At 43.8% G+C, this 242,500-nt stretch overlaps 13 protein-coding genes and 5 long non-coding RNA genes across 41 annotated transcripts in view; 5 read left to right on the forward strand and 13 right to left on the reverse strand.

The window, feature by feature from the left end:
- The window catches only part of camk2d2 (calcium/calmodulin-dependent protein kinase (CaM kinase) II delta 2), a 40,989-nt gene extending 31,428 nt beyond the window's left edge, over window positions 1-9,561 (forward strand). For 8 of the 18 annotated variants that reach the window (XM_060046865.1, XM_060046868.1, XM_060046866.1 and 5 more), the window contains 7 exons: window positions 1,505-1,549; window positions 2,506-2,554; window positions 3,321-3,419; window positions 4,102-4,122; window positions 4,490-4,565; window positions 4,653-4,747; window positions 7,563-9,561. In XM_060046865.1, coding sequence (XP_059902848.1) covers window positions 1,505-1,549; window positions 2,506-2,554; window positions 3,321-3,419; window positions 4,102-4,122; window positions 4,490-4,565; window positions 4,653-4,747; window positions 7,563-7,795 — 618 coding nt within the window. In that variant the 3' untranslated portion in view covers window positions 7,796-9,561. The remainder of the gene's footprint in view (window positions 1-1,504; window positions 1,550-2,505; window positions 2,555-3,320; window positions 3,420-4,101; window positions 4,123-4,489; window positions 4,566-4,652; window positions 4,748-7,562) is intronic. The other 10 variants (XM_060046879.1, XM_060046874.1, XM_060046880.1 and 7 more) reach the window with 3 other exon arrangements.
- Window positions 9,562-41,832: 32,271 nt separating this feature from the next.
- LOC132453853 (uncharacterized) lies at window positions 41,833-45,792 on the reverse strand. Of its 2 annotated transcripts, XM_060046885.1 has the most exons (5): window positions 45,688-45,792; window positions 45,085-45,474; window positions 43,618-43,746; window positions 43,424-43,488; window positions 41,833-43,060 (listed from the first exon to the last, which is right to left on the reverse strand). In XM_060046885.1, exons 1-5 carry the CDS (start codon window positions 45,773-45,775, stop codon window positions 42,938-42,940), a joined length of 795 nt encoding a protein of 264 aa, XP_059902868.1. In that variant the 5' UTR covers window positions 45,776-45,792; the 3' UTR covers window positions 41,833-42,937. The 2 variants fall into 2 exon arrangements, with proteins under 2 accessions (XP_059902868.1, XP_059902869.1); XM_060046886.1 differs by lacking the exon at window positions 45,688-45,792 and having other exon boundaries at window positions 45,085-45,653.
- Window positions 45,793-47,011: 1,219 nt separating this feature from the next.
- On the forward strand, window positions 47,012-201,097 carry LOC132453867 (uncharacterized). Its single transcript, XR_009524824.1, has 2 exons — window positions 47,012-47,727; window positions 200,936-201,097. It is a non-coding gene; the product is annotated as an uncharacterized LOC132453867 (long non-coding RNA).
- On the reverse strand, window positions 54,495-109,355 carry LOC132453854 (uncharacterized). 3 transcript variants are annotated; one of them, XM_060046889.1, is made up of 5 exons: window positions 56,589-56,953; window positions 56,011-56,382; window positions 55,360-55,488; window positions 55,168-55,232; window positions 54,495-54,750 (listed from the first exon to the last, which is right to left on the reverse strand). In XM_060046889.1, exons 1-5 carry the CDS (start codon window positions 56,674-56,676, stop codon window positions 54,628-54,630), a joined length of 777 nt encoding a protein of 258 aa, XP_059902872.1. In that variant the 5' UTR covers window positions 56,677-56,953; the 3' UTR covers window positions 54,495-54,627. The 3 variants fall into 3 exon arrangements, with proteins under 3 accessions (XP_059902872.1, XP_059902873.1, XP_059902874.1); XM_060046890.1 differs by lacking the exons at window positions 55,360-55,488; window positions 56,011-56,382; window positions 56,589-56,953 and adding an exon at window positions 109,232-109,350; XM_060046891.1 differs by lacking the exons at window positions 54,495-54,750; window positions 55,168-55,232; window positions 55,360-55,488; window positions 56,011-56,382; window positions 56,589-56,953 and adding exons at window positions 107,001-108,319; window positions 109,001-109,065; window positions 109,232-109,355.
- On the reverse strand, window positions 119,316-120,498 carry LOC132453664 (uncharacterized). Its single transcript, XR_009524762.1, has 4 exons — window positions 120,221-120,498; window positions 119,954-120,067; window positions 119,800-119,861; window positions 119,316-119,677 (listed from the first exon to the last, which is right to left on the reverse strand). It is a non-coding gene; the product is annotated as an uncharacterized LOC132453664 (long non-coding RNA).
- On the reverse strand, window positions 134,550-135,142 carry LOC132453665 (uncharacterized). Its single transcript, XR_009524763.1, has 3 exons — window positions 135,028-135,142; window positions 134,874-134,935; window positions 134,550-134,751 (listed from the first exon to the last, which is right to left on the reverse strand). It is a non-coding gene; the product is annotated as an uncharacterized LOC132453665 (long non-coding RNA).
- On the reverse strand, window positions 140,665-159,726 carry LOC132453855 (stromal interaction molecule 2-like). 2 transcript variants are annotated; one of them, XM_060046893.1, is made up of 12 exons: window positions 159,285-159,726; window positions 157,223-157,353; window positions 155,271-155,382; window positions 154,793-154,904; window positions 153,923-154,038; window positions 153,041-153,218; window positions 152,418-152,595; window positions 151,592-151,753; window positions 151,391-151,491; window positions 145,574-145,824; window positions 144,877-145,075; window positions 140,665-144,477 (listed from the first exon to the last, which is right to left on the reverse strand). In XM_060046893.1, exons 2-12 carry the CDS (start codon window positions 157,343-157,345, stop codon window positions 143,067-143,069), a joined length of 2,943 nt encoding a protein of 980 aa, XP_059902876.1. In that variant the 5' UTR covers window positions 157,346-157,353; window positions 159,285-159,726; the 3' UTR covers window positions 140,665-143,066. The 2 variants fall into 2 exon arrangements, with proteins under 2 accessions (XP_059902876.1, XP_059902875.1); XM_060046892.1 differs by having other exon boundaries at window positions 158,841-159,726.
- LOC132453857 (uncharacterized) lies at window positions 147,712-148,870 on the reverse strand. Its single transcript, XR_009524823.1, has 2 exons — window positions 148,340-148,870; window positions 147,712-147,798 (listed from the first exon to the last, which is right to left on the reverse strand). It is a non-coding gene; the product is annotated as an uncharacterized LOC132453857 (long non-coding RNA).
- On the reverse strand, window positions 161,151-170,904 carry LOC132453859 (recombining binding protein suppressor of hairless). 2 transcript variants are annotated; one of them, XM_060046895.1, is made up of 11 exons: window positions 170,726-170,904; window positions 170,123-170,161; window positions 169,890-169,985; window positions 169,569-169,734; window positions 169,093-169,285; window positions 167,762-167,899; window positions 167,237-167,349; window positions 166,860-167,000; window positions 165,853-166,008; window positions 164,760-164,863; window positions 161,151-164,021 (listed from the first exon to the last, which is right to left on the reverse strand). In XM_060046895.1, exons 1-11 carry the CDS (start codon window positions 170,743-170,745, stop codon window positions 163,676-163,678), a joined length of 1,512 nt encoding a protein of 503 aa, XP_059902878.1. In that variant the 5' UTR covers window positions 170,746-170,904; the 3' UTR covers window positions 161,151-163,675. The 2 variants fall into 2 exon arrangements, with proteins under 2 accessions (XP_059902878.1, XP_059902880.1); XM_060046897.1 differs by having other exon boundaries at window positions 169,111-169,285; window positions 170,726-170,901.
- hgsnat (heparan-alpha-glucosaminide N-acetyltransferase) lies at window positions 171,314-180,497 on the reverse strand. The gene is made up of 18 exons (XM_060046894.1): window positions 180,234-180,497; window positions 179,403-179,518; window positions 179,107-179,243; window positions 178,750-178,865; window positions 178,470-178,539; window positions 178,172-178,241; window positions 177,695-177,798; window positions 177,129-177,205; window positions 177,013-177,043; window positions 176,718-176,878; window positions 175,640-175,755; window positions 175,319-175,440; window positions 174,886-175,012; window positions 173,974-174,060; window positions 173,795-173,872; window positions 173,488-173,558; window positions 172,951-173,063; window positions 171,314-172,346 (listed from the first exon to the last, which is right to left on the reverse strand). The coding sequence occupies exons 1-18, from the start codon at window positions 180,490-180,492 to the stop codon at window positions 172,165-172,167; spliced, it is 2,037 nt and encodes a 678-aa protein (XP_059902877.1). The 5' UTR covers window positions 180,493-180,497; the 3' UTR covers window positions 171,314-172,164.
- Window positions 180,649-182,592, forward strand: dctn6 (dynactin subunit 6). The gene is made up of 7 exons (XM_060046899.1): window positions 180,649-180,783; window positions 180,989-181,053; window positions 181,161-181,266; window positions 181,394-181,482; window positions 181,631-181,678; window positions 181,772-181,914; window positions 182,285-182,592. Exons 1-7 carry the CDS (start codon window positions 180,755-180,757, stop codon window positions 182,375-182,377), a joined length of 573 nt encoding a protein of 190 aa, XP_059902882.1. The 5' UTR covers window positions 180,649-180,754; the 3' UTR covers window positions 182,378-182,592.
- On the reverse strand, window positions 182,807-193,499 carry gtf2e2 (general transcription factor IIE, polypeptide 2, beta). The gene is made up of 8 exons (XM_060046898.1): window positions 193,350-193,499; window positions 192,299-192,460; window positions 186,284-186,375; window positions 185,102-185,209; window positions 184,733-184,915; window positions 184,097-184,190; window positions 183,647-183,762; window positions 182,807-183,437 (listed from the first exon to the last, which is right to left on the reverse strand). The coding sequence occupies exons 2-8, from the start codon at window positions 192,453-192,455 to the stop codon at window positions 183,309-183,311; spliced, it is 879 nt and encodes a 292-aa protein (XP_059902881.1). The 5' UTR covers window positions 192,456-192,460; window positions 193,350-193,499; the 3' UTR covers window positions 182,807-183,308.
- On the forward strand, window positions 187,311-191,670 carry smim18 (small integral membrane protein 18). Its single transcript, XM_060046900.1, has 2 exons — window positions 187,311-187,712; window positions 190,007-191,670. The coding sequence occupies exon 2, from the start codon at window positions 190,013-190,015 to the stop codon at window positions 190,352-190,354; it is 342 nt and encodes a 113-aa protein (XP_059902883.1). The 5' UTR covers window positions 187,311-187,712; window positions 190,007-190,012; the 3' UTR covers window positions 190,355-191,670.
- A 1,581-nt stretch (window positions 201,098-202,678) lies between the features above and the next one.
- On the reverse strand, window positions 202,679-208,223 carry LOC132453863 (ankyrin repeat and SOCS box protein 3-like). 2 transcript variants are annotated; one of them, XM_060046901.1, is made up of 9 exons: window positions 207,772-208,203; window positions 207,326-207,493; window positions 207,123-207,232; window positions 206,560-206,692; window positions 205,962-206,139; window positions 205,404-205,643; window positions 204,564-204,833; window positions 203,387-203,520; window positions 202,679-203,161 (listed from the first exon to the last, which is right to left on the reverse strand). In XM_060046901.1, exons 1-9 carry the CDS (start codon window positions 207,995-207,997, stop codon window positions 202,977-202,979), a joined length of 1,644 nt encoding a protein of 547 aa, XP_059902884.1. In that variant the 5' UTR covers window positions 207,998-208,203; the 3' UTR covers window positions 202,679-202,976. The 2 variants fall into 2 exon arrangements, with proteins under 2 accessions (XP_059902884.1, XP_059902885.1); XM_060046902.1 differs by lacking the exon at window positions 204,564-204,833 and having other exon boundaries at window positions 207,772-208,223.
- Window positions 208,224-211,202: 2,979 nt separating this feature from the next.
- On the reverse strand, window positions 211,203-218,807 carry LOC132453864 (ankyrin repeat and SOCS box protein 3-like). The gene is made up of 7 exons (XM_060046903.1): window positions 218,755-218,807; window positions 218,552-218,661; window positions 218,199-218,331; window positions 217,603-217,780; window positions 217,053-217,286; window positions 215,474-216,827; window positions 211,203-215,200 (listed from the first exon to the last, which is right to left on the reverse strand). Exons 1-6 carry the CDS (start codon window positions 218,795-218,797, stop codon window positions 216,161-216,163), a joined length of 1,365 nt encoding a protein of 454 aa, XP_059902886.1. The 5' UTR covers window positions 218,798-218,807; the 3' UTR covers window positions 211,203-215,200; window positions 215,474-216,160.
- A 164-nt stretch (window positions 218,808-218,971) lies between these two features.
- Window positions 218,972-219,699, reverse strand: LOC132453666 (uncharacterized). Its single transcript, XR_009524764.1, has 3 exons — window positions 219,641-219,699; window positions 219,438-219,547; window positions 218,972-219,215 (listed from the first exon to the last, which is right to left on the reverse strand). It is a non-coding gene; the product is annotated as an uncharacterized LOC132453666 (long non-coding RNA).
- A 1,246-nt stretch (window positions 219,700-220,945) lies between these two features.
- On the forward strand, window positions 220,946-222,896 carry LOC132453865 (uncharacterized). Its single transcript, XM_060046904.1, has 4 exons — window positions 220,946-221,270; window positions 221,710-221,803; window positions 222,240-222,273; window positions 222,455-222,896. The coding sequence occupies exons 1-4, from the start codon at window positions 220,967-220,969 to the stop codon at window positions 222,824-222,826; spliced, it is 804 nt and encodes a 267-aa protein (XP_059902887.1). The 5' UTR covers window positions 220,946-220,966; the 3' UTR covers window positions 222,827-222,896.
- A 251-nt stretch (window positions 222,897-223,147) lies between these two features.
- Window positions 223,148-225,711, reverse strand: LOC132453707 (putative nuclease HARBI1). Its single transcript, XM_060046653.1, has 5 exons — window positions 225,079-225,711; window positions 224,411-224,710; window positions 223,764-224,294; window positions 223,436-223,649; window positions 223,148-223,221 (listed from the first exon to the last, which is right to left on the reverse strand). Exons 1-5 carry the CDS (start codon window positions 225,202-225,204, stop codon window positions 223,148-223,150), a joined length of 1,245 nt encoding a protein of 414 aa, XP_059902636.1. The 5' UTR covers window positions 225,205-225,711.
- Window positions 225,712-242,500: the final 16,789 nt, after the last annotated feature.

Genomic DNA, 242,500 nt, shown 5'->3' on the forward strand with positions numbered 1-242,500 from the left:
ACTGTCGGATCAGTAGATCGGCGACTAAACATGGTCATCTCACTAATCAGGGACACATTATTCACTTTATCCCTGAATGAAATATAACGTCTTGAGCCTTCTGTCTTAGTGTGTAGCACGAGCAAGGCAAACTAGACACAATTGTGCATGCATGGTCAATACAGTAAATCCAGTATATGCAGTAGGTTGAACCAACAGGAGCTGATGCTAAAGGGCTGTACCACAACCAAGCCAGGCCTCAGTAGCAGTTTGTATTTGGCCTCAGCTGGTGTGCTTATTGAGCGGTCATAATACTACTACTAGTACGCAATAAGGATAATTGAAGCTGTAGTAAGGGGCAACCTCTACCTCCAAACCCTCCCGTTCCTCGCTTGCTTCCCTCTTCACATTCCTCCGCCATGCCTGCTTCTCCTGGACAGTGCCTGAGATTCAACGCACAGGGATGAAGTGTTTACAGAAGCGTGTGTGTGTGTGTGTGTGTGTGTGTGTGTGTGTGTGTGTGTGTGTGTGTGTGGTGTGTGTGTGTGTGTGTGTGTGTGTGTGCGTAGGGTTAAAGATTGAGCTCCTGCTCTTCTCAGGCCCGTGTCTGTTTCTGTGTCTGCGCATGACCACGTGAAGTGCTGACGCTCCGCATGAAGTTATCGGCTTTCTCTGTGTTCTCGTTTGCTTTTCCTGTTGATTGCGCATGGACACGCCCACACACCGTTGCATTGTCTTGGTTGATTTTTGTCTCATGAGTGCACACGCACACAAGAACACACACACACAAATACACACACACACACACCCACACACACACACACACACACACAAAGGCGGTCTGGTGTTGGATGTAATAGCCTAATGTAATCCATCTGAGAGATATAAAGGGTTGAGCCGGTCATTGGTATGGACACGCCCTCTGACGGCCACGGTCAACAGTACATGTTGTTTCCACGGTGGGGCAGTGTGCACAGAGCAGAGAGAGGGTAACACACAACACAGCAGGAGGAGATGAGAAGGATTGTTAATGGAGGACACACAGATATAACTCAACATGTGAAGGACACTACCCGGGATGGATGGATAGATAAACATACAGATGTATAGATACATTTATAGATGCCTAAATATATATACACACACATCGTTACTTTATTTTAGATTGGAACATTTTGTTTTTGACCATTTTGTGCAACTTTTAAGGGGAAATTTCAAAGATCTCGGTTACAGAGAGACATGCTGAATAAATGCAACATGTATTCATACTCAAAAATAATCGTTTGAATAATTGTTATTTCAATATTGACCAAATTAATCATTATTATGATTTTTCCCATCATCGAACAGCCCTAATATATATAGGGAGAGAAAGAGAGAGAGAGAGAGATACTCACTACAAACGTAAACTTCAATGTAAAAAAAAAAACACATTCATACACACACACAGACATTTCATATTTCCGCCTTCAAGATAAATACTATTTTACCTGACAAGCCTTATCTGCATTTATTCTTACTGTAGGAGCCACAGACCACTGTCATTCACAACCCTGTCGACGGAAACAAGGTATGAATGATTGTTACATTTTAAATTAAATGTATTTGCTTGACTATTACTGACTGTATGTCTATATAAAAACTCATGCATATTGTTTTCTTTTTTGGTTTTAAGCATAGTAATATGTCTTCTAGATCTTCAACATTGTAATCGATGCCATTTTATTGTGGTTGCTGAAACAAGAGCATAATTTAGGGAAAACAGAAGTCAAATCCTATGTTGCTGCCAATCTGCGCTCTTACTGTGAATGTTCTATTCTGCTCCGAAGGCGGGTAGTGTTCTCTATGTGTCGTTGAACTGCCTTAAAGTTCGCTCTTTGTATAATGCCATGGTTTGTGTTGACGTGCAGATTAGTGGAGCTCATTCCGGGCAGCGGATGATTTTGATGTTGGTATCAGAGACGTATAACGCCTGAAGCATTTAATATACACGTCGCTAATTATAATGCCCATACACAACAATGGTACTGAAAAATAATCCAAAATTGCCATGGATCGTAACCATGGCGATAACACCTCCCCTGCTTCCTAGTACTCACTACCCAAAACCTAATGTTTTACATTTCATAGTGTCCGAATTCGAGCTGAAATATGGGGTTCACTTACATCTAAACTGAATGACAATCAATGAAAGGAATGAAATAAAATGCATCAGTCTGGTCATATGCATGACCATTGAAAGACAACAATCCGCGCTTTTAGCGGGCCAGAGATAAGGGTACATCTCAGCTCACATCTTCAGATTAGATATCCTTTTCCTTCACCTTTAGATGATGTAAAAAAAAAAGGGAAGGTATCCAAAACCTTGCGTTGGCAAATTGTCGTACTTCAGAGAAATGGCAAAATCCCAACCATAAGACCAGCGGGGCAGGGCAAATGTCTGGTCTAATATAGCTTTCTAAATACCATACAAGCAAGTATTGCATATCTCTTATGTTAAAACATCCTGACTCCTCCATCCCCTAGGAGTCGGTTGAGAGTGCCAACACCACCATAGAGGACGAGGACGTGAAAGGTGAGTGGGAGGGGTCCCTTCTGGTGCTACTACTCCCCCCCACCACTGCTACTCTCCTACACAGCCCACGCATGGCACTGATGGAGTCAACACAAATGTCCCCCGGTCACTACGCTGCACGCTCATTTACATCATTTTGATTTCATTTCTCCATCAACGGTGCCCGACTATTGATCTATAACTGTTCATCTTTCCTCTGGCGGCGCTTTTCTCTGTTAGTGTTTCCTCTCCTCCTCATTTCTGTCACAACGACTTTGAGGTTAAATTGGGAACACTCTGTTAGTGTTTTAAGTATTATGGAATGCTTTTCTCTCTCTTTCTGAAACACTTTTCTTTTCTTCCTTCCTTCCCTTCTGTTGTTTTGTTGGGCATATTCATTTTTGTTCTTGTGCTTTCTCTCTCTGACTTTCCTGTCTCTGATTTTAATCTCATGTGCATACAACCCCCTACGCACACACACACACACACACACACACACACACACACACACACACACACACACACACACGGAACACACGACACACACTCGCACCCCCACATACCCACCCACACACACACACGCACAAACATACTCAATCACATTGTGTACTTACAAACACATGCCTATATTAACCTAATTCTGACCTTTTACGTGACCTAATCCGGCTCCATATCTACTGTTTAATCAACCTTAAACACACACATACACACAATCACACACACATATGCAACACCCCATGGCCCTACGCCCACGTGCACCCACCCACCGTACCGCACGTCCGGCCAGCCCTGCGCTTGGGCAGCTTAGTGGGCAGTTTGTTGGGCTCTAAGGGCCGCTCTTCCCAGATGTCTGAGCCAAGGCAGAGTCCCACCTCCTCAGTGCAGAGTAAGTCCCTTCTGAGAGGGGAGGGGAGACTCCCTGCTCCTCATCCCATGGATACACCGCTCCCGTCCCCCCATAGTCTACTCTGGAGTCCTGTGAGCCCACCGTCATCAAACTGTTTCCCCCCCATAGTCACATATCCCCATCCCTTTCCTTGAAACCCCTCAAATCTCCAGGATTCCCTTCTGGCATTAAACATATTTTTGTCATAATATTATCATGATAACTTCTGAACAATGTTCATTAATGTGATTTACTCCTGTAGATTGTTCATAGTTACATAATACAACTTTTAATACATTGTTACCATTCCCAACTCCCCCCCCCCTGTTCAGTTTTACAACTGCTTTAAAGAATCTATTGGTAAACCACCATAAAACCCAATGCCTTGCAAAGCCTATTGCTCTCGTCAGCCTTCTCCTTTAAATTCTGTTTTAACCAACATAAATATGATTGGATACAAATGTTTTCTATGCAAAGGGATGAAGCAGTAAACATTGTGATTGAACTACAGCTGGTGATACTCACCCCATCACATAGTGGCAGTGCCTATTGGGCTTAGTACAGCCAACATATTCCGAATGGCTTTGAAGGCATCGGCAATAGAGGACACCTTAAGCACATGACCACATGATGACCATGTCTTTGTTGGGTTAATTGTAAGTCGTTTTCTCACTATCCCCAGCCTGCTCCAATAACAATAAAGGTAATTGTCAACATCTCTTAGTGAAAACAGCATCCGTAAAAGCAAGTGCATCCGAACATTAGTTTATTTTCGTGTTTTTTGCGCTCTGTTTGGTGAAAGGAATTTGTGCCGTCCTACATTTCCTGTCAATATTAGTCATGGGAGACGCTGTTTTCTTTGTGTTGTTGTATTTGTTACCAAATAAAACACTATACATTTGAGGAGAACCTTTTTAACCAGTGCCTTCCATTTCTAATAACTTTGATATAGCCTACTGGTGTTTCATAGACTAGAACCCACCCCTGATTGTTGGGTGATGCCTTCACACCTGCATTTGTGACACAGTTTCAACACCCAGCTGACACGTTTCTTCAATTCTGTGTTGTAGCTCGCAAACAGGAAATAATCAAAGTCACCGAGCAGCTTATCGAGTCTATCAACAATGGAGACTTTGAGGCTTATGCGTAAGTTGGATTTTTCTCCCTTTTTTGCTTGCTTTTTTGTGTTCAAGTCTCCGCTGTGTTTTGACAAAGCTATTTTTGTTTTTGTAGGAAGATCTGTGACCCTGGGCTCACTTCCTTTGAGCCTGAAGCCCTGGGCAACCTTGTGGAAGGACATGACTTCCACCGCTTTTACTTTGACAACGGTGAGTTGGCTAATTCACCCCATTTCTACTGAAATACACAGACACAAAAATAGGTTAAATAAGTTCATTTCTAACATAAATAGATGGGTGACATCAATAAGGAATACAACTGTTGAGGTATTGTTAGAAATGGCCATATTTCAGCTATTAGTGAGTAAAATGCAGTCTCTTCCCTGATTTGTTTGGGGAATCTATCTAGCCTGTCAATCAAAACTGAGTGCAATGCAACAGTTGGCAGATAAACGTAGAGAGGGAGGGGACATTTCAAGTTTCTGAATCTTGCTCTCTTCTACTGTTTTCTTCTGACTCACTTTACAAGTCTCAAATCTTACATAGAAGTCTTAAGTAGGAATCAATTTCAGATCAATATATATTTGCTTAACAAGAGTAATAAAGGGATGTAATTAAAAGCAGCCAAAGGCTTGCCTTCACACGTCTAATTTTATATTCAGGTTTTTACTGGTCCAATGCTAGGTCATTTCTTCATTCTTCATTATGGACTATCCCAGGAGAACACTGAAGTTATAAGGAGTGGTTGCAATGGTAAAACGTCCTTGGTCCTGCCATTAATAACGCAGTGAAAACTACTTCATCTCACCTTAATCACTCGACATCTGATTGAGGCACACAGCTAACATCCCCCCGGGAAATTGCAAGATGATTGATAATAATATATTTTGTTTATTAATCAGGTCAAGTAGGGAAAACTATGTGTCCGTGATCCCCTATTTATTGACGTACAACCATTAACATTTTTGCAGGGAAATTGCCATCGGTAATACCATGCCATTTTTACTTCAACCACTTTCATGTTAGGCAACCATTGCCTGCTAACCATTAAGGCACCAATCTTGCTCCTAAGCATCTCTGGAGGAGGGAGGCCTCCTTCTGTGTTCATTGCCAAAGTGTTTCCCTGACATGAGGGGACATGAGGGAGGTTGCCTCATTTCCCTTTGGGTGCTAGGGTAAGGGGGTGTCACACAATCCCTTTGGAACTGGGATTTAAGGGCTATATAAACCAATTCACTTGATGTAAATACCATGTTGCTGGTGGTTCTGTCCTTCAATGGGGGTTTATTTGCTGTGCTCCCCGCCCATTCGGGCCTGGCTGCTCGGATGATATAATAGAACCATACTGCCAAATACAAATGCACGTTAAATTTAAGTGCCCTGATTGAAATAAATATACAAATTAGTGGTGGGCCGTTATCGGCGTTAACGGCTGCGTTAACGCAATACTTTTATCGCGCGATAAAAAATATCGCCGTTAATCTATTTTCAAACACTTCCTTGTTCGGACCCATCACGTGACTGAACTAACCAATCAGAAGCTAGAATTTAGACTGAGGTAAACGTGAGGGAATCAGAGAGGCAGATTCAACAGAATATCCTGACTGTGTTCAATATGTAAACATTTAAATATGTAAGTAATAATTGTGTAACATAAATATGTAAATGATTAACTGACTAAACATTGTAAGTACATTTCTAGCAAATTAGCTCGAAATGTACTTAAATTCTCATTCTCATTAATTAAATTCTCAATGCTGTAGACTGCTCCATTCACTTGCATGGGCCTTCCTAACGTTCAGCTGTCAATTTTTTTTGCAATTTTTTTGCCAAATTAATCTAGATTAAAAAAAAAAAATCTATGCCCACCTCTAATACAAATACATCCCCACACACACAGACAGACTTTGCAGGGCCAATTTCTACTGAGGTTAACATAATCAATATGTTTTATTCTAAAAATCATATTACCCAATTTAAAGGACAAATCCAGTGCAAAATGGATCTGGGATATGTTTAATATGATAACGAGTTGGGATGTTCGTTTGGAAGCAAATAGGCAGATTCTACCAAAACACTAAACTTGGAACGATGGGGGCATGTGTAATGATAAAAACTAAATCGCTATTTTAAACCACTTAGAATGCTAAAAGTAGCCCAACACTTCTTTGGTAGTATAATAAGGGTCTTAACATATAAAACAAAGGCATTGATAACTTGATAACTAAGTGTACAGATTTTTATTAAAAAGGACATTTTATACCACAATACCATCAGTAGTTTACCCGTCGACGCCATCTTGTTTTTAAGACTCGATAAGTAGATTGGCGAAAACAGAGATTGTGCCACCCGTCAACAATACGCAAGCTCTGTGTTCGCCAACCTACTTATCGAGTCTTAAAAAGAAGATGGCATCAACGGTCAACGATTTAGTTTTGACCATAACACATGCCCCCATCGGGTAACACAGGGAACACACAGGACACAACTCACCACAAACTAAAATGATCCAACAAGGAACAAAGGAACGACAAGGGCTTAAATACCAAACACACACAGGGCACGCAACGAGTAACAGCTGAAACACATTAGGGGAGGGAGCAGTAATCACACAGGAGGGAAACCTGACAGTGGGAGGAACAAGACAGATACCAAAGTAAAACAGGAAACACACCAAAGCAAGACAAGGATACAGACAGACCATGACAGTTTTCGTAGAATTGGCAAAAAATAGCCAACTTAAGAATGCGCCTTTTTGCTCCCAAACGAACATCCCAACTCGTTATCATACTAAACATATCCCAGATCCATTTTACACTGGATTTGTCCTTTAACTTGAACTAGTACTTCACTCTGAGATGGTAGGCCTTCATAGATACATACAATACTTGTAATGGGATCTACACACAATGGGTATGCGACTGAGAAGAATAAAAAACTAATCTCGCCATCACTTCCGATATTTTCCGGTATTTTAAGCGTATAGTAGTTACGTAAATGTAAATCCCCCCCCCCCTGCCCACAGCTCTGTCTAAAGGCAACAAGCCGGTGCACACCATCCTGCTGAACCCCCACGTGCACCTGATCGGTGAGAACGCGGCCTGCATCGCCTACATCCGCCTGACCCAGTACATGGACGGCAGCGGCATGCCCCGCACCATGCAGTCCGAGGAGACCCGCGTCTGGCACCGCCGTGACGCCAAGTGGCAGAACATACACTTCCACCGCTCCGGCGCCCCCAGCGTGCCGTCCCAGTAAAGGCAAGCGCCCACATTATGGTCATCATCATCATCTTCATCGTCACCATGTCCCTGGAACAGGCAGCGCATGTGTTGCCGGGGAGTGATAGCGCTAGTAGCAGTTAGCGATAGCAGCAGTTAGAGCTTTCTGATTTGTGTGTGCCTCTAACCTATTTTTTTTGTCTTTTGCAGATAATGGGAAGTGAAGATTTGGTAAATAAATAAAAAATCCCATCAGAAAATCTTTGCAGGGGTCAGTCAACTAGCCAACCTCTGACCATTATCAGAACCCAAGCCCTCAATAAGGACATCGCACAGGACAAGAGTATTAATACGTTTTACTGCATTTTGTTAATGGACATCCTTCAAACCACTGATTGGTGGTCACACACACCATATTTGGACATTGTCAAATGAGCATATTAATTCTATTTATCTTTTGTTGTTTTTTTTAAGATGTTTTGGTATGCATTTTAAATATGATATTTAGAGATGTTTAAATTCTACGACTGTATCCTCTCCCAAAAATTTGTTCTGTATTTTTATGTGTAATGTGTGTGCAATACAAAACATTTGAAAGATCAGAATGTTAAAATTAAGCTTGCTTTAGTTCTGGTGATGTATATATATATACATTGTGATTGTTGATATAAAACAAAAGTTGAAAATTGCTATTCTTGCTATCAGAGAAATTAAGAGTTTACGTAAACCGAGTTTATCAGCTACATTTATGTTTGCAATGAGCTAAGTCATACTGTTTAAATCGTCAGATTTCAACCTATAACACTAATTTAATTATGAAGTAAAGCAGAGCAGCTTATACTTTGCATTAAGATGTTTGCCTTTATATCAGTTAAATAAGAAATAAGAGAATGTAGCATATATGTAACATATGAAAAATCAAGTTTATTGTGTAGTGCATGGGGGGGTATTGTGAGTAAGACACTATAATATCTTCTGTTTGATTTGTGAATCGCTGACTTGTTTGTTTGTTTGCATTTGTTATTGTTGTGCATCAGTCCTCCGTGTTCTCCAATGTCCCTGCTGTCCTCCACTACCATGGAGCCGTCTCAAAAAACAATCACACATTTATGATACATATCCAGTGCAAATTTCAAACATGAAAATATTTAAGAGGAGAGTACAACTAACTCTTGGTTGTTGAAGCACCCCTTAACATTTTGTATAAAAAATAATAATATGACGAGAATTTCTTCATTTTCATAATGTTTGTACTTATTGTATTGTACGATTGTGTGTATGATTCCCGTCGTCTCCTTTGTACACTCGGGTGTGTTCACACATCACAGGAATGAAGCTAACACAAGTGCTGGAGAGCTGTGGCAGCCTCGCTGGAAGACTCTCGGGACTGGGACCTGGAGCCTAGCCTGCCGGGCCTACGGAGCAGAACTAGTTGCGATCAGGAAACGATAATACAAGTGATGGAAACAGAGGGCCGGGGAAGAGAGAGCGAGAGGTACGGGAGAGTAGCGGTAGGAGTTGAGGGTGGTGCAATAGATTCGGTGATGTCTTCCTTGAGGATAACTACTTCCACTACGAGTCGGTGCAGGTCCCCGAGCCACGCGCAGCGAAGCCTGGTTCCTCTTCATTCCTTCTCGTTCTCTCTTTTGTTCATTCGTTTATTCCTCCTTTCTTTTTTAGGGTAAATTATGATGTCAATGCAATGCACCACTCCTTATATGGTGTTTATATCCTGTTGCCAGCATGGCAAAAGTTGGCAGAACTAATGTTTAAGAACTAAATAAATCAACTAAAGTGTGGTAACTTTGTGTTTGCTGATGTTATTTTCTGTGGTTTCATATTTCACATTTAATGCCATCAATATACATAATTGTATTATCATTTCCATTAAAGGTAAACAAATACAGGCAAGAATGTTGTAGTGATGATAAAAAAAAGAATAATATTTCAAGCATACTTTCCCATCCTTTATATACCTTACCAATACAGTTTAAATACACTCAAGGACAAGTACAATTTCATTCAGTATGCCAAAGAGAAGGACTTGATGAGATCTGTATTTTACAGTCTAAAGATGACATCTGGTGGCTATGAGTAGAATATACAAGAAGCAACATAATATAATGGATAAGAAAATAATCCCAAAACATCACATAATGTACAACCTACACAATAACCACAACCATTTAAAGAGGTTTAGATGAACTCTAAAAATGTCCACCAAGACATACATTAATGCTTGAATATTTTGAAGTGAATACAATTAAATACATTACTACTATTATTCCAGAATAATTAATTTGGATGTTGATTAATTCTTATGAATGATATTTTAATCAATGGTTATATCTGCAGAGTTAGACCCACAAATCATATATCAAAGTGACATGAGCCAGGCCACAGTGATCTCTGTAATCCAGATTAGGACCGTCACACCACCCTAACCCTACATTTGATTGAGAAAGGGGAAAAGCGAAAAGCTGCTGAGAAAGATGGGATCCTGCTATCAGCTTGCTCATCAGATGAGCAGCAGCTCATTTAGCATTTTTTAATTGTACCTAAAATGTTTGCTTATAATACTGTTAGGTGTGACAATAATGGCACCCATTGCACTCCTAACCATCCCTTGGAGGAGGCATCCCCACTCTGTGTCACTTTTGAAGGTTTCTTCCATGATCATTGAATAAAAGTATTTGGGATATTAATTTGCTGTGATAGGGTTCCCACTGAGGATCCCAGCGTTGGAGGGCGAAGGTGGCGCATGCGAGCGCGCCCTCAGCCAAGGAGCAGGTCTGGGGCGCAGCTTTCACCTGGATCTAGTGATTGTCGTTGTTTTTTATTGGATTAAAGAAATGGACAATATTGATCCATAGGTAATAGATGTCGTTCTTACTCAGGGACCCATGGTTATCATCTCACCCTGCTGGAAGAGCTACTCTGCACTGTGGACAGGGCTGGAAGGCCTACACTGCACTGTGGACAGGGCTGGAAGGGTTACTCCACACGTGGACAGGGCTGGAAGGGTTGCTCTACACTCAGGACACTGCTGGAAGGCATGCTCTACACTCAGGACACTGCTCGAAGGGTTACTCTACTCCAGATTTCACACAATATTTCGCATCTCAAGTTATTTTATAGTGCAACACAGAACAGTTCACTCAACTGGTGCATTTAGTTAGCAAAACAGACAGACCATATTGTCTGCCTCTTCCCATTAATATGTAGGACAATATTCATCCTTCATTATTATATTTTTTTAGCTTTCTTTGACTCCAAAAGCAATTCTTCTGTTTTTTGGGTTTTTTAATTTGTTTATGTCTGGGCTTGCCCTAGGGCAGATCCATGTTTTTTTATGGTTTGGGGGACAGTTGGAAGGAAACAAAATATAGGGTCTGCAATGAAAGATCCCAGTGGAAGCGAGAATCACTTTGTGTGGTTTGTCCGTTTTTTTGTTTCAATTTATGGGCGGAGCCAGCAGACTCCAGCTTCACCGGACTCCTCCTTCTCCACCGTAACCAGAACAGAGCCCATTCAAGAGAGCCTTGGCACTCTCTATTGAGCCCCATTGTATCGAACTTGGTTGCAGTTCCATTAGAATTCCACTGGAGGTGATCGAGGGCGAGTGCAGATTGAATGGGGCTCTATGGAGCTAGATGGCTGAATGTATCTCTTTCAGCTGCTTGACGTTGAAACATCGCAGATTTGATTGTAGATTGAAGTTCAATATAGATTATATTTTGAAATTCGAATTGTCCTTTCAATTTCTTACAGGTTGGGCCATTGTTGGCCTTACGATTGCCCACGATTGGTCAGTGACGGACTTGCGACTGATTACGACCAGAGACCCCGCTTGTTGGCTTCTGAAGCTAAAGCAGAATCAGAAAAATTATCGTAAGGAGGACTTTCCGTCCAAGTAAATTGTTGTATATTATATGCATATATATATACATATAATATATGTTATATATATTTTATGTGCGGAAGGGCCAAAGTGACTCAGAACTTGCCGTAAAGCAGGACGTCTGGCAGTATGAAAATATGTGACGTCATCAGATTTTTGGAACAGACTTTTAGAACAGAAAAGTGAACTTAAAAAATGCAATATTCAGCCGAGTGTAATATCTTAGCCCCCCCTTTTTAATGCAATTTTCTAATTACTTGACAAAAATGGACTCCCTGAGATAAGTCGATTCTGAGGGTGAAACCCCATAGACTCCCATTCATTCTGAACTCGCCCGCGAGCGCCCTCGCATGGACAGAGATGCGTTACCGCACCAGTTCAGGATCCGGAAGTTACCAGAGAGTGCCAATTATCTTCCTATTAGACATTCTCTGACCAGACACACCTGATGCTCATCTTAATCAACACTTCCTGTTTATATACTCCGGCTTCTCAAGCATTCATCGCCGACGCCAGGTAACCTACGTTAGAAGCGTTCCTTCGTATGTATCTTTGTTCCTGTATTCATGATTATCGTCTTCTAACCCTCTGCCCCTGTCCAGACCACTAACACGGTGCTGTTCCTCCACCGCCTTCCTGGTTCCTATACCGCGTCAACCAGCCTCAGCTAATTTCCATTGAATAAACATTTAAACTGCTTCAACCCTCGTCTGTGTCGTGCGTTTGGGATCCCCCAACCTCATGCCGTAACAGTTACTGTGAATTAAAAGTCATGTCTGGGTTATATTTTATTAACTTCTCCTCCCTATGCGGTCGACTGCACTGCCTTTCAGGTTTAAACCCTGGATGTAAGACAACTGGACAGTGTCAAAAATGGCCACCAAATCTATTCAAAGGAAGATTCTCGGTTGCAACGAGCAATCCAACACCTGCTATGCTTGATTGGAAACAGGAATTCATGGACAATTTAACTTACTTGTTATAACTAGTTATCACAACTAAGACACCACTCACCTTGCATTCAGCAAAGAGTAAACACTGAAACAAGATGGCGCCCGTAGGGCACAAACTTAAAACAACGTTGGCGCACAAGGGGCATCATGCAAATCGCTGTAAAACAGTGCCACACGGTGGCCTGTCTAGGTAACAACCCTAAATTTATATCAAATCAGTCCCAGTTAAATAGGTTTGAAACCAGTTTCAAACACTATCAGAGACACGTTTCCTGGTGTTTAGCAGGACCATGCCCAAGGACGGATTAATTTGACCACGGGCCCTGGACACAAACCAGCCATGGACCCCTACCAAGATATATCATATATCCTGGGTTTTTCTGTCACTTTTTGGTGCTGTGCTGCTTTAGGTTCTACCAAAATTTAAAACAATATGTTCTAAGGTTTTTAATAATATTTTTTCATTTTTACTGCAAAAGGTAGGGAGGGCTTAGCCCTGTTAAGCCATTTATACCAGCCGTCCCTGCCCCTACCTACATGCAAATACACGCACTAGCACAGCGAATTTGGTCGCATATTATAACTCATGCAATCTTCAATCACACACATTATGATGCGGCACGCAGCCAGGAGAGAGAGAGAGAGAGAGATAATCAACCCCGCGGCTGCGGGCATGCATAGTGCCAGCCGCTCGTCTTAACGGCAGAACATGGAATCTGTCAGGTTAATATCATGACTTTAAAAGTACCCTAATGACTTCCTTTAACGAATTAACGAGTAAAACAATGTTGAGATGGATGGTATTTGATGTACCAGGGCAATACCTTTAGTGTTTTTTTCATTCTTTCGTTTACGCTATGCAGACCATTTTTCTTTCAAAATGTGATGTATTTATTTTGCAAATCAAAAACATTGAAATCCTTTTCTCTTGGCCATTTGAAATTGTTTTAATAAAAAAATAAATATGTATGTATATATATATATATATATATATTAAGGGCCCCCCCATTGGCCAGGGCCCTGGACATGTGCCCACTTTGCCCATGCAGTAATCCGTCATTGACCATGCCCAGTCACATCAGCGTAGTGGTGGGAAGGTGACCCATGCTGGCTGTTGACTGACAGCAGTAGAACTATAGGTTGAGCAGAACGGACCTCAGGGCAGAACCGTGTTGGACAGGGGAGGAGACAGCGTGAGCCTGCTATTATGTTAAGGAATCATAGCAAGATGACAAAAAAATTAGACAATGGTGATAAAACAAAGCATTAACTTTAATATTGGTCTGAATGATGGGCTTTCTGCAAAGTCTTAAAAGTAAATACAATTTTGATTTTGATATTACAATTTAACAGCAATGATACACAGTCCCCATGTGCTAAAGACCCTGGTCCTTCTTCTGCAGACTGTGCATTGTGCTGGATGCTGCTGGTCATCCTGTGTCCATCCTCTGTTCTTCTCCACTCCCTCCTCTCATCCTTGGTCGTCTACCTCCCCTGCAGAAGGAAAGGTAGCATATATATCTCTGTTAACTGTCATCTACTGTGTCTTGAGACCACGTACGCTACATATTGTCTTCCGTAGAAGCAGCAACTGTCTCCCTTTGGTGGCTTTGTGGCCTTATAATGACTGTGTTTCTTTAAGATGAAGACCTCTATGTTGCTCAGGGAACAGCGAGCAGTAGAGATGAAACGTCAACCAGGAACCAGGTAACGTATAGTTCATATACTTGAAAATTGAACATTGAACATGAGGAAAGGACTCTTGGTTCACGTACTTTCATTATCATTGAAAACCAAAGATACAACATGAATGTCAAAACTGTTGTCTTGCAAATAAAACCGCAAAGCATTATGGGCCAGCAGGTCCTTGAGGATACAGCTTATGAACCAACATGTCTCATCGAAGGCTCTCATCACATACACCCAGAAAAATAAGGGTTTAACTGTGAACCTCTTACACATGAGGCCCTGAGGCTTCGGCGGTCAACACAGATGATATAGGCGGGCCTCTATACATTCGTGGTCTCCATGAGGCAGAGAGGTTGTAATAACGTGTTCTTGGAATATTTAAGGTGCAAACACTGTCCTACATGTATGACAAGGAGTAGCCCTGAAAGTGCAAAAAATAATTAACTTAATTGCAAAGCATCCATTTCAGAAAGCAAGTAAAGCAAGCAGCAAGTTCAATGTTACTTAAAGATCCCATTGCATGAAAATGTCACTTTATTTCTAACATTAATATGAGTTCCCCTAGCCTGACTATGGTCCCCCAATAGCTAGAAATGACATTAGGTGTAAAACGAGCACTAGGTATCCTGCTCTGCCTTTGAAAAAACAAAGCTCAGACACGCCGATCTTGAATTTTTCCCCTTTTATTATACATAGATATAGATATCTATGTATAATACGATGCAGGTATCCACAACCACGTAAATCAGTAGAGATAAATGTATAGTTCAAGTTATATTATGGGTAGAGATGACAGCGCTTGCTCCATACATGCAGACTGCCTATGATTGCTGACACAGAGCAGTACTTGGCTATTTGAATTTGAATATGTGTGCTGTTGATTCTAATTGTTTAATGGTATGCAATAGGCAGAATGGTTCATGATGGTTTGGAAACCATAGTGAAAGGTTATATTGTGTCGGGAGTGCTTGCAGTCTTGCTTTGATTACAAATTTTAGAATGCCTGCGTTAACAGCTGGATTATGGAGCGCCGAATGTGAAACTGCTGGGTCCGCGCACTGTAGGCATGCGAGTTTACCCTGTAGGCGCAGGTTCACCCAGTAATCGCGCTGTTGTGAGTGAAGGTGTTGTAGGATTTCATACCTGTATGTCCGGCTGTCCAGCTTTTTGCTGGAATTGTCATGCTGTAGAGTCGCTTCAGCATGCATATTTAAGTCCATGATTAACTCCTCGCTGACGCTTACCTGTTCTCCGCTTATGTGTATCCAATTTAGCTGTATGTTATTGATATTACACAAATCATTCAGATCAGGCCAATCTGAGCGCACTCCAAAACCTTTGGCCCTGGTGTCCAGCTTCCCGCTGGGTTTCTTTCTGAAGCCCAGGAAACTTGGTTCTCCATGAGGGGCAAGGGGGATCTTGCGTTTGCGTAGGTCCAGCAACAGTGAGCCCCGGGCCATTGGTCGAACTGTCGGGTCGTCGTTATTCAGCATGCAATAGATGACTTATCCTCGTGGCTGTATAAATCCATTCGATGTTGGGGACCCAAGCCCCCATGTATCCATTTCCTCACCAGCTGCACAGTCTTATTGTTCAGTTCTTTCAACGTTTTTTTGGCAGGTGTTCCAACAGGTGTTGGAATTTGGAGAGGGCCATATCCCGAACTGCCTGAAGTTTCATACAGGTCAGCAGGGGGCATTGATCTATCAAGTCCAATCTAGCAGAATATTCGTTGTAGATGTCTTCTACCTGTTCTTGCCATTCACCTGCAACATTAAACTTATGACCGAGGTAGCTGTAAGTTTCATGTCTTTCATAGACACGAAGCTCGCTGCCAGCTATTAAAAATGAGGGAGGGTGGTCATGCTTGGCCCTATACCATCTGTTGCCACAGCTGCGCTGTTCATAGAGCACTGCGCACTTGCTGTTCTTGACCTCAAGCCCAGACCATTGCAGAAAGCGGTCAGTGTGTGACAGCATGTTTGTAATCACGTTCTCTTCTCTTGATGCGAGAAGGACGTCGTCAGCATAGGCCTGAACGGGGTTCAGAGATGTACTGCCGGGCGGGGCGAGGAGGCATATCCATTTTGGCCACGATAGCCACTATGAAATTAACAGCGCTCCATGGGCATCCCGTTTTAATTCCAACCTCAAGTTTGACCGGTTTTGTAACTTGCTGTCCGCATATTACCTGTAGAAATGATTTTTCATATACATCCTTAACAATATAAATGTATTGCTCCGCCAGATTTATTTCCTCTAGGGAATGCAGCATTACGCAATGGGGTAGGGAACCAAGTGCGTCACGAAAGTCAAGGAACACCGCATAAAAACGGGAGGATTCATGTTTAAAATCATCAATGGCAGTCTTCAGACAGAATGCGTGCTCATTCATTCCTTGCCTCTCTATGTATGCTTTTTGGTTGGGTGAGTGTTCCAGATTCCACGAGCCATGGTCAAATCCGGTTTAAGATGCACTTCACGAACACCTTGTACAGTATATGGTGGGGAGCAGTGATATATCCCTCCAGGTAGATGGATCCTCTGGGATGTTATTTTTCTTGGGAATCTTATAGATGATGGCTCCTTTCCAAGAGTCAGGAACTTTGCGATTGACTAAGCAGACATTAAAAATCTGCGTGAGGGCCACTATTGAGAACTGTTTCGTAGCTTTAAGCACTTCATATGTCACGCCGTCTGCACCACATGCCTTGTTGTTCGGGAGGCTAATGAGGACCTTAGCAATCTCCTCTGTGGTGAAGTCCGATGTTATGGGATGACTAATCGGGTTGTCCAGATTAGGGGTGCCGCACCATGGGGGGCTACTTGTCTGCTGGTGCGTGTGTTTTGATTGGCATTTCGCTTTGTAGTATTCATAAACTTTGTCCATGTGGTACACTCAAAACCAGACCATTATTTCAAGTTTTAATTTTTAAAGAGTTTATATGTAAAACCGGTGATCATTCATTTATATTTTTGTGTACTTATTTATCGCTAATTATTACAGTCTAATATTGTTGTGGGGATCGGGAGCAAATATTTGTTGTGAGACAAAGCGTTAGTACTGGGAAACGGAAGGGGGGAACCAAAGTGTGTTGCAGTCCGGAATTCTATGGTTAAGCGGCACTTCCGGTTCCTCGCCAGACGGATTTCGGAAAATGAGAACAAAGCTTTGTTGCTTCATTCCTGTACTGTCATCTACCTGCTTTTCAGGTTTGTACACGGTGAAAATCACTCTTATTACTATCTTCATGAATCGGAACATATTATAAACAGGGTAATAAACTTTGGGTACAGTTTTAAGTCTGAAAATGTCGAGTTATGAACTTTTGAAAAGTCCTTTGTTTGTTTCGCGCCAAACGGCTTTTGTGTAAAATGGCAGTTGGTCGTTCGCAGAGAATATTATTGTGGCAAAACACACATCGTAGAGCATGATTAAGTTTACTTTGGCCCTGAACACCTGACATAAATGTTTAAGAATATATTTCATGTGATTAAGAGGTTGATGACGTTATGATAGTATATTTTATAGATTATAAGAAAAGTGTTTTAGCTACATGCTTAGCAGTCAGTTAGGCAGACCTATCAACCATTGTAGTTCAGGCAGTGGTTTAATTTAAATTCCCTAAGGGGGTGTTCACACAGGCAGTTTTTTTTTCAGGTGCGGGTGGATGTTTTACATTATATTCCTATGATACAGGGTGTTTTTGTAAAAACATCCTGGGTGCTTTTAAAAACACCGCTGCCAGCGGTTTTTTTTCACTGCTCTGGGTGGTTTTCAAGTTGGGATAAATTCAACTCGCCAAGAAAGAGCACCCGACGTCAGGCAGTTTTTTGACAGCTGACCAATGAACGAGAACCTACGTCACTAGGAAAAACGTTGGAAATTCAAGAATGGCGACCCAAACCAAGAAGTCTTTCCCGACGGAGCAACTTGTTGTTCTTGTTAGTGAACATGTTGAGTTATATGACATGACCAACAAGTTATACCACAACATATATCACAAGGAGAGTATCTGGAGGACGATCGGTGGGATTTTGGGACATTATCAAACCGTAGCTCCTGAATACAACTATGAAACGCCCCGTACTGCTGCCGTCCCCGGTTTATGTCATGCACCCACAAACGGGAAGGTTAATCGTTATCCTCGTCGTTGTCATCTAACGCCAAAACAAGGGCTCATTTTCTCATCCTCGACATTGTAACTGACACTGTAGCGTAGTCAAACCACTTTGATACGGTAACCGATTGGCAACGTTGGCTCTAGAACATTCTGCTCTAGAATGAACTTGACAAAACCACCCTGTCAGTTTTTTAGTTGGTAAAAAACCGCCCGGGTCAGGTGTTTTTTTATATAAAAAAACTGCCTGTGTGAACACGCCCTAAGTGTTGTCTATTGTCGTAAATGGGAGAACAGTCTTTTAAATGACAAGTGTTATTGTGGTGTAAAGCCAAAGTATATTTAGGTTTGACATTTTATTTATTATATAGGAACATAACTGTATTAAATTGCACTATATGAGATAGCTTTAAAAATAACCAGCCAATAAGCTGAAAACAGGCTCTTCAACTTTAGCTTGGGTGAATTTTGACAAAAGGAGTGTGTATTTTGATATGAATTGTAATATGAGTTGTGTATTTATTGTAATGTGAATTAAGAGCAGAGAGGAACAAGATATGTGAGCCTCATTTTTTATTGTACTTGATGTTTTATTTCTAACAAGGAACCTACTAAGGGACAATTTACATTTGTACATGCACTTTAACCGGGGAATAGTTTATATTTATATGTGATATTTGGGATAATTGTTAATTAAAGAGACGGATTTCGGAAAATGAGAACAAAGCTTTGTTGCTTCATTCCTGTACTGTCATCTACCTGCTTTTCAGGGAGTGAAGGAAAATCCGCTCTCAACAATCTATTTGTTACTTCCGTCCTGGCCACTTGGGACCGGTAACAAATTGTGGGGGCTCGTCCGGGATCTCTCCTCTTCACATGCATCAGAGGGGCAGATCCAGTGATACCAGAACCGACATCGAGAAGACGAACGCGAGCCGACGACGACGTGACTGTAGACCAGAGCTGTGTTCGAAATCGTTCCCTATCATGGATGTGGTGCACTAAATAGGGTGCACGCCATTTTGTAGGGTGTTCGAATTCTCAGTGGTCCACTATATAGGGCACTATATAGTGGACTTAAAATAGGGTACATACGATGTACCCTACATGATACTCCCGTATACCACAATGCAATGCGGTCGTGTTTTCCCGGAGGAAAAGAAGAAGCTGAATAACCTCGAAAACGAATAACATTTAATGACGGCTTTCGTTTACAAATGTCAACAATTTATTTGGGGTTTAACATTAAATATTTAACATTCAAAATTAATTAAACAAGGAAATGTAACATTCAACATCAATACAACCTCCAGCTTTCGTCGTGAGTGCCCGGTTTGTTTACATGATGTGGGCGCATCTGTCTGCGTCACACAAATACCCGGCGCATTTACTGACGCAAATGACGTTTAGAAATCTTAAGCGTAGTGTTCGAATTCTCGTTTGTTCGTTCCCTAAATAGTGCACTATATCATGAACACCATATAGGGCAGCGGTTCCCAAACTGGGGGTCGCGACCCCCCGGGGGGTCGCGGAGCACCGTCAGGGGGGTCGCGGAGAGATGGGCCAGTTTGCATATAAAAAATAAAAAAAATAAAAAAAATATATATATATATACACGAATAATTATATGAAACATTATATTAAAATACTGGCGTCAGAATAGGCTTTTAATGCACAGCCACTTTTGCACTTTGGTTTTGGGGTGGGCCAGGGAGGAGGTATTGATTTAAAAAAATAAATAATAATAATATACCGGTATATACATATATTGCTACAAGGTGAAAAATATTATATGTTCTGGGATGGGTTGTGGGGGTACTGTTTATCATTGACTGTCATGAATAATTTTTTTATTGTTTTATAATAAAACTATACAAAAGGCTATATTTGCATATTTACATGGCTGTCTCTGAAGATTTATATTACATAGTAATAATAACATTATTAAAAATAACAATAATAATAATGGTGATGATTACTACTGCATAATAATAATGATAATAATAACAATAATAATAATAATGATTTTGAACATTATTATTATGCATAGTAACATTAATGCACTAAGTTGGGGGGGTGCTGTCGCGCGGGGCGGGGGGTCGCGAAAACAGTCTCAAGTCCAAAAGGGGGTCCCCTGAAAAAAAGTTTGGGAACCACTGATATAGGGAATAGTGAGTGAGTGGATAGGGAACGATTTCGAACACAGCTCAGGAGTCAACCTGTGGGTGTCCAGAGAGGGAGGAGAAGGATCTTCACCTTGCCAGGGAGCCGCACAACTGAACCGGGGTCCACGGGGCGTGCATCATCGGAAAAGCTACACCATATCCATACAGACATACACAAACATACATCGTAGTGACATTCTATACCAGCCTTTCTCAAACTTTTTTCAGCCAGGGCACCTTTCAAAAGTGCATATAATCTCAAGGCACCTCAGTGTAAAATATCATTAAAAACGACACTGCATAGCCTAAACGTAAATGCAAATGTCCTGTTTATTTAGACAGGACAGTAATGAACAGAGCATAATACAACTGTAAATATTAATAATAATAACAACTTCATAGCAACTTTATAGCACCTTTAAAAACACAGGTTTACAAAGTGCTTCACAAAACAATAAATCAGAGACACAAATGCCATAAAACCATAAGAGGTGGACCGCCCAAGCTATACAGCAACACAGGCAATACAAGAACCCAACAAATTGAGACCAGGAGAACTCAAATGAAGTGCAGAGATAGCAGGAATGTTTTTCCATCATAGTGCTTGTTTCCATCCGTGCCATACACGCACACACACACACACACACACACACACACACACACACACACACACGCACACGCAAACAATAATCCGCAATGAGAGAGGTCCACATTCGCGCATGCAGCGCGCATACGCACACAAATAAGCCGCAATTGAGAGAGAGAGGGGAGAGAGAGGGGGGTGTGACTCACAATCAATGAGAGACGTGAGCCTGGTGCGACGCACACAACCGGCCTATCCTGGCAGGGATGGATGAGAGGCAGACACGGAGCTCCTGGTCCACAGTCCTCAGTCGCTCCCTGTACTTGTTCTTGATGTATGTCAGGCTTGAAAAGCTCAGTTCGCACAGATAAGTTGTGGAGAAGGGAAGCAAAATAGCAACAACGCTACTTGAAGCCACTGGATACTCTTTTTCAACTGATATCCAAAACCTGTCCAATTCCATGTCACCAAATCTCATTTTCAATGTGCGGTCTTCCCTGATCTCCATCAGTTGCTCCTGTGTTGGCAGTGGCCAGTCCGTTGCGCTCTCCAGTGCGCGTGAACTCCATGGATCACGCACCCAGTCAAACTGTGCATAACACTCCGATGGAAAATAATGATTAAATCGCTCGTCAAGAGATTTCAGATGCTGGGCTATGAGGTCAGAAAGCGTGCTGCTGTTTACATGCACATTGCACAGGGGAAACATATCCAGCCTGCCCTGTTCCACAAAGGAACGCCAGAGTGTGAGCTTAGATCTGAAGCCACGCAGTTTGTCAGACGAGGAGAGGAGGTTTTCTTCTTTGCCTTGCATTTTAATGTTCAGCTCATTGAGGTGCTTGAAGATGTCAGCCAAATACGCGAGTTTTACGCACCATTGCTCATCTGCGAGCAGCTCTGCATATGCAGATTTCTCTTCTGTCAAGAAGACTTGTGAGTTCTTCTCTTAACTCGTACAATCGGCCCAAAACCTTCCCCCGTGACAGCCAGCGGACTGCCGTTTGTAGCAACAAGCTCTGATGCTCTGCCCCCATTTCCTTGCACAGAATCGAAAACAGGCGGCTCTTTAACGGGCGCGCTTTTATGAAATTAACAATGTCCACTGCTCTGTCAAGTACGTCCGAAAGTTCTTTTGGGAGCGTCTTTGCAGCAAGTGCCTCTCTGTGAAGGAAGCAGTGGGTTGTGCGGATGTCAGGGTTTTGCTGTTTGGCCCTGCTAATGAAACCTTTGGCACAGCCCGTCATTGCAGCCGCACCATCCGTACAGATACTAATACAGTTCTTCCAACTCAATCCTCCCTTTTCAAGATACTCATTTGTCACACGATAAATTTCTTCTCCTGTCGTTTTGTTTGGCAGCGGTTTGCAAAATAGAAAATTCTCTCTAATACGGTCCCCATCCACAAACCGAACATTTGCCAAGAGCTGAGCGTGCCCACTCACGTCTGTTGACTCATCAAGTTGTAAAGAAAAATGTCTTGTCCACTTGTCTTGATTTTCCCCAAAACGGCAGCTTCAATATCCACAGACATGTCATTGATACGCCTCCCTATTGTACAATCCGACAGCGGGACCTTTGAAATTTCTTTTGCAGCTTGAGGCCCTAGCATTTTGTTTACAATTGCTGTACAGGCTGGCATAATTACAGTCTCTGCAATAGTGTGGGGCGTCTTTGTTTTAGCTACTATTTCAGCTACGAGGTAGCTAGCTTCCAGTGCCTTCTCCGAGACTTTTGCAGATTTAATCATCATTTGTTCTTGACGGCTGTGTTGACTTTTCATTCGAACAAAATATTCAGCATCCTTGTCAGCAAGTGATGGATGATTAGTGGTCAGGTGTCTTTTAAGTTTGCTCGGAACCATCCCTCGGTTTGACAGTTTCATCCCACATATTAGACACAAAGGGAGAGGGCATGCTTCATCCCCAGTACTGATGAAGCCAAGTTTGAGGTAATTGTCGTTGTATGTTCTCTTTTTAGCCTTATCTACCTTTGCGACCTTTGGTACAGACTCAGAGCTGGTGGACGAAGGCTCGCATGAAGTAGTAGGCTGAGGCTCCATTTCACAGTCAATCATGTCTGGTTCTTGTGGGGCTTTTCTTTTTAAAAAACGATCCATGATGCTTGTTCCTTGCTCTTTGTGAAATGTATTTTCGCGGTTAAATTATAAAACAATGTGCTGTGTGCTGCGCTGTCACGCTGAAACCGGTGGGGTCGTCACGTTACGTGAGACAGATTTTTATGGTTAATTTTATATATTTGTTTAACTAAAATTACTTTACAATTTTATTAATCCATTCATATGTAAGAAAGAATGTATTTATGCATTCAATATATTCATATATGTCATATATGAAATGTCAGATTATTATTATTTTTTTAATTAAATGTCAGAATACGTAATTTTTTGGCGGCACCCCTGACACAGTCACGGGGCACCCACTTTGAGAAAGGCTGTTCTATACCACCGAAGCAACGCACCATGGGAACGACACGGAAAGAGCTGGTGTGGAACATCAAACGAGGTTTGTTCAAACTCTCCAGCAATGACCTACACACTGTTGCTAGTGGCCTGTCAACAGAAGTTCATGAAGTCAGCCAATTGAAAGGCGATGAAGAAGGCTGCATAGACTATGTCATCACCTACATGGGGTCTCGGGAGTTGTTAGAGCTTGAGGATGAAGGTATGACTAACTTGTTAATGTTGGAAGATTCTGTGTGTAAATTGATTAATGAAAATGTATGTGTTGAGTTGCCTGTTGATAAATGGGGTGATGCTAAAACACACAAGACACATAGTCCTGAGCTACCCACCATCGATGTAGACAACATGTCACAAACTAACCCTCACTCCAACATCACAGTCACACCACAATATCCTCACTCCAACACACACATCCACGCAAACACGCAGTCAGTGGAGGAGCTTAGGAAGATGTATGACGAGCTTGGTGAGCAACTTAGAAAATGTGCAGCCACAGCCAACTCACAGACCCCTGCACCTAACCCCCAAGGTGAGTCCATGCCCCAACCACTCCCACACAGGGCATCAGGCACCATGGTTCCCCTGAGAGACCTCCCCTATCTCCAGCGCCAAGAGTTTAAAGTACATGGAGGCCAAATTGGAGACCAGAGCTCTGAGATGAGTTATAACAGCATCATCAAAACAACTCGATGATGGAATAAGAGAGGGCTTCATGGAGGCAGAGGTTGTACGGGGAGCATTGAGAATCATCAAACCAGGCACCTTCAAAGTTATGCTGGAAAATGAAGATGAAATAACTCCCTGAACTCAAAGGCTTCCTCAAAGTCAGCTTTATTGTCAACACTTCACATGTACAAGACATGTGAGGGAATCGAGAAAACGTTTCCCCCTATCCCGCGGTGAACATATAAAAAGTGCACAGGAACAAACACAAATATACGAGACAACACTAAAAATAGACAAGATAGACAATGACATATAAAATATAGGAGTTCTGTATGAATAAAATAAGTAAAAATAATTGTGCAAAGAGGCAGTCAATACTGGCAGCAAAAAGTCATGTAGTAGTGCATTTTTTTAAATAGATAAATAAATAATAGCAGCAATTTCAGTCTGTATGGTGTGTATTTAAACTAGTAATAGTAATAGTGCAAAGACAGTTAGTCCACAGTGTAGCAAGGCAGAAAGCAGGGGGGGGGGGGTATTTCAGCTTACTGACAGCCCTGTTGATGTGGCTGAGGGGAGAGAATTTAGTTTCCTGACAGCCTGGTGGATGAAGCTGTTTTTGAGTCTGGTGGTGCGGGCATGCAGGCTCCGATACCTTCTTCCAGAGGGCAGGAGGGTGAACAGACTGTGAGCGGGATGGCTGGCCTCGCTCACAATCCTGGTCGCTTTGCGGGTGAGGCGAGTGCTGTATGTGTGTTGCATGGAGGGGAGTGGGGCACCGATGATCTTTGCAGCTGTGTTAACCACGCGCTGCAGGGCTTTCCTGCTGTATTCAGCGCAGCTCCCGCCCCACACGGTGATGCAGCTGAACAGGATGCTCTCAATGGTGCCTCGGTAGAATGTGCACATGATTGATGGGGGGGCTCGTGCTTGCTTCAATTTTCGGAGGAAGTAGAGGCGCTGATGGGCTTTCTTCGTGATGCAGTGTTGGTGGTCCAGGAGAGGTCGTCGCTGATGTACACCCCCAGGAATTTTGTGCCACTCGCTCGCTCCACTGCCGCACCATCGATGGTCAGTGTGGCGTCTCCTGAAGTCAACAACAATCTCCTTAGTATTGCTGACATTCAGCAGGAAGTTGTTGTTGCTGCACCACATGGTCAGAAGGTTGACCTCCTTCCTATAGCTGGTCTCATCCTTCTTAGTGACCCACCAGAGTGGTATCATCCACAAACTTCACCATGTGATTGGTGCTGTAGGTTGGTGTGCAGTCGTGAGTCAGCAGGGTGAAGAGCAGGGGCGAGAGCACACAGCCTTGGGGGGCCCCAGTGCTGAGTGTGATGCTGCTCGAGGTGTTATTACCGACCCGTACTGTCTGTGGCCTCTCGCTGAGGAAGTCCAGCACCCAGTTGAAAAGCGAGGTGCTGAGCCCCAGCTGAACCAGTTTACAGATAAGTTGTTGTGGGATGATGGTGTTGAATGCGGAACTAAAATCTAAGAACAGCATTCTGACGTATGAGTCTGTTGTGTCCAGGTGGGTGAGGGCAGGGTGGAGAGCAGAGCAGATCGCATCCTCGGTGGACCGTTTGGCTAGATAAGCAAACTGGTAGGGGTCTAGGGTGGATGGGAGGGAGGACTTGATGTGTGACATAACTAGCCGTTCAAAACACTTCATCACGATGGGGGTCAGTGCAACGGGTCGGTAGTCATTGAAGCAGGATGGAGCAGGTTTCTTTGACACAGGTATGATGATAGTGGCCTTGAAATGTGACGGAACTACAGCTTGCCTCAAAGAAATGTTAAAGACGTCAGTGAAGACATTCTTTAACTCCTTAGCGCAGTCCTTCAACACCCGGCCTGGAATGTTGTCTGGGCCTGTTTCTTTCCGTGGATTGATAGTGGCGAATATCCTCTTCACACTGGCAGCGGACAGGCACAGAGCCTGATCGTGGGGAGGGGGTGGAGTTTTCTTTGGGCTTGTGTTGTTAGTTGCTTCGAACCGTGCAAAGAAGCTGTTGAGGTTGTTGAGCAGAGAGATGTTGTTATCGCAGATCTGTGGCGCGGGCTTGTAGTCCGTGATGGTCCGAATGCCCTTCCACAGGCTCCGCGCGTCTCTGCTGTCTTTAAAGTGGCAGGTTAACTTTTTTGTATAGGCCTGTTTTGCTTTCCTGATGCCACGGGACAGGTTGGCTCTTGCTGTTCTCAGGCCAGTTTCCTCCCCAGCTTTGAAGGCGTTGTCTCTGGCCCTCAGCAGCCGATGGACCTCCCCTGTCAGCCATGGCTTCTGGTTAGCCCGAGTGACGATGGTCTTTGTGTAGGTCACATCATCAATGCACTTACTGATGTAAGTGGTAACAGTGTCTGTGTATTCATTAATGTCAGTGTGGCTGTTGTATGTGGCTGCTTGTTTAAACATTTCCCAGTCTGTCGTTGCAAAACAGTCCTGAAGAGCAGAGGTGGCCCCCTCTGGCCACACACGTACCTGTTCCCGGACCGGCTTAGTGATTTTTACTCTCGGTCTGTATGCTGGGATTAGCATCACAGTGATGTGATCAGAGAGTCCGAAGTGGGGGAGAGGGGAGGCCTTGTATGCTCCCTTGTGTGAAGTGAAAACTTGGTCCAAAGTGTTTTCTCCTCTTGTAGGGAAATTGACATGCTGGTAGAGTTTTGGAAGGACAGTTTTTGGATTTGCATGGTTAGAATCGAGAATGGTGAATCCATCTGGGTGTGCTGTCTGTTGTTCACTGATGGCTTGATATAATTCACAAAGTGCCGCGTACCTGTCACTGGTGTTGGAGGTTGGGGGGATGTATACCGCAACCAGCAGAATCGCAGTAAACTCCCTCAGTAGGTAATAAGGACGGCACTTAATGATCATAACCTCCGCCAGTGGTGAACAGTGTTTACATACCACTACAGAATCACTGCACCACGCATCACGGATGTAAACACAGACCCCGCCCCCGCGGGTCTTGCCTCCGTGTACGAGGGCTCTGTCAGCTCTATAGCATGTCAGCTGTTCCAGTTGTACAGCGGAGTTGGGGATGTTGTCATTGAGCCATGTTTCAGTGAAAACAAGCATACAGCAGTTACTCACTGTCCGATTCGTTGACCGCAGCAGTCTGATATGATCCATTTTATTGTCCAAGGAGCGTACGTTTGCTAGGATGATGGATGGTATGGCTGGGCGAGTTGGGCTAGCCGCTAGCCTAGCCCGGATACCTCCGCGCTTGCCCCTCTTCTGCTTCCTCGCACACCGCTTCCGAGGCTTCCTTTCCGGGGGAGGGGTAGCAGTCGAGTCCGGTGTAGTCTCAGTCCGGGTAGTATTCCGAGCTCCCTTAGTGCCACTGCAGTAATGTCCACAACTTTGTGGATCTGTCCACAACTTTGTGGATCAGGTCCCACCTTGGAGAAAAGGAAACAACAGATGTTTCAGGAGTTGATGTGTGCCCGGCAGTCTGAACAGGAGTCGCCACAGCAGTTTCTTTACCGCATGATTGGACTTAACAAAAACTAATGTTCCAATCAAAGCAGAACAATGCAGAGATCTCCTATGAACCCAAGACAATACAAGAAGTATTCCTCCACACTATCCACCAGGGCCTGGGACCAAAGCACACTGAGCTTCGACAGAGATTGAGACCCCTCATCTCCAACAGCCGTGTCACAGATGAGGAAATCCTTGGCCAGGTAATGAGAATTCTTAGTGATGAAAATGAGCACCAGCGCAGACTTGGCCAACTCCCTTGCCAAAAGCCAACACATGCACATAATGGCAAAGTGGAAACCGGAAATTGGCAGGGTAACGACCGGCCACGAGACACAGCTGCGGAGAGTAATAACCCCCCGACCATTCAGCAGCTCAGTGCCCAAGTAGAGACCCGGACACACATGGTGGCCACTTTAATAGACCAACAGGCAACTAGCATCCAAACAGCTCACTCACCAATACCACCCTCTCAAATCTCGTCTCACCCCCTGTCGCACCATCCTCCTAACTTACCTCCAGACAGACGTCCTCAGTCCCTGCTGAGTCGACCCCCCTTCCAGACAAGGGGAAGAACAGCCCGTTGCCAAAAATGCATTGAACAAGACTTACCGGATTGCAACCACTGCTTTGTCTGCAGAGGGTCAGGACACCGAGCAGGGGGATGTCTAAAGCGGACTACGATTCAGGGAAACGGGACCAGGCCAGTAAGGGTAGGCAAAGACAATATTGTTATTCCAGCTGGGAAAGCAGTTAATGTGTGCTGTCGAGTGCCATGTAACTTCAACACCTCCGACCCCCTTGTCCTGTATGAGCCCACAGAGCAGAGCACCGTTTTAGGCCAGCTGAGTGTAGGGGAAGGCCTGCTAGAAATCAATAACACCCAACAAACAAGTAGAGCCCGCATCAACAGAAGAAGCAGCATCAGCTGAAGTTAACAATGTGGCCTCACCTTCTGAGCCCTGGCTACCGCCTGTCGATATCAGTCACCTTACTACTGAACAACAACATATGGTTAAAGAATTGCTGTATGCAGAATCCGGGGCATTTGCTCGTGAAAGTAATGACATTGGGTGCATTCCTTCTCTGAAAATGGAGATCAATGTTAAAGATGACATTCCAACAAATAGAGCCTATGCATCTATCCCCAAGCCACTGTACAAGGAGGTGAAGGAGTATTTCCAGGAGTTGTTGGTGAAGGGATGGATCATTAAGTCCCGATCTCCCGATGCTGCCCTTGTCATATGTGTTAGAAAAAAAGATGGCTCATTGCGTCTGTGCATTAACTACCGGCTCCTAAATAACAAAACAGTGGCCGACCGACACCCTCTCCCCCGAATCCAGGATCTCACTGACTCTCTTGGAGGATACAGCTGGTGTTCAATCCTAGACCAGGGCAAGGCGTATCACCAAGGCTTTATTGCCGAAGGTTCAAGATACCTGACTGCATTCACCACTCCTTGGGGACTGTATGAGTGGGTCCGGATACCCTTCGGCCTATCAAATGCCCCAGCAGCCTTCCAAAGGAGCATGGAGGAGATGCTCGACACGCTCCGTGACGAATGCTGCATCCCCTATCGGGATGACGTTCTTTGCTTATCAAGGTCCTTTGAAGACAATGTGCTAGTCCTGCGCCGAGTCCTTCAAGCCCTACAACAGTACGGAGTGAAGCTAAAATCCGAAAAGTGTGAGCTACTCCGCAAAGAGGTCAGATATGTTGGACGGCTTGTGTCTGCTGAAGGAGTGAAAGTGGATCCAAAATACCTTGAAGCAGTGCGGGCACTAAAACACAAAGCACCAAAGACAGTGGGAGAAGTCAGGCAGCTACTGGGATTTCTGAGCTATTATCGAACGTCTGTACAAGATTTTTCACGAATAGCAAAGCCCCTATATGATCTGCTAAAGTCAAAAACGGACTCACTGCCACCCACGCTGAAATCCAAGCCACTACGAGGCAAAATAAAAAAGGTATCCAACAGTCCTCCAGAACCCCAGTAGAGTGGAGAGAAGCACACCAGCAGGTCCTTGAATGCTTAATTGACAAGCTCACCCAACCCCCAGTACTGGGATACCCAGACTTCAGTCGCCCTTTCACACTTCACACCGATGCGTCTCAAAAAGGCCTGGGTGCAGTTCTCTATCAGAACCAAGATGGGAATTTGCGGGTGATCGGCTATGGGTCACGCACGCTAACACCAGCAGAACAAAACTATCACCTACACAGCAGGAAGCTTGAGTTCATGGCGCTAAAGTGGGCAGTCTGTGATCAATTCAGAGATTATCTATTCTATGCCCCTCATTTCACTGTCTTCACAGATAATAACCCCCTGACATATATTCTCAGTACTGCTAAACTCAATGCAGTAGGCCACCGCTGGGTAGGACAGCTAGCTGATTTCCACTTCGACATCAGATATCGGCCTGGGAAAACAAACATCGACGCCGACACCTTATCCCGTCTTCCGCTTGACCTTGAGGCCTCCATGGTAGAGTACTCTGAAGGGCTTTCGGAGGATGCAGTGTGTGCTTTGTGGGAAGGAACTCAAAGGGCCGAACAGGGAGACGTTGCCTGGGTGGCAGCCCTTAACTTAGCATACCAAACTCAGTCTCACATGGAGCCTTTGCAGACGATCAGCCATGATGAGCTAGTAAAGCAACAAAGGACAGACGCTGTAATTGGAATAGTCATGGAACTAAAGATAAACAATACAACCCTTACAGAGAACGAGAAAGGAAAAGTCGACACAGGCACAAGGAGACTCTTAAGGGAATGGAGCAGGCTGCACATAGTGGATGGCCTACTCTACAGGAAAACCATTGGTCGCAGACAACTGGTTCTGCCAGCCATCTATAGGCAAGTAGCACTAACCCACTTGCATGACAACATGGGCCATGTTGGCGTGGAGAAAGTCTTGAGCCTAGCAAGGGAGCGCTTCTACTGGCCTTTCATGAAAAAGGAGATTGAAGATTTATTGCGTTATTTCTTGAAGAAAGTGGTCCAATCCTTGGTCGCTTTTAACTCACTATATTTGTTAAAGTTGGCATGGTTCGGTATGGTAACTATGAAGCTTAAGGGAGGGAATTGTATCTAACGCGTGTGAGGGACAATATCGTGAGCTTCAAGCCCCGGGCTTAAGCCCGGTTCTCTCCGCGGTTACCTATAGTCTCTCTCTTCTCCAACTCAAACACGCGCTTTTTCCCGTCAAGTGGGCGTGGCCTATGTGAAGTGGGCTTGGCTGGGGTGACGTAATGGCTCCGCCCCTGTCTAAAGGTGCTGCCATCTGTGGCTGGAGTAGTTATTGCAGCTTAAGTGTTCGATCCTGCTTCCTAGTGGCTATGTGAGGGTAATGCAGCTTGTGTGTTCGATCCTGCTTCCTAATGGCTATGTGGGAGCAGCTTATGTACTTAAAATACGTAACAGATTACCTAACCAGAAGATGCCCTTGCATAAAGCAAAAGACACCAGCCACACATGAAAGAGCACCCATGGGGAGTATCACATCTAACTCGCCCCTTGAACTCGTGTGTATCGACTCCCTCCACTTAGAAGCCTGTCGTGGTGGATGTGAGTACATATTGGTCGTGATTGACCACTTCACCAGGTTCGCACAAGCCTACCCCACTCGCAACAAAGCGGGAAAGACAGCTGCTGACAGACCCTTCAACGACTTCATTCCCAGATTTGGTTATCCCACCAAGCTTCACCACGACCAGGGTCGAGAATTTGAAAACGAACTGTTCAAATCACTCAGGCAGTTATCTAGTGTTGGCCAATCGAGAACCTCCCCCTATCACCCCCAAGGCAACCCTGCCGAGAGACTAAATCGCACGTTGCTGCAAATGCTACGGACCCTAGGAGAGAAAGAAAAGGAAAATTGGAAAGACCACCTACCTCACGTGCTACATGCCTACAACTCCACAAAGCATGAGGGCACAGGTTTCTCAACTTACTTCCTAATGTATGGCCGTCATCCCGTTGATCTCCTCTTTGGTCTAATAGCAGAGGAAGAAGATGAAACACCAACAGGATATGCGGAAAAATGGGCAGGAAGGATGAGGCTTATCGAATAGCAAACGCAAACAGCCAACAGTCAAGTGCCAAAGGGAAAGTCCACTATGACAAAAAGAGTGACTCTCCAAGAGGAGTGTGCCCCAGAACCGCAGCCTGAACCCCAAGTCGTGCTTAGAAAATCAGTAAGAGAAAGGAGACCTGGCTACGTGTTCACATACCCCTCCCTTGGCCAGCCTGCCTACCAGTTACGTCCCACTGTGAACGCAGTTGACATTCAACCAATCCATTATGGCCACATGTTCTACCCCTATGCCCATGCTTTGCAACCCCCATCTATTATCCCTCCATATCTATACTCACTGACTCATTGCTTCTAAACATTGGGGAGATACTTACATACACATAGATCCAGATCTTACACTGAGTTTTGAAGGTGTAGAGTTGTGAAGAATTCAAATCAGGTGTCAGGAGCCACTTCTTTTTGTAGGGGAGTGTGTGGTACACTCAAAACCAGACCACTATTTCAAGTTTTAATTTTGAAAGAGTTTATATGTAAAACCGGTGATCATTCATTTATATTTTTGATTAATTATTTATCACTAATTATTATGGTCCAATATTGTTGTGGGGATCGGGAGTAAATATTTGTTGTGAGACAAAGCGTTAGTACTGGGAAACGGAAGGGCGGAACCAAAGTGTGTTGCAGTCCGGAATTCTATGGTTGAGGGGCACTTCCGGTTCCTCACCAGACGGATTTCGGAAAATGAGAGCAGGTTTGCACACAGTGAAAATCACTCTTATTACTATCTTCATGAATCTGAACATTGTATTATAAACAGGTTGATAAACTTTGGGTACAGTTTTAAGTCTGAAAATGTCGAGTTATGAACTTTGGAAAGTCCTTTGTTTGTTTCGCGCCAAACGGCTTTTGTGTAAAATGGCAGTTGGTCGTACGCAGAGAATATTATTGTGGCAAAACACACATCGTAGAGCATGATTAAGTTTACTTTGGCCCTGAACATCTGACATACATTTTTAAGAATATATTTCATGTGATTAAGAGGTTGATGACGTTATGATAGTATATTTTATAGAGTATAAGAAAAGTGTTTTAGCTATATGCTTAGCCTGTCAGTTAGGCAGACCTATCAACCATTGTAGTTCAGGCAGTGGTTTAATTTAAATTCCCGTAAATGGGAGAACAGTCTTTTAAATGACAAGTGTTATTGTGGTGTAAAGCCAAAGTATATTTAGGTTTGACATTTTATTTATTATATAGGAACAAAACTGTATTAAATTGCACTATGTGAGATAGCTTTAAAAATAACCAGCCAATAAGCTGAAAACAGGCACTTCAACTTTAGCTTAGGTGAATTTTGACAAAAGGAGTGTGTATTTTGATATGAATTGTAAAATGAGTTGTGTGTTTATTGTAATGTGAATTAAGAGCAGATAGGAACGAGATATGTGAGCCTCACTTTTTATTGCACGTTTTATTTCTAACAAGGAACCTACTAAGGGAGAATTTACATTTGTACATGCACTTTAACCAGGGAATAGTTTATATTTATATGTGATATGTGATATTTGGGATAATTGTTGATTAAAGAGACGGATTTCGGAAATGAGAACAAAGCTTTGTTGCTTCATTCCTGTACTGTCATCTACCTGCATTTCAGGGAGTGAAGGAAAATCCGCTCTCAACAATCTATTTGTTACTTCCGTCCTGGCCACTTGGGACCGGTAACATCCACATCACTTATTGTAGGAGGGGGCTCTGGAGGTGGGGTTATGGGGTTATGTGCATATGTCTTTGTGTATCGCTGTGTGTGTTCCTATGTGTATGCATGTGTCCACGTGTGTGTCCGGGTGAACCTTTTGATAGTGTTAAATACTAAGCCTGTCAAAATGTAGCATTGCATGTTGGACTTTGTGCCGAAACCACAAATGTTTCCGCTGGCTGTCATTGGTGGTAGAGTTTCATTTTGGGGTTTCTGGGTAAAAGCCTGTAGAAGCATGCAACAAAAATCATCTCACTATGTTCTTACTGTCTGTTCACATCTTCAAAGAATAGGAAGAGACATACCACCATCCCAGACCCTGCTCCTGGCTTTCTGCCTCTTTTCTTATTTTTTTGGCCATAAAGCCATTTTAACCCAATCAGCTTCAGTAGAAAGAAAATGGATGGATAAAAACATTGATCGAGCACATGTGATTGAGTACATGTAAATTGCTATGCTAGTTTGCGGGACGCATGACAATCAAAGATAAGTCGTTGTGGTTTTCATGCAGAGCGTGCGTTGGAACAGCGCAAGACATTTTCAATTTAGAAATTTTTTGATTTGATTGAATGAGTCGTTATTATCAACACATTCTCACTCCGAGCGCGTCCATTTCTGACGAACGGTCAGTGACTTTGGCTTCAGTTGCTGACGCAAAAGGGTACTCTTGCGCTTCTTTTTTCGACGCATGGGGTTTTCAACTCCTTACAATGTAACAACTTCACGGGGGAGCCGATGGCTGCACATAGAGACGCTATGAGCATTCGGGTTTTCCACTCATTACAATGTAATCCCTCCACGGCAATATATGAAGCTATGAGCATTCATCCCATTGGCTAACGGAAGAGCCGATGGCTGCACATAGAGACGCTATGAGCATTCATCCATGCTAACGCAGGACCATGTGCTTCTTTTTTCGACGCAGGGGGTTTTCCACTCATTGCAATGTAATCCCTCCACGGCAATGTATGAAGCTATGAGCATTCATTCATCCCATTGGCTAACGGAAGACCCGATGTCTGCACATTAACGGCGATTTTACAGTGAAATCTGTGACATTCCTCAACACAACTACACCAACGTGTCCTTGTTAATTACAAAACATGTATGGGTTAAGTTTATGGGCATCAGTTCTCCTGTTTTGTGTTTTGATTGAGAGAAACAATCGTTTTTTTGATCAGTGTTGGGTAGCTGAGGTCGTTGCTATAGAGGCCACGTCCGTGCGCTTTTTTTGACAACTGACAGAGCAACCATTTCTCATCAAAATTATGTTCCCAGAGAACTATTCGACATTCTCAATTACGCTTGTCTAAAAAACGTATTTTGTCCGTGATTACGTTTTATTGAACATATTGTAATGACCTCGCCGGTGACATAACGATGTCGAGTCATTAGTAATTGAAGGAACTTTTAATGAACCAAAACCAGGGGTGTGTTCGAAACCGCGTACTTGCTTACTACTCCTACTAACTATGACGTCAAATTGAGTAAGCGAGAACTTAGTAAGCGAGTTTAGGTAAGCGAGTAGTATCCGAATGTCTTCTACTTCCGGAAAGATTTTGAGTAAGCATCGCTAGCTTACTAGACGTACTAAACTGCCCCAGAATGCACTGCGTCTATTCAAAAGAACAGTGGAAGCAATGACGCTAAACGGGGAGCCGCAGCAGCAGTGCTTTTAATAATTGTTTAACAATTGTTTTAACATATCACCGCAAATCCTTAGGTTGAAGGTGTACTGTGACGTTAAATGTGACGTTTATATATTTATTTATAATGTTTATTAACGGCGCCCGGTCGGTAGGTTATTGACACGTCATTTGATTCACGTCATCTGAGGTGGTTAAGTAAGGACGGTCTTCTGAACGTCGATTACTCAAATGGATTACTCAATCATTATTTAAGGATTCGAGAAGTAAGCCAAATATTTAGTAGGTAGTGAGCAGTAAGCAAGTAGGCGGTTTCGAACACACCCCAGGTCACTGAAACCCGTTACCAACGGCAGAAATCCCACCCAAAACAAACCCCGGTTACCCCGGCAACCCCCAACACGGTCTCACTCACGTGCAGGCCCCCACCCTCGTGTTCTTCCAAGGCCCTCCCCCAGCTGACCTAATGATTCGCCCCCACACTGATTGACAAGAAGAACATTACAATACATTGCACACAGAACAACTGGCATAACGGACAACGAAATACAATGCAACACATAACACACAAACTATTACTGTCCCAGGGTCGCGAATTCGTTCTCAGCCTATTTTTGCCATTTATTTACTGTGTTACTATGGCAGAATAAAGAATGAATTCATGCATTATCATTCAACTTGAACATGTGTTTTTACAGTATAGAGTGGTGGAGAGGGATGACGTATGTTGGCAAACCCGGAAGTGAGCGTCGCCCTCGGTTCCCTTGACAAAAAGCCAACGGGTTTTCCATTGGATTTTGGATTATTGCAGAAAAATCCTCAACTCCTCAAAAACTGAAAATAAATAAATAAATAAAAATAACCGTGCTCCAAAGAACGAAGTGTAAACCAATGCATTCTGAATGGGAGTTTTTCTCCGATTTTTCCATGCTACACAACGAAATATAAACCCATGCAAATAAAGACTTCATGGTCATAATCATTTAAATATCATTAAGCTACTACTGAGTGTGTAGGGAGGTATTCTATTTTTTTCAACGGGGCTGAATCCAGTCACTTGACCGTCATGGTTGCTATGGTGGTTGCTACCGACCGCCCCCTCTAATACTCGTGGCTCTAAAAACCACGCGGCAAAGGAGCTGTCGTCAATTGGGTTGTTTTTGTCGTAAACTAGGGTCCGATGGTTGAAAAATAGACAGATATTCCAAGGTATCCTTAAAAGGCAGCTTGGATGTGTTTATTTTCTGCAGTTTAGACTTCTTCTATAACTAATTTTTGAAAGCAAAACACCAAGCTCATTGATTTAACGAGGGAGGGTTATTTGAAACAATTTATTGAATAAATATTTGTGAGAGGTCATTCCTTCTCCTGATTTTACTTCCTATTTATGTCAAGGGTAAACCCCTACTGTCCACAAGCATCCCCCCCTCCCCATATGGATTTGGAGAATTGTTGCCACGTCCCAGTGGTGGAGGTATCATATATATATATATGAAAGAGGGCATTCAATTATAGCCTACTACAATGATCAATTAGGAGGCCGAAGCCCTAAAGGAAGTGATGCAATAGGTGACTGAGTCGACAACATTTAAGTAAGCTGTATAGGGTCTCTTATATATCAAAGGGGGTCTCAAAGGACGCATACGCTTCAACCTGTGGCTCCAGCCCTACAGGAAATGACTCAGCAAGTGCTCCATCTCGTTGCAACTCACCCAGCGGCTCGCTTGCAAGATTTTGGCCTGAAGTTCTTCCCAGACCTACACCCTAGCCATCCAACATGCATATCTGAGAATCAGGCCTCTCTTTAATAATGAAAAAAAGTTACGAGAGAAACACACATTAACTTTTTGTTATCTCATAAGCGGCGTGGTGCCGGCTCCTTTTGACCTTTTGACCCCCGACTTCAAAAACGTGGCCACAGGCCAGCTGTGTCACACCTTTAGCCACAAATGTACACCTCCATCCCACAAAAAATGGGGACTAGAAACAAACCTCTGTCTTTACTGTACTGTTGGAGGTCACGCCCCTTTGCCGACCTTTTCGAGATAGCTAGGGATTGTTACGTATTTTAAGAATCTAAGCTACCCACACATAGACCCAATGAAGCAGGACCAAACATATAAGCCGTAAATACTATACATAGCCACAAGGGGAGCAAGACCTTATTGGAGGCTGCTCCAGCCACAGATAGCAGCACCTTTTGATAAGAAGCCGAAGCCATTACGGCACCCCGGCCACGCCCACTAAGCCACGCCCACTTGACGGTCTCTACCTGTGCACTAGAGGTGGAGAGCGTCAGAGATCAATAGGTAGTGGGGGCAAGCACACCCCGAGGGCAAGCACTGTTCCTCCACGGACAAAGCATGACTCCTTCGGGTTTTGTGTTGGAGTGTTGGTCTAATCAGATCTGAAATGTACTTGATGTCATCTCTCCCAAAGCGAAAACGTGCATACAGTTCATCTGAAGTGTATTGCTCAAGTGGTTTGGCACGCTCAGCGTACACCCTAGCAGGGTGCCTTCTCCTATGGTACCGATGAACAATACCCGCCATCTGGATGCCTCTGTAGGTTAAGAGAAATGTGTGCGAAACATGATGTGTTTAAGTGGTCAAACCAATTAACCAGCAACAAGCTAATTACTAGAAGCCTAATTGATCACAGGCCAAAGCAATAATGCCCAAGGCGTTAAGAGAAATGTGTGCGAAACATGGTGTGTTTAAGTGGTCAAACCAATTAACCAGCAACAAGCTAATTACTAGAAGCCTAATTGATCACAGGCCAAAGCAATAATGCCCAAGGCGTTAAGAGAAATGTGTGCGAAACATGATGTGTTTAAGTGGTCAAACCAATTAACCAGCAACGAGCTAATTACTAGAAGCCTAATTGATCACAGGCCAAAGCAATAATGCCCAAGGCTTATAAGATCAGTGGAGAAATCATGGAGACCAAGGAGAAATCATGGAGTCAAAAGGGCCTAATTTCACTGTGGCAGAAACGTACGCACTACTTGGAGGGTGTTCGGGCCAATTTTGCCACAATAGTAGGTGGTTTCAGCTCGGCAAAGGGTGGGGAGGTCACCAAGAAAGGTAAAGACACCATTTGGGAAGACATTACCAACCGAATCAATGCCTTGGGGTCTGGCCAAAAGAGGACCTTAAAACAAGTAACACTGCGCTGGAAAAACCTGCGGGCCAAGGCAACCAAGGACCTCAGTGAGGCAAAAAACCCTTGCACTGCTAACAAGCCATATAAAAGGGGTGAATACACTGATATGGTCCTCGATATCGTCGGAGGCGAAAAATCAGAGGCTCTGCACGGTATAGAAGGTGTAGAAGGAAATGGCCACAATGACAGAGGCTGGAGAATGTGAGCCGAACCCTCCTGCAGAGGAATTTGTCCTGGACCTTACTCCAGCGATTGAGAAGGATGGATCGATGGACGATGGATCCCCCCTGACCATGGAGCCAGTTGTTTCTAGAGTTGCTAAAACAAAGCGTAAACGTTCCTCGGGCCAGGATGGTGACGCCTATGAGGTGCTTCTGCGAAAGGAAACTGAAAGAGCAGAAATTCAGATTCAACTGGCAAAAGAGAAACTCCTGCTAACCCAACTGCAGCAGACAAAAGTGAAAATGGAGATACAACTCCTAAAGGCAGAGGTGGAAAGAGCTGGTCTTTGTCCTGTAAATGATCCTAACATTTTTTTAATATTGGACAGTGCTATTTTTTGTTCCGTGGAGGAACAGTGCTTAATTGCGCTCGCGCTTTTACGCATGTGGGACTTTCTACCAAGTCAGGAGACTATATGGGAGTGGACAAATCCACTGTGAGTAATCAGGTGAAGGTTGTGTCCATGGCACTGGGCAGTCTGATCAATCAATTTGTTTCCATTGGACAGTGCTAAAATTTGTTTATTACCAAAACTAAATAAGGAATGTAAATGTTTCAGTTCATTATCATTTTTCTGTTTCTTAAAATTAAAACAAACAATGGCTATTTGTGGCCACCTGTATTTTTCGGTGTACTTGTTGTTCTTTGCTAAGCCTGTAGGCTGCACTGTTGGTTCCATTCTAAAATTCGGTAATCGAGATTTGGTAATTCTGAAATTTGGGATTTGGATCACTTTGATCCTATCCAAAGTTTCTTTGAAAAACTGGCATAAAAGTAATCTGGATCTAGTGATCCTGGATAGCAAAACATGGGATTTCCAAATCCGGATCAGTTTGATCCAGATTAAATTTTTTGAACAACTGGGCCCAGGCCATCAGCATGAGGGGTTAGAGTCAAGATACAGCCGGCCATGGGAGGAGTTGTTCATCCATTTTGATGGAGACCGACTGAAAGGACACTCATCAACCCCTATTTCTTTATTTTTTTAGTTTTGATTAAGGAAATTTAAACAACCTATGTCCTTCCAGATCAACTTTTCCTTAAGGGAAAATGTCAAGAGGCCAAGGAAAGATTGGAAGGACAACTCACAAGAACTTGAATTCAAAGAGCCAACGAAGACGGGATGAGGAGAATCGCTCTTGGAACTTAAACACCACGTTGCGTGGCATGTTGTGGCTTGGCTGTTGCTTGTCTTGGCTGTGGCGTGCTGTGGCGGTAGCAGGCGTAGTTTTGCTTCATAAATGAAGATAAATCCACAGTGGCCGACAGGCCGCCTTACCAATCAGCCACTGATTGGTAATCAGCCTCAGGTGCGCTGGTGGCACAGCATGCCAAAAACCTGGAGTGGCGTTAGGCCATGGAGTGGGCGTGGCTTGGGCACAGTGAGGGCAGGTAGCAGGAGGGAAAACCCGGCTCAGGATCGTGAAGAGCTGGCCCGGACCGTGACACACTGTGCACCTCAAAGAAAATGGGAAATGGAGTGAAAATGCTTACACTAAACTGACGAGAAGTACACAGGAAAACCACAATAGCATCCTTTAGCTGAAAAACACAAATCACTGATGGTCTTTACAAATGCTGTTGAAATGAGTCATGTAATCACGTTGTAGTACCGGTATACACTGCTCTTGAGTTTAAGTGGGAAGAATTTATTTGATAATTGCGTCTTATTTTCTGAGGTTTAATCATTTTGGCAAATTGGATAGGTTCGCTTTACTACCTACTTTGAATATCACTTAATCACAGTTATAGTCCCAAATAATGGCCTTGATAGTAGGAATAGGAAGGAATATAACATGTTTAATATTAATACCACAGAATAAAACACACAGTATTTCACATTTGCGCTATCAATACTGATGTCCTGTGTTTCAAGCGAAGCGCTTCTAACTGGCAGAGTTGGTTTTGGATGGCGGTTCGAACCACAGGCTTCGCCTTCAAGGGGATTTCTCCAGCCACTAAAGACCCCAGAGTTTATCAGACAACACCTGACTCAAGAAAGAGAGCACAGGAAATCTGGTTCCAGAACCGCTTTTACCAGTTCCTAGTTTTCCCCTCCTTACCTTCCAGTGTGGCTTTGCCCCGGCTGACCACAGTCATATGTTTTTTCTCTGTCCAAGACTGAATTTTTTTTGGTGTTTTGTCTTCAAAACCCTGTCTGACGTCCTTCAGCTAAATCTTCAGCCATGTCCTTTGGTAGCCATTTTTGGGGTTCCCCTTGTGCCTTCTGCCTACTCTAGAATTCAAGCAGATGTTATTGCGTTCTCTTTGCCCTTAGCTCGGAGAAGAATACTTTTTGAGTGGAAGTCTCCCAAGCCTCCCCTGTCATCTTCCTGGTTGAGTGATGTTATGTTCTTTATCAAACTGGAAAAAATTAAATATTCTCTGAGAGGTTCTTTGAAGAAATTTGACTGTAGGTGGCGCCCCTTCATCTCTCACTTCAATAAGCTTAAGTCACTTCCCGATGGCTAAGTAATAACCCTATCCGTTTGGTAACCAAGCTAAACAAGGTACCCCTTTTAAGATTTATATGAATGTGTGTATATGTGATGTACAGTATTTCATCGGCATTGTCTATATTAAGGTGAAATGCTCTTTTTTATACTATATTTTCTTTTTATGTAATTTCCATATGTCCAAGGATTGTTTGGGGTATGGGGTGGGTGGGGGTTGTAATTGTTTGTATGTTTGCATTAAAAAGAAAATTCAATAATAATCGTTGATTGAAAAAAAAAATGAAAGTGGGTGAATGACTTTTCTCTTTTCATGACACCACACTGTATATACCCCACTTGGGTGCACCTCTTAACTAATTTAACATGGAGGGAACATGCTGACAATAAACTGACGAGAATTACACAGGAAAACCACAACAGCATCCTGTAGCTGACAAACACAAACCACTGGTCGTCTTTGACAATCGCTGCACAGAAACAAGTTGTGTAATCACGTTGTAGTATCAGCTATGCTCAAATCTTTGATTATTTTTTGAGTCAATTAATCATTTTGACAAATTGCACATAGGTTCCGTTTACTTTGCATTAGATGTTAACATGATTAACTGATCAAATTGTATTGAGGAATTCACTTGCATTGACAATATATAGGTTTCAGAAGCCATATCTTAAGGATAACTTAGAGAATCAGGTAAAATCAGGAAATGTGTTTTGAGACAAAAATAAAAATGCTGTTTTGAGACACAAATTTGGGGGTTTTGTTACTCTTCATTGAGCATGAAGACAGGATTGTATCTCTTCAAACACTAACACATCAATGAAGATATGTGCCAACATGAGAAAAACGGTTATGTTATGGGTTGTCTGGTAAATAAAACAGAAGCAGCAAGCATCATGGGTCAGCAGGTCCTTCAAGATGCAGCTTACACACCAACCATGTCTTATCGAAGGCACCCAAGCACAAACACACACACACACACACACACGCACATGCACACGCACACACACACAAACAACGAAGAGGAGGTTGAATCTGTGTCTGCATCAGGGTCTGAGGGAAATATACGGGCAAACATCATTATGTGTCTGACAACATTATGGACAGGATCCCTTCAACTAACCGGATCAAAGCAAAAGAAACAAGGGCCATGTCCACATAGCGTGTTTGTCTTAGAGTCCGATAATTTTTAGATTGTTGCCCATAAGGAGAGGGCCTATGAGAACGCATGCGGCAGCCCAGAGAAAACACGCTGCACCCAACACCTTTTTTTCAGAGCGCTCCGCCTTTTCTGTGTGTCCGCTGCCACCACTTCTGGTTGAAAATACATTTTTCATAAAGGTGCTGGGTGTCGTCATTGCCACGCCTTTCCAGGCAACCAACAACGAAAAGGAGGATACGTCAAATATCAATTATGAAAAGGAAACCATGCAATGCTAGCCTGTCATACAATCACGGTCAGAGTGCAGTTCATTTTGTTTTAGGAAGAAAAGACCCAGTGATTATTCTCGCACCACACAAGAGCTTCTTCCCAGCGATCCCAAGAGCCCTGCCAGTGAAGAGAAGAAAGCAATGTTGACATGGGCCAGAGCAAGTTAAATGTTACGACCTGATACACATACAGAGGCCTTTGTCCATTTCCCTTCACTCAATCGTAATAGATAATATACTATTACAACAAACAGTATCTAATAATCTAAATTGCAAACATAATATCGGCTTTACTTTCTTAAATGTTTGCATTATATTGAGACTGAAGTGGAAATTGATGTTCTTCCTCCACTAGACAGCACAAAGATTAGGTCATATTAAGGGAGTAGAGTCCATGTGTTTGCATTAAAAGACTTTGTCATGGTCACATCCTCTTAGTATTGATGGCTGAGTAGGTGCTGAACTCTGAGGGTTGGACTCTCTTCTTTTTAGGTCTCTGAGAACGTAGAGGGATATCCAGTGTAGCGTAACACAAGCCATCTTCATCCTGAGAGAGACATCTGACTATTAATATTAATATTACATCATTACCATACTTTACTCTCTGCTATACCATTACATCATCAACACACTGTACACTTTGCTGTAACATGACATCATCAACATACATCATAGTATGACATCATCATCATGCCAGTTGTTTTATGCAGCTATTCTTGACCCTAATAACATGAAGCTCTGCTGAATGAACTTCTCTTCCCGTGTCTCGTAACATCTGACTATCGCTGAACATTGGGTCCATTGATGTCAACATCTTTGTACAGCGTGCCACCATAACATGTAAATGTTCTCCATACTGTCCTCTACCATTTCATAATAAATGTACTTAAGTATATGAACTATACGTAACCTGGTTCCTGATTGATGTTACATCTCTACTGTTGGGTGTTCCCTGAGCAACATGGAGGTCTTCATCTTAAAGAAACACAGACAGTCAATATTACGCTACAAAACCAGCACAGGGAGACAGTTATTGCTTGTACAGAAGACAATATGCTGCGAAGGTGTAGTAGGGTTGACAGTTAACAGAGATGTATACTCTACCTTTCCTTCTGCAGCGGAGGTAGACGACCAAGGATGAGAGGAGGGAGAGGAGAAGAGCAGAGGATGGACACAGGATGACCAGCAGCATCCAGCATTCTCCACAGTCTGGAGCAGCAGAGTCTCCAACAACTGCAGCATATGCGTAACGGAAACATACATTTGTTTATATTTCGAGCAAAGAAAAAAAATAAAATAATTTAATACAAATACTATTGCTGCTTGTGGTCACAAATAACTAAAAATAATTTTCCAAAAATGTATTTACATATATATATATATATATATATATTTATAAATATATATATATATATATATATATATATATAACAATATTTTGTTAATTATGACGACATGCCGCAATACAAAATAATACATTGTGAAAGGGTAAAAACTAGAACCCATATTATATATATATATATATATTAGAGCTGTCAAGCGATTAAAATATTTAATCGTGATTAATCGCATTAATGTCATAGTTAACTCACGATTAATCGCGATTAATCGCAAATTCTTTTTCTATGCTAAATATCCCTTGATTTTTTTGTCCCATAATTCTTCTCATTTTAATTCTCTTATCAACATGGTGAAGTGCATCGGCTTGTCTTGTGCAAATGATTTTTTATTGATAACAACATTGGCATATACTGATCAAAACAGGACGATACAAAAAAAGAGCCTATAGTGCAATTAAACGACTGCTTTGAACAAATGTAATTTGAACATAGCAGTCAGGCTACTGCTTCTTTGTTTTGAGCCAAAGAAAAAAAAAAATGTTTTTTTTTTTTTTGTTAATAAAATATTTACGTTAATCGCGCGATAATTTTTTTAACGCCGTTAAAATTGGCTTGCGTTAACGACGTTAATAACGCGTTTAACTGACAGCTCTAATATATATATATATATATATATATACCTTTATATAAATATATTGTATAAAAAGCTTGGTGCTAGTTTTTTACCCACAATGTAATGTATATTATTGCTGCATGTAATCATAAATAACGAAAAAATATTTCCAAAAATGTAATAGAAAATAATAATCAACTAATCTATGATACATATTTAATGAATCGATCAGCTCTCTACCCTCTACAATGAATAATAAACTGATAGTATGTTACCCATGAAACAATACGTACCAATATCCTGCACTTGTATCTGGAGATAAAAGAGCAGGGTATGTATATGATTGTAATGATGAGGATAAAATCGTTATCTAATTAGTATCACAAATATCTACAATGAACATATCGATCCATCTTGAGAGCATTCTGACTACAATTTCTGGATACAATAAAATGCTATTCTGTTCACTATTTCCTTCAAGAATACGTATTAGAGTAATTATAGCACAGATGCATATTGTCCATACATATAATTATTTCTAATTCATTTCAATAGTAAAAATAATTTCTTTACCTTCAATTTCACATTGCTAAACACATTTACACAAAGTAAACTTACCAAATGAAATCCTTGTGGTCAGATTTCCATATCTGCTGATATATTTTTGAACAATCTTGTCTCCATCTATCACAATCGTTTTTTCACTTCCACAGTAGTAGAGACCAAGGTGAGAATCAGTGATGTTTTTAATCAGTAAGTTGTATGATTTTGACGAATCGTTCCACTTCATATTTAAATGGGAGAAATGTCTTCCATTCTCTACATAATCAAAAGTGCCATGATCTCTGTTCTTCCATTTCAGAGTAAGTGTTGGCTGATTTTCATGAGAACAGTTCCTGAACCAAACAATAGTTTCACCAGATGAGAGTTTACAGTCACAGTGTAGACTAACATTTTCTCCTGGTCTCACGGTCCGCTCCACTACTGTGTAAGAGGACACAACAGCACCTTGAATTAAAAATATTAAATATGAGTCAGAATGAAGTAATACGAAGCAACATGGAGACTATTGAATGAAGTGTGTTCAAATACTAAAGTTATAATATATAGTAATAATATAGCAATCCATCATTAAAAGTTTTTGTTGAACACAATAATATGCCTACTGTGAAATATTCAATAATACTGTGTATTATTGAATATTAAAGATTAATATTTTACCCCAGACGATGGGTAGAAAGACATACATCCAGCTCATGGTGATGATCCGTTGAGTAGAGGACATTTGAAACATTTTCGTTACGCACATTTGACCGACAGGCAGAAAGATGAAAACAACTTGTGATTGGCTGGCCTTGTGGAAAATGTTGAGGTTATTTTTTTCTACGTACAAGGTGAGGTTTGATTGTCAGAACATCAAAAACCTCATTAGGTGATCTGAGTTTCATTCTGTTTATAGATTAAATAACATTCACTTTTCATTGATTCCAAAGTCCAAAATCGCAGTCATAGCATTGAACCATGTGGAGCCCGGAACCCGGAATAACTCAACATAACCACCAATATTACGCAAATATTCCGTTAGCATATATATATGTAAGCAGTGGTGTAGTCTATTTTATTGTAGTGGGTATACTCATTTTTTATTTTTTTGGGGGGGGTTGGGGGATTCCTCTGCGTACCACTAAATAGCACATCGATCCGCTTATGGTCTGGTCTACAACGTGAATAGATCAAATATATAATTCGACATCAAGCTAGATTCTGGACATGGACATCCACACATTTCCAATTAGGACCTAGCGGATAATGGGTTCCATGGGCTTGCCTCTCTCAGCGGTCCATGACGGATAACAAGGTTCAACCCTTTGCATTCCTTTCCAAGAAACTCTCTTGAATAACATCAAGCCCAATGCTCTGTCTCGCCTGTTTGACCCTGGTTCTGCTCCAAGGTTATCCACCAACATCCTTCCCACTTACTGCATGGTGGGGGCTGTCACTTAGGGCATTGTGAGAAAGGGATCAGACAGGCAACTGTTAGTGTTCAAGTACCGGACGGCTGTCCCCCAAACCGGTTGTTTTTTCCGGAAGTGTTACATTTTTCTAAATTGAACAGTGTCTGGCATGGCTCCGGCACATTAACAGTGTTAACCGCTACCTTGACACCGCAGTTAACACTGGTAATCCCTACTAAAATTGACTGTGTGTGCAGCGCAGGAACTCACTCACCCAGAGTGTTAGTTAGTTGTAAATACCGGACATGTTGGCGGCATTATCATAACACTGGGATCTGCCGTTATAGATATCATTACCAATGTCTTGTAAAACTCCAAGAACAGACAGGCTCTGTTCTTGGAAAAATGACTCTCCTCAATGACTCTGAATTCACGGAAACTTGAAAAAAACTCTACACTCGGGTTTGGTTAGTCCAAATATGATTGGATTATTAAGATGCATGTATACACCTTAGTCAAACTATAATCGAATCGAATCAAGTTACTCATAGTCGAATTAAGGCACCTAGATTATTCGATTGTTAGTCTAATTAAAGGCATATTGTACGATTTTCAGTGATATGCACTTTTTAATATGTTGTTGAAATTGGTTTTGACATCCTGACAGCAATAAATAACTTATGGGCAATGAAAAAGAAGCGAAAAAAAACCGAATTCTGTATCTGCTATAAACCTGTTAAAATGCTTACCAATCGGAGACATTGTACCCGAATCTAAAGAACCAATCACAAGCCTGCGCGTTCTCTCCCCTCTGTGTACGAGCCTGAGCCGGCCTGAGCGCGTTCACGGAGGGCAAAGAAAGCGTTGTTGTCATAGTAGTTCATGACAGTGGACTAGACCTAGTGAGCCTACAACGTTAACACGATGGAAGAAAAAAAACAGAAGTTACCACTGCCACCGTTACATGCCCCGGTTCATCCTTTTAAAAAGGCAAGAAAAAGAAAGACAGAAAATAAAAAGGCAGCAACAAAAAAAAAGTTGGAGAATGCTCGAGGAAAAACGAGAATAAATATTGGATTCGCTTTTCAGCGATGGCGACAGCTGAGGGAGTTGAATGGCCTGAAAAGTGACGCAATGGTTGCCGTTGAAGTAAGCCGTAAGCAGCATTAGCGCTCGTGCACGGCTCTGTGTCGAGGGGTTGCGGCAGGGAGTCCTGAAGGGTGGGGGAGGAGTTAAACGGAACTCCGAAGAGAAGCTAATTTCAAATCATGCTAGCTCTCTCACATCGTACAGTATAGCTTTAAGTGTGCATGTATCAGGTCGGATCACATGGAATCGGATTTTGCGTTCTGCGCATGCTCGAGATTTTTCCCGGGGGCCGTGATCCAGAAGTATAAGGAGACGAGTCATGTTGTTGTCGCCGTCGGAAAACGAGAGACGTTTTATTTAAAAAGGTGGCTAAGATGATGGAGGAAGCCAGTGTCGTGCAAATGTAGTTACCCCTATAAGAAGTGCATCATCATCAACATGCATTCAGTACACGCTACGCTTCTGTTACGAGAGTAGCGTATGTGTGTGCGCGAGAATGGCAGTGTGTGTGTGAGTGACCTCAGCGAGTGAGTGGACGAGCGACGAGAGCGAGCAGTTGCGCGCGTCAGTTTATGAATGAACGAGTCTGTTGTGTCTGTGCAAACGTGTACTGTTAAGTTAGTGGAACTACGGGTAAAGTACCCAGCCTGTCAATAATCGGTGGTCACTTCATTCCGACCTACAAGCAGACCCCCTGCCGGTCAAAGAGAAGGGTTTTACCCCCGAGAGAACATCGGCCCTGGAGGGAAGATCTCTCCTGTGCTCCTCGACTACGGTCTGGGAGCCGACAGCAGGAGAGGTGTGACACTTCGATTTCACCCAAGGCTTAAATAAAAGTACATGCGTTTCTAAACGTCGGTCACCAACAACGTTGTAAAGTAGTAACTTCAGGCACATCTGTCAAAATTAATGTTTTTTTACGATCTTTATTCATTCATTGCGCCGCGGCCGAACTGACGGGGATATTCTCTGATATTATGAATCTTAAAGACTGCGTCTGGTTCTCGGACTCTCTGATACTTCAGCAACTAGTAAAGACTCGTAGTGAGGGTTATCTCGGCCATGGTGGAGAAGGAATTTGGGTAAAGGAACTTTGGCTTTGACTCTCTGAAGTCCATATTAAAACGCGACATAGAAGAGAAAGGGATTGTTGCCGTATGCTGGTCAGCTGTCAGTTCACTTCGGGTCCATTTCTCCGACGCTCCATTGTTCTGTCCTCCAGCTTGACTACTCCCGCTGCTCCGGAGCCGGAGGAGTCTGCATACGGCCGAGAGGTCAGAACAGTGGAGCGTCGGAGAAATGACATGGACCCGAGGTGGACTGGCACCTGTCTACTGATTACATCTTTCTCTAATGCTGCGGCCGCCTGAGTTTGTTGTTGCTAGTGACGTAAAGAGGTCAACCGGTGGCTCTATTACCAGTAGTTGAAATGGGCACAGCGCCACCTATCGTACCGGGGTAAGAAATGCTTCGGCCAATGAATCGATTTTCTCACCGCCATGGATACTCTGACAATTGCAGTTGTCCAAAAGCTGTGCATGTAAACGTACTGAATGTTGCCATCAAAAGATACATATCGCATTATGAATTTCAGCTCGTCCTTGTCTGTAACATTTCGAGTGGAATCTCAGCAAACGTGGATGGTCCCGGACAAATCAGTGAGAGCCTGATTCGATCCAGGTCAAGTCACATCAGGCCCAGAATATTAGCCTACGTCAACTTAAAACCTTGAGAGACTTTACCACTTCAATCTCCCTGAGGATTACTTGACGTTTCTATCGATGTCAATCATCTATTTTTCATTCTGGTCCTCACTTATACAAAATTGGACTATGTGACCAGTACTTTCATGAATATCAGAACATTAATTTGCATTGATTTGAAATCTGTTTTTGGTTGAAAATGTATTGGAGGCGGTATAAAAACGGTGCTGCAGTCTGCAGCAGCTACACAAAGATGCTTGGTTAAGCATCAGAACACTAAGTAAGTACCGTTGCCTTATTTTCACTAAATGAACGTAAATTTACAAATCATGATACTCATAAATCCCCGGCTTAGCGCCGCGGTGTTGGAGTTTACCCCGGTAGACGAGAGGGTCGCCTCCCTGCGCCTAAGGGTTGTAGGGGGGAAAACTCTGACTGTTGTTTGTGCGTATGCACCAAACAGCAGTTCAGAGTACTCGGTTTTCTTGGAGACCCTGAATGGAGTCCTGTATGGGGCTCCAGTAGGGGACTCCCTAGTTCTGCTGGGAGACTTCAACGCCCACGTGGGCAACGATGGAGACACCTGGAGAGGCGTGGTGGGGAGTAACGGCCTCCCTGATCTAAACCCGAGCGGTCGTTTGTTATTGGACTTCTGTGCTAGTCATGGATTATCCATAACGAACACCATGTTCGAACATAAGGGTGCTCATAAGTGTACCTGGTACCAGAGTACCCTAGGCCGAAGATTGATGATCGATTTCGTGATCGTGTCATCTGATCTGAGGCTGCATGTTTTGGACACTCGGGTTAAGAGAGGGGCGGAACTGTCAACCGACCACCATCTGGTGGTGAGTTGGATCAGGGAATGGGGGAAATTTCCGGATAGACCTGGTGAGCCCAAACGAGTAGTGCGGGTGAATTGGGAACGTCTGGAGGAGGCCCCCGTCCTAGTTATCTTCAACTCACACCTCCGGCTGAGTTTTTCTGGCATTCCTGTGGAGGTTGGGGGCATTGAGCCGGAGTGGACGGTGTTCAAAGCATCCATTGCTGAAGCTGCGGTGGCTAGCTGTGGCCTCAGGGTCTTAGGCTCCTCAAGGGGCGGTAACCCTCGGACACCGTGGTGGACACCGGTGGTCAGGGAAGCCGTCCGATTGAAGAAGGAGGCCTTCCGGGATATGATATCCTGGAGGACTCCTGACTCGGTTGCAGGGTACCGACATGCTCGAAGGGCTGCAGCTGCTGCCGTGTCGGAGGCTAAGCAGCGGGTGTGGGAGAAGTTCGGAGAAGCCATGGAGAAGGACTTTCGGTCGGCACCAAAGTGTTTCTGGAAGACTATCCGGCACCTCAGGAGGGGGAAACGGGGAACCATCCAAGCTGTGTACAGTAAGGATGGGACTCAGTTGACCTCAACTGAGGAGGTCGTCGGACGTTGGAAGGAACACTTTGAGGAACTCCTGAATCCGAATAACACGCCCTCTATGTTGGAGGCAGAGCTCGAGGTTGATGGTGTTTTGTCGTCAATTTCCCTGGTGGAGGTCACTGAGGTAGTCAAACATCTCCTCAGTGGCAAAGCCCCAGGGATTGATGAGATCCAGCCAGAAATGCTTAAGGCTCTGGGTGTTGAGGGGCTGTCATGGTTGACACGCCTATTCAACATTGCGTGGGAGTCGGGTACATTGCCAAAGGAGTGGCAAACCGGGGTGGTGGTTCCCCTGTTCAAAAAGGGGGACCAGAGAGTGTGTGCCAATTACCGGGGTATCACACTTCTCAGCCTCCCTGGTAAAGTCTACTCCAAGGTGCTGGAAAGGAGGTTTTGGCCGATCGTCGAACCTCAGATTGAAGAGGAACAATGCAGTTTTCGCCCCGGACGTGGAACTACGGACCAGTTCTTCACTCTTGCAAGGATCCTGGAGGGGACCTGGGAGTATGCCCATCCGGTCTACATGTGTTTTGTGGATCTGGAGAAGGCGTATGACCGGGTCCCCCGGGAGAAACTGTGGGAGGTGCTGCGGGACTATGGGGTAAGGGGGTCTCTCCTCAGGGCCATCCAATCTCTGTACTCCCAAAGCGAGAGCTGTGTTCGCGTCCTCGGCAGCCAGTCAGTTTCGTTCTCAGTGGGTGTTGGTCTCCGCCAGGGCTGCGCCTTGTAGCCTATCTTGTTTGTGATATACATGGACAGGATATCGAGGTGTAATCGTGGTGGGGAGGGGTTGCAGTTCGGTGGTCTGAGGATCTCGTCACTGCTTTTTGCAGATGATGTGGTCCTCATTGGATCATCTGCCTGTGACCTTCAGCACTCACTGGATCGGCTGGCGGCCGAGTGTGAAGCGGCTGGGATGAGGATCAGCACCGCTAAATCTGAGGCCATGACTCTTAGCAGGAAACCGATGGATTGCTTACACCGGGTAGGAAATTAGTCCTTAGCCCAGGTGAAGGAGTTCAAGTACCTCTGGGTCTTGTTCGCGAGTGAGGGTACTATGGAGCATGAGATTGGCCGGAGAATCGGAGCAGCGGGGGCGGTATTGCGTTCACTTTACCGCACCATTGTAACGAAAAGAGAGCTGAGCCGCAAGGCAAAGCTCTCGATCTACCGGTCGATCTTCGTTCCTATCCTCACCTATGGTCATGAGGGCTGGGTGATGACCGAAAGGACGAGATCGCGGGTACAAGCGGCCGAGATGAGTTTTCTCAGAGGGATGGCTGGCGTCTCCCTTAGGGATAGGGTGAGAAGCTCAGCCATCCGTGAGGAACTCGGATTAGAGCCGCTGCTCCTTTACTTAGAAAAGAGTCTGCTGAGGTGGTTCGGGCATCTGGTAAGGATGCCCACTGGGCGCCTCCCTTGGGAGGTGTTTCAGGCACGTCCAGTGGGGAGGAGACCTCGGGGAAGACCCAGGACTAGGTGGAGAGATTATATCTCAACACTGGCCTGGGAACGCCTCGGGATCCCCCTGTCAGAGCTGGTCAATGTGGCCCGGGAAAGGGAAGTCTGGGGCCCCCTGCTTGAGCTGCTCCCCCCCGCGACCCGACCCCGGATAAGCGGATGACGATGAGGATGAGGATGAGGATGCATTATTTATTGTTTGTATTAGGTCAAATAAACCTCCACCGATTAACCTGAGTGGAGCCCTTGCAAATGTCGTTACTAGGCAGAACCGGAAGTCTTTGATTTGTTTATTCAATGTGTTATTTTAGTCTCCATGGCAAAAGCTAATATTAGATTAGAACGAATGTGACCAAATTAAAATAAACATTTCATGACACCACACTCTATATATACCACCATATATGTACGCATAACCGGAAAAAAAAAATGGAGTGAACATGCTTAACTGATGAGAAGTAGACAGGAAAACCACAACAGCATCCTGTAGCTGAGAAACCAACCCGGTATCACGCGATTTCGTGCTCATGCGCACAAACGTTAATCCGTACGCATCGTGTCCCAGATCACGATTGTCCGACTTTTTTAGTGCTGCAGAGAACGAAATGTAAACCAATGCCTTCTGAATTGGAGCGTTATCCGACAATTAACGTCGTTTTTGAGGTGGTCTGCTTACAAATCAGAAATGTTGACATATATATAGCTAGATAATAATATATACAGATATATAACTAGAGGGTGCACTGTACTATCTGCGCTCACCCTTTCTGAAGCTTCTCTCTCTCTCGCTCTCTCTCTACGTCCCTCCCTTTCTCTCTTTCTCTCTCTCGTTTCGTTTTGTGGAGCACGTCAATTGTCGGAGAACGCTCCCATTCAGAATGCATTGGTTTACATTTTGTTCTGTGTAGCGCTAAAAAAGTCGGAGAATCGTAATCGGGGACACAATTCAATAGATTAATAACGTTTGTGCGCATGAGCACGAAATCGCGTGATACCGGGTTGGAAAAACACAACACTTGCTGCTGTCTATTCAGCCACTGATTTAGCAGACCTCTTGTATTTTACAACAGCCCTCATGAATAACCTTCATATTGCTAAATATATTTTGGCATTTTTCTCTGCCTTTTTATGTATTTTTTGTGATTATATTGCCACACACTTGTTCATCATTGAAAACTAAAGATGTCAACATGAATCCAAATATTGTTCCAGCAGCAAAGGAAATAGGCTTAATTCACCAACCAAAAAAAATACATTTCTCCACTTGGACCCTATTTTTTTTTTTAGAATTTTAGGTCGAAGAGAAAATAATTGAAAATATGTCCAGTATTGAGCAAGAAGCTTCAGCTGTATCTGCGAGTAGGGCCCCAAAGCTAATCTTTGGGGCAACAGCGCCCCTCAATTCATGTTCTCTTAAAGGGCTTCTTTTTGCCACTGACTGACTGCTACACATGGCTGACAACATTATGGAAAGGAACCCTACAGAGAGATAAAACATTTTTCTTTACCTTTCAATTCATCCGGTCTGTTATTTTTTGTATCGCTCATGGAGATCTCTGAAATCTTGTTGTTGCTGGGAATTTTCCAATTGTCATTACATCTCAACTCTCGTTCAACCAAATCTTTTAGATAACACTAATCTACAATTTCTGTAGTCCAACACAACCATCTCTCTCCAGCTCTCACTCACGGATCCACTGTTCACTTTTTGCAATAACAGAACTCTTAATAAGCTAGATTTAGGTTTAAATAAGACGTGATTTTACACAATAACAAACAGTTCAGGGCGAACGGTAAAGAAAACCATTTTAATTCTCAATAAAGATCCTCTCCACTGTGTTCGAAAATAGTAGATTCCCCATTTTTCCGGTTTACCTTCTCGCTCAATACTGGACCATCAAATATTGTTGTTTGTATTAGTCCCTTAGAACCGTACAGGTTGAAGAAATCCCATTGTTTCCTTTAACACTATATTTATAGATTTAATAATTTTTGAATGAAGACTGATTAACTGTAATGATTAACTGTATTACTATAATAAATAATGCTAATTAATGGTCAATAAATGGAGCCTTTTTGTAAAATGTTAAAGGGATTTTTGTTATAATGATGTGTTCTTGGGATGTTTAAGAGGCTGCCAGCATCCTACTTGTAAGACAAGGAGTAGAGACTGCCAAGCAAAAATGACAACCCACGCAGAATAGCTTTAGCTAGCTCCAGATCATAACCTGATACAACAGAGTCCTTTGTACATTTCTGTTCACTCCATCTTACTTCGTAGTAAACAATGAACAACAGACAATATCTGATAATGTAGTGAATAAACATAGCCAAAAATGCATTATTGGATTTATAATATGGAAACAGTACATGGTATTTAAAACATACTTCCCAACAAGCTTTACTATATCACATGCATTTTATTGAGAGTGAATCTGAAAATGATATAGTCTACCTCCTCTAGAAAGCACAAAGTTGAAGCCATATTGAAGAATTAGAGCCCTTGTATTTGTATTAAAAGACTTGGTCATGGTCACATCCTCTTAGTATTGATGGCTGAGTAGGTGCTGAACTCTGAGGGTTGGACTCTCTTCTTTTTAGGTCTCTGAGAACGTAGAGGGATATCCAGTGTAGCGTAACACAGGCCATCCTCATCCTGAGAGAGACAGATACATCTATTAATATTACTATTACATCATTATCTCTGCAGAACCATTGCATCATCAAAAAAATTACACTTTGGGTTACCATAACATCATCAACATAATAGTTGGTTTCCCGTCTCAAATCAAACTATTGAACACTGCTTAAGTGTGCCTCCCTTGTTACACTCTGATGAGGCGACTCTACAGGAAGCAGCTACTCTTGACTCTTAAAGAATCACATGAAGCTCTTCTGAATGTTCTTCTCTCACTGCGTCTTATAACACCTGACTATCACTGAACATTGGGTCCATTGTTGTTCATTCGGCCTTCAGTCAACATCTTTGTCCAGCGCTTCACTAAAGCATGTAAATGTAATCCATACATTGGATCTACCATTACATCAGAAATGTATATGAACTATACGTTACCTGGTTCCTGATAGGTGTTACATCAATACTGCTGGGTGGTCCCTGAGCAACGTGGAGGTCTTCATCTTAAAGAAACACAGTCAATATTACATCACAAAACCAGCGCAGGGAGACAGTTACTGCTCATACAGAAAACAATATCTAGCGTAGGTGTTCTCAAGATACAGAAGATGACAGTTAACAGAGGTATACCTTTCCTTCTGCAACAGAGGTAAACAACCGAGGATGAGAGGAGGGAGAGGAGAAGAGCAGAGGAGGAACATAGGATGACCAGCAGCCTCCAGCAATCTCCACAGTCTTCACATGCATCTAGAGGCTTAACTAAAATTTGTAAAAAATAATAATATAGATAACTATATTTAGTTATTTATGACCACATGCAGCAATACAAAATATTACTTTGTAAAAGGGTAAAAACGATATATCATATATATATATTATATGTATATCTATATATAAAAATATTATAATAATATCTATAATAATAATATATACTGCATGTTGTCAGAAATCGTCCATTGTCATAGAAAAATAATAAATCAACTAATCAATGATACATATTTAATGGATCGATCATCTCTACCCTGTACAATAAACTGATAACAAGTTATACATAAAACAATACGTACCAATATCCTGCACTTTTATCTGGAGATAAAAGCTCAGGGTTTGTATAGACTGTAACGGTAAGGGTAAATCTTTTATCTAGTTAGTGGCACAAATATCTACAATGAGAATATCGACCCATCTTGAGAAGATTTTGACCTGATTTCCTTATATTAATGGAGCATTTTTTGTACTTACATTTTCTAATGGCTACACACATCTACAGAGTCAACTTACCAAATGAAATCATTGTGGTCACATTTCCATATCTGTGGATCGCTTTTCGAACAATCTTGTCTCCATCCTTCACAATAATTTTTTCAGCTCCACAGTAGTAGAGACCAAGGTGAGAATCACTGATGTTCCTAATCAGTAAATTGTATGATTTTGAAGAATTGTTCCACATCACATTCAGATCCTTGGATGAATTGGAGTCTTTTTTCTCCTTTAATTCCTCCCACCTCAGAATACGAGTGGGCTGATTCTCATGAGAACAGTTCCTGTACCACACAATATTTTCACCAGTTGATTGTTTATAGTCACAGCTTAGAGTAACGTTGTCTCCTGGATTCACGGTCAACTCCGCTGTGTAAGAGGACACAACAGCACCTTGAATTAAAAATATAAAAGAGTCAGAATGAAGAAATAAGAAGCAACATGGACACTATCGAATGATGTGTGTTCAAATACATAAGTAATAATATAGAAATCCATCATTAAAAGTTTTTGTTGAACAAGATATTAGGCCTACTGTACAACACATACAACTTGTGTATTATTGAATATTAAATAAATATTGGCGATTAATATTTTACCCCAGACGATGGGTAGAAAGACATACATCCAGCTCATGGTGATGATCCGTTGAGTAGAGGACATTTGAAACATTTTTGTGACGTGCATTTGACCGACAGGCGGAAAGATGAAAACAACTTGTGATTGGCTGGCCTTGTGGAAAATGTTGAGGTTATTTATATCAGCGTGTCAGGTGAGGTTTGTCTGTTAGAACATCAAAAACATTTTCATGGGCTGAGGTGACCTGAATTTCCTTATCTTTCAAGATTAGATTACAATAAATGTTCATTAATATAATAGTTTCCATACTCCAAAATCGTAGTTATAGCAATTAAACTGAGTAAAACTTTCTTAATAACTTCATATACCCACCAATAATACAGAAATATTATGTTAGCTTTTACTCAATATTATTCAATTTAATTAAATCTTTAATCCAAACAGTTTTACAACCATATGTTTTCATATGTTCTTAGCATGGCTGGCACCAGAGGGAATGAAACCCCTACCCTATGGCAATTTGGCAAGCTGTGACCTAAATATTGTCCTGGAACACAAATCACTGGCTGATCGATTGCAGTAAACCCTGGATCTTGTCATGAAGCTATTGAATAAGCAAAGGCTTTTGTACTTTCACAGAAACCCCTTGTGCAGGGTTCGTTTGATCTCTTTCTCATCTCCCCCATCCTGTTCAACATAGTGTGTGCATGGACTTTACATTTAGTCTGTTGTTGTTCATGAGGTTATGTGCATCGACATGCCTTTGTGCGTATGCATGTGTGGGGTTTCCTGTGTGTGTGTATGTTTTCATGGTGTTATTTTCTTTTGCCTGTGTCTATATGTAGCATTGCAGGTTGGACTGTGTGCAGAAACCATAACTGTTTTCGGAGTCGTCTGTCGAAGCAGGAAAAAACAAACAAAACACTGTTCTTCCTGCCTGATAGTCTTTCTTCTCACATCTTCGAAGCATTGGACTAGGCAGACACCAATCCCAGACCAAGCTAGATTGGTCTGGGATTGGGTAGATTTAAGTATTCAAAGAGATGTTGGTAACACTTTATATTAAGGTACACATATTCACCATTAACTAGGTGCTTATTAATATGCCTATTAGTAACATACTGGCCCTTTATTAGTAATTATTAGACACATATTAATACCTTCTTCTGTATAACCTTATTTTACCCTTACTACTCCATTAAGGCAAGGCAACTTTATTTATATAGCACTTTTCATACACAAGGCAGACTCAGAGTGCTTCACATATACACATTGTCACACAATAAAATACAATTATAGATAAGTAAAAGAAAACATACGCAAAGAGATGAGTAAAATAGAAAGTTAAAAAGGCATTTTAGTATTAAAATAAAATAGAAAATAAAGGCAAAGTTAAAAAAGCTGTTTTCTTGGTTTGGCACGCACTTTTCTCTACACAGCGCCCCCTACAGCTTCGTAGTAGATATTTTACAACACTGTCGTAACAACTCGTTGACGACCCTTCCCCATGCACTTCTACGCGAGCCATGTGTGCATTTGTTTTCAAAGATGCCGGCGAATGCGTGTAGCCATGTCCGAAGTAGATGTTCATAAAGTGTAGACAAGGTTATACATTTTTAAAATGGTGTATTTGGGACTTCCGGCTTGGCGAAACGAGATGTAGGTCGCGTCGTCTTGAGCTCCTGCAGATTTATTTATTTTTTCAATTTCAAGGCACTTTTCTCACCCCCACTACGGTCCAGCAGCTTAAGTGAACTTTTATTTACACATTTGGTTCATTTTCTAGTACTTTCATGTCGTCTAAGGAGAAAAAAGGGAAGAACAGTATTACGCCTCACCTGCGGCCTGTTGCGCGCCCTCGGTCCCCGACCCCTCCTGAATCTCCTCCCCCGCGGAGTCTACCGCCGGAAACTATGGACGTGACCTCGATCAGAAATGAGCTTTTGTCTGCTCTTCGTCTCGATGTCGCGGCAATGTTTAAAGCTGAGCTCCGGGAAGCCTTGGCTGAGACCCAGGGGCGGATCTAGCCATTTTGGGGCCCTAGGCAAAATATAGACATGGGACCCTCATTTTTGAAACACGTACACAAAACAAATAACCATCCCAATACTCTTAGAATCGCAATAAACCCATAGTGCACTGCCACTCAACTCTCCACAGTAAAATCAGTTTCAGATTTCTCCAGCCTTTGCCAAAATTACATGTTTATTACTCAAACGAGAGAGAGAGAGAGAGAGAGAGAGAGAGAGAGAGAGAGAGAGAGAGAGAGAGAGAGAGAGAGAGAGATTAGAATTTCCATTCTCTGCCAGAGATACAAAATGATCTTGCACTTAACAGAACTAAAATACAAAATGGATATGAGTCTATGAAAACCACCATTTACATTTAAACAGGACCAATGAAAAGATTTTGTGTGTGGACAGGAATAACAGTGGCTGTGTGTGTGAGTGAGAGACAGGCAAAGCAGTGGTTCAGTGTGAGTGAGTGAGTGAGTGACAGGAGAGAGAGAGAGAGAGAGAGAGAGAGAGAGAGAGAGAGAGAGAGAGAGAGAGAGAGAGAGAGAGAGAGAGAGAGAGAGAGGGGGGGGGGGGGGGGGGGGTGTTTAGGTGTGCAAGTGGTTAAGTTCTCCATCTTCAAATGTCCATTTTCCCTGTTGCCTTCACCATTTCATGTGAGTAAAACAGTGTGTGTGTGTGTGTGTGTGTGTGTGTGTGTGTGTGTGTGTGTGTGTGTGTGTGTGTGTGTGTGTGTGTGTGTGTGTGAGTGAGTGAGTGAGTGAGAGAGAGAGTATGTGAGTGAGTGACTGTCTGAGTGGCAAAGCTCTGTGTGTGTGTGTGTGTGTGTGTGTGTGTGTGTGTGTGTGTGTGTGTGTGTGTGTGTGTGTGTGTGTGTGTGTGTGTGTGTGTGTGTGAGACAGAAAGCATTTGTAAACACAAAGTCCTACTGTTGTCGTCTTCTCAAAAGTCTTCATATCAGAGAAAAGTGGTGAGCAGCAGTATAGAACCCCAACAGCAGAGCCTGTCGCAAGTTCAGCAGCGGCTGCTATGGCAGCAGCAGGTGTAAAAAATGAAGTCAATTTCGGCAGTGTATCTGCAATTCTTTTCTTCTCAGCTTTTTGTTTTCGTTTAGCACAACCACTATCATAATTCCGCCGCTTCATTTTCACCGAGTCGCATCCCTCTGCTTTGGTTTGAAGTACGTTATTTCGCGCTGCGAGCGTTACTACGTAATCATATTCTGGACTAGTCCAATGCACAATGGAGGGGGGCATGTGTGCTGGAAAATTATTATTTAGGCATTAGTTTGGCGTTATGTTGATATTTTAGTTATTTTTTTCTACTAGAAATGTGTTGTTGTTTTTTTACTTTGCATAAGTAATGGCTGGGGGGGTCAGATTTGGGGGCCCCTAATAAAGACAGATTTGGTTGGGGCCCTAGGCACTTGCCTAGGTTTGCCTAATGGAAGATCCGCTTCTGCTGAGACCCTCAGTTCAATTAAAACCGAGCTGCTAGCCTTTAAAACTGAGCTTTCCTCCAATCTGTCCGCTGTCCGGCAGGACGTTGCTAGCTTGAAGAGCACCGTATCTGAAGTCGAGCTGTCCCTCTCTACATGCACTGATGACATCGTGGCCCTCAGGGCTAAAGTGGAGCACTTGACACAGGAGGCGGCTAAGATGGAGGATAAGTGTGATGACTTAGAGTCCCGATCGCGCCGCCAGAACATCCGTATCATCGGTATCCCGGAGGACGACCCTAACTCGGCATCAGCGGCTAACGTTTCCAAGCTATTGATGGAGGCTTTCTCACTCGTGAAGGAGCCGCTGATCGACAGATCACATCGCGCTCTGGCGCCAAAGCCCGCACCGGGCAACCGCCCCTGCACCATTGTCGCAAGGCTGCACTACTATAATGACTGCAACGAGATCCTCAGAAAGGCGAGAGAGTTACAACGGATTACTCTGCGCAACATGTCCATCTCTGTGTTCCCGGACTATACCCCCAAGACGGCCCGGGCTCGCGCAGCCTTCACCGAGGTTCGGCACCTCCTACGAGGCATCGATGGAGTCAGGTTTGGCATCCTCTTTCCTGCATGACTTCGTATCACCTATGCAGGTGTACAGCGCGACTTCACTTCCCCAGAGGAGGCTAAGACATTTATTAAAACACTGAATAAATAGAGTCCCGTATCGTGCTGTCCTTTGCTCCGGTCCTCCTTTTCCAGTTCTGGTGAGTTGTAAAATTACTTTTTCCCTGTAACTATTTTAAGCCTCCAGCTGTCACCTAATATTTTTGTTTATATTAGACGACTTTGATATTTGTCCAACTCCACTTATGGACAATTAAGTACGTTTGGTGACTTTTCTAGCTGTACTGTTTATATATATATATATATATATATATTTTTTTTTTTTATATTTTTGTATCTGTTTGAAGTTGATAGCCTACTTAGGTTTGTGTCCCAATATGTTCTCCCTAAAAAGGAATTGTATATAATCCACATGCCACTACCCTTATTATTTTTATTGTATTCTTTTCCATCACAGAAACTGGTGGGTGGGTGTAAATGCATGTATAAACGTTTCCTAGATGTATAGTCTGTGGGAACATGCATATTATTTTATTTTTGTACAATCTAATTTTAAGTTCTGCTGTGCCAATGCACCATAGTTATTTCAAGTGCCTTATGTTTAATATTCAATGTTTAGAGTTAATGCTCTGCAGAGTTCTATCTGTTAGTTCTAGCTTATAAGTCGAAAGCTTCATTTTGAAGATGGCTCCTGTCGGAGTCTGCACTGCTGCTCCCATCGTTTGGGGATGGGTTCAATTGATGTGCGCGGGGGGGAGGGGGGGTTGTTTTTGGTGTTTTGTCTCTGTATCATTACTTGTGTTTTTTTTTTGTTGTTGTTTTTTTGTTTTTGTTTTTTGCCCTGGGGGATCTCCTCTTTTCATCTACCTTCTCCATTCCTGATAAAATGCACAAATACACAAATAATTCCTGTTCTAAATATTTCACATTATCACGTGGTACTAGACAGGGCTGTCCCCTCTCCCCATTACTTTTCGCTTTGGCCATAGAGCCCCTCTCCATTGCTTTAAGATCTCTCCCCCACTTTCACGGCATTCCTCGTTCTGGCATTGACTTAAAATTGTCTCTCTATGCTGATGACCTTCTTTTGTATATATCGGACCCCCTGACTACTATTCCGCCAATTTTATCACTACTGGAGAGATTTGGCTCTTTCTCAGGTTATAAAGTTAATCTACTTAAAAGTGAATGCTATCCTATAAACACCCTAGCTTTACAACTCCAACAGTCCGATATTCCTTTTAAGCTCAGCCCCTCTGGGTTTAAATATTTAGGGATTAATGTGACCCGCACCTTGCCTTCTCTCTATTCTGCCAATTATGTCCCTTTGGTTACCCAGCTTGGACTAGATTTGAAGCGGTGGAATTCTCTTCCTCTGTCATTGATAGGTAGGATTAATGTGGTAAAAATGAATGTCTTGCCAAGATTTCTTTTTCTTTTTCAGTGCACTCCTTTATTTTTGCCTAAAAAGTTTTTTAAGTCATTGGATGAGACTAATACTTCCTTCTTGTGGGATGGTAAGACTCCCAGGGTAAAAAAGTCTCTACTGCAAAAATTCACATCTGACGGTGGTCTTGCCTTACCAAATTTTCTTCTATATTATTGGTCAGCGCAAATACATAAATTAACTTATTGGCTTCATTCTCCCGATCTATTATGGTGTAAGCTTGAGACCCAGTCGTGTTTCTCCTCTACACTACCGGCTTTACTCACATCTGCATTGCCCATTAACCCTTCTAGTTTCACTAAGAATCCTATTGTGCTATCTACACTGAGGATTTGGTTCCAATTTAAGCGCCATTTTAAGTTTTCTTCTGCATCCACTCTGATACCCATAGTGAACAATCATCTATTTCCCCCATCTGTTGGGAATATCTCATACATTTTATGGCAAAACCGAGGCATTAAAATTTTTAGAGACCTTTATAAAGACGGCACTTTTGCTACTTTCTCAGACCTGTCTAAAGATTTTAATTTACCTACATCCCATTTATTTATGTACTTTCAAATTAGGCATTGTGCCTCTTCTCTTTTTTCATGTTATCCTTTGCTCTCTATTAACCAGCCATGGGAAGACCTTTTGACCTTAAAACCCCAACAGAAATCACTAATATCTAAGATTTATGACAAACTCATGGCTCTGGAAAATGATTCAGCTGTCAAAAGCAAAAGTGCTTGGGAGAGTGAACTTGGGATAAATCTGACGGATCAATGGTGGGATAAAGCTGTGCATAGTATACGCTCATCTTCTCCTTGTGCCAGGCTGCAGTTTATTCAGTTTAAAGTGTTACATAGAGTCCATTAAACCAAAGCTAGACTGTCTAAAATATATCCAAATGTTTTGGACCAATGTGACCGATGCCATGCCTCCTCATGTAACTTTAGTCATATGTTTTTTTACTGTCCCAGATTACTTAAATTTTGGACTGACTTTTTTGTGATTTTGTCGGGGGTTCTTGGGGTTCAAATAAGGCCAGACCCCTTGATTGCTATATTTGGGACCCCAACAGAACCTCCGTTGGGGTACGGCAACACGGGGCTCTTTGCAATCGGAGGTGCTAGCCTTCACTTCCCTTCTGGCACGACGCCGAATCTTGCTAATGTGGAAGTCTCCCAATCCCCCATCCATATCGGTCTGGCTCAAGGACGTTATGTTCTTTATTAGATTAGAAAAAATAACCTTGTCGGTTAAAGGCTGCTCCACTAAATTTACAAAAAAATGGAATTCTTTTATAACTTACTTTAACTCATTATCAGCCCTGCCCCAAGACTAATCCCCCTGCCCCCCTCCTTTTTTTTTTTCTCTCTCTCTCATTACTTTCTTTGAACTATTTATTTTGTGTTATAAATTTGATATTTTGATATTTGTATAATCTATGCTTATTTTCATTGTTAAAATTTGCAATGTATACTCATAAAAAAAATAAAAAAAAATAAAAAATTGTGTATTTGTATTGCAATAAACATCAATCCATCCTTTTTTATAGTTGACGGGGAGAATTTATATCCCAGATTATAATTGTTTTATTTTAGGTTGAACAGAATAATCAGTGTAAGAGTGTTGGCCAACATAATAATCTAAATAAACAAGAACCTGGATTCGGGGATTCAGCCTGTATCTGGGGGACGAGACATATTCCCTTTCTCCATCAAGCTGCGCAAGGGGAAGTCGCAACAACGAACAATCTAACAAAAACGTTAGGAAGCGTAGATGTTCGCCTGGAAGCGTAGATGTTGAAGGAAACCTTGTTCGCCCTCTTACGCCCCCGGGAAGATATTTACATACTTCTGATTGACTAATGAATTGATTCAGCTATTCCCTCAGAAGTCTGGGGTCAAAAGGAGCCGGCACCACGCCGCTTATGAGACAACAAAAGTTTATGTGTGTTTCTCTCATAACTTTTTGTCATTATTAAAGAGAGGCCTGATTCTCAGATATGCAGGTTGGATGGCTACGGTGTAGGTCTGGGAAGAACTTCAGGCCAAAATCTTGCAAGCGAGCCGCTGGGTGGGGTGAGGTGCAACGAGATGGAGCACTTGCTGAGTCATTTCCTGTAAGCCACAGGTTGAAGCGTATATGCGTCCTTTGAGACCCCCTTTGATATATAAGAGACCCCAAGGCTTACTTAAATGTTGTCGACTCAGTCACCTATTGCATCACTTCCTTTAGGGCTTCGGCCTCCTAATTGATCATTGTAGTATAATCAGGGCTCTACGCTAACTTTTTTTTTCAGGAGCACTCGTGCCCCTAAGTTAAAAAATTTAGGAGCACAGGAAAAAAAATGGGGGCACAATAGGTTTTTGTTTAGAACATTTATTAGCGTGCAGAAATTGCACACACCAACAGAACCCACTTACTAAAGCAAAATTAAGACAAATAAGTAGACAAGATTACATTCAGGCTACACAAAACAGCACCAATTTCGGCTTCCACCGTACCAGGGTTATTGGGCTGGGTGTGATTTAGATAGAAATCGGGCAGCGAGAATGCCTAGTGGACTCGATGTGTTTCACCACAGCATCACGTTTCAGATTAGGGTTCCCCGTTATAAACAGAGAGGAGCCTGCCATTGCCGATGGGGCTTCCTTACAAAATGTACAGAACATTTTCATGTTCTTAGCATCATAAACTAGCCACCCGAAATCCTTCAACCAGTCGGGGGTTGAATTTGTAGACTTTATCGTCTACCATACAGCATTAACTTTCTCCACACAGTCTATTCATAATATTGTAATGACCACGGAAGAGTATTGATTAGACAGCGATTTAGATACCTAATAAACCGTTGGAACACACAAGACTGGTAACCATAGCAACGTAGGTAAACAAACCCTGCTAAACCCTCCCGTAGCGCTCCCCGCGCTACGGCTATCCGGAGGAGCACAGAGCTTTTGGCCGTGATATTGTATATACAATACAATAATATTATATTATGTACTATTCTATATAGAGCTCGGGGAGTCGCAAACGGCAACAATCACTTTCTCCTCCATGCTGCGGTTCACCCCGGACTGCACTGCAGGGGACGGTTGGCCGGTTGAAAACTGATTGGCTGTTACGTAACGCACGTCACTCAGTGCCCACGCTGTTGAACGCTGATTGGCTGTCATCACGCGAATGTCGCGGCAAAGTTTAAATATTTCAATCCACCTGAAATCCACGTGAACGCGCTCGCCCGTGCCGGGCAAAAGTCTCGCGATGGAATAGCTGCTTTGTATGGAATCGTTTCGTCCCTTCGCGTTTGGTGTGAACGCACAGTATAGTGCGCTGTGGAGAAGTCACTCGCACGCGTGCTCCTGTTTTGTTTTTCTCGTTCGCACGCCGAAATATTCACTCGCAAATGCGAGTGAAATGGGCGCACTGTAGAGCCCTGAGTATAATTGAATGCCCTCTTTCATATATATGATACCTCCACCACTGGGACGTGGCAGCAATTCTCCAAATCCATATGGGGAGGGGGGGGGGGTGATGCTTGTGGACAGTAGGGTTGTACACTAGACATAAATAGGAAACAAACTCAGGAGAAGGAATGACCTCTCATAAATATTTATTCAATAAATTGTTTCAAATAACCCTGCCTCGTTAAATCAATGAGCTTGGTGTTTTGCTTTAAAAAATAGGTTATAGAAGAAGTCTAAGCTGCACAAAATAAAAACATCCAAGCTGCCTTTTAAGGATACCTTGGAATATCTGTCTATTTTTTAACCGTCGGACCCTAGTTTACGACAAAAGTTTACACACAATGGACGGCAGATCCTTTGCCGCGTGGTTTTTAGAACCATGTAAGGATTAGAGGGGGCGGTCGATAGCAACCACCATAGCAACCATGACGGTCAAGTGACTGGATGCAGCCCCGTTGAAAAAAATAGAATACCACTCTAAACACTAAGGAGATTAATGATATTTAAATTATTATGAACGTGAAGTATTTATTTGCATGGGTTTACATTTCGTTCTGTGTAGCATGGAAAAATCGGAGAAACACTCCCATTCAGAATGCATTGGTTTACATTTCGTTCTTTGGAGCACATATATTTTTATTTATTTATTTATTTTCAGTTTTTGAGGAGGTGCTTCAAAGATGCAAATTTTCTGCAATAATCCAAAATCCAATGGAAAAACCCGTTGGCTTTTTGTCAAGGGAAACCAGGGCGACGCTTACTTCCGGGTTGGCCAACATACGTCACCCCTCCACCACCATAGACATCAGATAGACGGAGCATCGAATGCTACCGCCTACTGGCGCTGACGAGACGCGGGGCCGCCATCTTGGAGTGGTCATCCGCTCCACTCAGTGTAATCCGTTTGGCTGGAGCAATGAACTGTCAGCGCATTTAATTAATCATACCTCACTGAATACCACTGATTTTCATGCGGTTTTTTGTCATACGTGTAGCTATGATAAAGGCCACATGGTTTGGCGTGTTTTATTATTCAATACTAATTATACCAATTGTACGGTAATGTTAAATCTTGCTTGTGTAAAGTAATCCCCCGATTCCTATTATGGATTGTCCGCCGATTTTTTGCAGGAATACGCTGAACAACAGCCCGGCATCCTGTTTCTGCTGCTGTTGCTGCTCCCGGTTGACCACTCCAAGATGGCGGCCGTATTTCTCGCGTCCCTGCAGCCAATGCTCCGTCTATCTATAAGATGTCTATGTCCACCACGCTATACTGTAAAAACACATGTTCAAGTTGAATGATAATGCATGAATTTATTCTTTATTCTGCCATAGAATTTATTTAAGGGGGCGGGGGGGGGGCATACAAGTATTTTGGCCATAGTGGATCCAGATCTGTTCCGGAGCATTTCAGCACCCCGGGCAACAGCGCAGGGTTGCCAGGTCCTGCAAAAAACGTCCTGCCCACATACCGTTCAAAATCCACCCAAAATGTCCTAGAAGCAGACCAAATAAAAAGGATATTCCATCTTGGCCAACGTTTTGAAAGTAATAATAATTGAGGGAATATCTGTTGTTGTTGTTTTAGCAGCGAAATGCATTGTGTGTGTGTGTGTGTGTGTGTGTGTGTGTGTGTGTGTGTGTGTGTGTGTGTGTGTGTGTGTGTGTGTGTGTGTGTGTGTGTGTGTGTGTGTGTGTGTGTGTGTGTGTGTGTGTGTGTGTGTGTGTAACCAAGCCCGAGCCCGTGCACGTTCTGTCCGAGCCCGGCCCGCCCCGACAGATTAACTGTAATTATGAGCCCGAGCTCGATTTCAACCCAACATTTTTTTTAATACATATGTAACTTTGTTCATATTTAGTCTACTCTGCTAAATATATATGCAAGGGATAATGCATAGAACGCCGGTCATTATCGGGAAAATAAGCCCCACCAGGGCGAACAGTAGGCTACACCGACGCGCAGCGAAGATGTCTTGCTTCGCCCTGAAGGGTCTTATTTTCGATATTGACCGGCGCGTTCTATACATTAGCCCGCTTATTACACGGCTACTGCCAAAACGAAAAAATAACTTCACATGCTGTGTCTTTTTTACAATTTATTCGTTACCAGCATTCGTAGTGTTGATCAGCAGAGGGGTTGACAAGTCACCGGACCCATGCAAGTGAACGGAGCGTTCCACGGCATTGAGAAGACCCGTGTAATAAAGAACTATAATATTTCTGTTTATGGGATAGATTTCTCCTCAGATTAGGCTAATAAACCAATGATAAAATAAAAATAAAAACGCTCGATCAAAGGCCCGGCCCGAGGATAGTGGTGGGAAATATCGGCCCGACCCGACCCGACCCGCGGGCTCGGGCTCGGGCAGAGAATCTAAACACTGACTGGAACTATTTAGCAGGTGTCTGTAGGCCTATATCAAGAGATAATACACACCCTGCAGCCAATCAGAATACGAGTATTCCCCCAGACTGTGGTATAAACAATATTATTCAGGAGTTATAATCAACCCCTACACATCAATATTAATGATAACCCATTATTATACGGTATGACTTCTAGATGTCACGTCCGCTCGCGACACTGGACTTGCGATGCATCGACGCGGACTTCCATTCACATAGCCAAAAACAAGACAATAGATATATGGCTAGATCAAAACATCAAGACATACAATTCTAAAAAGAACAGATGAAGCAGCTACCCTTTTTTCCTTCGCGGTTTGCCTGAGCAGCGCACCTGCATTTAATATATCCGTGTATTGTCACAATTTCTCAGAATCAAAGGTGAAAGTAGAAACGGCTGGCCTAAAGCTGTCATATTGTTCACAGACAAGTTTAAGTAGAAACGGGTGGCCAAAAGCAGTCATATTGTTAGTTATCACAGACAATTTTTAACAATAAATGTTCTGTACGGAGCTCCTTAAGGGACATTAGGGAGAACGCTCCCGGACAGAACGTTAGTTTGGAAGTCGTGCTTAGTGACACGACAAATACTCCCAATTGAAATACATGGGTTTGAAATTTGTGCTTTTTGACACGAAAATTTTGAAAATACGTGTCCCTGATCACGTTTCAATAGATTAAATAACGTGACAGTGTCACGTATTTTCGTGAGACCGGGTTGGGCCACACCAACCGCGTTAAGGCCTCCTGCGGCGCGGTGCGTATTTTACGTGTGTCAAAAGCACGCCCCTAGCACCAACAGGAGGCGGCGCGACGGCCGCGCTGCAGTATAAAATCAGGAAGTCACCTGTCAATCAACCGCAGCAAAGGGACGAAACGCAATGGGTGAGTAGCCTATTGCAGCCTGGTTTATTTATTTTCCATCTTTTTGGCTGAATAATTTGAAAAATGTATAATCTGCGAAGTGAAAGTATGTTTTCAAGCATCAGATCAACTTAGTTTGTAGGGCACTTTATCGTTTTATTTACTGTCATTTCTTATTTATTTTGCCATTATTCATCTACTGCATCAACAATCTCAATAACTGCAGGACCTTCTATTAAGCCTTTTTAGTATATAGTGCAGTCACCTTTTAAGGCCAATTGTTATTGTGTGTATTTATTGTATTGAGCTCCTGGATGGCTTTATTGATCCCCATTGGGACCAATACAGTATCTATCTATCCATCCATCTATATAGCCTTAACATAGCCACACATTTACATGTATGCAACCAGTAGTTATCCATTTTAATTGAGCAAGCTCTTTTACATTTTATTGAGTTTTTTTTATTTCAACAGAATAAATAACTGTTGCCAGACAGAGGGGGGCTGCCCTTCTTCTCCTGCGCTGTAGGCGGGCAAGGAGAAGACGCAGGGTTTGGGTGCACCCCATCAATGAACAGAGACAAGAACAGGGGGTATGCCACAATCTGGTCCAGGAGCTCTGTGCAGATCCTGAGAGGCACGCCAATATTTCAATTCGCCACTAAGTGTGCAATGGCAGAACCATATGGTGCAGCCTATATGATGACCTATAATCTAGTTATTATCCCTCTCTGGTATACTCTTTTGCATATATATATATATACTTTTTTTTTATCCCTCGGGATAAATACAGTGATGTTATTGCTGTGCTGGATTCAGTAGCCAGTGTATTTTATTTGAGTGCTCGAGACACTTAATGTTATTTTTCCTTAAATCCAGAGAGACAGTTAATACATGATCTGATACCAGAGAGACAGTTAATACATGACAATGCATTGTTGAGCTTTGCCTGTGTTTTCTTTTACTTATCTATGTCATTGTATGAGAATGTTTCTATGTGAAGCACTTTGAGTCTGCTTCATGTATTAAAAGTGCTATATGAATGAAGTTGCCTTGCCTTAAATAAAAATATATATATTACAAGTAATCTGGTTTCTACCTACATGGTGTGATTATATGTGACTTGATTTCGTCTATTTCCCATTATGGTTAATGGTTTGGGTACTTAGTCCACCAATGTTGATTTCTCACCTGAAGAGCCAATCTCCAGAGCTATGGCTCGCCAGGCAATGACCTTTTTGGAGTTGTCTTTGTAATGACGGGAACTTTGGTCATACAATTCAACATATTTTTCCACCTCGACGACCAGTCTCTCATCGTCCATTCTCGTAATTGTTTCTCACAAACGAAAGAGGGCGACATCCAGTGGTGAGGGGTAGATATGGAGGTGCCTACGGGACCCGGGATGTACAAACCAGCTTTTACAAAGCGCTTTTTCAGGGGACATTGGCTCGAAGAGTAGTTGGGCGGCGCGGCGCGGAACGCTGCCGCGCAGCTAGTCGGCGCCGGTATGGGCTAGTACACCCGGAATAATGGGGGCAGACTTTTTGACGCGCCGCTGCGGCGCCGGTGTGTGGAGGCCTTTATGGGGGCGGAGTTTTTGACGCGCCGCTGCGGCGCCGGTGTGTGGAGGCCTTTATGCTTTTCTAATCCCAGGACAGGGGCTACTGTCCTGTCTTGATGCTCCGTCAAGAGAGTACGGTAGCTCGAACAACTCTGACACCTAAATATTCCTATATCTAATCCCAAGCAGATTCAGTCTTTAAAGATGAACTGAACTGAAACTATCAACATCGATAACGTGTTAGTTATGACCATTATAAAAGAATGACGCTAAAAAAATATTACAAAAAATCAAAATATAGCTTTTTTTTGGCAAATAAAAAAAATTGTTTGTTGTATTACAGCGCTGACATTTTCGATGACGTCACAGGCATGGTAGGACTAGTTTGTTGCTGCAGGCACGCAAACGTCTTCCAGACTCCACGAAGGAAAATTAGGATTTTGATATGGCTGGTTACGCTTTTGAGCCTGTGAGGGACATGCCTATAGTGTCCGACTACCACCCGGTGGAGAGGGATACATTTCTGGCTCCAGCTCCACCTTCGGATCATGTGGGTACAAGTGACTGGTGTGTGTGTGCTGCCGGAGCATGGACACTGCAGTGGAATCAGTCTGCTGCCGACAGGTCACGATCAACCTTGACCATCTAATGGATGGATTAAGTTGTATTATCATGCATAGGGCATTTCGGATGCTGTGCGGCGAGAGAGAGGTGTTGAAAGTGGCCATGCTCTCTCTAAGGGACGTCTGAGCTGAGACGCTGGAGCGCCCCATTAATAGCAGGTTTCCAACACTTATATTTTATTAGGTACGAATTGGCGGCTAGGCTAGGCTAGGCAAGAAAAAAGGAACAGGATTCCGATCCCATCCTGTGCTGTCGCCTACATTAGGGATATTTTTTCCCCTCGGCCGAATACCAAGGATTATGCTTTGGATGCATAGCTGCTAAATAAATATATTTTAAACAATATATCAGACGCGTCATGTGCTCATTACATTACTCATTAGCATTCGAGGTGTTGATCAGCAGAGAAATAGTTGGCCAAAGATGTTGACGTCGTTATAACCTGGGCTATCGTACCATGCATCCCCTGAGACAGTGATGGGCTTCTCACTCACAGCACTCATGACACTCTCATTGTGGATAGCCCAGGCATTATTGCCCTCCGGAATGACGCAGGGTTTCAGTTATCCTACTGCCTCTCTGACATGGCTTCCAAACAAATGGTGTCACATACCTAGGAAAGGACTGCACTCATTCCCTGTCACAAACAAAGCAGCCGTAACAGTGATTTGATTTTGTGAAGGCCAGATGTAATTGTGACAATCCATCTCACCCCAAAACCACTTTTGGACAATGTAGGTGTCCTTCAAGGCATTTGCCACAACCTTTCCAGGGACACATGGAAAACAACATTAACAACAGCTTGAGATAGACCATGCTCTTTCTTTGAGCAATGTCATTTGTGTCTTCCTCCTCTAGCTCCTCTGCATCACTGGAACTGGCAAGGTCATCACAACAAAAGTCCTCATTGTGGATCTCAGATTTGCCGTCAAAGAAAACGTCATCTTCCACTGCACTGCAGCATTCCACCAATGAGGTTTCTTGACTTTGCGTGGGTGTTGAGGTTCTGGGGACAGATTTGTAGTCAGGGTGGCCAATGTTTTCCAAAGCAGAAATGGTCCTTGATGAGCATTGTAATGTTGGCCAGGTCATCAGTTAGTGTAGCCATGCTCCTGAACTGCTTTTTCTTTCCCTCATGTATGTTCTAGGTCTGTCTGGGTACCAACAGATACACTAGCTTCACAGATGTCCTGATCTTCCTCATCCCTCATCAATGTTTCACTGCCCACCGTAGACATGCAGGTCTGCTTGATCAATGGGGGGGAGGAGGAGAGAGAAATAGTTTGTAGAGAACTGGAAGATCAGTCTGTGCACTACACATTTACAACCCAATAAGCATTGTGCTGATGGAGAACTAACAATTATTTTCTTGTGGTTTATGTTTTCTAATGTATTGTGTATCGATTCATTCTGCCTCAAGATATTGCATACCATACAATTGTGTCTAAGATATGCATTCGATTTTATTTGCATGATGTAATGTACAGTCAATTGCTAATGGACCAATAGTGGCCGATAGGGTTATCAGAGGGAAATGAGGTGGGAAGTAGGAGGGCTGTAGCCTACCGTTGGGCACTCAACATTAATTGTATTCAAGAACATTATGCATTTTAGGAAATATAGTCTGCTTATCCATTTTGTGCATTTCAAGGAAATAGCACAAAATTGATAAGCAGACTATATTAAAGATGAACTGAGCTGAAATTTGAAGTTGAGTTGATATAACAGATGTTTTGCCTGCCTTCTCATTGGTACAATAGCTAAAAATGGCTGAACTTGCTAAAAGGGATAAAATTGTACGGTGAAAGTGTTGCAGGGCGCCGCCATGTTGGATTTCAACAATCAGCTAAGTCACTGGCATGCTAACCATCTCCTACTCTGTGGCTCTAGCAGCCATAGCAGGTAATGAGTCAGGCTCTGAGGCTCGCTGAAATGGCTACGGAAAAGCAAACAACCAGGTCTACAGGAGGATCATCTTATTGCATTGCCCCTGGCTGCAGTAATGAATTATATAGGGCCACGGCAGCTGGGGTAATCATACATTTCCACAGGCTACCTTTGAATAGGAAACCAGCCCTTAATTCATGGCTGGCAGCCATAAAACTGACTAACCCTCTGATAGCCCCTGTCTTGTCAATCTCCACAAGCTAGCTAGACCATAAAGTGTATAAACTATTACTCAGACAATATCACAGATCTATGTTTCCAAGCTGCTAATCAAACCACGGCGGGTCTGTAAACAGAAGTTCCACAAATGACCCTTTCTACTCTCCCTGATGTTCGCCGACTAGCCGATTGCGGATGCAGAGGGAGTTAAACTCGAACAAGTAGTTTCATAGTAAGATGTATCTGTGCAATATCCATCTGTGCAATATCCATCAACATCCACCAGAAAGTAAACCTCCAACATCCACCTAAAGTAAACGTGATACTCGTGAATCCGCCTCGCATCTATGCTCATCCGCGGGTTTATCTCCGAAAGAGCATATAACATGTCTTTCAGGTCCCGTCCCCCCGGAGCAGATGTTTTTGTGAAACCATGTCTTTTATAACCATGTTATTAGTCAGAACGCCTTGTTACTTCGTTGTTATTTATGGGGCGCTCCAGTGTCTCCGCTCGGATGTCCCTCAGAGAGAGCATGGCCTCTTCCAAAACCTCTCTCTCGCCGCACAGCATCCGAAATGCCCTATGCATGGTTTTGCAACCTAATCCCACGATTAGATGGTCAAGGTTGACCGGGACCTCTTGGCAGCAGACCGATTCAATGGCAGTGTCCATGCTCAGGCAGCACCCACAGGCACACCAGTTTTATGTTGTATAGGCTTCGCCTTTTGAGGCTTTCGCTATTGGGTTCTCCCTAGGCGCGAGCCGTAGCACTGAAGAATTTGTAATCCCCGCCCACCAATTGCGTGGGCCTCTATCACGTCCACAGTCCGGACATAAAAGCGGGCGCCGGCGGACGTTCTGCTCCCATTTTCTTCACAACGATCCTGTAGCATAATTAGATGTATATCATGGACTCCAAGACGATCCGCATCTGCACGACACAGGTTACATGTTGCTGTATGATGGCCATGAAGTGTGCGAGGGCTGCCTTGGGCATGAACATGCCGTCTTGCCGCTCTCGCCGCTCTGCCTGTGTCGGCATTGTAAGGCGCTGCCGGTGGGGCGACAGACAACGCAGAGCCGAAACTGCCGCCGTCATCACTGAAGGTGCTGACGACTTTACGGGCGGTTCTAAACAAATCATTAAATCCACCGCTACTGCAGACGCGCTGTCAAAATATCAGCTCGTCAGATTCAAATGCGCTCATGGCTGTTAAAGGGGATAGAAGCTGGCACTCTCATTGGTTTATTACACTTTACGCCCAAACCACACCTACGGGTAATTAGGCTACTTCAGACCAACCCTTTTTAGAGCCGGGCGCAAGGGTCGTTTTTCGTGCCGGTAAACTAGCGAAATCGCTGTAGAACCGCCCACAAAGCTACTAGGCACTTCTCACTTGCGTTTCAGGCTGTTAAAATAGGGCCACATCAGGCCCAGAATATCACCCTATTTCAACTTAAACCCTTGAGAAAAAGACCACTTCAATCTCCCTGAGGATGACTCAACGACGTTTGGGAAAACCGACCACAATGTCACCCTCATGGTGACAGTTGATCTGATTCAGATCCAACTAAGTGGGGGGAGTCCCCTAAGCTGTTCACCTTATCTTCTGGAGTAGCTGATGACACGAATAGTGAGCATGTATTGTATTTTACATGACTTGCATTATATATTGTTTGTATAAGTTCAATTAAACCTCCACTGATTAACCCGAGTGGGACACTTGCAGATGTCGTTGTGTGCTTGGCAGATAACCGCAAGTCTTTGAGTTGTTTATTCAGTGTGTTATTTTAGTCTCCATGGCACCACACTTTTCATGACACCACACTCTATATATACACCCGCATATATGTGCACCTAACCCAAAAAAATGTAAATGGAGTGAACATGCTAACAATAAACTGATGAGAAGTAGACAGGAAAACCACAACAGCATCCTGTAGCTGAAAAACACAACACTTGCTGCAGTCTATGCAGTCACTGAATTAGCAGAGCTCTTGTATTATACAACAGCCCCCACGAATAAACGTTATTTTGCTAAATATATTTTGGCAGTTTTCTTAGCCTTTTAATTTCTTTTAATGTGATCATATTGCCAGACACTTTTTCATCTTTGAAAACTAAAGATATGACAACATGAATGAAAAGATTGTTCCAGCAGCATAGGAGTTAGGCTTAACTCACCAACCCAAAAAAATATATTTCTCCACTTGGACCCTATTTTCTGATGATTTTAGGTCAAAGAGAAAATAATTGAAAATATGTCCAGTATTTAGCAACATGCTTCAGCTGTAATGTGACAGGCCCCAAAGCTAACCTTTAGGGCATCAGCGCCCCTCAATGAATGTTCTCTTAAAGGGCTGCTTTTTGCCGCTGACTCTTACAGTTACCCATGGCTGACAACATTATGGAAAGGAACCCTACAGAGAGATGAAACATTTTCTTTACCTTTCAGTTGATCCGATCTGTTTGTTTTTTTCTCTCGCTCATAAAGAACTCTGAAATCTTGTGGTTGCACGGAATTTCCCTATTGTCATTACATCTCAACTCCTCCAACCAAACCTTTTAGATAACACTAATCTACAATTTCTGTAGTCCAACGCAACCATGTTCTCTCCAGCTCTCACTCACTTATCCACTGTTCTCTTTTTGCAATTACTAAACTCTTAATAAGTGAGACTTATCCTTGTATAACATTTGATTTGACACAATAACAAACCGATCAAGGCGAAAGGTAAAGAAAACCCCTTTAATTCTCTCCACAATGTTCTCTCCACTTCTCACTCAATACTGGACCAATATCAAAAATTGTGGCATATATTAGTCCCTTCAAACCTATATGATTGCAATTATAGGGCAGAGGTTGAAGAAATCCCATTGTTGTCCTTTAACACTATATTTATAGATTTAATTATGCATGACTGCGGACCTAATTAACTGTATTACTGCAATAACTTATTTTAATTAATGGTTAATCAATGGAGCCTTATTGTAAAATGTTACAGGTATTTTTGTTATAGTGACATGTTCTTGGGATATTTAAGGGGCTGCCAGAATCCTACTTGTAAGAGTAGAGACTGCCAAGCAAAAATGACAACCTACACAGAATAGCTAGCTAGCCCCAGATCATAACCTGGTACAAACAGAGGCCTTTGTACATTTCCCTTCACTCCATCTTACTACATAGTAAACAATGAACAACAAACAATATTGAATAATGCAGTGAATAAACATAGCCAAAAACGTATTATTGGAATATACTATTGACAAACAATATGCAAACAGGCTATGGTAATTATAACATACTTCTGAACAAGCTTCTGCATTTTATGAGACTGAAGCGGAAAACAATTTAGTTTTCCTACTCTTGACAGCACAAAGATGAAATCATATTTAGGAAGTAGAGCCCTTGTATTTGTATTAAAAGACTTGGTCATGGTCACATCCTCTTAGTATTGATGGCTGAGTAGGTGCTGAACTCTGAGGGTTGGACTCTTTTCTTTTTAGGTCTCTGAGAACGTAGAGGGATATCCAGTGTAGCATAACACAGGCCATCTTCATCCTGAGAGGGACGGATAAAACTATTAATATTACTATTACATCATTATCTCTGCTGAACCATTGCATCATCAAAATAATGTACACTTTGCGATACCATCACATCATCAAAATAATAGTTGGTTTCCCGTCAAACAATTGAACACTGCTTAAGTGTGCCTCCCTTGTTACACTCTGGTGAGGCGACTCTACAGGAAGCAGCTACTCTTGACTCTTAAAGAATCACATGAAGCTCTCCTGAATGTACTTCTCTCACTGCGTCTTGCAACACCTGACTATCACTGAACATTGTGTCCATTGTTGTTCATTCACCATTCAGTCAACATCTTCGTCCAGCGCTTCACTAAAGCATGTAAATGTTATCCATACGTTGGATCTACCATTACATCAGAAAGGTTTATGTATTATACGTTACCTGGTTCCTGATTGACGTTATATCTCCACTGCTGGGTGGTCCCTGAGCAACATGGAGTTCTTTATCTTAAAGCAACACAGACAGTCAATATTACGCCACAAAACCAGAGCAGGAAGACTGTTACTGCTTACACAGAAGACAACAAGTTGAGTAGATACAGTAGTTGAGAGTTAACAGAGATATATCCGCTACCCTTCCTTCTGCAACAGAGGTAGACGACCAAGGAGGAGAGAAGGGCGAGGAGCAGAGCAGAGGAGGGACACAGGATGACCAGCAGCATCCAGCACTTTCTACAGTCTCCAGCACCTAGATCTATAGGCTTAACTGAAAGATTCATATCTACATATAAATAGCCTATATAGACATGCAGTGTTGGGGAGTAACGGAATGCATGTACCGGCTTTAGGTATTCAGAAGACAAATTATAGCTAGGACTGTATTCCGTTACAGTTATAATTTATTCAGAATACAGTTACATTTTTTAAATCAATGGATTACATGACGATACTTCTGTTTCAGCAGTTTATTCGTGCTTTCACACCAACAGCATTTAGTCCGCACTAAACGAGTTTGGTCCCCTTGGTTCGGTACGTTTGCGTTGGTGTGAATGCAACCATCTCACTTCGATGTGAACCAAATCAGCCGACCGAGAACTCCCTGAACAGCTGGTCTCGGTTCGCTTCCAAACGAACCCTAGTACGGTTCGCTTGAGGTGTGAAAGCGAACGCACCTCGGTCCGATCCAGTTCTACAAAGGCCTCTTTGGACGTAACAGGCACCCCCTCAGCCGCGTGCATTATGGGAATTGTTGTTTGATTAGCGGTAACTCCAAGACTAACAGCAAATTGTCGGACCGTCTGGGAATTTGGACAGACACCCACATAAAACGTAGGCTGGAAAACACACCTCTCTCTCTCTCTCTCTCTCTCTCTCTCTCTCTCTCTCTCTCTCTCTCTCTCTCTCTCTCTCTCTCTCTCTCTCTCTCTCTCTCTCTCTCTCTCTCTCTCTCTCTCTCTCTCTCAGCAAACATCTTTCGATGAACATACCCTTACAGTCTTTGTTCCACTACAGCAAATTAATAGTTCACTTTCAGGGAGACTTGGGCCTAACACATTCAGCCAGTTTGAACAGAAGAACACACCAGAATAGGCCTGTTTAGTAAGCAGGATTTGATGCCGCATTCCTACAATTATAAAATGCAATTCAATGTGGAAGTAATCCAAGTATTCAGAATACAATACTCAGATTGAGTGATGAAACGGAATACGTTACATATAACATTTTTGGGCATGTATTCTGTATTCTGTAACTGGATACATTTTAAAAGTAACCTTCCCAACACTGAACATGCATAGATAGACATGCAGAAATATTAAATATGATATTGTGAAAGGGTAAAAAGTAGCGCCCATATTATATTATACCTGTATGTGTATATATATGTATATATATATATTATCTATATAAATATATATATATATATATGTGATTATTTTTAATAATTTCAATGGTAAAAGTCATTCATGTTGCATTTTCTTTACCTAGAATTTCACACTGCTAAACACATTTACACAAAGTCAACTTACCAAATGAAATCCTTGTGATCACATTTCCATATCTACGGATCACTTTTCCAACAATCTTGTCTTCATCCTTCACAATATTTTTTTGAGTTCCACAGTAGTAGTGACCAAGGTGAGAATCAGTGATGTTTTTAATGAGTAAATAGTATGAGTTTGTCGTCGTATTTAAATAGGAGAAATAGCCATTCTCTATATCATTCTCCATATCATGTGATTTGCAAAAAATGCAATTCAGAATATGTGTCGGCGGATTATCATGAAAACTATTCCTGAACCAAACAATAGTTTCACTAGATGAGCGTTTACAGTCACAGTGTAGAGTAACGTTTTCTCCTGGTCTCACGGTCAGCTCCACTACTGTGTAAGAGGACACAACAGCACCTTGAATTTAAAATAGACAATTTGTCAGAATGAACACAGCCACATTGAGCTATATATGGACACTGAATCGATGTGATGTTAAAATACCATTAATTTAACCATCATTTACAGTTGTTGAACCAGATACTGTCCAACATGTACAATTTCTAAAAAATATAAAAAGTGTATTATTGAAGTAGAAATAATAAGATTAATATTTTACCCCAGGCAATGGGTAGAAAGACATACATCCAGCTCATGATGATGATCCGTTGAGGAGTAGAAGACATTTGACACTTTGAGGTTATTTCTATCAGCGTATCAGGTGAGTTTTGACTGTCAGAACATCAAAAACATTCTCATGGGCTGAGGTGGAATCTCTCAATCTGTTTCAAGATTAGATCACATAAATGTTCCTTGATTTCGTAGTTTCCATACTCAGAAATCGTAGTTATAGCAATGAAACTGTTCTTAATAACTTAATATAACCAACAATAATACAGAAATATTCTGTTATTCTGTAATCTTTAATCCAAAAAGCATCTACATGCCTTTGTGTGTATGGATGTGTATGGTTGCGTGTGTGTGTGTGAATGTTTTCATGGTGTTATTTTCTTATTGTCTATAAGTAGCATTGCAGGTTGGACTGTGCAGAAACCACAACTGTTTTCGGAGTCGCTGTATAGGCTTGATGCAGTGGGGGTTTAGTTTTCTTTGGGGTTTCTGTGTTAACGCCTGTAGAAGCAGGCAACAACAAACAAAACACTTTTCCTGCCTAATATTCTTTCTTATCACATCTTCAAAGCATTGGACTAGACAAGTGGGATTCACAATTTTTTGGTGAATTTTGAGAGCCGCACTGACAGGACAAAGTCAACAGGAGAGCCATTTTTACCACAAAGTATCAAAACCTATAAATCCAGTCATACATAAGTATGCCTGCTTATTAATAAGTCCTCCCTGAAGCAGTGTTTCCAACGGAATTTTGTGAAACTGTGGAGGGAACCCAGTCCAAAGGGGAGTCCCGGGGCATGCTCCCCCGGAAGAAATTTGGTACCTTTTAACCTAGAATGCATCAATCTAGTGCAAGTTTAAATATATTTTCTAGTCTAGGCTATATTTCCACCTTGTAATGCCGCTGTTGATTTATTTTTTAATTAATTGTTTGCAAGAGAGCAGCCACATTATTTTTTTTAACAGGTTTTATGTTATATATCTGCTTGTTTTGATTTTTTTTTTAAATATCTGTATTCACTGCATGATCATATCACTGTATATTTTTACCGCCATGCGAGCCGCAAATAGAGGCTTGGCGAGCCGCGCAATAAGTAACGCTGGACTAGACAGACACCAATCCCAGACTAAACTTCTGGTTTTCTGATTCTTATCTTGAGCAGGACTAGATTTAAATATTCAAAGAGATATGACTTTTGACTGTGCTAGTTTGTGAGAGGCATGGCCGTCTGAGAGTCATTGGGGTTTTAATACCTTTAATGAAACAGAGCAAGACAGTCTTTTTGATTTGATTTATTCACTATATCATGATTTATTTGTTTTCATTACTGGTAACATAAGTAGTAGCAGAAGTAGTCTTAGGGATACCAGAATCGTTACTCATATTATTTAAAAGAGAAAATCATCTAAGTTGTAGTTTGCTGGAAAAAATAAGCATTTTCCTATCCTTTTAAGGAACCCTATTTAACCACCAGGTGTGAGTGTATGTAGCCATTACAAGCCGTTTCAAAATCTGACCTGCCCTGTGACCTATGGCTGGTTCAGACTACACGACTTCAGCCGATTATGCCCTGATTCGTTCGTCGCAGACAAATATGCGAATCGTACACGATTTTGAAAAGTCGGCGACGAGATGAGGTCTTGTAATGTGATATGCTTGCAATCTGCGATTTTTTCATCTGCGATGTTCGAAAACCCCACAACGAAATTTTGGCATGCCAGAATTAAAGGGGAATTGCAATGACGTATCCATTATTGACATGGAGAGAACCCTGCAACCAGTTGTGCGAGGGAATCCCGCCAACAGCTGGAGTTCACGGGCAGTGTTTACTAGGGCCGAAATTCGAACGAATTTCGAATGTCCATAATTAATTTGAATACATTCGAATACATTCGACCCCCCCCCCCCCATAGAACACGACAACAGTCTTGATTTTTTTATGTTGCTCTTTTTATTTCTTGTGGAAATCACGTATACCTACTGAATTCATAACAGCACAGGATAAAAAAACATCTTTGATAACACATTTGTAAACACAACAAGAGGAAGACAGTGCAGCTGTCTTTTACACATTAACAATAACTGCTCGGAGCGCGATATGCGGAGCGCATGTCGTCCATGGCACACACAGCCTATATAAACGATTTTACCGGTGATGACCTTGTTACGGGCGTCAGGTAAGGGGCCTGCTGAGTGAGCCGAATAGAATGCTGTACACTCTGTGCTGCTCCGCTCGGCAGTTGTTCCTCTGCTGCTACATTTCGGTGGTAAGCTAGCAGATGAGTGCGCAAATTTGATGTTGTCGATAAGTACGACAGCTCTCTTTTACAAAGACGACAAACAGCCTTGTCTTTGTTTCTGACTTTTCCACCCACGGTGTAAAAGCCAAAATGCTTCCATACGCTGGTTATTAAATGTGATGGTGTCGTTATGGTCCGCTCAGCATTGTACTCCTCGCAATTCTCCATTTTTAATAGCAGTTTTTTAATAGCCGTATCTCGGTTCGCGTTCTCTTCAGTTACGTTTTGTTTCAAAGCCCTCTTGGCCTAACTGTATCGAATGTTGATACAACATTCGATACAGATAGCCAGGCCAAGAGGGTCGGCAACAGGTCAAACTGATATAAAATGTTAGCGCGCCCTCTGCTGGATCGAAATCAGACTATTTAAAATGGTCTGAAGTTCTTGCGAATGGAGAATTACACTTCGAATTTGAACTTTTCACCCCACCTTCGAACGAATATTCGAACTTCGAATAAAAAGTGACGGCCCTAGTGTTTACTAACTAGTAAAGAACTAACTAGTAAAGTAAAAACTATTAGAGATGTGCGGTTGGTGGTCATACACCGTAAACCATGGATAATTCATGGGTTGGGTGGATTGAGTGAAAGAAAGTAATCCTTGGATGCAGGGCTCTACACTAACATTTTTTTTCAGGAGCACTCGTGCCCCTAAGTTAAAAAATGTAGGAGCACAGGAAAAAAAAATGGGGGCACAATAGGTTTTTATTTAGAACATTTATTAGCGTGCAGAAATTGCACACACCAACAGCACCAATTTACTAAAGCAAAATTAAGACAAATAAATAGACAAGATTCAATTTAGGCTACACAAAACAGCACCAATTTCTGCTTCCACCGTACCAGGAGTTATTGGGCTGGGACTGGGTGCGATTTATATAGAAATCGGGACAGCGAGAATGCCAAGTGGACTCGATGTGTTTCACCACAGCATCGCGTTCCAGATTAGGGTTCCCGTTATAAACAGAGGAGCCTGCCATTGCCGATGGGGCTTCCTTACAAAATGTACAGACTTAGCATCATAAACTAGCCACCCGAAATCCTTCAACCAGTCGGGGGGTGAATTTGTAGACTTTATCGACTACAGTAACAGCATTAACTTTCTCCACGCAGTATATTCATAATATTGTAATGACCACGGAAAAGGCAGTGAATTAAGTATTGATCAGACAGCGATTTAGATACTTAATAAACGTTGGAACACACAAGATTGGTAACCATAGCAACGTAGGGAACAAACCCGCTAAACCCTCCCGTAGCGCTCCCCGCTACGGGACTGCACTGCAGGGAACGGTTTGCCGGAAAACTGATTGGCTGTTACGTTGCACACGTCACTCAGTGACCACGCTGTTGAACGCTGATTGGCTGTCATCACGCGAATGTCGCGGCAAAGTTTAATGTTTCAACTCGAGCAAAAGTGGCGTGCTGCAAATCCACCTGAAACCGACCGCCCCCCCTCGTGGCTGGATGGTTGAAAAAGCTTGCTAAAGTGCCCTTAAAGAGTGTCGAAAACGAGAGGAAATGCCTTATTGGCTGCCCATTTCACGTGCAAAACATGATAAGGTGCCCTCTAGGGTGCTCCTTCATACAATAAATTATGATGATGATGTACCCTCTAGAACAAGAAAATTCAATGACGTGCCTTAATGAGTGCCCTTCTGCCCGTCTGGTTCCCTTTTAGTGCCCCCTTTAGTACCCTGATAGTGCCCTTCTGCCCGTCTGGTGCCCTTCTAGTGCCCTGATAGTTCCCTTCTGCCCGTCTGGTCCTTCTAGTACCCTGATAGTGCCCTTCTGCCCGTCTGGTCCTTCAAGTGCCCTTCTGCCCATCTGGTGCCCTTCTAGTACCCTGATAGTGCCCTTCTGCCCGTCTGGTCATTCTAGTGCCCTTCCAGTGCCCTTCTAGTACCCTGATAGTGCCCTTCTGCCCGTCTGGTCCTTCTAGTGCCCTTCTAGTGCCCTTCTAGTGCCCTTCTAGTACCCTGATAGTGCCCTTCTGCCCGTCTGGTCCTTCTAGTGCCCTTCCAGTGCCCTTCCAGTGCCTTTCTAGTGCCCTGATAGTACCTTTATGCTCGTCTGGTCCTTATAGTGCCCTTCTAGTGCTCTTCTGCCCGTCTGGTGTACTTCTAGTGCCCTTCTGCCCGTCTGGTGCCCCCATGGTTGAAAAAGTGTGCTAAAGTGCCCTCTATGGTGTTGAAAATGAGAGAAAGTGCCTTATTGGCTGCCCTTTACACGTGAAACAAAATTAATGAGTGCCCTAGGTTGCCCCTGATGATGATGATGTGCCCTCTGGAGCAAGAATATGGCAAACCGAAAAAAACATGTTGTGGTTAGCTAATTGAGGTGCAGACGTTCCTCTCTTTGGTAGCTGACGAACGGGGAATGCGGGGCGTTGCTTTCATGTGGCGTCGCCATGACAAACAGCTACATCGAGTGGTAATCTCCACTGGATAACGAAGCAAAAAGCGGAAAAAGAGTGTCAGAACCCATAGTGGAAAAGCGCAATTAGATACCAAGTTAGAAAAACGTAATATTTTCAGTTTGCATAATCCGTTTAAAATGTATAGACATTTTTTGAGCGTTCAAGATCATTCAAGTGTAGGTCATTTCGTGCAAGAGACGTTAATGGTCAGATATCAGCTCAACATGAAGGAAAACTACCTTAAATGTTTCCAGAGCTGGCTGTCAGCGGTCAAAGACTGTATGGTAGCGGCACATTAAATTTTCTCCAGTCTAATTTTTACTTAAATGTTAGTAAAGATGAAAGCAGTAAGGCATCCTCCTTTCTTTGGCTAAAATGTGAAAGTGCACAATGATGTGAACAACTCATTTAGGTGTTTATAAAGTCGCTAGAATAAGGGGAAACAGTGTCTTTGAAGCAATTTTTTTTCTAGGGGAAGCACCCCCAGACCCCCCATTTACATTATGAGCCCAACTATTCTTTTAAGTGCTACATGGAGATGTAACAAGTGCCCCCAATGGGACCTTCAAGGCAGCGCTTGCTAAGGTTAGGGGATAGGACCTTCCAGGCATCGCTTGCTAAGGTTAGGGGATAGGACCTTCCAGGCAGCGCTTGCTAAGGTTAGGGGATAGGACCTTCCAGGCAGCGCTGCCTTTAAGGCTCCGTTGGGGGAACAAAACACCATCAAGTTAGAAAAGCCACTGTGTCCGCTGGTGGGGCCCCATGTTGTCCAGAATGTGCCCTTTTTATTTTTTTGCCCCTGCCCTTCAAACAGTCTGAGTCCGCCACTGAGTAGGTTAACATATTGAATAGACACAGGGCAACCTGAGAAATTGGACATATTTTTCTATAATCTCCCTACTTCTGAAATGCACGAACATCTTCGCCCAGCGCTCGCTACTGGTTTTCAATTAGCATTCCACTGTGCGATCATCCCTGCTGCATATGCCCTCACACATTTTTGAAATCATATGCTGGATGCTTTATTCTTTCTATGTGGCTTTTAGTTAATAATCGGGTTATAAGAAGACCACGTTGGCTATGTAATCGCTGACAACAGGGGACATTTCATAGGGGTGTGACATTTTAGCATGCCGACAGGCTTTTGCCGGGACACACATGCAACTCAAAATCGGGACTGTCCCCGCAAAACCGGGACGTCTGGTCACCCTAATGAATGATGATGGGGCGGAGGCGGGTATCAATGTCACCATTAGATCGACCATTAGATCGACATGACACTATGCTGACGGTTCAATGTAACGTAAACGGAACCCATTGTTCCGAAGGGCCCTTTGTCCGATAAGTCAAACAAGAGACGCATTAGGCCGACGGTTCAATAGGCCGCTGGGTCCAATGATGGTCGGATCATTCTGTCTTGGTTAGCGGATGGCAGGCAGGCAGGTGGGACCCAAACGCAGACAGTTCGAGTAAAAGGATAATTTATTAACTGAAAAAGGCAAGGAACACGGGTGACGCGGTAACACAGGGAACACCGGGAACACAGGTAACACACAGGACAGAACTCACCACAAACTAAAATGATCCGACAAGGAACAAAGGAAAGACAAGGGCTTAAATACCAAACCCACACAGGGCACGCAATGAGTAACAGCTGAGACACATTAGGGAGGGAGTAGTAATCACACAGGAGGGAAACCTGACATGGGGAGAAACAAGGCCGATAGCAAAGTAAAACAGGTAACACACCAAAACAAGACAAGGAAACAGACAGACCATGACACATACTCTAATAAACTGAAGAGAAGCGCACAGGAAACCAAGGCAGCATCCTGTAGCTGAAAAACACAAACCACTGGTGGTCTTAACCATAGATGGATTATGACATATCGGGCCCCTGGGCACGTGGACTCCGCAGCCCCCCCCCCCCCACCCCCCCCTTCCAACATAAACACACGCACCCAGAATACACACACACTTATTGGCGATAATAAGTCATTGGCCTATACCTGCAACTCAGCAGGATTTGTAGCACAGGAAAGGCAACCTCACAATAATTATACAAATAAATGCATCTTTATTTAACCAAAACAGGATAAAAAAAATATATAATTGATGCAATTTTTGGCGATTTGAAGGAATTTCGAATGCACCGCTTTCAACCACAAATAAAAACGACTTGAAGCAACTCGATACGAACAGTTCCTTAGTAATGCATTTCACCTATGAAATGCATTTTTTCCGGGCTCTGTTCCGAAAAGGCCGTAGCGCTACATACACATTTGGAAACATAGATTGCTGTCCACAATCAAGTATAATTAGTAGCAGTCCTTTTGGGGTTGCATCATCTCCAGTCTTGATAAATGATCTGAACTGAATAAATTCATTGCTTCAACGCTCCACTTAGAGTTCGCCGTTGCTCCATGTTTAAATGACAGTGACTTGTTCGTGACCGGTCTCAAATTCACAAACTGAAATAGTGCCCCCTAGTGATCTTTTTATTAATTTATTTACTCAGTAGTTATAGGCCTACTATTGCTGTTTTCGCTTGAATTTTTGTATTTCTCTACTGATTGCTTTGACAATGCAACATTAAAAGTTACTAACGGTGGGGCCCAGGGCCCCACCGTTAGTAACTTGTGGGGCCCTGGACCCCACTGTTAGTAACTTGTGGGGTGGCTCAGGGGGGCCCAAGGGCCCCCCTGAGCCCTTGGGCCCCTGGGCATGTGCCCGGTGTGCCCGTGCAGTAATCCACCCATGGTCTTAACAAGTGATGTCCATAGAAACTGGTCATGCAATCACGTAGTAGGATACACTTTTATATGCTCTGAGTTTTAAATAGTTAGTCGGATAGTTCATTAGGTGTGAAGTCAACTTGGAAAATCCCCGCTGGATATGGAGGGGTTAATATGCAGCGCCGACCGACAGCTGGGGGAATCCCTCCTCAGAGCGTTACCTGGGAAATCCGCGTCATTGCGTCACCTTACCGGAAAGGACAGGAAGGGGAAGAGAGACTCTTTCAGGAAACGCCAGTGGCAAACAAATCAGACAGCGTTCTGTCCAGCAGCAGCAAAGCTGCGCTAGAGAACGTGGAAAAAGCAGCGCTGGTACAGCCATAAAAAGCCTGGAGAAACGGCCGGTAAGAGAAAGATTTTGTTAGTGTAAGGATTGTTAAGTTGCGCAACCGCTTGTAGCGCACGTTAAAACGTGCGTTTAAGCATGGACAATTGTTTGGTGTTTGATGCCACATGATTGTTTGACTGCAAATTGTTTGAAAACAAATGGGGTTTATTTTTTGATCAGTAGATTGATAGAAATGATCTGAATACTGCTAAAGTTATTTCTATTTGACTTTATTGATCTATTTATATTTACATTTCAAATGAGTGATTATATGTATATAAAAAAAAAACAGTTAAGATGAATTTGTGCATTTAAAAATGAATTGATATTTAAAGCAGTTAAAAATGGTTTCATATATTTAAAACAGAATTCATGAAAATATGCTTAGACATTAAAAACTATTAATAATATTTATATTTATATATTTATATTTATAAGTATTTAAATGCATATATGAAAAACATGTTTGTATTTACTATTTCATTCTGCACTGCATTTACTGTAGTTATTTTTGGTTTCTTTAAAGGTTTTTTACCTTGCAGTATACCTAGCAGTTTACCACTTGCAACCCACTTACAACTGTACCCACAATACCTACCTGCTACAACTTACCTGTACCTGTGAAAATACAAAAAGAAAAGTAAAGAGGAGTTAAAGAAGGAAAACGGTGTGGTCATTGCATGAGTGGAACCCAGTTAAACCTCCTATGGTCTGTACCAATCCCTTTCAAGCAGGGAAGCTGCACAAACACTAGATAGCTTGACAGTAAAAAACCGCTGTAAGCTGGAACAGTGAGACAGTAAAAAAACGGGACTGTAAGCTCGAACAGTGAAAACAGTGACCTGGAAAAAATAAAAGCACCCTGCAAACAGCAGGTGGACCCAAAACATCCAACATGGCTGAAACCATTGAGCAGCTCAAAAGTGAGCGGACAGTAGCCAAACGATCCTTCACACGACTAAGGAACAATATCATCAGAACTCACGACAGCATGTCAGAAGACCAGCTCCGAGATAGCTTCAGTAAAATCACCATTGCAGCCGAGAAAGTCATGGAAACCAATGACGAAGTCATGGCAGGTGTCATTGAAGAAGAGGAGCTGGATGAAGGAGGATCTGTTAAGCTGACCGAACAGCAAGGCGCTGACATAGCTAAGACCATCAGTGAATGTAATCAGAAGCTGAAGGAAGTTGAAGAGCTACTTGGAAAAGCACTCTGGACAAAGTTTGGAGATGAACTGCGCACAGCTGTAGAACTAGCAGAAGCTGAAGCAGATCGTGTTGGAAGAGTACATACCGACAGCAACCTTGACGCCTATGAATTTAGGCTCACTCACCTGAAAACACTTGTGGTTTCCGCAAAGAAAGCGCACTGCAAATGGCAGCAGTGGGTTCCGGTGGAAGACCAACGAGAGTTACGTGGTCGGCTGAAAGAGCTGGAACACCAGTCAACCAGGCTGGTCTCTAGAAAGGCTGACTTCATAACGGCAAGACTACCGGAAAACACAACTGACACTGCCAGCAATCACAACTTTACTCCAACCATTAAGCTGAAACCCATAGCTCTCCCGAGATTCTCTGGCTACAAGCGTGATTTTCACAGGTGGAGAAGGGACTGGGAGTCGCTCCAAAAACAGGGAGAAGTAACCGGCTCCAAAGAAGTGAAAAAGATACTTACTCGACAGTCTCGATGACAAGTTCAAAAAAGACTTTCGCCTGACCACCTATAACACTGCAGATGACATTCTCCGCGTCTTGGAGAACCGCTATGGAAATCGAACGGCTATCGCCATTGAAATAGTGGAAGACCTACAGAAGATGCCATTTGTCAAAAGTAGTCAACCAAGGAAAATTGTGGAGTTGATTCAAGCCGTGGAGAAAGCACTCGGGGACCTGAGTGACCTCGGAGGCACAGGCGCCATAAAGAATCCCCTTGTAACAAAATCAATCGAGAGTAAACTCCCTGAATCCCTCAAAAAAGAGTGGCTTGTCTATGTAGCCGATCCAAATAATGGAGTAACGCCAGACAAACGGTTTGATCATCTCTTGGCATTCCTCCAGAAGCAAGAAGCTATCTATGAGGAGCTTGAGCAGCTACGAGATGAGGAGCCAAGTAAGCCAAGTTGGAGAGACAACAGGATTGAGCAGAAAAGTGCAAGAACCAAGTCTACAAAGTCAGCTGATGACCAAGGCTGTGTAGTCTGTGGTGATGCCAAACACAAGAGAAAACTCTACTTCTGCAAGCAATTCAAGGCTCTGACTGCAGCCGAAAGGAAGTCTTCAGTAAAGAAGTTGAGAGCGTGTACAAGATGCCTTGAGGTTCACGATGACCGGTCATCCTGCAAACCTGGCTTTCTATGCAAAAATCAAGACTGCAGAGAAGAACAGGCTGAGCATCACTTCTACCTCTGTCCTAAATCTATGTCAAAGAAGTCTGACAAGTCGGAAAAGGATAAAGGCAGAAGGAAGTACACAGCGGGTCAAGAGGATTTCATCAAAAATCTCCCACCCGACCTAGCAAAGCAGTTCAGGGAGGTCTTCTCAAACGTTGCCTCCAGAGTCTTCACAACTTCAAATGACCAGCAAGGTCTACTTGAAAAAAGCGGGATGCAGGAGCTTCCAGTGATCATGATGCTACTCGTCGTCACAGCTAACGCCGGAGAGAAAGTCGGAACACTCATCGACTTAGCATCTGGCACCAATTACATCACTCACAGAGCAGCAAGCCGTCTGAATCTGAAGAGTGAAGACATCATACTCATTGTCCATGGAGTAGCCGGAATGAAGGTCCAAGTAAAGACAAAGCGCTATCTCCTCAAAATCCGTGTATCCACTTCCAAGGACACACTGAGAGCACATCAATTGGTTTGCTATGGGCTTGAGAACATCGCAGATGTCCACAAAAGTGTAACACCTGGACAACTGCAGCCATTCTTCCCAGATGTACCTCTTGATGAGCTTGTGAGGCCCAAAGAGGTGGAGCTTCTCATTAGCCACAGAGAAGGCCGGCTAGCTCCACAGAGAGTCAAAGTTGTGGGGGACCTTGTACTGTGGGATGGACCCCTCGGGAAAACGGTTGGAGGAACCCACCCCAAACTGTTCGAGGAGGTTGAAGTGTCAGCCCACATGTCAAAGACGCATTTTGCAAGATCAATGAGAGCGGCAGCTGTGAAATATGAAGAGCTCACGTACAGTCCAGAACAGAACATCTCAAACAAAGAAGTATTCGAAATACAAGGATCAACCGCTTCAACCAGCAAACAAAGCTTCCTGGAGTGGTGGCACTGGGATAGCATTGGCGCCGCATGCGAGCCCAGATGCGGCGGCTGCCGTTGCGGAAATTGCCAGCCCGGTGGCAAAGAAATGACCCTTGCAGAAGAAAGGGAGCTTGAGGTGGTAAAAGAAGGACTCACGTATGTCATGAGCGATGATCACAGCAGACAACCACATTGGCACGCAAAGTATCCCTGGCTAGAGGATCCAGCCTCACTGCCGAACAACAGAGGAGCAGTGGAAGCAACATTCCAGAGGACAGAGAAGCAGCTAGCCAAAGCACCAGAGTGGAAGTCTGCTTACAAAGCTCAGGTGCATGACAGGGTGGAAAGAGGAGCTGCAGTCAAGTTGACTGAAGAACAGATCATTACCTGGAAGGGACCAGTATGGTTTGTAAGTCACCTTATAGCACCAAACCCACACTCTGTAACAACCCCGGTAAGACTCGTCTGGAATAGCAGTCAAAAGTTCAAAGGAACCAGCATGAACGACCTACTGATGAAGGGGCCAGACGTCCTCAACCAGATACGTGCTGTCCTCCTGAGGTTCAGAGGGGGAACCAACGCTGCCTTAGGGGACATCACAAAAATGTACAACTCAGTATGGTTGGAAGACCGTGAGATGCACCTCCACAGGTTCCTCTGGCGAGACTCAGAAGAGGAGGAGATGGAGGAGTACGCTATCACCAGAGTCAACATTGGTGATAAACCGGCAGGCTGCATTGCACAGCTCGCAATGCGAGAAACAGCCAACCTACCTTCCTTTGCCGACCTCGAAGAGGAGCGAGGAGTACTTCATAATGACAGCTATGTCGACGACATCCTAACATCTCACAATGACCTTGAGAAACTGAAAACCATCACAGCGAATGTGGAGCTAATCCTGAAAGCTGGAGGTTTCCTGTTGAAGCCTTGGGTCTTCTCAGGCCAAAGTGGGAGGAAGGTGAAAGACGATGCGAGCAAGACCAAAGGTAACAACATGGTTCTCCCGAATCAAATGAGGGATGACGAGAACAAAGCACTTGGTCTAGGTTACCTCGTGGAAGAGGATAAGCTCCATGTCATGTCATCCATAAACTTCTCAAAGAGAAAGCAGAAGATGCGACTTGGCCAAGACCTTCTACTAGACCAAGTAAGAGCGCAGACCCCCAACCCTTTGACAAGAAGGGACCTCCTGAGTCAAGTCTCAGGGTTATATTATCCAGTTGGCCTGGTGACTCCTGCCAAGCAAAAGGGTGCCATCCTTGTGCGGAGAGCATTCCAGGAGGCAAAGAGTGTCAACTGCCCTGTCAAAGACACCTGGGACACAGCATTGTCAGACAGCCTCAGAGAAGATGCAGTCCGGCTCTTCGAAGAGTATGTGCAACTCGGGTGGATTACATTCACCAGGGCCATTATGCCTCCAAGCTTCAGTGGAGAACCTTGGGCAATAACATTCTCAGATGGAAGCGAGCAGGCCTACGGCGCAGTGATGTACCTCCGGTGGAACACTGAGCAGGGCCCAGTCGTCACTCTAGTGGAGTCCAAGGCAAAGCTAACTCCTTTAGACCACAAAGGTGATGCTGTCAAAGCAGAGATGTGCGGAGCAGTGTTTGCCTCACGGCTCAAAAAGTACTTTGAACAGCACAGCAAGATCCGAGTTGACAAGTGGTTCCATATCATTGACAGCCAAACAGTTCTCGGTGCAATCCAAAGGGAGAGCTATGGTTATCAAACCTTCTTTGCAAACAGGATCGGCGAGATCCAGAACACAACAGCAATCCGAGATTGGTGGTGGATTCCTGGTCCTCTCAATATTGCTGATATCATAACCAGAGGGGCCAGTCCTCAAGACCTGGATGAAAGTTCAGAATGGCAGAACGGACCAACATTCTTGAAGCTACCAGTGGATGAGTGGCCAGTTAAATCTGCCAAAGAGTTGGTGATGGCTGCCAGAGACGGTGTCAACAGATTACAGAAGAAAGCGTTTGTTGCTGCACTGACCCGAGCACAAGCCAAGGCACAACTGCTGCCGGATCCAAAGGATACTGACACGCAGAAGCCTTCTGAACTAAAGCAAGACCAGGAACCAACTCAGACCCAAACACAACCAAAGAGGCCACCAGCAGGATCAACTGTCCAAGAACTGGTGGATGTCAAGCGGTTCAGTAACCTAAGCCGACTTGTCAAAACAGTCGCCTGGATCCGGAGAGCAGCAAGGATGTTCATGAAAGGGAACAAGCGAACTGCAAACAATCCAAAGTGGGAGGCAGTGTCGTTTTCAAAAGTCATCTCAGTGACAGAGAGGGAAGACGCCCTAAAAGACATCTTCCTTGCGGCACAGCAAAGTGCATCCTTCCCAAGCACAACCACAGACAGGCTGGTGGTGTACAGAGACCAAGAGACTGGATTGTTGGTCTGTGGGGGTCGTGTGCAGATCTTCAATGAAGATAAAGTTGCTGTCCCCATCTTGCCTTACGAAGCCTGGGTGTCGACACTGTTAGCACGAGAAGCCCACGAGGAGAACCACGATGGAGTGGCCGGGACCTTGCTCAAGATGAGAAGAAGAGCATGGGTCGTGAAAGGTCGGAGAATTGCTCAAAAAACGGTCGAAAACTGCATGTTCTGCAGGAAAACTAAAGCAAAAAGATGCCAGCAAATAATGGGTGATCTACCTCCAGAGAGGACAGAACCAGCTGCCCCATTCCACTACACAACAGTCGACCTCTTCGGACCCTACCAAGTCAGGAATGATGTAAGGAAAATAGTGTCACTGAAGGTTTGGGGAATTGTGTTTTGTTGCATGGCCTCCAGAGCTATTCACACCGAGCTGGTGAACTCTCAGTCCACAGAGAGTTTTCTGTTTGCCTACCAGAGGTTCACAGCACTAAGAGGTCATCCAAAGAAAATCTGGTCAGATCCTGGGACCAACTTCATTGGGGCTAAGCCAGTCCTAGAAGAACAGTACCGATTGCTTGCCAATCTTGACAAAGCTACCCTGGAGGAGAGAGCGAGCTGCCAAGGATGGCACAGAATGGTCATGGAAGATTCATCCAGCCGATACTCCACACCGGAATGGTGCCGCAGTCTTGGAGGAGAGTCCGGCCTAAGTTGGAGTGAATTCCAAACAACTCTCTACACGGCTGCCAATCTTGCAAATGAAAGACCAATTGACGCCAGGACACAGAGCCGAGAAGACAGCGTCCAGTTCATCACTCCTAACTGTCTCCTGCTCGGACGAGCATCACAGGGTGGAGATGTCAGAACATTCGACTTCAGTGACTATCCCTACAAAAGGCTTAAAGAAATGCAAGCGCAAGTTAACAAGTTCTGGAGGAACTGGAGTCAACTTGCTGGTCTTAACTTATTCGTAAGGAACAAATGGCATACCGCCAAGAGAAATGTCGCAGTCGGGGACATCGTCTGGATGGCGGACCAAAACGCCCTCAGGGGTCAGTTCAGGATTGCAAGAGTGGTTAGCGTCAACTCGGACAGCAAAGGGGTTGTGAGGGATGTCAATGTCAGAACCTTCCCAAGCTACCCCGTTCCTGTCACAAGGCCTACCGGAGCAAAAGTAAGTCACCGAACATCTAAGAAATTCAAAGAAAAGATCCCAGCAGCAGTTCTTCACAGAGACGTAAGGCGACTAGTGGTCTTGCTTCCCACCGAAGAACAGAACTAAACATCTGACCCAAGTTGCTCCTGTAACATGCGACCTCCCAGGTGTCTCCACTGGAAGGTCGAGTGGGAGGTGTGAAGTCAACTTGGAAAATCCCCGCTGGATATGGAGGGGTTAATATGCAGCGCCGACCGACAGCTGGGGGAATCCCTCCTCAGAGCGTTACCTGGGAAATCGGCGTCATTGCGTCACCTTACCGGAAAGGACAGGAAGGGGAAGAGAGACTCTTTCAGGAAACGCCAGTGGCAAACAAATCAGACAGCGTTCTGTCCAGCAGCAGCAAAGCTGCGCTAGAGAACGTGGAAAAAGCAGCGCTGGTACAGCCATAAAAAGCCTGGAGAAACGGCCGGTAAGAGAAAGATTTTGTTAGTGGAAGGATTGTTAAGTTGCGCAACCGCTTGTAGCGCACGTTAAAACGTGCGTTTAAGCATGGACAATTGTTTGGTGTTTGATGCCACATGATTGTTTGACTGCAAATTGTTTGAAAACAAATGGGGTTTATTTTTTGATCTGTAGATTGATAGAAATGATCTGAATACTGCTAAAGTTATTTCTATTTGACTTTATTGATCTATTTATATTTACATTTCAAATGAGTGATTATATATATATAAAAAAAAAACAGTTAAGATGAATGTGTGCATTTAAAAATGAATTGATATTTAAAGCAGTTAAAAATGGTTTCATATATTTAAAACAGAATTCATGAAAATATGCTTAGACATTAAAAACTATTAATAATATTTATATTTATATATTTATATTTATAAGTATTTAAATGCATATATGAAAAACATGTTTGTATTTACTATTTCATTCTGCACTGCATTTACTGTAGTTATTTTTGGTTTCTTTAAAGGTTTTTTACCTTGCAGTATACCTAGCAGTTTACCACTTGCAACCCACTTACAACTGTACCCACAATACCTACCTGCTACAACTTACCTGTACCTGTGAAAATACAAAAAGAAAAGTAAAGAGGAGTTAAAGAAGGAAAACGGTGTGGTCATTGCATGAGTGGAACCCAGTTAAACCTCCTATGGTCTGTACCAATCCCTTTCAAGCAGGGAAGCTGCACAAACACTAGATAGCTTGACATTAGGTGAGTGCTGTTTGCAGCACTCCACTATTGTTCTTCTTATGGCGCTTTTCCACTGGCGGTCACGCTTCAGACCCAGCACGCCCATTTTAGCATGCCGACAGGCTTTTGCCGGGACACACATGCAACTCAAAATCGGGACTGTCCCCGCAAAACCGGGACGTCTGGTCACCCTAATGAATGATGATGGGGCGGAGGCGGGTATCAATGTCACCATTAGATCGACCATTAGATCGACATGACACTATGCTGACGGTTCAATGTAACGTAAACGGAACCCATTGTTCCGAAGGGCCCTTTGTCCGATAAGTCAAACAAGAGACGCATTAGGCCGAAGGTTCAATAGGCCGCTGGGTCCAATGATGGTCGGATCATTCTGTCTTGGTTAGCGGATGGCAGGCAGGCAGGTGGGACCCAAACGCAGACAGTTCGAGTAAAAGGATAATTTATTAACTGAAAAAGGCAAGGAACACGGGTGACGCGGATAACACAGGGAACACCGGGAACACAGGTAACACACAGGACAGAACTCACCACAAACTAAAATGATCCGACAAGGAACAAAGGAAAGACAAGGGCTTAAATACCAAACCCACACAGGGCACGCAATGAGTAACAGCTGAGACACATTAGGGAGGGAGCAGTAATCACACAGGAGGGAAACCTGACATGGGGAGAAACAAGGCCGATAGCAAAGTAAAACAGGTAACACACCAAAACAAGACAAGGAAACAGACAGACCATGACACATACTCTAATAAACTGAAGAGAAGCGCACAGGAAACCAAGGCAGCATCCTGTAGCTGAAAAACACAAACCACTGGTGGTCTTAACCATAGACGGATTATGACATATCGGGCCCCTGGGCACGTGGACTCCGCAGCCCCCCCCCCCCCACCCCCCCCTTCCAACATAAACACACGCACCCAGAATACACACACACTTATTGGCGATAATAAGTCATTGGCCTATACCTGCAACTCAGCAGGATTTGTAGCACAGGAAAGGCAACCTCACAATAATTATACAAATAAATGCATCTTTATTTAACCAAAACAGGATAAAAAAAATATATAATTGATGCAATTTTTGGCGATTTGAAGGAATTTCGAATGCACCGCTTTCAACCACAAATAAAAACGACTTGAAGCAACTCCATACGAACAGTTCCTTAGTAATGCATTTCACCTATGAAATGCATTTTTTCCGGGCTCTGTTCCGTGCGAAATCCTCCACGATATCATCAAAGTCCAGTGCATTGGTAAGGTCGCTCTCAATTGCCATGAGAGAAAGTGCCTTGAGGCGTCTTTGTGACATTTTCGTCCTCAGTTCATTTTTTATCCTGGACAGAAGAGAGAATGACCGCTCCCCTTCGCAATTACTGACGGGCAGAGTCAGAAAAGGCCGTAGCGCTACATACACATTTGGAAACATAGATTGCAGTCCACAATCAAGTATAATTAGTAGCAGTCCTTTTGGGGTTGCATCATCTCCAGGCTTGATAAATGATCTGAACTGAATAAATTCATTGCTTCAACGCTCCACTTAGAGTTCGCCGTTGCTCCATGTTTAAATGACAGTGACTTGTTCGTGACCGGTCTCAAATTCACAAACTGAAATAGTGCCCCCTAGTGATCTTTTTATTAATTTATTTACTCAGTAGTAATAGGCCTACTATTGCTGTTTTCGCTTGAATTTTTGTATTTCTCTACTGATTGCCTCGACAATGCAACATTAAAAGTTACTAACGGTGGGGCCCAGGGCCCCACTGTTAGTAACTTGTGGGGCCCTAGGCCCCACTGTTAGTAACTTGTGGGGCCCTGGACCCCACTGTTAGTAACTTGTGGGGCCCTGGACCCCACTGTTAGTAACTTGTGGGGCGGCTCAGGGGGGCCCAAGGGCCCCCCTGAGCCCTTGGGCCCCTGGGCATGTGCCCGGTGTGCCCGTGCAGTAATCCACCCATGGTCTTAACAAGTGATGTCCATAGAAACTGGTCATGCAATCACGTAGTAGGATACACTTTTATATGCTCTGAGTTTCAAATAGTTAGTCGGATCGTTCATTAGGTGAGTGCTGTTTGCAGCACTCCACTATTGTTCTTCTTATGGCGCTTTTCCACTGGCGGTCACGCTTCAGACCCAGCACGCACAGTAGTGAGGGTGCGGTATAGTCCAGCTAAATTACGGCACGCGTTTCCACCGCCGACAGTATCCTTATGGTAGGGCGGGTTTAAGCCAGATGGCGCTAGCCGCGGTGTTGTGACCTCATAGCATCCCGACACATGGTGTGATCTGGGTGATGACGCTCTCAACAAATATATTGCGCCCCTAAAGAGATTTATTTTCTTTGTATTTGTACCATGTTTGTCATTTAAATGTGGATTTTAAATAATCGTACACACTTGATTGCATTGCTACTTTATTCCGGTCACAAATGTATGCATTGCACGGTCTTGCTGTGTGTGCAATACAATGTAAATTTGTGTTGTTTGTTTTTGAGCTGGTTTGCTAAAGAGCCTAATGCAGCTAACAATAAACAACGACTAGCCAATTTCATGTACAATCACAAAAAAAACAACGAACGGGAACACTATAAGTGCTCCAAGATCGGAAATGATAACAAGTGCAACTCGGAAGGCTGGTGTCCGAGGCATCTGGATCACACTAACAGTGTAGCCTGCTAATAAATCCAAGGTAAAAGAAGAACACGCCCAATGAACAAAGAGCAACAATATAGGACACCCAAGCGACAATTTCTTCAATAAACGAAGCTATGGCCGTTGCGGGTACTGTGTTTGTTTGTTATTATCCCCCTGTCGCACGGCAGTTACGATTCTGTTGACCAATGAACAGACAGCGTGTGTAGCTCGAACTTGCCGGCACCCTTTCAGTTGCCTCAGTACCCCAACGGAGGAGTACTGTGAGATAAGTACTGCTCAGTCCGGATCACGCTCACTTTTGACATTGGAAACGCGACCTTAGCCTTTGTTAAGGGACCAAGCACAAAGTGCAAGGCAACCTTTTGCATTTGTTAGTGTTTTTATTATCATTGTTCTGCCAGAAACACCTACACTGCAAAAAGTGGTGACTAAAGATGAACAGTGTAATAAAAATATTACACTGATTGAGCCAAAGGGGGTGCTATTATCCTGGCTATTGCCAGACCAAGCTCAATCATAGATTGCATGTTGGTCTGTGGAGGCTGCTGTCATTGGCTGCATTTCAGATCGCCTGCATTTGAGCGCATGCATGCACGAGACTAGAGAAGATCTGCCGGAACTAGTTTGAAACACATCAAGTTCCCACCATGTCAAGTTGGACACAGGTGCACTTCTCGTGGTTTGAACAAAGAAGATGGCCCGCCCAGTGCAGCCAAGGGATTTTGTTTGCCAACTGTAGTTTCATTGAAAACTGTCTGAAGCCCCTTTCCCCCATAAAAAATTAACATGATGAATGACGAAGTGAAAGTTCACAAAGTCGTCTATTAAGCATAGTTTGGGAGAGGGCACGCCCCTTTGAAAGGAGTTCTGTCATTTCTCACATGGGAAATTCCACGTGGTAATTCCAACCAACTAGGGCAACGTTTTGATATGTTGAGGGGAGTGTCTTATGTCCACATTTATTTTAGACCGTATGCACAGGAAAGCAGACGGAGGGAGTTACCCTGCAGCTCCCGCGAGTTTTTGCAGCCGGTTGACATGTCGCATAGGGAAGTTATCACCAGCATTTCTGACGTTTTTATCCCAGAATCCATTATGTTGTGCGAGGCAAGGCAACGCATGCTCAATCTGAAACACGCCTTTTCTTCAGCACAAGAGGCGTGATCAACTGGCCTAGTTCAAATGACTCTGTACACAATTAGCTGCTTGCCGCCGCTTCCCTGTTGTCATTGGGTTAAACCAGCCAATAGCGCGCCAGGGGGAAAAGCCAGCTTGGTGATTGGCTCCCGCAAAAGCATATCGGAAGCAGAAAGAAATGTATTGCTCCTCTCCAGACCCTTCTCCAGGGCGAATTCAAATCGCCGGCAGAATGGGCTGGGGGTACCCAGTCTAGGGTGCTATGGCAAACATTTGAAAATGCCATCTTTGAACAAGCATATCTCCTGGCCGCTCTGACCTACGCCTCTTGTCCACTGCATCCCTCCGTTGACGGATCCCATTGACTTTGAATGGAGCGGAGCCGCAATGCATTGTTGATCCGTCAAGAAAGTTGAAAATCTTTCAACTTATCAGGCAGCGACGGATCCGTCATCCAATCAGATCGCGTATGCTCGGGCTTGGCTGACGTATGCCTCTGCAAAGACTACTCACCCATCTGTCAGCCACACCTTCCGTCATCCCTTGACGGACGGTGCAGTGAGTAGGCGGTGTTACAGTCATGCCCAAATATGTATCTCCTCATACTGAACAAATCTGCCTCAATAACCTCTGATTCCGCCTGGAAAGATTTCCCAAAAAAAAGACAAAATCTCGTTAGGATCCTAGGTTTTTTGATTGTGACAATTATTGATTGTGACCATTACCACCATTATGACCGATGTAAAATATAAAGATAAAATATAACAAAATACAGTAGCATAGGCCTGCAGCTCTATTCAGCCATGCTCAGCTCATGCAGGGGGCACATTTAACAATTGCATACCAACACCCTTTTGAGAAAGCCTATGATTGTTATAAGACTGCATGTTTTGGACACTCGGGTTAAGAGAGGGGTGGAACTGTCAACCGACCACCATCTATCTGGTGGTGAGTTGGATCAGGGAATGTGGGAAATTTCCGGATAGACCTCGTAAGCCCAAACGAGTAGTGCGGGTGAATTGGGAACGTCTGGAGGAGGCCCACGTCCTAGGTATCTTCAACTCACACCTCCGGCTGAGTTTTTCTGGCATTCCTGTGGAGGTTGGGGGCATTGAGCCGGAGTGGGCAGTGTTCAAAGCCTCCATTGCTGAAGCTGCGGTGGCTAGCTGTGGCCTCAGGGTCTTAGGGTGTCCAAGGGTCTTAACCCTCGGACACCGTGGTGTACACCGGTGGTCAGGGAAGAAGGAGGCCTTCCGGGATATGATATCCTGGAGGACTCCTGACTCGGTTGCAGGGTACCAACAGGCTCGAAGGGCTGCAGCTGCTGCCGTGTCGGAGGCTAAGCAGCGGGTGTGGGAGATGTTCGGAGAGGCCATGGAGAAGGACTTTCGGTCGGCACCAAAGTGTTTCTGGAAGGCTATCCGGCACCTCAGGAGGGGGAAACAGGGAACCATCCAAGCTGTGTACAGTAAGGATGGGACTCTGTTGACATCAACTGAGGAGGTCGTCGGACGTTGGAAGGAACACTTTGAGGAACTCCTGAAGCCGAATAACACGCCTCTATGTTGGAGGCAGAGCTCGAGGTTGATGGTGTTTCATCGTCAATTTCCCTGGTGGAGGTCACTGAGGTTGTCTAACATCTCCGCAGTGGCAAAGCCCCAGGGATTCATGAGATCCAGCCAGAAATGCTAAAGGCTCTGGGTGTTGAGGGGCTGTAATGGTTGACACGCCAATTCAACATTGCGCGGGAGTCGGGTACAGTGCCAAAGGAGTGGCAAACCGGGGTGGTTGTTCCCCTGTTGAAACTGGGGGACCAGAGAGTGTGTGCCAATTACCGGGGTATCACACTTCTCAGCCTCCCTGGTAAAGTCTACTCCAAGGTGCTGGAAAGGAGGGTTTGGGCGATCGTCGAACCTCAGATTGAAGAGAAACAATGCGGTTTTCGCCCTGGACGTGGAAATACAGACCAGCTCTTCACTCTCGCAAAGATCCTGGAGGGGACCTGGGAGTATGCCCATCCGGTCTACATGTGTTTTGTGGATCTAGAGAAGGCGTATGACCGGGTCCCCCGGGAGAAACTGTGGGAGGTGCTGCAGGATTATGGGGTAAGGGGGTCTCTGGATCATCGGCCTGTGACCTTCAGCACTCACTGGATCGGCTGGCGGCCGAGTGTGAAGCGGCTGGGATGAGGATCAGCACCGCTACATCTGAGGCCATGACTCTTAGCAGGAAACCGGTGGATTGCTTACTCCGGGTAGGAAATTAGTCCTTAGCCCAAGTGAAGGAGTTCAAGTACCTTGGGGTCTTGTTCACGAGTGAGGGTACGATGGAGCGTGAAATTGGCCGGAGAATCGGAGCAGCGGGGGCGGTATTGCGTTCACTGTACCGCACCGTTGTTACGAAAGCTCTCGATCTACCGGTCGATCTTCGTTCCTATCCTCACCTATGGTCATGAGGGTTGGGTGATGACCGAAAGGACGAGATGGGGTGGCTGGCGTCTCCCTTAGGGATAGGGTGAGAAGCTCAGCCATCCGTGAGGAACTCGGATTAGAGCCGCTGCTCCTTTACTTAGAAAGGAGTCAGCTGAGGTGGTTCGGGCATCTGGTAAGGATGCCCAATGGGCGCCTCCCTTGGAAGGTGTTTCAGGCACGTCCAGTGGGGAGGAGCCCTCGGGGAAGACCCAGGACTAGGTGGAGAGATTATATCTCAACACTGGCCTGGGAACGCCTCGGGATCCCCCCATCAGAGCTGACCAATGTGGCCCGGGAAAGGGAAGTCTGGGGCCTCCTTTTTGAGCTGCTCCCCCCGCGACCCGACCCCGGATAAGCGGATGAAGATGAGATGAGAGATGAGATGTTATAAGTCTAATGAGAAGGCTGCGTGTTTGGTTACAAGATGACGCTTAAGATGCAAAGGTTTCATGGAATCACTTCTAAGACCACCACATACCAGATGTGCTCAAAACATTCTCCCCCTGACGTGGACATTTCCTTTAACAAATGTTGCGTCTAGGACAGATTTATAATTGCAGAAAGCACACAACACTTGTAGACCATTAACGTAGGTTTAATGAATTCATACGTTAGACTCCTCTCTAGCAGAGTGAGTCCAGAATACAGATGGACAGAGCTATTTAAACAGTTCCCCCATGGCAGATGCCAATAATCAAATCAGGTAATGTTTACCCAAGACACAGAGTTGCCAGTGTTCTCATCAAGCAGAAGAGTGAACAAAAGGATGTCCTCTCCCTTGTGACCGGTTTACCCAAGTACGAAGGTTAACATTTTGATTGACTCTGAGGAGGGTAGGCCGGTTACCCATAGAAAAGAGTTTACATTTAGATGCCACTGAGGAAGGTGGGACAGCTGGCCAGAGCACAAAGGTTAAGGGTAAACATTTTGACGACATCACTCGGATATTGTAAGGTGGCTGAGCCAAGCACAAAGGTCCATGCATAGACGAAAAGCAGGCTGGCAAGACAATACACGGAACAGAAAACAAAGCCAATATGACTAAAAGGTAACAACATGGAGCCACGATCGTCGTGTTTTTTAACCATTCATTATTTGAGCACTTGTAGAACGGCCCACAATGTCTCCCTCATGGTGACAGTTGACCTGATTCAGGTCCAACTAAATAGGGGGAGTCCCTTCAGCTGTTCACCTTATCTGCTGGAGTAGCTGATGACACAAACAAATGAATGAGCATGTATATTATTTTATACCCATAGAAAAGAGTTTACATTTAGATGCCACTGAGGAAGGTGGGACAGCTGGCCAGAGCACAAAGGTTAAGGGTAAACATTTTGACGACATCACTCGGATATTGTAAGGTGGCTGAGCCAAGCACAAAGGTCCATGCATAGACGAAATGCAGGCTGGCAAGACACGGAACAGAAAACAAAGCCAATATGACTAAAAGGTAACAACATGGAGCCACGATCGTCGTGTTTTAACCATTCATTATTTGAGCACTTATATATAGTATTTTAATATTATTATGTTTAGATATTTTTTTTGGGGGGGGGGTGGATTCCTCTCCGTACCAGTGCGCTTATGGTGTGGTCTAGAACATGAATGGACTAAAATGGTTATTTCGACATCAAGCTAGATTCTGGACATCCACACATTTTCAATTAGGACCTAGGGGAAAATGGGTGTGACCCCTGACTGCAATTACAATAGTTCAAAGACGGATTGTTTTATTTGAGTGAGAGCAACTTTGGGACTTTTGCGGTCAAAAGTTCTAACTGCTCAGGATAAGATGGAGTCAATTGACCAAACAACATGGCCGCCAGAGCACAAACTAATCCAATAGAATTGAAGGAGCTAAAAAACAGGGTTTACCTAACCCAATCATTATACAACTTGGTTTTCTTAAAGGCACATGTGTTAAGATGAATTGCTCAAAAGTTAATCAAGATTGGGCAATTGGTGGAGCTATAGCAATAAACTAAAAACGGCAAATATTGGACAGTGATATTTTCTCACCCCTTTCATCTACGTTCAAGAAATTCTGCCCATGTATGTGTCTCTTCATGGCAACTGAAAACCATTAGGATCCTATTTTTTTTTTACCTTGATCAAAATCCTTTAACAGGTACCATCTACGGACCAATATATTTCACCAATCGAGAAAGGAAGAATGTATAAAAAAGAAGTGCCAAAACACAAGTGCCAACAACTAAGAAAAGGTGGTTTAAGACATTTAGACATCAAGATTGATTCCTATTATCTGGAGTCCAATACAAAAGTTGTTCAGGATACATTTCTGAACAAGATGTCATCCAAACATTTTCAATTATGGATTGAAAATCCCCATCAGGGGTTCATTGTGGAGGTTGACGCCTCAGACGTGGGCCTAAGGGCTGTCCTCTCTCAGCAGTCCATGACGGATAACAAGGTTTACCCCTGTCCATAATTTTCCAAGAAACTCTCTCGAAGAACATCAAGCCCGATGCTCTGTCTCGGCATTTTGACCCTGGTTCTGCTCCAAGGTTACCAACCAATATCCTTCCCCCTTCCTGCATGGTGGGGGCTGCCACTTGGGGCATTGAGAAAGGGGTCAGACAGGCAACTGTTAGTGTTCAAATACCAGACGGCTGTCTCTCAAATCGGTTGTTTGTTACTGAAGTGTTACATTTTTCTAAATTGAACAGTGTCTGGCTTGGCTCAGGCACATAGACATTGTTAACTGCTGCCTTGAGACATCAGTTAACACTTTTAATCCCCATCAAAATTTGAGTGTGTGTACAGTGCAGGCACTCACTCAACCAAAGGGTTAATTATTTGTAAACACCGGACATGTTTGCGGCGTAGCATAACACTGGCCTCTGCCATTATTGATATCATTATCAATGTCTTGTAAAACTCCAAGAACAAAAAGCAAAATGACTCCCCTCAATGACTCTGAATTGACCAAAACTTGAAAAAACACATGATGAGTTAAATATCGCATAATGAATTTCAGCTGGTCTTTGTCTGTAACATCTGAAGGGGGAATCCCACAAAAACGGATGGACACGGACAAATCAGTAAGAGCCTGATTCAATCCAGGTCAAGTCATTTAATTTAACATGTTAAACCTCCGTGTTCGAAAGGCTTCAGTGTTTGTTAATTTCTGACAATATGTTCATTATTTTCATTGACAGAAGCTGTGAAACGGTGGGATATTTGGGAGAACGGCCCACAATGTCTCCATCATGGTGACAGTTGACCTGATTCAGGTCCAACTAAATAGGGGGAGTCCCTTCAGCTGTTGCACTTATCTGCTGGAGTAGCCGATGACACAAACAAATGAATGAGCATGTATATTACCGGTCCCTACTCAAGAAACATAAACCCATCAAGAGGTTTGTACAGAGACGAACACCCGAGGCAATTGAATCACTGCAGGCCTGTTTTGACATTACTGACTGGGCAGCTATCAAGCTGGCATGCAATAACATTGATGAGTATGCAGACACATGTTCATCCTATGTCTACTTTTGTGAGGAACTCTGCATCCCCAGACATTCCATTGTCACTTTTGGAAACAACAAACCATGGTTCAATAAGGAGGTGAGGCTATTGAGGAGAGAGAAGGAGGCGGCTCACAGGAGCAGAGACCAAAAAAGCCCAAGATCACCTGCTTGAATGACTACAGACCGGTCGCCCTCACCTCTGTAGTCATGAAAGTATTTGAACGCCTGGTCCTCTCCTATCTAAAAGCATCCACTGACCACCTCATGGACCCCCTTCAATTTGCATACAGACCCAACTGCTCAGTAGATGATGCAATCAACATAGCCCTTCACTACATTCTACAACACCTGGACTATCGGAACACCTTTGCAAGAGTCCTGTTTGTGGATTATAGCTCTGCCTTCAACACCATCATTCCCGACCTCCTCCATAGCAAACTGACCCATCTGAACATCCACCCCCTCACCTGCTTATGGATTACAGATTTTCTCACTGACAGGAGACAGTATGTCAGGCTGGGCCCGCATCTATCACAGCCCCGCACAGTTAACACCGGTGCCCCCCAGAGTTGTGTGCTGTCCCCCCTGCTCTTCTCCCTTTACACGAATGACTGCACCTCCCGTGACCCGTCTGTCAAGACCATCAAGTATGCAGACGACACCACCCTGATAGGTCTCATCAGCAACAACAACAAGTCTGCCTACCGGAGGGAGGTCGCCCATCTAGAGTCCTGGTGTGCAGTCAGCAACCTAGAGCTCAACGTCAACAAGACAGTGGAGATGATAGTGGACTTCCGAAAAAAGGTTCAGACATATCCCCCACTTGTAATCAACAACTCATCTGTCACTGTAGTCGAACATTTCAAATTCCTAGGCACAACCATCACCAACACACTGAAATGGGACAATAACATCACTCAACTTGTGAAGAAAGGCCAGCAGCACCTGTTCTTCCTTCGGCAGCTGAGAGGACTTCAGGTCAGCCCCCCCATCATGGTGCAGTTCTACAGGGCCATCATTGAGAGTGTGCTTACATCCTCACACTCGGTCTGGTATGACTCTGCCTCTGCCCGCTCTAAGGCCAGGCTCCAAAGAGTCGTACGGGCTGCAGAGCGCATCATCGGCTGCCCCCTTCCTTCCATCAAGGACCTCCACAGCTCCAGATCCCGCAGGAAAGCTGTGAAGATCACAGCAGACCCCTCACATCCTGCCAACTGCCTCTTTAACCGTCTACCCTCTGGACGGCGATATAGGGCCATCATGACAAAAACCTCACGTCACCTCAATAGTTTTTTTCCACAAGCAATAGCCCTCATGAACAGCCCTTGCACATGAGCTTTATGGCTCCTCTCAGCACTTTACTTTATTTATTTAACTTATTTAACAATTCTATTATTGCACTTCCTCCATGTTCATACTGGTACTTTCTTGTATTGTTGTTCTGTCTTGTCCCTTTGTTCTGTTCTATGTTCTATTTGTAATGCTCCAGCCTGCATGGAGAATACCATTCAAAATTCCTAGTACCTGTGTACATGGCGAAATAAAGACAATTTAATTTAATTGAATTGAATTATTTTATATGACCTGGATTATATATTGTTTGCATAAAGGTCAATTAAACCTCCACTGATTAACCTGAGTGGGGACCTTGCAGATGTCGTTGTGTTGCTTGGCAGATGGCCGCAAGTCTTTGATTTGTTTACTCAGAGTTATTTTAGTCTCCATGGCAAATGCTACTATTAGTTTAGAACGAATGTGACCAAATGAAACTACACGTTACATGCTAACAATAAACTGACGAGAAGAAGACAGGAAAACCACAACAGCATCCTGTAGCTGAAAAACACACCACTTGCTGCATGTCTATGCAGTCACTGAGTTAGCAGACCTCTTGCATTTTACAACAGCCCTGATGAATAAACGTCATATTGCTAACTATCATTTGGCAGTTTTCTTAGGCCTTTAATGTGCAATAAGACAGGATTATATTGCCCCACCCTTGTTCATCGTTGAAAATTTAAGATGTGTCAACTTGAATGAAAGATTGTTCCAGCCGCATGGGAGTTAGGCCTAATTCACCAACCTAAAAAAAAAACATTTCTCCATTTGGACCCTTTTTTCTAATAATTTTAGGTCGAGGAGAAAATAATTTAAAATATTTCCAGTACCGAGCAAGAAGCTCCTGCTGTAATCTGCGAGACAGGCCCCAAGTCTATCCTTTTGGGCAACAGCGCCCCTCAACGTATGTTCTCAAAAAGGGCTGTTTTTGCCACTGACTCTGACTGCTACACATGGCTTACAACATTATGGAGAGGAACCCTGCAGAGAGATAAAACATTTTTCTCCACCATTAACTTCATCCGGTCTGTTTGTTATATTGGCTCGCTCAAGGAGAACTCTGAAATCTTGTTGTTGCAGGGAATTTCCCTATCGTCATTACATCTAAACTCTCCGCTCCAACCAAATCTTTTAGATAACACTAATCTACATCTTCTCTCCAATTCTCCCTCACGAATCCGCCGTTCTCTTTTTGCAATAACTAAACTCTTGTGAGACGTATCCTTAAATAAGACTTGATTTAACACAATAACAGATGGATCAAGACATAAACCTTTTTACGGTTTGCCGTCTCGCTCAATACTGTCAAAAACCGTTGCTTGCATTAGTCCCTTAGAACCAAAATGATTGTAATGTTGGGTACAGGTTGAAGAAATCCCATTATTTTCCCGTATCACTTTATTTATAGATTTAATAATGTATAAATGAAGACCTAATTCACTGTATTACTGCAATAACTAATGTTAAATAATGGTTAATAAATGTAGCCTTATTGAAAAATGTTAACGTACTTTTGTTGTAACAATGTGTTCATGGGACATTAAAGGTGCTGCCAGCATCCTACTTGTAAAACGTGGATTAGAGACTGCCAAGCAAACATTACAACCTATGCAGAATAGCTTTAAATAGTTCAAGATCATAACCTTATACAAACAGAGGCCTTTCTACATTTCCCATCAATCAATCTTACTGCATAGTAACCAACAAATAACAAACAATATCTAATAATCTAGTGAATGAACATAGCCAAAAAAGCATTATTAGATTTGCACCATTGACTAACAATATGCAAACAGTATACGGTATTTAAACATTCTTCCGAACAAGCTTTACTTTATGACATTCTCTTGAGACTGAAGTGGAAAATTATCCTCCTCTTGACAGCACAAAGATGCGGTCATATTGAGAAAGTAGAGTAGCCTACTTTGAATTTGTATTAAAAGACTTGGTCATGGTCACATCCTCTTAGTATTGATGGCTGAGTAGGTGCTGAACTCTGAGGGTTGGACTCTTTTCTTTTTAGGTCTCTGAGAACGTAGAGGGATATCCAGTGTAGCGTAACACAGGCCATCTTCATCCTGAGAGGGACGGATAAAACTATTAATATTACTATTACATCATTATTTTGTTGACCAGCTGCTATCTGCTATCTGTGTCTTATGTATTATTATTATTATTATTATTCTTATAGCGCTGCTTTAACAAAAACGTTTTATTGATTGCACTACTGGTTAGATGCTAAACTGCATTTCGTTGTACTGGTTGTCCTTACTTGTGCAATGACAATAAAGTTGAATCTAATCTAATCTAATCTAATTATCTCTGCTAAACCATTGCATCATCAACATAATGTACAATTTGCTATACCATAACATCATCAGCATAATCATTGGTTTCCCGTCTCAAATCAAATTATTGAACACTGCTTAAGTGTGTCCTAGGACACACTTAAGCAGTGTTCAATAATTTGATGAACAATAATTTTGCAGCTTCCTGTAGAGTCGCCTCATAAGCTTATGAATCGACTCTACAGGAAGCAGCTACTCTTTACTCTTAAAGAACCACATGAACCTCTGCTTAATGTACTTCTCTTCCTGCGCCTTATAAAACCTGACTATCGCTGGTGTTACATTAGGTCCGTTGACCTTTATTCAGCCTTCAGTAAACATCTTTGTACAGCAATCTACCATAACATGTACTCCACACTGTCCCCTATCATTGCATCACAAATGTACGAAAGTATATGAACTACATGTTACCTGGTTCCTGATTGATGTTATATCTCTACTGCTGGGTGTTGTCTGAGCAACATGGAGGGCTTCATCTAAAAGAAAAACAGACATTATGAGTCATTATAACTCCACAAAACCAGCACAGGGAGACAGTTACTGCTCAAACAGAAGACGAGCAGTAACTGTCAATTGAACAGCTGCATCTTGAAGTGTTCCCAAGATGCAGAAGATGACAGTTAACAGAGATATATACACTACCTTTCCTTCTGCAACAGAGGTAGACGACGAAGAATGAGAGGAGGGAGAGGAGAAGAGAAGAGGAGGAACATAGGATGACCAGCAGCATCCAGCACTGTCTACAGTCTGGAGCAGCAGAGTTCCCAAAACCTGCAGCAAAGGCATCATATATATATATATATATATATATATATATATATATATATATATAAATAAATTAAAAGAACAAAAAAAAAAAGTACGCATATTTAATGAATATATTGGCTCTCTTGCCACTATATACCTGTTCTAACAATTGATATCCGTCACAACAAGAAATCATGTCTTACCAATGTCCTTCAGAGTAGGCCCTACACTTATATCTGAAGATAAAAGTGAGAAGGAATTGTAATGATCAGGGTAGAATTTGTAACTCTAGTTAGTGGCAGAAACATCTCAGATTAGCGTTCCCAAAACCTGCAGCAAAGGCATCATATATATATATATATATATATATAAATTAATTAAAAGAACAATAAAAAAAAAAAAAGTATGCATATTTAATGAATATATAGGCTCTCTTGCCACTATATACCTGTTCTAACAATTGATATCCGTCACAACAAGAAATCATGTCTTACCAATGTCCTTCAGAGTAGGACCTACACTTAAATCTGAAGATAAAAGTGAGAAGGAATTGTAATGATTAGGGTAGAATTTGTAACTCTAGTTAGTGGCAGAAACATCTCAGATTAGCATATCGGCCCGTCTTGAAAACATGTTGAATTGATTTAATGAAATAAAAAAATAAATGGTATTCTTTGTAAACTTTATTTTAAAAGTAAATATTCTTTGCTTGACATGCAGAACAGTTGCATATTGCCCCTACTTATGATAACAGTTCCTAACGGTGCCACCGAAGTGACATAAAAAAATAAATGAAAACCATGGACTGGTGACAAACACGGATTTTAGTTTTGCGAGATCTTGAGTTTGTTTTGCGAGATCTTGACTTTGTTTTTCAGGATCCTGTCTTACTTTTGTGCTCCAAGGGACCGGCTGGCAATCGGGGTCGTGGTTGTGCCCTTGGGATGGTGGGAGGGTGGGAATTTGATAAGTGTGTGCCACAAAGCTCCTGAGTGGGACACGGTCCAGCGTTTCGCCGTGGAGAGTGCAATGTGCGTGTGGGTCTGGCGGGGCTGGATCAAAATCTCGCAAATCAACCTAGAGAGCTTTGCAAAACAAACACAAGATCTCGCAAACCAAAGTCAAGATCTCACAAAACAAACTCAAGGCCTCGCAAAATAAAGTCAAGATCTAGCAAAAATATAGTCAGTGTTTGTCCCCAGTACATGTTTTTTCTTTTTTGTCTTTATGTCACTTCGTTGGCGCCGTAGTTCCTTATTAATTTCAAGAGAAAAAATGTTGAAGCATGAGGGAATTTCCTTCAACTTGACATTGGAATAGAAATCTATGCAGTCAACTTACCAAATGAAATCCTTGTGGTTACATTTCCATATCTGTGTTTATACTTTGTATGATTCTGGTCTTGCTCTGTCACATACTTTTTTTCAGTTCGACAGTAGTAGAGACCAAGGTGAGAATCAGATATGTTCGTAATCAGTAAAGTGTATGTTTTTGAAGAATGGTTCCACATCCCATTTAGATTGGATAATTTGGAGTCCTTATTCTCCTCTAATTCCTGCCATGTCAGAATAAGTGGGGGCTGATTTTCATGAGAACAGTTCCTGTACCAAACAATAGTTTCACCAGATGAGAGTTTACAGTCACAAGGTACAATAACGTTTTCTCCTGGTCTCACGTACAGCTCCACTACGGTGTAAGAGGACACAACAGCACCTTGAATTAAAAACATAGATTATGAGTCAGAATGAAGAAAGACGCATGGATAAAATGGAGCTGAATCAATGAACATGAATCAATATTTACGTTTCTTTTTAAACAAGGCAATAGGCCTATTATACAACTGGCCTACTGCTAAGTAGAAATTAAAATGTTCATATTTTACCCCAGGCGATGGGTAGAAAGATATACATCCAGCTCATTGTGATGATCCGTTGTGGAGTAAGACATTAGAAACTACACATACACATACAGACACAGACTAACACACACAAACACCCACACACGTAGAAAAAGAAGCCTTGCGATTGGCTGGCTACATGGAAACTGTTGAGGTTATTACACTCTTCTTATCAGGCAAGGTTTGATTGTCAGAATATCAACGAGATCTTCTGCTTTAATAAATGCTTCTATAACTATAATCGGGGGAAACGTAAAAACACAATGTAAAAATGTATTTGTTAATAATTTAACTAGTTGTTCTACATTCAGGTCTTTCCAAACCAACAATAATGCATAAATATTGTCTTAGTTTCCACTCAATAATATTAAATTAAATGTATAGTTTCCAACACAGAATAAAACACATGGCTGTAGTTTTCATCCTGCGTGTGAGAGACAGACAGAACAGGACAGTGCAACTACTGAAAACACTTCTTAATAGAACAGGTTATTTATATAATTTCATGTAAAAGGTGTTAAAGGTCTGGTTTCCTGAGAGACGACAGGGTCTCCGGTACGAACCGAAACACAGACTGATTTAGAATAAAAGAGACAACGCAATCAAATGAAGTGCAGAAAGACTTCCAGCGGTTAAAAGCACAGGCAGTTCTACATATGTGACTACAGAGTAAGCCTCTATGGGCTTACCTGAAAGATGTATTTCTTAATATTGATAGTCTATATGAATTTATAAGTATAAATAAATAAATCAATACATCATTAGATTATACTATATACTAATGCTATAGCTGAAGCTATAATATTAGTATAGTATAATTTAATCTTTTATCCAAACTCTTCCAATACTGTTTTTTCATATGTTCTTATATATATATATATATATATATATATATATACACAATATATAGATCTATAGATAAATCTATGAAGATCTATCTATCTAGATATATCTTCTCCAATGTATACCATTACATCAAACAGCTTCTCCATCACAAAGCTCAATGTATTGCTAATCAATAGTATCTATACAGCGATTAGTGCATTGATAGACACACAGAGAAAAAAACCTGACCTGCCACACCAGAGTGCTGGGCCCCAGGGCTGCAGCTGGGTACTACTCATTCGCCATGTGTTCTACAGAGAGAGACAACTAACTAGCGAGACTGTGTGTGTATTCCTACGAATTCTGTGAAACGGTTAAACCCATGAAGCGTGAGTCAGTACGCTTCATAATACCATTGCACTAAACCCTGGACCTCTCATCCCTCCCTTTCTGTTCAATATATTGTATGTATGAACTTTACATTTGTCTGTTGGTCATGGGTTATCTGCATGTGCCTTTGTGTGCGTGCGTGTTTGTGTGTGTGTGTGTGTGCGTGTGTGTGATAGCTAGCATTGCAGTTTGGACTGTATGCAAAAAACGCATCCGTCTTCATTTGGAATTTTATTTAGGGGTTTCTGGGTAAACGAGTATCAGGCAACAACAAACACAAGATAGTTTCTTCCAGTGTGATAGTCTGTCTGATCACAGCTTCAAAGCATAGGATGAGACAGAAGACCATCCAGACCAAGCTTCAGTGTTTTTGCCTGTATTCTTCTTTGTTGATCAGTAAGCCATTCTTTACCAATTGGCTTCAGACGAGAGACAATAAATATAAACATTGATTGAGTGAATTGAAATAAAGAGATATGACTTTTGACTCTGCTAGTTTGTGAGTCAATACAGTCTGAGATAAAGCATTGTGATCTCATACAGAACTTCTGTTGGAACATAGCATAACAGTCTTTTTGTAACATTTATTTTTAGTTCATTGAATCTTTAGGGATTATTGGCATTAGTCAACATCCGAGCTGACCTGCATTCACAAGAACAATAAGATAGACGTCACACGCAGAACGCACAGACGTATACATGAAGTAAGTAAATAGTAAGTACATTTAATTGATAAAGCACATTTACACACAGCATAACCGACCAAGTGTTAAGTGCTGTACAGTGGATAACTAAAAATAATACAAAAAACAGATTGGACCAATAGTCGTAATTAAATAAAACATAAAGAAAAGGAATCCCCAAGGAAGGCCAGGGAGTACTGGTGGGTTTTAGCCTGGATTTGCAGGCTGAAAATGGAGGGGGCGGTACTGATGACCAGGGGGAGATAGTTCCACAGACGTGGAGTAGCAACTGCAAAGGCTCTATCACCCCTCTGTTTTAGCCATGAGCGCGGCACATGCAGAAGCCCTTTGTTTGGGGATCTAAGGGACCTTTGGTCTGAGTGGCGCTGTACAAGGTAGGAGATATCCTGCCCATTAAGTGCCTTAAAAATAAATAATTCAACTTTAAACTGAATCCTAAAAAGACCAGTGCATTGCATCGAGGCCAGAATGGGGGTGATGTGCTCATGAAAGCCACTGAATTCAGCAGTTAGGGATCAATAAGTTGATGTGCAGTAGTACTAATACTGTGTTTACCTTTTCACAACGGTGGAGGTTCTTTTTATCAACTGAAATCGTGTGTGGCGTGGAAGTCAATGGCTTTTGGGTCAACCCATCGGTCCGAGTCTGACTCTGACGGAAGAGCTTCAATACAGCCTCAAAGTTTCTGAAGACACACAGCTTCCATAGTATCAGATACCAAACAAATAAGGTGGTTTAAACATTTTGCAAAGTTTTGATGAAATTGCACAGCAGGAATAGCGCTATTCAAGAGAAAAACACTCGGACGCTATTGTGGGTGACGAATCCCCAGAAAAAGGAGAAAAATATCATTATTGATCAACTGTGCCTCCACTGTGAACCTCCATCACTGCTGTCTTTCATTTATTCACTTATTGTGTTCACATCAAACTTCCATGAGTTTCAATATGTTCACACTAAGGTCATGTTCCAAGAAATCAGTCCTGAATCTGATTTAAGGTGATCAGATCAATGCGATTCTTGCCCAGTTTTGCCTCCAGAGTAAACGATGCCAGAGTCCCAGGGTAGGGTCGATTTTGAACGTCTTCTAATAGCAAATCCCAGTCACCTGGTAGTTTAACAGGGGCCTTTTAAGCCATTGCTGGTCAAACTGGCCTCGTAAAGAAAAGCCTGACATCTAGTGGAAAGATGCAGTTATACTACACAGACAGGACACCACCAGGAACTCATGCTGTGTGGCGCTCCTAGGATCGTTGTGTTCCTTCGTACATCAAGGGATTCTTACATTTAATTAAATCGAAAAAAAATGCTCCCCAGGGGGCCCCAGACATCCCTTTCCCGGGCCACATTGACCAGCTCTGACGGGGGGATCCCGAGGCGTTCCCAGGCCAGTGTTGAGATATAATCTCTCCACCTAGTCCTGGGTCTTCCCCGAGGTCTCCTCCCCACTGGACGTGCCTGAAACACCTCCCAAGGGAGGCGCCCAGTGGGCATCCTTGCCAGATGCCCGAACCTCCTCAGCTGACTCCTTTCTAAGTAAAGGAGCAGCGGCTCTAATCCGTGTTCCTCACGGATGGCTGAGCTTCTCACCCTATCCCTAAGGGAGACGCCAGCCACCCTTCTGAGAAAACTCATCTCGGCCGCTTGTACCCGCAATCTCGTCCTTTCGGTCATCACCCAACCCTCATGACCATAGGTGAGGATAGGAACGAAGACCGACCGATAGATCGAGAGCTTTGCCTTGCGGCTCAGCTCTTTTTTCGTAACAACAGTGCGGTAAAGCGAACGCAATACCGCCCCCACTGCTCCGATTCTCCGGCCAATCTCACACTCCATAGTACCCTCACTCGCGAACAAGACCCCGAGGTACTTGAACTCCTTCACTTGGGCTAAGGACTCATTTCCTACCCGGAGTAAGCAATCCACCGGTTTCCTGCTAAGAGTCATGGCCTCAGATTTAGCGGTGCTGATCCTCATCCCAGCCGCTTCACACTCGGCCGCCAGCCGATCCAGTGAGTGCTGAAGGTTACAGGCCGATGATCCAATGAGGACCACATCATCTGCAAAAAGCAGTGACGAGATCCTCAGACCACCGAACTGCAACCCCTCCCTACCACGACTACGCCTCGATATCCTGTCCATGTATATCACAAACAGGATTGGTGACAAGGCGCAGCCCTGGCAGAGACCAGCACCAACTGAGAACGAAACTGACTGGCTGCCGAGGATGCGAACACAGCTCTCGCTTTGGGAGTACAGAGATTGGATGGCCCTGAGGAGAGACCCCCTTAGCCCATACTCCCGCAGCACCTACCACAGTTTCTCCCGGGGAACCCGGTCATACGCCTTCTCCAGATCCATAAAACACATGTAGACCGGATGGGCATACTCCCAGGCCCCCTCCAGGATCCTTGCAAGAGTGAAGAGCTGGTCCGTAGTTCCACGTCCGGGGCGAAAACCGCATTGTTCCTCTTCAATCTGAGGTTCGACGATCGGCCGAACCCTCCTTTCCAGCACCTTGGAGTAGACTTTACCAAGGAGGCTGAGAAGTGTGATACCCCGGTAATTGGCACACACTCTCTGGTCCCCCTTTTTGAACAGGGGAACCACCACCCCGGTGTTGAATAGGCGTGTCAACCATGACAGCCCCTCAACACCCAGAGCCTTTAGCATTTCTGGCTGGATCTCATCAATCCCTGGGGCTTTGCCACTGCAGAGATGTTTGACTACCTCAGTGACCTCCACCAGGGAAATTGACGACGAAACACCATCAACCTCGAGCTCTGCCTCCAACATAGGAGCGTGTTATTTGGATTCAGGAGTTCCTCAAAGTGTTCCTTCCAACGTCCGACAACCTCCTCAGTTGAGGTCAACAGAGTCCCATCCTTACTGTACACAGCTTGGATGGTTCCCTGTTTCCCCCTCCTGAGGCGCCGGAAAGTCTTCCAGAAACACTTTGGTGCCGACCGAAAGTCCTTCTCCATGGCCTCTCCGAACTTCTCCCACGCCCGCTGCTTAGCCTCCGACACGGCGGCAGCTGCAGCACTTCGAGCTGAAGTACAGTAAAATGCATTTTCAGCTTTTTATTCCAAGAAGACATTCAAGCAATGTGTTTTGGTAGTTGCTGGTTTTTGTGTTCATAAGATCAGGTCTGTTATTAAGAAATGAGTATGATGCATTACTGCACTAATGTGCAATGTGTTCAAGGTTACTAAATAATATGATGGTACCTTTCAAATTCACCGGAATAATAAGAAGTGTTCCATTCTTTTGTCCAACTCTGCCCAAAGAAAACATTTTCTAACATATTGCATATCATAAACATGTTGCCAAACATACTGAATAAATACATTACTAAATAAAATCAATCAAAAGCTGAAAATGAAACATAATTGAGTTGTAGTTAAATGTAGTCGACAACATTGAACCTGAGAACATGCTCAAATATACTGATGAGAAGTACACAGGAAACCACGGCAACATCCTGTAGCTGAAAAACACAAACCACTGGTGGTCTTAACACGTGATGTTGTCCATAGAAACGGCGTTGAACACTGTTAAAGTGTGTCTCCCTTGATACACCCTTATGAGGCACCTCTACAGGAAGCAGCTACTCTTGACTTTTAAAGAACCACCTGAAGCTCTGATGAATGAATTTCTCTTCCTGCGTCTTATAACAACCGCTCCATCATAACATGTAAATGTACTCAATACTGTCCTCTACCATTACATAATAGCTGTACTTAAGCATATGAACCATACGTTACCTGGTTCCTGATTGATGCAACATCTCTACTGCTGGGTGTTCCCTGACAAGATGGAGGTCTTCATATTAAAGAAACACAAACAGTCATTATAAGGCCACAAAACCAGTAAAGGGAGACAGTTGCTGTTTCTACGGAAGACAATATGTATCAACGGTGTTCTCAAGATACAGAAGATGACTGTTAACAGAGATATATGCGCTACCTGTCCTTGACAGGTAGCGCATGTCCATTGTAGATGACCAAGGATGAGAGGAGGGAGAAAGAAGAGAAGAGGAGGGACAAAGGATGACCAGCACCAGCACCTTCCACAGTCTGGAGCAGCAGAGTCCCCAACACCAGCAGGAAAGGCATCATATATATATATCTGTATATATATTGTGGCAGACGCCAGGGAGGAGTGAGGGGATTGGGGATTGAAAGGAGACATTTGGCAACCTGCTGGCTCCACCCCCAAGCCTTACATGGACTTCCTCCAATTAACGAGGCAGGCCTGAAGGCCATTAAGCTAGAGTGCTTGCTTTTAAAAAAAGAGTAGGCTACCACAAGCCAGAGCTAGGGGAAAGCTAGGGCTAGCAAAGGACAGGCAGGATCTGTGTGATCGCCTGGAAGCAAGTTACGGCCTAAGAGGAAGATATAGGCGGAATGTAGTTAACTGATTAGGAATACGGATGTTACCTTAGCAGAGGTGGATGACCCTTTTCCCACCCTGGTGGTTTTGATTTACTAGGTAAATAAACCATCACCCATTTGAACCCATCTGTGTTGTGTTGTTTTATCGTTTCACTTGGTGGCGTGGAAACCCCACACCCACTGGCCCGCTACTATATATATATATATATATATTTAGGGAGACAATATGAAATGAAGTCACTGGGGTTTTACCTTTTCACAATCTACCACTGTATAAACTATTGCTACATGTCGTCAAAAATAAGCAAATGTACATTTAGAATGTAATAGAACAATCAATTAATAATCAATGAAACATATGTGATGAATCAATAGGTTCTCTTGCCTCTAAAATGAACAGCATCTAGTTACAATTTATATAACAGTGAAACATTTCTTACCATTGTCCTACACTTATATCTGAAGATAACAGCGCAGAAGATTTATAGGAATTGTAATGTAAAGGGTAGAAATTATAACTGGTAATTGGCACAAATACCTCAGATTAGCATATAGTGTCCCATCTTGAAAACATGTTGAATTGATTTTCTTGATAAACTCAAATGATATTCTATTGACACTTTTTTATGAATACTTATGAAAGTAAATATTGTTTTCTTAAAATTCAGCCCAATTGCATATTGTCCCTCCAATAAATAAGAGTTAAATTATTCATGGCCAATTTCCCTTACTTACAATTAGACATTGCTGTGAAAATCGACACATGGTCGAATTACCAAATGAATTCCTTGAAATATCCTTTAAAAGTCCATATCTGTGTGGATATATTTTAAAACCATCTTGTCTCCATGTTTCACAGCCGGTCCTGCTGCTCCAGACTGTGGGCAGTGCTGGATGCTGCTGGTCATCCTGAATCCATCCTCTGCTCTTCTCCTCTCCCTCCTCTCAACCTCGGTCGTCTACCTCCACTGCAGAAATACAGGTAGCACAGCAAACTCATCCTCTGTTTAGATCTTTTGACCAATATTTACCAGTCTACATTGACTTTCCATGAGTTAAACCTACAATATGGGCATTCGCTATATTTTCCCACCTCTAGGGGCATGAGTTGTATCCATATTTATAGATTTTCCCACAGCGGGGAACAAGAGTGAAACAGAATGAACGTTTTTTTAGGGAAAAAATATCCTTGATTAATTGACTCGTGGATCATGTACCTTGTAGTTCGAAAGTTACATAGTGCAAGTTGATCTGTCAATGCCCAAGTATGTATATATGGATATTTTTATATATATTGTGGGCCTATTGTATCAAAAGAGATGATTAAGATAGAAATAGCAACAACTGACCACTCATTTTTCCACATCTTGACTCTGTACCAACTCCAGCCACCAAAGACCCCAGAGTTTATCTGACAACACCTGACTCAGGAAGTAGAACTCAGGACATCAGGTTCCAGAACCGCTTCACCCAGTGCCTAGTTTTCCTTAACTTCCTAGTTGTGTTTTTTAACTTCATACATGCGAGAACCATCCACGTTGAAAAGCTATAGCTGTACTGACACTGTTGTAATCAGACGTTGTCTCATCATAACACCATCCTGCAAAGAATGGCAGCGGATATTACTCAGTTTTATTCTTACAATAATGGATTTAATATAGGAGATATATGACCTCAACTTCTTTTATGACTGACTCAAATCAAGTATGAAAGTTTAAAATAAACTGCCATGCAACATCTTTGGATTTTATTGATTTGTTTATACATTTAATGAAAACATATAATAGACAGGTTACTTTTGGGTATAAAACAATATACAAATGCATATTTCAATGTTTTCTGTGTAACATATTGTAAATCAATCCAAGTTGTACTAATTTCAAGGCATCAAAATACCTTGAAACACAAGGGAATTTCAATTCATGTGTGTTTGTGTGTACGACTGTGTGTTTGTTTGTTGTTGTGAGTGAGTCTATGTGTGTGCGTTGGGCTGTGTGTGTTGTGGAGGGAGGAACTCTAACCAATCCGCCTCTCAAAGCCCACTCGTACTGCAAACGAAGAAGCTGTGAGATCCTTTTTTTTGTGGAGTTTTCAACACAGCATAAAATACACGGCTATAGTTTTCATCCTGTGTGTGAGGGACAAACAAAATGTGACATTAGGACAGTACAACTACTGAGCACACTTCTTAATAAAACAGGGTGTTGATATCAATTAATGTAAGAGGTGAACTATGCAACCATCAGATACCTCATGTTGCGGTAATAAAGGTCTGTTTTCCTGAGAGGCGGCAGGGTGTTTTCTGGCACAAACTGAAACAGAGACCGAGTTAGAATAAAGGAGACAACGCAATCAAATGAAGTGCAGAAAGACTTCCAGTGAATAAAAGCACGTGAATCTCTACCCATGTGACTGCAGAGGAGGTAGAGGACCAAAGAGAGGAGAGCAGAGGACGGGCACAGTGTGACCAGCAGCACCCAGCACTGTCCACAGTCTGGAGCAGCAGAGTCCCCAAAACCTGCAGCAAAGGCATCGTATATATATATATATATAGTAAAAGAACAATAAATAAAAAAATATATATGAATATTTAATGAATATATAGGCTCTCTTGCCACGATATACCTGTTCTAACAATTGATATCCGTCACAACAAGAAATCATGTCTTACCAATGTCCTTCAGAGTAGGACCTACACTTATATCTGAAGATAAAAGTGAGAAGGAATTGTAATGATTAGGGTAGAATTTGTAACTCTAGTTAGTGGCAGAAACATCTCAGATTAGCATATCGGCCCGTCTTGAAACAAGTTGAATTGATTTAATGAAATAAAAAAGAAAATTGTATTCTTTGGAAACTTTATTTTAAAAGTAAATGTTCTTTGCTTGACATGCAGAACAGTTGCATATTGTCCCTAATTATGATAACAGTTCCTAACGGTGCCACAAAAGTGACGTAAAAAAATAAATAAAAACCATGGACTGGTGACAAACACGGATTTTAGTTTTGCGAGATCTTGAATGTGTTTTTGCGAGATCTTGACTTTGTTTTTCGGGATCCTGACTTACTTTTGTGCTCCGAGGGACCGGCTGGCAATCGGGGTTGTGGTTGTGCCCTTGGGATGGTGGGAGGGTGGGAATTTGATAAGTGTGTGCCACAAAGCTCCTGAGTGGGACACGGAGCAGCGTTTCGCCGTGGAGAGTGCAATGTGCGTGCGGGTCTGGATCAAAATCTCGCAAATCCACCTAGAGAGCTCGCAAAACAAACACAAGATCTCGCAAACCAAAGTCAAGATCTTACAAAACAAACTCAAGGCCTCGCAAAATAAAGTCAAGATCTAGCAAAAATATAGTCAGTGTTTGTCCCCAGTACATCTTTTTTCTTTTTTGTCTTTATGTCACTTTGTTGGCGCCGTAGTTCCTTATTAATTTCAAGAGAAAAAAATGTTGAAGCATGAGGGAATTTCCTTCAACTTGACATTGGAATAAAAATCTATGCAGAGTCAACTTACCAAATGAAATCCTTGTGGTTACATTTCCATATCTGTGTTTATACTTTGTAGGATTCTGGTCTTGCTCTGTCACATACTTTTTTTCAGTTCGACAGTAGTAGAGACCAAGGTGAGAATCAGATATGTTCGTAATCAGTAAAGTGTATATTTTTGAAGAATGGTTCCACATCCCATTTAGATTGGATAATTTGGAGTCCTTATTCTCCTCTAATTCCTGCCATGTCAGAATAAGTGGGGGCTGATTTTCATGAGAACAGTTCCTGTACCAAACAATAGTTTCACCAGATGAGAGTTTACAGTCACAAGGTACAGTAACGTTTTCTCCTGGTCTCACGTACAGCTCCACTACGGTGTAAGAGGACACAACAGCACCTTGAATTAAAAACATAGATTATGAGTCAGAATGAAGAAAGACGCATGGATAAAATGGAGCTGAATCAATGAACATGAATCAATATTTACGTTTATTTTTAAACAAGGCAATAGGCCTATTATACAACTGGCCTACTGCTAAGTAGAAATTAAAATGTTCATATTTTACCCCAGGCGATGGGTAGAAAGATATACATCCAGCTCATTGTGATGATCCGTTGTGGAGTAAGACATTAGAAACTACACATGCACATTCAGACACAGACTAACACACACAAACACCCACACACAAGCACACACGCGTAGAAAAAGAAGCCTTGCGATTGGCTGGCTACATGGAAACTGTTGAGGTTATTACACTCTTCTTATCAGGCAAGGTTTGATTGTCAGAATATCAACGAGATCTTCTGCTTTAATAAATGCTTCTATAACTATAATTGGGGGAAACGTAAAAACACAATGTAAAAATTAACGTTTGTTAATAATTTAACTAGTTGTTCTACATTCAGGTCTTTCCAAACCACCAATAATGCATAAATATTGTCTTAGTTTCCATTAAATTAAATTTATTTTTTGTGGAGTTTCCAACACAGAATAAAACACATGGCTGTAGTTTTCATCCTGCGTGTGAGAGACAGACAGAACATGACATTTGGACAGTGCAACTACTGAAAACACTTCTTAATAGAACAGGTTATTTATATCATTTCATGTAAAAGGTGTTAAAGGTCTGGTTTCCTGAGAGACGCCAGGGTCTCTGGTACGAACCGAAACACAGACTGATTTAGAATAAAAGAGACAACGCAATCAAATGAAGTGCAGAAAGACTTCCAGCGGTTAAAAGCACAGGCAGTTCTACATATGTGACCACAGAGTAAGCCTCTAAAGGCTTACCTGAAAGATGTATTTCTTAATATTGATAGTCTATATGAATTTATAAGTATAAATAAATAAATACATCATTAGATTATACTATATACTAATACTATAGCTGAAGCTATAGTATTAGTATAGTATAATTTAATCTTTTATCCAAACTGTCTTCCTGTTTTTTCATATGTTCTTAGGCGGCCCAAGATGGAATCAAGCCCCTACAATATGGCCATTTTGGCCATCTATATCTACACACATATATATATATATATATATATATATATATATATATATATATATATATATACACAATATATAGATCTATAGATAAATCTATGAAGATCTATCTATCTAGATATATCTTCTCCAATGTATACCATTACATCAAACAGCTTCTCCATCACACAGCTCAATGTATTGCTAATCAATAGTATCCATACAGCGATTAGTGCATTGATAGACACACAGAGAAAAAACCTGACCTGCCACACCAGAGTGCTGGGCCCCAGGGCTGCAGCTGGGTACTACTCGTTCGCCATGTGTTCTACAGAGAGAGACAACTAGCGAGACTGTGTGTGTATTCCTACGAATTCTGTAAAACGGTTAAACCCATGAAGCGTGAGTCAGTACGCTTCATAATACCATTGCACTAAACCCTGGACCTCTTTCTCATCCCTCCCTTTCTGTTCAATATATTGTATGTATGAACTTTACATTTGTCTGTTGTTCATGGGTTATCTGCGTGTGCGTGTGTGTGTGTGTGTGTGTGTGTGTGTGTGTGTGTGTGTGTGTGTGTGTGTGTGTGTGTGTGTGTGTGTGTGTGTGTGTGTGTGTGTGTGTGTGTGTGTGTGTGTGTTGTGGTAACTCGGTTAGGTAGAAGGGCTCAAAGTAAGGACCAGGCAGGGTGTGAGGGTCCAAAGCCTCAAACGGCGGTTTATTACACTCGGTTTCTTATATCCACACAAGCGCACGCTGTTCATCGAAGTTGGGGGGGGTTGCTCGAGTCGTCGTCCACGTGTCCGCCGTGCGGCTCACTCTACGCTCTCGGTCGTCTGCGTTGTCCTCTCTTCCACTCGACTCCTCTCGATCCGTCGTTTGGTGGCCTCCTTTTAACACCTGGGTGCCTCCTGCCCAGGTGCTCCTCGTTTCCCCGATTGCGGCTCTCGGGAGGTTGGGATTTGTCGCCGGCTGTTGGCCACCGGCGGAATATCCCGGCCTCGACTCTCCCGAACACGGGGCGTGGCACCGGGGGAATGCCACACACTCCCCCCCTTTGCCTATGCCCCTCCGTGCGCGAGGCCCAGCCCCCGCACGCATCTCGGCGGGACAGAGCGTCGGCGTTGGTGTGTTCCCGCCCCGGCCTATGCTCCACGGTAAAGGAGAAGGGCTGGAGGGACAGGAACCACCTCGTTATCTGAGCATTCGTGTCCTTGGCGGTGGCCATCCACTTCAGTGGGGCGTGGTCCGTCACCAGGACGAACTGGTGTCCTAGGAGATAATACGCTAGTTTTGTGACGGCCCACTTAATGGCCAGCGCCTCCTTTTCTACCGTGCTGTAGTTCCGCTCGTGGGGGAGGAGCTTCCGGCTGAGATAGGTCACCGGATGCTCCTCTCCGTTCCGGACCTGGGATAGGACCCCACCTAGTCCCACCTCGGACGCGTCTGTCTGGAGGGTGAAAGGGAGGTTAAAATCAGGGGTGACCAGCAGCGGCTCCTTACATAGGGCCCCCCGTAGGTCCTCGAAGGCCCTCGTCGCTGCCTCAGTCCAGTGGACCCTTTCCGGGAGGGCCTTCCGGGTGAGATCGTTCAGGGGGCAGGCTAGGGTGGCATACCCCGGGATAAAACGCTGATAATACCCCACCAGCCCCAGGAACGATCTCACCTGCTTCTTGGTCTGGGGTTGAGGCCACTCCCGGATAGCCGCCACCTTGTCCTCCTGGGGTCGCACGTTCCCCCTCCCCACCCGGTACCCCAAATAGGCCGTCTCCTCCCGCCCCAACCTGCACTTTGCAGGGTTGGCGGTAAGCCCGGCCGCTCGTAGGCCGTTGAGCACGGGCGAGGTGGTCTCGGACTATGGGCCAGACCTTGGCCATTCGGTCCCTGACGAGCTCCACATGCTCGATGGTGGTCCTGTGTGGAGAGGGATGACTCTCCCACGCCTCCTTCGCCAGGTCCAGTATTCCACGGGGTCTCCTCCCATAAAGGAGTTCGAAGGGCGAGAGCCCCGTGGAAGCCTGGGGCACCTCACGAATGGCGAAGAGGACGTGGGGAAGCAACTGGTCCCAGTTCTTCCCGTCCGCCTCGATGCTCTTTTTGAGCATCCGTTTGATGGTCTGGTTAAACCGCTCGACTAGCCCGTCCGTCTGCGGGTGATATACCGAGGTCCGGAGCTGGGAGACCTGTAACAGTTTCAGTAGCTCCTTGACTACGCGGGACATGAAACACGAGCCTTGATCGGTGAGGATCTCCTTTGGGAGCCCCACCCGGCTAAAGAGTAGTACCAGCTCTCGGGCTACCGCCTTGCTAGTCGCCGCACGCAGTGGGAGGGCCTCGGGGTATCGGGTCGCATAATCTAATATGACGAGGAGATAACGATGTCCCCGGCTCGTCCTGGGGAGGGGTCCTACGATGTCCAGCGCTATTCTCTCGAAGGGAGTCTCAATTATGGGCATCGGTATGAGCGGACTCCACTCCACTGCCCGCGGGGCTACGCGCTGGCAGTCGGGACACTCCTGGCAGTAACGCGCTACATCTCTACGCACCCCGGGCCAATAGAACCGCGCCACCACCCGCTCTCGCGTTTTGTCCATGCCCAGATGTGCGCCGAGCAAATGTGTGTGGGCCATGAACAAAACCTTAGACACGTACGGTCGCGGTACCACCAGTTGTTGTACTACCTCCCCCTCGCGTACGTCGACCCTGTACAGCAACCCCCGCTGAGTGCAGAAGTGGGGGTGGGTCAGGTGGCTCACTGAGTCCCTCACCTGACCGTCGTGGGCGACCACATGTCCCCACGCGTGCCGCAGGGCATCGTCCCGATGCTGGGCCGTAGCGAACTGTCCCGGTCGGGCCGAGTTCTCCCCCCCCGCCTGGGCGAAGTCCGATAGCTCAGTTAGGGGGGAGCTCTCGGGCTCCTCGGGGGTGTTCCCCCTCTCGGAGGCGGTAACGGTGTCGGAGCTGGGCCCCGCTCCGTCTCCCGGTCCCGGTCGCACCTGGTCCCCGGTAGATCGGGGCGGGCTTCCCGGCGCCGACGGTCCCTCTCCTCCGGAACCCGGCTCGTCGTCCGTCTCGGTCCGCGCGGCGGTCGGTCGGCGGGTCGCTCCCAGGGCTGGTCCGTGGTCGGCGGCGGTCGTCGGGACGGGTCCGGTCTCCGACCCGGACTCTCGCGTCGGCGGGCGCCTTGCCCCTCGCTGGGCCGGGCGTCCGCTTCGGCCGACCGGGCGGTGCAGCTCCCGTCCCCCTCGGTTCCCCCTCATGGGGCTCCAAAAGCGGGTGAAGATGGGGCAGTCCCGGCCGATCAGGAACGGCACCGGAAGGGTCGGTACTATCCCGGCCCGGGCGACGAAGACCCCCTGTGGTGTGCGTACTACCACGTGGCAGGTTTCGTACGTCCGGGTGTCGCCGTGTACGCAGGAGACCTGCATCGGGGTTCCCGGTCTGCCCCCGGCTAGGTCGGCCCTCACCAGGGTCACAGCACTCCCCGTGTCCACCAGGGCATGGGTGTCCTGGTGCATCACCTTGATGGGGACGGTGGGGGAGTCCTTGACGCTCTGTGTCCAGCAGGTCGCCAGCATACAGGTGGGGCGGTCTCTCGGGGCGGTGCACGCGGAGGGCATGGGGACGTCCTGTCGGTCGGGGCAGTCGCGGACCAGGTGTCCCCGTTGTCCGCAGTGGTAGCAGCGCCGGGTCTCGGGTTCCCCTCGTTCTCGGGGCGGGGTGGTCGGCCGGGTCCTCGACGGCGGTGTTGGGCTCTCTCTCCGGGTGGCCCGGGGGTTGGGTCTCGGGCCCGCCGCCAGCCGCTGGGCCACCTGCCAGTTCTCCAGCTGGCGCACGAGGTCGTCCACGGTCTCAGGGTGGTGGTGGGCCAGCACCCTCCGGGCGTCGGGGGGCAGCTGTCGCACGGTGTTGTCCACCACGACCCGATCCACGGGGCTGGGTCCCGCTCCGTCTGCCAGCCACCTCCGGACTAGCCGACATTGGTGGGCCACCTGGGTCCGTACGGGTCCTCGGACGTCGAACGTCCACTCGTGGAAATTGAGGGCCTTCGCAGCAAGGCTATGTCCATAGTAGGCCAACACGGCCGCCTTGAGTGCGGTATACCGGCCCGCGTCCCCGGGGTTGAGGTCCTGACTCGCCTGCTGGGCGGGTCCGGTTAAAAACGGGGCCACTATATAGGCCCACTGGGCCTCTGGCCACCTCTCCCGGGTGGCCACCTGCTCAAATGATTCTAGGAAGGCCTCGACATCGTCATCGGGTCCTAGTTTTGTGAGCCGACTCGTCGGGGCGGTGGTCGGCGGGTCGCGGGTGGCCTGCTGGGTCAGGCGGAGCACCGCCTCCGTCAGCAGGGCCAGGCTGGGGTCCGATTCTCTCGGGCCGGCTGGTCCTGCGGCTGTCCCGGGGTTCTGCATCTACGTCCGCGGGTATTCACCTCCGCGAACGGAGGAACCGCACAGGAAAAACAAAAAAAATAAAAAAAAACGAAGAGCCACTGCCAATACGCGGGGAGGGGTCCTTACCGGGAGCCGCACGTGGACCGAGTTGCCTGCATTCTCCACCATATGTGGTAACTCGGTTAGGTAGAAGGGCTCAAAGTAAGGACCAGGCAGGGTGTGAGGGTCCAAAGCCTCAAACGGCGGTTTATTACACTCGGTTTCTTATATCCACACAAGCGCACGCTGTTCATCGAAGTTGGGGGGGGTTGCTCGAGTCGTCGTCCACGTGTCCGCCGTGCGGCTCACTCTACGCTCTCGGTCGTCTGCGTTGTCCTCTCTTCCACTCGACTCCTCTCGATCTGTCGTTTGGTGGCCTCCTTTTAACACCTGGGTGCCTCCTGCCCAGGTGCTCCTCGTTTCCCCGATTGCGGCTCTCGGGAGGTTGGGATTTGTCGCCGGCTGTTGGCCACCGGCGGTATATCCCGGCCTCGACTCTCCCGAACAGGGGGCGTGGCACCGGGGGAATGCCACAGTGTGTGTGTGTGTGTGTGTGTGTGTGTGTGTGTGTGTGTGTGTGTGTGTGTGTGTGTGTGTGTGTGTGTGTGTGTGTGTGTGTGTGTGTGTGTGTGTGTGTGTGTGTGCGTGCGTGTGTGTGATAGCTAGCATTGCAGTTTGGACTGTATGCAAAAAACGCATTTGTCTTCATTTGGAATTTTATTTAGGGGTTTCTGGGTAAACGAGTATCAGGCAACAACAAACACAAGATAGTTTCTTCCAGTGTGATATTCTGTCTGATCACAGCTTCAAAGCATAGGATGAGACAGAAGACCATCCAGACCAAGCTTCAGTGTTTTTGCCTGTATTCTTCTTTGTTGGTCAGTAAGCCATTCTTTACCAATTGGCTTCAGACGAGAGACAATAAATATAAACATTGATTGAGTGAATTGAAATAAAGACATATGACTTTTGACTGTGGTAGTTTGTGAGTCAATACAGTCTGAGATAAAGCATTGTGATCTCATACAGAACTTCTGTTGGAACATAGCAAAACAGTATTTTTGTAACATTTATTTTGAGTTCATTGAATTTTTAGGGATTATTGGCATTAGTCAACATCCAAGCTGACCTGCATTCGCAAGAACAATAAGATAGACGTCACACGCAGAACGCACAGACGTATGCATGAAGTAAGTAAATAGTAAGTACATTTAATTGATAAAGCACATTTACACACAGCATAACCGACCAAGTGTTGTACAGTGGATCACTAAAAAGACAAATAATACAAAAAACAGATTGGACCAATAGTCGTAATTAAATAAAACATAAAGAAAAGGAATCCCCAAGGAAGGCCAGGGAGTACTGGTGGGTTTTAGCCTGGATTTGCAGGCTGAAAATGGAGGGGGCGGTACTGATGACCAGGGGGAGATAGTTCCACAGATGTGGAGTAGCAACTGCAAAGGCTCTATCACCCCTCTGTTTTAGCCATGAGCGCGGCACATGCAGAAGCCCTTTGTTTGGGGATCTAAGGGACCTTTGGTCTGAGTGGCGCTGTACAAGGTAGGTGATATAGTTGAGTCCTGCCCATTAAGTGCCTTAGAAACAAATAATACAACTTTAAACTGAATCCTAAATAGACCTGGGAGCCAGTGCATCGAGGCCAGAATGGGGGTGATGTGCTCATGAAAGCCACTGAATTCAGCAGTTAGGGATCAATAAGTTGATGTGCAGTAGTACTAATACTGTGTGGACCTTTTCACAACGGTGGAGGTTCTTTTTATCAACTGAAATTTCGAAAGCGGTTTGAAATGTTTTAAAAAATGTGTTATTTTAATCATGCCAAACTACCAAAAAGCCAAACTACAATATCACATAGGATTGCTGTGTGGCATGGACGTCAATGGCTTTTGGGTCAACCCATCGGTCCGAGTCTGACTCTGACGGAAGAGCTTCAATACAGCCTCAAAGTTTCCGAAGCCACACAGCTTCCATAGTATCAGATACCAAACAAATAAAGTGGTTTAAACATTTTGCAAAGTTTTGATGAAATTGCACAGCAGGAATAGCGCTATTCAAGAGAAAAACACTCGGACGCTATTGTGGGTGACGAATCCCCAGAAAAAGGAGAAAAATATCATTATTGATCAACTGTGCCTCCACTGTGAACCTCCATCACTGCTGTCTTTCATTAATTCACTTATTGTGTTCACATCAAACTTCCATGAATTTCAATATGTTCACACTAAGGTCATGTTACAAGAAATCTGTCCTGAATCTGATTTAAGATGATCAATGTGATTCTTGCCCAGTTTTGCCTCCAGAGTAAACGATGCCAGAGTCCCAGGGTAGGGTCGATTTTGAACGTCTTCTAATAGCAAATCCCAGTCACCTGGTAGTTTAACAGGCGCCTTTTAAGCCATTGCTGGTCAAACTGGCCTCGTAAAGAAAAGCCTGACATCTAGTGGAAAGATGCAGTTATACTACACAGACAGGACACCACCAGGGCCTCATGCTGTGTGGCGATCCTAGGATCGTTGTGTTCCTTCCTACATCAAGGGATTCTTACATTTAATTAAATCGAAAAAAATGCTCCCCAGGGGGCCCCAGACATCCCTTTCCCGGGCCACATTGACCAGCTCTGACGGGGGGATCCCGAGGCGTTCCCAGGCCAGTGTTGAGATATAATCTCTCCACCTAGTCCTGGGTCTTCCCCGAGGTCTCCTCCCCACTGGACGTGCCTGAAACACCTCCCAAGGGAGGCGCCCAGTGGGCATCCTTGCCAGATGCCCGAACCTCCTCAGCTGACTCCTTTCTAAGTAAAGGATCAGCGGCTCTAATCCGAGTTCCTCACGGATGGCTGAGCTTCTCACCCTATCCCTAAGGGAGACGCCAGCCACCCTTCTGAGAAAACTCATCTCGGCCGCTTGTACCCGGGATCTCGTCCTTTCGGTCATCACCCAACCCTCATGACCATAGGTGAGGATAGGAACGAAGACCGACCGATAGATCGAGAGCTTTGCCTTGCGGCTCAGCTCTCTTTTCGTAACAACAGTGCGGTAAAGCGAACGCAATACCGCCCCCGCTGCTCCGATTCTCTGGCCAATCTCACGCTCCATAGTACCCTCACTCGCGAACAAGACCCCGAGGTACTTGAACTCCTTCACTTGGGCTAAGGACTCATTTCCTACCCGGAGTAAGCAATCCACCGGTTTTCCTTCCAATCCAAGAGTAATGTCCTCAGATTTAGCGGTGCTGATCCCCCTCCCAGCCGCTTCACACTCGGCCGCCAGCCGATCCAGTGAGTGCTGAAGGTCACAGGCCGATGATCCAATGAGGACCACATCATCTGCAAAAAGCAGTGACGAGATCCTCAGACCACCGAACTGCAACCCCTCCCTACCACGACTACGCCTCGATATCCTGTCCATGTATATCACAAACAGGATTGGTGACAAGGCGCAGCCCTGGCGGAGACCAGCACCCACTGAGAACGAAACTGACTGGCTGCCGAGGACGCGAACACAGCTCTCGCTTTGGGAGTACAGAGATTGGATGGCCCTGAGGAGAGACCCCCTTACCCCATACTCCCGCAGCACCTCCCACAGTTTCTCCCGGGGAACCCGGTCATACGCCTTCTCCAGATCAATAAAACACATGTAGACCGGATGGGCATACTCCCAGGCCCCCTCCAGGATCCTTGCGAGAGTGAAAAGCTGGTCCGTAGTTCCACGTCCGGGGCGAAAACCGCATTGTTCCTCTTCAATCTGAGGTTCGACGATCGGCCGAACCCTCCTTTCCAGCACCTTGGAGTAGACTTTACCAGGGAGGCTGAGAAGTGTGATAACCCGGTAATTGGCACACATTCTCTGGTCCCCCTTTTTGAACAGGGGAACCACCACCCCGGTGTTGAATAGGCGTGTCAACCATGACAGCCCCTCAACACCCAGAGCCTTTAGCATTTCTGGCTGGATCTCATCAATCCCTGGGGCTTTGCCACTGCGGAGATGTTTGACTACCTCAGTGACCTCCACCAGGGAAATTGACGACGAAACACCATCAACCTCGAGCTCTGCCTCCAACATTGGAGCGTGTTATTCGGATTCAGGAGTTCCTCAAAGTGTTCCTTCCAACGTCTCCGAACTTCTCCCACGCCCGCTGCTTAGCCTCCGACACGGCGGCAGCTGCAGCACTTCGAGCTGAAGTACAGTAAAAAGCATTTTCAGCTTTTTATTCCAAGAAGACATTCAAGCAATGTGTTTTGGTAGTTGCTGGTTTTTGTGTTCATAAGATCAGGTCTGTTATTAAGAAATGAGTATGATGCATTACTGCACTAATGTGCAATGTGTTCAAGGTTACTAAATAATATGATGGTACCTTTCAAATTCACCGGAATAATAAGAAGTGTTCCATTCTTTTGTCCAACTCTGCCCAAAGAAAACATTTTCTAACATATTGCATATCATAAACATGTTGCCAAACATACTGAATAAATACATTACTAAATAAAATCAATCAAAAGCTGAAAATGAAACATGATTGAGTTGTAGTTAAATGTAGTCGACAACATTGAACCTGAGAACATGCTCAAATATACTGATGAGAAGTACACAGGAAACCACGGCAACATCCTGTAGCTGAAAAACACAAACCACTGGTGGTCTTAACACGTGATGTTGTCCATAGAAACGGCGTTGAACACTGTTAAAGTGTGTCTCCCTTGATACACCCTTATGAGGCACCTCTACAGGAAGCAGCTACTCTTGACTTTTAAAGAACCACCTGAAGCTCTGATGAATGAATTTCTCTTCCTGCGTCTTATAACAACCGCTCCATCATAACATGTAATGCCGCTTTTCCACCGCACATGTAGCTCGACTCGACACGACACGACTCGACACGACTCGACACGGTAGCAGCACGGGTGCTTTTCCACCGCAAATAGTACCTCCTGGACGTGGGCGGGGTCGGCTGCGCGAAAGGGCCGTGACGTATTTTTGTACGCGACGCAAACAAGACCTACGCAACCCACACATGGACAGAACCCACGTAACAACAATGGAGGACATCGATAACATTACTATTATTAGCTGGCATGTTGAAGAAGTTCAAGAAGTGGAATATGTTGGCTGCGGCGCTGCTATGGCTGTTACCAGCATGGTTGCCATGTCGCTCTCGTGACTTCGTCACACTCTCTGGCCAATCAGTGGCCGGCCGTCTGCCGACGTCACCTTTTAGCATCGGCTCAGCTCGCTTGGAACCTAGAGCGAGGCGGTACTAGAAAAAGCAGCCACTTCAGGTACCAGGTACCATGTTTTCGCGGTGGAAACGCAAAAAATGCGAGCTGAGTCGAGTCGTGTCGAGCTGGTACCATGCAGTGGAAAAGCGGCATAAATGTACTCAATACTGTCCTCTACCATTACATAATAGCTGTACTTAAGCATATGAACTATACGTTACCTGGTTCCTGATTGATGCAACATCTCTACTGCTAGGTGTTCCCTGACAACATGGAGGTCTTCATATTAAAGAAACACAAACAGTCATTATAAGGCCACAAAACCAGTAAAGGGAGACAGTTGCTGCTTCTACGGCAGACAATATGTATCAACGGTGTTCTCAAGATACAGAAGATGACTGTTAACAGAGATATATGCGCTACCTGTCCTTGACATGTTACCTTAGCAGAGGTGGATGACCCTTTTCCCACCCTGGTGGTTTTGATTTACTAGGTAAATAAACCATCACCCATTTGAACTGCTCTGTGTTGTGTTGTTTTATCATTTAACTTGGTGGCGTGGAAACCCCACACCCACTGGCCCGCTACTATATATATATATATATATATATATATATATATATATATATATATATATATATATATATATATTTAGGGAGATAATATGAAATGAAGTCACTGGGGTTTTACCTTTTCACAATCTACCACTGTATAAACTATTGCTACATGTCGTCAAAAATAAGCAAATGTACATTTAGAATGTAATAGAACAATCAATTAATAATCAATGAAACATATGTGATGAATCAATAGGCTCTCTTGCCTCTAAAATGAACAGCATCTAGTTACAATTTATATAACAGTGAAACATTTCTTACCATTGTCCTACACTTATATCTGAAGATAACAGCGCAGAAGATTTATAGGAATTGTAATGTAAAGGGTAGAAATTATAACTGGTAATTGGCACAAATACCTCAGATTAGCATATAGTGTCCCATCTTGAAAACATGTTGAATTGATTTTCTTGATAAACTCAAATGATATTCTATTGACACTTTTTTATGAATACTTATGAAAGTAAATATTGTTTTCTTAAAATTCAGCCCAATTGCATATTGTCCCTCCAATAAATAAGAGTTCAATTATTCATGGCCAATTTCCCTTACTTACAATTAGACATTGCTGTGAAAATCGACGCATGGTCGAATTACCAAATGAATTCCTTGAAATATCCTTTAAAAGTCCATATCTGTGTGGATATATTTTAAAACCATCTTGTCTCCATGTTTCACAGCCGGTCCTGCTGCTCCAGACTGTGGGCAGTGCTGGATGCTGCTGGTCATCCTGAATCCATCCTCTGCTCTTCTCCTCTCCCTCCTCTCAACCTCGGTCGTCTACCTCCACTGCAGAAATACAGGTAGCACAGCAAACTCATCCTCTGTTTAGATCTTTTGACCAATATTTACCAGTCTACATTGACTTTCCATGAGTTAAACCTACAATATGGGCATTCGCTATATTTTCCCACCTCTAGGGGCTTGAGTTGTATCCATATTTATAGATTTTCCCACAGCGGGGAACAAGAGAGAAAAAGAATGAAAGTTTTTTTAGGGAAAAAATATCCTTGATTAATTGACTCGTGGATCATGTACCTTGTAGTTCGAAAGTTACATAGTGCAAATTGATCTGTCAATGCCCAAGTATGTATATATGGATATTTTTATATATATTGTGGGCCTATTGTATCAAAAGAGATGATTAAGATAGAAATAGCAACAACTGACCACTCATTTTTCCACATCTTGACTCTGTACCAACTCCAGCCACCAAAGACCCCAGAGTTTATCTGACAACACCTGACTCAGGAAGTAGAACTCAGGACATCAGGTTCCAGAACCGCTTCACCCAGTGCCTAGTTTTCCTTAACTTCCTAGTTGTGTTTTTTAACTTCATACATGCGAGAACCATCCACGTTGAAAAGCTATAGCTGTACTGACACTGTTGTAATCAGACGTTGTCTCATCATAACACCATCCTGCAAAGAATGGCAGCGGATATTACTCAGTTTTATTCTTACAATAATGGATTTAATATAGGAGATATATGACCTCAACTTCTTTTATGACTGACTCAAATCAAGTATGAATGTTTAAAAAAAACTGCCATGCAACATCTTTGGATTTTATTGATTTGTTTATACATTTAATGAAAACATATAATAGACAGGTTACTTTTGGGTATAAAACAATATACAAATGCATATTTCAATGTTTTCTGTGTAACATATTGTAAATCAATCCAAGTTGTACTAATTTCAAAATACCTTGAAACACAAGGGAATTTCAATTCATGTGTGTTTGTGTGTACGACTGTGTGTTTGTTTGTTGTTGAGAGTGACTCTATATGTGTGCGTTGGGCTGTGTGTGTTGTGGAGGGAGGAACTCTAACCAATCCGCCTCTCAAAGCCCACTCGTACTGCAAACGAAGAAGCTGTGAGATCCTTTTTTTTGTGGAGTTTTCAACACAGCATAAAATACACGGCTATAGTTTTCATCCTGTGTGTGAGGGACAAACAAAATGTGACATTAGGACAGTACAACTACTGAGCACACTTCTTAATAAAACAGGGTGTTGATATCAATTAATGTAAGAGGTGAACTATGCAACCATCAGATACCTCATGTTGCGGTAATAAAGGTCTGTTTTCCTGAGAGGCGGCAGGGTGTTTTCTGGCACAAACTGAAACAGAGACCGAGTTAGAATAAAGGAGACAACGCAATCAAATGAAGTGCAGAAAGACTTCCAGTGAATAAAAGCACGTGAATCTCTACCCATGTGACTGCAGAGGAGGTAGAGGACCAAAGAGAGGAGAGCAGAGGACGGGCACAGTGTGACCAGCAGCACCCAGCACTGTCCACAGTCTGGAGCAGCAGAGTCCCCAAAACCTGCAGCAAAGGCATCGTATATATATATATATATATATATATATATATATATATATATATATAGTAAAAGAACAATAAATAAAAAAATATATATGCATATTTAATGAATAGATATACCTGTTCTAACAATTGATATCCGTCACAACAAGAAAGCATGTCTTACCAATGTCCTTCGGAGTAGGACCTACACTTGTATCTGAAGATTAAAGTGAGAAGGAATTGTAATGGCTAGGGTAGAATTTGTAACTCTAGTTAGTGGCAGAAACATCTCAGATTAGCATATCGGCCCGTCTTGAAACAAGTTGAATTGATTTAATGAAATAAAAAAGAAAATTGTATTCTTTGGAAAGTTTATTTTAAAAGTAAATGTTCTTTGCTTGACCTGCAGAACAGTTGCATATTGTCCCTAATTATGATAACAGTTCCTAACGGTGCCACCAAAGTGACGTAAAAAAATAAACAAAAACCATGGACTGGTGACAAACACGGATTTTAGTTTTGCGAGATCTTGAATGTGTTTTTGCGAGATCTTGACTTTGTTTTTCGGGATCCTGACTTACTTTTATGCTCCGAGGGACCGGCTGGCAATCGGGGTCGTGGTAGTGCCCTTGGGATGGTGGGAGGGTGGGAATTTGATAAGTGTGTGCCACAAAGCTCCTGAGTGGGACACGGAGCAGCGTTTCGCCGTGGAGAGTGCAATGTGTGTGCGGGTCTGGATCAAAATCTCGCAAATCCACCTAGAGAGCTCGCAAAACAAACACAAGATCTCGCAAACCAAAGTCAAGATCTCACAAAACAAACTCAAGGCCTCGCAAAATAAAGTCAAGATCTAGCAAAAATATAGTCAGTGTTTGTCCCCAGTACATCTTTTTTCTTTTTTTTCTTTATGTCACTTCGTTAGCGCCGTAGTTCCTTATTAATTTCAAGAGAAAAAAAATTGTAGCATGAGGCAATTTCCTTCAATTGGACATAAAAATCTATGCAGAGTCAATTTACTGAATGAAATCCTTGTGGTTACATTTCCATATCTGTGTTGCTCTATCAAATACAGTCTTTCAGTTCGACAGTAGTAGAGACCAAGGTGAGAATCAGATATGTTCGTAATCAGTAAAGTGTATGTTTTTGAAGAATGGTTCCACATCCCATTTAGATTGGATAATTTGGAGTCCTTATTCTCCTCTAATTCCTGCCATGTCAGAATAAGTGGTTGCTGATTTTCATGAGAACAGTTCCTGTACCAAACAATAGTTTCACCAGATGAGAGTTTACAGTCACAAGGTAGAGTAACGTTTTCTCCTGGTCTCACATACAGCTCCACTGTGTAAGAGGACACAACAGCACCTTGAATTAAAAACATAGATTATGAGTCAGAATGAAGAAGATGCATGGATAAAATGGAGCTGAATCAATGAACATGAATCAATATTTACGTTTCTTTTTAAACAAGGCAATAGGCCTATTATACAACTGGCCTACTGCTAAGTAGAAATTCAAACGTTCATATTTTACCCAGGCGATGGGTAGAAAGATATACATCCAGCTCATTGTGATGATCCGTTGCGGAGTAAGACATTTGAAACTACACATACAGACACAGACTAACACACACAAACACCCACACACAAGCACACACACATAAAAAAAGAAGCCTTTCGATTGGCTGGTTATATGGAAACTGTTGAGGTTATTACCCTCTGCTTATCAGGCAAGGTTTGAATGTCAGAATATCAACGAGATCTTCTGCTTTAATAAATGCTTCTCTTTTTTGCAACTATAATTGGGTGAAATGTAAAAACACAATGTAAAATTTAACGTTTGTTAATAATTTAACTAGTTGTTCTACATTCAGGTCTTTCCAAATAGATAGATATTTTTTTTGCCATTTCCTGAAATAATTTATTACCAATAGCTTTTTTAACCATGTGTTCCTATAGGTGTCTAGTAACACCTCCCAATTTATCCACGGCCAAATCCTCTGGGAATCGCCTTGAGAGCCAATCAAAGTTGGGGTGCCCAGAGGGCCTGGGTAAAAAGTGCCTTTTGAGATGGCAAACTAGGGTTTTTTAGGGGTGCTGAATCTATCCCAATCATTAGTTTTGAGTAAAAAATGGTTTTATTGAACAACTACAAATCAAAACTTGCGTTATCAGTTGACATTTTAATAAACCTCATCCAACTCCCCTGCATCTCCCTCACTTCTATTATCATCTGGCTGGTGGATGTTCTGGCAAGAGTTACCATGACAGTTCCCACAAGCAGAAATACATTTGACTCCTTGCTTTTTACAGCAGCATCTGAGAGTGCCACAGTCACCTGCACAGTTGCAGCTTACTAACTTCAGAAGGTAGTCCGGTGCAATGGGATATGTTGTAGGGACTGGTGCATAACCTTGTTTTCCTTGTTTCCATCCATACTCAAGGACATCCAGTGATGGACTTTGTAGCAGTAGCCGATCTCTGGTCTGGATATATGCCCACAGAGGGTGCTGTGCTGCAGCTCCTGTAGTTGGAGGCAGTTTCTCTGGCTTGATGCTCCCAGCTGCGGCCTGCTTGCTGAAGATATCAAATCTTAAGTCTTCCAAATCTTCAGATGGTTTTCCACGGAATATGGTCTTCAACAGTTCACAGCCAGCATTGATGATGTCACTTTTCTTGGCTCTGATGTCACTGAACACATCCATGGCCCGCTCTGATTTGTCAGTCGTGCAGAGCTTGCTGAGCAAAGTTGGTTTGCTAAACACAGCCAGAAAAGCTATGTAGGAATATAAGATATTTACGGTACCTCTCCGGGAGTGCCTCTCGAATCTTTCCGACATCATAAGATGTATCTTTAGATGTCGTGAGGAAGACTGGGTGGTTTGCCCTATGATGGACCAGCATAACCAGGATGTCTGTGTCCTCAGCCCTCACCTCAACAGAGGACTCTATTGCCTAATTTAGTGCTGCAGACACGATGGAGGTGTCAGCATCATCAGAGCATAGTTGAACACTGATTCTACCTCTTTGGAAGGTCTCAGCAAGGAGCAGAATGAGCTGGGCCTTGTTGTTCTTGTTGTCAAGAAACTGAATCTCACAGCATGCATTCTTTGTTCGTCTCAGGTGGTCATGGTCCTTGGTGGAGCTACCATATCCATCAACGACCACAATGATCCGGAGGTGCTGGCTACCCATGGACATCACAAACCGGAGGTAGCTCTCAGCGATGTCCTTCCACGTGAGGTTAGCCTCCCATTTGACGCTGTGCAGGAGCCAACCGCCATCAACCACCTGGCTTGTGCAGGTTTTTTTTTCAACAGGCTCCACAAATGCCTTCAGGAACTTTGCTAGGGCAGCCTTGTCTGGCTTTCGCAACCTCTGATTCTTGTCAAATAGAGACATTGGTGTTGGCGTCAACTCAAAGCCTAAAGCTTCTTTGGTCTTGACTTCACGCTCACTAATTATGATGAGGCGGTTGAAGAGCTTGAGTGAGTCAGTGATTAGCTTCTCTCCATTGATTTGAGACTGAGTTAGAATAAAAGAGACAACGCAATCAAATGAAGTACAGAAAGACTTCCAGTGAATAAAAGCACATGAAGTTCAACCCATGTGACTGCAGAGGAGGTAGAGGACCAAAGAGAGGAGAGCAGAGGACGGGCACAGGGTGACCAGCCGCACCCAGCAGTCTGGAGCAGCAGAGTCTCCAGCACCGGCATCTATAAGCTTACCTGAAAGATGTATTTCTTAGAAGTATGAGTTTAAATTAATTAATAAAAACTGGGCGCTAGTTTTGTAATGTAATATTGTTGCATGTCGTCATGAATAACATTTAAATATCTAATGCAATAGAATGATAAATCAATGAATCAAGGATATTTGAATTGATAGACACTCTACCCTCTACGATGAATGTGTGAAGTAGTTTAAAGTAATTATAGCACAGTATATTGTCCATACGTGTAATTATTTCTAATTAATTTCAATCGTAAAAATCATTCATGGAGCATGTTCTATACTTACAATTTCCCATTGCACATATACACAAAGTCAACTTACCAAATGAAATCCTTGTGGTTAAATTTACATATCTGTGGATATGTTTTTGAACAATCTTGTCTCCATCTGCACAACTGTTTTTTCAGTTCCACAGTAGTAGAGACCAAGGTGAGAATCACTGATGTTCGTAATCAGTGAAGTGTATGATTGTTATGGCCCATTGTCTAGGCGCAGGCATGAATAGATAGACATGAGAATTACTGAAATATTTGGGTTTTATTCAGGTTCCCGCATAAAGTCATGTGACTGAACAGCCAAAGGCCGAACTAAGGGTCTCGCGCAGGAGACTGAAAAAGATGGAAGTGGCAAGGCTTAAGCCCATCTGCAAATCTTCATGTTAAGAGAGAGGGAGGCCTTTTCCAAAGTCTGGTTTGCTTAAGTAGCCTACACCACGTGAAGGCTATGATTGCCAATTGGCAGCTGGAAGCAGGTGAAAGCTAGAAAATAAGCCACAGAACATAATAGCACCAGTAGGTGGTGTTAGAGTGCGTAAACAACCTCATGGGCTGAGATGACCTGAGTTTTATTACGTTTTTAGATTAGATTCCATTTAAGGGTTGTCTTACAATTCTGTGTTTTCATATGTTCTTAGCATGGGTGACCATGGCAGCTTGGCAAGCTACATAACTGGAAATGGTATTGTTATGGCTCACCAACTACTGGCTGACCCATTACAGTAAACCCTGGATCCTTACTATCATTAGAGAAAGGGAAGGCCTTCATACTTTCACAAAAAATCCTATGTTCAGGGTTAGTTGTATCTCTTGTCTCTTCCATTCTGTAAACTGGGGGATGTGCATGAATTGGACATATTCTGTTTTGTATATTCTGGATATGTTCTGGATATTATGGATATTATGTCTTTGTTTGAACCAATGTGTGTTCCTGCGTTCACGCTTGCGTTTCTGAATGCGTTTTTGTGAATGTTTCGATGTTGTTAAATCCTCAGCCTCTGTCTGTAAGTAGCATTGCAGGTTTGAATGTGCAGAAACTAAAGCTTTCCACGGGCATGTGTTATAACTGTTGATGCATTAGTGGTTAGGGGTTTCTGGGTTGACCCCTGTAAAAATATTCAGATGTATGACTTTCGACTTTGCTAGCTTGTGAGAGTCATGATATTTTTCCATAAATCAGTGAGGTTTTCATACAGTGTGACGCGTTCGAACAGAGGAAGACAAGTCTTTCTACTGAAATACTTTTTTATATGATTGAAATATAAATATGAATACGTTGTATTGCCATTTGTGGTAGAAGTAGTGGTTTCCTCATTCAAATAATTTCAAAGGGGAAAAAAAATAAAATAAAAGTTGTAGTTGGCTACTTATTTTTCTTAAAGCTATTGTACAAACTGCCCTCTTTAAAGCGCCCTGCCCTCTAGTGGAAAGATGATGCAACAACAATATAAATGTATATATTTCCTAGAATAATTCTTTGAAAAATTTAAATGAAAGGAAAAAATTGCTTTTTAAAACTCTCAACACAATCAAACGGGTACCTTTTTTAATTTTTATTCAAAGGAGACATATGTTACATGGCTGGGTATTGATAGTTACTGGTAGTTGTGTTTAGAAAACAAGAAAGATATTTAAGAGCATGTCTGTTCTGAAAAATGTGTATGATGCATTACTGCCCCAATGTGTTCATGATTATTAAATAATATGACGGTACCATTAAACTTCTCCAGAGTAACTCTGTTACATACATTTTACCAACACTGCCGGAATAAAACCTTTTCCCTACATATGGCCCAAACACTCTCTTGAAATACATACAACAAATAAAAGAAAACAAATTAAAAAATGTGAACATAAGTGTGTTCATTGAGCTGTAAACAATCAAAGAAATAAAGCTGCAAGCAGCACTTGTAGCCGTCCAAGTATTAAAAAAGAAAACAATGTAAAATCAAAACAGCAATGCTTTTCATATACTATGAATAGACAATTCATAGTATATGAATTGTACCAATACCATTGGTTTCATAAGGACCCAAATGCATGTTAAGGTGCTGTCATCTGGAAAGTTTGAGCAAGACATGTAGATGTTCTGTATTTTTTTTTGACAAATTGGTAATGTTATTATAGAGTAAAATATTTACGAAATTATATATTTTGGGCTACAATTTGTTGAATAATCTTATTGGATAACATCCTTGAGGGATTTTGAGTGGTAGTGTGTTTTGAGCTTCGGACCCAAAGAAGAAGTGGAAGCACAGAAAGGAACAGAAGAAGAGGAAAGAGCATATAATGAAGAACAAAATGAACGTACACAAAACATAAAAAAAAACATATGTTCAATTGTTCAAGTCAAAGATAAGCTGTGGTTTACAGCTACACGGTTGCCTCTTAAACCAAAGCATAGTGTATTTGAAAAGGATTGCCAAGAGAAAATGTACATTAATAAAGTTTTGTAAAATACATTTCATTGTCATTGAAACTGAAGCTTTCCAAAAAACCAGCATACTTCCTATTTAAGTTTCCTAATTACTTCCAAATTAAAATAGTACAAATAATCACAGAAATATATTATATACTCTGTTAACACAAAAATCTACTTCCTGTGACAACCTGGATTATGAATTTATTATCAAGTTATATTATGTCCTTTGTAGCAAATCATTTATAGCAACACAAAATATTAAAGACAAATTTATATTGCATGATTTAATGTCTTTTCAGACACTTTTTAACCTAAGGATCATGTCGTGATTTAGTAGCCAAAAGTCTTGGTTTGAGGTCGACAAAGTATTCAAATGCAAAATAATAAAAATTCATTGCTTCATCCATGCTACAGAATTTGTTACAAATAAATAAATTATTCAAATAAAGATATATTGTGGACATAGCTTTCGTTGTTAGATAATTATTTTTAGAAACATAAGCACGGATCAATAATTTTACTATCTTTTGGGAACGCCTGTAGCTTATGCAGGATTTACACTGACCTTGATCAGTGTAAAGCTGCAGCCTGTGATCACAATCTTATGGACAATATCATTCCCAGTAGATATCTGCTATCATAAAGGGTTCAAACCACATGGTCGCAACAATGCTTTCCTGTGCCAGTGGTAACAATATCAACCCATTAGCTTACAGTGTGTAGCTCCATGGCATACGTAAGCACAAACTGCCCCACATCCAGCAAAACAGTTCAATGATTCCGATTCTCACATCACACACACACACACACGCACACATGCTCACACGCACACACACACACAGTAATCGATTTATACTGTTCTGCGTATAGACATGTAGCGAACAATTATATATGTAACAAGTACATCTGATCATACAGGATTTCCTCCATATTCACATCCTGGCATAGAGATGTAATGTTTTCCCCAGAAACCCAATGATATCTATTTATTTAGTTGTCACAAAATATTCTTGTCACAACTTGTAGACAAGAATAAGTACCTGAAATTAGGATTGTCCATTATATGCTCATCACTTGTGATGTAAATTTGAGAAAAGCTTACAAGGAAAACACTAGATATTCCTATTTGATAAGGCATACATGATCAGATGCCCCTGGTTCACACCTAACTTTATGCAACTTAATTTAAGGTTGTCTATTCTCAGCTCAGTTAACATTAGTAAAACCTTCCCACCCTTCCCTTATCCAAATTCCCACTGTCACGGGTCAACTCGCTTCGTCCACCATCATGATACTGAAACAGCCTGCAAACCAATCATAATATTTTTCTTAATTGCAAATACGTGACCTCTGCATTCATTGGTTTGTATTTCAACACATACACATTAATAAAAACAGAGGTCCCAGGGGCACCGGCCCCATCGGCCGTTTGATAATCTAGGACTCAAAGGAAGAGCTAAATTATATTGTTCAGATAAAGTCTAAACGTCAAGTTTCACAAAATCGAAACAACAAGAGTTATAGTTTCTGCAGGCCACCCTCCAGTCTTTCTGGAGCGCAGTCCTTTTTCTTTTTAAACAGGTTCTTCAGCTTTGAGGACTTCTTGCCCTTGTCTCTGTCCTTGCTCGGTTCCTCTCCTTCAGGGACGTGCCTGGTAGTAGCAGAGTGGGAGGCCCTTGGTGGGACGGGTGGTGGTCCTGATGGTGCTGGAGCTGGCAGTGAGGCCCCCTCTCCTCCCAGTGGGCTCTGGGGCAGGTTGGGCGTCGACGCAGACAGTTCCCTCAGGCCGGGCCCCGCCGAGGGGCAGGACTTCTCCAGTATGCCGTCGTACACGAGCTGGCACAACGGGCCGGGGGCCATCAGGTCGGAGGGTTGTTGTTTCCATGGAGACGTTAAGGTCAGGTCCGGCTGACCCATCCTACTGGGACACGTGTTGGCTTCAGGGTGCACCAAGAACTCGGACTCCCTAAGGACCCGTTGCTTTGCCGTTTCAACATCAGCTTTATCCCAGCAGACATTCCCTGTGGGTGCATCGACAGCAATGTACATCTTTTCCCGAGGTGTCGTTCGCAATAGTGAGCCGACACCCATCTCATATTCATCTCTCGCTGTCCTTGCTGCACAATACTCCAGCTCCTCTCTGGATATCTTTCTGGCGGGGATGCTCTCAGGCAACTTATCTTTCGGCACACCTCTCACAAGAGACTCAAACTGAAACATGTCTGTCTTGTCCCAAGCCAACCTCCTAACTCCTGTGTCCATAGACATTCCCATTGAGTCCCTGGTTAATTTTCTAGGGTTTGAGTCACGTATTTGCTCTGCCCCTTCCCTCTGCAGTTTTCTGCAGCCGCTGTCCATTGAAGATCCCATCATATTTCTGGTTAGCCTCCTCGCTGCCACATCCACCAATGCATCCGGTTGACTCAAAAGCGTCTTTCTATTTGGAGCATCCTGTGATAAATCACTTCTATCTCTGTAAATGTTCCTCGAAGCAGAGTCTAGTAAGTCTGTTCTGCGAGGTGCAAATTCTACATCAGCTTCTGGGTCATTAGATAGTATCTTCCTCCCATGGCTCTCCAGTGAATCTTCATTCCTCTCGTTGGATTTCCTCCTAAAGCCACTGTCCATTGTCGATTCAGTAGCCTCCTCAAGCATGTGCAGCCCAGGAGTCTCAATGGGTTTATCTTTCCATTTTCTTTGGGCAAGTTCTACAGATGCCTCAACCTCCCCCACAGAGATCTTTTGGACTGGAGGCTCAATGGAAGCCTCCAATTCTGTAGTGCTGGTCTTCCTGATGGAGGCGTCTGCAAACGGCTCCATAGCTTCATCCCTATAAAGCTTTCTGGAGGAGTCATTGGAGGAGGAGCTGGGATAGGTTCTGCTTCCCGGAACCATGTAATCTGTGTCTGGATACAACTCAAGGGAACTCCTGTTGGTGAAAGGAGAAAAGAAGGAGGGGAGTGAGATAAGGAAGGAAGTGAGTTGAGGGAGAAAGGAGGAAGTGAGATGGGGTAGGAAGGAAGGAGGTAAGATGAGGAAGGTCGGAATTGAGATGAGGAAGGAATAAGGGAAGTGGTAAAGGAAGTTAGTGAGAGTAGGAATTAAGGAGTGATATGAGGAATTAAGGAAGGAAGGCAGTGAGTTGAGGTAGGAAGAATGGAAGGAAGTGTGATGATGAGATGAGTGAAAAAGGAAGTGAGATGAGGAAGCAAGACAGTGAAGTGAGGAAGGAAAGAAAAAATATTTTTTATCAGATTCCAAATGAATACCAAAGTACATTTACTACGGAAAAACACGTACAAATGTTTTTGAAAGTGGAAGGACATACTGTTTCATGTGTGGTGGTCTGTTGGGGTTGATGAAGCGCCCCTCTTCGTCTTCTGAACGGGGCATCGGCGCTCTAATGGGGATGAGGAGGTCCGGGTCTGAGGAGATCATGGTTGCTTGGGGCGGGACGATGACACCGGGCCGACGCAGTCGACAGATGACGGAGCCCCGGGGCCGAGGTGAGCGCTTCAGGGACGATCCTGGGAAGTTGATCAAACTTATAATATATTTTAATATATAACCACATAAAATACAAAGGCTGTCAAAAGGTATGCCAAGCAAACATTAAAAAAGTTACTCCTCATTACTGGCCCCTTCGGCCGGTTAGTGAACTGCATTACACCTTCAACATACACCTAGTAAGTTTATGAAAGAACAACCATTGTTGCCATTAGTGACGTTTAAGAGCACTGAGACGTCAGTTCCACAGAATGTGGTAGACAATCTTGCTAGGTCTCATTTTTAGGTTAAAGTATAACATATTACAACATATATTGGACATTTAAAGAGATTTATGCATGTAAGAAATCTGACACGTAGAGCCTTTCAGTAGAATGATAATAAAAAAATTACAATAAATGTTATGCAAAGAATTAATGTGTGTCAATGAAAACCATTAACCCTACCACCACAAAGGTAACCACCACATGAGTCAACTGCCACTCCTGTTATTACCACCGGCCGCCGATTCTACCAACCTGGCATCTGAGACATGATGGAGGCGGAGGAGTCCTCCATCAGGTCCTCCATGGAGCCGTGCAGGGAGCTCTGGCAGGAGTACGAGGCCTGGCCCCGGCTCACGGGGACCGGGACGGGCTCCGAGTACAGCATGGCAGTGAGGTGGGCCAGGCCAGCGTTCCTGAAGATGGGGAAGCCGCACAGACGCTCAACCTGCTGCCAGCGGTGGAGGCGTTCGCGCAGGCAGGCGGTCACGTCGGAGAGGGCGTTCCTGTGGAGGCGGACGGAGAGGTTACTGCAGTGTGGTACCGTGACTACATGCGTGTTGTCCCACGCATGAGGCCCTCGGGCTGGGGGTACGGAGGAATGTAACATGATAATCAGAGGGAATATTTACATTTACATTTAGGGCATTTAGCAGACGCTTTTATCCAAAGCGACTTACAATAAGTACTTTTGTCATAAGAAGTGCATCAATATATCGCTGTCGGTACAGAAAGGATGTTCATAGAACCAAGTGCAAGTACCACAATCGCTAGGCTAATCAATTCCCGTGTTACAGCCATGATAGCAGCAGTTGCTACACAGTTAAGTGCTCTAATACAATACAGTGCAATACAATACAATGCAATATAATACAATACAATGGTGGCCAGAAGGGGGGCCAGTCTTGAGTCTTTTTCGGAAGATAGTGAGCGACTCTGCGGTCCTGAGAGCGGCAGGGAGCTCGTTCCACCACTGAGGTCCCAAAACCGAGAAAAGTTGTGACTTTGCTGAACGGCCTTTGCTAGCTCTTAGCGATGGAGGTTCCAGACGTCCAGCTAAGGTAGTTGAGCGGAGGGATCGAGCTGGGGTGTGTGGCTTTAGCAATGCTTGGAGGTAGTTAGGAGCAGTTCCATCGACTGCCTTGTATGCCAGTACTATTGTCTTAAATTTGATGCGAGCTACTACAGGGAGCCAGTGGAGGTCCCGGAAGAGGGGGGTCACATGGGAGAACTTTGGTAGGTTGAACACGAGGCGCGCTGCCGCATTCTGGATGCGCTGCAAAGGTTTAATCGCAGAGGCAGGAAGTCCAGCCAGGAGTGAGTTACAGTAGGCGGGAGATGACCAGTGATTGGACTAGAAGCTGAGCTGCTTCCCTTGTGAGGAAGGGCCGGATTCTGCGGATGTTGTAAAGTGCAAATCTGCAGGATCGGGCGACCGCAGTGATGTTTGCAGTGCAGGATAACTGATTGTCCAATACCACACCGAGGTTTCTAGCAGTTGGAGAGGGAGATACAGTGATGTTCTCGACGGTGATCAGTAAGTCCATGTGTGGGCAGTCTTTCCCTGGGATTAGGAGGAGCTCGGTTTTGTTGAGGTTAAGCCTCAGGTGATGGGCAGTTGTCCAGGTGCTGACGTCCGCCAGACATTCCGATATGCGTGTTGCAATCAGGGTTTTATCAGATGAGGGGAAAGATAGAAATAGCTGAGTGTCGTCAGCATAGCAGTGATAGGAAAAGCCGTGTGATGCAATTACCGAGCCCAGAGACCTGGTATAGAGGGAGAACAGAAGAGGCCCCAGTACAGAGCCCTGAGGGACACCAGTTTCAAGTGTGCAAGGTTTGGACAAGGAGCCATTCCATGTCACTTGATAGGTGCGGTTCATCAGGTAGGATGTGAACCAGGAAATATCTTATCAGGGAATATATCTTGCAGAATATATCTAGCAGTGGCTGGAGGTTTAGCTCCTAGGCAAAATAGTAATGGTTTGTTTCCCGTGTCCTCCATTTAGGCATCCTTGAGCAAGATATGAGCCTATATGCCTATTGTGCATAAAGTGCATCTATCTATCTATCTATCTATCCATCCATCCATCCATCCATCCATCCATCTATATCTATGCAACCTGTAACCTAAATATACTTCAATATAGAAAGCCTTAGGGCTGGCCCGAATGCCATTTTTCAGGCTTTGAATACTCGTTGATTTTTCAGAGCGAATATTCAAATACTCGCTCCAGAAAAAAACACCATCAAAAACAACATTAATAATCCCTATATACTCCCTGGAACCGATTTTGAAAGTATCTGCATATTTTGTTGAAGATTTAATAGCTTTTGAATGTTAATTAGCAGGCCTAAGTAGATTGAAGTTCCTTAGTTTTTCCCCGTGAAAGCGAACAGCTGTTGCTCCGTTCCAAATCAGCTGTCCTCTGCCATCTCAGCCCTTACGGGAGCTTTTCAATTCATCCTGGAACGTGCATCTTTTAAGGGAATTTGTACAATAAATCCATAACAAATACCGAATATTGATTGTCTTATGTGTCCATATTATATCCATTATATTGACCGGGTATTCCCAAGACGCTCACGCTCTGCAGCAAGCCAGTCACAGTTGATTGGCGCGGCGCTGTACAGCAAACGTAAACAAACAACTCGCTAAGTATTACTTTTCCTCCAGAGATCCCGCTAATGTTGTGTTATAAAGTAAAGGGAAACAAGATATCTATTCTTCCTCCACCTCTCTCGCTTCTCTGCTTGGTGTCGCTGACGCTTATAGTTTGCCTCCCTCGCTCTGGTAACGTCACCTACGTGAAAAAATAAAACGAAGCTCAGAATACTGATTTAAGCTTCGAATACTATTTTTCCGAACGAGTATTCGAATATTCGAATAATTCGGGCCAGCCCTAGAAAGCCTATATATATTGTAGCGGGCCAGTGGGTGTGGGGTTTCCACACTACCAAGTCGGATGGATAAAATGTCACAACACACAGAGTAGTTCAAACGCAGAACGGTTTATTTACCGAGTAAACCAAACCAGGGTGGGAAAAGGGTAATCCAACTCCTTTATGCTCCAGTTCAATGTCCGTCCAACACCTTCCACCTGTCTCTCTCTCTCAGGGCGTACCACACTGCCAGGCGATCACACAGATCCTGCCGGTCCTTTGCTAGCGTTAGCTTCTCTAGCCTTCCTTCCCTTAGCCTTCCTTCCCCTTCCCGACTGTTTGCTCGCCCTCTTAAGCCCAAGCACCCCTGCCTAACGATCCCCAGGCTTGCCTCGTTAGAGGGGGGAAGTCCATATATGGCTTGGGGGTGGAGCCAGCAGGTTGCCGGACCTACCACTCCCCTTACTCCTCCCTGGCGTCTGCCACACACCCTCCACCTCAGCTCCGACCTAGAGGGAGGGGCGGTCCAGCTCCCTAGAGCAACCCTCCTGGACAGGGCCTCTGCAATCCCCTGTGCTGCGCCGTCTCCGGCTGCGGTGTCTCCGTCTGCGGCCTCGTCTCCGGCTGCGGCGGCGGCGGCGTCTCTTGCGGCGGCGGCGTCTCTTGCGGCGGCGGTGTCTCTTGCGGCGGCGGTGGCTGCGGCGGCGGTGGCTGCGTCTCTTGCGACGGCAGCGGCTGCGTCTCTTGCGGCTGCGTCTCTTGCGTCTCTTGCGGCTGTGTCTCTTGCGGCGGCGGCGGCTGCGTCTCTTGCGGCAGCGGTGGCTGCGTCTCTTGCGGCGGCGGCGGCGGCTGCGTCTCTTGCGGAGGCGGCGGCTGCGTCTGCGTCTCTTGCCATGGCGAGACAAACCTGCTGGGGCCCAGGACAGGGCACTGCCGCACCTGCAGCCCTGCCGACATGACCGGCTGTCAGCATTCCCAGCAGCTCCCGGCTACTGGCTAGCTGTGCCCTGTTCGCCTCCAACAGTTTTCTCAACAGTGCTTCCATGGTTTCGCTGTGTGTTGGTCTATCCATTCAATTTGGGATTAGGTGCCCGCATCCTCCACCATGTGTAGCGGGCCAGTGGGTGTGGGGTTTCCACGCTACCAAGTCGGATGGATAAAATGTCACAACGCACAGAGTAGTTCAAACGCAGAACGGTTTATTTACCGAGTAAACCAAACCAGGGTGGGAAAAGGGTCATCCACCTCCTTTATTCTCCAGTTCAATGTCCGTCCAACACCTTCCACCTGTCTCTCTCTCTCAGGGCGTACCACACTGCCAGGCGATCACACAGATCCTGCCGGTCCTTTGCTAGCGTTAGCTTCTCTAGCCTTCCTTCCTTTAGCCTTCCTTCCCCTTCCCGACTGTTTGCTCGCCCTCTTAAGCCCAAGGACCCCTGCCTAACGATCCCCAGGCTTGCCTCGTTAGAGGGAGGAAGTCCATATATGGCTTGGGGGTGGAGCCAGCAGGTTGCCGGACCGACCACTCCCCTCACTCCTCCCTGGCGTCTGCCACAATATATATATAGATATATGTCATGGTCCGCCCCTGGTTTTCCCATTCACCTGCCAGCCACCCTGATCTCCCCTAATTAACCCAACCACCTTCACCTGTGCTCCCTCTATATAAATCCTCTCTCTCCACTCAGGCTACGTTTACACGATGACGGTCTGAACAGAAGACGCAAAAGTGGCGTTGCGTCTTCACTTTTTATTCCGCGTTTAGACGAGCGTTTTCGGGAGGAAATCTGCGTGCATACGGTGACGCAAAAGTGTGTGGAATTCGATTGGGTATGCATGCCAGGCTGCTAGGTGGTGCTGTGATAGACTATCACACAACACCGCCATGTCTGAGCGCATGCGTAGAATCTTCCTTCTCTTATCCGTGCCGCAAAAACCAAAAAGATCCTTCTATGTTCAGTAATACTATCTGTAAATATCCTGTACATTTCGTGGAAATACTCCTGTATGCTTGTTAGAGCTGCCAGAGCAGCTTGAAGGTCCGACGCATGGAAATAATCTGACATGTTTGTTTATTTCCTTGTACTGGCACATGTATGTGACGTAAACGCGTACGCGACGTGAGCAGATCTGAGCAGTGTTTTGCGTCTTGGCAGTTTAGACGGAAACGCTACGGCGGAGCGTTTTCAACTTTTCCACTCTGGAGGGTGGTTTCAGATTTATGCGTTTTCATGCCCCAAAAACGCCGTCACCGTCTAAACGAAAGGCACTTCCGATAAAATATTTTGTCGTTTTCACCCGCAAGCGTCCTCGTGTAAACGGGGCCTCAGTCTCTGCCAGATCGTCTCTCGTTACTCACAGAGCTTTCCCGGAACTCCAGAACTGTTTCTACAACGCTGATCCTGCCTGTTCCCGAACCTGCGCCTCTCTGACCACCCGCCTGTTGTAGAGTTTCCTGCTCCTCGCCTGCCTGTCTGCCCTCCTGATACCGACCCCTCGTGCCCAACTACCCGCCCGCCGATGGAACCCCCAGTCGACCTGATTGCCTGCCGGTCCCCGAACTCTTGCCTGCCCCTGTTTACTCTGCCTGCCCGATCTGTGCCAACAATAAACCTTTGGACTGCCCTGTCACCATTGTCAGTCTGTGCACTTGGGTCCCGCCTAACCCCCCCGTTACATATATATATATATATATACACAGGGCTCTCAAGTATTGAACTGAGTTCAGAGTGAGATTTTGTTGGCGGGGGGGGGGGGGGGGGGGGGGGAAGGACATCTGGTTACCCTACTTACGGGAAACCCATTTGATTCCTACCTGTTCCACTGTTAAATAACGGCCCAAATTGGTGGGCGCTATCATGGTAATTTCACTGCTTGAGAAATAAGAAGTGTGGCGTGTGCATGGGTTGAATTGCGTGCGTCTCACGCCGAATGCGTGAGACTTGAGAGCCCTGTAGATATAGGCTTACTAAATTGAGGTATATTTAGTTTGCAGCCATCTAGATATACGCCTTTAAAGATATTTAAAGTAGATCTGATGAAGAGTACTACAGTGCAACTACAGTACAACCACAGTACAACTAGTGCACCTACCGTCCACCTGCCTGAGAGCACACACTGATGAAGTCATGGTTAGTCAGCGGCGCGTACGCCCACGGATGAAAGTTGTGTTTGGCGAAGGGGACTCACTTGGCCTCCAGTATCTTGTGGTCCACCTGGTCCAGGGAGGAGCTGTGCGCCACGTGAAGAGTCCCCAGCAGAGAGCTTCTCTTCTTCTTGATCTTCTCCGCCTTCAGGGAGAGGAGGAGAGCGTTGAGCAGACAGAAGGGCTGACGGACAGACAGACAGACAGACAGACAGACGGACGGACGGACGGCGTGCTGGCGTTACCTCTTCCTTTGCGGAGGCCAGCTGTAGCTCTGCGCTCTGCCTCTTGACGCTGTAGTACTGGACCTCCACCTCGTGGGTGAGCTGGAGCCAGAGCTGCAGGCCCTCGGAGGCCGAGCAGCTGAGCTGCATGTCCTTCTCCGCCTGCTTCAGCGCCCCGCGCACCTGCCATCACCGTCCCAAAGAGGGAGTCGGCTCATTAGGTTACCTCATTGTAGATATGTGGAGCGCTTTCAATACACACCCGGCTCAACGGACACTCCGCTACAAACGGGCGTGGACAGATGATCACGAGTATGTCAACCTGATCCAGTTGTTGGTTATCTTGATTTGAAGAGTGGTACCAAGCAGGGGTTTGAGATGGTGAGCACCCCCTCAGAACAAATAAACAGCTGCGCCCCCCCCCCCCCCCCTAACAAAATCTTTCTGTTGTTTTTTAAAGATCTTTTTGTTCTTTTACATAATACAAACAAACATCTTTTTAAAAACATTTCAAACCCCTGTGTGTTTTTGAATATCTTTTTTTTCTTTTACACATATTAAAAGATAATAAAAAAAATAATACATTTTATTTTTATGTTTTTAAAGATATTTTCTTTTCTTCTCACGCCATGCCCCCCCCCCCCTGAAGAACTCTGGCGCCCCCTAGGGGAGGCACACCTCACAGTTTGCAAACCCCTGGTGTAGAGCATGGATGGATAAGTGGAGACGTGGCCGTGGAGACGGCTGGCGGAGGAATGAACGGATCAACGGGGAGACAGGGCCCAGATGAAGTGGTAGATGACCGGCTTCTGTGGGGGGGGGGGGGGGGGGGGTGCACACAGGCTACCTGCTCCAGCTCCTCCTCTGCGTAGCGCAGACGGCTGAGCTCGGTGACGGCGCCCTGCCTCAGCCGGTGGAGCCGGTGGGCCTCCTGCTGAGCCCCCATGATCTCGTCCCTCATCTTCTCCTCCAGGTGGTGCTTCTCCTCCGCCACGTTACGCTTCTCCTCCTGCGCTCGCTCCAGCCTGATAGACACACACAGACGCGAGTACACACACAAGAATGCACACACATACACACAAGCGCGCACACACACACACACACAAACACATCACACACGTTATATATATATATGAATTAAAATGTTATATATGCAATATGTAAGTAATATATCTATGTAACTATCTATGTATATATATATATATATATATATACAAAATGCACACCACACACACACACACACACACACACACACACACACACACACACACACACACACACACACACACACAGACAGACAGACAGACAGACAGACAGACAGACAGACAGACAGACAGACAGACAGACAGACAGACAGACAGACAGACAGACAGACAGACAGACAGACAGACAGACAGACAGACAGACAGACAGACAGACAGACAGACAGACCCTCCCTCCCTCCCTCCCTCCCTCCCTCCCTCTACTCACTGCTCCTGCAGCTCCTGGAGACTGAGCTCGGCACGCTGCAGACTGTCCAGGTCCTTCATCATCTTGGAGATGTGGATCTTGCTCACTTTGTTCTGGGTCTGTGCAAACCAGCACCCACCGATCCCCATCACCACGGAAACAATCAGCAGCAGGTCCTTCATGTAATTGTGAGGAGGACCTAGATGGTATTATAGTCATCAGCGTGTGTCCTGCCCAGCGAGAAAGGCAATTCAATTAAATAATTCAAGCACCACAGGGACAGACTTGAATGTGTGCTGGTGTAGCCGTGCTATCTCACCTCCAAGCACAATAGCATATAAATCGCGTGTGTTTGTTTGTGTGTTTCAGCGGGACAGTGAGAGGGTGAGGGTTTCCAAAGGGAGGGTATGGTTTCGTTCTACTCTACGTACATCGGGCTAAATTGGGCCTCACAACATTTGAGAAGCACAGCGTAGTGTCCGTTGGCTGATAGGACATGGTCTAGTGGTGGCCGCCGACAGGCACTCAAATATTTGTCTGCATCCGAAAACAAAAGTGTCTGGCATTTTGGGGAGAGTGATGGGTCTAGGTGTGCTGGATATGTACCCAGGGCCTAGGCTCTAGGAACAGCCTGCCGCGTCCCAGAACCCAGCCTACAGGACCGGGCTGCCGGACCAGAACCCAGAACCCAGCCTGAAGGACCAGGCTGCCGGACCAGAACCCAGAACCCAGAACCCAGCCTGAAGGACCAGGTTGCCGGACCAGAACCCAGCCTGAAGGACCAGGCTGCCAGGCATCACTAATCATTTCGTCCCATATTTTCCCTGTCAGCAATTATAGATCAAATCAACAAAACCAAAGAGCAAAGACATGTTGGTGGTGTGAATGGAGGGGCGAGCTCACGTGTGGGTGGTCCAAACAGCACCACATCCAGAGCCTTGATGTTAAGCTTCTGCTTGTCCCTTTGGTCCTGGATTCTGAGGTGGCCGCTGAGGAAGGCTGGTTCATTGGCTGCGATCCTATTACAGAAGAAGACGATCAGTAACTGGAAGGAAGTCTATAATACTGTGCGGGTATTGTAGCAGATATGGTACAAAAGCTATTCGGCAACAAAAGTCTTTCTTTGTAAATAAATGAAATGGTATTCATTTAATTTAGTTGTAGGCTATATTGGATAATCTTACGGCAAAATCTGTTGATCTCATAACATGTTCATTAATTATGGTAGCATTCACAACTGAACATAAGAGCATTATTGACGTGATGTTAATCCCGAGTCCGACTCGGAGTCGTGCCTGGTTTCCTGTTTTTTTATGAGATATTGTACCGAAGAGAAACTCCTTCACATGAGTGGATGAAACAGTCAGAAATGGATTTCAATAAGTGTGTTTATACAGTTGCTCGTCTACACAGTGTTGATTGGAAAGATTACAGGGACTTTTCGGTGTCCAGACAGGATGTTTGAGCTTGTCTACCCACAAGGAAAGGTTTACGAGGGCTGAGGTTTTACCCACATCTGAGGTAGATTGACTTGATATCAGACTTGATATTACCAATCAAAAGTTTGATTTGGAGAATTTGACGTTATGAAACCGTCGCCTAGATTGAAAGTTGGATTACAAACCGACCAATTCTGTTACAATCTGTTCAGGACAAGGCCCCATTTCCTATGGTCCGATGTCATGGGATCATTAGCTTAATGAGCATTAGGGAACATTAGACACTGTTAGCGGTGGCCATGACAGCACGGTGGATTCCAGCAGTGCGTCTCACCTGGGGAGTGTGTTCCCGTTCACTTTGAAGTCCATGAAGTTCCTCTCGTACTGTGGCAGCTCAACGAAGCCCTTCAGCCAGCGCAGCACAGCGTCCTGAGTCCAGTTGTGGACTGTCAAAAAACAATGCATGATACATAAACAACTACATATATTACAATAGCATGCAGAAGACCAAGATGTTCACACAATTCCAATGTGTATATTATCAGACAGACACCCAAACACACGCACAAACACACAAACATACCCCAGCTCACCCACACATTCCACGCACACAGGCACACATATGCACACACGCACACAGACACACCCCTCTTCACCCACACGCACAAAGACACACAAACACACATGCCTATACACACACACACACACACACACACACACACACACACACACACACACACACACACACACACACACACACACACACACACACACACACACACACACACACACACACACACACACACACACACCCTCTGAGGACTTCCACCCCCTCCAGAGCTCCTCCACAGTGATGTGCTGGTCCTCTCGGTGCAGGTGGCTGTGCTTGTTGGTCTGCTGCTCTTTCATGTCCTCGATGATGAACTTTTGGGGGAAAAAGAAAGTCAGCAAATGCTAAATATATGCTTCACAGAGGATCTTAACGCGCAACTATAAGGGCTAGGGGTACAAAGGGCAGTGGTCGAGCACAAGCTCAATCAAGCAGTCTAAAATGGTTGTGTTGCAAGAGCAGGCTGCAATGTGTTAGCAACTTAGGTTTCAGTCGGGGAATAGGGCCTGGAGCATGATAATGCAACGTATTTATTTAGAATTGACTTGAGGATCAGTTGGCACTCCAAATCTAAATGTGTGTTTGCGTGTGCGTGCGTGTGTGTGTGTGTGTGTGTGTGTGTGTGTGTGTGTGTGTGTGTGTGTGTGTGTGTGTGTGTGTGTGTGTGTGTGTGTGTGCGTGTGTGTGTGTGTGCGTGTGTGTGTGTGCGTGTGTGTGTGTGTGTGTATGTGTGTGTGTGTGTGTGTGTCTGTGAGTGTGCGTGCCCATGCCTGCACATGCGCGTGTGTGTCTGTGTCTGTGTCTGTGTGTGTGTGTGTGTGTGTGTGTATGTGTGTGTATTTCCTTGTGATTGCATGTGTAATTATGACCATGTGTGTGCACAGTTGTGTGTGTCTATGTTTTTGGTGTTGCTGCTGTCTTGGAATGTGTCCTTGGCTGTAAATTGATTCTCCGTCTGATGACTAGGTGGATCATTTGAAGAGCCCTGGCCCCTCCCGCTGCCATCGCCATAGCAACCGCAACCCGAGCCCTGGGATACTGTGTCCAGGGACAACATTCTGAAACTTTGCACCATCCTGGAATTCTGGCTTTACGGCCGATCCTACATTTCCCTACAGGCCAAGCATTATCTCAGCAAGACTACCCTTCATGGTTCACTGGGAGATATTCCATTACGCTTTGATAACCAAGACTGAAGATGTAGAGTTAAATAGATATGCACTGGTATACAATGTATGTACACTCCAATGTTTATGCTCTAGCTTCAAAACAGCTGAAGGTCTGTTGGACTAAATGTGGAGGCTTTCATCTATGGCTTGGTTTCATGTTTAGATTTGGCTCCTTGTCAGTTTGCAGTTTTAGAAAGCTAACTTGACTTTAACATAGTCTTGTAATGTTTGGCCTTGATGCTGATCTGCTCTGTTTGGTTTGTCATGATAACAAATGACTCAAATTAATAATATAATAATAATATAAAATAATAATAAACTGCAAATGAAGGAATACACCAATAGGAACCAAGTATTGCATTAGGCTAGGCATTGCTGTATTTAACCTTGCACTTTGCAATTATTCCCATTATCAACCCATATAGGCTTCAGTTGTTGCAACAGTTGTAGCTTTATAATTTGGACCAGAAAAAAACGGTTTAAAGAGAATGACTCCTTGGATCGTTTGATTCGTTGATGGCTGTGTTCTATTCTAACCTTTCTAGTTCAGTTATTTTCTAATGGAGTAAAAAGCTGCAATACAAATGAACAATAGTGCAGGTTTAATATTTTGCAATCCTTTCAAGAACTATACAAATAAATATGCTTTAAATATATGACAATATATGTAAGGAAATTAACCATAGCTGTGAGAATTATACTTGTAATATTAATTTATTAACACTGCACCCAATTATATTTACTCTGATATCAGTCCAGAAAGACCCTATTACAGTGTGTCTCCTCATACTATAGTGAGAGCATCAGCCTGGCAACAATTGGACCGAAATTGACCTCCGCACCAAATGCTAATGATGAGGAGATATCTTTTAACCGTGTTCTGTTGTCCAACTAATGCCTAATAAGCATTTTATGGGTGCTTTATGAAGCACCTGTTTTTTTTACCTGAACCCACAAATATGCAGCACTGAGATTGACTTTTTACCTCCACACTCTCCTCGACTTCGATGCCTCCATCGTGGTCGTCATCCATCATCTGGTGTATGTTGCGCAGGGCCTCCAGGCTGTAGCGGTCCGCCTCGCTCACGCAGGGCGGGGAGACCATCATGCACAGGTCTGCAAAGACCAGGAACAATGGGGAGGATTTAGTCCCGCAAGCAGCTCCCTGGAGGTCCAAGTTTGGTGGTTCCTCCAACAAGCAACAGAAAAGTCCCCAGAAAGGAATCACTACACACTAAACAATAATGAAAATAACCAGAGACGAGGTTAGAATGAACATGGTAAAACATATAATTCTTTCTGTTTCTGTTCTTTATGTCTTTATTGCCCAGCATATATACAATGTTATATATATATATATATATATATCCATTTACACCTTCAAGATTGCAGTAACTAAAGAGTATGTTAAAGATTCACTCAATCAATAAATAAATCCGTCCAACTCTCCACCCATCTGCAAAAAATAAAAATTGTAATCATTAATTTCAACTAACTGTAATGAATCAATTATTATGTAATAAATACATTCATGACTCTGCCATCTCAATAAGCCCCAATAAGCCTTGTCCTAAAAGTGCTGATTCAAGTTAATCTGACAGTTCATACAGTTCCCAATTATAGTCAGTGTTGAAAAATACATTTACTTCAACATTGTGAAAATGCATTGAACCTATTGACAGGGATTGGAAGCTTCGGTCCAGGACGTATGGATGGATGCAAAAGGGTAACCCTAGTTCCTACTGCACAGGAAGAGGCCTAGAAATAACATACAACAAGGGCGAAACGACGTGGGGCATTCCTCGGGTGTGTCATGCATCATGCAATCATGAGATGTGTCATGTCTGACTCACACGATTGGGTAACTAGAAGAAGCACGCAAAGGCCGGAGTAAGAGGTCAGCAGTCTAGTTTCTTTACAAAGCCCTCTAAAAAGGGCACAGATAGGATCCAGCATGGCAGTATCCCTACAAAGTATTACATAGGTTAACCGTGGGCAGCCTGCTACACTTTTCGTGTATGATGATAGCGCTTTACGATGGTTGGGAGAGGAAAGTGGCCTAATTCAGATATAACAATTATAAATGGAATAAATACGATAATTGGGCCCTGTATATATTGTTAGGATGACTGCAAATGTACGTGTAATTTATGTTGTGTTGGTTTCATTGCTGCGTTCAGTATAAGATAAACAATCACTGAGATGGTTGGTTTGTGTGCCCCGTTTGAAATATCTTCACAAGCAAGTTTATCAAAAATAAAACCATTCAGGAGTCAATCCATCCAGGGAACATTTCTCTGAATGGTTTTATTCGGGTCGACTTATTCCCAGCCCATCATGGGACATTCTCATGGGACGACTCAAGACACTTCAACTCAGGGCACCAGAGGTTGGCAATGGGGAAACGTAACTAGTACCTTTTAAAGTTAATTTAGTTTAGTTGTCCTTAATAAAACTGCATTTTCCTTATCTATACTCAGTGAGATGGATGCTAATCTAGTCAAAACAGTTAATCACAAACACGAGAAACCAACACGTTCTCAGACTCAATTGTGACCTCGTGCAACCCTTTCACCTGTCAGCACATCAGTCATCGGGCCTACCTATGGGCTCGAAACCCGCGCCCCCGCTCCCCCCGGGGAAGACGAACCCGCGGTGGTCTTCATTGTGCGCGCCGCCGACGTCCACCCCACGCGTGGCGATCAAGAGCGCAGAGCGCAGGAAAAAGAAGAGCAGCGGGGAAAGTAGCAACATCTCAGAGAATACAGGCCGAGAAGGCCCTGGGAATAAATCCCCTGGGAATAAAAGCCAAACCAACAAATGTGCAGCAGTGACACAAAATGTAGCACGTAGCGTCTGTGCCCGCAAGCGTTAAGCGATCTGTGTTGCTATTAACAGCATCTCCAAAACGGACACTCGATAGGTTACCAATGATCAACTTTAGATAACCAGCGACGAGATTGTTCTTGTGTTTTACCAAGTCTTCTTATGAAAAACGGGCAGCCGAAGACAAATTAAGACGATTTGGAAACTCGTGTATATAATACTTATGTCTGGCTTGGGCACAACTGTCACTGGAGCTGCTGCGGTCACAGACGACTCCCTGAAGAGCTGTGCGTAAAATGGCTCGGGGGCGGGTAGTCCATATCCAGATTATAGTCATTCCTGCCCAGCGTTAAATCCATACGAATGGACACAACAAACAAAAAAAGAGCAGTGCAACCTAAAATAAATCCAATAAATCCTTAAAGGCGTTGTGGTGCGACTAGGACGCACAGCGGTTCAAGTTCATATCGTAGCTCGGCTCACTGTAAACAACCTCTTAGGTCCGGCTCAAACTGTCCTGCTCTCACGGTGACGTCAACGCTTCCCTCTTGTCCATCATATAGCATGCCGCCGTCGTTCAGTTTTCTTTCCATCCCTCGGTCGGTGTTTAACAGAAGTTGACACCGGTATAGGACGTTCCTCCGCGGAATTGACGCCAAGAAGAGTCACGCCACGCCAATCATTATCAAGTATTATACAAAATTAAGCATATCATAATAATACAGACTTGTTCATTCAGAGGGTTTGGTCATAGGCGCTTGAGGTGACAATCATTTTCGCTGATTCCCAGCTGAGTACTTAGCATCTAATAAACTCAGCTAACAGGTGAGGTGAACAAACAATTTTTGTCTAAATTTGGCATGGTATCTCTCTCTCTCTCTCTGCCTTCATCTCTTCCCTTTCATCCCTATCTCTCTACCCCCCCCCCCCACACACACACACACACACACTACTTGTTTAAACTTTCTGTGTTACATAGACGTTTCCCTCATGACTTGATATTGTGGCTGTCAGAGTTGCACAAATGTACCTCATTACCTCCCCCCCCCCCCCCCCCCCCCCCCACACACACACACACACAGTGTCAGCTTTCATTCCAATGACCCTTCCAGTCTAAATATAAAGCAGCTCTGTCTTGACTTACTCAGTGAGGCATGCGCAGATGACAAATATCCATCAAAGCCCCAACAGGAGTTCAGTGTTTATGTTTGCCACCCCCATCCCCCCCCCCCTCACTCACCCCATATTGTAACAAGTCGGTAGCCCATACCCTTGGTGTCCTATGACCACTTTGTTGGTGAGTCTGACATTTCGCCAGCAGGTATTAACCATCAAATATTAAGAGGTGTACAAAAAAGCAACAAACTCTTGCACACACACAGTTAGGAAACAAAAAAAAACAATACACAATAAAATACATAATAGAAAACCCTGCAACACCCCAATTATGACTTTAATAGCCCAATCCTTAGCTAGTATTGTTTGTCATGTAAACACTGTAATCGGGTTCAGGTGAGTACATAGATTGTGCCCATACACGAGCAGGTTCATTGTTCAAACCATGCTACCAGCGGTCTGTGGACCCCCAGCAGTCTGTGGCCCCCAGCGGTCAGATGCCCCTCGGCGGTCTGATGCTGTCCCCAGTGGCATTATGCCCCGGCGGTCTAGAGGTTTGCGGTGGAATTGCAATGCTAGGCTAGTGTGTAAAAAGCTTAATATATCCTAACAAGCAGATATAACCCCCACACTTTGCACAATGGAAACTAACCACGAGTTCCTACAATGTGAGGACGCATAAGAACATTATTTCAAGAGAAATGTTTGCTATGCTCTATAAGCCCTTTGTCGTGCTTAACAAAGTTGAAACACTCAAAGTTGAAGCACAAATGCCTTTAGCACATAGCTAAAGGCATTTAACACAAGAGCATGACACTAGATTTATTTAGGAGTTCAGACTGTCATCACAATCACATCCTGTACAGTTATATAATCGGACAGTCCTGGACAGTATCAATAGGAATATATTCCCTGGTGTCCTAGTAAGTAAAAAGACACCAAACAATTCAAAATGAAGTAAAACAAATAACTAAATTCAACTTCTTTTTTATTAATGACCTTTCGCTGAGGAACACTGGCAGTGATTCTCCTTAGAGGGATTTACAAAGAGACAGAGGCATTGACAAAATGGAGGGGCAGATAGAGAAAGAATCATACACGAGGAAGATGATGAAAGGAGCAAGCCCAGAAACTAGCCTGCTTTTAGTTGTCTTGATTAGTCCAAGTTATAATAAATAGCTTGCCCTATTGCTGCACATAAAAGGGGAAAACAACCCAAACAAGACGCCGTTGGGAGAATTTAAATTGGGCAATGAGGCGTTCAGGCTGTTTTTTGGAATACTTTCAAACCTTTATAAAAATGAGTGTATTGTACGATACAACTTAACCTACCAAACAAGATTAAACTACCAGAGAGGGCCTCCTTCCAATGCATAAAAGAGGGAAAGTTTAGTTCTGCAGTTTGTGATTGAACGGTACTAGGAAAGACGGACAGAAACTAAACCAGGCTGATTATTCCGTAAGTGAGCAGTGATGGCGTATCAGACAGTTCCCTGTAGCAACAAGTGTCTATCCTTTTTAATATGTATGACAGCACCAAAAAAACACAGGTTAGGAGCTTACCACCCACCCATCCATCTAACAGTGTTGGGGACAGAGAAGCTCCGCTGCCTTTACCGTAGAGCTAGGAGACCGAGCCCCTAGCTTAACCAAGGAGGCCTACACAGAGAGGGCAGAGGCTGGACCATACAGGTAGTGGTTTGGTTTTAATGTGATCTAAACAACAACGGGAAGGAGGAAAGTGTGTGTGGTGGGGGGGGGGTCTCATTGGCTCAACCAAAATTGATATGCACAATGAACACAGGATATGAAAAGCAACATAACATCTGGGGAACACAGAAGATTGTTGCAGTGGACCGCAGGAGATCCCAACACCGAAAGGTGATCCGATTTGATTGTAGAAAACACTATCTTTGTAGGAAATTACTTGTTTTCAAAATCCACATGGCGTTGAGCATCAACAGCAGCAGTTCAATGGTGGGCAAGAGGAGCAGTCTGTGCTACAAGGCAGGAGTGGTGTTAAAGCTGTTCAGTACTTTTGCCCCCCAATGGGAACCCAAGGCCCCTTCTAAAGTTCCCCAGCAAAGCGCTGGGCACTAGATCATATAAAAACACTGAGTTTAAACTCAAATTATTTACACAATGTATTAGTTCTCATTACCAGCCTCTAAGGCTGAAACGCTTTTTGTTGGGGTGTTCTGTGGGGGAGGGGGTAACAGGGCTACTAGTTACAAAGGAACTAAGTCAACTTTAAGTTGGAGCATTCTGAAAAATAAAAATCGGACTAGTTGGAAATCAAAGGCCTCATGTGGGAGCAGCACACTACTCGTGCATTAGAATTTAACGACACACACACACACACACACACACACACACACACACACACACACACACACACACACACACACACACACACACACACACACACACACACACACACACACACACACACACACACACACACACACACACACACCCTGATCAGAAAAGGCGAGCGTTGTGGAAGATCTAAGGAAGCAGAATGTCTGGGAGCGCTCTACCGTTTCTTCCTAAAGACTAGGCATTGAGTATTTTCTACTAGTACTTTGTTTACATTATTGGAAGGTTATTGAAATGGCTACCAGGATTGAGTTTCCAGCTCCAATGAACATGAGAAGCAAACCGGGGGGGTCCCCCTTCGCCACCCGGCCCTCGCCATCTCACTCAAGTTAGCCGTCCAAAGACCTATTCGTTTTGGTAACAAATGTGAACTTAATGCGATATCATACAAAAAAAAAAAAAAAAGTGAAAATGTACCTCAACTAAAGCTTATAAAATATAATACGAATAAAATAATATAATATTCCTTGGTCCGTAAAAACTATGTTACCATAAGAAAAACCCTCCCAATGAGTTCCCCCAGCCCCACAGCCGCTCCCGTGCACAGCGGCGCCAAGCTCTTCAGTACAAAAACCAAAGACACACTTGACACTAGTATAAAGTAAGCATGGGGAAGACCTCCTACAAAACCACAGCTACAAAAACAAACAAGAGTTCTTTGACATGAAAGGCTTCAGTGACTGTCTGTGTCGGTGGCAGGGGGGAGTCGTGTGCATCCCCGCTGTTGATTTATACCGTACAATCCTCAGACTGGGACTCGTTCTCAATCCACAACTGTCCACAAGAGGGGGCTAAAGAGGAGTGAGTGGGGAGTAAAAAAATAAAAGATATTACACCCCACCTCTCCACACCACCCAAAGTCTGTGTCTTTTAAAAGAGGAAAAACCATTGTCCATTTCCACGGAGGACAGTTGCTCTCTTCAGTTTGTGGCTTGGCGTGCTGTTCTGCCCGGGGTCCATGCGCCTCCTTTGGGAAACGCGCACACACACACACACACACACACACACACACACACACACACACACACACACACACACACACACACACACACACACACACACACACACACACACACACACACACACACACACACACACACACACACACACGTCGCTACTATGACAGCACGGACATGGCCGACGCCATGCTGGCGGCAGAGTCGCTGGTGGGGTACGCCCCCTGGGCCTCGCCCACGCCCCCCAGCGAGGAGGAGGAGGAGGGGGAGGAGGAGGAGAGCGGCGAGGAGGAGGAGGTGCTGTGGGTGCGCAGGATGGCCCCCGCCGCGCTGCAGTGGGGCCGGGGGCCCGGCTCCGGCGTGTAGGTGAAGGTGAGGGCCGTTGCGTAGATGATGCCGTCGTTGCGCACCAGCGTGACGGGCACCTGCACGGGCTGCCGCACCCAGCGCCAACCCTCGCGGAAGGCCGAGATGTCGGGCACCACGCACAGCACGCTCTCGCCGCACCTGGGGGGGGCACGGGGGGGGGTTGGCTGGGTGGTATGGTCGGTTTGCTCTTCTGTTTCTTTCAAATAAATGCTTTTAAACTGACTATTTTAAAATCATAGTTTACTTTGGCGCCAATACGTTTGATGCTGGAATTACCTTGCCCTGCCCACGCAGTACCAAACATGCTTTTTACTTTTCTGCAGCGGGATACACTTCTAAAGCAGCCATCTTAATCAATTAAAAACATTTCAAAACGTGAGACGTCTATGGTTGGATTAAATTTTAGTCAGGCTATTGTTAAGGAAAGGATATTTTGTAATTCGCCTAAAAATCTGGACCAAACAACGCTCAATAGAGTGGTGCTGCTGCCTGAGCGTCTCCTTGACAGCACATACACCAATAGACACACTCATACCGGAGAGTGCGGCTTTAGTTACCCGCGTAGCATCGGTGTAATTAACATAGATCCCTGCTAGAGCACATTTAATGTATATATTGCCTTGCCTATGTTTTCTTATTGCATTTTGGTACACACAGTGCTAAAGTGCATTCACTGGTTCAACAACTACACTAAGATCTACAATTCTTTGACAGGATTGACAGTGCCGCTTTCTGATTGACTGATCACTTGCTCAATTGCAACACTTCATAGAGCGTATGACAATTATTTCAATATGCAAGCAACATTGCAAATTATAAAAAAAATACCATCTCTCTCAATCTTTTGTGTACACACACACACACACACACACACACCTGTACATGGTGTCTGCCTCCACATCTCCAAACCATACTCGGAGGTCAGGGGTGAAGTTCTGTCCCGTTAGCTCCAGCATGGCCACATCGCCGCCTCCGTTCAACTAGACCAGGGTTGCGGGGAAAGGTGTGTTAAAGCTAAACCAAACACCAGGTTGGAACAAGTCCCTTTCACTATCTAAAGTGAATCCATACCACTGAACCTATACCACTGAACCTATACCACCTAAGGTTTTTGCTTTCACACACAAGGCACTCCCACTCGCTACAATCAGACTTGAGAGATGAGGCCAGAATGTTTGATTGACGTGACCAGGAAACAAGGCAATAGCTCCCAATGCAAGCCAACCGCATGCTTTGAACGTAAAGAAGGCCATTTGAGGCCACTTGTAAAATTACATCCTATGTCTTGCCAACGTTTCTGCATTTATGTCGAGAGTTGGGCTGGGATCAGTCCGAATCCCAACGCAATACTTACACTTTACCACCGCTATAACACTCATCAGTATTACACATCCTCCAAAATAACGCAGGCTTGCTTGGACCCAATTTTGCGGCACGTTGTAATTTGAAACGTTTCCCTCTGCAATTTAGGTGAGGAGGGAAACTGTTAACGCAGAAGCAGCATGCAACCAATGAGCATAACGTGAGTTTACGATGACAAGTCAGTTGTACTTTTGAAATTGTTTTATTTATGTCCACGCATATTTAAATGTAGCTGTGTCGTACTTCCTTTAATAACTTCAGCGTGAATGTGGTTGCTTCTGCATGCGCTGTTGAAACCAAATAAATATGAACGTTGTTGTAATAATGATAATACGATTCTCGCTATCACCTAATCCGGGGAATAGCACAGTTAGTCATTTAGGAAGCCCAATGACAGTGCTATAGAAAAGGTAAGAAGGACTTATGGAGTCTGGTTTTCCTATCCAAAAAAACACCTTTTAACTCCTGAATCTAAGGTTGGCGAATTTAGGTCCCAGCTCAGAACAAGAGGGTTTGGAAACGCACGTAAAGAAAAGAAGAAGTACTCAAAGAGACAGGTTGGTAGTACAGAGTGTGTGGGTCCGTCCTATGGCGGCCATGGTTGTACCTGCAGGCTGTCCACCACGGGGACGGGGGTGACGGGCTTGGGCACGGGGCCCATGCCCTCATAGAAGGTGTACTCGGCCTTGTCTGTGCTGATGATGGTCCAGGACGCCCCGTCGTTGATCATCTCTTTGTTGGACTCTTTGGGACATGGCGTGGCCTGCAAACAGAGGTTAAATATAAACTAGACAAATGTGGACAATGTAGTTCCTATAAAGCATATTGGAACATTGCAGAGGTTTTATAAGTGGGACACATTTGGGGGAGGTGTAAGACAAAATCTGAGAAGAATAATGTTGCTTCTGTGAAACAGACACGACAATGGATTGTATGATGGATGAGATGCAACTCATTCATGATAAGGATTCTTATAGGGTTATTTAGTAAAATGTTACCATCACGAATACCCTTCTTCATAAGTGGACAAGAATAAAACGATCAATACATAGAGAAAAATTCCCTAAATGAATTAATTTTGGAAATATTCTAGTTCTGATGATTTGATAACTAAATAGATGCATTGGAAAGGTTAAATAGTGCATTGCACAAATGTGCCTCAGTGACATTCATTTATTTTACCTCACAAAAAGGTACAATTTAAGTAATTTAAACAGCTTTGTTGGAAGAATCAATACAGTAAATATATTCAACAAGTCACATTTCAGCCTTAACAGAGCCTAACACTTTCGGATAATTTGGATGTAGTTAAAGTAAAAATATTCAGGCATGAGGCAGTGCCAAAACAAACCCTGCCCACTAGCCAAGATTACCAGCTACACCTCCAAAGGACAACATTACAATAAGAATTACAATAAAGAATCAATAACGCCATCGGGAATACATTTGCATTGTATTCTCACGTGATTTAGACTACACGCTCAACGTCGAGCAAAACGTTTGATGCACGGAGCAGCTCTACCGACCACCATGCCAGAAACGCAATTCAATTAAAAGGCTTTGGAGAAAGACTGCCTGCCTGGAGGCCTTTTGGTTGTGTGTGCACGCACGTACCTGGAACTGGATGATCCGTTCCTGGGACAGGCAGAGGTACATCCTGTCCGTGTCTTTCAGGTAGAAGGCACACTTGTGGAGCTGGGACACGGGGTCGTCGGCGTCCATTAGGGCCGTTTGTTTGTCCACTTTACGGATGACCTGATTACGGGGGAGGTCCGTGGGGAATCAGACACTTGGTAGAATGCAGATACCCAAGAGCACACAAACCGTGAATGTTCCTCTCGGGACAGTATCTACAGCATCTGCGTGTGGCTGATGCTTTAACCACTATCAACTGTTTGTAAGACACGTTTGTACACACAGTGTACCCCGCATGCCCCTGCCCACCCGACATCAACACACACAAACACACACCCACACGCATAGCAACGTACCAGTCTAGGCAGCGCCATGCCAGTCACAGAGCACACCAGTTTGACCGTCTGACCATAGTGGATGTAGCCGTCCCGGACCGCAAACTCCTCTCCTTCAGACTCCTCATCATCCACTGCACAAAAGCACATCGAAATTCATGCTTTTGTTTACCATTCAGTTATTTGGCTTTGATCGAGCCGACAGTGAATACAGATGCATGTCAACAAGGAGCAGATAGGGCCTATGGGCTGCGGACAGTTAGGATCCAACCCAGAACCGGAACCCTTCAGTCAAAAACAAGAAAACGATCCTGCACCCATGAACTTGATTCTAACACAGAAGTGTGTTTTAAGTCCCTCCAAGCCCAGATTCATGTTGACGCATTGGGTCATCTATACCATGTCAGGACTTTTTATAAAGTTACTACTAAATTGACACAATATCCATCTGAAGCAGCATTTCAAAAGATCAACACATTAACAATGAGGAGGGATGCAGAAGAGCGTAGACTAGGTGAATAAGCGGTGCCCAGAGGAGCGACGTACAGAGGTGGATGTAGAAGGCCCCCCATTGCTGGGAGCTGGCGTGGAAGTTTCCCCCCTCCACGTGCAGGTACCTGGTGCTGACCGTCTGGGAGCGCAGGCGGTTGAACAACGCCACCTTGGTCCCTGACGCTATACACACTGGGGAGACAGAGGGATCAACACACACACACACACACACACACACACACACACACACACACACACACACACACACACACACACACACACACACACACACACACACACACACACACACACACACACACACACACACACACACACACACACACAGGAGGGACAGACATCAACACACACCGATACTTTGCACACTGGAGACGGACGGACATCGACAAGCTATACACATAGACACATCAGTCACTCAAGAGGCCATCAAACACACACTGTGATCACACATTCACATGGACTATGCATCCACCAACACACACAGACTGCGATAAAATTACATGTGTATGTGTATATGCGTGGATGACAACAGATGGATTTATCAGATGTTGTGGTTCTTCAGACATACTTTGATGTTGTTGATGATTGTAGGAGTGTATAATGCAAGACACAGTCTTGTGTGACAGGACAATAAAGTGGTATATAATCATATCTCTCTCTCACACACTGAAGGATCCCCAACACACGCAATATCCACATTGGAGACTGAGAGACAGTCCTCCCCACACACTGGAGACTTCATCAACACACACACGCACACAGACACAGGAGAAACATTAACCAACACACACACACACACTGGAGAGACAGCCACCAACACACACTGGAACATTCCTCATCACACACTAGAGACAGAGAGACCATCACCGAGACACACCAAACACTGGGGACAGAGAGACCATCCCTTATAATCACCGGAAAGTCAGTTGCCAACACACACACTACACAATGGAGACCTCAGATACACAGAATACACTGCAGAAACAGTCACCCCCACACACTGGAGAGACCGTCAACATCACAAACTACACACTGGAGACCTCAGAAACACAGAATACACTGGAGAGACCGTCACCTACACACACACACACACTGGAGCGACCGTCACCTGCACACACTGGAGTGACTGCAACAACACACTCTTGAGAGACCGTCAGCAAACCGTGCTACACATTAAAGCCAGAGGCCACCAAAACACACACAGCACACTTAGGACAGAGGGACCGTCATCAACACACTGGAGAGACCATGAACAACACACTAAGGACGAAGAGACCCCATCAAAACACACAGGAGACTGTCTGTGTGCGTGTGTGTGGGTGAGAGTGTGTGTGTGCGTGTGTGTGAGAGTGTGTGTGGACACGCACATGTTGTTCTCCACTTACAGTCAGCGTTCTTAAGAGACTGCTTCTTCTTGGAGGGCTTGGAGATCACCTTGATGCGCTTGCTGAGGAAGACTCCGATGTCGGCGCTGTTGCCGTAGAACATCTGCACCGACAGCATGAAGTGTTTGCGCTTGTCCGAGTCGCTGATGTACAGCGTCTTAGCGGTGCAGAAGTGCTACAAGGAAGTGAAGGGAGGTGCAAGAAACATGAGTTGCTCTCTTGAGATCTGAATCGTTGTGACAGGAGAAGGATTGCAAATTATTGATATTAAATACCCACTCAATATAGATAATCAACTTTTCACAGGAAGATGTTATAATTTAAACTTGTTTATCCAATGTACAGCCCTCCAGAAGTTCTTACAACAAAATGCGTATTCCTCATAAGTTACCAGAGGCAAAGGAAGCCAATATTAAGAGGAAATTAAGATGAATCATAATGGGGTGTTTTATGCCAACCTTGCCCTCAAGATTGAGTTGTTGCATCTCCTGTTCGCTGTTGCCTATTCCAATAAAGGCGCAGGGCTGGGCCTCTTGTTCCGTGCACCCTTCCCTCTCCATACTCTCCAGCTTCTTCTGCCAGCCACTCCCCATCAAATACACACATGGCGGAGGGCAAAAAAACCTGTGACGAGGGAGCGATTGGAAAGGTAAACACAACGGCAACAACACTATTATTATGCTTATTAGCAAGTGTGCTAGACGATCACATCGCTTTGGGCTTTTGGCCAAAACCCAAATTAAATGACTGTAATACCATACAGTCTGTAATACACCAACCTTTTTTCATTCCCGTAGGACTTCTGTGCAACCTTAGCGTGTAGAATGAGGACCGTTTGATCGTCTTTGTCTTTTAAGTAGTTCCTCATAGCCTCCCTGGAGAGAAAATAGGTTGACATGTTAAACGCAGTAAACAGCGTATACTCCGTATAAGCATCGGAAACCACATTGAACATGTTTTCTCAAAGCCTTCTCCAGCATCGTCTGCAGCACAGTTCTGGTTCGTGGTTTACCTTGTCAAACGCTGAGGTTGAGGTCGCTCACCAAACTTCCTGCAAAACAAAATATGAACTTGTTTAACATCGTGGAGTCAATCTTCTCGTAGCACAGATTAAACTCGTGTGAAAGCCTCGGTGGAGCTGCAGTCTTGATGTTACGTGACTGCATAGCGGAGGAGACAGTCAGTGACACTGGAAATGGAAAACCCAGCGTAGCGCTGCCACTGGTTTGATTTAAATTGATGTTTAGCGACACTTTCCCGACACGATTGTCTTCGCTGGATGCAAACTAAGTAACTCAAAACGAAGCGGAGCATAGACAATGTGCCCACAGGGTTTGGCGTTAATTCAAATGAACCATTCCACTGTTGTTTCTCCGTTGGAATAAAAGGTAGTGATTGTACTACTTAGGGTGGCGAGTTTTAGAGAAGTGGCCCGACACTGAGCCACAGACAAAGTAGCATGTAGTTAGAGTCCAGTTTAGACAACACGGGGGAAGAGATCCACTATAAACGGCATTCTCCAACAACTCCACCAAAGAGCAGTCGTTTGGCGAAACCAAGAAGTGCAACTTTTTAACAATTTTAAATTCGTTTTGTTCTGAAATTCAACACTTACCCCGTCACAACGGGCGCCATCTTCCAATAACTCTCTCTAAAAAAAAGTCCAACAATCGCGAGATCCCTCCCCCAGCCCCTTAGCGAGGCGAGTCGGACAACAGAAGAACCAGACTGGGAGAGAAAAAGGGAGAAGCGGGAGGTGTGACGGGGTGAGAAGCGAGGGAGGGGGCGACGGGCAGAGGGTAGACGCCACAACAACAGGCGTGGGAAAGTTCGAATGTCGCGCGAGAACAAAAAAACTCTCATAATAGACAATAATGAAAAATGGCCAAAGCTATCGCGAGATTCGGTGATACCCTTATAACCTGCCCGAGCTGCTTTCACAAGGTAGCATACTGTAATTCGATTCCCACGCCTTATTGAGCAATAAACCAACCACACATCCCCTACAGCAGAGAGCTAGAAAGCGCAACTTGGGGATAAGGATTAGTATGAACTGAGGCCAATATAATGGAGAATGTCTATTGCGCTTGACAAGAGATAAGAAAACAGATCATTGAGAAGTGACCCACTTATTCATGGGAAATATTCCTTGGCTCTACATCTCATTAGGTGATAGTAAATAAATAAACATTCAGACTCAAAGTACATGATAAAAGTAGTTGTCCTAAAAGGCACATTTTATGTATTTCTTAATGGTATAAACATGTTTATTTATGAATAATTATAATAATGTATTGCATTTATGTAGCACTTTTTTGCAAGTCACTCAGAGCACTACGTAGTGTGTGTGGAGGGGGATATGACACCCACTTGCATCTTCATGTAGCCAGCACAGAATGAGCTTAATCATTTAATTATTCATTATAGAATCAATTGAATGTGTATAGTGTGTGCATTAATGATAGCATGTCAATCCATTGGCACACTTTTACAAACTAAAATGTTGTATTTTGAAGTATAATAGGCTATGGCAAAATAGTGAAAAGTTCCCGTATTTCTAATTGTGCAGTGCTAAAAAGTATGAAAAATATGATGCCTAAATACCAAATAAAAAAATAGTAATAAAACTAAAGGTAACGCTCACTTGGCAAAAAAAATTACAATGAATGGAATGAGAAAACACAATTCTAGACTTTAAAATATCAAACAGAAATGACCATTTGACCGCCATGAAATGTTGTAGCGCTGCCTCTGCTGTCCAACAGGGACTTGTCTGTCACTTCTTGATGATCACACACAACATAGGCCAGTGTCATTGAAAAATATCTTAATTTAGTCTTGGTCTAGCTCTTTTCTAAAGTAAACATAACATACATAGATTTTATATACATACAGCGAAATTTATAAAAATAAATTCCATCTTTTGATTTTTAAGGAAGAAGTCCTTTGATTTTTCAATTGCAAGTCAGTAAATCTCACATAAATCCAACTTGTGGGAATCCTATCGGTTGTCCTTGACCTGTCTGCTCAGCACATTTTTTTGGCTTTAAATCTTTAAATCTTCCAGAAGACTCTTTTCTTGTACAGAAGGTAGGAGATGAAGACCCAACAGGAGGTAGCCACCAGGTTCTGGGCTAAGTGCTCGGCGTGAGACTGGCTGTCGGCCATGCGCCAGCGGAAGGGGAAGTACTGCTCGAACACTTCGTGGCCCACGTAGACCAGGATGGAGTTCATACCTGGAAGGGAGCGCAGACACAGGAGTGATATGTGAGGTGAGAGTAATGACGAGACTCAACAAGTACCGAAATACCTGAAACCAGTCTCAAAACAAAAGTCGTATACGATTTATTTAATGTGATCTGGCCCTAAGGCTTTCACAGAATATTATCCTGTCATTAACAAGAATAGATAAAGAAAAATGAGTTTTGTAAACTGTGACCCAATTTAAATCAAAGCTGTAAATTGGCTCCATTAGCTCAAATTGACCAACGTACCTTATACTTTTTGGAATGAATAATGACTTTGACTTGAATGAATAAACAATAAAGTATTTGTTAAATATGTTGGTCGTACACACATACTTGAGACTTAAGCCCATTCTCAGGCAGTATATTCATGAACAATAATATAAGCAGCTTTTACAATCATCTCCAGGGTACAATGACATCAAACCAACCACTGTGGTAATAGATAAACACTAAATATGACACTAAATATCTAGTTTTTATAGTGAGACAGGTTCTCTTGGACAACATCACATGATGAACCAGCATCATCCATGCTTCTTCCCCTACGATGGAGAACGTCAACAGAAACTAGGAGGTAGAGGCTGTAGCTCACCGGGGTAGTGGAAGGGTGCTCCGCTCCACCAACTCTTCACATCCACGACGTAGTAGACAAGCAGCAACACCACAAAGGCCATGCAGGCCAGTGTAGTGACATAGGAAAGGGACCTGCATTACCAAGGACGGACGGATACACGGACACACATCGTAAAAATGGGCATCTAGAGAGGCCCGCTCTACATACTTTATGTCAAGAACAAACAAAAACCTAAAGTTGTAGAAGACGTTCTTGGAGACGACGAGGCAATAACACATTTCATAAATGGAGTCTTACTTTCTCTCAACATTTAACATGCAGACAGTGTTGACAGTGTACATGACGGTGTACATGACAGTGAGTTATATACATAACACACGGATGATTGTGGTTTATATTAAACCACGATCATCCATGGTGATCAAAACGTCGCCTCACTAATTAAATTGCAGACAAATTTAGTCTAAATTATGGTAAGAGCTGGTTAAATTTCATTCCGCCAAACTCAGACTCCGTGCCACTGAAACAACCAGTGAACAAACAAGGTGCCCTTACCAGAGGTTCTTGTTGACAGGAATGAATCCTTGGTTTCTGGAACACTTGGTGAGGACTGCTGATAATATGCCCTGTGTGAGACCAGCAGAATCTTTAACAAAGTCAAGAGACGTGTGCGGCCAGTATAGTGACATTAGCATACACATTTGACTCCCGGATTAGCCTATGCTTACTCTCAGAGAAGGTACTTTGTGAAACTCGTAGTAATGCTTATCCACCTTGTCAGTCAAAAGACACAATACTAGAGGATATTACCTAATGATCCTTTAACGAAACAAATGAAGGAACATCATAATCACAATCTTACCAATATGAGAGCCCATATGAGGAAACGGGTTATTATCTTGCTGTGCAGGTCTTTATAGTGCAAGAGGATTTTTCCTGCCTGGTAAACCCCATCCCGCCCGAAAACACACAAAATTAAAAACACATAATGAGTTTGTACTCAAGAATAGATCATCATAACATATGGTTAACACTACACACCTGTAATCCAAAGAAGGCCATGAGGACAGTGTTGATGCTACCAAGAATACCTTCAGGGTCGTACGCCGTGTGGGTCAGGTATATCACCTTGAATGAGAGGAGAGAAGCCATCATTACATGACACTAATTCAGAATTATGTCAAGTAAATAATCGTCATTATAAAGGACCAAATGGAACTGCTCTGCAAAGCGGAGGTTGATAAGATGACAATCCTCCGAAGGAATTGAAAATCTAAATGGAAACCTTATGAACCGCATATTCTCTTCCAACCTCAAATCCTCTGTAATGGGCTAATCGATTAGCAGCTAATTTACACCTGGTCTGTGGTCACTTGCTTTGCCAAGTAGCTATTACAGTTATGAAAATGATATGGTAGGGTTGATATCGCTATCAAGCCTGCGATTTAATGTTAGCTTGCAGTTTCTATCCGCTGTTGCCCCAAGACTATGGAACGCCCTCCCTGACCACCTGAAGGCCCCAAGGACTACAGCTGTTTTAAACAAAACCTTAAGACTTATCTTTTTAAAAAAAGCCTTTTGCTTATTTCTCTTCAACTCTATATTATATGTTTTAACAACCACTTTTTCTTTCTTTTCTTTTTTTTAACTCTGTAGCACTTTGAGATTTTCGAATGTAAAGTGCTCTACAAATAAAATGTATTATTATTATTATTATTACTGTGCAACATCATGAAAAATACAAAATAAATAATTACTTAACATTTGGGGTAGAAAATTAAGACCTAATCTGACTCTCTTTCATACATAAGATACCACTTATTAAGAGTGGAGTCTTGAGAAGTGACAGAACGATTCACTAATGCCAGACGGAGCCTTCAAGCCTTAATGACCAAAAGAGTGTGTGTGATGCTGTCTTGTGTAATATGTGCATTATGACTGCCAGTTCCTGACCCGTGAGGAGGGGTTCTGGTAGATGTGGTTGTTCCCCAGCAGCCAACGGTCTACGTATCCAGCCGCCCCACCAGTGCAGTTAGAGTACAGACCCATGTCCCCAATTCCACCGGGACCCAAATACCCCCTGCACACAGACAGACAGGCAGGCAAACACACAGACAGACTTAGGCAAACTTAAAGACTTGATGACAGCTACTGAGGGATGCATGTATTCTTACTCAAAACACTGATATATGTTATAAAATCATCCTATTGACATACATATATAGTGAATAAAAACACCCACACACCCACACACACACACACACACACACACACACACACACACACACACACACACACACACACACACACACACACACACACACACACACACACACACACACACACACACACACACACACACAGAGAGAGAGTAGTGGCCACTCACGTGGGGCAGCCAGGGACAGGAAGAAGGAAGGTGATGCACAGCCAAACTGCTTCCAAGCAGAGCACGCAAATCCAGGCTGGCCAGTAGAGCAAGATATCACGAACAGGATACCACCAAACATCCTGGGAGAGGTAACAAGAACACATGACCCAAGAGAGGCTTATATGAAGTCAACAAAAATAATACCCGAGACTGAGAATAACGTGGGGAATAATGTGTACAAAAGTAATTCTGTTAATACTGGCAAAACCAGTGTGAAACCCTTATTGGTGCAGTTCTAATCATAGTAAAAACACAGGGTATTCGCAGGTTATGACTGACCACTAGGAGATTGTCGGTGTGAACTCTGGCCACCAGTAAATCCAGCATGGCTACCAGGAGGTAGGCGACGGCCAGCCGCTGCAGCACCCCTGGTATCCGCAGGCCATCCCAGGACACTGCAGGGGAGGGGGAAATAAGCGCAAAGGGGGGGAAAGAGGTTATTTAGGCATACTTTGTATGGGCTGGGATTTTTAATAAATTAATTCAGTAAATAACCTACAAGCATGCTTACGAAGGTACCATGTTCTACTGATCCATTAACCATGTGTTAATAATACTACTCAAGTGACTACTCAATATATTCAAACACCCATAGATAGACACTGTTGCACCAGTTAGAACACAAACATGTTCCATGATCCTTCTGGGCCAGCAATTGCCTCCACTACAGACAGCTCATTGGCAGTGTTTGTGATTTGAGATCATACACTGAGAAAATGTAATCATGAGCCATACCAATTAATTTAAAATATATACTAGGCCCGGTTATCTTTGAACTGTATCATCTTTGGACTATTGTACTATAATAATATTAATTGTAATATTATTCAATAATATTCATACGGATATCATTTTTAGAACATTATTAGTGGATGTTTATAGAAGGATCTGAAAATATATAGTTAGTTTATAAGTAGTCTCGGATCCAGCCTTCATATGTTATAGCAGAACTTCTGGGGGAAGATCGTTCAGAAAAGTGAGGTGAGTGAGAATCGCCTCATTTCCGGTTTCGTTATTCTACCGAATAGAGGAAGTGATTCTTGCTATCATTATAGTCTACACAGTGTTTTTTACTATGTACTAGTGCTGTTAAGAGTTTGCGTTCGCTGTCAATTGCCAATAATGCCCTGACAGATCCTTGTTCCAGCAACATGATTGTTCTTAACCAATATGAAGCGAAAGAAAGAGATGCAGTTCAATAACAATAGCAACTATAACAAGGCCACTAGACTAGTTTATCAATGGTGCTAAAAAGACAAAATCTGTAATTCAAAAATATGTAGTAACTCTATGAAACCACAAGTGTGCAGTGTCCTGATGAGGCTCATCGGTGTGTGCTTGTGTGTGTGCTGCTTACAGGGGCCCAGGCAGTAGTTGGGGTTGATGATTAGGACTCCTATGAGAAAGAGTTGCAGGCTCCTCCAAACTGATTTCAACAGCAGAGAACAGCGAGACCAGCCTGAACGAAGCAGGGAGTTCATGGACAAGGCTACGGACGTCCCCATTATAAATACAAACCTAGGACCACGAAGGAGGGTAGAAATCATTTAAAAACAGAGTTAAAAATGGACAACAGATTTAGAAGGACACATTTTTTCAGTTTGATTATCTTTCTGAAAAGCTGAAAATTACTTAAATATGTATAAGCTTACCATGGAAACACCAGATCAGCAACAGTCAGACCTATAATGAAAAAATATAAACTCAATGCATCAAAGTGAAAGGAGAGGTACTGAGAGTGAAGCTAGTTAGTTCAACAATAACTTGCCATTCCAGCTCTCGTGTCTGAAGAACCAGTATCTCCCTCCGCCGTAGTTCACAAACACCATGACGACCAAGGACATCCTGGGTGAGCAGATACAACACAGCGTTGCTAAACAGCATTTGGTTCGGAATGTGAAGATGCATATGCAAACTAAGCCACAAACCACGCTTAAACTACTGCAGTACGTCCTATTCTCATTATAGCCCCGCTGTTCTTGGAAAAACTGGCAAATCGTAATTTGAAAAAGACCAACATATTGGACAAATCCTTGGGTTTATTGAGCTGTAAGGTTGTATTCTTTATAGATAGATATTTACATAGTTCAAGTAATTTTAGGGAAAAGGGTAAGGTGGAGTAGCTACAAATAAGTTACAGATTATTACTATACCACTATTATTATTATATATTACATAAGTTACATACATCTAGAAAGATGATGGTTATACACGGCCAGCGCATTCCTTAATAATAACAGGATTGTCAGCAGATCATAACAATCATCATGTGATGTTAAACAATAATGGCAATCATCATTGGTGTGGTTTTTTGCATGTGGTAGACAAAGGCACCCTCTGAATGTGTCCAGAGATCGTAGCCTTCTGCTGAGGACACTTGGTGCAGGCAGGATGTTGTCGTTGCTCGACTCCACCAGCCGGCCTGGTGATCCCAGCTCCTGGAGAGCGAACAAGATTCATATGAGACGCAAGGCTCTTGGGCCGCATTTACACATGGAAATGCATGATTAAGCCGTTTAAAGCCTTTAGTCATGCGTGTCATGCACTTTTTCCATCTTGCATGAGTCATGCATGAAGAAATATGTAAGTTAGCCAGTGAACAATGGCAGGTTTACAGAAATGTCCCTCCGCCGTTTCATCAAATCCATGTTTGTGTGCTACTTAAACCATGGGTATAAAATAATGCAGCATTTTCATTCATTAATCCGTTGTCATCCTTAATTCCTTTTCCGTTTGGGCTACCAGCCATCCAATCAAAGCAAGTACACTGATAACCAATCACCGACCACACGACATGCACAGACAACTCACCGAGTTGATGAGCCTCTCTGTTTCCATGGAATTGCTCAGCCTGTGAAGCAAACCCCTGACCACATCTAGCCTGGGAAAAAATAATTAAATGAGTTCCTTTGCCAATGCAACCAGCAACACAGTGTCTAAAGCACAATGGAACTAATGCAGTACTGAGAGGGGCCACAGAGCCTACTTAACATAGGCTAGTATAGGCTACATATGTAAAGTGTCACATGTTGCAATACTTTTACAGATGAAAACACCAGTCAGCAAATGTAATGCAAATAAATACTGTAATAGATGGATAATTAATTACTTTATTATTGCACCTCCAATGGCTAACAGCATGCTTAGTCCAGCCAACACGATGAATGCTATCAAGATTGCTGTGGAAAGAACAGATTTCAGAAAATCTACTTTCCAAATGTATATATTTTATAGATTTCAGAACATAGACGTCACCAAATTTATAGTTAGTAAAATAAAATAAAATAAAATGAATGTCATACAGTGTCGCATCAATTGTTATACATCATATATCATAATCAGACAGCAGAATGCAGTGTGAATTTGAGGAATAAATAGACAAAACATACGCAGGTAACTGTTAACCGGGTCTGAGTGAGTGACCATGGAGCAGTTCACTGCTGAAACTGATTGGTTCTTCACCCAGAGGGAGTAGTTGCCATGCTCCCCAAAGGAGAATGGAACCCTGAGGAAGAGATGTCAGTCACGGTACCCAGCCATTAAAAACAACCTCTTGAGCAAATCCAATGTTATCGGAAATGTATTGAAAGACAATTGCTTCAAATAGTATACACATCAAACATTGAATGAAATAATTGATATGTGCTATTCTTGTTAATGTCATGCAAATTATTTAAATAAATAACCTTATAAGCATTTTATAAAAAAAACCTTGGTGAACATGTATCTACATGTATTGAGCCCACCTGCAGAGCTCCACATTGGGATCTGAGTTGTTCAGCTGCAGGGTGATGCCATGCCGCGTACCCACTATAAAGTCTACAAAGCTGGACTTGCCAGGGCCCGGACCTGCAGGAACCAGCCCCAAGGTCTGGTACAAGCACTGACAGAGACCGACAATAGCAATGATTACACCAACATCAAGATCATCACTGACAGCATTAATACAAATATGTGATTGTCCATATATGTGTAATTAATCTCAGTCAAAAACAAATCTGTTCTTAGTCCTATATAGGGCGTTGAATGTGAATACGCCTACCTGATAACAGTGGTTGGACATCCAAGACACCACCAATTTGGTCTCCAACTCATTGTTGACCTTGAGGAATGCCTCATCCATTTTCAGCGACATTGATTTACGATGTGGAAGCGAAGCTGAATACATGGAAAGACACGCACACTATGATAATCCGTTCAATTGACATCTGTTAGTTTACAGCTGGATAACTCCACTTGAAGATATCTCGTGCAACCATCTTCATCAGACCACACCAAAGTGTGAATCCACTGTGTTTTCAAAAGACACAGACACAGTCTGGCTTAAGTTCAGCTAGTTTGCTAGTTGCTAGTTTGTCTGTTGTATTAAAGAGGCAACCAATGGTGCAAGTTTTGAATGGCTGCTTTTATATAGGAAGCTGAGCCTACCTCATCGATCTAAGATGGTGAGGCATGTATTAGCTAGATCATCAAAACAAGACAACTGAAAATAAGCTGTTAAGGCTAGGGGCTAGGCAGAAAGCTACTGTCAATAACCAGGCATGTGAAACAAGGGACCCGTGGTCACATGCTAGATCAATGGGCTTTGAAGAAGATTAACTATTCCTTTGGAGGGATATTCAAAGACGTAAGACTGAACATTCTCCACTTACTGCGCCCAATCATGCCAATCTTTCAATGTATGATTTAAGACTATTTGTGGTTTGTTTGTTTAGTGTTGTAAACATGACATTCCTGAGCGATTACTGTGAGACTTTTCAAAGTTGGGTCTATCTTTCACATGTCTGGAATAGGATTTCAGAGAGATGGATTTGGTCGCTACTAATGTTAGCAGAAGGAACAATACCAGTGATTTAGAAGGTGCGATACTTACATGAAGATATGTCAGCTGTTAGCGGAACCACACAGATGGCTACGACCAAGGCAATGAGTGGGATGAAACGCGACGCACGGTTCTGTGGTCGGGGCATCATCTTAACAACATCAGGTCTCCGATGGTCTGTTTCTCGGCTCTCTTTCTCGGAGCCCTTATTAGACTCCACTTTGGCCTTTTTTCTCCTTTTGTACATCAGCCTCTTCCGGTCCCTTCTTGTTTTGAAAGAGTAGTGGGAGAGAGAAGGTACAAAGTACATACAGGTCAAGGGTTTGTGTCTTAACTACACCTACACTCATTATGTGGTCAGTTTACAGTTGTTCCAATGAATAGTAGTAGTCGAATGAATTTATGTGAGAATATATGTTCACTATTCAATATATTTATACGTATTTAAATTTTTTAGCAAATATTCGTGTGAACAGTTGCTTCAAAAGGGCTGAAGTCTAACGCATGCGCACAAGCTACGGTGTAGAGAAATATACATCGATATCCGAGTGCTCCTCCCTGAATCTTTCACTATGACAGATAAACAAAACATACAGAAAAGGTAACTTATTCTCCATAACTATCGCTACACTTATTCGTTGGAATACTTTTGACAGACTGAAAAGTCTGACATCGATAAACGTTTCTTTGGCTAAAGTAACCTTAAGTTAGCTCCACTAGCTAAGTGTGCAACGGTAGCATTAGCCAAAACTTTCATAATCTTTCCACATAATCTAACCCCCACAATGTCTTTCTCTCTTCCATAGCGTCAAAATAGCTGCTGGAGCAGTTGTGTGTGTCGAAAGTGAAATCAGAGGAGATGTTACGATTGGTAATGGGCATTGTACCTTCATTTATTTTTGTGCTTATCTTGCTTTATGATCCCTACCACAATTTAAAAAATGAACCACAGTGAGATGTATTGTCTTGTGTCCGTAGGACCTAGGACAGTGGTCCACCCCAAAGCACGGATCATTGCAGAAGCCGGGCCCATCGTGATCGGGGAAGGGAACTTGATAGAGGAGCAGGCTCTGATTATTAATAGGTAATTTGTTGTATTTGTGTTGTCGACTTGTCTATAGCCAGTATTGGTATGGTGCATGCATATCTTCATCCTTCTACATGCCCTTCGATCCTTACTTGTCCGTTTGATTTCCTTGGTCGTCCATTAGTTACCCAGAAAATATCACACCTGACTCTGAGGGAGTGGAACCAAAGACCATGACCATCGGTATTAACAATGTTTTCGAGGTTGGATGTGGTATCCTTTTATGTTATCATAGAGGGACCAAATCCTGGACCCAAAACCTTTTGAATTCACAATACCAATACATGTTTAGGTTGTGCAGCCTTCAAAAATTGTGAGTTATCCTAGATGAGTGAAGTTTACCTTAACCAATCACCCGTAGTATCTCAAGCCCTGAAAATTGGGGACAACAACGTCATCGAATCTAAAGGTGTGTAAAGTGGAAGGAAAAGTCAAATACAAACATTTGGATGTAATATTTGACATTTTGACATTGACTATTTTCTTCTTTCCTGGTGTCTAGCTGACGTGGGTAGAAATGTTATCCTTACCAGTGGATGCATCATCGGTGCATTCTGCCAAGTTAACACCTGTGAGGTCATCCCTGATAACACGGTCCTCTATGGCTCTGGGTGTCTGAGGAGGGTTCAAACTGAGAGACCGCAGGTATCCCATCCTATTATCCTATGCATCTCCTTTTTAGATTCTTCACATTTGTGTGGATGTCTTAAGTCTTTAACGTCTACTTAATTAATACCCTGGAAAGTAATATAAAGACTTGCCACATATGGGTCTCCCCAGCGCTGTATGATCATTTGTGGCCCGCTATATGCATTTCCTTATGAAAACTGCAATGATACTGTGATACTGGATTTGAATGTTTGTTGATGCAGTTGATTGAATTCAACACAAAAGTATCAGTGTTTTTCTTGAAACGCGCAAAAAAAAGAATCGCCAATGTTTTGGGTTTCCATTTGTTTTGCAATGGATGTATGCGCTGTACGTCAACATTCTGTTCATATTTCCTCCTCTACAGCCCCAGACCCTCCAGTTGGACTTTTTGATGAAGATTCTGCCCAACTACCACCACTTAAAGAAAACCGTGAAGGCTAGCCAGAACCCTAGCTAAAACAAACTACTAGGAATGTCGGATCTATTTATAAAACTAAACAGCTTCTTAAATTCCCCAAAGTGCAAATGTATATAGTACTGAAAATTCAGGCTGCTTTGGTAGTTGATGCTCTCCTTTGTTAATGCTATAACAAATATTTTCTACTTGTTTGACTAGAAATTTCTCTTCCAATGCCTTAGATTTTATATATCTAATTAAATGCTTAAAATTTGGTTTGGTTTTATTTCATGCAAATAAATTACTGCAGTTTAAGCTATGAAGAGGTTAACGAAAGTTAAAGCACTTTTTTGTGCTATTTTTGAAGGGTAACGGTACAGCTTGAAGTGTTGCATGTTGAATATCTCCTGGGTTGTATGAGGGAGGTAAGTGGTGTTATTATTGGCTTCTTCAACAAGGTCATGCAGTAAAATGAAACATAAGCCCATATGAGCAGTTGCCTTTATCTGAAGCATACAAATTCAAAAATGAAACAAATGGTCAGTACTTAAGCGTAGTATGCAGCATACTTAAACTAGTTTTTACAACAAATTGGTCCCTGTGTCCTTTGAACATTTGACCTTTCTGAACTTTTGACTTTTCTAACCACTGCAGTGTCAACCACAATTCAACTCCATAGTATTCTGGTTTGTGTTTTTACTATCAAGTCATTGGAGTATCCCGATGAGGAAAGTAGTTATGCAGTAAGTCTTGTGTAAAGCTAACACAATCCAATCCTTTGAGTCCATTATCGACGATCATTGAAGCAATGATGGGATCGATAAGTGCAATCGGGAACTTTGATAATTCAAAATAAAGAATAAACTCAAAGTAACAATAAAACCACCAACCAACACTTTAGAACATTTCAACAGTCTGGGTTGTAGAGGCGCATAAGGCCAATATCCCTTGGGCTAAAGCTCCGGCCTTCTTGCTCTCTGGCCAGCCAGCGCTAGTTCTGTCCCTTCTTCACTGGCACACCCTCTGAGTAGTCCTCCAGCACCCCAGCCAAATGGTCGTTGTGAGTCTTGAAGCGACTCTTCTTCTGTCCACCGGGCTTTTTCCTCTTCTGCACTGGTAACTGCACATGGAAACCAAAGCACTTTAGTGTCACATCCAAACAACCAAGTATAGGCACATAAATGCAATTGATTTAGACTCAAAGCATGCCTTGATTTTATGTTATGTCATGGAGAAGTGCATCCATGTTATGGAGAGGCGAATTCATTGTCGAAAATATTTTATGGAGAGGAACAGCTATATGGTATGGTAGACAGATGGAACACTGACCACTTTCTTTGGACCCGTCTCCTGCATTGAGGAGATGCCTTGTTTCTTCAGGTACTCCTCTATCTTCTCTTCATCGATTGAGTCCACGGGAACACTCCGCCACAGCTTCTGAAACTCTTGAGATGGACACAGGGAACAGGTGTGAATGCCATTGTGTAGAAGGATCATATACAGTCTGAGATTTTACCCCACACTTCGACAACATGTGCAAAGAACTTTAGACGGTAAGGTTTTCAGAAGTGCATGGTTGCATGATCTTCATTGTAAACAGGAAGACCTGCCCTTGGGAGATGGCCAAATGTTGGAGGAATGTGTATTGATCCTTCATGATTTCATTAGCTAGTGGTTGCAATGTATAGTACACTGGCTTGCTATTTTGGGCAACAAACAAGGGGAAACTCGATTAACATTTATATAACAGTTGAGAAATAAAATCAAGCAGATGCTCACCTTCATCGACCAGGAACTGGCAGTGTTTGTCGTTGTAGAACAAGACCTTCTTCTTGTCTGGTCTGGTCACAAAGGTGATCATATCTCCCAATGTCTGAGGGACATCATTTATACATACTTTAATGAAAAGGGACCTCTTGTAGAACGTTTATAACATTCAGAGATTCAGACCATGTCGCCTGTGTGACGTCTGTCAGTTGGAAGTCAGTTTACGGGCATCGCTAGCAGAGAGTGGAAACAATCTGGAGGCGACTTCACACTCGTGAGTTGAATAGCGAGTCTGTTGTGTTTTTATTGCCAGTTGAAAAATAGAGTTACATTTAATAGTTTGATTTTCGTTGTTTGTTGTCATTGTAGAAAGGCTGTATAAAAATTCTACAATAATGATACAAGATGGTTTATATATCTTCATATAAACATGAGATCATTTTGTAGAGGGGCACAACGGGTTTATCAGACTGGTTAAGACAATTCTACCAGCCTCTTCATTCGTATTTTTTTAACAGACACAGCTACCAACTGCTCTGGGTTACCAGGCTGCCTGAACACGGCCGTATCTCCTCTGAAGCCCATGCACCTGCCTTTGCTAAAGGCCGGATGCATGACGTGCGTTATACACAAGGGGGCTCAGGGTACCTTTATGGCCTTGGCAGAGTTGGGGAGCCCCTCCTCCACATCGTCAAGCAGGATTCCTCCAAGGCCCAGCTGGTCGTGTTTGTCCAGCAGCCTAAGCAGGGCCTTCTTGTCCTTGAGGCTGTACTTGGGCTTGAAGGCGTACTTCCCGTCTCGCGAGTCGATCTTTGGGTTGTTGGCTAAGGCCTAGCATTGGCATAGGGAAACTGGGGGATGAGTCTCACAATCCAAGGTCATGGGTTGATTTCATTTTGTTGCAACCATGTTCTCGGTTTAAAATGACTGATCATTTCAACCTTTCCAACGCTATCCCTTTGTCATGTATGCTGTTTTGTCTTTGATGATTCATGACACGCACGTGCACGCACACACCTCAGACATGAGCCATTGTTTCTGCTTCATGCCAATGTCCAACAGCTTGGTCTCATCTAGGATTTCTTCCAGGGTGAGGAAGTGTGTGTCCCCCCTCTGATGCCTCGTCTAAGAGTGGACAGAAATAGACAGAACAACAAGGGCAACATTAAAATCATGCATTTGGTTTTAGTGTTTAATGTGGTGGTTAGAAAGATTGGGTTGAAGGGTTGAAAAAAGATTGCATATAAAGTTAGAACATGACAGGTGTTAAACTATCTTGACAGCATTTGAGTAACAGAGAAATGTGCAACCTTGGTTAGAAAGCATAACATTTTAAAAACTCAAATGGTGAGATCTTTTCAAAAGGATTGGAAAGAGCATTTAGTGCTGTCAAAGTGAGAGCTGTAATCAAGGCAGGAGAGGATGAGTCAGCTAGGCAGTACGGTTCGGGGAGATCACTTCAAACAGAGCATCAGAGTGATACACAAGCTGTTATCATGCACCAAATGTTACAAAGAGGACAGGAGTGACTCATAGACTTGACACAACAAGAGAAAAGCATTTTGTTTTGATCCTAAAACACTGAAGATGACGGGATGTAAAAATGTCAGGCTGTAAAGACTAAAATAATAGATTTAGCATAACAAAATCATGTGCAATAAAAAGCTACTTTTTCGTAAGAATCAGTACGTCCTTTTCATTACTGGCCCCTTTGGCCACGCATTGAAGGAAGACACAGGGATTTCTTTACATACACACCTTAGACATTGGTCTAATGCCAGTATTGAGCGAGACTTCAATGTGATCGAGACTTGCTTATGCACAATAACGAACACACCGGATCAAGCCAGGGATAAGCAACCCTTGTATTGGGATCCGTTTGATAAAGTTGTCAGATATTATCAAACACAAGCAAATCGGAGCATGTCAGTGCCAAACCAAGCACTATTAGAAGACCCGCAATTATGGGATGTGCTGCCCCAAAGTGTTATAGCGCGTCATGTTTCACAAATTGCAGCTTAACGTTCTTCCTCAATTCTGAACCGATGTCAAATATTGCTGTCCCCAAGCCCCCAAACGTTTCCTTTAAGAGAACTGGAGCCATGGGATTTATGCAATTTAAAATCCTGCATATCCTGAACTTGAAAGACAATAAACAGATGATCAATAAAGTATATATTCAAAGCGTTAGAATATGACCTTCATGTAGTTGACGATCTTGGCCAGGCAGCCAAACTTGTACCCAGAACTTCCACTGAGGGCTTTGAGGTTAAAGCTGCCATTACTGGAATCTATAAAACAGAAGGGATCATACAAGAGGTTTAATATCGTCAAGTTGAATGTGTAAAACAGAAGGGATTATACAAGAGGTTTAACATCTACAAGTTGCTGTTTGGTATTCATTAGGGGCAAGTATGTAGCAAATCAGTTTTCGAAATGATTTACATTTTGTCAACTTGGAATAACCGCTGGACCCGTTCTAGTGATGCAATGTGCAGATACAGACTTGAACATTAAGAAACTGAAGGCATGACAAATGCTAGAGTGAAATTGTAATGGCAAGCGGAATTGCACTGACAAGAATGAGAGCCTTGAGGCAAATTAAACATTGATTCATCTTTCCATGTCCTCGGTCCTCTATCGTAGGCAGTTTCCTCCACCTCGGAAATATGATAAAGAAATGCTGTGGCTGCAGCGTCCAATCCCTCCTGTTAGTTAGAAGGTTTTCCACAACAAGGCTTGACATTCCCATTCTAATTGTCATTCCCTCTGGCTCCAGCTTACCTTCAGTTGTGTTTGTTTTTGGACTCTGTGAGAAAGTTTCATTACAAAATTCTAAATAATGAAAATAATGCATTTTCGATGTGGTACATACTTCCACCCACAAATTAAATAACTTGGGGTTAAAACCTGTGGTCTTTAACACACATTTGCAGAAGAATGCATGCATTTATTAAAACATTTCAATGATTTTGAAGATCAACCTGTGTCAGGACTGTACACATTCCCCCTAATTGTGTGTATAATGTAACTATTTTCAAATAAAAATGCAGTTTCTTGGAATAAGGGATGGATAAGAAGTCAAGTTATTATTGGGTATAGCAAATAACTATGTTTATATATTTTTCATTGTACAGACAGAACCACATGCAGACACAAACATACAGTGTGTACCAAAACAAGCCATCACAAGCCACTTCTGTCATCCTAGTGAACTCGCCACTGGAGTCCAAATCAAGATGCTGCCCTCCTGCAGACTATGTGCTTTGCCTCGGGCCAATCACACCTGCCGATTGGCACAGACTACTGAATGATTCATGTGTGTGTGGGCGGGAGCTTCTGTTGGCCATGTCGAGCTCAAGGGGCGGGACATGGGATTTGATTGAAGGGGCAGCTGGCTAATGATGCCGGAGCAGCTCTTAACCATAACCAATGATAGAGCAGGGAGCATCTGCTCCGTTAGGTTGAGACGCAGAGAGCTGCAAGGAGTGGCAGCGCGAGCCGGAGAGTGCCTGAGAGCGCCTGAGAGCGGGAGGAGTGTGTCGGGGGCGAGCAGAAGAAAAGAGCAAAAGGTGGAGCAAACTAGAGGAGAGATCATCCTTTGTGAGAGAGAAGCACCGATACACAGGTGAGTCTGTGTATTAGGCGCACTGTCATTGTTGGCGTATTCGTATGTGATCAGTGTAAGCGGAATACATGAATGATTCAGGCTGAATTCAATCTGTGTGTAGACGTCATGCTTCTTACACAGCTCTTCTTACAAGTCACATCCTTTCTGATCATTAAATGAGCACAAGCCATCCTCACTCTATTACTCGACTTGGAAGAAGACTTAATGTAGTAGCATGTACTATATGTTTACATAATCCTACTCAAAATAACAAGCCTTGTCATCTGCGTTGAAGTGTGTCGTTTTTCCAGCAGGATGCTTGAGATCCAAGCTAAAATCAATACGGGGCTGACCAATGCATGTAGCCCAACACATAGCCATGTGTGTATAGTATGTGTGTGTGTGTGTGTAGAGGGGAAGTCCCCCTGTGCAGTCAGAATGACCTGCACTGCCATTCCACCTTAAGTATTAGAGGTGGGACTTCACGAGGCCAGGGAGAGCAGATGCTGCAGATAGCCCCAATATGTCCTTGTGTTTTGATGCTCATCGGGAGAGCAGGGAGGGGGGGCTGATGGGGAACGGGGGAAAGCCTGGAGAGACATACTAGGTGGGTGGAAGGGAGCCTGTCGTCATGGTGCCGGTATAAATTCAATGATCAAAGCAGCCGCATGCGGGCGGGCGGGTGGGCGTACGCACGTACACACTTTAAGGTATGCATCAATTTCTAATGCACATGCTGGAAATTAGCTAATGCTACAGGCAAACTTTTGTAAAAAAAAAAAAAATACAACAGGAAAAGCTAACCCACCTCACTAACTGGTCCTCCCCAACCTCCTTTTCCTGTTCGACCCACTCAAGCAAAGTGGGTCAGTTGACTACGCTAGTCACTTCTTCTGAAGTGTGTGTGTCGTCAACATGTTTCAGAGGCCAGAGCCAGTTTGAATGGTGGGAAATAAATATAACAATTAACGCCAGAATCACGATTCTCATCTTCTATGATTCTGAATCAATTTCCAATTTAAATTCCCCAAATTGTTGTTGCTTCCATCCTTCTGTCGTAGGCATCCCTGTCTGTTGTTTATCATTATTTGATAAGAGAGAAAGAGAAGAGAGAGGCCATGTAGCTTCTCCGCCGGCTGTGAGGAGGGTGTTGGAGTGGGGAGAGCGTGGGGTGGGTGGATGCGAGGACTCAAGGGGGGGGGCCACTCAGACAAGCTTGCTGCTTTCTCACTTCAAGCCTGTCCAGACCTCATTTCTTTCCGCCTGAGACAGTGGCATTGAATACCACATAAATAAATCTAGACACCCGACAATCATCGTTAAATTATCCTCAAGGGTTTTCATTGTATTTTCTTCTTGTGTGCCTTTGCAGACGCAAGGTTTATGAAAACAATTCAGACAGCCAATCGCTGATGTGCAGCTACTCAGGACTAAATACAAGCATGATTTGTGTACGTCTGAAGCCCTTTTGCTTTAGGATGCAGTCCGATCTTGAGGAGGTGATTGTTCAATCTCTGCTTGAAGGCATGAACTCTTCAACAACAGGGGGGAAGAACGTCCTGTGATGTCACAGCAAAGTGGAGGAAGCTCCTGTCAAGGCTTTAGCTCTGAGGGTGGCTTGGTGGGAACCTCTAAGTGGTTCGCCCCGGGACATGAGCTGAGCTGGCCACCACAAAGGACTGCATGTTATAGAGCAGATCAGGACGTTTGCTCTGCAGCTAGCTTCATCCAACAAGACAGACTGACATTATGAAGGATAGGGAATGTGAGTTATATGTTCTTTAAGCGGTTATCGTGTCTCCTGCTGTGACGTGCGGTTTAAGTATCATACTATACAAACAACTAATATACGTAGAATTATTATTATTATTTTTAAATCCAGCCTATGGTATGATATGGCACGATATGCATTTGATCATACAGCCTAATTACAGTTGACTTATAAAGCAAAAATCTTGGGTGACATCTCTCTGAAAGTCCAACAGTTCCTTAAGCAAATTTGTGCGCGGTTACTTTTTGTTTGGTCCTGTCATGAATATAAAGTTAATCAATTCTACTAAAATCTCCCTTCACTGAAGAGATCCATTTACCTCACTCAAAGAAACTACCGAGCACCCCGTTGACAGTAATAGTGCCACTCTCATAACCGCTTTTACTTTGAATTTCCATCCTCCGGTGGCCGAACCACAAACACCTAGTTCCCTCGAAGCTCACACGCTCGTCAGTTCCCTCATGCCGTGGCCTTCCAATTAAAAACAGGTCAAGTCGCAAACTCCCGACAAGTAACAACCTGCACGCCTCTTCCCCTACAGACCGCCATGGCCAACAGCACCACCGTTTTCACCAGCACAGCCGCCAACGCCACGGCCCTACCCGGCGGCCTCTCGTGGCCGCCAGGGGTGGCCCTGCTCTCCCGGGTCTCCATGCAGGTGCAGGAGGTCTACCCCTTCCACGACGGCTGGAACGTGGCCTGCTTCGTCATCCTGCTGCTCTTCATCCTCACCGTCATCTCCCTGGCCGTGCTGGCCGTGCTCTACGAGCTGCTGGACTGTGGCTGCTGTGCCAAGGGCAAGACCCACCAGCAGCTCCGCGAGGAGAGCCCAGCCTCCTGCAGTGGCTGCCACTGCCCGGGCTACGTGTCCCAGACGGAGTTGGTGTAGGGCGAGGGAGAGGTGGAGGCGAGGAGGAGTCGGGGGGAAGGGGAGGTGGAGGCGGATGTAAGGCGGGCCGGAGGCAGAATCTCTCAACCGTCCATTACTACAGCATTCAAGGCCGTCCCCAAAGGATATATGAAGCGGTTCATAGTACACTAAGAGCACGTCGCTGACATGGGGTGCAGCGCGATGCAAGCAAATGGGCAGATGAGACAGAGACTGTAGTCAATGGATATAAAGAGTTGATGCCTATGTATTGTGCATGGTAATTGACAGATTGTTATCTCCCTCAGAAGAAAGCTAATGCTGCACCTCTGAACACCATGTCATGTCAGAATGTCAGACGCAAGTGCAGCCCCAAAGAGCTATTTTACCTTTACCGTAATAACAACTAAAAGCCATCAAATTGGTGTACTTGAAATAGAAAATATTAATACAAAGACTCCACCTCGGTTGCTTTAACACAATGAATTAATTTTGTATTGATCAACAACTAAGCATTATTAAACATCCATTTCACAGGATGATAGAGAACTTTTACCACATGCTAAACATTCTTTAGATTTGGCACATCTCCTGTCAAACGGGATCATTGTGTGTGTGTGTGTGTGTGTGTGTGTGTGTGTGTGTGTGTGTGTGTGTGTGTGTGTGTGTGTGTGTGTGTGTGTGTGTGTGTGTGTGTGTGTGTGTGTGTGTGTGTGTGTGTGTGTGTGTGTGTGTTCAGGGCTCCACACTGAAGCCCATTCTCTTCACTTATATGCAACTAAAAATAGAGATCTGCTCCCAAAATACAATTTAGGACGATTTGTTGTGATAAAGTATATTTTGTACTTTTGTTTAATTTATTATTATTTACATTATTATAAAGAGACAAAAGTATTATAACTTTAGGGAATGGACCTTGCAGTGGGCAAATACATTCAATGACACAAACAGCTTGTGTGCCCCTTCTTTTCTTTATGTGCCCCTAACATTTTGAGACACTACAGAACACCTTGGGAAAAGGTACCCTTAGAGAACCCCTTTTGTGTTTAGGGGAAATCATTCAAGTGGCATCACTCTATGGACTGTATTGACAACAACCATGAACAACAGAAAACAGAAAAACAGAAATAATATATAATATAATTGTCTTAGGTGGATTTGTTTACTCCAGTATTCTCATTATTGACTTGCCAATGTGGTAAATACGTATTGATTTGCATCACTGTGTGCTGGCCAGTGAACCCATCTGCACAGTGATGCAAGTAGCTATAATCCTTTTAAGCACACTATGTGTTAATATGCCTTAACACAACATGTCCAATAAATGGTAAAATGATCACTTTGTAAATGATCGCATTTTTTTCCCCTTCTTCCTAAATAATAAAAACACAATCCCATAATGTCCTAATAGTAAAACCTAAGTGGGCTGGATGAACATGGACTATATTATAATGGAAAAAAGCAACCCATTAGCATTGTAAACTCGTACAGCAGAATGCACCAGTACCGAAAGAGGGTCACGCTTTGACGTACATGCACTAAATAGACAACTTGGCTAAATCATATTCCCAAGACCACAACTTGATGTTATTTGGGCAGCAGAAAATATTTGTGTGATGTATGTTAGTCATCATACATGATCTACCCTCTCCCATATTGGTCCTGGCTATTAAAGGCCATTAGCAATTCAATTAAGAGGGTCAGTAAATTGTAACTTTTCAAACACAATGAGCATAATAGCTCAATTGCATCCCCCTGCCGCGTAATGTACGCCTATTGAATACCGGAGACAAGTAGTATACAGAACTAGAGAATACTGAAACACATAAGTCTGCCACACCAGACTCACTCTCTTGAAGCCACAGAGCAAGACATATTCTGTCCAGGTGGATGAACAGCACCAGGAAATAGGCTGCACCAAAACAGAACAGAAAATAAATGAAGCTAGGAATGACATGTGCTTACCTCCACCTTGTTTTGAGCCCGATGAACCCTCTTTATCAGCTTTGGACTTCTTCTTCTTGTGTGAGCTGGACTCGGCGGCGTGTCTCTTCTCCACCGCCGGGGTGGAGAGAGCTCTCTTCTTGAAGAGCTCCCTCTCTCTCAACAGAGAAGGATCCATCTCGACTGTGAAAACACAAACACAATTCATAAGGTGAAAGAGTCTTTTCATTTAATCGATAATAATAACCCTAATGGATAACACTGCTCAGATATGAGATTAATCCAGTGCTTACAACTTAATAACACACAAAACATAACACCAGAATTATCAATACAAAATGAACTATGTTGAACAGCATGATCAAGTCAACAGTTTGGTCCAACTACTTGGACTTATGTTTATGAGAAGAGCTGTGACATAGCTCTGTGAAGGTTAGAACTGGCAGTATTTAGATTTGATAATGTTACTACATCCGACAAGTAGGCCTACCAGTTGTATGTAGAGTCAAGAGCTACATAAAAACTTAGGACTGGCAGTATTTCGATAGTGTATTAGTGTAATACTACATCAAACTAGTACCAGTTGTATTTTGAGCTACCTTGATCTGTACGTGAGAACTGTCAGTATTTCGATTGTGCATTATTGTAATACTACATCAGACTAGTACCAGTTGTATGTTGAGCTACCTTAATCTGTACATGTGAGAACTGGCAGTATTTAGATTGTGTATTAGTGTGATACTACATCAGACCAGTACCAGTTGTATGTAGAGCTAACTTGATCTGTACATGTTAGAAATGCAGTATTTAGATTGTGTAATAGTAACGATACATCAGAACAACACTAAGGTGAACAGGAGATCTAGGATATACATTGACCCGTCCCTGGAGTCAGAAACACGCCTCTGACAGGGTTGAAACAAAAGGTTTGGACCCCAACGTTTCTAGCCAGATTAGGCTTTATTGTGTCGCTTTCTCATGAAAACACTTGATCAAAAGGAATAACAAAAGTTGTGACAGTGCTGGTGTCGGCATGCTAGCTGCGTGGAGTTAACTACCGTCCTTACTTTACCTTGTGTGTGGATCACGCTCCGCTAGGCAAGAAAAACGTGGATACGCGATGCTTCTCCGTATAACTCAACGAAATGTTGGTTGAATCCGACAATCAGGTTCTTCTTCCTTCTCCTTCTTTTTCATTATAATGGCTACGACGTTCAGCGTTAAGATGCATCACCGCCCCCTACTGGACCGGAATAGGGCCCAAAGTTCCCCAACAACAAAACAAATCCATTCAACTATCTTTATTAACCCTGTTTCTTTTAAAAACGTAAACAAGGTTTCAAATTGTCCTTCCTCAATGCTGATTATCAGGATCCAATACTCCCACTCCACATTTCTTTATTTCATTCTTTAACTTTTCTCTCAGTGTTAGTCAGCGACAGATGACCTGTTCTTCTCATAAGCCACACGTGTCCCCATTAAATTCATTGTTTTATGTAAAGCTGTATGTCCTGACCTCAATCTTGATAGGATTGTTTGTTTTGGGATTTTTTTTACTGTTGTTTGCATTCCTCCCACTTTTGCTTTATTTTATAAATGACGCCCTTGGTTCACTAGCTTCCCAATGCCTTTGGCTGTCATGATATGGTGCTGTACTATAGCTTTAGCTTCAGCTTTACTGGAATCAACCTCCACCATTCTGGTCTGTTTTAGCGCCTCTTTAGCTAGAGAGTTGGCCATTTCAGTCCCCTCAATGCCCCAGCAGGAATCAACAGAAACCGGACTGCTGTTTCTGTATGTCTCAATATTATGATTAGTGTTTCATATATTTCATAGTGTAATTCTGCTGTTTTGGGATGACATGGATTGCAATGATACCAGCGCTGATAACGAGTCTGAGCATATCAACTTTTTTAGCTTACTTTGCTCTATCCACTGTGATGCAGCTAATAGCTAACTGTATACACTGTTAAGTGATCTGGTATTCTTTCCTTAATGTTTAGATGTAGAACTTGTTCAACAAAAGAAAACCCAGTATTTCGGAGTCACGGGGTAAGGTACTATAGAGCTGTATCTTTTTTCTCATGGTATCCTATTTATTTTGCCATTTTACTTACGGCCCAAACATAACACTCACCCTTCACTTTCCCACTCTCTCCCCAGCATGGACTAAGAGCCTTTACAGATGGATGATCTCCTTCCTTGTGGACTTGCCCAATAACATAATAAATCAACATTAGTTGCTTGTATCTTAGGCCAAGTGGTATTTCTCCCATCTCCACTTGGACTGCTATGGATAAGTCTTTATGGCCCCACAGCATAATCTCAGAGCCTGATTTTGTGTGACTTTCATCTTATTTAACAATGTTTTTGCCGCTGACCTTTATACTACACTCCCACAATCAATCAAGCAAAGCAGTGCATCTTCCTCAAAGAACTTCTACTTGCTCCCCATTCAGATCCTGTCAGACATTTCATTACATTTAGAACCGTCTTGCATATTTTCACTATCTTATTTATATTATCAATCCAGGTCAAAAACCTACATCATATATATACATCAGCCTCTCCTACCTTCTCCCGAGCAAATACCATTAATTTTGTATTCTCAACTAAAAACCTAAATCCCCATGAGCATAGCCATTTCTCAACTACTCTAACTCCTGCTTTATTCTTACCTTCAAAGAATATAACATTCTTCCCCCTTTTCCATAAGCCCCCATCTTGGACGAATAACAATCTTCCTATGTCCAAATTCATGTTGGAATACACATCATTAATCATAATGGAAAGAATTATTGGGCCGATCTGAGTAGTTGCGTTATCAACATTATACCTGTTAGATAGCTGATCCCATCTAAACCTGAATAGATCTATCAAATAAAAAATCTTTAATCCAATTAAAAGTTATTTCTGTTACTTTCCATTTTATATAATTGAACCATTAATCCTTATTTCAAACCCATATCATATGCTTTTTCTAGTACATAAAAAAGCACTGCCAATATGGCTTATTTATTAATTTGGGCTATCCTCATTTCTAAATGACTGGATCCATTGTTCCCCTGCATTGCCTAAACCCATTCTGGTAAGGAGAAATCAAATCAATCCTCTGCTTTCTACATAAAATGTCATTCTCTCTGTAATCATCCTATCCATTATCCTTCAAACACGGTAAGTGAAATTGGTCAAGCTTGTTGGACTTGCCGGGTCCTTTCCTGATTTTATTTTAGGTAGGCCTATGCAGGTACTGCATCTTTCCAACTGATAGGTACCCATACTTCCTCTCATACTTCATTATGTATTCCTTAAAGTCCAACCCCATACATTGTTTAACATTATCCAACAAATGTAGTCTTTCCCTGGAGATATTTATGATATATTATTTTGCTATAGTCTCCGCATTTCTTGTATAGTAAAAGGTGCATCCATTGAACCACCTGTACGAGCAAGGTACGTTTTATTACTCTGTTTTCTGGACATAATTGACGCAAGCAGAAACCAGAAAACAAGCCGTTTTTTCGTTTTTTCGTTTTGACAAGAAAACGAAAATCTAAATTTCAGTTTGTTTATTCGTTTTTTGGTTCTTACTGAGCGAAACGAATTTACCACTCAATATCTTGTTTCCGCCGGTGGGCGGGTCCTCTTATTGGCTAGCGTGCTTCATTGCCCTTTGCTCTTCATAATAAAAGTTCTTCCGTTTGATAATGTCGACAAAAATATTACTGTATTATAGACACTAGCAGATACAGAGGACCACACCACCCACAGTCAAGACTGACACGGCTTCAAATAACAATAATAGGATTCATAATCATTTGAAAATGAGAATTTATGAAGTTATGATGACTTCAGTGCAGTTGATATTTAGCCACAGTTAATGCATGCAGAGCAGACCTGCGATCGCTGGCTGCTGATTTCCTCACAGCCTGAGAGCTATGAGGAATACAAGTGATCACAACACATTTCTGACAGCTGAAAATTGCGCATTTGTTGACCTTTATCCATTTAAAGTAAACAAATTATTTTTTCTTGTTGAAAGATATTTTATATTGTTTTCATATTATTATTTAGTGATGGTGTTTACAGAATGCGAGTGCGTGTTATATTGAAAGCGAGGCTGGGTGTGCCTATCAATATAGGCTACAGTGAGTTTTTTAAGGTGCTGTACAAGCAAATCATATTGTCTACTCTGTACAGTGACAGGGAGTATAGCCTATAAAGTAACCTACTTCATTCAATATCGAATAGGCTACTGTAGCCTACACTATGTACAAATGGTTTTGCTCATGGCAGTTGTGACAGTCATTTTAACGTGTCAGCAGGCAAGCTTCACTCATTCCAGGATGCATTATGCGTTGTGCTATAGCTTACTTGGAACATGTTTTGGAATGGATCTATAGTAGCGTATAGAAATTTGCTCATAACAGGCCAGCTGGAATACAAAGCAAACTCTTTGCATTCCAGCTGTTTTTTTTGTGATGTTTTCAATGTTGCGTTGGTAATGTGTTAGACAGCTTAGATGTTCTTAGTTGTTTTGTTAACCTGATTCCTATCCCACTCTGTTTAAGTAAAAGTGTGCTAATGCTGCAAAATCTCTTTATTTTTTTCTTTTCTTTAATGTGTTTGGAAATTACTTTTAATGATGTTAACTAGATCTCATAACTGGCCTAAACACATAAAAAAGTGTATATACCCTATACCGTTTGACTATAAGACCTCTATAAGAATCTCTATTCATGTAGTCAGTCAATGATCAAACTAGTAGCACGAATATGAATTACATTCCAAGCGGGTTAGGCAAGGCAAGGCAATTTTATTTTTATAGCCCGTTTTTACAAACAGTTTGTCTCAAAGGGCTTTAGCATGAGCATCATAACAACATCCTCTTCCCTTAAACCCTCACATCGACTCCCAGGAAAACCAAGGGGAAAAATTGCAGTTGGTTCAGAGGGATGGAGCTGTGGAGAATAACTGGAAACACAGAGAGACTGTGAGACGCCAAGGCCAAACTACAAGGTGAGAAAGGTGAGGGGGGGGGTCTGCCTCTCTGACCCATGGGGAGAGCTGGTTCCACAGTAAAGGAGCCCAGTAACTGAATCCTCTACTTCCCAGTCTGTTTTTAGAGATACTGGGAGTCACTAACAGACCTGCATTCTGGGAGCCAATAAAAATCTTTGATAAGTCATAATAAAAATAATGACTCATTATTGTGCATTTAAAGATGTATATTATTACATTGCAGCATTATTTGGGGATGACAATACAAGACTTCCATGATTGTGCATTTGAAGGAGAGTTTGCTTTGTATTCCAGCTGGCAAATTTCTATAGGCTACTATAGATCTATTTCAACACGTTCCAAGTAGGCTATATGACAAAGCATAATAATTCCTGGAATGAGTGAAGCTTGCCTGCTGACAAGTTAAAATGACTGCCACAACTGCCATGAGCAAAGAGCAAAACCATTTGTACATAGTGTAGGCTACAGTAGCCTATTCAATATTGAATGAAGTAGGTTACTGTACACTCTTTGTCACTGTACAGAGTAGTCAATATGATTTGCTTGTACAGCACCTTAAAAAACTCACTGTAGCTTATATTCATAGGCACACCCAGCCTCGCTTTCAATATAACAAACACTCGCATTCGGTAATCACTGTCAGTAAATAATAATATGAAAACAATATAAAATATCTTCCAGCAAGAAAAAATTATCTGTTTACTGTAAATGGATAAAGGTCAACAGATGTGCAATGCGCATATATGTGACTGCATATGTGACTGCATACAAATTTGTCCACAGACATGGTGACTAATGTATGATAGTAGGCATTATTGGCCCTTAACACTAATATTCAGAAACAACACTACCTCAAAAGGATATTGGCCTAAGAAACACCAGTAGAGGCATATACTTTTCCCTGAACTTTTAAACGTTGCAAACGTGCAAAACATACATTATATTTATGTGGCATTCAGTCCAATGCTTAAAAATATATCTGTGGCATTCAGTAGGCCAATGCTGTGGTAAAGTGTGCAAAGTATGAGTATGAATATTTGATGGAGTATGAGTAAGTGTTTCCTTCTGTTACATAGATAGAACTTTATCAATCCCCTGCAGGAGAAATATGTTAATGTTTGTCCCTATAAAACAATAATGGTATAAAAAAAAATACAAAACATGACGGTAACTCTAAAGTCAAACCGTCCAATCTGAAGGCTTTACTTAACCACTCCCCCTACTCACTTCCACCAATGCAAAGCGAACCTAACTGAGTAGGGGAGGGCGTAGCCCAACTAGTTTGTGACAGACCCTAGAGGAACGCAACGCAAATTAAATGTGAACATGTATTGAGGCTTTAATAAAATCCCAGACGATTTTGAAATTTCACCCGGACGCATTTGATTCCTGCCCTTCCACTGTTAAATAGCGGCGCAAGTTGTGTGGCGTGTGCATGGGTTTAATTGCGTGCGTCTCACGGAGAGCCCTGCGCAATGTTCTGCTGTCAGAAATGTGTTGTAATCACTTGTATTCCTCATAGCCCTCAGGCTGTGAGGAAATCAGCAGCCCGCGATCGCAGCTCCTTTGAGGTGAACGCGCACAGAGCGCATAGTTCAGAGCCGGACAATGATGTCGTAGTAAAGCCCTCAGGTCTACTCTGAATGTATTAACTGTGGCTAAAACTCAACTGCACTGAAGTCATCATAAGTTCAGAAGTTCTCATTTTCAAATGATTATGAATACTATTATTGTTATTGTTATTTGAAGCCGTGTCAGTCTTGACTGTGTGTGGTGTGGTCCTCTGTTTCTGCTAGTGTCTATAATACAGTAATATTTTTGTCGACATTATCAAACAAAATAACTTTTATCATGAAGAGCATAGGTCAACGAAGCACGCTATAGCACGCCTTCCGGTAGGGCTCATGGGACCTATGAGATCGAAAAATATGAATGGGTGTCAATGGAGAGAAAATAATTATTTTCTGGTCCCAGTCTTTATATGCCCTGGATTACACATATGATGTTTGTGGATTTAAATGATAATTTTTCATGCAAAGAAAACTAAAAATGTTCGTGAAGAAGTTTGATAATTTTAGGTTTTATGTGAGGCCGCTTTGTGAACTACAGCTCTTCGCTGCTCTCGACGCATATGATATACGTCACCACACCCGCCCTTGGAACTCGGCACAGAGATGGCGATCTCTCTGCCCCACTTCACCGCTTTTTCCAAGGGGAGGATAAAAGCATCGAAAGAGTAGGGGAGGGCCCCTACTCATACCCCTACTCATTATAAATCGGGGCACGTGCAGAGTTTCAGTTATGCCGATGGGAAGATTGTCGGTCTTCTCCACGCAGGGAGCGTGACGTCACATACGAGCCGTGTAGTCTTTCTCGTTGTGTTTTCTCTACAGCCTTTATCTGAACAATTGCACAATAAACGGTCGAACTCTTTGCATGAAAAAGTATCCTTTAAATCCATAAACAACATATGTGTAATCCAGGGCATATAAAGACCGGGACCAGAAAATAATTATTTTCTCTCCATTGACACCCATTCATATTTTTCGATCTCATAGGTCCCATGAGCCCTACCGGAAGGGGCGTGACTTCGCCACTCTATAGCCAATAAGAGGACCCGCCCACCGGCGGAAACCAGATATTGAGTGGTAAATTCGTTTCACTCAGTAAGAACCAAAAAACGAATAAACGAACTGAAATTTTGATTTTCGTTTTTTTGACAAAACGAATAAACAAATAAATGAACTGAAATTTAGATTTTCGTTTTCTTGTCAAAACGAAAAAACGAAAAAACGGCTGTTTTCTGGTGTCTGCTTGCGTCAATTATTCCCAGGAAACATATTTACTATGGTGCGCCACCTAATGTGTTGCCAAGACATTGTATGTTTTTTTGTGTGGTGTATGTTGTATCTGTTTGGATGGATGAAGGATCAGTTGAGGAATTATGTATTCTAACTAAGGAAAATCTTAATATAAAAACTAGAAAATGCATTTCCTGTAGAAAATGCAGTGAGTGATGTGGTACAAAGTGAACATCCATGAAAATATTTTTTAATAAAGCCACATAGATTAAGACATGAAGAAACGTTAAATGGCTTAAATCAAATTAAGGGATTTGAACCAAAGCTCAAAAGTCTAACTGGTGCAAACAATGTAAACATGCACACCATTTAAGAAAACAGTAAATGGTTGGAAACAAATATAGTTACCGCTGAATGAAAAGCGCAAAGCATTGCTAAAAATGCAGAAATGTAAAATGAATTTAACTGAAGAATCTGAAACATCAAATGTAATGCACTGTGTGTGTGTGTGTGTGTGTGTGTGTGTGTGTGTGTGTGTGTGTGTGTGTGTGTGTGTGTGTGTGTGTGTGTGTGTGCGTCTGTGTGTGTGTGTGTGTCATCACGCTCAAGCGTCAACGTAAATTTACATTTACATTTAGGGCATTTAGCAGACACTTTTAGCCAAAGTGACTTACAAGTACTTGTCATAAGAAGTGAAACAATATATCGCTATCAGTAGCCTACAGTAAAGATGTTCATAGAACCAAGTGCAAGTATGCTACTAACAATCGCTAGGCTAACCCATTCCCCATGTACAGCAATGATAGCAGCTACTGCAGATGCTACACAATTAAAGGCATATTGTACGGGATCCAGTGATATGCACTTTTTAATATGTTGTTGAAATTGGTTTTTACATCCTGACATCAATAAATAACTTATGGGCAATGAAAAAGAAGCGAAAAAAAAACCGAATTCTGTATCTGCTATAAACCTGTTAAAATGCTTACCAATCGGAGACACTGTGCCCGAATCTAAAGAACCAATCACAAGCCTGCGCGTTCTCTCCCCTCTGTGTACGAGCCTGAGCCGGCCTGAGCGCGTTCACGGAGGGCAAAGAAAGCGTTGTTGTCATAGTAGTTCATGACAGTGGACTAGACCTAGTGAGCCTACAACGTTAACACGATGGAAGAAAAAAAACAGAAGTTACCACTGCCACCGTTACTTGCCCCGGTTCATCCTTTTAAAAAGGCAAGAAAAAGAAAGACAGAAAATGAAAAGGCAGCAACAAAAAAAAGTTGTAGAATGCTCGAGGAAAAACGAGAATAAATATTGGATTAGCTTTTCAGCGATGGCGACAGCTGAGGGAGTTGAATGGCCTGAAAAGTGACGCAATGGTTGCGTTGAAGTAAGCCGTAAGCAGCATTAGCGCTCGTGCACGGCTCTGTGTCGAGGGGTGGGGGCAGGGAGTCCTGAAGGGTGGGGGAGGAGTTAAACGGAACTCCGAAGAGAAGCTAATTTCAAATCATGCTAGCTCTCTCACATCATACAGTATAGCTTTAATTATAACATGAGGGATTTAACTTAACGTCGTCCTGCTGCTGCTTTTGCCCGTCTCTAAATGGCTCTCACTGATTGGATATCACTGATCGTTGTTCTAAACCATATCATGTTATAAATTATGGCTCTTGTTATCATCAAAACCACAACCAACATGGAGAAGTCTTATGTGTCGTGAATGAGAATGACCTTCTCAGAAAGTACCCTTCTCTAAAGTGAAAGTAAAAGTGACTATTATAGAGACTATACTAGTTATTCCCTGGAAAGTTTTGGAAGTTTGGAAAACTGTGTTCGGCAATCGAATAGAAAATAACTTTGACTCTGCAGGTTATTGACTCAGGTAAAAAAAGTCTTTTTTAATAAACTCCTAGTACACTAACTAAGTTGTTGATGCTTCGTCATAGTGACCCTAATAATGCGACTGCAGAGGTTTGGTGCTATTTTGAGCAATATTAGAGGTAAAAAAAAATGCCAATTTGGAAGCGTTCACTGTGCCCCTAGCCAAAAACATGGAAGTAATTTGGGCTGTTACCAGTGGCAGCTGGTGATAAATGTTGGTGGAGCGCGGTTAAAGACGGGGCTCCGGCCGTCCGGGGGTCCCTCCCCCAGAAAAAAATTGGTCAATTTGATTTCCTGCATTCTGGTGCATTTTGGGGATGGCCGCCCGCTACCCATTACCTATGACCTACTATGGTGCGACCCGAGGGCGAATTTTCTTGCGCCAATGAAAAGCTGTCTCTGCTTGATAGAGAGCAAAACATTTCTGAGCTTACATTGACCTCAACGTGGCCGACGCCCTGACTTGGAGGAGGGCTTTATTTTGAATGACCAATAGCTAGCCTAGCCCAAATCATTGACGTTCAGACGCATATAAATGGTTGCTGGCAGTGGCAAGTACGGTCTATCACACAATTAAACGAGGATAAACGCTATGTATTTTTGTTGGTTTATTTCGTATTTATAATAGTTGATTCATAGTTGGCAGATATATTCAAGTGAATGTTTCACGGAGGGGCGGCGCCCTAGCTCCCTCTATTGCTCCGGGCAACTTTGGGCAAGCTGTATATTCGATTATCAACGAAGAAAAAGTGTCTGGAGGGCTTATTTTATGGGGTTTCAAGCCGATAAAGACCCATGGGTTCGATTTCCGCCGGAATTCACTTTTACATTTTCTTGAGGCAGAACGTTTTCTTTTTAATAAATAATTATCAAACACTTCTTAAGATACAATATGAACAAGAAGCCATTTTAACACTGTATACACAAACCAAACTACACAATAAGTACACTTGCAAAATGTCCATCGATCGGATAACCAAACCGGACCGAACCAGTTTTTAGTCGGACGGTGAATATCCTGAGTGGGGGTTCCCTGGTGCTTTGATGTCTGCAAACAGCAGGTGGTCGTGGAGAAGAAGAGGAACGGGCAGCTGGGACACCGCCGGGCTCCTCATCAGCACGTCTGGACCCAGGTGGGCCCGCAGCCGCAGCCGACACAGGTGGAAGAGCGGGGGCACCCACTCTACAAGAACACACACACAGTTTGAACTCCACAAAGCAGCGATACACTGAGAGAGAGAAGTGGTGCGGAGGAGCGGTTGTGATGAGGAAGGTTAAACACACAAGGAAATCAATTTGAATTGGACAAAATCGCTAAATAATACTGTGTGCGTGTGCGTGTGTGTGTGTGTGTGCGTGTGTGTGTGCGTGTGTGTCTGTGTGTGTGTGCGTGTGTTGCGGTGCTGACCGAGGTGAGCGGGAGGCGTCCAGGTCTTCATCTTCTGCCGCTGCTCCAGGACGTCTCTCAGCAGCCGGCCCAGAGTGGACCGGTCCACCATCTCTAGGAGGTAGGTGAGCGCCTCGCTGGGGGCTTCCTCCAGACTGGGGGGGGCAAAGCAGAGGGGTATAAACTATCACCAGAGCCTGGAGACATTAGACACTAGTGGACGGGGGGGCAAAGCAGAGGGGTATAAACTATCACCAGAGCCTGGAGACATTAGACAATAGTGGACGGCCGATATTTGCGTTTTTAACGTGTATCGGCATCGGCCGATTTTATTTTGACCGATTTTTTCATGGCAAGATCTACAGATGAATAAATGTTCCCGTTTTAAATTGAGACTTGTAATATTTGTTACATCATCATCATTGTGTAATCTTTATGATGTAAATTGAGGGAGCAAAAGCAGTATCCAAATATCGGCTCAAGAAAATCGGTATCAGCGTTTCAGTCATTGGCTAAGGCTGATGGAAAAAAAACGGTATCGGTATCAGACCTAAGAAATCCATATCGGTCGATCCCGATTAGACACTATGTCATAACTATCCTAAACCCAGCACCACTAGCAGACTGGTTTACATTAGATCTGATGACTCCCTCTCTATAGCCTGGAGACCAGACGAATCCTGCAAGCTCATGTTTCTCTGCAGATACGTTCTGGCTCCCCTCCCATAAAAAATGTTTTCTGCCCGGTACAAGATAGACCAACCAATAACAACCGTTTATCTAATATGAGGCGGGATAGTACGATGACAATGCAGAAGGTTGCCTTGCAGGCATTTTCAACAACAACAAAGATGGCTGCCGCTGACGTAGAACTAGCCTTGCATCGCCAGACGAATCGCAAACTACACCAGCACCTGTCTGCACGGCACCTGTCTTTGTTGTGGAAGAAAATGGTCTCCCTGTTCCTGCTCTAGGTTGAGTACAAGCTGTGGCTTTAGTTGTCCTTTGTTTGTGAATTTCTTTAAATAAAGTTTGACTGAATAAGAATCATTGGAGTCATTGAAGATTGGTCCGTCCGGTCGCAAAGAAAAAAGGCGTTTCCCATCATGTAATAAAACTGCCCTGGAAAGGATCAAAAAGCCCCTTTGTAAAGACGACCCTCTGGTACGCTGGTGGAGAGAGGTGGAGGAAGTCTTACAAGGCGGGCACCAGCAGAGCGTTGGGGTCCAGCCCGCTCTCCAGCAGGGCCGGGAGCCAGGAGCCCGCCTCCGTGGCATCCTCCTCTGCCACGCTCACGAGCGCCTCCAGCTCCTCGCCGGACAGCAGGGGGCGGGCCCCGGGGCCCTTCCCCTGGTCCTCACACCTCTGGGCCAGCAGCAGGTCCAGCACGCACGGGTCCGATAGACTCAGCCGCCAGCAGTCCTCCGTCAGGGGCGCCCCCGCCCGCATCAGGAGGCTCATGCACCGACTGGTGGGGGGGGGGGGGGGGGGGGGAGCCAGGAATCATTTCATCGTCCTTTGTTAGGGTTTGGAAGGTTATGTAGTGTGACTGCGGTGTGATGGAGAGCTGGGTCACGTGGAAATGGGCGGTGATGCTCAATAACTCTTAAGCAGCTGTTTTCCACCTGTGAAAGTCTTTTGATTGTAACGTTGGATCGCTGTAATTATTACTTTGATTATACTTTGTGGACCTTATCAGAAGTTGATTCTTTTTCAATAAGGAGTTACTTTAACGTATTAATTTGGATTTCAGCAAGGCTTTTTTGGTAGGGTGTCAAACAAGGAGGCCAGCCCACCCTCATCCACTCAGCGACTCTTGTTTCATGTGGTCGCTACAGGGGTTCCTCAGTGGTACACACCGACACCGTAGATCCGTTGAAATGCACCGTACACCACCGGTTTGGAGTGGAGAGAAGGCTGGCTGCTCAAATAATTAATAACAAAATACTCTGTTTCTTTTCGCCTTACCTTGAAAGGGTGTCCTCAACAGTGATGGCAGGTGTTAACTCTATGTTTTCAAGGTGTATTCTATTTTTACCTATGATTCAACGCTGGGTCGTTCACCATGTGGTACAAGACCAGGCCCAGCGGGGAATCTGCGTCGTAATCATACTCGTATTCCTCGTTTTCCCAGCCGGCCTGGGGCTCGGGGCTGAAGCCCTCCTTCAGCAGGACCTCCAGCATCTCGGGATTCTCCAGCACAAAGAACACGGGGCTCACCTCCCCCTCCCCGCTGCCCAGGCCCCGTCGCGTCACCGCCGCCAGCCGCCGCAGGATGCTGATTGGACGGAGGGAGACGGATACAGGTGGGTCAGGGCCGTACCAGTGAGTACACACCAGTGATCACCATGCTTCATTCGGAGCGGGAATATCCAGAATCATGCACAACAACGGATAACGTTTTCATTTTGGCTACATCTTGGAATGTTTCAAATATCCTGCTCTAAACATTGCCAAAATCTATAACAGAATATATATCACGCATGACGGAAAAATGACCACAAACGACTGGTGTACTCCAGCACTTGTTAGCACCCCTACCTGGGTTTCATATTCAGTGAACATTGGAATCTCTGGGTTACTGACGTGGACTCACTTGACGTTTTCCCCCACAGCGGCAGCATGGATGGCGAGCGGAGGCCAGTATTCGCGGCACTCCACATTTGGATCGGCTCCGTGTTTCAGCAGCGCATCGACACACGGCTCCGACTGAGCCTCCGTGGCGACCAACAGGGGAGTGCCGCCGTCCGTCGCTTGGATCTCAACGTTTGCGCCTTTTGTTAAGATAAGACAAAGTTTCACTCCAAAGTTTAGGGAACTTCTCCAAGGTGCTACTGAGACTCTTAATGGATATTAGAATATTTACAAAATAGTATCTAGAAGCTCTCAAACTGCCCCAATTAACTCCAACATCCATCTTTAGAACGCAACCTGAAGTTACCCCAAATTCTACCAATAGCATATATAGTCGCCAACAAGAAACATCCTACGACCAACACCAACGGTCAGCGTGCTCTATCTGGTGATGGTGGTTAGCAGTGGTCAGATTACTTTTGTTGCCGAACGTATAGAATTGGTGTTGGCTACCATTCTGTAGTTGCATGTTGGGAGTTTTCTGAGGCAATTTGCACCTTAAGGGTGACAAGAATGGTCTGGCCTTGATCGACTGCTGCCATAGGGAGATGTGAGCTCACCTGCAGCGGCCAACATCTCCAGACATTCGTGGTGACCGTGCTCAGCTGCTAGATATAAGGCCGTCTTATGTTCCACGTTGCGAAGGTTGAGCGCACCAAAGCGTAACAGCATGGAAACTAGCTCACTAGAACCCTGAGAAGGTAATGGGACGAGAGAGAGAGAGAGAGAGAGAGAGAGAGAGAGAGAGAGAGAGAGAGAGAGAGAGGGAGGGAGGGAGGGAGGGAGGGAGGGAGGGAGGGAGAGAGAGAGAGAGAGAGAGAGAGAGAGAGAGAGAGAGAGAGAGAGAGAGAGAGAGAGAGAGAGAGAGAGAGAGAGAGAGAGAGAGAGAGAGAGAGAGAGAGAGAGAGGGAGGGAGGGGGAGAGAGAGAGAGAGAGAGAGAGAGAGAGAGAGAGAGAGAGAGAGAGAGAGAGAGAGAGAGAGAGACCTTTTATAAACTGGTGGCTTGGTTATTCTACAACTTCTATGCAAGATGTAGAATTTGCTTTTAGGCAAACTTAAACAAACTTCCAGCCCCTAGCTGGTGTTTAGAACCAAGAGGGCAGCAAGGGTGTGAGGTTCTACCTGAGCGGAGGCAAGGTGAAGGCAAGACTGCCCAGAGACATCTGTTACATGGACTGCTCTCCCCTTTCTAATGAGCGCCATGGCCGTCGCTGGTTTATCGTTTGAAACGGCTGTACACAGAGAAAAACAAACCCATCACATCAACACCCTCCCGCAGCAACTAGCCAAGTGTTTAACTGTAGGAGCGCAGGCTAGGTCCTCACCGGCGAGGAGCGGCGTGAGGCCTGATGCGTCCTTGACGTTTATGTTCGCGCCGGCGGTCGCCAGGAGCTTCACGATGTCCGTGTGGCCCTCGGCTGCGGCCATGAACACCGCTGTCTGGCCGTTGGTTGCCCGTGTGTTCACATACTCGATGAAGACGCCAGAGGCGGCTGTAAAGGCATGATGACAACTTTAAATAAGGAAAGGCGATAGATACATAAGAACTTTATTTCATCCCCTATTTTTGGAATTCATTAGTTATAACACACACACGCACGCACGCGCGCGCGCGCGCACACACACACACACACACACACACACACACACACACACACACACACACACACACACACACACACACACACACACACACACACACACACACACACACACACACACACACACACACACACACACACACACACACACACACACACTCAGTACTTGCCTGCCATGCTGAGGACCTCCCGGACGCAGCCCGTCTCGCCGGCCCGCGCGGCCTCGTGCAGCGGCGTGAGGCCGCGGTCGCTCCTTTCCTCTACGGAGCGATGGAGGAGTAACGTCCGGAGGAGATCTCTGTCCCCTCGGCGAGCAGCCGTGAACACACACCGACCTTCATCCATCTCCTGACTCAAATATAGCCTATATTGCCTTATTTGTTCCTTTTTTCTCATTAACACACTGTGTTAAAAACACACACTACGCCTCGCACGGATCCACAATGCAATGGGGAATGCAATGGGGATCAGTCAACGGACGGAGGCAGTGGGCACGAGGCGTTAGTGTAAAAAGTTCCTGAAGTTAACGCTACGAACTCCGTGAGGAGGACGACTATGGTTTTTGTTTTGGCTTGTTTAGATTTCCGATCTCCACTAAAATGGATGAGAAACTAACATTGCTGCCTCCGCGTGACTGATTAGACAGGCACTAAGGCCGATTCCGAATCTCATTCCTTTGCTCCAAGGAAAATCTCAGCCCTACCCCTCGCTGTTGCGCGTTCACGGCGCGTGAACGTAAGGGGGAGGGCTAACATCCCCTCAAAATTGAGATTGTCGATGGGCACACTCAAAGCGCTTCAGTTCTGACTTGCTCCCACAATACCTTGCGAGAAAACGGAAAATCAAGAAATATCCTAGACAAGATGGAGGGCGAAAAGATGCGACAGGATTGGAAAAACACAAATTTAAGTGTTTTCTCTGTAATTAACTATTAATTATTTTATTAATTATAGTCTGCAGCCCGGCCGCGGACTCTCGGAAGATCTGGATATCATACGACATGAGCCCGGCAGCTCCCCGACCGCGGGCCGCCCATGTTCTAGTGACTCCATGTTAAAAATAAGCTTTATATTAATATATTATATTATATTAGTAATATTATATAAGTAATGGTATATTTATCCCCTGCCAAGTAATGCAATAATTTGTTTTAAAAATGCTTAGAGAATGGTGGATCAATGTGAGTTCAATGTGAGAATGTGTGTTCTTTTTATAAACCGGTGTTAACCGGTATAAACCATTTGAGAAACATTCTCGGCGAGATGGCAGCAAGCGGGAAGGCACCGAGCCACAAATGTAAGTAATTCCTTCGTTAATAAAGATAATACAATTCTGATAACCATTGCATTATCATAATGTAGTTTCAATGCATTATAGACATTCGTTATAACCAGATACATAACCACCGCGGGTTGAATTGTCATGCACTAATCGCTAGTTAGCGAATTAGCTTGCGATCTCCGCAACATGGATAGTTCCATGTCAACACTTGCCCTATTTTCATGTCCCATTTCGCCCATTCGATTGCATGTTTAGCGTGATATCCATTTATCCTTCCAGGGTCTCCTCAGGAAGTGAGGACATTGATAACGTTCAGGACCACCAACGACGCAAAGTTTCTCCGGTGCAAAAGTGCGTCGAAATCACTTTGGGAGTGAGTAAAGTTGCTTTACCGCATACAACAGTCTTTTTTGTCTTTTTCATTCTATTAATATAACTAACCCTTAACTTTTTTTTATGACACAGGCAATTGGTAAAAGGTTTGGAGGGACATGTAACCCTACAGCAGGCCTCAAAGAAGTGGGAGAACCTGAAGAAACGCTACAAGGTAATTGTCTAATGGTTTTGAGGAGATGCATAAGTTCATTTGACCATGATCTAAACCTTTTTTTCCAATCACAATTAACTGGAGGTGGTTTATTTTTGTTGCAGGACCTGAAGAGTCCCAAAACGGGATCCGGGACAGGTGGGGGCGAGGTGACTGCTGCCTCATGGCAGTTTTACGGGGATATGCATGAGGTGTTGGGGTCCAGGCCCTCCATAGACCCTCTGGTGGTAGTGGCCTCATTCAGTGAGGATCCCACAACAATGGTACGTTATCATATTAGCTACAATCACATTTGCCAAGTAATGCAAAATGAAGCATGAAATTGTATGATAATGGATATCATGGGAGAAAATTATTGAGCCTTTAAATAACATCTTGCCCAGATGTTTGATACCAGCGTGGAAAGAAGCCTTGTTGACAAAGGGCTCTGTTCACAGGGATTCCCTTTGTCATTCATAACCCCTTATTTATTGATTACGTCAGACATCACTAGGGTGACAGGAGACCAAAGAGACAGTTATCCCTCAATGTTCAATGACCTCAGTCTACTTCTCAGTTTACTAAGATATAAAAGTAAAGTATATAAGGTAAATATTGTTGCAATAGAGCCAAACGTTAAACACTTATCTGGCCTCCTTGAAGGCACGGTCAACGATTGCATACATCCTGAGGTTCATTTACATGTCTCTCGGTCACATCATTTGCCTTTCAAAAGGTGAACGCGAACTGAACGTACATTTAAGGGGCCACTTAACAGGGGCATATGGCTCCAGAGAGTGTGGGACGAGGAGGGCTTTGTGAAAGACAAAAGGCCCCTCCTGCGGGTGCCTCATTTATTGTAATGTTAACGTCATTTAATTGTAATAAACTGGCAATACAGGGCAGGAAGATAAGTGTATGCTAAGTAAATGTGGAACGGTAGTGGGAAACACAAGAGGTGTCCGGTATCAAGGCCCATTGGTTCTTTGCACACAACTCAGGTTTTGTTACTTTATACAACTGGTCATTTCAAACCTAGTCCTTCTCGAGAGCTCATATTGGAATATTAGATTGTGGGTTTTTATCCACACCAATACATGGTTAATCAATGTATTTTTTGGCAGCACTATATTGTGTACATAGCTATTATATATTGTACATAACATATGGCCATATCACCCAGTTCTGGCATATAATTCCTAATTCCTTCTTATTCGTTTTTTCTTTCAGGACATCGTTGAGTCCACTGCCACCAGCCCCCCTACCTCTCCCTCAGGCTCCTCCACCCCAGGCACCTCTTCTACCACCCCCGACACCTCTTTCACCAACCCAGGCACATCTTCCACCACTGCAGCATGCCCCCCAAGCCCCGAAACCCAGGTGAAAAGGTGCCGTTGCAATCCCCTCATGGAGTTCTTTCAAGAGGAGAGTGCCAGGGAGCAGGCGAGGCATGAGGAGAGCGAGGCAAAGTTGGCGGAGCGCCACAAAGAAACAGAGGCCAAAACAGACCGCTTCCTCGCACTTTTTGAGAGAATGGTGGAGAAGATGTGATTCTCCACCATTCTCTCAAAAAGCTGAGAGTGTGTGTGTGTGTGTGTATTTTTAGATGCGTGTGTGTGTATTTTTAGATGCGTGTGTGTGTATTTTTAGGCGTGTGTGTATATTTTTAGATGTGTGTTTCAGTGTTTCTTCTAAAGTGTTATTGTTCTTAACCGATTATTATCTAAAACCACCTTTAACATGTGGCTAAGTGACATTCAAAATAAAGGTATATTACGAGGGACAAATACTATTAAAAAAATCCTTTATTTAAACATGCCAATTACAAAATATACATACCATTTCAGGTTAAACATCTTTACAATGGGTCTTGCTCGTTGCCCGAGACAATGGCAGCCAGTGTGTCTCTTGTAACATTACCAGGGGTCTGGTTATCTGCTAGGGGGCCACGGGGAGGTTGGGGGTCAAGCATTTCTAGTTCAGCATCCGCATCTGGCTCTAGCATGTCGCCATTTTCAAGGCACACATTGTGGAGAAAGGCACAGGACGCAATAACAAGTGGGGCAAAAGACGGCCGAACCTCCAGGGCATGGAAAAGGGTCGACCTCCATCGGGTCTTCATCATTCCCAACGCCCGTTCAATGATGCTGCGCCCCCTTGAATGGTAGTAGTTAAAACGCCCCTGTACCTCTCCACGAACGGGCTCCTTGTACGGGGTTATTAGGCAGATGGGCGTATTTAAACAGGGATAACCACCATCACCCAGAAGAATGTAACCAGGGGGAGGGGACCGTTTTGCCGTGTAAAAACTGCTGTTTTTCATTATTCTTGTGTCATGAACTGACCCCGGGTAGCCAACAAATATATCAGGAAATCGACCATCAGAATTACAAATGGCCTGCATATTTAACGAAAAGAACCCTTTGTAATTCAAATAGTCGATTCTGTGCAGTAGAGGGGGCGTGATCCTGACGTGGCAGCCATCTATTGCGCCCACAACATTGCCGAAGGCAGGGCTCCCTGAAATCTGGGCAAATCCTTGCCCAATTGCCTGAAGCTCTCCTGCGTGTGGGAAACAGATGGCTCGCTTCAGGTTGACCCATATGCTGTGTGCCACTCTGAGGACGATCCGATGGACTGTGGATCTTGGCACATTGAACACGCTGGATACAACCCGATACGAAAGTCCATGAGCCAGCCAGTACACATAGATGAGGACTTCGAGGTCCTGACCCCAACCATGGTCCATGTCCCTCCGTAGAAGCCTCTGCAGACCATGCATGGCTCGTCTGCTGAGGCGGAAGTCCCGTTTCAGCTCAAGCTCGACGTTGAACCACAACCGCAGTATGGGCACGTTCTGATTCAGCTTGCAGTACTGCGGAGTGCGGACCCTCGGTCTGGAAAAGGAAATAAGTTCACATCATTTACTCTGAAAATGAGTTTTTACGACTTGCAACTGCGGGGAAAACAATTCCAGATATACATGGCGTTTCCTTCCCCATCCCCAAACGATCCAAATTGTTTGGAGATCGTTTGGGGGGGGGGGGATGAACCAAAAACGCATTAGTAGTTACATACAATGCATGTGTCGCTATTCAGACATGTGTCGCTATTTCTTTTAAATTGCATGATGTATTACAACGGGGTTGAGCCAAGAAATTTACGTCAGTATTTGGCATGTTGTGGCTAGGATAACTACAACTAAACGCATGTAGAACATCTGTTCTACATTCCTCAAACCGATCCACAAGCATTCCCATGCGTCGAAGACATCCTTGGTAAACTCTTCTTCTTCTTGGATTGCTCCGATTGGCGTTCAACCCCAGAAAGATGTTTAACACCCAAGCTAGAGAAAACACTGCAGCTGAAGAAGGCATTGTGAAATGAACCGGCGTCAAACTCGTCGCGTCTGTATATACACGCCGTCGACGACAAATGATGACGTCACAGGGTAGGGTTTGATGACAGGGTAGGGTTGTCCCATTTGTAGGGGATCGGTTAGGGATAGCAATGAGCATGAGCTATGAGGGTAAGGGTTAGGGTTAGGGTTGAGATGTAGGGTTGAGACAGTGAGCAATGGAATGAGACTGAGCCCAAAAATCTAGACCTGGACCGGGATGAACCACCCATGGAAAGGGCCCTTGGAATGGACTGGTGCATAGATTCAGATTCCTTAAAGTTCCATGCTCACGTGAAAATCACCAGGTATCCTCTCGGTCTTAAGCTCGGTATACAAACCTTTTGGATTCCTGTCTTTGTTCATTCTTCTCTTAAACTTACCTGGGATGAAGAGTTTCCAGAAGATGTGGCAAACAGATGGTTCGCCTGGCTGTCTGATCTGAGCCAGTTTGCTAGCTTTTCTGTCAGGAGGTGCATCAAGCCAGAGTGTTTTGGTCCAGTAACGTCAGCACAACTTCATAATTTCTCCGACGCTAGCGAGAAGGGCTACGGCGTCGTCACTTGCCTCCAGGTCGAGAACAGCCACGGTCGAGTTCATTGCTCGTTTCTTCTAGGAAAAGCCAGAGTGACGCCGCTTAAATCATTCACAGTCACACGCTTCAAGCTCACCGCGGCTACCATTGCGGTGAAAATGGATACACTCATCAAGCGAGAGCTTGGGATGGACATTAAAGAGTCTGTGCTATGGACAGAAACCACCACGTGTCGACAATCAGAGAGAACACAAGGCCAGCACCATGTAAGTATGTCAACACAGCTTCTTACCCAGCTGATCACGCATCAAGAGGATTGAATGCAGAGCACTTCATCAAGTGTAAGAACTGGATTGAAGGTCCTGACTTCCTAGCCAAGAGTGAGTCTCACTGGCCTGTCCTATCAGAGTTCTCAAGAGAGATAACTGAAGACGACACTGATGTGAAGCGTACGACCAGTGTGAACATTATAAAGACTGTCGACTCAAGCACAGACCCCCCCCCTTCAAGCTCACTCATCACTACTCCGACTGGCACAGTCTGTAGAAGGCGGTCGCCTGGATGTTGAGGCTGAAGGAGCTGCTTCGAAGTCTGAGCGTAACAAGGAAGACGTTTGAGTCTCAAGCCCAGTCTTCAGAAAGTCAAGATATGAAAATCAAGACAGTTGAGAACCATATGCAGAAATGGAGATCTACCTTGAAAGGAACCCGTTTGGCTGCCAAGGATCTCAGAAGAGCATAAACTGTGATCATTGAGTTCAGCCAAAGTCACACCTTCCATGAGGAGCAGGATCTATATTCAAAACGAAGAGGGAGGCAGGTGCAGTATATCTCTGACATCTTCTGGAAGCGCTGATCCAGAGAATAATTGCCCCTACTTCAAGAAAGGCAGAAGTGGCTGGAAAAGAGGAGTAATGTGGGAGAGGGAGACATCGTACTAATCGTGGATGAGAGGGCTCCAAGATGGGCTACTTTCTCTCCATTGAAACCCACTCATATTTTTCTATCTCATAGGTCCCATGGGCTCTACCGGAAGGGGCGTTACTTCGCCGCTCTATACCGCAGACCCAGACCCAGTACTGAAGGGAAATTAAAATTGAGCAGAAGTACTTAGGCGGGCGGAGCCAGGCCAATGCAGCCCCGGATTTACTTTGAAATGTAATATTTTTGTATACATTTATTCGTTTTTTCTACAGCGAGTTCCCCCCCAAGTTCGAGTTCTGCGTGATACTTGAGTGACTGATTGCTGGGGGGCTCGGTGTGAATTTTCACAGCCAATCAGCATCTTGTAGGCGGGACTAAAAACAAATATGCTTTCTGACGGAATCCGTCTGAAAGCGACCCAAACACAAACAACGCAGCAAAGCGTTTTCTGCCTTAAAAATGATGAACGAGTTTTACTGAACAGATTATTTATTGAAAGTGAATCAGCAGTGCAAAGTATACTCTGGATCGATACAAATACAGTCCTGTTTACCGTTTACATTTTAACATAACATTTTTCTTGAGGCAGAACGTTTTCTTTTTTATAAATAATTATCACATTTATTATTAACACACAAGATGAACCAAAAGCCCTTTTTAACATTACATACACAAACCAAACAGATTATACTATAATATAAGATAAGAACACTTGCAAATTGTCCATCGATCGGATGACCAAACCGGACCAGTTTTTAATCGGATGGTGATCCTGAGTGGGGGTCCCCTGGTGCTTTGATGTCTGCAAACAGCAGGTGGTCGTGGAGAAGAAGAGGAACGGGCAGCTGGGTCACCGCCGGGCTCCTCATCAGCACGTCTGGACCCAGGTGGGCCCGCAGCCGCAGCCGACACACGTGGAAGAGCGGGGGCACCCACTCTACAAGAACACACACACGGTTTGAACTCCACAAAGCAGCGATACACTGAGAGAGAGAGAAGTCTGGTGCGGAGGAGCGGTTGTGATGAGGAAGGTTAAACACACAAGGAAATCAATTTGAATTGGACAAAATCGCTAAATAACACTGTGTGTGTGTGTGTGTGTGTGTGTGTGTGTGTGTGTGTGTGTGTGTGGGTGTGTGTGTGTGTGTGAGCGTGTGCGTGTGTCTCTGTGTGTGTGTGTGTGTGTGTGTGTGTGTGTTGCGGTGCTGACCGAGGTGAGCGGGAGGCGTCCAGGTCTTCATCTTCTGCCGCTGCTCCAGGACGTCTCTCAGCGGCCAGCCCAGAGTGGACCGGTCCACCATCTCTAGGAGGTAGGTGAGCGCCTCGCTGGGGGCTTTCTCCAGACTGGGGGGGGGGGGGGGCAAAGCAGAGGGGTATAAACTATCACCAGAGCCTGGAGATATTAGACACTAGTGTACGGCCGATATTTGCGTTTTTAACGTGTACCGGCATCGGCCGATTTTATTTTCACAGATTTTTTTCACGGCAAGATCTATTCAATAAATGTTCCAGTTTTAAATTGAGACTTGTAACATTTGTTACATCATCATCATTGTGTAATCTTTATGATGTAAATTGAGGGAACAAAAAGCAGTATCCAAATATCGGCTCAAGAAAGTCGGTATCGGCGTGTCGGTCATCGGCTAAGGCTGATGGAAAAGAAACGGTATCGGTATCAGACCTAAACAATCCATATCGGTCGATCCCGATTAGACACTATGTCATAACTATCCTAAACCCAGCACCACTAGCAGACTGGTTTACATTAGATCTGATGACTCCCTCTCTATAGCCTGGAGACCAGACGAATCCTGCAAGCTCATGTTTCTCTGCAGATACGTTCTGGCTCCCCTCCCATAAAAAATGTTTTCTGCCCGGTACAAGATAGACCAACCAATCACAACCGTTTATCTAATATGAGGCGGGATAGTACGATGACGATGCAGAAGGTGGCCTTGTAGGCATTTTCAACAACAACAACAAAGATGGCTGCCGCTGATGTAGAACTAGCCTTGCATCGCAAACTACACCACCCGTCTCTGTGTGGAAGAAAATGGGCTCCCTGTTCCTGCTCTAGGTTGAGTACAAGCTGTGGCTTTAGTTGTCCTTTGTTTGTGAATTTCTTTAAATAAAGTTTGACTGAATAAGAATCATTGGAGTCATTGAAGATTGGTCCGTCAGGTCCCAAAGAAAAAAGGCGTTTCCCATCATGTAATAAAACTGCCCTGGAAAGGATCAAAAAGCCCCTTTGTAAAGACGACCCTCTGGTACGCTGGTGGAGAGAGGTGGAGGAAGTCTTACAAGGCAGGCACCAGCAGAGCGTTGGGGTCCAGCCCGCTCTCCAGCAGGGCCAGGAGCCCGCCTCCGTGGCGTCCTCCTCTGCCGCGCTCACGATCGCCTCCAGCTCCTCGCCGGACAGCAGGGGGCGGGCCCCGGGGCCCTTCCCCTGGTTCTCACACCTCTGGGCCAGCAGCAGTTCCAGCACGCACGGGTCCATTAGACTCAGCCTCCAGCACTCCTCCGTCAGGGGCGCCCCTGCCCGCATCAGGAGGCTCATGCACCGACTGGTGGGGGGGGGGGGGGGTATAAAAGTTTGAAAGATGTGTCTACCGACACCGTAGAGCCGTTGAAATGCACCGTACACCACCGGTTTGGAGTGGGGAGAAGGCTGGCTGCTCAAATAATTAATAACAAAACACTGTTTATTTTCGCCTTACCTTGAAAGGGTGTCCTCAACAGTGATGGCAGGTGTTAACTCGAAGTTTTCAAGGTGTATTCTAGTTTTTTACCTATGATTCAACGCTGGGTCGTCCACCATGTGGTACAAGACCTGGCCCAGCGGGGAATCTGCTCCGTAATCGTCCAGGCACTCAGAGTTTTCCCAGCCGGCCTCGAGGCTGAAGCCCTCCTTCAGCAGGACCTCCAGCATCTCGGGCTTCTCCAACGCTAAGAACACGGGGCTCACCTCCCCCTCCCCGCTGCCCAGGCCCCGTCGCGTCACTGCCGCCAGCCGCCGCAGGATGCTGATTGGACGGAGGGAGATGGATACAGGTGGGTCAGGGCCGTACCAGTGAGTACACACCAGTGATCACCATGCTTCATTCGGAGCGGGAATATCCAGAATCATGCACAACAACGTATAAAGTTTTCATTTTGGCTACATCTTGGAATGTTTCAAATATCCTGCTCTAAACATTGCCAAAATCTATAACAGAATATATCACGCATGACGGAAAAATGACCACAAACGACTGGTGTACTCCAGCACTTGTTAGCACCCCTACCTGTGTTTCATATTCAGTGAACATTGGAATCTCTGGGTTACTGACGTGGACTCACTTGAAGTTTTCCCCCACAGCGGCAGCATGGATGGCGAGCGGAGGCCAGTATTCGCGGCACTCCACATTTGGATCGGCTCCGTGTTTCAGCAGCGCATCGACACACGGTTCCGACTGAGCCTCCGTGGCGACCAACAGGGGAGTGCCGCCGTCCGTCGCTTGGATCTCAACGTTTGCGCCTTTTGTTAAGATAAGACAAAGTTTCACTCCACAGTTTAGGGAACTTCTCCAAGGTGCTACTGAGACTCTTAATGGATATTAGAATATTTACAAAATAGCATCTAGAAGCTCTCACACTGCCCCAATTAACTCCAACATCCAACTTTAGAACGCAGCCCGAAGTGACCCCCAAATTCTACCAATAGCGTATATAGTCGCCAACAAGAAACGTCCTACGACATACCAACGTCAGCGTGCTCTATCTGGTGATGGTGGTTAGCTGTGGTCAGATTACTTTTGTTGCCAAATTTATAGAATTGGTGTTGGCCAACATTCTGTAGTTGCATGTTGGGAGTTTTCGGAGGCAATTTGCACCTTAAGGGTGACAAGGGTGGTCTGGCCTTGATCGACTGCTGCCATAGGGAGATGTGAGCTCACCTGCAGCGGCCAACATCTCCAGACATTCGTGGTGACCGTGCTCAGCTGCTAGATATAAGGCCGTCTTCTGTTCCACGTTGCGAAGGTTGAGCGCACCAAAGCGTAACAGCATGGAAACTAGCTCACTAGAACCCTGAGAAGGTAATAGAGAGAGAGAGAGAGAGAGAGAGAGAGAGAGAGAGAGAGAGAGAGAGAGAGAGAGAGAGAGAGAGAGACCTTTTATAAACTGGTGGCTTGGTTATTGTACAACTTCTATGCAAGAAGTAGAATTTGCTTTTAGACAAACTTAAACAAACTTCCAGCCCCTAGCTGGTGTTTAGAACCAAGAGGGCAGTAAGGGTGTGAGGTTCTACCTGAGCGGAGGCAAGGTGAAGGCAAGACTGCCGAGAGGCATCTGTTACATGGACTGCTCCCCCCTTTCTAATGAGCGCCATGGCCGTCGCTGGTTTATCGTTTGAAACGGCTGTACACAGAGAAAAACAAAACCATCACATCAACACCCTCCCGCAGCAACTAGCCAAGTGTTTAACTGTAGGAGCGCAGGCTAGGTCCTCACCGGCGAGGAGCGGCGTGAGGCCTGATGCGTCCTTGACGTTCATGTTCGCGCCGGCGGTCAAGTGCCCCTGACTGCAGCCCGCAGATCGAGGAGGAGCTAAATGTGGGCGGGCTTAAACGTTTAACCCCGCCCACATTTAAGGAAAATTCCGCGCAGCATCATGGACTCAGACGGAAATACGTTCTCCCGCTTTCTGCAGTTGGCCAATTGGTGTTGGCCAACATTCTGTAGTTGCATGTTGGGAGTTTTCGGAGGCAATTTGCACCTTAAGGGTGACAAGGGTGGTCTGGCCTTGATCGACTGCTGCCATAGGGAGATGTGAGCTCACCTGCAGCGGCCAACATCTCCAGACATTCGTGGTGACCGTGCTCAGCTGCTAGATATAAGGCCGTCTTCTGTTCCACGTTGCGAAGGTTGAGCGCACCAAAGCGTAACAGCATGGAAACTAGCTCACTAGAACCCTGAGAAGGTAATAGAGAGAGAGAGAGAGAGAGAGAGAGAGAGAGAGAGAGAGAGAGAGAGAGAGAGAGAGAGAGAGAGAGAGACCTTTTATAAACTGGTGGCTTGGTTATTGTACAACTTCTATGCAAGAAGTAGAATTTGCTTTTAGACAAACTTAAACAAACTTCCAGCCCCTAGCTGGTGTTTAGAACCAAGAGGGCAGTAAGGGTGTGAGGTTCTACCTGAGCGGAGGCAAGGTGAAGGCAAGACTGCCGAGAGGCATCTGTTACATGGACTGCTCCCCCCTTTCTAATGAGCGCCATGGCCGTCGCTGGTTTATCGTTTGAAACGGCTGTACACAGAGAAAAACAAAACCATCACATCAACACCCTCCCGCAGCAACTAGCCAAGTGTTTAACTGTAGGAGCGCAGGCTAGGTCCTCACCGGCGAGGAGCGGCGTGAGGCCTGATGCGTCCTTGACGTTCATGTTCGCGCCGGCGGTCAAGTGCCCCTGACTGCAGCCCGCAGATCGAGGAGGAGCTAAATGTGGGCGGGCTTAAACGTTTAACCCCGCCCACATTTAAGGAAAATTCCGCGCAGCATCATGGACTCAGACGGAAATACGTTCTCCCGCTTTCTGCAGAAAGCGGGAGAACGTATTTCCGTCTGAGTCCATGATACTGCGCGCTTTTCTGCCTAGAGGTAAGTTGCCGCTCTTTGTTCGTGTACATTGCTTGCTATGGGCCAGAAAAATACCTTGATACTTGCCTTTGTCAAACATTTATGGAAGCTTTTTTCTTTTCTTCTTTACAGATCAAAATTTCTTGCCTTGGGTGAAAATAAAAATCAATGATGCAAAGTCTTCTGTCTTTGGTTTATTTGAATTAGCTAATATAATTGAGTGTACGAAATAATATGTGTCTAAACTAAAAAAGACATTTGAAATGACAAGTTAAAAGTAGGAATGTCTCAGTCTATCAAATGCATGTACCTTTTTCCATATTATTGTGCTGTGCTGTGCTGTATTGATGTTTGAGAATGTGCTGCCGGATCTCCGCCACCAGATGGCGCCCGAGAGGGTAAAACCATGATACTGAGTCCATGATGCTGCGCGAAATTTTCCTTAAATGTGGGCGGGGTTAAACGTTTAAGCCCGCCCACATTTAGCTCCTCCTCGATCTGCGAGCTGCAGTCAGGGGTTACTCCCGGCGGTCGCCAGGAGCTTCACGACGTCCGTGTGGCCCTTGGCTGCGGCCATGAACACCGCTGTCTGGCCGTTGGTTGCCCGTGTGTTCACATACTCGATGAAGACGCCAGAGGCGGCTGTAAAAGGCATGATGACAACTTTAAATAAGGAAAGGCGATAGATACATAAGAACTTTATTTCATCCCCTCACTCACTCACTCACTCACTCTCTCACTCACTCACTCACTCACTCACTCACTCACTCACTCACTCACTCACTCACTCACTCACTCACTCACTCACTCACTCACTCACTCAGTACTTGCCTGCCATGCTGAGGACCTCCCGGACGCAGCCCGTCTTGCCATTGTAAGTACCATATTGGCTCGGCTACCAGATCGGCTCGGGGTCCGTCGTCTGCTGATTACGTTACACAATATCATTGGCTGTACGCTTGAATGGGCGTACATTGTGATTGGCTGTACGTCGGACAGTTGTGATTGGCTGTTTTGTGCTGTAGCTCTGGCTGTAGTCATAGCAACCACCAGGCAACAGCGAGCACATGTGCGAGCGCGAGTAGGTCTATGGCTGTGTCCCAATTCCTAGGACGCATCCTTCGAAGGCTGCATTCGAAGGATGCGTCGACGCCGATTGCGTCACAGCGTCGCGCCAAGTGCTGTCCCAATTCCAAGGGTCCTTCAAATGCGGCCTACGAATGCAGCCTTCTTTTCCCGGATTTGAAGGATGCATCGGCTGTATCCTTCGCGGCCCAACGTATCCCAAGATCCTTCACGGCCCAACGTATCCCTCCCAAGATTCATTGCGCATTCAATCCAAAAAATAAAACAACAATGGCGGAGAATGTGGATTTGACTTTTTCATTTAAATGTAAGTATTTGGTTTCCAGTCACTCGAGTATTTAACGATACAAATGTTAAAATACTAATTTGTATTGTTAAAAACACAAATAAGTTATCCTTAAAACTTATTTCATTAAAGTAATAGGCAATATAAGTAAGGTAACGTTACAGTTAGTGAAGCTGTAACGGTAACTAAGAACACCCGTTAAGCCCTATAGTTTTAAATTTAAGCGGTCAAAATGGTTTTATTTACCGAAATTGGGGCGATTATATAGATAATTTGCTATTCTGTAACGTTAGATAATTGGACCAACGCGAACACAGGTTGTGGACCCTGGTTTTTTTCAGACCGTAACGTTACAGACGTTGGGATTGATTACACAGCTAACTTGGTTATTTTGCTATTTAAGCTGCTTTTGTTTGTTAGTGTAAAGTAAAACTAATTCTAACATTTGGTTTTGCTTTAGGGAGCAAGGAGCATACTGCTCAATTTATCAAACTCAGGGGGGAGAACGACGAGCTCTTCACCGGGGTGAAACATTCGGCGAGTGTGGCTTGGGGGTAAGGAAACAATCGTTTATTTATATCGTAAGTTAGTTTATAAAAATTATTATAGGCCATTTGTATATCTACATTTGACCATCTTGTAAAGGTTAGTTAAATTAGCCCTCATTGAAAAGCAGGACAGATACAACATCCACAGAAATCGTTTACTACGATGTCCTATTTTGGGTTATTAAAGAAAGACAAAAAAAAGTCACAGCTCGCATCAGTACTAGACAGCACTCGAAAAACACACAAAGAAAAAGGGTGTTTTGACTTCTACTGGTTGTCTTATTATTATGGGCTTCATATAGGATGAGGGCTAATTTAAATGTAACCTTTACAAGATGGTCAAATGTATATATTATAAATGGCCTATTGTTAACATGGGCTATTAACATGATTGATAAATGTGTCTCTTGTTTTCTCTGATTAATAATCTCTCTGTGTTTAGGACAATTCTGGAGAAAATAGGCCTGCAGGGGAATGTGACTCCCCTGCAGGCAAAGAAAAAATTGGATAATTTAAAAAAAATATATAAAGTATGTACAGGTCATTTTAAATATACATTATTTGTTTTAACCATGCAAGTTAATAAACACTTTTGCTGAAATTTGTTTTGATACTGCTGTTGTTGTTAACTGCCATGATTGATTTCCTCTGCCTTAGGATTGCAAGTATCCAGGGTCAGGAGAGGGGGTAGGTGGGAAACCCACTGCTGCCACTTGGCCCTGGTTTGTCCTCATGGATGAGGTATTGGGACAGAGGCATTCCACCAACCCCCCTGTCCTAATTGCCTCCATCCCTGAGGACACACCAGGGCCAAGTACGGCAGTGGTGGATTTGGAGGTGGAGGAGAAGGATGAGGAGGAGAGCAGGTCCAGGAGGAGGTCCAGAAAGAGGGACAGAGAGGACGAAATGTTCGAATTGATTAAAGAGGACATGAGGCTGAACAGGGAGGCAGAGGAGAGAAGAGCCCAGGAGAGCAGGGAGAGAATGGACCGTTTTTTTTCAATTTTGGAGCGTATTGCTGACAAATAATTTCAGTTCTGTTAACATTGTTTATTATTATTATTTAACTTATTTTACTATTTATTATTTAACTTATTTAACTATTTATTAACTCACTTTTTTATTAACTATTTATTATGAACTAATTTATTTGTATAAAACATGTATAAAACAATAAAACTATTTACAACAAAACATTCATGTGACTATTTACAACAATTATTATAAAACTACAATATAAACTTATATATATATACTATATACTTGGAAAACTACTATATACAAAAACATAATGATTCAGCAGAGCAGGGAGCCCCTGGTGGTGCTGCTGGACCCGGATGGGCTGCCACATTAAAGACCCTGGTGTCTCCTGTCAGTGGGACATCCAGGGTTGGTCTCCAGAGTGTACTGGATATGCCTCTCCACTGTCCACCGCACCGAATGGGTTTGCAGGGCTGACTCAATCAACGGCTGCCATGTCACTAAAATATATTTGGAAAAGGGCAAGAATAAGAGTGCATACTAAATACTACACAACCTTATTTTGACAAAAGAAATCTTGCCACAAATTATTTGAACGGGTAAAACTATTCTACAAAACATTTTAAATAAATATAAATAGCTTTTCAATTATTTTACTTGCCTGTATATATTGGTGGTCAGGGTGGGCCTCCTCCAGGGCAGACACCTCTGCAGACAGCTGGTCCCGCCAGGGAGCACCACTGACTGCCTCCAAACCATCGCCCCCCTCATCCTCCTCTACATCCTCCTCAGGCTCATCCTCCTCCTCTGGGGCCATGATGTCATCGGCCCCAAGGCAGATGTTGTGGAGGATGGCACATGCTGTTATGACCTGAAATGGTAAAGAAAATAAATGAAAAAATGATATATGCCTCCTGAGAAAATAATAAATGTTTTTTTGATTTACTCTTAGTATTCTAAAAAATCCTGTTGAGTGATTACTTACGTGAGGTACGAAGGTGTGGTGCACCTCCAGCGCTTGCAGGAAGATGGCCCTGAACCTGGTCTTCATCATTCCAAAAGCACGCTCTATAATGGAGCGTGCCCTGGAATGATGCCAGTTGAAGCGCTGGGCTCCCACACCTCGCACTGGCCTCTTGTAGGGAGTGATGAGGGGTAGTGGGTGTTGGAGGCAAGGGTACCCGCCGTCTGCAAGGATGAAGTGCCCTGGAGGAGGGTAGAGTGACCTATACAGTGGGCTGTGGCGGAGGACTCTGGAGTCATGGACTGATCCAGGCCAGCCCACGTACGTATCAAGGAAGCGGCCCTGATGGTCACAAACAGCCTGCAGAATTATGGAGGAAAACAGTTTCCTGTTCCTGTAGCAGTGACCATCAGGGCCGCTCGGTGGCTTGATACGGACATGGCAGCCGTCGATTGCTCCCGCTGCTTTCCCAAAAGCGCGGTGTCTTGCCAGCCCTGCAAACCCATTGGTCACTGCCACCAGGTCTTCAGGGGTCTTCGGGAGGTGGATGACCTTAAGATAGGATAGGATAAGAACAACTTTATTATCCCACACAGGACATTTACTTGTTACAGCAACTCAAGAGTCAAAGATAGAGGAAATTAGTGATAAAATAAATATAAATATACTTTGTGGCGAATGGCCACCACCTCCTCAGTGACCCTGTGGACGATGCGGTGGACAGTGGAACGAGGCATCCCGAACACTCTGGAGACCACCCTGTATGATGTCCCACTAGCCAGCCAGAATAGAAACACCAGGGTCTCAATGGTGGCACCCCATCCATGGCTCCGCTCCTGGCCGAGAAGGTCCAGCAGCACTGCCAGGGCCTCCCTGCCCAATCGGAAATCCGTTTTGGTGTCCTGGCCATTAAAATAACGGTCCAGGACAGGAACCGTTGGATTGATCCTGCAGTACACGGGTCTGGGCTGTTTAGTGAAAGAAACTGTTGAACAATAGCTGGATATTAAGTGTGGAGAGTTTAGATAGATAATGCTTAAATATATATGTATATATCTATCGTTATCTATCTATGCAATATATATATATATATATATATATATATATATATATATATATATATAATATAGTTAACAGTTATATATCAATCTAAGTTACTCAACCTTTATTTAGCTGATTAATGACAGAAACATTTTTTTATATTAATGTAAGGTTGAGACTATTTTAAATATGTAATTATATTGTCAAAGTTCAATGACATTTACATTTACGCTAGCCATATAACACGATGATGTTAACAATACTGCTGGTTAAAAGTAAGGTAACACAGCTTCACCAATCTGTGGTCGTCTCTTGCTCGGAGCCGAAGATATATCCCCCGTCGGCTCCGGCGGTGAGTATTCCCCAACTCCTCCAATAAAAAATAAAAGATAAAAAATGAAATTATAATTTCTGGCTCCATTTTTGTTGGTTTCTTTGTTCGTTTATTGGGTTTCTTTGTTTTGTTTTTTTCGCGCTGTCCGGTATAACTTCTGTTTACTAACAGGTCAGGTCAGCTGTCAGGGTGGCGGTGACAGGAGCAGCGCGTGGTGGTCACGTAAGGTAAAGGGCGGTAACGGTTTGTTACGTAAACCGGAAATGCTCCGAAAGCTAGACCGTCCCATTTCTTCGGCCTTCGGAGTGTCCTTCGCGGTCTACGTAGACCGCATCCTTCGAAGGACGCGGTCTACGAAGGATGCGTCCTAGGAATTGGGACACAGCCTATGTCTAGTTTCGGTTTGTGTTGCCAGATTGGGCATATGTCCCGTTTTTCCAGCCTAACGTGATTCAAAGTAGTCAAATCAGGCTGAAAATGTGCCCAATCTGGCAACACGGACGGCTTATCTTAACAGCCAAGATGATTCCGAGGGATGTTTTGTTTTTACAAGAAAACTATCCATACAGATAGGTTGGGAATGGTCTATGTTCAAAATGAAAGATCATTACAGGCTCTTTAATTTAAGCCTTAAAATACCTTATTGCTGTAAATAGCGTATTGTGTGACGTAATCAGCAGACGACGGACCCCGAGCCGATCTGGTAGCCGAGCCAATATGGTACTTACACCGGCCCGCGCGGCCTCGTGCAGCGGCGTGAGGCCGCGGTCGCTCCTTCCCTCTACGGAGCGATGGAGGAGTAACGTCCGGAGGAGTTCTCTGTCCCCTTCGCGAGCAGCCGTGAACACACACCGACCTTCATCCATCTCCTGACTCAAATATAGCCTAAATTGCCTTATTTTTTCCTTTTTTCTCATTAACACACTGTGTTAAAAACACACACTACGCCTCGCACGGATCCACAATGCATTGCGCGTCCGTCGGACGCCCCCATTCAAAGTCAATGGGGATCAGTCAACGGACGGAGGTAGTGGGCACGGGGCGTTGGTGTAAAAAGTTCCTGAAGTTAACGCTACGAACTCCGTGAGGAGGACGACTATGGTTTTAGTTTTGGCTTGTTTAGATTTAGCTGTTGGGACCGATCTCCACTAAAATGAAAGAAAAACTAACATTGCTGCCTCCGCGTGGCTGATTAGACAGGCACTTTCTGTTCCTCTACTGAAACACAAATCCTGCGGGACAGTGTCACCTAGAGGGGATTTACAGCATTACAGCGGCCGACAAAACGCAACTAGTTAACATGAGGAAAAGTATGGAGTATGACTTACTTACCAGTATTACTGACACGTGTTTAAAAAATCGAGCGTGAAATAACGTTTAAGGACATGAAAACTAAATATAAACTTGTCGAGTCGTTTTGAATTTGAATATCCGTGGGCCTATCACCAATGTCCACATTAATAAGCAGAGTGCATATTAAAGGCATATTGTACGGGATCCAGTGATATGCACTTTTTAATATGTTGTTGAAATTGGTTTTGACATCCTGACAGCAATAAATAACTTATGGGCAATGAAAAAGAAGCGAAAAAAAAAACGAATTCGGTATCTGCTATAAACCTGTTAAAATGCTTACCAATCGGGGACACTGTGCCCGAATCTAAAGAACCAATCACAAGCCTGCGCGTTCTCTCCCCTCTGTGTACGAGACTGAGCCGGCCTGAGCGCGTTCACGGAGGGCAAAGAAAGCGTTGTTGTCATAGTAGTTCATGACAGTGGACTAGACCTAGTGAGCCTACAACGTTAACACGATGGAAGAAAAAAAACAGAAGTTACCACTGTACCGTTACTTGCCCCGGTTCATCCTTTTAAAAAGGCAAGAAAAAGAAAGACAGAAAATGAAAAGGCAGCAACAAAAAAAAAGTTGGAGAATGCTTGAGGAAAAACGAGAATAAATATTGGATTCGCTTTTCAGCGATGGCGACAGCTGAGGGAGTTGAATGGCCTGAAAAGTGACGCAATGGTTGCCGTTGAAGTAAGCCGTAAGCAGCATTAGCGCTCGTGCACGGCTCTGTGTCGAGGGGTGGGGGCAGGGAGTCCTGAAGAGTGGGGGAGGAGTTAAACGGAACTCCGAAGAGAAGCTAATTTCAAATCATGCTAGCTCTCTCACATCGTACAGTATAGCTTTAAGTACTATGAAAAGTAAAGTGCGTGTGTACATCAAGTGCCAGGACGTACAGCATACAATGGTGGCCGGAAGGGGCTCGGTAGCTAAGCTAAATCGAAATATCGAAATTCCGATTGGATATTATTGAAGATGCAAGTGGATTTGTTTAATGGTTTGAACAATGGTAAATGGTTGAAATTTAACCGAGTTGTCTTAAGCTATTCAAGTGTCAGATTGGGCAGACGGCGTCAATGGGACCAACTGTAGAATATGACGATTTGAAACTAAAACTGTGACTCTGAGGAAAGTTTAAATGTTATCGAAATTCCGTTTAGAAATTATTGAAGATACAAGTGTGTCGATTTTTTAAATGGTTTGAGCGAAGATAAGCGGTTGAAAATTGATTTAGTTACGTCTTAAACAGTTGAAGTACCAGAGTCAACGTTATGCTTTTGAAAAATCGGTTGTGTAGGCCTACTTTATATTTTAATTGTGAGTTCAAAATATAAAACATCCCATGACTTTTGATGTTCAATTAATAAAACAGTATAAAATCATATAAATTAAATCATTTTTGATAGGTTATTACCTACTTTTTATCTACCCAATGTTATATCCCTCAATACTTACTTCTGCAATTCAAAATCGGTGAAAATCCCCCAATCTCAAAGCCTAACTGCATGGACTATTACCAGAAAGTGTCCAGAAACATGTTGGAAATGTTCCCTAGCTGTGTATAAAAAAACAGTAATATGAAAATATTAGTTATGAAAACGATAAACCAAAGGTCTCTGTATGAGAGTGTGTTTGTGTGTGTGTGTGTGTGTGTGTGTGTGTGTGTGTGTGTGTGTCTGTGGGGGGGGGGGGGGGGGGGGGGAGAAAATATTCTCAGTTCAAACCCATATAGCACATCTTTTTGTTGAGTCTGTATTCCTTATCGTTATCGCCCACCTGCAGACAGCCCCACCCCCCCCCCACCCACACACACAGAAACACACACGCACACACACAACTCCTCACAGGTACAAAAACATTCCTGTAATTCATGTAACTCAGATGTTCCCACGGATCACAGAACAAATGAACATTTCCAAAACTCCTAATTCATTATTTAGCAGGCCAGTCAAAGAGGAGAGTCCACATAAATGATTAACTACATGCTAACCCAAATTAGCGCCTACTCCATAATGAATGAATTTCACTGTTCCCTCACAGCAAAGGAAGATAGAGAGCATGCTCACGCATGTGAGAGAGAGAGGAAGAGAGAGAGAGAGAGGGAGAGAGTGTTTTCAGACTTTATAAACACTATTGAATGATTCGTCTGATGAGATGATGTACATCCATTATTCATCTTTTTCTTCCATTTCCCAGATGACGTGAACTTTCAAGGCACAGCCAAGAACACCAGTTTAGCCCCATCTAAATGGAGCCAGGGCCAATTAGACCCAAACTGTCACTGTACTTTTGGAGAATATTTGTGATTCATAGGGTGCGCTAAATATGTCCTATTTATAAAGCGGGTTATTGAAAGTTTTTGTACTACAAAAATAGAATCATTACTCTATTGGCGACGGTTAGTTGGTGGGTTGGTGGAGGCTAAGAGGAATGTGTGTGAAAAATAGCAATGATTAAGGAGATCGAGGAAAGCTTGGTGGAGAAAGAGAGTGAGAAGAGAAAAGAGAGCAGACTGAAGAGAGATTGAGAGTGAGACAAAGGGTGATGAAGGAGAGAGACTTAGAAAGCAAGTGAGAGAGAGAGAGTGAGGGACACAGAGAGAGACAGGGAGAATGAGAGGGAGAGAGGGAGAGTCGAGAGACAGAGTATACTCTAATCTAAACTGAAGAAGCAGGGACTCCTGAGGCCTTAGCCAGCCAGAAAAAATCCCGGAGGACAATCGACTCAACCTGACAGCTTTCAATTACACCGTTATGAGAAAATGGCCATCTTGTGTGTCTGTGAGTGTGCCTGATTGTCTGTTTGTGTAAGAGTGAAAGTGCAATGTTTTTGTGTGTGTGTGTGTGTGTGTGTGTGTGTGTGTGTGTGTGTGTGTGTGTGTGTGTGTGTGTGTGTGTGTGTGTGTGTGTGTGTGTGTGTGTGTGTGTGTGTGTGTATGTGTATGCCTTGACAGTTCAATGTCACAACTTTTGAAATGAGATCGCTCCATGCAGGTATACACCAGGGAAAAACACTTTCTTTATCAGATTGTTATCGTGCTATATTAAATGCAAAGGGCTGTTTACACCTTATCACTGAGAACAAAAAAAAAAGAGATGAAAAAAGATCAAAAGATAAATCATGATCTTTCACATTATGAAAAATAGGCACTTCCAATTAAGTAATTATGTCTGTGTTGATGTTCAATCATGTTAGTCAATTTGTAAAAATTGAACTAGCCAAATTTTAACATTTGAGTAGTTGATAATGATACACTGTCAAATTCCAGCAAATACTTAATGGCTTTTATATTGCATATTTCATAATTTCATTAATTTGTTTCTCCTTTTTGATTTATAAACCAAATAAATAAACGGCTAGTCTTTAACTGCTTTCTCCTAAGTATCCACAGGGTGGCAGTTAAACACCACATCGATGCTGGGCCGGCGAGCGAGTATAGCGAGTATACCAGGAGATGAAGCCGCCAGTCCTACTATAATGACCCCATCTCTGGGCTTTATAGTTCTGCTGCTGACCTCAACGCTAAGACCACCATGACCTCATAAGAATCTAAACAAACAAACAAAAATTCAAATCAAATGCTCCCCCAGGGCGATCCTTATCATGCCCATATATAAATAATATAGGCTTCATGAGGATGAAGAAGACATACAAAAGTAATAGGAGTCTATCACCTCTTAGTCTAGCTTTTTAGTCTAGAGCCTTCGACGATTCCATTTTAAGATATTCTTTGAAATCTGTCTGTTAGAGGTACCAATGATGTTACCCAAGGTTTGAGTGATGTTTTGACAGGACCAAATAAGCTTGGAATCTTTGCTTTAGGATTACTAAAAAAGAAAGATGATGATTCTGCATAATTTATTTTTAATAACTTGTTGAACATCATTATACTAAAGACAGTACAGAGTCAAAAGGACTTAAACCGCTGTGTTCACTGTTGCACATAATTCATTCATTAATGCATCCATTCATTTTCAAGTGTTGCCCTATGTATGTGTAACAGATACAAAGAGCAATATACTATTCAATAATGATGAGTAAGTAGATAATCATACTCATCATCTTGCTGCACAATATACTTACAATATATTTTTTGCATTGTCACAACCACTCACCCATTAGCACACACAAACAAACACACACACACACACACACACACACACACACACACACACACACACACACACACACACACACACACACACACACACACACACACACACACACACACAATCCAACACACACAGACACACACACACACACACACACACACACACACACACACACACACACACACACATGCACATGCACATACACTTACACACATGAGAGCCTTCAGTGACTCTAATCACATCAAGCTTTTCATTATGGGCTGTTAGTTCAGCGTCTCACACTGCGCCACTCTGTTTGTGCCCCCTTTCATTCCAAGAACCTCAAAGGAAACTGCCATTAGAAGGGTTCCATGGGAGAGGCCTCCGTGTGTGTCTGCGGATGTGTGGGTGTTTGTGCGTTTTTGTGTTTGCGTGTGTGTGTGTGCGTGTGTGTGTGTCTGTGTGTGCGTGTGTTTGTATGTGTGGGTGGGTGGGTGTGTAAATCATGCTGTGCACTAGAGCAGGCCAGGTGAATGTTTGTGTGTGTGTGTGTGTATGTGTGTGTGTGTGTGTGTGTGTGTGCGTGTGTTTGTGTGTGTTGTCCAAACCTTATGGGGGGGCCACTAATCCTGGTTTCTCATGTTAATCTGAGTATTGAACTGCTGTATGGGGGGCCTCACTGACACCTGGTGGCATGGAGGTCAGCGCTGTGTGTGTGTGTGTGTGTGTGTGTGTGTGTGTGTGTGTGTGTGTGTGTGTGTGTGTGTGTGTGTGTGTGTGTGTGTGTGTGTGCGTGTGTGTGCCCATATATGTGTGTGTGTGTGTGTGTGTGTGTGTGTGTGTGTGTGTGTGTGTGTGTGTGTGTGTGTGTGTGTGTGTGTGTCTGTGTGATGCCCCTCTTGCCCTTTCTAAATGTCACAGAAGGGGCAACACCTGAGGGGGAGGGGTTCATGGGCAGTGTGTGTGTGGGTTCATAGTGTAAATGAGTAATAAAGGAGTGTTAGAGCATGTATCTTTGAGTTTGTGACAGAAAGAGATCATGCATGTGTGGGCAGGCCTACTTCAGTACTGCATGAGTAAATGATGTCTCTTCATGTATGTGTTTCTTTGTGTGAGTGTGCGTGTTTGAGTGTGTGTGTGTGTGTGTGTGTGTGTGTGTGTGTGTGTGTGTGTGTGTGTGTGTGTGTGTGTGTGTGTGTGTGTGTGTGTGTGTGAGTGTATGCATGTTATTTTTCCCGCTACTCAGAATCACATTCTACATTCTCTCACTGAATTGGTAATGGCCACTGCCTGCAATGCAGCGACTTTCGCCCGAGAATCTCCCTGTTGCCACCACGTGGATCTCTCTGCTCGGGGACACGCCTCGCACTTATTTCTAAAAATTGTGGGAACACATAGTATTTTTTCAGCGCAGTAACTTTGTAAACCGCATCAATAGGCCTCTAATGAAGGAGAATGCTGAATTTCACATTAACATTTGACCAGCTTGCTAAAAATGTCTATGGGAAATTTTTCACTGCTCATGTATCTTATATTTTTAGCATTAAGTCGTTGTAATGATTGGTAAGAGGCTAGACACATTTCTCAGGATGATAGAATAAGCTAAGGGAGCAATTATGTTAATTTGCTACTTCGCTGGCTTTGTCCAAGGCAACATGGCTGCTCCTGACCCCGAGCACTGGCATTATTGATACTCATTAGCATAATGCTTTAATTTGCCAACCTGTGAAACATGCTAGGGAATTCCCTTGCTAATTGCATATTGATATATGATAGATAATTTATAGATAAAAATCAGTTAGAACAGGCATTGCTGTTCATAGTTATGAACAGCAAGTTATGGCATTGACAGTGAGATTACCATGGCCTGTGTTTTTCACATTAAACACGTTTCTCAGTGCATTTTAAATCAAGCTATTCAATTTGACAATTATCTTATAATCGACACATCCAGCTCTAAAATGAGCATTATTAATGGAGAAGAATCTGACCTTCAGTGTTGTATCAGTGAAGTCGAATAGGAAGTTGAATATAATGAATTGTATTATGTTTTTTACTTGCTTTACTTACGCTCTGAGATTTAGACATGCTTTTGAAGTGATTGCCAAAAGTGAGGTTTAAAGTATAGGACTACTACGCTCCACTATGTATAGAGTCAGAAAGTTATGTGGTTTCATGAGAAAAGCGCACAAATTAACAAAATACAAAAATACATTTCCTGACCTTCTCCTCAGCATTATTTACAACATGGCCATGACACAATGTACCTCCGTCCAAATTAATATGCTGCGGTCTATTTGAAGTAAGATATAACTGGCCTATCCAACCAGGCACTACACTAACATCTGTATCTATGACAAGAACAATGACTATTTAAGTAGTTGGGGAAATGGATATGATTCTCTTTACAACTGTTGTTTAGAAAAAAAGTAAAAAAATATCTAAATATATGCATAATATGATCATTTATATGATCATATTATGAATGTGGAAAGGGTCAAATTAGGCTACATTCACTGTTGCTTTAGGCACCATCTAGCATGGGAACATAAAAGTGTTTGGCTCTATCAATCTGCCCTAAAATATATTCGTAGTGCTTCAAATTTAAGGAATTATCAAGTGACTTCAAGTTCAACCACAACACTTATAATCAAGGAAAACCATTGGTCTTGAGGCAAACGTTTTTGTCCAGCTTAAATGATAGAGTTTTCTCTTTTTCTAAGGTAAACTTGTAGATTGAGCTTTCAAGTATGAAGTGGTGACTGTGAAGCCTCATTTAATGGCAGCCATCAACTAAAATTGCTCCGAAAGATAGGACTGACTCACTCAGGGCCCTATCTTGCATCCGGCGCAAGTGACTTAGTCACTGGCGCATGTGCGTTGCTAGTTTACAACTGGCGCAGAGCGTTCTTTTCCCACCAGCGCCACTCGCCGGTAAATTAGGGATTGATCATGCGCCCCAAGGGGCGGTTCGGCGGAAGGAGGAGGCGTGTTCTTGCGCAAACGCTATTTTGCCGTTGCTGAATACCATTGCGCTACTGACCAGGAAATACCTGGTTTAAAGTCAGTGGCGCGTTGTTCAGATGCTATTTTAAGGGGGGATGCATAGCCTACATGCGCATGCGATGCATACGGATTGCTTGTGCACCTCGCGCATACACTTTGCTTCTCTCATCTATCTAGCCGCACATTCTTGGTAAATTATTTGGGAAAGAACAGCTGATGCAGCGGTAATAAGTTGTACTTTTAAATCAATGCATCTGCAAACACCGTACAGCAAACACATATTTTCTTGACACAGACATCGTATAGGCCTACATGCCCATAACTTTTAGGATTGATGAGTATTTGATCGTGAAAAACATTGTTTTACCGCGAGTGAGTGTTAAAAAGAATGAATGAATGCGGGCGCGCGTGTGTGCTCTGTTTAAACACACGCAAACTAAACACGTAACGCATAATACAATCAATGGCAATGTCTATTACCGCGGAGACACATGCATATTAGGATAGCATACAATACTGATAAGAAACAATGTTTATAATGTATTGCGTATTTCATTAAATAGATCAGTTACCGCATATCATATGTTATATTATTTACGTTTTCTTTGGCGAAATTTATTTGAGGACTCAGTATTTCTGAAGTTGTGGAAGAAAACCCCTTGTGTGAATTAGGCCATATTATTTGGCAATAAACTGAGCCATTTGCAGTTTGAAATTCATGTGCATCTGTCTCATCGGAGAATGCAAACGCGCTGTCAAAATATCAACTCGTCCGACTAAAATGCGCTCATGGCTCTTAAAGGGGATGGGAGCTGGCACTCTCATTGGTTTGTTGGACGTTACGCCCAAACCACACCTACGGGTAATTAGGCTGCTTCAGACCAACCCTTTTGACACTTGCGCCGCGACGCAAGTGTCATTTAAAATAGCGATTGCGCTGTAGAACCGCCCACAAAGCTACTTGCGCTTTGCGCTTTCCACTTGTGTTTCAGACCGTTAAAATAGGGCCCTCAATGTGCAACCATAGGCCAAACCAGCCATGGTTGGCAGGGCCATTATGCTCTTTTAATTGTGTCTTATGCCTACTTCATGACTAATCTCAATGTTTCTCCACTTTTCAGTTTCTGCAACTTTCAAGCCAGAACTTTTACAAGGTTTTTCAAATGAATATGGAAAACTTTATTCTCGGACTACACTTCACTTTGGTGGCCTCACCCGCTGACAACACAACAGCATCTACATCTAGTTCCGGAGCAGCCTGTAGATATAGGTGAACATGTAGCAGATCAGCCTGTAGTTATAGATGAACATGTAGCAGATCAGACTGTAGTTATAGGCAGGGCCGTCGTAAAGGGGTGAAAGGTGATGACGATTCTAGGGGCCCACAGCCCAGGGGGGGCCCACAAAAATAAAAAAAATAAATAAAAATTAACTGTAGTTATAGGTGAACATGTAGCAGATCAGACTGTAGTTATAGGTGAACATGTAGTAGATCAGCCTATAGATATAGATGAACATGTAGTAGATCAGCCTATAGTTATGGATGAACGTGTAGTAGATCATCCTATAGTTATAGATGAACGTGTAGTAGATTAGACTATAGGTATAGATGAAGGTGCATTAGATCAGTCCATAGTTATTGATGAACATGTAGTAGATCAGCCTTTAGTTATAGATGAACATGTAGTAGATCATCATATAGTTAAAGATTAACATGCAGTAGATCAGCCTTTAGCTATAGATAAACATGTAGTAGATCACCATATTGTTATTGATGGACATGTAGTAGATCAGCCTTTAGTTATAGATGAACATGTAGCAGATCAGCCTTTAGTTAAACATGAACATGTAGTAGATCAGCCTTTAGTTATAGATGAACATGTAGTAGATCAGCCTTTAGTTATAGATGAACGTGTAGTAGATTAGACTATAGGTATAGATGAAGGTGCATTAGATCAGTCCATAGTTATTGATGAACATGTAGTAGATCAGCCTATACTTATATATGAACATGTAGCAGATCAGCCTTTAGTTATAGATCAATATATAGTAGATCAGCCTTGAGTTATAGATGAAGTGGTGGTAGATCAGCCTATAGGTATCGATGAAGATGTTGTAGAACAGCCTATAGGTGTATAGAGGAAGATGTAGTAGATCAGACTGTAGTTATAGGTGAACATGTAGCAGATCAGCCTGTAGTTATAGGTGAACGTGTAACAGATCAGACTGTAGTTATAGGTGAACATGTAGCAGATCAGACTCTAGTTATAGGTGAACGTGTAGTAGATCAGCCTATAGATATAGATGAAAATGTAGTAGATCAGCCTATAGATATAGATGAACATGTAGTAGATCAGCCTATAGTTATGGATGAACATGTAGTAGATAGAGCTGTCAAGCGATTAAAATATTTAATCGTGATTAATCGCATTAATGTCATAGTTAACTCACGATTAATCGCAAATTATTTTTCTATGCTAAATATCCCTTGATTTTTTTGTCCCATAATTCTTCTCATTTTAATTCTCTTATCAACATGGTGTGCATCGGCTTGCCTTGTGCAAATGATTTTTTATTGATAACAACATTGGCATATACTGATCAAAACAGGACGATACAAAAAAAGAGCCTATAGTGCAATTAAACGACTGCTTTGAACAAATGTCATTTGAACATTGCAGTCAGGCTACTGCTTCTTTGTTTTGAGCCAAAAAAAAAAAAATTATAAAAAATTATAAAATAAAATGTATAAATTTTAACGCCGTTAATAACGCGTTTAACTGACAGCTCTAGTAGTAGATCATCCTATAGTTATAGATGAACGTGTAGTAGATCATCCTATAGTTATAGATGAACGTGTAGTAGATTAGACTATAGGTATAGATGAAGGTGCATTAGATCAGTCCATAGTTATTGATGAACATGTAGTAGATCAGCCTTTAGTTATAGATGAACATGTAGTAGATCATCATATAGTTAAAGATTAACATGTAGTAGATCAGCCTTTAGTTATAGATAAACATGTAGTAGATCACCATATTGTTATTGATGGACATGTAGTAGATCAGCCTTTAGTTATAGATGAACATGTAGTAGATCAGCCTTTAGTTAAACATGAACATGTAGTAGATCAGCCTTTAGTTATAGATGAACATGTAGTAGATCAGCCTTTAGTTATAGATGAACGTGTAGTAGATTAGACTATAGGTATAGATGAAGGTGCATTAGATCAGTCCATAGTTATTGATGAACATGTAGTAGATCAGCCTTTAGTTATAGATGAACATGTAGTAGATCAGCCTATACTTATATATGAACATGTAGCAGATCAGCCTTTAGTTATAGATCAATATATAGTAGATCAGCCTTGAGTTATAGATGAAGTGGTGGTAGATCAGCCTATAGGTATCGATGAAGATGTTGTAGAACAGCCTATAGGTGTATAGAGGAAGATGTAGTAGATCAGACTGTAGTTATAGGTGAAGATGTAGTAGATCAGCCTATAGTTGTAGATGAAGATGTAGTAGATCAGCCTATAGTTATAGATGAAGATGGAGTAGATCAGCCTATAGTTATAGATGAAGATGTAGTAGATCAGCCTATAGTTGTAGATGAAGATGTAGTAGATCAGCCTATAGTTGTAGATGAAGATGTAGTAGATCAGCCTATAGTTGTAGATGAAGATGTAGTAGATCAGCCTATAGTTGTAGATGAAGATGGAGTAGATCAGCCTATAGTTATAGATGAAGATGGAGTAGATCAGCCTATAGTTATAGATGAAGATGTAGTAGATCAGCCTATAGGTATAGATGAAGGTGTAGTAGACCAGCCCAGTTATAGATGAACATGTAGAAGATAAGCCTATAGGTATAGATGCAGATGTAGTAGATCAGCCTATAGGTATAGGTGAAGATGTAGTCCATGTGTTAGTGAAAAACAGCAGGTGGTAAAACAATAGACTGAAGAGGAGCTGCTCACCTTGCCCCGGGGAACTGTTTTACTGGCAGAATCTTCCGACCACGGCCATTAAACCAGGGCGATTCTGTCGTGAAGCTAGTTTCAAGCCATTGCATTAGCCCTGTGTCCTTCCCAGAAAAATATCTTACAACATAAATAGATCGATCAATGCGATCGAAAGCTTTGGGAGCACGATGACACAAGTATGGACACAACTAATGCCACATTTGGCTCTTATTTCCGGAATGTGATGCTGTGTTAGTTGACACTGATGTTTGATTTGTAAGATGATGACATTTGCCAAAGAGACTCTTGCCCATAAAATTCCTACAGGTAATACTGCTTTATGCCAATACTGCAACGCAAGAATAATAATGAAAAAGTTCAAAACATAATTGTATTGAAAGTCCATATAACAATAGCACTAACCAATTAACTCACTAACTAACTAACAAATCGACTGGCTGTCTATTTATTATATTACAAAGAATTTGACATCTGACATACTGGTATAAATCGTTTTTTAGTTGTTTAAATTAGGAATTAATTTCATCGAACGGCGTAGAATGATTTAAAATATCTTTGGAAACACAGAGAATCGTGGCGGTGAACCTCAACCCCAACAGAAAACAGATGGATCACGTGTTCTCAGAGACCACAATGTGCCAAATGATGATGTCAAGTTTTCCATGTGAATTAAACATGACCATGGAGAGCCGCAGGAAAGCCAACTGATAAGGCATTATTGATTTGTTAAAATAAAAGGGATCAAATATGCAATATTAATATGATCTATTTTAGGATTAGGGATGGGTTAAATCTTTGAATAACTCGCTGTCTCAGTAAAGATATGTTGCAATTAAGACATCAATTAATTATTGACTGATGAAAATCAATAATTAATTTGATAATTTTCTGCTAGAACAGCATGCGGCATACTGATATTCTAGTCAGTTTGGAGTTATAAAGTGAAAACATTAAAGTAATGCTAGGACTAATGTTTACATATCATGTACTTTAGGGCGAATTGTCATGACCTTACAATAGTCTACTCTTTTTTAATTTAGAATTTCCATGGTGGGTTTCCTACTGGGCTTTGCAGTAGTAAAAGTCATGGGAACATTAAAGACCAGTCCTGTGTGATTCTCAGAGTGTGTGTTTGTGTGTGTGTATGTGTGTGTGTGTGTGTGTTTGTGTGTGTGTGTATGTGTGTGTGTGTGTGTGTGTGTGTGTGTGTGTGTGTGTGTGTGTGTGTGTGTGTGTGTGTGTTTGTGTGTGTGCGTGTGTGTGTCTGTATGTGTGTTTGTGTATGTGCGTGCATGTGTGGGTGGTTGTGTGTGCTCGTGGCTGTGTCTGTGTGTGTGTGCCTGTGTGTGTAGCTGTGTGTGTGTCTGTGTGTGCTTGCCTGTGTGTGTGTGTGTGTGCTTGTCTGTGTGTGTGTGCCAGTGTGTGTGTGTGTGTGTGTGTGTGTGTGTGTGTGTGTGTGTGTGTGTGTGTGTGTGTGTGTGCGTGTGTGCATTTATGTGTGTGTCTGCCTCTGTGTGTGTGTGTGTTTGTGTGCGTGTGAACACATGTGAATGTTCTTATTTTATTCTGGAGTTTCCCACATTTCAAATGGCACATGCTCCGTTCCCAGCAGACTTCCACATTCTCCAGTGTTTCCCAGGCCAAAAACAAGACAACAGTCCTCTGAGTGGCTCGATATATCTCCTTACCCCGTCCTCTTTACTAGACAAGTTAAACAGCCAAACAAATGATTAAATGCAATCATTTTTAATGGCTGAAAGAAATGATGTGGAAGATTCATGAAGCGTTTCATTTGATTATCTAGAAATGATCGCGATTCCAATTTATGACAATGGTTCATGAAATGCCCCGATCATCATGACACTTGTTTTTGTAGTTTGGTTGTAGCGTGACCTCGTCAGACCAATCCGGAAAATGCGCATTAGCCTTGAGCCCCTCATGCATTTTCTCGTTCCAAGGAGTGTTATCGACGGGCGGGGACCAGGAGGCCTCTGAAAACAACCGACCTGCACCCAATCAGAGCAATGAAACGTGTGACACATCAGCAGCAGCTGGTTGCTAACGAAAATCTCTCAACCCTCTCCCATAGGGTGGTCTTCTTGTCATTCATTTCATTAACCCCGCCCCAAACTAGATCAATGATTGTCATTGGCCCGTCGGGCACTGGGTCTGCTGGAAATCTGTCTTAACGGGAAGGGAGGTGGACGCAAATGACAGGGCTAATAAAACATGAGCGGGCAGATTGGTCTGGGTCCCAGGCTGGTTATGTTGTGAGACGACAGTATGAACCCCTTCCTCGAGTGTCCTGCATATTTGTCTGCAATCTCAGAGCTTGGATTTGAACCTGTGTCCGACCACCCGACTGGAGACGACTGCAGTGACTGCTGTGGTGGCGTGTGCGCAGCGGAGCACTTCAGGCAGTTGGGGGATCTTTAGAGTATGTCTAATGTGGATGGATGGACTCATTCCCCCTTCCATTTGGGTTGATCAGATAGCGGTGAGAGGAGGATGACAGCTACCGTGCTGGAATCTCTCCAAGCCACCTAATCCTCCCTCTCTCTCTCTCTCTCTCTCTCTCTCTCTCTCTCTCTCTCTCTCTCTCTCTCTCTCCCTCTCTCTCTCTTTCTCTCTCTCTCTCTTTTTCTCTCTCTTTCTCTCTCTCTCTCTTTTTCTCTCTCTCGCTGTCTTTCTCTCTCTCAGTGTCTCTCTGTCTTGCTCTCTCTCAGTGTCTCTCTGTCTTGCTCTCTCTCCCCCCTCCTCCCTTTCTCCCCCCCCCTCTCTCTCTCTCTCTCTCTCTCTCTCTCTCTCTCTCTCTCTCTCTCTCTCTCTCTCTCTCTCTCTCTCTTTCTCTCTCTCCATTTGGTCTTCCGTCGCAGGCTGAGAGAAGATGCAGGCTCAGATATTTTATAATTCTAAGCAATAATAATAATCCATTCCCACACTTGTCTGTGAGAACATGCAGAGTTGCACACACACACGAGCGTGCGCACACCCACCAACACACACACACACACAGACACGCATGCATGAATACAGGTTTGAAATATCATCCCACTAAGTTCCAGCAATCATTGGGCACTTTAGCCTTGCTAATGGATGAATCCAAGTAGTGGACATGAAAGCTGTGCAATGTGTGTGTGTGTGTGTGTGTGTTTGTGTGTGTGTGTGTGTGTGTGTGTTTGTGCTCGTGTGTACTAGTGTGTGTATATGTCCGTGAGTGCACACAAAGCTAGTTCCGTATGTTGGGGTGTAGGGTGTGGTTAGGGTTATGGGTTATGGTTGAGTGTGGTTGGTATTAAAAAGAGAATCTCTATGTCTATGGTTATGTGCGCTTAACCCCAATGGGCTGCATGATGTGATTTCCTTTCTGATGGATATAACCTACATCAGCAGCCTAGGAAATACCTACGCTGTGCTTCAGAAAGGTGTGTCGCCTTACATCATACTGCCATCGCCAACTGGATGTTTATGAATGCAAATGGCATGGTAGCAGGAATACACTTCACTTCATGTGTCACTCAGGCTTTTGTCTGCCCATATCCTCCACGTCTATAATGAATCCTCACTGCTCCCAGGCAACACCTCCCGGGGCAAACTCCCTGCTTCTGTCCGTGTGTGTTTGTGTGTGTGTGTGTGTCTCTCTCTCTCTCTCTCTCTCTCTCTCTCTCTCTCTCTCTCTCTTTCCTCTCTCTCTCTCCTCTCTCTCTTTCTCTCTCCCTCTCTCTCTCTCTCTCTCTCTCTCTCTCTCTCTCTCTCTCTCTCCCCCTCTTTCTCACTCTCTTAGCTTCCCTTGGCTGCTAGTTGTTTTTTCCCTTTCTCTCTCTCTCTTTCTCTCTATCCATCTCTATGGTGCTCTCCCACTTCCATGTGTGCTCTCTCTCTCTCGTCGCTCGGAGACAAGGTGTAGGCAGCAAAAATATCTCTCCTTCTCTGCCTCATGGGATATTTTTATCCTCCTCTGGAGAGCTTTACCTGTAAACAGCCAGTCAAACAGAGGAGAGGGAGGGAGAGAGGGGGAGAGAATAACAATCAATGGGGACGCACACAGCAGGGGGTTGGTGTTGGAGACGAGGTTGTGTACTAAATGCATCTCGCATAAGCACCTCCAACACAAGGATCCTGTGCCCCTCATTGACTATGCATTCCAATTATAATCAAGATGCGCATGAATCATCAAACCATCAAAAGTCATCAACATAAGCACGTCTCGAAATGGGAACACATTTTCACGCCGGCGTCGGTTGACTTTGTGAGCGTCAGGGTTTGGTGCTTCGTTTGCTTCAGGCTCACCTCCCTCCCTGCCTGTGAGCGAGCTTGTGTATAAAGTTTTGACAGTGTCTACAAAACATGCAAGTGTAAGCGGAGGAGCGTGCTTGTGATTACTGATAACTGTCATAGAGGTGTATCAGGAATATCAAGGAATATGGCTGAGCCTTTAAGCAGTACGATAAGCCCTGTAGTGCGTCTCCATGCAGTAATATATAGTCTATAGGGTGTGGATTTCCAGCTGCACACATAAAGTCTCTTTAATGCGTTTTTGGATGTTGGCTTTTCTACCGTTGAGTAATTTCCCATGATGCATTTCTGCTCTCGAAGCATTCTTTCACCAGCAAAACTAGGAGCAGACAGAGATGCAATTTTGAAGCCCGAGGGGAAACGTCACGATGACTGTTTTTTAAGAACTTGTCCCGCCTCTTAACACTCCACTAAGAACTCTTAGGTTTAAGCATCGCCTGATATCTTCCGAAGATTTAGAAGCTGAGTTTCAGGGGGCGTCTGCATTGACTCATAATGAGACAGGGTTGGCATTTGATGCAGTTTCAGGCAATTACTTTAACGGTGCTAAGGATCTTCCAACATACCCCGCCATTTGACGGGGGGATGCAGATTTTGTTTACGTCAGACCTCAGTGGTGTGCAGAACGGCATGGTGTCCATCGAGTGTCCTCCTGCATCAAGCT

The sequence above is a fragment of the Gadus macrocephalus genome, chromosome 3 (assembly GCF_031168955.1).
Source record: "Gadus macrocephalus chromosome 3, ASM3116895v1".
NCBI classification, from domain to species: Eukaryota; Metazoa; Chordata; class Actinopteri; order Gadiformes; family Gadidae; genus Gadus; species Gadus macrocephalus.

Coding starts and splice junctions, on each gene's coding strand:
- LOC132453853 (XM_060046885.1), bottom strand. CDS start 45,775: ATGTGCGTAACGAAAATGTTTCAAATGTCCTCTACTCAACGGATCATC. Junction 43,747..45,084: donor GACCACAAGGATTTCATTTG/GTAAGTTTACTT, acceptor CATATGCTGCAG/TTGTTGGAGACTCTGCTGCT. Junction 43,489..43,617: donor CCTCCGCTGCAGAAGGAAAG/GTAGAGTATACA, acceptor TGTTTCTTTAAG/ATGAAGACCTCCATGTTGCT.
- LOC132453854 (XM_060046889.1), bottom strand. CDS start 56,676: ATGCACGTCACAAAAATGTTTCAAATGTCCTCTACTCAACGGATCATC. Junction 55,489..56,010: donor GACCACAATGATTTCATTTG/GTAAGTTGACTC, acceptor TACAAATTTTAG/TTAAGCCTCTAGATGCATGT. Junction 54,751..55,167: donor TAACACCTATCAGGAACCAG/GTAACGTATAGT, acceptor TGTCTCTCTCAG/GATGAGGATGGCCTGTGTTA.
- LOC132453855 (XM_060046892.1), bottom strand. CDS start 158,991: ATGTTGCTACTTTCCCCGCTGCTCTTCTTTTTCCTGCGCTCTGCGCTC. Junction 152,596..153,040: donor CTCCAGGAGCTGCAGGAGCA/GTGAGTAGAGGG, acceptor TGTGTCTATCAG/GCTGGAGCGAGCGCAGGAGG. Junction 145,825..151,390: donor CACAAGATACTGGAGGCCAA/GTGAGTCCCCTT, acceptor CCGCCTCCACAG/GAACGCCCTCTCCGACGTGA.
- LOC132453859 (XM_060046895.1), bottom strand. CDS start 170,745: ATGGCGCCCGTTGTGACGGG. Junction 167,900..169,092: donor CTGTAAGTGGAGAACAACAT/GTGCGTGTCCAC, acceptor CTGTCTCCCCAG/TGTGTATAGCGTCAGGGACC. Junction 166,009..166,859: donor AACGGATCATCCAGTTCCAG/GTACGTGCGTGC, acceptor CTCTGTTTGCAG/GCCACGCCATGTCCCAAAGA.
- hgsnat (XM_060046894.1), bottom strand. CDS start 180,492: ATGTACTTTGTACCTTCTCTCTCCCACTACTCTTTCAAAACAAGAAGG. Junction 175,756..176,717: donor CAACTACTGCCTGGGCCCCT/GTAAGCAGCACA, acceptor CCTCCCCTGCAG/TGTCCTGGGATGGCCTGCGG. Junction 173,873..173,973: donor TGGCCTTCTTTGGATTACAG/GTGTGTAGTGTT, acceptor GGGGTTTACCAG/GCAGGAAAAATCCTCTTGCA.
- dctn6 (XM_060046899.1), top strand. CDS start 180,755: ATGACAGATAAACAAAACATACAGAAAAG. Junction 180,784..180,988: donor AAACAAAACATACAGAAAAG/GTAACTTATTCT, acceptor TCTCTTCCATAG/CGTCAAAATAGCTGCTGGAG. Junction 181,915..182,284: donor TTCAAACTGAGAGACCGCAG/GTATCCCATCCT, acceptor CCTCCTCTACAG/CCCCAGACCCTCCAGTTGGA.
- smim18 (XM_060046900.1), top strand. CDS start 190,013: ATGGCCAACAGCACCACCGTTTTCACCAGCACAGCCGCCAACGCCACG.
- gtf2e2 (XM_060046898.1), bottom strand. CDS start 192,455: ATGGATCCTTCTCTGTTGAGAGAGAGGGAGCTCTTCAAGAAGAGAGCT. Junction 184,916..185,101: donor AACAATGGCTCATGTCTGAG/GTGTGTGCGTGC, acceptor TGCCAATGCTAG/GCCTTAGCCAACAACCCAAA. Junction 183,763..184,096: donor CCAGTTCCTGGTCGATGAAG/GTGAGCATCTGC, acceptor GTCCATCTCAAG/AGTTTCAGAAGCTGTGGCGG.
- LOC132453863 (XM_060046901.1), bottom strand. CDS start 207,997: ATGAGAAAAAAGGAACAAATAAGGCAATATAGGCTATATTTGAGTCAG. Junction 206,693..207,122: donor TTCACCTTGCCTCCGCTCAG/GTAGAACCTCAC, acceptor TTACCTTCTCAG/GGTTCTAGTGAGCTAGTTTC. Junction 203,162..203,386: donor GACGCCTCCCGCTCACCTCG/GTCAGCACCGCA, acceptor GTGTTCTTGTAG/AGTGGGTGCCCCCGCTCTTC.
- LOC132453864 (XM_060046903.1), bottom strand. CDS start 218,797: ATGAACGTCAAGGACGCATCAGGCCTCACGCCGCTCCTCGCCG. Junction 217,287..217,602: donor GCTGTGGGGGAAAACTTCAA/GTGAGTCCACGT, acceptor CCGTCCAATCAG/CATCCTGCGGCGGCTGGCGG. Junction 216,828..217,052: donor GACCCAGCGTTGAATCATAG/GTAAAAAACTAG, acceptor CCCCCCCACCAG/TCGGTGCATGAGCCTCCTGA.
- LOC132453865 (XM_060046904.1), top strand. CDS start 220,967: ATGGCTGTGTCCCAATTCCTAGGACGCATCCTTCGAAGGCTGCATTCG. Junction 221,804..222,239: donor TCGGCGAGTGTGGCTTGGGG/GTAAGGAAACAA, acceptor CTCTGTGTTTAG/GACAATTCTGGAGAAAATAG. Junction 222,274..222,454: donor AAATAGGCCTGCAGGGGAAT/GTGACTCCCCTG, acceptor CCTCTGCCTTAG/GATTGCAAGTATCCAGGGTC.
- LOC132453707 (XM_060046653.1), bottom strand. CDS start 225,204: ATGGAGCCAGAAATTATAATTTCATTTTTTATCTTTTATTTTTTATTG. Junction 224,711..225,078: donor CAAGAGACGACCACAGATTG/GTGAAGCTGTGT, acceptor TTCACTAAACAG/CCCAGACCCGTGTACTGCAG. Junction 224,295..224,410: donor TGGTGGCCATTCGCCACAAA/GTATATTTATAT, acceptor TCCTATCTTAAG/GTCATCCACCTCCCGAAGAC.